The following is a 288,358-nucleotide window of genomic DNA, read 5'->3' as shown; positions in this document are numbered from 1 at the left end:
TACCAACATTTCTGCTGAAATGCACAAAAGGATTACTTGGTATGTGCTTCATACACTAACTACTACTTCTACACCAGCTTACAATGGAACGATTAGTGCATCTGAAGTACACACGTCTGCTCTTCATTCAGACATTAAGATATTGGTTTGTCCAAGGTAGGTTAGGTCATTTTATTTGCTTCATTTTCTTTGTCATGTAAATTGTGAAATATTATTCATGTTCCTCTGTAAAGACGGTACTTAAGCTAGTGACACATCACATAAGTCATTTAACTTACTACACTAGAAGGACAGTATCTGTAGTCTCTACAAATAAAATTCTATATATGGAATTATACATGTGCCCATTCTAATAGCATGTCTATTAAAGCTGCAAGTTTCAGCTATTTCTTTTTTAAATCACATTTTCTACAAACAGTGCACAATTGCAACAGCCCAAAAAATAATGGTATTTTTGGTCCATATGTTACGAAACATCAAAAGTCAGTAACATGTGACACGCCTTTCCTTCTTCTGTTCTGTATCTGCACACTGTTATAAAATATGATTCCTAAGCCGTTTAGAGTTTGTTGAATTTGTGCTGAGGCAGTGAGCTCACAGAAGAAATGCTTTGTTGTGCAACCCCACTTCCTCATATTGATCGAGTCAATCAAAATGATTAACTAAAATAGAGTGAGATGGGTTGTGGGAGGGGTTGATCAGAAGAACAAATAAAATCAAATTAAGGATGGGAAGATAGGGGTGGAAGAGGGAATCAGGAGAAAGTAAAAACAATGAGTAAGATGTCAGAGCAAGGATGGGCATACAAAAGGAACATAAGGCAGCTTAGTGAGCAACGAATTGGACTTGTTTATACAGAAAACAAAATGGAGTAAAGTGGAACACATTGCTAAATTTCTGAATCATTAATTGTCCACATGAGAGCTTAATCATATGTTCTCTGATATGTTGTGTAGGAAAGTTAGTCTGAATTAGCAGTTTTCATAGAAACTCTGAATAATATGTATTCAAACCAAGTGAGTGGGTTCATCCGATCAAAGAGACAGAGAATATACCTGTGCATCTGTGCCCCACTACTTTAAGAATGAGCCAAAGAATGAACAAATACATAAATGCTCTGTTGATATTTATTGCATCCTCAAGCTAATTACTATTTCAATTCTACCAGCTCCTGCATTCAAAATGCCCAATAATTTGCGCTTTCCTTGTATTATGTTGGACTGATGTGTTGTCTCTTTGATGCATGTAACAAGTTCTCTAAGCAATTACAACATCACAGTAAAACATTACCTGTCCTCTTTTATTTCATGAGATGTTCAGGTTTTTTTTGTTTGTTACACAAAAACTTTGAAATACTTGTGCTGGTAGAGGGAATTCCAGGTTTAATCCTCTTGGGACAGCAAAAACTTGTAATATGTTACAAGTTGTTGAGCTCGTTTAATTGTTCTAGAAAAGAAGAACCAAAATGAAATAATCTAACATTGCCATTATTATATGGAGATGTTTGGTTTTTTTTTTTTGTTTTTTTACTTTTCTCACATACCCATTAGATTTTAAGAAAAAGCATGTTCATATAAAGTCTGGCTGTTTTATATCTAGAAAATAATTCAATAAATTCTGCACGGATTGGATGTGGATGTAAGTATATGCCACTGACCAAAACTGCCATCAAAGCCACACATCATCTCTAAAATTAAAAAAGAGCCATACAAGTCACATAATGGGTAAAAATGTTATGATTGTTATGATATTTGTTTGATGTGGCACTTCTCACTCCTATCTTCAGAGCTTATGTTTGGTTATGAGCAAGTGGGGCCAGGTGTTGGCCAATTCAAAGAGACTGCTTCCACTGAGTTGGAACAGTGGATGACAGCAGCCTTTGTAAACTCCATCTGACATCCACCTTTCACTCTCTCCATCTTAGGCACTTCCAACAATGAGCCAGCACATAGTTCTCAGTGTTGACACGAAAATGTATTTCCAAACAGGGGAACTTTTGGAAAGTTAGTTTAATCCTACACTTGCAACTGTAAAACTGGAAAAATGGTTATTCTGTTACTGTCTGTAAATTCATATTTATAATTAGTATTTTACCATAAACGCAGAGGACCCATTGGTGCATTTGCAGGAGGAAAAGAATGCCCAAATTCTTTAACACTTTCTTTTTTTTTTTCCCTTTTGTATTCTGTTAGGAAAATTTAGATTTTCTTAAGTTGAAAAAGGTTCTAAAATGTTCTAAAATGGCTGGGTGCCACACACCATGTAAAGATTTTTCCTAAAGAAGATTTAAAGAATAAAATTCTATTCGGGTTTTATAACTGCAGCAACTGAGTGCACTCATTTGTTACTAAATATAAATATAATATAATTAGGTTAAATTCCTTCTGTGTGAAAAGCTGAGGGAAAGGAGTTTGTTTGGTGAGCCAGGTCCTTTAGATGGAAGTGAGCCAGGTTCTCTGACTGATACTCCTGTGAGACCTCCAAGTCAAATTAGTCACATAGCATGCTAATTCAAAGTTTCCACTTGAATGAAGTTTTAACAAGAGCTACAGAATGTTACCAAATGTGTATTTTAAGATTTAGTATCAAGTCATTGTCTTTCAAAGTCAATAATATATCCTGATTATTTTCACTCTTAAGTAACCTGCACACATAAGCAAAATAACTCTCAAAAAAGAATTACCAGTCAATTATAGTTATAGGAAAGCATGTAAATGAGTTACATATGCAGCTAAAAGGGAACTTGTAAAACAGCACACTTCTGCTGTCTGCTGAAGCGGCACATAAGAGACTCGGTTTAGCAAAGCGTATGCGCGGTCACATACACATATGCTCTGGCAATGTTTCTTGTGAACACAATTTGTGGTAAATTTTGTAAAGCTCCATTTGGCAAGCCAAAGTGTTATATAAATATAGCTGACTTAGAATTTGGACTTGATAGCTTCTTACCCCTTGAGGTAAGAGATATAAATATAAGTACATAAAAAGAGAATATTTGTCAGGGATGCATGACTCATTTCAACAACGTCAGTTCATGAAAATGTGGGAAAGATGTAGATCGTTTATATTGAAACTGATGACTAATACATATATGATGACGCCTACTGAGGATTATGTTTTAAAAAAAGAACTCAGAAAGTTTTAATTAGACTAATTTATATCAAAAATGCATTTATAGTTGAATTATTATAGCCTGAGAGATCATTTTCAAAATACTTGGCAAGCTAAGTTTCGAGTTGCAAAGGCCTAGAGACCGTCAGCAAACACCTGGCAACCAGTGGAAAAATGTGCATTCCAATTCCCATGGTTGCATTGAAGGCACCTCTCTGCAAACACACAACTGCTCACTGAGCATTGGTGAAACTTAAAAAGTTGCAACACAAATTGGAGACAGAGAATAATATATTTAATTTTCACTACTATTTGGCTTGTAGTTGGCAAGTGTTTGCAGACCAGATGGCATCTTTCACACAGACTATGTGCACAAATAGACAAATGAGGACATTTTGGCCAGTCCTCACTTTGTGACATCTTAAAAACCATGTCCGAGAGATAACATCTGGTTTTACGGCAGAGATTACAATTACAATTTGGTTACAATAAGGGTCGAGGAAAGTCATTTTGGTTTTGATGGATAAAATACTAAGGAATAGATTATGTCGGTGTTTGTCCTAGACAGATGGAAGTGCAGATATATTCAGACTGTTATGTGTGTGGACAGGCCAGTGAACTCCATTACTTCTTTCCTTCTGTGAACCCCAAGTGTCTGACATGTTGTAACTCTCATTTTCCTCGATAAGTGTGCCAAACCTTCCTGCAACACTATCTGATGGTTAGTTCAATAAGACCCCAGACAAACTTAGACATGAACCTTTTTGTACATCCAAAGCTGAATGCAACAAATGTGTTGCAAAAAAACACTCTCACAAACCATTACACACACACACACACACACACACACACACACACGCACGCACGCACGCACGCACGCACGCACGCACGCACGCACACACACTTTTAAAAGCTTATGTATGAGAAAGAAATTCATGCTGGGAAAAAAGGGTGGCGTACAAAGACAGGAACAAGCCCAAAGAAATATATTAATCACAAAGTGTTGCCCAGCATGTGATGTAGTTAAGAAAACCAGCAGGAGCCCACATTCATGATAGCAAGTAATCCACTGAACGTAAAGACACTCGTGCAGAGTACAAGAGTTGATGCATCATTTACCAGGATTTCCTAGCTATGCTGACACGTGGTGTGCGAGAAAAACTGAAGTGTATGTTGGTGCTTAAATGTAGATCTATATGTTTTAATATCATATGCTTGTGAATATTTTCAGTGTTAAACTACATGAAATATGGAACCAAATAATTAGATGTGGAGAATGAGGTAGTGCGAAGGGCAGTTAGGGGGTGCAAAGAAAGAAAGAAAGTGAAAAGAATGTAAAAGGGAGACTGAGATTTGGCTTCAGGCAACTCACGAAACTCTTTGCTTCCTCCTCGCAGCAATGATGGCACGATTGTTGTTGAGTAGGTGAAGATAGAGGAACAGTAACAAATGATCCAGTGCATCCCACCTGATGCCGATACTGTAGAAACAAGAGGTAACAGTAATACATAGGTAACTCTGCCACCTGTCTCCTCTTGCTTATGTTATAAAACCAATATCGTATTATAACGGCATGAAAAATAAAACAATAAATAAAAGTGACTTCCAGTTATTCCCAGAACACTTCTAGGGCTTTCCCCTCGAAATAAAATTTCAAATGTAATTTGCTTAATCTTGTCGACATCCATGAAAATAGTGACTCAGGCAGCTGGTTTGCCACCATGCCAAGCTTATGACAAATCAGTTAGATAATTAACTACATTATGTGGCCTGCCTTCAGCTCCTTATTGGTGAAGAACTGGACAAAAGATAGCAAAAACAGTTTTTATTTGTATTTTTTTTTTGCATGTTTTTCACTAATTGTAACTACATGTGAGCAATTTTCCCTGAAAAACAAACACGTGTTAGGGCCTCATTTATCAAAGGTCTTACACTTATACACAATAGTTTGTTCATGCTTATTTCATAAAAAGGTGTTGAGGGTAACCTGCTAATTAAATCCCAAGATCTTTACCTGATAATTCACATTTATCACACGTGCATGAGACTTGGATGCATTTTTGTCCCAAATTGCAATAGCATTTACATCAAGTCAATGCTTTAAACACTTTAGAAATAATATTTTTAAAGTCAAAGTAATGCTTTTTTATGTAACTAAATATGCCTGAATTGATTGATGTAACACCCTTTTTTTTTTTTTTAAAGAGAGAAGCACCTTTACATGTGCTATTTTTCCTGGAGACAAGTCATACAACATCCTTGAAAAGACTTCTTTGAATTCACTCTTTGGAAACACATCACATCTGTCACCAAGCAACACACAAGCACAACTCTTTCATAAGTCTCTGTTCCACCTGCAGCATCTGCAGCTTAAATTTGTTAGAACGCTCTCACTGCCAAGTGCACAGCATAGCAAACACATGTCCCATGGGTCAGACAGGAAGGTTAAATAGTTATAGAAGAGGAGAAGACGAGGGAGGTCACCGCAGCTTATCTTCTTTTCTGTCATTCTGCCTGCCGCCCCTCAGGCCTAAGAAGACAGCACACGCACACATACGCATGTACATAAAACCACAGAGACATGTACCTGCATACCCATGCAGTGTATGCCATGGTGATTGACCCACAACAGCAGTATAAATTGTGAGAGACGGATTGCATATTACTTGCCCCACAAGAAGAAAGATTGTTCTTACATAGATATACATGACTGGCTTCCTACCTTCATTTTTGTAAGACATTTGTAAGGAAAAACAATAATGCATTTTTAACTCTCATATAGGAGAGTGAGGCTTAAATTTTCACCCTACTTTTACTTTTGAGGCATCGTAACTGGTTTGTGTCATTCAGATTTTTGATCTTTTACATGCTTCAGTACAACAGCATGTAGGAACAACCGTCGCCGTGTGTAAAAGCCAACTCAGCTGTGCATAAAAGAGTTTATGAGTCAGTAGAGTGAGAGTGCATGCTGCTCACAGCTTTCTCTCACTCTTCATAATTTCAACTAGAAGTGTACTTTAATTTACTGCCAGGACAAATGTGTACGTTTGATGTTCAGTGGTGTGTTCATGGGGACAGATGTTTGGAGGAAATATTTTCAACACAGCTGGTTATGCGACTTGGAATCGTGTCATTACTTTGATTATGACAGCCAGTTGTCAGATGACAAATGGCTATCAAAATGAAATTCATTGTAGGATGAAGGCATTGTGTAGCCCTGCTCTTTTAGATGCCACCGAGCTGAGGCCTGTTTTCAGGAACTCTTTGGGGAATTATTATTCTCTTTATGGGGTTTAAGGGACACTGAGGTTTGTATGTCACGTTCTAGAATCGCCTGCACTGATAGTTACGTTATTTATTCTCCAGGATGTAGTTATATGTATTACTTCGTTAGAGTTATTTGATACTATGTCTTGCACTATCCTACTGTATATTAATGCATACTACTATTCTTATTGTATATATTGTATATCTTATTCATCTGTTCCTCTGTCTCTCCTGCTGCTTTGAGGTTGTACATGACAAAAGAATTTCCCTCGGGATAAATAAAGTTATTCTTATTCTTATTATTCATCCCTGTTTGTACATATATGTTGAAAGCATATAAAGAGTGAAAGAGTTAATATTTTTTATGTGAAGTGGAGCAGTACATGTGTAGCATTCATTTTAAGGTGTAGTAAATTTGTTTAATAAATATTTAGTAATAAATATCAAATGAAAATCTTTTGAGCACAGGTTTATTTTGTTTTCCAAAAATGCATACTTACTCAGGAATATTGTACATGTATTCAATTTGTATTCAATTATTATGTATTAATATTATTATTACTTGTTACTGTAATGCATGTAGCAAAGTCATAATAAAATAATGTGACATTTAAAATGTCCACATATCATTCCCTATATGTGTATATGTTGTCAGCACAAATTTTTCCCCTGTGTTTCTTCTGCTGATTCCTGTTGTCCTGTCCCCCTCCCCTCTCCTTTATGGTTCTCAGTCTGTCATGTTACCTCTTTGTCATCTTTTCTTAAATAAAAATTTCCTTTCTTACATAATACCACGCTTACATAATCTCGCATAGGCAAAAACACTGACAGACAAATAGTGACTGCCCTGTCTGCAGCTCTGCTTCAACTGTTGTTACTGTTTACAAAAGATGAGAAATAGTTTAGAGCAGATGTTGTCATTTTTTACGATTCGTTTTACTTAAGGTTTGTGAGCTGGACTACAGATCACTGGACAGTGAAAACACTCGTGCAGTTTGACCCATGTATATTTCCTTAGCATCTGAGTGTACAAAATCTAAATTTTTCCCTGGCATATTTTGGTGTTATATGAGTTTACAGAAACTTTCATAGAAGTTCCAATACAGCCATACTCTTTGACAGCAAGCCTTAACAAAAATACAAACAACCACCAGCACACATACAGGCAAGTTCATTTGCACCAAATACAGTATTACTAGGTCACAGTGTGAGTAGGCTCGGGTGTTTTTTAGTTTATTTTAAAGACATTCTTCATAGCAACAGGTTATATTTACTTAAAGTTCATTTACTTTTCACTCGTTGAGCTTTTAGTTTGTCTACTCTGCCTGCACTGCTGTTACACTCACCAAACCACATTATTCCTGTATTTATCCCTGTACGTAGTGGCTCTGGGTACAAGGGTTATTATGTTAGAATATTCATGAATTGTATCAGATAATGATGAGCAAAATCCTGGAAACAAATTCCCCCTACTGAACCAGCCTATTCAAGAGCCCTGTAGTCTATGTCTCACAGTAATCCCCCAACAAAAGCTACAAGAGAGAGAGAGACAAAACCCAATGACAACAACAACAACAGCTAGAGTGTAAAAAGACAAAGAGCAAGTAAGTAACATAGCCCCTATCCTTTATTATTTTTTAAAATCATCTTTAAAACTGTCATTTATAAACATGAACATTGTAAAAAAAACAACAACATTATATTGTTGAATTATATTAAATATATAGCTAAGTTTTTACTGTACCATTGTCCATGGCTGAGTGTGCTGCCTGGCTTCTGTCACATATATGACAGAGAATTCAGGTAAGTCCAGTTTTGCTTTCCTGATCATCCTCATTTATTCATTTCCCAGCAGCCTGAAGCTCAAACAACAGTCCAGGGAGAATGTAGTTCTGCCTTCAGTCCGCGCTTTGTCTGTTTTTTGAATAACTATCGAATAATTCAGGTAAAGTACAAGGATGTTGTTTTTCCATTCTTAGTTTCTTATAATAACTTAACCAGTATCTGTCCACTCTAGTCTTATGCTACTCTAAATAGTAATAATACTATGCACACTGAAGCCTAGGGTAATAACTATAATTTAACTATAATTTAAAATATATTTTCCTTTATATCTTTTCCATCAACACAGGAGCACCTCAGGAATGTGTCCTCTCGCCACTGCTCTACTCCCTCTACACTTCAGACTGTGTGGCCACCCATGGCTCCAACACCATTGTGAAGTTTGCTGGCGACACAGTGGTGTTGGGTGCCATCTCCAACAACGATGAGGCGGCCTACATGGATGAAGTGAAGAATCTGGCATCGTGGTGCCAGGACAACCACCTCCAGCTGAACGTCAGCAAGACCAAGGAGCTGGTGGTGGACTTCAGAAGGGGTCAGCACAGAGACTACAAGCCCATTATCATCAATGGAGCTCCAGTGGAGAGGGTGCAGTCCTTCAAGTATCTTGGTGTCCACATCTCCTCAGACCTGACATGGGCTGCCCACATTCAGGTCCAGACCAAAAAGGCTAGGCAGCGCCTGTATCACCTACGACAACTGAGGAAGTTCAGGGTCTCTCCAAAGATCCTCAGGATTTTCTATACAGGCGCTGTGGAGAGCATCCTCACACAGAACATGACATCGTGGTTTGGGAACAGCTGTGTGAAGGACCAAAAAGCTCTCCAGAGAGTGATCCGTACAGCAGAACGCTGCTGCAGGATTGCTCTCCCCCCACTTCAGGACACCTACACCAGGAGATGCCGGACTAGAGCAGCGCAGATACTGAAGGACCCGTCCCATCCTGGCAACAAACTGTTCCAACTTCTGCAATCTGGTAGAAGGTTCCGCATCTTCCGGGCAAGGACAGAGAGACTCAAGAGGAGCTTCTATCCCCAAGCCATCCGTGCCCTAAACACACACACCTGCCCTCTCACATCATCTATAATTGACTGAGTCAGGACTCTCTTCCAGACACTAAACCAAGGCACAATGTACATATCAAATTCCTTTAATTTTAAATATGTTTATATTGTCTATCCTGTAAAATAGTCAGATGTCTATTCATATTAATGTACAGAATTCACCTGCTTGCTGCTACTACCTGCTCAGGTTTGATTTTCCACTAAATCAAATGCCTAAATCATGCCTCACACCATACGTCATTTTCTGCTAAATCAAACCTGGGTTTAGTTCAGGATTCAGACAAAAGTAAAGTTTGTTAAAGTATTTTAAAAATACTTTTTTGGGGGGTGGTCCATAAGACTAGAGGCTTTTGGTGCAAACCCAGAAAAACAAAAGTTAAATAAAAATGAAAGAATAATTGAAATGGTTTCTTATGATGAAACACAGTTACAAACTGGAACTTAACGACAATATATTCACACAACCTACACACAGAAAACAGTAAATATGTGAACCCCAAAACACACAAACTGTTAAGTGCATCAATCCTGAAATCTACCAGGTTTTCAAAGAGAAGAGCAGTCAGACTGGCCTCCTTCAGAGCAACCGTTTCCGATTCTTCTGTCAACATCCACTCAAATACAGTCAGTTCATGGAGAAAAACCCCACACCATGCGTGAATTAAATGCCCCTTAATGTCTCTAAGTTGATATTGAGTTCAAAACACAAAGCTTGAAATGATATCCACTTTTTGAGAACAGCTTGCATTCTCTGGAGACATGAAATTACTTTTAATGTTACCACTACAAACCTCTCTTTTCACACTGCTTTCCAACAACAAGAGTGGCACTTCAAAGGGGTCAGTGTCATCTGGAGACGTGACCAAAAACAATGGGACCCCAGGTATATATAATATACATACATAATGTTTAAGACAGATGCTAATATATTAGTTGTAAAATGAAACAAGAGAAACGAGATTGAGAAAAGTGGAGAAAACCCAGAGTAGAGAAACAAAGGGACAAAATGTTTATTTTTTCATTTTTTCTTTTTTTTAAACACTCTCAGGTAGTGCTGTGACAGTACTGCCAATTTGATGCCAATTCTAATTAGAAAAAATAGCTCCAAACAACAGTTCCAAAAATAAAATGTCAATGATCAATAGAATTAAAAATATCTAACATTTAAAATCAAAAGCTTCCAATAGCAGACATGTTTTACTGAAGTCTGTTAAACACTCCACTTTGACATTATCATTATTATCATTATTTTATGACATGTTTATTACTGTATTTGATTCTTTTTTGTATTAGATTTTTTAGTTCATCCAACAAGAAGTAAATTACACTGAGATATTTCATTCCACTCAGGAACGTGAGCTCTTCTAATGAGTAATGCTCTTCAAGATTCATCAAAGCTAATAAGTAGAAATTCTTCTGAACTAAAAGTCGGCTTACAGTGAGGCAAAAAGGTATTTAGTCAGCCACCGATTGTGCAAGTTCCCCCACTTAAAATGATGACAGAGGTCAGTAATTTGCACCAGAGGTACACTTCAACTGTGAGAGACAGAATGTGGAAAAAAAAATCCATGAATCCACATGGTAGGATTTGTAAAGAATTTATTCGTAAATTAGGGTGGAAAATAAGTATTTGGTCACCTCAAACAAGGAAAATCTCTGGCTCTCACAGACCTGTAACGTCTTCTGTAAGAAGCTTTTCTGTCCCCCACTCGTTACCTGTATGAATGGCACCTGTTTGAACTCATCATGTGTATAAAAGACACCTGTCCACAGCCTCAAACAGTCAGACTCCAAACTCCGCCATGGCCAAGACCAAAGAGCTTTCGAAGGACACCAGGAAAAGTATTGTAGACCTGCACCAGACTGGGAAGAGTGAATCTACAATAGGCAAGCAGCTTGGTGTGAAAAAATCAACTGTGGGAGCAATCATCAGAAAATGGAAGACATACAAGACCACTGATAATCTCCCTCGATCTGGGGCTCCACGCAAGATCTCATCCCGTGGGGTCAAAATGATCATGAGAACGGTGAGCAAAGATCCCAGAACCACACGGGGGGACCTGGTGAATGACCTGCAGAGAGCTGGGACCAAAGTAACAAAGGTCACCATCAGTAACACACTACAACGGCAGGGAATCAAATCCCGCAGTGCCAGACGTGTTCCGCTGCTGAAGCCAGTGCATGTCCAGGCCCGTCTGAAGTTTGCCAGAGAGCACATGGATGATACAGCAGAGGATTGGGAGAATGTCATGTGGTCAGATGAAACCAAAGTAGAACTTTTTGGTATAAACTCAACTCGTCGTGTTTGGAGGAAGAAGAATACTGAGTTGCATCCCAAGAACACCATACCTACTGTGAAGCATGGGGGTGGAAACATCATGCTATGGGGCTGTTTTTCTGCCAAGGGGACAGGACGACTGATCCGTGTTAAGGACAGAATGAATGGGGCCATGTATCGTGAGATTTTGAGCCAAAACCTCCTTCCATCAGTGAGAACTTTGAAGATGAAACGAGGCTGGGTCTTCCAACATGACAATGATCCAAAACACACCGCCCGGGCAACAAAGGAGTGGCTCCGTAAGAAGCATTTGAAAGTCCTGGAGTGGCCTAGCCAGTCTCCAGACCTCAACCCCATAGAAAATCTGTGGCGGGAGTTGAAAGTCCGTGTTGCTCGGCGACAGCCCCAAAACATCACTGCTCTCGAGAAGATCTGCATGGAGGAATGGGCCAAAATACCAGCTACTGTGTGTGCAAACCTGGTAAAGACCTATAGTAAACGTTTGACCTCTGTTATTGCCAACAAAGGTTATGTTACAAAGTATTGAGTTGTATTTTTGTTATTGACCAAATACTTATTTTCCACCCTGATTTACGAATAAATTCTTTACAAATCCTACCATGTGGATTCATGGATTTTTTTTTCACATTCTGTCTCTCACAGTTGAAGTGTACCTCTGGTGCAAATTACTGACCTCTGTCATCATTTTAGGTGGGGGAACTTGCACAATCGGTGGCTGACCCACTGTATATAACAATTGCTACGTAATCACTAACAAGGTAATATACAATATTAGTAATATTCAGTAACCTTAGGTTTCAGTTTAAATTTCCAGCACCTATTCCACTCTAAAATCATGGTGAATGTCTTTCTTTTACAGCAGATGAACTATCATTAGTCGAGATTTAAAATGAAATGAGTCAGCCTGTGGGTAGGTAATGGCATTTCAGTTAAGCCTTTTTTGCTTCAAATTAGAGTAATACCCTTACGACCAGTGGGCAAGAGTCTTGACAGTCTTCTCTACACAAAAGAAAAAAAAGAAAGAAAGAAGAAGAATCAAGAAAGTCCTTAGATTTACTTAAAGAAAAAGTGCTTCTAGACGACAACAATTAAGAGACAAATACTTTTTTCTGTGTGTCATCCTCATAACTGCATAATCCTACAGTTACTTCCAAAAGCTGCTTCATAATAAACCTCAGTTTTCCGAGTGTGTTTCAGCATGCCGTTTCTGTGAAATTTTTTTCTCATAAATATATTGCTACAACAGCAAGCTATCTCAGCTCATAGTTCATTATGTTAAGGTACTCCATCAATCCATTTTCTTTCATTTATGTCGGGCCGGGTTGTGAAGTAGCAGCCTAAGCAGAGAGGCCCATAGCCATCTCCTCCAGCTTCCAACACCGAAGCATTCCCAGGCCAGTTGAGAGATATAATCTCTCCAGCATGTCCTGGGTCTGCTCTGGTAGCACATGCCTGGAACAACTCACCCAGGAGGCAGCCACCTCAACTGGCTCCTTTCGATGTGGAGGAGTAGCAGGTCTACCTGTGCATCACTCGGATTACTGAACTCCTCATTCGATGTCTAAGGAAGAGACCAGCCACCTTTCGAACAAAGCTCCATTCTGCTGCTCGTATCTCTGATCTTGTCCTTTTGGTCACTACCCAGAGCTCGTGAATGGAAGTCAGAGTGGGGACCTGGATTGATTGGATTGACTGCATTGATCCTCTTTTATCTAAGGTTTGACTACAAATAACTTTTACTCTTAATGCTGAATCACCTACATTTAGCTGACGTCAATCTTGTATAGCACAAAGAGTATTTATTAAGTAGTTTGGAGTGTAAACATGTGACCTTTAGGAGTTACTCTATAAATGGCATTCATTTTAAAACACTGCGTGGCAGATAAGGAAAGCCCAATGCACACCACGAGAGGGTCACATCTGACTGGTATGAGTTATGTTTTATAGTTACATAAGCTTTGCCTCTAAACAAATGTTGTACAATTACTTTGTGTAGATGAATGTTGATTTTCACATCCAGTTAGAGATAAATGGATCATGTAATTATAATATTAAACAGGGCAAAATTGAAAAAAGGGCCTATGACCTTATATGCATGTAATTCATTTGAGATGTTTTATTAAATTTGCCAGTTTATGATTTACTTCAAGTGACTAATTTGCATCAGCTGTCAGTAACAGCTCATACTCTAATGTATCAGTCATAGAAGCTGTCATGTGTGACTGCATAGCTGATGTAATGTTCATCATCATTATTACTAGCCTCCAGTATTGCCCATTCTCCTGCCCACACACACACATACACACAATTGTTTTAGAGTGATTTCATCTGCTCCATCATAATGACTGACACATACTCACATAATTATACTACACTGGGTTGTGGCATGTCTATATCAACGTTGGCATGGTGTGGTGGCAAATTTTCCACATAATTCCCAGAACAAAAAAGTTAAATGTTATAAATGGTTGGTTTTATGTCAGGGTTCTATAGAGTGAATTTACACAGATGATCTGCCTCCACATCCACGTCTATTTCCATACCCTAATCAGCCAAAATTCTTTTAAAAATTCACTGTTTCTTGTTATGGTATGTTATAGCCCATTATGCAAAGCTAAAAAAATAAATCCCATTCTCTTAACCAGCTATTTAGTACTAAACCAAGTTAACAGATGCTATTTATATATCTTATTCTCATGCACTAAATCCAATACATGCCAGTTCAGAATGCAGGGCTGGCAGGAGCTAGTTGGTAGGTTGATGCCAACAAATGATGTAAACAATCTAGAGACATGGGAAGAAAGAGCGTCTGCAAGAAGTGTTTGACAAGGAGGAAGAGAGGAGAGAGGGAGAGGAGAATAAGACCCAAGCTTAATTCATACTCATGGACTTAGACACACACTCCCACTAAGACTGAGTGCTTAGGGCTGTCCCACCTTCAAAATGTCAAGTGCATGACGTCTTCATTGCATTCATTTTAGCTCACTTTCCCCAAGTCTGTTTTTCCTGCAAACTTTGCCTGAGGGAATTACCCATAGTTCATAGCGTTGTGATGTTAAAGACAGAGTTAGGGAACCCTGAAACCATAAAAACACTGACAACAGTAAACAAGGAATTGTGGAACAAGCAGCTTACAAAAAGATTACTAGAAGGAAATCCAAGGAATGCACCAAAGACATACTAAATTACACAATACTGCTAAAATAATATTTTTTGTGTATGTCTATATAATTCTTAAACTATGCAGCATCACACACAGTAATTAGAGTGTGATAAATGCTCAGTAGCAGTTTTAATTTAAGGTCTCATGTTTACACTTTTAATTTGCACAGTTGGTACAATTTGCTCATTTGGACTGTCCATTTTTTTTCTCCAAAGCCTGCCTTAACACTTTTTTTGTTAAATAAATCACTAAATGCATTCATTTTGGCGCTGCTGTCTGCATTTCTGTCCAATTCCTTGTGCACCAGTTAGCCTACAAGCACCAATTATAGCAATTCCAGCTCAACTTTTGCGACCCACATTTTAACCTTTAATGTGAAGAACAGTACTAAAAACCATCTTTCCTCCCTTTCCTACAGTACCACAATCCTTTGACCAACTGCAGTTTATTTTAAAGTAACAATAATGCTTAATGCAAATGTATTTTTCTTGTTTTAAATTATCAAAGCATCCATCCAGTTCCAAAAGTTCACTGTAAAAACTCCCTACGTAGACCACTTTATACACCATTAATTTTTCTAAATAAAATCAAATCCCTCTTAAATAATCTCAACTATACATCTGGTTTTAAACAGAAGAATGTTATCTCCAGTTATATGTATTCGATATTTCAACACTTTGAGAAGACTGAAAATCAATATTAAGGCAAGATTTGAAATATAAACTCAAATGTATTTAGTGCAGAAAGCCACTGTCACATGAGGGCAATTTAGCTTAGAGGTTAGACTTATGAAAAATATTTAATATCTGCAACAGATATCACATGAGCAGAAATTCAATGATAAGTACAAGCAATGAAAACCCAACCTTTGCTTTACATTCCCCGCAGACACTCATTAGTTTCTGAAATGTTCTGGTAAGAATGTCAGTCTTTTATTTCTTTTGTTTCACTGTCAGAATTACTGCAATGATATACCTCACCCTTTGGCAGACACCATGCCCTTAGGGTGAACAGTCTCTATCTACGTTTGGTTAGACAATCAGATGAAAAGTTAAAGACAAAAAGGCAATGATGAAATGGCACAAATGGACATAAATACAATTTGAACAGTCTATGCAAATAAATATTCCAGTAATCAACACAAGGTGATAAAGGTAGTCAAGACATTGGGCAGTTGGAAGAACTGCATTCCCATGTTGCACTGGGTGAAAAGACGAAAGCTTGTTTGAAAAGTATGAGCGTGCACAGAATAACTCAGAGATTTGTGTTTCAACTCAAAAACACACAGGGACAGAAAAAACAAAATTTAAACAAAATTTAAAACATAAATCTGTATGCATACATGACAGTCCCACATTCATATGTAGTCTCAAGGACGTAAAGTGCTTCATAAACCTCTCTTTTTGGTTTTGCATCCTCTTTGCGGAGAGATTTTAGGAGCTGCCTCAATAAAAGTCTATGATTTGTAAGAGAGGCCAAGTAAATCACTTGCAGGCGAGGCCATGTAGCCTGTTAAACATTTGTACACGTTACACCTAAAATGATAAGACTTTAACATTTTATATTGTACTTATGTAACAAAATTACACCGAAAGTTTATATGTAATGAAAATTCTAACATTTTATTGAATCTGGTTGAATTAAAATTGATTGATTCATATTCTGTTTATGCTAAAGATATTTTCCTCAATGATTTGATTTGATATATTTCAGTTGTTTTTTACAAAACATTACAGCTTCCTGTTTACAAGTGCAAATAATCTTTTTTTTCATTTGTTCTTGACTCTGTTTATATTTGCTGCCAGAACATACAAATTATGGCATAATTATGCATGAATGTGCTATTAACAAGGCCCGATCGTGCTATAATTAAACTACTCATAATTTCAGAAATCCTGAAGTGATTTTCTATTGTTCCTGTGTGTGAACAAATTTTTTTCTTTTTCTTTTTGTTCACAGTTACATAAGAAAGAGAAACAAAACATAGATAAGCCAGTAAGAGAGGTCCAAACTGACTAATTTGTAATTTCTAAAATGATCTAATCAGATTTTGTTGGGTTTTTCTCATAAAATTATTATATCCCCCCCCCTTAACTCAAGTTCCCGTAAGCCATTTGCCCTCCTAGACCATGAGATCACTTTAAACAGATTACTTTAACCTTTCATATATGGTACCAATTTTCCTTGTTTCCCTCTTTCTCCATTGCTTCGTACTCCCCTATTTGTCTGCAGTCACAGCCCAACAAGGCTTTCTTTATTTTACCCTCTGGTCTGTCTCTTTTCATCTGTTCCCTCATCATTTTCTTCCAACTTGTCCCCTGTTACTCAATACTAATATCTTTTGAGTGCCAACACAAATGAGTCTATAGACCTGAGAAAATGAGTAAAGATGTAAAAAAAATGTACCCATATCCCCTTTCTCTTCTTTTCCTTCCCCAGTGTCTTACTTTGTCACACTGAATACTTTTCCATATAGCTCTTTCAGCCTTCTTTATGCCCTCTACAAAGTTTGCGTTTTATCTCTTCTTACGGTTTTATTATATGCGCATCTTCTTGACAATACAATACCTTTAAATCTGCCTCTTTTATCACCAAAGTTTACATTCAGCAGACAAATCTGTAGAGCTTTCAGAGGCAGTAAAACACCAAAAAGTTAGTAATGCTAGCATCAGGAGGATTTTATGTAATAGTAAAAATTTCTTAGCATTTCTCACAATGCTAACCAAACATAGTCACAAAGCTAACTAGCTTACTGTGCTATAACATTTGAGGATTAGCACCAAAACATTTCCTAGTACGTAGCAATGAACCATTAGAGTAATTATTTTTTAAGGTCATGACACAAATCAAAAGTTTGGAATTAATACATCCCATATACGCTAGTTTGGTTAGCTAGTTAGTTTGTTTTCAGCCAATGTTTTTAAAACACTTAATAGGAAGAAATTTCACTCAAACACATTCTAATAAAGGCAGTGTTGGCTTTTTAAAACCACAGCTGTGATAATTTCCAAAGAATACCATACAGATGTTATACATTAACATTACAAATGAAAATGTAGGCTGACTCTACCTACCATTGACATAAAGTTGGCAAGTACAATTACTGTAGGTGTCTCTGTTTTTGATTTCTCTTTTTAGATTAATTTGGCTGGTTGTTCTGCCATCAAATTGTCTGGATATTTATTGAAGTTTTCAACCTGCAGGCAATAGAACATTTTATTCTTCTTTTTCATTAGAATTCACCTCGGCTTGTCTTACCTTCCTGCCTCTGAGCAGCTTCTGAAGCCTCATTTAAAATTAAATGCAACATTTTTGCAAAATTAGTCCACATATTTTGAGAATTCACCCTCTTTTTATTTTATTTCTGGTCCTCATTCTGCTTCCTTCTATTGGGATATAATCATTTAAAAAAAATTGCACTGTCTCCCCTATATCAACGTTATATGCCTTCCTCATTACTATTCCCCTTTCCTTTCCACCTGTTCTCCAGATTTTCACCCATTTGTTATCAGTTTCAGTTGATGGATGTTTAATGTTTCATCACTGACCGTTTTCAACCTCCCTAACATCTCATGCTATGCCCTTCCATGTCAGTTACAGTTAAATATTGCAGTACTAATTCCTCCACCTGAATTTCGTGTTCTGGCTTTTTTGTGAAAAGAAAAAGATTGTTTTTCTGAAATACGTTACAGTTTTTAAGCATAGTGACCCTCCTCACCTGCTTCTTTTATTGCCCTGCTCTTAAACCTTTGAAGAAGTAATTAATCAAAAAAAGGAAAACGCTTTTATTGATGTTATTCATCATACCATCTTATTTAAGTTTTATTAGGCCACAAATATGTTCTTCCCTATGCATTCATCTTCTGTCCTTTTGAATTCAAATCAATCCAATTTTTAGTATGCCTATAAAACTTTGTATACACAATTAATTTTGCGCCTACTCTGTGGCTTGTATGCAGAACATATTCTCACTTAGACCACAAATCTGTCTTATCAGCAGAAATTGGCACATATACAACTTTATATTATCATAATATAATAATGCATACATGAAAGCACAAGTAAATCATATATACAATGCCAGCTGTTTTGCTGACCCATCTGTCCTTCACTCAAACATCTGGGAAGCACCCTGACAACAATGTCTCCATTCAGCATTAAATTAGTGTTTTTGGATGACTGTTTGCTTGTATGCAAGTGTCCAAACCTTTGCTATTGGAGAGGTTTTTAGGATTCAGCAACAGCAGCTGGCACGCTCAGATGTAAGAAAAAGGAATGAGGTAGAGGTGGGCTGAGGAAATGTCTAATGGTGTGGATTGGATGTAAACACTTCTAAAGCACAAAAGATCGAAGTTTCTTTTTAAACCAGGCTGCCTCCACTGGCAGTGCCACAGTACTTTTATTCTACCGAGGGAACAATTACCACTCGCTTGATCTTTCCATCTTAATCTATTTGTTCCTATCTTTCAGTGATGTATTTTTCTATCCATCTCTCCCTTTTACTTCAGTTTTTGTCTAGCAATTTCTTCTGACTTCTATGTCTTCTTTTTTTCCCCCACTAATTTTGTTGGCATTTCTGAGATTCATCCCATTTTTATCTGCTAGTATAAGAGCCCTTCTATAGCTAGTGGGCTGCTCATTATTCACTGCAGGAGTGTTACTGAATATAATGCATTCGCTTAACAAAAAAAGCTTTGCTCAAGATATTCAAGTAATGTTTACTTGCTCTGAGCCCTAGAATTTGTGTGTGGCATCAAGTGCAGGTGTTTACAGTGCAATGAGTGATGCACCGTGTGGAGTCAGAGAGATGCATGACCAGACATTTCTGTTATGACAGATAGCAATGAAAAACCACTTCTCAGCTAGCACCAACTATTGACATTGCCTTCTTGTGCCATCATTCTTGTGTCAAGCAGTAAATTACTCACACTGAATACACATTGCAAAAGCTGAGTGGCATGGTGGCGTTTAGGCCAATGATTCAGGCAACTCTGAAGTCTTTTTGCTCAAGACTATTTTTTAAATGTGTATGCTTTTTTTCTTGCTTATTCAATATTTGAAAATTATGCTATCCCACCTTTAATGAGATCCAAAAGCTTAAAAATTGTTCATTGTCTAATAAGTGAAGTTAATCCATCACTTTGACACAAAGCAGGTGTACTGAGTCTGATGCAGTACATTTCAATGAAAAGCACAAATTGTGTAAACTAATTTCCACAAACCAATTAGTGCAGATGAAAATACCACTCTACTATGACTGGCTTCTGTCCAACTTTCTTTAGCATCCCTGATATAATATTATGTAACCAGTAGGAATGACTGATGCCAACTGGGAATTTACCTGCTGCTGCAGGAACAAATACCGGTGCTACGTGCTTTACCTTACACTTCCTCTTCCTGCCTGTTATGGCTCTACGGAGGCTTTTGAAATTAAGGCACATCACAATGTTAGGTTGCTAAGAATTACAATAAAGTAGCCCTGAATTCAGCAAGTTGTAAAGAATGGCTTTGTATTATTCTCTACAGAGATTCTTCGGCACTGTTGTTGTTTGAATCAGAATGTTGCTCTTGTACATTCAGATCATAAACAGCTGTTAGTTTTCATCCAACACTGTATTTGGTTTATATTCTTCTCTTTTATAGCTTTTTTATAGTCTTATTGGCTAAAAAGTAAATAATTTATCCTGATCGCTAAAGGCTTAAGATACAAAATAAGAACATGAAAATCTAATTTAGCAACAAACACACTTGAAACCAAAGAGAAAGAGTAATTATAAACAAAAATCCAAAGTCTCAAATAAACCCAAAATTCAGGGTCAAAGACCCAGGACCATGACTGATCCATGATCACATAATACAAAGCTCATGCAACAGTGCCAACCAGGTTTAATGTTGACCTACATAGATAGCTGTGAAGAAACATCAGCAGTGGACATCGACATTACCACTCTACAGTATGTAAAATCATTTTTTAGCCTGCTAACTATCATTGAACACAAGCATGGTTTTGATTTACAAGCCTTAAAACAAGCAAGACCAGATCTAAAAGGTAACATCACACACACCAGCACACACTGTGTTAGCACAGCAGTGTTATCAGAGTGGATTAGTCACACATGGCAAAAGAACTAGAATGATGGAAGACAGAGAGTGAAGAGCATGGAACAGAATGGGGCCATGAAATAGAGATAAAGATGACAGGGTTAACAGAGATCGAGACACACGAGAGAAGGCAGAGTGGTCTGCTGATAACCTGTCTTTGTTTGGGTGAAGAAAAAATTCAAAAGCAAAAAACAGTCACACAGAAGAACCAGACCAGGGGCCTCATTTGTAAAAATGCTTTCAGATTTATATTTGAACTTTGTAGGACAGTGGGCTTGTGTCCAATTTGTAAAAGAATATCCATCATCAGAAACCTTACTGATGCTGAGGACCAAGAATTCTTTGAGAACCCTTTTATGCATGTACCATCCTCTCTGTAGCTACAGTACATTTGTCACACACTCAAAGGCAATTCACACTTTAAACCCTGATGTTGACAAATATTTACAGATTAAAATAGCATTAACTTTATTTTGAGGCTACAAGAAGCACACAGATTTAGTGACATTACTAAATAGATTGTAACAATCAAACTCAGATGCAACAGGGTTTTTTTCCTTTTGGATGTAGATGGTAAAATAAAAAGCTTTAAAAAGAGGTTACACTGTCCCTCATTTTAAAAGTCTTTGTCTTAAGAACTCAACAACAAAAGGCTTTATTGCCCTTACAGGCATATGATTTTACTTTTCTCCCCATCTCACCAACAGGTAGGGATGGGAATCAAGAACCGGTTGTTTTACATAACTGTAGTTCAGTTCCTTGGAATCCATTCCAATTACTGGGTATTGGATTTGCATTACAATCTGCTGAATTCAGTCAAATCTGAGGCCATGGTCCTCAGCCGGAAAAGGGTGGAGTGCCCACTCCGGGTCAGGGACGAGACCCTGCCCCAAGTGGAGGAGATTAAGTATCTTGGGGTCTTGTTCATGAGTGATGGGAGAAGAGAGCGGGAGATCGACAGACGGATTGGTGCAGCAGCTGCAGTGATGCGGACGTTGTACTGGTAGATCTACGTCCCTACCCTCACCTATGGTCACGAGCTGTGGGTAGTGACCGAAAGAACGAGATTGTGAATACAAGCGGCAGAAATGGGTTTCCTCCGAAGGGTGGCTGGCCTCTCCCTTAGAGATAGGGTGAGAAGTTTGGCCATTCGGGAGGGGCTCAGAGTAGAGCCGCTGCTCCTCCACATCGAAAGGAGCCAGCTGAGGTGGTTCGGGCATCTGACAAGGATGTCCCCTGGGCGCCTCCTGGGCGAGGTTTTCCAGGGCATGTCCCACCAGGAGGAGGCCCCAGGGCAGATCCAGGACACGCTGGAGAGATTATATCTCTCGGCTGGCCTCGGAATGCCTTGGTGTTCCCCCGGATAAGCTGGAGGAGGTGGCTGGGGAGAGGGAGGTCTGGGCTTTTCTGCTTGGGCTGCTGCCCCCGCGACCCAATCCCGGATAAAGCGGAAGAAAATGGATGGATGGATGGATGATTTCAGTTTGTGTGTGGGAGGAGAAAAACAGCAGCACAGTGTACAGCGTGTATATGGACATTACTTTTATAGTTATTACACAAAAGGATTACTGCAAACTACTGCATGCTAATGCTAAGTTAGCCAAAAACACAGAGTGATGTTAAAGCCAAGTGGATGATGACCCCAGCCCAACAGCCAGAACCTGAAAGAGAAATGCAAAAGTGTTATAACAGGTCATAATTTTGTATTGATTTTGTTCCTCCACACCTGACAGCATTATGCACTCCACACTGTATATAAATGCCACTTGTTTTGCACATATTCAACTCTGTATATTTTATATATTTTATTATTATTATTATTATTATTATTATTTTATTTTTTTTTTACTATTTAATTTGTAAAAATGTGTATACACACACACACACACACACACACACACACACACACACACACGTAGGAAAATATTTAGTATACACATCCAGAAATGCATATACTATTATATATTGTACATATATTTATTAGTTTCAGGTTGGCCATTCTTGTATTTTGCTCGTTTGTGTTGTTGTGTTTGCACATCTCTGTTGCTTGTGGGGCTCGCACACAAGAATTTCACTCGCATGTGCTGTGCCAGTGTGCCTGCACATGTGATGTGACAATAAAAAGTGATTTGATTTTGATTTGATTTGATTTGACAGTGGTAGCAATGTAATGAGTAGTGTAATAAATGACTTTCTCCTGGGAGTAATTAAGTAACGTACTGCATTACTTTTAAGAAAAGTGTTTTGTGTAATACGTGTAACATATTACTTTTTTTGAGTAACGATCCCAACAAGAGGTGAAATACATTGACCACATAGCAAGCAATTAATTTGCACAAATCTAATGTCTTTGATATGTTGCTTAGCGATGGTGATGACTCTCAAAGCGGAGCCAATGAGAACTGATAAGAGAATCATTAAGGAATCGAATTGATAAGTGATATCGATAATGGAATCAGAATCGCTAAATTCTTATCAATTCCCATCTCTTGTTACACCCATAAACAAATAAATGCATTATTTTCTTTAGAGACTAACACACATGTACTCTCTATTCATGAACGCACACTGACACACTCCCCTCGAGGGTGGGCTAGATGAATGGCTCAGCTGTCCGTCTTTGACAGCAGGATTGATGCTGTCTGATTCCCAGGTGCCTCGTTTGACCACAGTGAGAATAGACCTCTTCTCCATGCTTCACTGACCTACCCCATGCATGTGTATGTGTAAATGTTAGTAAGAGAGAGAGAGGCTGAGACAGAAGAAAAGAATGAGTCAGGTCTCTTTGGCTCAATCACTATGCTTTAATAAGCAATTATTATAGGGGACATGGCAAGATAGAGGGAAGGAAGAAACCTAAATCAGTCAGAGGAAACCTGGAATTGTGTGTACTCATCTACCTGTCTGTGCATACTGTAATTCCATTTTATATCTTTTCCATGCCTTTGGTATCAAAGTTGAGGTAGAAGTACTGGTAGAAAGAGAGGCTGCAGTGCTTCATTAATGCTTGTGATGTTGCTTTGTTAAGGAAATCAACATCATTCTGAGCTTGAGATTCTTTGCTACTAGCTTTGTGTTACCATGGTACCACTGCAGATAATTACCAGTGGTTGCCAAAGTCTCACTGACCAACGCTTGTCCAACTGAGGTCTAATGTTGTGTCAAAGTAGTGGATAGCCATTTCTATCCTGGGTGTAGTTTGGACTTTATCACTATGCTCTTGCCCTTTAGTGCAATTTAAAGTTAAAGCGCTGTTTATATCAGACTGCTTTATTATGTTTCTCCTCACACGGAGGTATGTGTGTAAAATGAGAGTATAAGTGAAATGTGATTACTGCATTAAGCACTGTAATGTGATCTGTAAAAGTAAGAGTTATGAAATGTTGTTTCACATTATTAACAGCAGACAATAGTGACAATACTCTTGTCAATTACCATATAGACTAAAAGGCTGCTAGTTAAAAAATGTAAAAATAAAAAATAGTGTGAGGTTCTCTAGTAGCTCGTTGCATATTGTAATTTCTGTGTGTTGCGTTTAGTTAATAACTGCAGTGCTTTGATCAGTGTGCATCTCCACTGGGCTGACAGGTGGTCTACAAATAATGTTATTTTATCATTCCAAGTTTAAGTATTACTGACTGATGGAAATGTGTCTCTTGGGTCTTATTCAAACTCATAATGGTCCTGTACAAAAAAGGCAGTTTGCATTTGCAGAAATTGTATGGTGCAGTAATGTTTTTTTGCTGTGAGCATTAAATCAGCTTTGTCTTTGAAAGTGCTGTGTAATCCTGTAAGCACCACTTTCTCATTTACATGTAATACCCCACTCAAGGCGATGGTCTCTATCTGAGTGCAGAAAAATAGTCTGTATTGCAGTAATTGCAGTAAGAGGAACAGTGATGAAGTAGGAGTGCCAAACGCTGAAGATGGTCTTTAAACGATATAGAATGCTTAAAAGAAAGTGGAAATTTGCTTTATTTTAGCAGCACTTAATATAAATCTGATAAAAAAAGATTACAAATGTTTTGATTTTACACTACACATTGTAGTGTTACTAGATTTACAGACCACTAGATTCATCCTAATTATTTCCATCAATGTCAAATGCATAATACATTCCACATTCTAAATTGGTGAAATGCCTCTTGTCCATTAACCTCTCAATTTTTAGATTTTTTATAAAAGCAGCTCTGCTCTCTTCACCTTCTCTGTCTTTCATTCTCTAATTTTACATTTTCTCTGTATTCCTCTACTTCTTATCTGTTCCTTCCTCTTCGTATTTTTCATACATGACAACACAGTCCTTTTTGTCTTCTCCGTGCATTAGCCATGGAGCAGATTTTACAAATAAGTGAACCACTGCAGTAATCATTTGCCATTTCAGTCATATAGACTCCAGGGTATACATACAATACACATTCATTAAACCTACCTGTAAATTTTACAGGTCATCCTGTCGTTCTCCAGTTTTGTCATTATGAAAATAACCATGCTAAGTTAAAGAAAAAAAAAAGAGACCTCCTTATGTTTGTTGCAGTGCTTCATTAGGACTGAATGATACCACTCACTCTACCAGTCTAAGAGACCACACAGAGAGAATCAGGACTGGAGGAAGAACCATGCCAGATTGTTTTTTATTGACTTTTCCACAGCTTGTAATTGTATATAGCGCCATGTTCCTGGAGGCTCATATCCAGCTCTGATATGGACTGTAATACTGTGTGTTGGTGAGGGGATTTTCTAACAGCAGGACCCCAGCCAGTGCACTTTCATCCTCTACTGGATTGCTACAGGACTGTGCTCTCCACCTTGCTTCATTTTGTGCTTTATACTGATCTAAGCTCATATACAGTGTTTATTATTAACTATATACTCCAAGTGTACTTAGCAGTATAGTCACAGTATAACTAATTAGTATAATTTATTTTAATGTCTAAAAAATACTAGAATTAATTTTTATAGAAAAAGCATGTTAGATTTGCAACATTAAGTACTTTTCATTGCAAAATATGCATTCTCATGATCTGGTACTACATTATATTCTGGATGCAGACTCAGTCCCTGCTATTATTACTCAAAATGCAGAGATAGAAAGAGTTCCCCCAACAGAGCACCTGCAGCACTAAAGTAAAAGTGTCTGGATTAGGAGGATTACATTGTCAATGGGTGTGATAGCAGCTGGCACCAATCAAGGTCAATCAGATCAACTATTCTGATTCATTTTAAATGCAGTGCACACCTTGCTCTGAGGGATCAACAGCCTTGTAAGGTAGAGGATAGTCCTGCACGGACTGAGCACTGAGGACCAGCTGCCAACGTCAGTTTAAAGGCAACCTGTTGTTCCTGCTTATTTCACAAACAAAAAATAAACATCTGAACAAAAAACCCCAAGCCCCATGACTTGACCTCCACATTCATACCCACCCACATTCAGACAGAAAGCAAAGGAAACAGCAGCAGCTCACAAACACACACACAAATGAAAACGGTAAGAAACAAAAATAAAAGGCAAAATAGTTACTGATTCTGTCTTAGACATAGAAACCTGCGAAGGTTTCTTGTGAACAAAGTCACATTTGATTTCTCACTTGTATTGTGTGTGTATCTCTGCATACTAAAAAACCTATTATTATTTTTGTTGCTACATTTGTCCACACTTTAACACTATGAAATATTGATCTGTGAATTAGTGGAAAAGCATTAGCTCCATTTTATCATCTTTCTGCACACATAAAATGACAGTATGTTTTTGGGGGGTGGTGTGGATAAATACATCCACTTTATTAGTACTCCTTCCTCGTTGGATCACCTTTTGCCTTCAGAATTCTTAATGGCACAGATTACACAAGCTGCTGCAAACATTCCTTAGAAATTTTGGTACATATTGACATGATAGCACAGCATCAAGGTTTTGATTGGACTGAGAGCTGGTAGCTTTTGAGGCCATCTGAGTAAAATGAACTTTGTGATGATTTGAGCTTTGAGAAATGGAGTACTCCACCAGCAGGTCATCTTTCCTCCTGAAACACAGACTGGAAGGTAGCGACTGTTTTGGCAAATTGTGTGTTATAACTGTCTGTAGTGTGTATTTAGCTTTGTTGTTTCTGGGCACTATACCAGTGTAGTGAGAGATTTGGTTTGCATTGCCAGCAATATGTCAGACTTGTTACTGGTTGGCGTTGGACTCCACCACAGCTGGTGACTTCTGTTCACAATATTTATAGACAGAATTTCTAGGTGCATCCAAAAAGCGGAGGGTGTCAGGTCCAGTGGCCACAGGATCTTGTCTTTGGTTTTCGCAGATGATGTAGCTCTGTTGACTTCATCAAGTTGTGACCTCCAGCTTGCACCTGGGAAATTTGCAGCTAGTGTGAACTAGCTGGGATGAGAATTATCACCTTGCATTTGAGGCATCTCTGGGTCTTGTTCACAAGTGAGGGGAGATTGAAGAGGGAGATTGACAGACAGATTGGTACAGTATTTGCAGTAATTGGGACACTGTATTGCTCTGTTGTAGTGAAGAGAGAGATGTGGATGAAAGCAAAGCTGTCAATTTACAGGTCGAGCTACATTCCTATGGCCACAAGCTGGGGTAGTGACGTAAAGAATGACTGTGGATGAAAAGTAGTAGAAATGAGCTTCCTCCAAAGGGTATTCAGTATGTGCTCTCCCCTTGAGACAGGGTGATGAGCTTGGCCATTCAGTGGAGAGAAACACTACTCCTACACACTGAAAGGAGCCAATTGGTGTCTTTTGGGCATCTGATCAGGATATTTTTGAATTCAACTTTCCTTTCACTTTCTTTGATACTTCACTGTGTGCTCCTCGCTTATTTTAGCATAGGCAGTGCAATGATAAGCCAGAAAAGCAGTGAAATTACCCCTTTGCTAGCACAAGGACATTGCACATGTTCTGCTCTGCCATAAAATACACTGCCATAAAGTTGGTAAACTAGCAGGGAAGGGGACACAGACACAAGTGGATAAATTTATATCTATGTCCTGATGTGCATTTGTGTGTAATGCACAGAACAGTGTACGTGTGTACATTAAGTATCTAAGGTTATACTTCTATTCTTTAAAACAGAAAAGCTTGCATCTGATGGTTGAGGGGTCAGCTTCTACCTGACATGAAAGTGATTACACATCCTTCTAGTCCAAAATGTACACCAGTTTAAAGCAGTGGGTCATGACCTCATAATATGTAAGGTTTCTAATCTCTGCTGCCTCGCCCATTCGAATGCTTTGCCATAAAAAAAGTGTCCCACTTTTGTCCTACAAAAAGCAGCTAAACCCAATGGGGTTTCACACAGAATCACGTCCACAATTTCTAAAATATTCTGTTGTGTTGACATTCTGGGTTAAAGCTTTCATTAAGGAAGAAAAAAGTCTTTCTATTCTATTCTTGCAACAAGACCCTCGTGTAACTTCTGCACTAATTCAAGGGACTGCCTGACTTCCTCCTGGATCATACACACACAGACAAGGAAACGTCACCATCATATTATTACGTCCTTATTCATGAGACTGTAATATTAATGACAATGTACCTTCACCACATGTCAGTTCACATTGGTATTCAGTACACGAATCAACCTTGCCTCCAGAGGTTGACATTACAGTAAAGAGTTACCAGTAACTAATGAGGGACTCAGACACCGTCTCAGCATATTAGAGCCAAGGGTAACTAAAAAGGACACATGGTGATGACATCAAACAGCTTCCTCATGTCCCTCCGGATCCTTGTCCCCAACGGCCTAACTGTTTGAACACACACAGACAAACAAATACTCTGGAAAAATGCACACACATGCAGAGAGTAATAGCTATTTAATGGAACTGCTCACAAATGCATTACTATCTAGTCAACACATGCACATTATACATCTCATATGTTTCTCCCTCTATCTTGCTCTCGGTCTATCACTTTCATCCACACATATGCTGACTGTCTCTGATGTAATCAAATGTAATATCGGAGTTCAGATCAGATCATGAATGTGACAGACTAGGTCAAGACTTATACTTAACCCTTTCCATCGCTGCAAGTGCACTTCTAACTTACCATAAAGATTGCTGATAATTCACGCCTATAAAATGAGCCCTTTCAAACATCTTCTTGACATCCTAATGATGAGATACAATAATATCCTTATTGTTATTAGCATATCAGAATGAATCAACCATGTCCAATAACTAAATGAAAGGGAGCACTGTAGAAAATGCATTGATTAAAGATCCACAAATCACTGATTAGCTCGCAAATGTTGAAAATTCTGCATTTCATGAGAACTCATCTTTTCTTGTAGAAACCACCCAGAGTTAGATTTTATTTTTAAACTGTCAGAAACACTGGATGGAGAGGACTCTATTGCAGGACTCAGAGAGGTCAAATTTAGTGCATTTATTAACAGTGAAACACCAGGGTGATATATACAGGTTGTGACGGGAGAAACAGGGGCTCCAGCGATCCAGGGAAAAGGGGCATCCAAACAATCCAAACTCTCCTCACTCACTCAGCTCAGGCATCCTCTCCAAGCGCTCCTGGGAGGGAAAACCCCAGGGAAGGTCTGTATATGAATGAGATTAGTTGCGAAGGAAGAAGCCAAGGAAACCACACTAGACTAAAGAGTGTGATTTCCTTGCCTCACAGCATAATTCAACAACCCAGCAAAGAATGAATCTCAGCCACCACCGTAAGTAGTGGTCTCCTGATGAGATCATCTGGAACAGGTGGTTGATTGCTTCAGGTGTGTTCGTGATGAGTCCCACCCATGATCACAGACAGACACACAAACAAAGCCTGGAGAAGCAGCTCAGGAGGACTGAGGTACCATGACATAAGCACAGTTGTCTGATGCCTTACGAAAGGCATGTGTCACCTGGTAAATGAGTTGCAAATTTTCAAACATTACTGGCAATTTAACCAAATAGAAAGAAAAGAAGAATAGAATAGCCTTTATTGTCATTGTACAGAGTACAACGAAATTGGAGTGCCAAACTCAAGTGCCAAACTCAAACTCAAATAAACACTGAGTTTGTTGTATAGGCAGTAGAGACTGTGGTGTAAAGGTATTTTCAGACAGATGCAGATGCCGAATGCGGACAAGTGCAGGACAGTTGTCAATAGCAGCAGAAATATAATGACTATCTCTTGTGACTTGGGGAATGATTTCATGTCACTAAGAAGCCCGAGGAAAAAGACACAACAAAAAAGAAAACATTTTTTTTGATAATTAATTGTAGATATTAAACTCATGTGTTGTTGAATTTGACTTTCATCTGAGATTACTTCTTTTAAAATATCCAACTCTTAACACCTATCAGGAGTTTGAATAACAGTTGTTTTCACCTATGCAGACCTAAATGTACCTAATGAGGATAGGAAACTATGGTGAAACATGACTCATCCACTCTACATTAGGTGACATCGAAAAGAAATTTAAAAAACTTTCATTAGAGCCCTAAGCAACTGAGATTTGATTAAAAAGAAAACAGGTTTATAAGCCATCCCTTCATTTGATTGAAGATGGAAAAAACCTCTCGAAACTCCACAGATGTTCTGGTAGATTCTAAACCAGACCAGGTGACAGTCCTAACAACTGCAGCACTATGGCCCTCAACATATGGGAAAAATACGTTCTCAGTGAGCAAGGGCCCCCCACACCTTTACACCAACACCAGCCTGAACCATTAATATAAGGCAGAAAAGATCCATGCTTTCACATGGTTTACACCAAATTGTAAACCTAACATTTGAATATTCCGGCAGCAGTCGAGACTCATCAGACTAAGCAATATTTTTCCAATCTTTTATTCTCCATTTTCATTTTTTGATACTTCACTACATACTCTTTACATATTTAATCATAGATTGTGCAATGAAAAGTGAGAAAAGCACTATCCATTTGAAAACACAAGGTCACTGTACTTGATCTGCACTCCCATAAAACACAGATCTGAGGGCTGGCTGGACATTGCTGTCTGACATCACACACCTTTCACAAATGCATTTTTCAAACAATGTTATTTTAGCCTCGATGGCTATATGCAATTTAGACATCAATTCGACCTAATCAGCAGGAAATCTACTACAAAGAAACATATTTTTAAAGTCTATGGTAGCCATCCAGATTTAACCCTGAACACAACACCCATGGACATCTGGTGCTTGCTGGGATACAAACCTGGATGCCCCACACATGTATCACCTCATCAATGCAGGGATACACTCGCTGTTTTTGTAAAGTGCAAAAATAAAAAGTAGACTCCATTAACAAATTTGCATTTCAGTTGAACTTCATGTGGAAGATCAATTTGGTTTTACTTCAATTCCACAAGCAAATCCACTAATCACAGACAGGGCACCGAAATTATTTTCATTTGCTGTTAAATGTCACTCTGATTGGGCTCTGACACAGAAACCAGCAATTGAGTGCACCTGTTACTGACTGTATGTGGCTTAGGGAAATCTGATTGATTTCACAGCTATACTTGCCAAAGTTTTCTTTTTTTTCTCCATATGCATGAACTGAGAAGAGAATGGTCACAGTGTTTGTCTGTAGTTACAAAATGCTTTTCAGTTGTTAAAAAAAGGATTAAATCTGAGAAAGGTTGCTGTCTCCAAAAAAACAAACAAACTGTTGATTTTTTCCAAAAGACAGAAGAATTTACATACCTTCTAATGCATTTTATCTTAAAAGCACAAGTAAAAAGTAGATATAATCACTTTCCTACTCTTCCGGAGCTGCACTTTCTACAACCATATTACACGGATATCAAAAGACCACACACACCAGCTGCTCAAGATAGTGTTTTATATCCACACTTCGTAAAAGCTACTAAAAGCTCTGCTTTCTCCACACTACGTGATTTCCAATAAAAGCTGACACTGAACACAATCTTGCCAACTAACTTGGCCCTTTTCCACAGCAAGTACACACACACACACACACACACACACACACACACACACACACACACACACACACACACACACACACATAGCTGATACAATCTTAGATCTATGGGCTCCCCCTATATAACCTCCCATGGTGCTAAAGAGCAGATATAAAGTTGTTTTTACATCAAAGAGCAAGGAGTATACAGCACTGTGCTTCTGGGATGGCTAATTAGTTCACTAACTTAATGTAAAGCCTCCATTTCTCTAGAAAGAACTTGTAAAATGACAAGAAAAAGAGTGACTTTTTAAGGAATCAAAATAAAACTTTAAAATCATTTTTGTCTTTATCCAAGAAGGGCAAGAAAACAAGAAGGTCGGCCCAGTGTGAATGGACACAGTTGTATCCAGTTACAGAAGTTAAAATAGAGAAGCATGCACAAAGTTCAGTAAAAGTGTAAGAAGAGCTAGGGAAAGAATCGTTGAGAGGACAAAATGAGACAGACACCCATGGGTGCTGAGTAAGGAGGACAGGAAAAGAAAGTCAGAGATGAAGACGGAAATGCGAGAAGACAGAAACATGCAGGCGTAGGGAGACCGAGGAAAGAAACGGACAGAGAGACAGATGCTGCAGGACAGAAAAAGCAGGCTAGGCCCCTGTGGAGTCAGCGTGTCAACAAAGTTCTAATTGCCATCTCATGGTGGACAGTGCAGGCAGGAAGATGATGGTGAGGGAGGAAGGAAAGGAAAGGAATATTGCAGTGATAACAGAATGAAAGACAGAGGAAGGACACTGGGAGTGGCGTGTCTAGCAGGATTAGGAAATGTCTGGACTGAAAGAGTATGAGGTTATCACTGCTCTTAGGTAATGACACAAATACACACTTAAAGACACACTGTTATCACATTTAAATTTAGATTATTATCATAGGTGCATAATTGCACCTAAAAGATGTTTAGTGACTCAATAGATTTGGGAGGCAAATTTACTTACGTGTTGCACCAACATAAACTTGGTTTTGGTGTGAAAAAAGTACTTCACACAGTAGTGGAAGTGGAAATTCAGAGATTTTTGAGTTTTAAAAAAATTATTAGCGTACCAAGTCACCCAATTCTGAATTTGTTCAGTAAACTGAGAGATGACCTAAGAGATGAGCCTCCAACCAAAAGGATTCAAGCAAAACAACTCAAAACTCCTTTCAGCTCTTCAGTTTTGGCTTTTGGCTGGAGATAACAGCGGGATGACAACATTGACTTTGGAACCTATCCTGAAAATAATCAGGCCTTGGATTGATGTAGGCACAGGAAGTCTTAATAGCAGCCCATTTTCTGCTGTGATATTTTGAGTTGGTTTGATAATTTGAAAGTGTTTTTGTTCTGATCAATGCAATTATTTTAATAAACTTTAAAAACATATATTCCTTAAAGTTTTATCATACTCCAATAAATAGTGAAATATTAAACTTATTAAACTTCATGGGCAGCAGAGATGGTTTTCATCATGAGCTCATGATGCGCAAGCACTCTTTCTAGCAGCAGACCTACACAGTTGCATGCACTTTAACAGTATTTGGGCTTTAGATTGTACATATATAACACTTTGGTAAAGCAGTCAAGACCCCCCCATGAAATATGCAAATCCCTTTTATTGCTACAAAAATAGCATAGAAAAAATGTGGCAGTACTGCTTACATGACCAGTCGCAGAGTATAGAAATAAACATTTTCAGATTGTTTTAACACAAGGGTGCTACAAAACATAATTCAACAACAGTTGTAGTGTAAAAATAGTGAAGTACTTGGCAGATTAAACTGAGAAGTTTGCAGTATTGCGATCAAGTTTACAGCAATGCATTGTGTTGGACAGATGCCAAGTAGGCTGTAGCATTCACGGTCAATGTTTGGTTATATCAAGTGTAAAAGATGTCGTTATATATTTAAGGTGATGCTGTTTGGATTCACTAACTGAATTTTGCTTTTCATACTGACTTAATATTATGTGGAGGTTGGAAATCAGCTATAGAGCTTGTGTATCTATTTGTATCTTGTTTATCTCAGTTGGATAAATCCATAAAGGGCATTCAGTAGCAGCAGCACAGGTCAGCTGATCTCAGCCTGTGTACAAAGAAAAATCTCCTGGAGCTCACAAACAAATTATTATGAGATTTTTTTCTGAGTGATTCTTTTCCCCATGCAGTGCCCATAAACCCTGATCCTATAGTTTCTTCACTTGCCAAATCCCAATTTACCTCTGCTTAAACATCCATGAAAACCCTCAATAAAACACACCAAGTCCTGCACACACACAATGCCACACGTAAAACAGACATTTTCTTCTAACTTCCAAAATCAATAACCACGTGTAACCATGTCTACCACAGTATTTCAGAATATCAACTTTACTACTGATCTTTTACATTTTCTCAGTTATCAATGAGACAAGCATATTGCAATAAGACTGATGTGGGACAAGTGGGCACCTTGAGGTATTCAGGGCTGTGTGCTCGGAGTGTTCACTGCCACAAGGTAGAAAATCATGATCGAGGTTGGCTGTGTTAAAAAAAAGAAGAAGCAAAAATTGTCAATATATCTGTAGGTTAAAAAGGCAAGAAAAATCTGTGGTTAAAAAAAACCAACAAATCGTGACTGGGTTACAGCTGCAAAGAGGAACCCTACTCTGGCTGCCTGTGATGTTGTGCATAATTTGGGACAGTTCAATGTGTTACATGTTGGCTTTCTGGCACCAAATCCAGATGATGGATGAGAGGAAGCTTCATAAGAGGTAGCTCTTTCTTGTGGATCTGGGCATGGCTTTGATGAGACCTCAATTTCTGAGGAGAGAACATGTTCCAAAGATTTGAGCCATTGTGAATGGGATTCAGGAGGACAATGCTGGTGACCCATCTGCCCAGCCAATACAATCAACACTAACTCCAGTGCTTGGAGAGCAAGTGCTAAAACTCTGTATTTGGGTGAGTTATTGGACTGTTTTCATCTTTCTAGGCAGCAGACAGCAGCAACAAGGAGACATCCTGTCAGGCACTAAAAAGCTCCTTTTTGAGCCACTAAGTGAGAGCAGGGGCCAGATCCATTGTACTCTGTGTAACCTAGAACAAAGGCAGAAATCATCACACACACGCACTCTTTTCAGATTTAAAGCTCTTTGGGTTCTCTTATAAATCTCAGTTTTTATTAAAATGTAGACACATATTTGACCCTGACATTTGTTCCCATCTAAGGTCATGAAAAAAAACAAGCATTCGCATATAACTTTTTTCAGCATGGTGATGAAAACAAAAAGAAAAAAGTGCTTCTTACAAAATCTGAATCTAACATTCAGGTGGAGAAAAGAAAATATGTGATTTGGTACTCTCAGCTCTGGAATCACAATGTGAAGAAAAAACACTGAATATAAAAATAAAGGAAACAGACTATCAACTCTGTAAGTTCAGAGGACAGAGCCCTCACAGAATTTAAAAAAAAGAACAAAATGGCTAAACTACAAATACATCGCTAAGTTCAAATCCCTCCAACAATAGCAGGGCTGCTATCCTTACACAACTATTATGTAAGGCTGCAGCCTGCTAAATTTTACTACTCTACATTTGGTGTATTGTGGATGCTATGTTGCACATACATATGTAGGTGCAGTGTTGGGGAGTAACGGAATACATGTACCGCTGTTACGTATTTAAAATACAAAATATGAGTAACTGTATTCCGTTACAGTTACCATTTAAAAAGGTGGTGTTTAGAATACAGTTACTTTGTTGAAATAAATGGATTACACGGCAAGATTTTCCTGTTTGATATTGCGGCGGGTCAGGACTGTTTGGGTTTTGTTTGACAGCTATGTTCAGTTGTTCCAGGCGGCAGCGTTATGGTTGCCATGGTGACGCGCTCTCTCTCCGACTGTGTGTTTCCTGGGTGAGAGAGCGCCTTTTTGTTGTTGTTGTGCTAAGCTAATAGGCAGAATGCTACAGGCATAGCCCTAAAGAATGTAGCATCATGGGCAGTGTAGTCCGCGCTGCAGGGAGAAAATAACATACCCGTTATGTGTCTGTGAGCGCGAGGAGGGAGAAAAATGACAGTGGAAAAGTATGAGTATGAGCAGAAACGGGAGCTGGAAGCATGTAAATATAATAATGACCACTGCAGCCAAGAAGAGTGCCTGACGAGCCCAGTTGTAAGTAAGCTATTAAGACTCGACTGTACACCGTGTTCGTGTTTTCCTCCAAAACAATAAGTTCTGTTGCAACAGCCTTTCAACGCCTCTCTCTGTCTCTTGCTTGCAAAGTTGACCCAGACAACAAAGTAAAGCTATTTTTCGGCTACGAGCCCGACACGAACCCGACGTATTAGCCAGAGGTCCCTTTACTACGGTTTGGAGCCGCGGACCTTCAGTAATAGTAATAAATACCAACCTCTGACTCTCTCCCCCACCGATGTAGGAGCGGTGCTGAGCAGGATCAATGTCCACAAGGCTGCAGGTCCCGATGGCATCCCCGGGCGTGTTCTCAGAGCGTGTTCTGAGGAGCTTGCAGGAGTGCTGACAGACATATTCAACCTGTCCTTGGCCCACGCTGTGGTACAGGCCTGCTTCAAATCCACCTCCATCGTCCCGATACCCAAAAACTCCAACCCATCTTGCCTCAATGACTACCGCCCAGTAGCACTCACCCCCATCATCACTAAGTGCTTAGAGCAGCTGGTCCTAGCACACTTCAAATCCTGTCTCCCCCCCACCCTGGACCCCCACCAATTCGCATACCGCCAGAACAGGAGCACAGAGGATGCAGTCTCCATCGCACTGCACTCTGTCCTCTCACACCTGGACAACAACAACACCTACGCCAGAATGCTGTTTATAGACTTCAGTTCAGCGTTCAATACAATCCACCCCTCACAACTCATCAGGAAACTGACAGACCTGGGCATCAGTTCCCTCATCTGCAAATGGTTACTGGACTTCCTGACCAACCGCCCCCAACATGTCCGGCTGGATAACCGCTGCTCATCTACCATCACAATGAACACCGGTGTACCACAAGGCTGTGTGATGAGCCCTTTCCTCTACTCCCTCTTCACCCACGACTGCAGACCTGCTGATGGTTCCAACACCATCATTAAGTTTGCAGATGACACCACGGTGATTGGCCTCATCAGTGACAACGATGAGGCCGCCTACAGGGAGGAGGTGGATCGTCTGGCTGAGTGGTGCGACACAAACAACCTGCTGCTTAACACCGAGAAGACCAAGGAGCTCATCGTGGACTACAGGAGGAATGCTGACCCACATCCACCCATCCACATTAAGGGGACGGCTGTGGAGCGTGTGAGCAGCTTCAAGTTCCTGGGAGTCCACATCTCCGAGGATCTCACCTGGACGACCAACTGCTCCAAGCTGGTCAAGAAGGCTCACCAGCGCCTCTTCTTCTTGAGGACTCTGAGGAAGAACCACCTGTCCTCAGACATCCTGGTGAACTTCTATCGCTGCACCATCGAGAGCATCCTGACCAACTGTATAACAGTCTGGTACGGGAACTGCTCTGCCTCGGACCGGAAGGCGTTGCAGAGGGTCGTGAAAACTGCCCAGCGCATCGCCGGAGCACCACTTCCTGCCATAAAAGACATCTACAGGAAGCGGTGTCTGAAAAGGGCTGGGAAAATCATCAGAGACCCCAGTCACCCATCACATGGACTCTTCACCCTCCTGCCCTCTGGGAGGCGCTACAGGAGCCTCCGGACTAAGACCACCAGGTACCGGAACAGCTTCTTCCCCACAGCTGTCAGACTCCTGAACTCTGCCTCCTGACATCTGACCCACGTTAACTCATGGACTGAACATACACACACACACACAATGGACAACTGTACCCTCAAACACACAATAATAACATGGAGTGAACCACCACTCACAACCACTAGCACTTTATATAGCCTCTGTAGAAATTATCCACACCCTCACTTACCTTAACTGCACTACCGTATAGCCCTGTGTAAACAATCATTCTGTACATACGATAATTTTTAACCCTACAACTGTTTACAACTTGCATAGTTCCCATTTCTGTATAGCTGTATATCTCAGATTCCTGTAAAGTTATTTATTTCATATTCTGTATAGTTTTTCATATTTATATCCTGTTCATATCCTGTACATAGCTTGTACTCACTACAGCCTGTACATACTTATAGTTATAGAATATTCACAACATACTTCATACCGTGTACATTATAACATAATAGACCCATTTCTGTAATATACTTACATATCTATATTATTGCTAATATATATTGTAATATATCTATATCACTAAGCACTTCTGGATGGATGCAAACTGCATTTCGTTGCCCTGTACCTGTGCATGTGCAATGACAATAAAGTTGAATTCTATTCTATTCTATTCTAAATCACACAGCAATAGTACATTAATGTAGTTGTAAAAAGCATGATAATATATTAAGTAATCCAAAGTATTCAGAATATGTTACTCTCATTGAGTAATGTAACGGAATACGTTACATTTTGTGGCATGTATTCTGTAATCTGTAGTGGAATACATTTTAAAAGTAACCTTCCCAACACTGTGTAGGTGTATGTGTGTATGCAAATCAAAATTATTCAGTCTTACAGAATCAGTCCTCTGTTTTGGCATCGGAAAACCCTTTGCAATTAATGTGTAATTCAAACCAGAGTTCCAGAATTGTTTTTCTGTGACTCACGAATGCCTTTTTAGACAAAACCACAGATGTAAGATAAATATTAAAAACCTTTATCACGGAATTCCACTAATCTCATAAAAACAAGTTCAACCTTTATCTGTTATTCTTTGTGCATTTTCAATGAACACTAGTCAAACCATCTGCTGTGAAAAACATTGTTTACCCAGAAATTTCAGGTGGCCTGATCCGGTGAATGTTTATACCTGTGTGTGAAGGATGTGCTCTCATCTGAGACCAGTTCATCAGATCTTTAAAAGAAACAGAGCAATATGCAGCTGGCATTTATACCATGATAGCTAAGAGGTGGGTAACAGCTGCTTTCCACTTTTTCTATGAGATCATGTATGAAATCTAAAATGATTTCTTGCCCCGCTCATTGGGTGTCTGCAGCTACAGACTCTGAAAGAGCTGGTGAACTAAATATAATATAAAACGGTATGTGTTATATTATATTTAGTTCATAGAATAGAATAGTCCTTTGCTGTACATTGTAGATGCACAACGAAATTGTACATCTACTGTACGTATTAGGTACAAGGTGACCCCAAATCAACTTCGTGGTAAGGTAACATTCAGATTAGGACTACAATATGCTGGAGTCAGCAGGTAATCCAAATAAAACTAAAATAGAACTTACAAAAATGTGAAAATACAAGTTACTGCCCACAGCAGGCCAGAATTTCAAATGAAAATCCAACATTAAAAAAACCCAAACAGGTAACATAGGCACAAGACAGGACACACAGATAACTGATGAGCAGAAGGGCCAATGTGGCCTCATTCTATCTGAAGCAGCTCACATTATAGACACATGTGCACAAGGCTCCCTTTGGTGTCTGAGCCAAGGGAAGACACTCAAAGATAATCTTCCTCCAAAGAGCAACAAAGTCTACATTAAGATCATCCATACGTGACAAGTTGGGAGTGAGTCCTGTCTAACTATTGCTATAACTCCAGTACATCATGACAAGGATGGTAAAGGACACCTTGTGCATTAGTGTGAGTTACCTGCAACTTGAAAAAATACAAACAAAGAGCGGATGTGAAAAAGGAGGAACAGGTGGAACCAATGATGCAGCGCAGACAATCACGTAAGAAAAGAAAAAGGACACACAGGAAAAGGTAAACACTAAGAAATGGAAAAGAAAAGGTGATCTAGTAAAAAGGCTGCATTAACTAGATGTACAAAAACCAAAGTGATGGCAAACACATTGTGTTGACACATGTTTAAGATCAAATAACAAAACCAAGACTACTTTAAAAATTGCACAAAAATAAGAAAAATTAAAGCAGCTCAGACTGTGTCATACAAAAGTTGAACATGCACGTGGATGCTAGAACGAAATAAAATTACATATTTTATATGGGGAAAAAAGGTCAGTCATGATACTGATGTAATCATCGTTAGTATCTTTTGTTAATCAGTTACCATATGCAGATTTCTTATCACTCAAAATCATTTGTCCTGCTCACTTTTTATAAATAGCTAAAGTGATTTCAGATGAAATTTTGAGACATGGATTAACAGCTTGGATGGATGGATGGATGGATGGATGGATGGATGGATTAACAGCTTGTCCTCAAGATTAGCAATTTAAATCAAACCAACAGAGAAGCATGTGTTATACAGAATTTGGAGAAAACAAGGGTCACTGGCTCACTGGGAATGTGAATTCAATACAATACCATACAATTCAGTTTGACTATAGAATAAGACTGTCCATTGAGGTGGATTGCCTTTGATTTATATAAAGCTGAATTATTTTCATCTTTACAGCTTTTTTTTTTTTTTTTTACTGTGAAGCTACTCACTATGTGTAGCTTCACTTATGTTTTTTACTGTACTAGAGAAATTTGGAGACTTCAAATTTACTGAGTAATAAACAAACAATTTGGTTGAAAAATCCGACTTCTATGGCGATTCAGTTTAGATGAGGAAGGCAGCAATAATGAGCTGAGAATCAATGCACCAAAGAGCACACATGCATTAAAAAAAAACATGGTGGATGCACGTATTGATTTTAGAATTTGTGTTGTATTTCATTTTGCACAAGCAGTGTTTGTGTATAGAATTCAAACTGCAAAACCTTGAATATGAAAAAAATCCTTGCATGCATGCTTACAGATGAAGACAGAATTATTATTTCACAAAGAAACTACCAAAAGTATTAGCCACCCTGATGTTGACAGTCAACTGCATATCCTTTTTGCTGGCTAAGAGCCATTTCTGAATCCTAATCTTGAATTTTTAGCACAGTGAGGATATTTGGGGAGACCCAACATTTACAAAATAAGCTTAAGCAGTGTACAAGTGAGATGGCTGAGGTTGTTTAAGTTCAGCAACACATTAGCCCCTTAATAAAATAATTAAGACTGTTAAAAATTAAAATCTTTGGAGAAATCATACAAATCCACTATTTAATCATTTACCATGTTTTTTTTTTTTGTTTTGTTTTGTTTGTTTGTTCATTTTTTGCTGTTGTTTTGAGGCATTGTTGTGCACTCCACAATGGCATATATTGCACAGATGGTTGAGCTGCATCAAAAAGCGGTACAAAAAAAAAATCCCAAAAAAACAGTAATATTCCGGCAGCTGGGGTGCCAAAATATACCATAAAATACCAAAAAATAACTTTCCCATGAAAATACGCTTATTTTCAGTAATGACAATACAGTTTGTTGCCCTAATTTTACATGGGATTTTGCCTTTTTCAAGTGCGTTTAAACATTAAATTAGGAACAATTTAATGTGATTAAACAATGAAATTACCTATAAATAAGGTCAATAAATGCGGCAATATGAATAATACTTAAATGTACAGAAATATACAGTTAACAGTTAGTTTAAATAATAATGGATTGCATTCTTATAGCGCTTTATGAGACCCTCAAAGCGCTTTACAATTCCACTTTATAATTCCCCTCTGGCCATCACCAGTAGGTGGCAGAGGTGGGACCAAGTCATTGTTTTGCAAGTCTCAAGTAAGTCTCAAGTCTTTATCCTCAAGTCTCAAGTCAAGTCTCAAGTAATGTCAGGCAAGTCAGAGTCGAGTCTCAAGTCACTGGTGTAAAAGTCCGAGTCAAGTCACAAGTCTGAAACTTTGAATTTCAAGTCCTTTCGAGTCTTTAAAAAAAAAAAAAGAAAAAATAATGTTGCAGTTATGCTAAATGTAAATATTAGACCATGTAATTTTAAAATCTGTGTTTTTCTCAACACATGACAAAATAGTGAACTTAGAAAATATACACAAATTGTGAAATTGCACCTCTTTAAAATGCAGCTCAATTAAACCTAGCTCCAAGAATAATTTTCACCGACAGTTCTGAGATAAGCTGCATGTTATTCTTGGATGCGGTTGTAGGACCAGCTTTAAAATCGCATGACAAAAATATCATACACATTAAAAAAAACTGTATCACCAACGTAGCCTGGAAAACATTTGCTAGTTAGATGAAGTCAGCTATCTCATCTTAGCATATTTATATGCATATTTATAATTATACGGTTCTTGGAGTGAGTGCACACACTCATGAAGTTTAGTAACTTCCGGTCACTGCAACAAGCCCAGGTACAGTTTACCGACGGATGGGTGCAGGACCTTGAAATGCACCGTGTAGAACGAAAGACCATCGTACGTATCATAAGTTTACCAGTCTCACAAATCGTCTTCATAAATACACATTCGTTAACCGTTTATTAATATAACCTTTGAGCTCAACGGTAATTAATTAGTAGTGGAAATAATTTCTGGTACCCATCACAGAAATGTAGCAGTGACAATAATATTGTATGCTGTAATCGTACTGGACAATTAGTGATACAAAAAACCTGTTTTATCCTGTGAATAAAAGTATATGTTTTTGTCAATGTACCATAATAACAGAAGCGAAACGCAATATTGTGTCAGGACAATTCACTATTTATGCACAATAAATAAAGGAGCATAGCGCGACAATTTCTGTTCAGCGCCAGACTTGCTTGTAACCTATATCACCAATTATGTTAAGAAAAATGACGTATTAACTACAACAGCAGACTGACCTTCGTGTAAATGCTTGGAGCAGACTAACCTGTGAGCTGGAGTGTTCTAGGACGTTATATTTGATCTTTGAATGGCTGCAATCCAGGCCATCCGTCGCGTCTTTGTTACTTCGGAAACATGGCTCGAACAATTTCTCTTCAACGACGTAATCCGATAACAACCGATCTCTTTACCCGTCGGCTTCCCGTGGCTGTCATGCGACCGGCTATTGCAGTTAATAATACAAGGCTTCTTGACATTTTTGTGTTTCTTTTTATCACTGTGTGACTGATTTTAATTGAAAGCCTGCGTGCGCTAGTACCGCTTGCCACGAGTTCCCAGAATCCTTTGCGGTTCTACCCGTGAATGACGTCACATTTTCAATCTCCATATAATATGCATGTTAAATTTTATATTTGGGGTAAAATATCAAGTCTTTTCAAGTAAACCGGTTCAAGTCCAATTCAAGTCCCAAGTCATTGGTGTAAAAGTCCAAGTCAAGTCACAAGTCTTAGAACATTTTTTCAAGTCAAGTCTAAAGTCATAAAATTAATGACTCGAGTCTGACTCGAGTCCAAGTCATGTGACTCGAGTCCACACCTCTGGTAGGTGGTAGGTGAAGTGTCTTGCCCAAGAGTCACCTTCTGATTACAAGGCGAAATGCCAACTCTTTAGCCACAATCGCCCTAAATAACAACAATAATAATAATTATTTGATGTAAAAAAAGTTTATACGAATAATATATTTTTCCATAGCATTACATTTGAATTTAACAGTTCAATCTTTCAAATAACGGACAAATATTTGTGAAATTATGATGCATTTGTGAATGTATTTTAACAGTCTAAAAATGCATATGTACAGACAGATACATTTAAAAAACAAGAAAATTATGTTTTACTACATTTACAGTGATTTTACATTAATTTACATTTGAAATGTAAAATCAGTCTAGTTATGTGAATTTAATGATATTCTAGAAGAACAGTACAAAACTGTAAAATACACAGTAAAATACTTTTGTATTACAATTTTTTTTTATAGTGTAGGATTATAAAAGTAACGTCTTTACAGTTGAGTAATTGGCATATTGTTCCAAGACTGGAGGAATTAAACAAAAACAAAATGCAGCAAGACATTTTTGTCTTTCTTTGTTTGTTTTTTTAGACATAATAATCATGGCAGATTAAAGACTGAGGCATCACAGCATCCAAAATCTGAGATTAAAGAGTGTCGTAAACTTCATGTATTACATATAGCCACACTGTAGAGATGTGTTGAATGGTACATCACATAAAATATTTATAGTAACTGGGAACAGGAAACTTTTTTTGGTGCTCATGAGCTGTCATGGGCTGAACTGGTGAGCTTATTGCACCACAGGTTAACAATTCTTGAGGGGAAAAAGATGTCTCCCAATTTAGTATGCTGGCACACTATGCCAAAAAAAAAGCATTTGGAACAGATGGCTTGGTGGGCAGAGACTATGGCAATTCCTCCATTTCTTTTTTGTGGCCTGATGCAATGTGTTTAATTTACATAGATGACATTCATTCACTCACACAACTGTGAGAGAGCAGTCCACAGAGCTGGAGTTTCCCCAAGTGGAACTTTACAGTGAAAGGTAGACTGCAAAGATACTTTTAATCACCCATTCGTAAAACTGGACTTTGTCTGTGGCATCCAGGGTAGCTCAGTATCTCACTAACAGTGTGTTCGTTACAACAGCATCTTCAGGCTTCAAATTTAGCTGTGGGGTAATTGAGCACATGTGTGTGTCATCATGGTCCTATTGTTGGCATTACCCCTTCATCAAAAACTTTAAAGCCGTTCTAGGTTGACACTATTGTAGCAAGTAAATATGAAGTGCAAAAAACTGCTTCTGAAGTTGAATGAGCTCCCATGTTAATAGAGAATGGACGGGCCCACAGATGGGGAGATGGCTGGAATCGCTTATTATTAAAAAAACATGCTTAAATGGGTCAGCAATGGCAAATTGGCTAAGTGATGTCATAAAATCAAGCTGTTAGTTTTAAGCAAAATTAAGAAACAGTCAAGTTGATTTTCTCCCTTTTATACAAGATTACACTTTCTCCCTGTTCTTTTCAACTGCTTTCTATAATTCTTCCATTATCTGCTTTCACCCCTCCATTTCTGCTCTGTTCTTTTCTTTTATCAGTTCATCTTCTGGCCCTCCTTCTAAGCAGAGGAAATGAAAAATATCTATCTGAAGTGCCGTTTCCTTTATCCATTCATCCTCTGTTCTCTCCCCATATCTACACCTCTTCTTCAATCTCCTTATTGCCCCATTGAAGTGCTGTAACTTTTTCTGGCCAGTTTTACTGCAGTCAAATAAAATGCACCATCAACTTGAACAGCTACAGTAAACTATCTGACACCCCCCAACAAAAGCACACTACTTGATAGAGAAAAAAAATGTTACCACCTTGAATGTACTCAGTCCATGGCAAATCTAATCTGTCAAGGTTCAACATAAGGCCAGTTGGCATTTTAAAAGAGATGGCTGTTTTTAGTATGGATTTTAAGTGATTATGGGTATTGACCTACAGTTTCAATAAATGATAATATAACCCTTGACTTTCAGGCCACAAGCAAGAAGAACTATATAACCTCCCTATTTGAATTTTCACTAAATATCTGTTGCTCACCACGCATTCAAAATGAGTAAATATATATAGTATGTATTTTTCAGGAAGAAAAGGGGTCATTCTAAGCATTTGCTGTTATTGTTACTATACATTTTATATAATAATATTGCATATTACTCCAATTAAATACAGAACAGCATAAATGGTAAATGGCCTGCATTTGTATAGCACTTTACTCAGTCCCTAAGGACCCCAAAGCGCTTTACACTACATTCAGTCATTCACCCTTTCACACACATAGACTTGCCTGAGATCATATGAAGGTGTACAAATTCTATTAATTTGCAACACATTTTTCACCTTTAAATTCCATGGCATGAAATCATATATAAAGTGAGCTTTTGACCTGATTATTGTAATATCTAAAAATAAATGAATAAATACAAACTGGAGAGTTTACAGTTTTTTAGCAATATTTGACTGTATTTTATGAGACAAAGTGACGGGAGATTGTGGCTCAAGAGTTGGCAGTTCGTCTTTTAATCAGAAGGTTGCCGGTTTGAGCCACGGCTCGGACAGTCTCGGTCGTTGTGTCCTTGGGCAAGACACTTCACCTACTGGTGATGGCCAGAGGGGCCGTTTGCTTTATAATTAAGGACAACTGCCAACAGTGTTGGTCAAGTTACTTGAAAAAGTAATCAGTAACTAATTACTAATTACATCCCGAAAAAGTAATCCCATTACTTTACTTATTAAGTATTTTCAAAAGTAATTAGTTAGTTAGTTACTTTTTAAAAAAATTATTTACAACCTGAATAGGTGATAAAGCAATAGATCTTTCAGCCCAATTCTACTTTTGTTACTTTTTATGGAATCAAAATTAAAGTAAGGTCAGTACTTCCACACTTTAAACGCTGCACGCTCATACTCTCTCCACACTCGATATATTATCCATTGTTGATCTGCACACAGCTGCTTCCACGAATGTCGCACTCGTTACGTCATTGTCATGAGACACTCTCGCAAAAAAAATCACGGTTTTAGTATCACAGTAACGCAGCGTGCTTACGGGAAAGTAACAGTAATCAAATTACCTTTTTTGCAATAGTAATCCCTTACTTTAGTCGTTACTTGAAAAAAGTAATCGGATTACAGTAACACGTTACTTGTAACGCGTTACTGCTAAAGATGGACCGATCCGATATTACATATCGTATCGGTCCGATACTGACCTAAATTACTGGATCGGATATCGGAGAGAAACAAAAAATGTAATCCGATCCATTAAATATCACGAAAGCACCACACAAAACTTGCGACACGCCGTATCTCGCCTCATAACCATAGCCGTCAGAGCAGTATGCATCACGTGATAGAGCGGCTGTGGCATGCGAGACCTGTCCGTGGTCTGGTACCAACCCGACATTTCATCTCCGACAAAGTTATCCCAGAGAGAAGTAAAGCAGGTGTGTAAGTTCATCTCTGAATGCTTGTAAAGCATTCCCACGTTAAGCTTAACAACCGATTTATGGAGCGACTGCCTCTTCTCTCTCCCTCCCTCTCCTGCTGCTACTTCAATCATGAAACTGATCAATGATCAGCTGATCGGCTTTTCTGTCGCAACTCTCTTTGCACCAGAAAGACGAAACCAGCGGATAAACAACAGCAGCACGTTTAAGCTTGATAAGCTGTTGTTAGAATTTATTTAATATTACTTTCTACTCGAGGATCTTTTTCTACGCAGCTGACGGCTGGTAACTGTGCAGGGGCGGATCTAGCAAAGTTTAGCCAGGGGGGCCGATAGGGCATTAACAGGAAAAGGGGGCACAAAGACATACTTTTCTTTCTTATTCTCATTTAAAATGTCTAGCTTTCAATAATTAATTATCTGACACCCAAAGTTTTAATTTGATGTAAAATGAATAGAAGTCCATTACTGTATATAGTAACTATTAAGTCTAATATACCCTAGTAAGTACTTTTTCCTTTGGGAAGGTACCATCTGTGCAGTCTGCAATTCTGTTAAAGAAAGATGTTGAATCTATTTAATATTTCTTGAAAAATAATTGATTTCTGTGCAATTTTTTTTCACCCTGCATCAAATTAAGATTGATTACATCGATTAAGCATCATGAGGTGGAGGGTGGTTCCCTATTTTTTTTTGTTGTTGTTCTTGTTGCTGGGAGTTTGCAACCCTATTAGTTAGGTTGCTTAATATTTACGTTAAGTACTCTTTAAAATACCAGAATAGGGAGGATGGTGTAGGTTTAAGTTTATTAGATTGATCAGTATTGCTGAACTATGAAATATTTTTTTTGCATACAGGTATAACAGAATAGCTTTAGTGTTGTTGTTTTTTAAACTTGAGTATGAACTTATACAAAATGCAGCAAGATATTAAAAAAAACAGTTTTATTGATTAAAAAACACTATATCGGATTCATATCGGTATCGGCAGATATCCAAATTTATGATATCGGTATCGGTATTGGACATAAAAAAGTGCTATCGTGCCATCTCTAGTTACTGCCGATCTCTGTCTGCCACTGGGTACATTATCATGGCTATTCCTGAGCTCTCAATTGCTAGGTTGTTTCTGTTTAGAGCACAACTCCATTTGGCCTCCATTTACTCTACGTAGCTTGACATAAAAAAAACAGCTGGATGACTAGAAGCTGATAGCAAAATATTTCTGAAAAAGGTCATCATTCACCAAGAAATCACTGTGCACTTGTGAAAAACAAGCTGAAACTGGTTACGTGGGTGCACTCCTGTGTGCATGCTGAAAAAGAAACTATTAATTATGATTTACAAATTCAAATAAAATCTTAAGTAACCTCTGAGAGTTTTAATTTGCCTCTCTCACACTACTGATGAGGCAATGGAGATTGGATGTGTTTGTAAAGAAAGGAGACTTTTCTAAGCCCTTTTGCTTTTTGCATGGCAAATGAGTTCCTGTGTCTTGTATATGGGGTGGTGGCCCTACAGGACCACTGACCAATTCAATCTGGAGAATGGATTTTTTCAGTGAACTGGAAAACCCGGTCTTACTCAAATTGCACATTAAAACAGGGTTATAAATAAACAAATAAATAATTAGTGACAGCATTAAAAGTCGTAACACAGCAAGAACTTTACAAAAAGAATTCTAATTAAAAGAAAATATTACACACAACAGAACAAATGCTAAATCTAATGGCACTGTGGATGAAGAATATATATATTGCAACTTGATTGCAGAGGGCAAAATCATCTCAATCTATGAACATAATTAACTTAATACAAATCACTGCAAACACATTTTCATTACAACCTGGAGAGCTAATTTTGTAAAAAGTCAAGAAGTCAAAATGTTAATGCGTCTTTTCATGTTTAATATTAAGAATAGCCACTTCTTTTCTCTTCAGAACAAGCTTTTCTTATTATAAAGATGTCTTTAGGCTTGATCATGCTGCCATTCCCTAAGCTCCACAAATCAGTACCATCATCTTTATGCAATAACGAAATATTTTTATCTGGAGTGTTTTCATTTTTGTTTTGCATATCATCATATTGCCTATTGAACATGGAAACTGTAGGAGCTTTTGGACTGATGCATTAGACAGCACTCTCCATCACCTCTAAACACCAAATGAGTGACAATCTTGTGACAGAATGGTGGCTTTTATTCCATGAACGTTACAGAGACCTGCAGAATCAATGTCAAGGTGTACTGAAGCTGATCTAGCAGTACGTGGTGACCAAACACTAAGTGTTCCAACCATTGCATATGCATTAAACAAGGCTTTAAAGAGACATAAACTACTTACTATTCAAATGAGAATCAGGAATCTATACAAACAAACTTGACAGGAGAACGTGCACTCCCGTACTGAAACTGCAACCAACTCATACAAATGTCTTGTAACTACGGGGTCACTGGCAACACAGTGGGGTGGTGAATTTTGTCTATGAATTACATTCGCATTTAATTTCACTTTGTCTTGCAAATTACTTCCAAATCCACATCAACACTAAAACTAACAGTCGTATTTGTGCTGGTGAGGCATAACTTCTAGAATCTTTCAACTGTAAAATAATATCAGCCAAGTCAAGCCTCAACTCAAATCCACTCAATATTTCATCAGCGCTGACTCACCCCTGGAGCAGAGAGGAGAGGGTCACACTGTGTGCCGCTGACACTTGTGGTCAGTTTTGAAGCGCACTACAGCAGTTAAAATGCAGGGTGTGGCAGATGGGAAGATTCACAAAAGTCTAGTTTGTAAATATAGCCTGTTCAGTCCTTTACACCTCATCACCTCACCCTACCAGATTAGATTAGATTAGATAGATTAGATAGAACTTTATTAATCCCTCGGGTGGGTTCCTCTGGGAAATTCGATTTCCAAAAAAGCACAGCACCGACAGAAGTTACAGAGTTACAGAATATTACACACACACATATATAAATACAGAGACAATATAAATAAAATATACGAAGGGGATAAATAGAATAAATAGGAATAAAAAATAAAAATACAAGTGAATTGCACATTTCAAGTATTGAGTCTATTGCACTGTTGACTATTTACAAAAGTATTGCACAAAAGGTATTGCACAGTGAGGTGAAGAGGCACTACAGCTTAGTTGTTCCCCCCTCCTTTGTCCTCCTGTTTCCCCTCCCTCTCCCCTCCAGAGAGGAGTTAAACAGTCTGATGGCGTGTGGGACAAAGGAGTTTTTAAGTCTGTTAGTTCTTGTCTTTGGGAGAAGCAACCTGTCACTGAACAGACTCTTCTGGTTGTTAATGGCCGTGTGCAGAGGATGCCTGGCATTGTCCATAATGTCCATCAGTTTCTTTAGTGTCCTTTTCTCTGCCACTGTCACCAGAGTTTCCAGTTTCATGCCGACCACAGAGCTAGCCCTCCTGATCAGTTTCTCCAGCCTGGAGAGTCTGAGTTATTAAATTAAATTTTAATTAAATTAAAGATTCCCTGAAAGAACATTAAAGAACTGTGGAAAAAAGTTGTGTGTTACATCCAAAATATACCAAACAAAAGGTGCAATTTAGCACTGTTTCAACATGTGCACAGCACTTCAGGAAACATCACATCACCGCAGAAAACACAAGCACACAAAGCATGTTGAAGGCACAGCAGTTCTTGCAGCAGCCACTCTGCCTTCTTTTGGTCACCTCCTCACATGTACTGTGCAAATTTGCATTCTGGAAAAAAAAAAGCCAGTGACAGCTCTTTTACAGTCATTACACTGAATACCCTGATCATGATGCAGACCAAGTTTTTGGCAAATTTTGGATCAATGAGTCTGGTAATTGTAAACGAAGAGACAATCATGCATAATGCTGCATGATGGATGTACTGGTACTGCCATAAGACAACACGATTGGAAGAACCATTGATCACCAGGCTGATTTCTAGGCATCTGCATTGATGAGGTGCTTTGCATTGATCACTATGGTTAAATATGTGCATGTAGAGGGTGGAACGGAGGGTCTTATGGATCTTGGTTTCTAAAGAAAACATTTTCTGCAGGTGTGCGCACACATGGTTTTTTAAATGTAAATTTTATTTTCTGACCCACTGCATTTTTGTAGCACATTCAGTTTTAGCACGCGTTTTACACTGGGTTGTTTCTTGCAATTCCTCACCCTTCTGTAGATTTCTCTTTGCTTTCTAACTCTTAAGATAGAGAACCCTCTTAACTACTCAGCCTCACTTCATTCTGTCAGGGAGATTGGAGCTGAAAAAGACAGATTGAACACTCTGGGAGCGTGTTTGTATTTTGCAGGGTTTGTAAAAACAAGTGTGCTTATGTGTCTGTCCTGCCTAAGGAGGCCCTGTGTAACTGATGCATAGTTTAATCAGCTGTAAAGGGATATTTGCTGTTGCCAATGACCCACCAATTTAAAACCTGATTTCCTAATTGCATCAAAATTCTGTGTTAATGGTCACCTTAATTTACCCAGTAAGTGAAACTCTTGAGATTAAGTAGCTCTTTTGTAAAGGTGACCCAGGCAAAGAAAGGCAGTTGTATTTACAATTTTAATGTGTCCCATATTGTGCTAACTAGTGTTGAGGTTAAGTTGTTGTGGACTCACATACAGTACTTAGTTTAACAAGGTTTAATGTCACAGTGATCTGAGAATCAGCAAAAGGTGTAATGTCATGCAGGAGTTCACAGGAGTGAGTGGGTCCACAGCTCAGGAGCCAGTGTCTGTTAGAGACGTTGACTTGGAGCCGGAGAGTTAATGAAGGTTTGAATTGATCTTAGACTCCTTCCTCGATTCCAAGCAGAGGCGGTGGTGGGAGGTTGTCCAATAGTAAATGTGGAGGGTGGACAAACAGGTGAGTTTTGGAAGTTGAGAAAGACTTTCCCTTGGAAAGTAGGCCAACTGTGGATCAGGAGGGTCATCTGCCAAATGAAAAGTCAGTAGCTAATCCAGCCTGCATGCGGATGGATCCTTGGGCAAAAAAGTGAACCAAATGCATCCATCAGTGTGAGCATGTGAATGTTAGACTGAGGTAGAGAAAACAACTCACACACTGTGGCAGAGGTGTGGTCCCGGGCGCGTCTGCAGGGGAGGAGTGGTGCAGTGGGCTCAACGGGGCGGTGCTGGAGATGCCGGTGAGAACAGCTGATGGCGATTTGGACTGATAGTGGTTTCCTTCCCTTTTTATAGTGAGACGGAGAGGAGCGGAGAGGGAGGGAAATCAGCTGGGACCGACAGCTGTCAGACTGTGTTCAGTCATAACCGGAGAAAATTGTAAATAAATGTGGAACCTGGTGATAAAGACCTGTGTGGGTGTGTACCTGTGTATAGTGCATTTCACACACACATTGTATCATTGTGTGTGATTGGGTGATTGAGACTCATCTTAACGATAATTCCTTTACTTGAAGAACACAAGAAAAACAAGAAGTCTTCAGGTAACTGCAAGGAAGAGAAAAGTAAAGTTGGCACAAAGAATACACAAGCAGTTTTCACAAGCATGAGGGAACCTGATTACAACACAGCTCATGACAACAATCTGGTTGAGAATATCCCTTAAATACTGGCAGGTAATGAGCACATTTAGGAACTGTTGTATTGTTGAACAGTAGGAACAGAGCCTGCACACCTCCACCTGTCAAAGCGATTGAGAGAGAAAGCAAATGCTTCATCATATTTTCTAGTCTTTGGCTTGGAAGGAAATTGGTTTGGGAGCATATTTGGCTATGCTTCATCCTCTGCTTTGCGTTTGTATGGGAGCCCTGTCAATGGTTCTGCGTCCCCCCACTTTGGGAACCACTGCCCTAAGCGCTGTAATTTTCCTTATAACTCAAAAACTTTCACACTTTTATTAAAAATCAAAAGAAAGCAATTCTTTTCATGTTACCATCTGTATTTATTTATTTGACAAACATAATGTCAAAGATACATTTCATTCATAGGCTTTAGCAATTTCTATCTTGCTGTAACCAGCAATAGTAAGATTTTCAGCCTTGTTGGAGTTGAAGTCCTTCAGGGTCATTTCATGTTAAAAATCGATCCACACAAAGAAGCCAGGATCTGAACAGGGAATAGGTAATATTCCTACTTTGATTAAGGTGAGCTGGTGAATAAATAAGCAAGTTTGACATATAAATGGATAGTACACACATGATAGAAAAAGTAAAAGAAGTAAAAGACCTGACATAGCAGCACACATATCATGGAATGAAAAGATGAAAACAATGCATAGGCAGAAGACGAGTGGAGTGTTATCAGGGTGCCCCAGACTCAGAAATAATGTAGCAGTGCACTAACAAGCAGAATGGTGGAAACCCCATTTGCATTGAATGAGAGGCTGCAGCCAAATCCTACTGGCTGGACATGTATCCAGAAGGCAAGCAACGAATCCCCACTTCTCTCTCTCTCTCTGTTTCTCTAAAGCTATGCACACTCATAATAATATAATTCACCTTTCTGTCCTTGCTTTTTTTCTGTCTTAGATGTCTCTGTTTCTTTATCTTATCTGTTCACTTTGATTTTCTCTCATTTTTGCCTTTTTCTCTTTCACTGTTAGACTTTTCATCGCCACTTTACGGTAACATACTGGCGTCACTGTTGCCAGGGTCATACCGTGACGCCGTGTTACGGTAGCTTACCGTTCTGCAGGATGATACTGTTTTATACTGGTGTGGTATAATACTCTTGGACAAATTATGGTAACGCACTGTAGCCTTTTTTACGGTATCTCACTGGCGACAGTGACGCCAGTGAGACACCGTTATGTCATTATGTCGTAAATTACGTCAACAAAGTAACATCATACTGTGATTAAGAAATTGGTATACTACCGTTTATTCACGGTATGTCACTGTAAGCCCGCTGCAAGGTAATAAACTGCAATATATTAACCAGTAACTTACCATTATCACGCATCATCAGTACCAAAAATATTCATCTCTGCTGTCATTTACTGTTTAACAGGTCGTAATTTACCGTAATTTCAGTTAACAGTAACATACTGTAAGAGACTGGAGGGTTCCAAAAAAATTGGATGGATGGATAGATAGACACACACACACAAAATATAATTCATGTGCTTTACACCACTTTATTTCAATTCTGATTTTTCCCTGCTGAAATACACATTTCCAAAATCAAAAACTGAAAAGAACTGAAAACATATTTTCATTGAGGAAGCACTTGTTTTTACTAAACCATGTAATACATTATTTTCTCAGATGGTTGTACAAATAATAACGATATTATGTCATATCCATATCATGGCAGACAACATATGCTCAAGTGTTGGGTTTTCTTAGTTATATTTTGTAGGGTCTTAAACCTACAGTGTGAAGTGCCTTGGCATTCATTTTGTTGGCACCATACAAATAAACTGAATTGTAATGAATATAATATCAAGCCCCACACTTCTGCCTTTATATACACTTTGTCCAAAATACTGGTTCACACCACCAAATCATTGCACAAAACAGGGTCCACAAGGACATGGATGAGCGTGTGTGGTGTGAAGGAACTTGAGTGACCTGCACTGAACCCTGATCTTGCTTTGTGGACTGAGTTCATTGATTTGTAGGGTGAGCCAATATATGTGAAAATTAAAGTGTAAGTAGCTGAAATAATTTTTAACAAACGGGTAAAAGAAGGAAAAAAAATCAAAACTGTTGCACTCAAAAAACCTATTGGACAGAGACAGCGTCTTGCAAGATGGCAAGAGAGCTTGTCTTCATTGTTGTTCGTCTTGTGTAAATGTCCAGAAAGCATGGGCCATGGATCATCTGTGGAGACATGGGTAACAACACATTGGTCACTTAAATTATACAAGAAATTCACTAAAATGGCAAAAACAGTTACATAATTTGAAGTTCTCCACTCAAATTCAGTAAGCCGCTGGAGGAAAGTTGTGACACGAAAGGTTGTTCACTTCACAGTGGTCCCAGTCTTTCTGCTTGTCCCAACCTTGGAGGTACATTTTGTTCCCTCTTCAGGGTTTATCCTTACAAAAAACCTCGCACACGCTGACTTCTGGTATTCCAGGTTCAATACATAGAATTACCAAAGAAGACTGACATTGCATCAGCAAAGGTGTTCTCTTTGTCCAGCTCAACAATTACACGCCCCTCTGCACTCACCATCCAGCAGGTGGCCGTCATTGAACTTTGTCCTTAAATGTATAGGGGCAACATGTTGTCATTATGCAACATAAAATAATTTCAATACTTCACTTCTGCACACTGTCTAGATAGTAATAAAGCAAATAGCTATGTACAGTTAATTATTAATGGTCTTATGTACATAAGTCCGTTTTAACATATTATAATTGTACATAATTGGGAATTATTCTGCCCATTAACCCTTTAGAGCCGGTCGGAGCGGGCACGCTCTGTTTTGCGTAACTATTTTTAAATCCCGGTAGCTCTGCAACCGCGTAAGCTAGAGGAATAATTTTTTTTGCATATGAAACCGGAGGAGTTGTACTTACATCTTATGCCATCAGCTTGTCCTAGGTCACAGTTTCCTTCCACATATAGCTTTGCAAACTGCATAAAAAGCGCTTGCAGCAACAAAAACATAATATTCCAGAAACACGCATTGCCGATCCGATCAGCTGTTCAGAACACTTCCTACGTTGGAATAGACGTCAGCGCGAACTTTTGCATGTCCGCCATTACCTGCCCGAAACCGGAAGTGACGTCATTTTTGCGGAAATGTAGTTTTTTTTTACCATCAGGGCCTCATGGGCCTATACTGGTGTTTTTAAAAGTTATATTTGACTTTATGACTTTCTGTGTCTTTTCTGGGATGCTTAGGACTCATATTGCACTGCTGGAAATAGTTTATTTTGATGCATATGCTGCTTTTTTGCAAATTTGCAGTATAATATTTATTTTCGTTTTTCCTGCAGTATATAAAAATTGGTGTATTTCAAAAATAAAACTATGAAGACACTCAAAATAAATTTCCTGTGGTAGGAAACTATTTTATGCAACTTTTTTGTATTTACAGTTTTGAGTCTTAAATTTCTCTAACTAGAAATATATGTTAAAAAAGCAAAAACGATTTTCTCTTTTTTTGTAGTTTATTGCACTTTTTTGCAATTTATGTAATTACTATGTACTTAATGAATACATTTTATTAAAATCTGGGCTATAATTGTTGTATTGATGTATAGTAACTTGAAATGCTCCCAAAAATGGCACCACACCATGTAAAAATATAATATAAGCTCTGGCGGACTTGGTTCTATGGTAGGTCTTAAAGGGTTATTAAACACACCTAACAAAGAGTCAGCTCAGTTAAATTACCGGAGATGAATCAACTGTATGGTTATTTTGGAGTTTATAGTTTGTGCTGCTGTTAAACTTTACAGTATTGACTTCAGTATTTTTGCTGTTGGTGTAGCTAGACTACTATGTTGATCAGTAATATGTAATGTGAAATTTGATATTGTTACTTTGCTGGAGTCACTGAGACACATGTCCAACAACCTTGGTTTATAAAGGAAATTACAGAAATTTGAGCTAACAAAACAGAGACTGGATACCTGTGTCCACGAAAAGCTCCTGTGCCAAACAGAAATTTTAATATGGTCTAATTAGCTCGATTTCATAAATGACTTCTTACCAAGCACAATCAGCCTTGGGGTGCTTGGCAGGCTTTTAACATGCAAACTGAACAATATAAATTTGCGTGCAATGAAGCCACAAAATTTAGAAATACACAGTTGCAAAGACTTCAGTGACCAATTAGCTTTCCTGAATGACATATGCAAAAAATAAGAGTATTGTGAATAGGTACCAATTCCCAGTTTTTACATGATCAAAATTATTCACAAAAGGCTTCAATAAACAGAAAATGTGTGCTGACAAGAGAACAGTGCACAAAAATGGAAAGATATTTGAGCTCAACGCTTTAATGTGTTTAGCATGACTTAGTCAGCACTCCGCACAATACAGGTAGTACAAGCACACCTGAAAACACTGACCAGCTAACAGCTTTAAGCATTTGGGTGCAACCTCGGTGGTTCACCGATTCACCTGTTGCAAACGTCCAAGTTTCTTTTAAGTCTCATAAATCCATCGGCAACTATTACCTAACTAGTCTTTTGAGTCTCCACATTCATAGCTATTGACATGTTGTCTTAGCATTTGAATGAAAATATCCTGGTAGGGTAGCTTAAAAGTCAAAACAAACAGTAATAAGAACGCATTTCGGACTTCTCTCGAATAAGTGAAAAAAACACTTACCTTCAGACTGATTAGCTGGTTCCGATCCAACTTTAATGTGTCCCATGTCAGTCCGTTTTAGGGAAGAAGTGTTAAGTGGTTTCATTTAAATTTGAGATACTCCCGCATGGACGAGCAATTTGGAGTCTAGCAGAGTTATCACGAATAGCATATGATCTTCAGATATAATCCAATCAACCTTGCATTTAACCCGATTGAACATCCAGTTACCTCTGACTACTTTTGCACATGTTAACGATCTCATCATCACTCTGTGCTGCAGCGAACTGGATCTGTGGCACAGAATAGTTGATGGCCATGTTGTTCTCCTGCTTTGCAGCTTTGTTTGAGTCTGAATTGCGGCTTAAACGTGCAAAACTAAGAGAAGCAGATCAATATTTTCTTCTTGTTGTTATTTAATGGTGGTTGGCAACCAGCGAAAGGAGCATTAACTACCTCGAGCAATATTTTCTATCCCCATTGTTGTTTAGAAAGTGAATACCCGACGTGTGCGCCATACGTCACGTTGTACGTCAGGTGAAGGTGTGGTGTCGGCTATCGCACCTGTCGCATTAAAAAGCTTTAAAAACGTAACAATCGCTTTAAAAACACAACCCAACGCGCTAAACTGTGATAATGTGTTACATTATCACGTATATCAGGACATCTCTTCTGAACCAAGACGAAGTGGTGCTACAAAGGAATTATTTCTTTAGGAGAGTGCATTTCATAGCAGTCTGGCCTGCAACAAAATGCACCGCTAAATATACAGTTTCTGCTTGTCCCAGGATTTATTAATTTTGAGAGTGAAGTTGTAGAACTGATGCTGGTTAGTGGTGTAGGTTTCATGGATGTGACACCTTAACTTGTGTAAAATGACGACCAGAGCATATTATTAGGTTAGTTCACTGTAGTTAGGCAGAGGTGTCTTAAAAAGTACCACCTTATACAAAACAAATGAAGGTCCAGAAAGAATAAGAAGAGAAAAAAAGGAACACCCTGCTAAATTAAGTCATTTTTAAACATTACTCTAAATGTAGCCATTAGTACTTGTTGCTGGCCATACAAAAAATAAGTATACTTCAATTATATTTTCCAAGTATACCTTACCTAGTACGTATACTAATAATGCTTCTTGGGACTATATTGGCCCCCGTTTTAGTACATAACAGTATTCTTGAAATTAACTTTTAGATGTACTTTTTGTTCACCATAATTGTACTAGCACAATGTCATAATGTCTACAAGAGTATAATTAAAATATACTCGACTCTATCACAATACTAACCTTACAAGTATACTATTAATTAATAGTATTACTAATGTTTCACATTGTTTGACTAAACAAATACATTTATTAATATATGAGGTTCCATTCAGCTCAAGGAATTAAATTTTAGTGTGGCTGCAACTTACTCCTTAAGTTAAAAATGATGCTGTATATTGTAGTTTATATGTTATACTACTTTCACAGTGAATCACATTTTATAGTAATAAACTCTGAATGAGGATTTAAGTAATTACTCTTAGATCTACAGTAGAAAACAACAGAAATCCGGATGGTGTAATAGTATAATCTCAGTAACATCACCAATTGTTACATTTGCTGTATTTTACAGCTGTTTCCATGAGTACGGTGAGTTACCGTAAAAATAATGTAATCTCATGGAATTTTCCCACAAATACATGCAAATTACAGTACTAAACTGCTAACTGTTGATTTTGCAGTACTAAGCTATGGAAATTACTGCAAAGGCTAACAGTGTTGTTATCCAAGGAAAGAAGACTGCTTGACACAGAATTAAAGTTTTATACTGAACATTTACACATGGAGTTCTGTTGTGTTATGTATGTTGCAAGTTACCTTTCCTTTCAATAAACTTTCAGTTTTGCATTTAATTTCTGCAGGTGAGGACTGTACAAAAAAGGAAAGCTTGGGAGTTAGTGGAAGAAAGGTTTCGATTAAAGGAACTGACCTTGAATTGAATTGCTGACCATAATACAACAACATTATTTCAATAATTTGAACAATGACAACATAGAGTGCTTGGCTGCATGGAATAAAAAAATTGAGATACCACACTCGATGGAACCTGTCTGTGTGCTTAAATAAAAAACAAACAAATAGTGTTAAAATTGAAAATGGATAGAAACGGCGAGTCTATCAGTCTTATCTTGATGACTGTGTGACTTTGAAATATGCTGGCAGAAACCTGCGTATTGGAAAATGCTAAAGAGGGACACACTGCGTCAGAAAGAGATGCCAGGGGGGTATCCCTTGCTTTAAAATGTGATACGCCAGGGCGTTCCTGATCAAGGATCAGGATATGATTTTTATAAGTGAACTAGACTTTCTTCCAAGTATATTAAATACATTGATGTACAGGATGCAATGCGCTACAAATGTCATCACAAATCATTTCAAATTGCATTTGCAGTGCAGTTTCAGATCACACAAGTTCTCTACTGGCCTCCATGTAGTTGTGATCTGATCACAACCTATCACTGAAGACTGGTACAAATTTTATCTCACACACTTTGTGCGTTGTGAGATTTTCCATTTTTAGATGTTTCATATTCAGCAGAGGCTAATATTTGCAACTATTTCAAATAAATATTATTCCACTGTAAAAAGTTAAACATCCAACATAAGTAACAGTGAGTAAAAGTACAGCTTTTTACATGCAAAAAATTAAAAACTATCACTTAGATCAACAAAAACGATGGCAAAATATGGTATAAAATTAGACATTTAACAGCATATATCTTAAAATTTGAGTTGTGGAATGCATTTCTTTAAATAAAAAAACACAACAGCATGAAGGAATAAGATGGAAAGTTTTACATTTTTCTTTCCACTGAGACAATCCCCACCCCCCACCCAAATATTTTAATGCTGAAATAAGTATCCAATTGAATATAAGTTACTGTAAAGGCGATAACTTGAAACTGTTTTCATACTAACACAAAGAAGGTTCACCACACAAAGCAAGAAATTACAGCTGACTATGAATTAGAAAGAGAGATAGGGACCTAATTCCAAGGCCTCTGTATTTAAAAATATAAACTATAACTCAACTGATGCAACATAAAGGATCCACCAAGGTTCATTTAGCTCAGAGCTGAGAGCAGAATACAGCTCCACTGAGTAAAAAAGAGCTGGGAGCTTATCAACGTTTTTTTCATTAGTGCCTGAGCTCTCTGAGGGTTGTCTTTTATGTTATGGATCAACAGGCTTTCAAAGCAACAGATTTGAAGAGCGAGTGTGACAGAGGAACTGGAAGAGGAAAAGAGGGAAATACATACATTTAAGGAAGAAAGAAACAGTGCACATATTAATATATTCTGAACTTCTACACTGACACAGCAGGACATAATCCTATCATACAGAAAATCTAAGAAAACTGTGCCAAGTAAACATCTACAAATATCTGTGCTGTTTATTGTTGGATTGCACACATACGTGCTACAGTGTGATCACGTAGAAGAAACTGCAGAGACATGGATGAAAAACTATGAGCAGTTTAAATGCATTTTACAGAGATACAAACATTCACTGACACAGAAGGCAGAATTCATGGTTGGTGGTTAATTACAGACTCATTAAGTCTCTGTAAGTCTGTAAGAAGCCTTTTACTCAAACAGACACATTAGGCAATCAGAGAGTGACAGAGTGGAGACAGGAAATGAACCTTCTTCTTTATCATTTTTATGTATGTATGTATGTATGAATGGATGGATGGATAGTTGGATAGAAGGATGGAAGGAAAACTTAAAAGCAAAGGACACTCATGCGACAAAAAAAAAAAAAAAAAAAGAGTCGGGAGGTGTAAATGGTCCAAATATGAAAAAAGGGAGGTTATGGTGTGGAGAGGGAATACAGTAATGGGTAGTAAAAGAGAAATAGCAGTATAAATTTCAGAGAAGAGCAGAGACAGACAGCCAGAGTGACAGCCAAGAACAGGGATTCAAAAAAGCAGCAGTAAGAGAGTAGCAGATCATTTCAGGCCAGCTTGTAATGTAATACCTCTGCGAGAGAGGCCCCCTGCAGAGCCAGTAATCCTCTGCCTCTACAAAACAGGGAAAACAGAAAAGTTGGAGAAATGAAACTAAATGCTGACTCGGGTGCCTTTTGAAAAAAAGAGGGTCCAAAATATTATTGGATTATTTTGCTGATTTCTCTCGGATGCAGGCTGATACTGAGGGGTTTTTTTTTTTTCAGTTAACGTCGCCACACTCTGACCTGCTTAGTGGCACTGTGTTTTCAGACTATTTCTATTTTCATTCAGAAACCACTTCTCAGAGATGCAAGAGCACTGAATGCATCTTAAATACATATCAGCGTAAATGCATTTGAGTAAATCTGTAATTCATGCAAGTCAAGGTTAAGTTAAGTTAGTTAAACTACATCTTTGCAGTATTTAAAAAAAGGGAAAAATTAACATTTTACATAATGTTTAAAGAGCAGAGATGATGCAGTATTCCCTCTGACACCACAGGTTCCCCTATTAGAGTGGATGACCTGATTAGACTTCGGAGCTCTCTATTGCATAACTTTACATATGAATAGGGGGAAAGGGGGAAAACAATTTTGTTGAAACTGTTACTGCTAATTGCTTAGACTGTGTGAGGACAAATTGACATTACAGTTTCTTCTAATTTATCAATTGCCTTATTTGCATAACTGGCTGCATTAGGTGCAGTATATCATTATTATGGACTGACATTAGACAGTTCAAGTGCCTCTTGTCTGTTTTTATGTCTTCAGCAGACATGAAATACCATCTATAACGTGTCTGCTTCTGCTCACCTAGTGATTTACAGTTGAAGATAAGTTGACTGACTTATGTCCTGTGGTCTGGCGATCAGTGGGAGCTAATATCCGCCCAGTATTATGTTTATTGCATGTCAAACTGTGATGAAGGCACCATCAATATTACCCTGACTACACAGAAGGTGAACTTTTTAGTCAACTTGAAGTTCAAAGGTACTGTTGTTATTATTATTATTATTGCTGGTATTTATTTGTAGCACTTTCTTTTACACCTTGGTAATAAAGTTGTAATAGTGAAGCTAATCCAGTTAGTACAGTAATATTTTGGTGATAGCAAAAAATTTGTAATATCTGTACATTTTTTTTATATTAATTAACCACCATTAATCAATCAACCACTTTAAAATGGATATTACCTCAAAATAAAAAGAAAATATTGTGTAATGTTTTAATATATTGGCAAACTATTTCCACACCATAGGTATTTTACAGATTTACCTGCATTCTTTGTTCATAAGTAACAATGTTAATCACATTTTTAATATTGGGGCTTATTATCCACAAATTTGTTTGGGGGAGTTCATATGTAATAACCAGGAATCAGGGCTGTTGTTTAATATGTTCGTTAGTTTATGAATGTATACAGATACAACTATATTATTAGCAGATTATTGTAATGCTACCAAAGTATTCCTAATTATTTTTCCTCATAGTTATGCCTTTGTTTCCACATCATTGCCTCTAGTTTCAGGCAAATTCTTACCCAATTACATGATCTTCTGTGCAATATTATTCAGGTGTAATTATTGTCAAATATTGGTGGTATGAGCTATGTATTTGCATAACTTTGTAAGTAAGTGACATTGACTTGCTTGATTTCCATAGCATTGCCTTCTAGTATTACCCCACTATAACTACAATATTAACAAGCTGTCATGGAATGTGCTACCAGCATTATCGTTATTTTTAGTAGTAGTTGTATTGTGGGTGCTATAAACAGTCCTAACTGATGATAGAGCTCTTTCTTGTTTATAAACCATGTTAAATACGGTCCAAATATGATGCTGTTGTTAAAAGAAACCCTCTTCATAATGATTTATCCTCTTTCACTACAGAATCCATGTAAGTCATTTATTCTGTAAAAAATATGCAAATTATTAAAGATTATAAATGATTAGAATAGTCACACCCCTTTGGCACAACACATAAAAGTTCATTGCTATGTGCCAAAGGACTGCCAAGAACAGAAGACATCTGCTGGCAAAATACAAAACATATAAATCAATAAAACATCGATGGACACGGCCTGAAAGAATAGGCTGCCTTATAGACAGAAGTTTGAAGCATCTAAACACTTCCACAGAGTTATGTGCAGTTTACTGAGTGTTATGGTGTGCAGTTGTGTGTTCAACAAAATAAATAAAAACTCTGTTCTATTTAGTTTTTCTTTTGATTTTATAGGTAAATAGCAGCTATTATAATGTGCATAAGTCCTTATTGGTTGACACAGACAGCTGCTTAAGGTATGGGAGAATGATTTTAATGCAACTATCTTAGGTCTTTTGGTTCTAGCCTATAAATGAGTTTCCAGAAAGCAACAAAACAAATTTCTCAAAAGTGTTTCTTCAAACATGGATAACTGTTATCTGTCGCTTTTATCATCTAATTCATAATGGCAAGAGTAACGAGACAAAAGTAATAATAATCTTAAAGCCCAATGATTTTGAAAGTTTTAAATGTGAGTGCATGGGCATGCCCTGGTAAACCTTCTTAATCACAGAGCTGGCAACAATGGCAATAAAGCCAGACTGACAGTCTGGCTAATGACAAAAGTTACTAAGCAGATTGAGTCTGCTGGACTAATAGTAGTGTAATGAGGGGCCACTAGAAGGACCAGATGTCTGGTAAGGGCAGAAAAGTCACCAAGTGTAACTGGTAGACAGATGGGTGATGACATGATCTGGAAACATCTTCAATGGCTGAGGGGAAGGAGGAGAGTTAGACTGAAGAAGGGTGAGTGTTACACTGGAACAAGAGACAGGCAAGGTGTCACCACAGAAGATGTAAGCCCTGAAATCTCATGAAGTGCAATTTAGTGTCTAACTAAAATCACTTTTTGAGTCTTTTTATTCAAGCTTTCACAACATTAATTAGAAAATCCCCCCAAATAAAGACTGCAAATGAATTAAGATTAATGGAGTGTCAGAGTGATATTTGACTTGAAGGGCAATTTTGCACTGCTTCACAGTTTTGTCAGGGTCATCTCAAGAAACCTCTTGATTGTACAGGGTTGGATCTAATTTCGCCTCAAGAACTGCTTTAATTCTTCATGGCACAGATTCAACAAGTGCTGGAGATGTTGCTTAGATTTTGGTGCTGTTATCATATTGACATGACAGCAGCTGCTGCAGATTTGTCAACTGCACATACATGATGAAATCCTCCTGTTCCGCAAGATCCTCTGTTCAACTAAGAGCTGGTAATTTGAATACAGTGAACTTTGTCATCTACAAGAAACAAGTTTGAGATCATTTGAGCTTTTTGACATGAGGGATTATTCTGCTGGAAGCAACCACCAGAAAATAGGCAAAGTGTGATCATAAAATAACGGACAGCAACAATCCTCAGGTAGGCTGTGGTGCTCACCTGGTACTAACAGACCAAGAAATGATCCTACACCAGCAGCATAAACCAGTGATACAAGACAGGATGGATACAAGTTTATTTTTTGTTTACACGAAATTCTGACCCCACCATACAAATGTCACACATTTTCTGTTGTCTGTTGTTCCTCCTTCCTATGAGCTTGTAGCAGTCTGGCCACTGTTATTGTTACAGCGGTGTGTCTTTGTTCTTTGACTGATTCCGCTGCCACCCATTTCTCATAAGGAGCCAGTGTACAGCTGACTCCAACCTGCAGTACAAAACTGGTGAACAGCTGCTATGTCTGTAAGTGTGGGCCAGCTGTAATGAACTTCAGTAATGTATCACGGCTCATGTTGAGGCTTTAACTGATGTGGTGTCATAGTGTCTTTGAGTAAAGCTTTTTAATAAAATATTATGATTTGAAAACTGCTTTAACTATTTTTTTTTCCACCTGGATTATTACCTCCCCAGACCTTTTTTCTGGGACATGTCAGGCATAAACGAGACATTTTTGCCCAGTGGACTACTGTCCACTGAATATTTTCCATGTTTTTGGGACAATTCAGCAGTTTCTAAAATACTCTGGCAGGAACAATCACGTCATATTCACTTGAGTCACTTTTCGTCCCCATTCTGAGGCTCAGTCTTAATGTCAGCAGTTCATCCTGACCATGCCTACATGCTTCACTACACTGAATTGGTGCCAGCCAATTGGCTAATTAGATATGTGTTTACAAGCTAATGAAATGCTGGTAAGTGAATTATAAATTAGTAAAAGTCACATCTTTAGGCACTTTACGATCATTCTAGCTTATACCTTATGGCTCAGTGACACCTCTGAGTTTTGGATCCTTTTCATGTTTTCACCTATTAAAATAGCCTTAACACACACTTAGGAATACCTTTTTGTTCGTAATAAAATATTTCACTACACTGTAGTATACACGTTTATTATCCAGACTTTTGGCATATGTTCAAATTATTCCTACCCTTAAGGGTTTCACTAAACTACTCATCTTAAAAGAACTGTCTGAGCCTTTCAGAAGGAATGTTTGTTTCTTATGAATATAACAGTTGAATTTCGTTGCCAACTATTGATTACTTGAATTGAACTAAAAAAATCAACTTAATTGCTTACCAAAGAAGCAATCCATCTGATGAGTCCTGCTTTTTTGTATTACAGCAGCAATCATGTTAACAAAAAAAACCCCAAAAAAACCACTGGCACATCTAAGGGTGCCTCTCGGTGCCTTGCTTTGACATTTCAATCACACATTAAAATTGTGAATTATCAAAAGAAAAATTAAATTGGAGGACAAACCAACAGCAGTAAAATTAATTGTTTGATGTGATGACAAGACTGCTGTTCAAGTCGAGTCAAAATGTTGTTGATGGCAGTTTACTTAGACGGAGCACCAGGTGGCTTGAATAATGGGTTTAAAACCTACATTCACTGTGTATTCAGTCACAACTTTAAACATTGTCATATCTTCTCTCAGAAGGACCCTTAAGTATGCTGACAACATTGTGGGATGATCTGACGGTGTGTTGACTGTTCAGTATTTCCTTTGTACTTTCTTTGCAAAGCTTCATTTACTTAAGTGCATATTTGGGTAAGAGGTAATGTAGGATATATGCAAAGCAACCCAACAAGCTCCTCTGTGTCTCACCTGCTGGCTGACATTTGAAAGGCTCAGTCACCTTCAAATGCCACTTGGCTTTCTGCTCAAGTTGAACAGAACATTAAAGCAGTGCTGTTAGTGATTCTAATTTAAGTTTTACACTCAGATGTCAGCACCTCCTGGTGAAATGGATTTCATTTGGGTGAAATGGATTTCATTTGGATAAAATGAGAAAAAATAAGGTCTCACCCACAAGCACCTCACACCTAGTTAGATTTTGGTAGCCTGAACAAAAGTTGAAAGGTTATGCTGTATTTTGTACCTTAATTTATTCAATCATTAACTTGTCATCTTAACATGAGCAGGTTTGCTATGATAAGTACTTGCGTCTCCCTGTTATAATTCATTATTGTATAATTATATTAGACCATTGCACATCTCCTCCACGACCTATTGGTCAAACAGCCAAGCACTTTCAGTAAGAGACTTCTGCTCTTCTCTGATAAGAACACTAGGAAGTCATTCCTGCCAAAAGCTATTACTCATAGAATAATTCTCCACTGTGTTGGATGAGAATTCTTCTGACAGCATGGGGATTTTCCTCATAACAGAACATACTGTTCACCTGGAATTCCCATCTATTATAGTATGCATAACATTAGTTAGAACTCAGATTCAGATCTTATCTTTCTGGTATTTTTTTTTCCAAATGTGCGTATATATATATATATGCGTATATATATATATATATATATATATATATATATATATATATATATATATATATATATATATATATATATATATATATATATATATATATATATATATATATATATATATATATATATATATATATATATATATATATATATATATATATTTTTTTTTTTTTTTTTTTTTTTTTGCTCAATGTTTATCTAGTTAAAAACATTCTTGACTAACATGATGAGGACATCTGAGGTTAACTATCCACCCATCCATTTTTTTGCAGATCACAGGGATGCCAGGACCTCCATTCACCCAACCATCATCGGGGTGACAATGAAGCTTTCTCAAGCCACATGAATGACAGTCTCACAAGCATGTTGTGAGTTTTCCCTGGCCTCCTTCCAGTTGGGTATGCCCAAAACACTTAGACGCATGGTAGTCAGATGCCAAGAACCCCCTTAAGTGGCTCTTTTAGATAAGTAGTCAGCGGTTATACTTGGAGTCCCTCGCAAAGGTTTACCCTCCTCAACCTTCAGGGAGAGCTAATTCTTGCTGCCTATCAGCTACCTCAATTTTTTGGTCACTATGCAGAGCTATGAAAGGAAGGCTATGAACAAAAATTCACCTGTAAATCAGCAACTTCTCTGTCCTGCTCAGTTCTCACTTTACCACAACGAACCTGCACAGGTTCTGCACCAATCTGTCATTCTCCTGCTCCATTCATTTAGTCTCTTCTTAGCAAAAACACGTGATACTTAAACTTTGCAACTTGGAGAAGTAATTTGTCCCTACCTCAGAGTCGACACTCAAACCTTTTCCAGATTAGAACTATAGCTTCAGATTTGGAGTTGTTAATTCTGATCCCAGCTGTTTACATCAGGCTGACAAATACCCCTGTTTAACCTTGTGGTCATCACTTGATGAACATGTTCACAATATGAAGCAAAATCATAACACACATGGCGTTCACATAAGCCATATAACAAAAGTCTCATTTTCCTGTGTTTGCTAGATCCAGTGCAACCTAGTATTGATATGTAGGAAAAGTATTCACACGTGTAATGCTGTGGGGGGTACAACATGGCCAATAGAAAAGAAGAACAACAGGGAGCAGGAACACAAAAAAATGGCACAGTAAAGATAAAGCACAACACAAATTATCTCAACCTAGCTGTCAGTGCAGTGTGTGCTGCCTTCTGTTTGAAAGCACCATAAAAGGGATCAAACATGGTGCACATAAAGAACAGAGGAAATACAGAGGACAGAGAGTCCCTTGAGGGAGGGTGCCTTGACACTGACAGAACACCTTCACCTTCAAGCACAAATGTTGTCGATAAATGATCTAAAAATTAATATTTTTTTAACTTGTTACGTCCCCCTTCTGACAGCATGGGGATTTTCCTCATAACAGAACATACTGTTCACCTGGAATTCCCATCTATTATAGTATGCATAACATTAGTTAGAACTCAGATTCAGATCTTATCTTTCTGGTATTTTTTTTTCCAAATGTGCTTTGCTTTTGTGCTCTGGAGAGGTTGAAGGTGATGTGTGAGGACGCTCTTTGCACGAATCTGTCTGTGGAGAATGCCCCTGCAACGTTTCAGAGACTGGTTAACAAAGTGTTGGGAAACATCCCTAACTGCCGAGCATACTTAGATGACATTGTTGTGTATAGCAGTGACTGGTCCACCCACATAGCTACATTAAAAGAAGTCTTCATTAGCCTAGACAGTGCGTCTCTCACTTTGAACCTTGCCAAATGTGATTTCGCTAGAGGCAGTGTCCTCTACCTTGGCCAGCAAGTTGGTCTAGGGCAAGTGCGCCCTGCAGATGCCAAAGTCATTGCGATTAGGGAGTTCCCCCAACCAACCACCAGGAGAGAACTGCGGCGGTTCCTTGGGATGATAGGATATTACCGACGGTTTTGTAAAATTTCTCTTCTGTTGCTGCTCCTCTCACTGATTTAACCAGCCCCTCAAAGCCATTTATTTGGTCTGGGAGTTGTCAGCAGGCAGAAACTGAAGGGTCCTGAGAAGGCACCCCAGCTGGAACAGGGCTGATTAAAATCCCCAACTCGAATAATCCCTCCAACAAAGCCTGCTTAATATCCTTCTTCACTCCATACTTTGGTACGGCAAGGTTATACTGGGCAGCAATACTCAACAGTTCGTCTTTGCGACACAAGTCAACTTTGTCAACGCTAGGCTGACTAACAAAACCAAGCAGGTCGAAACTCATCTCCGGCTGATACTATGAAATGTAGACACCCTAAAATCACGGCACCGTCCTCATTAATACAGGTTGTCCACCACATACAAAGATCCCGGACGAGCCCCCACTTGTGTTACGTCCCCCCCACCACGGCGGAGGCAAAGGTAGGAAGGAGACAGCAACACTGGACAACCACAATCAATGAAGGAGGAAGACCACAGAACAGTTAAGTATCAGGCAGGATTTATTGGGTGCTTGCCTGGATAGTCAAACTTAACAACAGTAAAGAGGTGGGGGAGGAGGACTGAGCGGTTGATCCAAATCAAAGAAAGTAATAAAACAAAAAGAGGTCGGTAGCTTCCAGGGCCTAGCCTAACTGAAAGAAAAATGCAAAACAAAAGGCCTACCTAGCTACTCGATAAAAGTCAGTGAAAACATACAAGGGTGGCATCAACCGCATAACCTAGTGTGACTAACAGAGTAAAATCTACAACCAGTGTATAGGGTACCCCGGCTTACCTGTCCAGCCTCCCACCACACACAACATAAAGATGCCTGTTCGCAAATGTTTGTCAAAGCAGAAGCCAGCAGCCCCCAGCTGGCCAGGGAGCGGCTCATTTGTAGTGTTCCTTGGAGTGTGATTGGCCAACTGAGCCCAGACCAGCCAATAGACACCTGCCAATCAACTTCGAACTGGCCAATCAGAGGAGGCCTGACGCCTGAAAGATAAACAGAACACAAAACAGAGCACAAAAGCAAAGCCACACCCCTTGGCACGTAACATAACTACACAAAAATTAACAAAGAAGCACAGTGGTTTTGTGCGATGCATCAAAATTGACCCGGACAATATTATGAAGGGATGAAATGTGAAGGGTAAGGAGTAAAAAGAAACAACTCTTATTGCTTGAATAACTGTCCATGAGTCTCCAACAGCGCTTTGCAGAAATGTTTTCCTTCTCCTTCCCTGCAAAGAACCTTCAGTTTTTAGATGATTTGAAATTTTTTTAATCATGTGCTGTTTTAGTCTAACCTTTTCTTCGACAGCCTTGTGTGCAGTTTAATTTCATTAAAAAAAAAACAAAAAAAACAACCATTTTAAAAATCAACAGTTGCAAAATCCTTTGATGAAATTGTAGGGTTTTGGAGAAGTCTTGCATCAAACAGTCTGCTGTGAACTGTGTTGTGTTTTAGCTTGAATTTGGGGCAGTCAATCCTGAAACAAACTGCCCATTGGTAAATGACTAACCTTTCCGTGGAATGATTTATTTACTGTTTGAAGAACTTTTTAAATCACTTGCCATGATCACGGCATGATAACACCACACAGCTTCGATAGAAAAGAGAACATCAAAGGTCTAAATAAATAAATATGATATAAAACATCATGAAATACTTGCAGTGTCTGAAGTGCAATAGTAGTATGCAGGTTTTTCTTACATCATATTCACACGATGTGTTACACTTGCTTTTGCCTTATTGATATAAATAATTTCAAATTTAAGTAATTTAGTTGCCTCAAAGGAAGCTTATACAGCTTTCATGCATCTTATCATCGAAAAGTGCCCCTCTGTTGTTTACCTCATCATCTGACTGTTTCCTGAGCATGCGGGGAAAAAGAAAAGAAAACAAGTCTGACTGACTGGCTACATTTGGAGTCATTCACACAGATAGTTGATAGTTTAGACAGTTAATAGCTGAGAAAGCACAATAGCACAGTAGAAGTGAGACAGAACAATGCTATGATCATTGAAATCTATTGATTGGGATTGAATCTGTAATGTGTGTTTGCCACTGCACATCTTTGTGTGTGTGTAATTCTGTGCTCACTTAGATTTGCATCTATTTTTAGTGGAAATTACTTTATGTAATGATGAGAAATTGGGGTAGAAAATTGACTTTGCTTCCCTTTGATTCAAAGGCAAAGGTCCAGTTGTTCTCCTGTGAATAGCATGCAAAATAAATCCTGGCAATGCAAAGTTTTGGCTGCTTAAAAAAACACATTAGGAAGATATGGTAAAATTTGGGAGTTCATATAATACACATATTCTGAGGCCTATAGGCATGAGTGTTTTGCATCTCTTTGGTGTTCTTTTTTAGTCTCTGAGATTTGGTTTTACATACTGATGCAAATAATACAGCAAAACACCACCATTATCCCTGGTACAGCTTATGTTGCACGCCTTCTCTGAAGTCTCTAATGCTAGTGGTGTGATTTCACTCATTCTCTGGTGTGGGTTCACAGGCTCAGACAGCTGTGTTAGTTTTTAACAGATGGGATATTGCTTATTGTCAAAGACAATCTGTATGGATAAACATTCTGTCATTATAAACAGAAAACGCTGAAAGTATTGTGTGCTGGAGTCATTAAAAAGCAGAAACTGCTCTTTTGCATATATAGTGCACTTGGACATAATGTACCGAGACTGCTGGTCAGGGACAGACTGCAAAATCTTAACTGAGGTCCCAAGATATAAGTAAAATACTGTCTAGCATGCTGGTGATAGCATCATGCACTAGGGTTGTTTGGCTGCCAGTGGTTCTAGTAAACTGCATAAAGTTGTTTGAGTAAGGAAGTAGCACCTCCAAATTCTTAAACTTCACCTCCAGTTAGCAGCTAAATGGTCGCAATTTCAACACAGTTGGGTGTTTTAACAGGACAGTGATCCCAAACAAACATCAAAACATGTATTTGTAATGGATAAAGGAGGCGAACATTAAGTTTCTGGAATGGCCTTTTCAAAGTCCCAACCTCAAACCCTTGAAAAACTTGAAAGCCATGTAGAGGAGGTCACTCTTCTTGTGAATTCATATTATTCGTTGAGAATATCTGGCTGACGGTTTTCTTTAAACATGTGGCAATTTGGTTTGTTTTTTTTAATATGTAGGAACTTTATTATTAAAACAGCATGGTTTCATAATGATATTTTAATCTTTATCAAATATCCATGAGGTGCACCAGTGGCTTAGCCCACATCCGTGTTTGAGCAATAATGATCAAGCATTTGTACGGCTAAAATGAAGAAACCTTGCTGCAAGTATCACACTCAAGATTAAACCTTCTAGAAATTAAATCCTGTCATCCCTTCACAGATCCCGTATGAGCACTATGGATGGAGTGAAACCTGCATGTCTCTAGGCTATGATCCCTCACTCTGCCCATATATCTTCTTGCCATAATCTACCAAACCTATCAAGTATTTTTTTTTTGACAGTTCTTTTCAGACAGACTCAACCTGTCTGTCTACTGACCTGACCTTCGCACTTATCAAAGGAATTTCAGTTGTTAAGGATACAGAACAGTGGAAAACATTTAGCTTTCAGCTTTCCTGTCTACTTTCACATAATCCTTCATAAATATTATCTACATATCCCTTTAGTATCTAACCTGTTTATTCTGCAGCTTGTTCTACTCTTGGTACACAAAGGTGTGAATAATCACAAAATCACAACTGCAGTCATCCAATCAATAGTTTAATTTCATTTGAAAAGCACTTGATAATAAATGCTGCAAAATGCTTGAACATATTTCTGTGGTGGCTCATATCCCATCTAACTGGTACACCGCTCTGTCAAGACAAGCAATCCATCAATTTACACAGACAACATAATCTCAGGGGTTCACCATGGCCGATAGGCATCATCCCAATTTTCCTCTATGCACTTAATTTGCACAGTAACTTTTATACTGTTTATTTGACTAAAACATGCCCTTTTAGCTCACGAATAAAATACATCTCTGGGTGTGCGTTCTGGTTGTGCAGTATTTTCAAAATTATATAAATCCATGGATTTAGCACATATAGGCTGGATTATTGTAATTTCATAATATCAGGAGATCCATGAAAACTGCAAAAAGTGTAATGAAAATACAATAAATAGAAGGGGAGGTCATATTTCTCATATATTAGCTTTTCTTTATTTGTTCCCTGCAAAACTGAGAACAAAATTTCAAACCCTACTGCTAACATAAACCCCTAATGACCAAGCTCCATCATATCTGAAAGACCTTATAATACAATATTATCCCAGTGGGCCACTTCACTCTCATGGGGCAGGCTTACTGGTGGCTTGTGGAGTTGACAAAATTAAACGAAAAGCAGAGTCTTTAGCGTTTAGCTGTGAAAACAGCCCCTTGTCTTTGGAGAAAGAGAGACTTTTAAGATCAGACTGAAGAACTTTCTATTGTGATAATAGTTCATATCAGGTGATACCGAGTTATGCTGCTAGAGGCAGAGGCCTTTGAAGTGTGTGTGTGTATGTTTACACATCTTTGCAAGGACCAAAAATTGGAATTCGGTTTTAGTATCAGGGCTACAATTAGGTTATGATTAGGTTTAGACTGAAGGTTTAGGGTTTGGCATTCATTTTTGAGGGTTAGGGTTAGGGTAAGCGGCTAAGGAAAACATTAGGCCAATTTGATGTCCTGACTAAGATATGAAAATGTGTGTGTGTGTGTGTGTGTGTGTGTGTGTGTGTGTGTGTGTGTGTGTGTGTGTGTGTGTGTGTGTGTGTGTGTGTGTGTGTGTCTTTGTGGTGTATCTGCCTGTATCTTCGTGTGTCTCTGGCTACAAAGCTGCACATTTTGCTGGCTGCTGAACATTTATTGTCCTCATCTTTTCACCCTGCTCTCCCCTGATCTCAGCTGATTAAGGCAAGAGGACTGCCTTCCCTGAACCTGGTTTTGTTAGAGTTTGTTTCTTTCAGATGTATGGTCAAAGCTAAAGGGTCCCTCACAATAAAATTGCAAGTGCTGTAGAAGAAGAAAAAGAACACACTGTGCAAAGATGAGCTTGACATCATTTCTGAGACAGGCATAACCCAAATGTTCTCTTACCATAATTACTGCCATAGAAGTTCTAATGTCACTCCTGGCTATTTAATAGTATGAAGTGTTCTTCCATAATGGGCAGTGGCATCTTTGCAGTTAGCACAAAGCTAACATCAGTGTGAGATTAGTGTGACAGGGATGATGACTTCTAGTCTGTGTCAGTAGTAGCATTCCTTTGTTTGCCAGGGTCCTCTACCAGGAAAATGAAAACATGCACATGAGCTGGTGTAATAAGCATCTCACTGAGATGAATGAGAGGTATTGATTAAGTATTGCTGATGTTTGCAGAAGCAATTACCAAACGCAGTATGGATCACAATGTGGCATTTGAGATGAGACTGCAGATCTAAAACGGCAGATTTACCTTGACAGAAGGACACCTAAAGGACAGAAAATGGTACAGTCATTTCTTTCTGTAGTGACACTCTTTTCTCCCTTCTTTTCTATCCCTGTTGATGCTGATACCATTAAAAAAATTTAAATGGCATAGATAAGCGGCTCTATCTTAGTGTTAAAAATGAGGTACAAACCAAAAGGGAGAAATATAGAAATTACTGGTTAAATACATATTGCTCAAATTCTCACGACCAGTGAGACGAGGAGAAGGATTTTATCTACTGACAACTATCAGCTGTAGGAAATATGTATTCAGAAGTTATTTTCTCCTTTGGTTTTTATTGTCTAAGCTGCTCATATTACCTCTAACCACGATACAGCTATGACTGTATGTGACATTTCTGACATGTCATTTACATGTCAAAAATGTTGGAAAAACTAAGCTGATTTAAATGTGGTCAACCTCCTCTTTAAGGTCATCATCTTGTTCACTTCCAGGCCACTTTCAATGCAGCTCCTACTTTTAGATCACATCCTGGAAATCCTGTTTTTGCACAGAGAGGAAAAATCACAATTTTTCTGGGTGTCAAGTAGAGTCGTTTTCAGCAGTTGTCAGTTAAAGAATCCAGGCTCCAAACCCACCATCGAGTGAGGCGTGAGACCAGAAGCATGCTAATAATTTTTTTTCAACATTCACAGAATGTGCACTTTGAATTAGTCCCCCGGGGTGAGACTGTCAACATGTACTTCATCTGTAACATCCTAAAGTGTCTGTTGTGTCCTAAATGACTGGAACTGTGATTCATGTCAGTGTGTCATCATGCATGACTAAAAACACATACACTAACACAGTCTAAACTTACCACCTGCCTCATTCACCAGATTTGCCTTCCTATGACTTCATCTATTCCCCAAAAATAAACATCAGATTGAAAGGTTGCTGTTGTGACACACTGGAGGAGATTCAGCGCACATCATGGAGGCACAAGTACAAATGCACATAATGGGACTTCTCCAGAACCATCTACAGAAGAGAAAATGACTCAGTGGTGCACAACAAGAGGATCAAGCATAAGCCAATACAAATCAGGGTACGTGTTTTTTCATGTTTTTTTTTTTTTGTTTGTTTGTTTTTTAGCTTTTTTAGCCATTCCCAGAAAGTTTTGATTACACCTCATATAATATACTGATGAGCCTTATTTTTAAAAAAATTCATAAGCAGAAAAACAATCTCATATCACATGTTACACATTAGATAAAACAAAGGATGCAAAACCTTCCTCTGTGAAGAAATTCAAATTGTTTATACCTTCACTTTAAAGTCTTTAAAGTGCCTGATGCACTAAGCCTCATGTGTCCAAAAGGCCTGTGTAAGAAAAAGCAAAGAGCTTTAAGCCTTTAGCTGTCCTGAAGTGAGGCCTTAACCTCTAGCCAAGGACCAGGGGTGGATGGACTGTCTCCAGCTGAGACCCTGCAACATTTACACCTTCAGAGCTGTCACACCTCGCCCACAGGAGGAAAGGAATATTTTGGCCATTTTTTTTTTACATTTTATAAGGCCTGTGGATGTACTTGAAAGTCAAGCTGAATAGTTGACTGCTATAAATCATGCAGAGCCACCCCCGTTCTGTGGAGGATTTTTCTAAAAGTTATATTATAAGTTATTTTTCCTTAGTGACATTCTTTTGTCTTAAAAGCTAGAAATGAATCTCACTGACGTAGTAGCGTAGTACGGACGTATGTAATGTTTGACATACAAAATTATAATGATAAACTTATAATAGTTTATCATTATAATAGTTTATAACTAAACTGAATAGTTATATTCAGGATATTAGTCATTAGTCATGTTTCACTAAAATGTGATCAGGAGCAGCAATTCATGCGCAGTATGGACAGACGGACGGACACCGCACCATGGAATAAGCTCAACCATCGTTTGGCTGGATGAGCTCAAATTTTCATCCACTTCTGCTCACAGTTTGTAAATTCAATATAAATTTGATCATTTTTCTCTAGATCTCATTCATTCAATTCAAGCCACTTGTGGTTTGGAACAAAGATGCTGACCGAGGCGGGAGTAGCAACTGGCACCTGTCAGAGATGCCCAACTGAATTTTGTTGTATGAATGTGAAGTAAACTGGAGCACAAATTATCATTCACATGAGCATGTTGAACCACATTTTTCAAAATATTTGTAATACAAGAAAAAAAAAAGCATGACAAGTATATTGCATCACATATTGTGGTGTAATGGTGAAACTGACACCCAATTTTCTTTTCTGCAAACACAAACACAAGTTTAATCGTTTTACAATTAATTTACAATCTCAGCACAAACAATACAAATTGATAGGCTGTGGTTTTGGTTGTTTTGCACATACACTTTGAATTTGTTGCACTAAATTAACAGCTGACTCTCAGAGTGCTGTTTGTTCCCAGCTTCCCCCTGAACCAAGCGCAGGAAATGGAATGGGGCAAAGTGAAATGCCCTGCCTTGAGATGATTCTACTTTAAGAGGAAACCTTTTGACTCAGCTTCAACATGCCTGCAGTGCAAATGGAAGAAATGAAAATCAATCACTAGACTTATTTTTCTTCTCACCCCAGTTCACCAATTTGCCTCTGCACCAGTCAGAAATATTTTAAGTGCTCCTTATCTTCGTCAAATCAAAGAGCTTTAAACCACCGTCTACTAATCTAATATCCCTCAAACTTTTTCCTACTGCAACCTTAGTTCTGAAAAAGTTGAGTCTTATGCAGAATTCATTTAAACTGTATGTATTTAAATGTGTGCTTAAATGATCTAAAAATAGGAGAATTAGGAAAAGAGAAAAGATAAACAAAATTTGAGGGAAAGAATCAAAACAAAGACAGGGCAGAGAAAATAACACAACAGTCCTCCCCAACCATGCGGTCCTTGGGGTAGCCAACAGAAAACAGAAGTATTGTTCTCCTCTGCCGAATCTCGGTTTTGAAATCTGGGGCGATGGTCCAAAGGGGAACTGACAGAGACTGTCTGTCTCTGAGATAAAATGGAGCTTCAAAGCAAAGGCCAGTTGCAGTTTAACATTGATTGGAAAGCATCAAAAATGTTTTCTCAAAAAACTAAAGCTGCCCACTCACTAACCTCAGCTTTCAGTGCATTTTTTCTACTGTTGGTGGTTCAATATTGTTTCTTATACATTTTCTTGTTGTCCATCTTGTCATGTGTGTTTCTGTTCATTGTATGAGGATGTCATTATTCTGTAAGCATTAAACACGACTTTTGCACAGAAGGGGTCAGGCAGAACCCAGAAGTGTACAGCTGTCTTCAAATCAATCACAATACCAAAAGTGTAGCATGTAGGGTAATTACAACAGTTGGCAAAATAAGTTGTAATACCGAAATGGATGTAAATTATATTTAATATAAACAAACTCACATTTCAAATATAAAGCACTTGTGGTACATTTAAACATAATCAGTTATAAATCTCACTCACTTCATCATCCCATTATTTTACAATACTCACCTCAAAATTAGTCTTATTAATAAAAAGTAGTTTATTTATCAAGAATAGTTGCATAGTTAAATGCAAAGAAGTTAGAAAAACAAGATATGAATGAAATAAAAATGAAAAAGTATGGAAAATAATGAGGTGGCATTAAAAAGCATTGGTACTATCCAGTATCAAGACTTTATAAAACCCATCTGAAACTGTGTCATTGAGTTTGAGTTCCTGTGAGTGAAAGAAGGGGAAAAATGCGATTCATTGGAGGTGCTGCTGTTTGAATACCTAACATGAGTTGCTTAAAAATGTATAACTATGAAATATAATATGGCTTTAAGTAGAATTATTTTTCATGTGTGAATGCTTGACCTTGGCAGGGAAGTGCTTCAAAATGTAAGTCATGCTGTGAAGAACTGATTAATTACTTGAGTATTTATTTGTTCTTTTTATTCTGCGCATGGTGGTCATGAGTGAAGCATTAAAGATACGAAAACTGAATAAAAAGTTAATATCAATATCATAAGTTTTTTAAAAATTGCAAAAATGTTGTTGTTAGGCTCCGTCCATCAGTATATTGAATTTGAAATGAAATGTTGAATACAACATTAAAGTGCCAAGTCTTTATTTTTACATCAATACTGAAAGAACAGACTTGGCTGCTAAATACTGAGTGTTCATATAACTGGAGTGAAGCTCTCAGAAACCATCGCAGGTGTATGAGAGACTGAAAAAAACAACCAAAAAACGGTTACATTTTTAAATAGGCACACAGAGAAGAGCTAGAAAAAAGTAATCTTGTGGACTGATGGAAAATCAAGCATTTATTGCTTGGAGGTGTACCATCTGCCAGTAAAACTGGCACACTATCTACAGATACCACAAGTGCTTCCAAACTCACTGGCATTTTATCATTCAGCAGGACGATGACCCAAGTGGCAACCACTGTTGATGATTAGAATCTGTCACCTTAGTCTCAGTGCAACATGCATTCCCACAGTCTGAACACCAACCATGCAGGACAGGCAGCGATATCCCACAATAAAGAATGACCTAAAGGCCTGTGCAGCTGAGGTCTAAAAGAACATCAAAAGGGAAAATGCAAAGACTTAGTTATGTCTGTTGGTTAAAGACCTCAGCATTGTTGTTCCAAGGTGTGTCCTTACAGTGTGAAGCCCACACGTTTTTTCTCTTTATGTTAAACATCACAACAGAATAGTCTAGGGCAACGTCAAAGCAGGGATGTCAAACTCATTTTACATTGTGGGCCACATACAACCCAGTTTGATCTGAAGAGTGAAAGACCAGTGAAAAATATTTAAATTATAATGAGTCCTTAACCTTCCTGCCTTCTTGGGACCTTTTTGTGCCACTGCTATGTGTTAAATGGCTGCCATTTCCACTGTGTTCAGTGGAATATAACCAAACTTGCCACAGGATAGTTTTTACCTGTCAATGTTAATATTCCAGTGTGAATTCCTTAAATCAGCCTAAAATGGCTGAGCAGCAGAAATCCCCACACCCATCACCCTGGGGACCATTTTCTGCCCATTGACTTCCATTATAAACGCTATTTTTCAACCCCAAATTATCATCATATGATTTTATTTGTTCTTCTTTTCTTGGATGTCAATGAAGACTCGGGGCCTTGGAAGTTTTAATTTTTAAATTGCAAAAAAAATGCAAAAAAAATAATGGCAGGTCAAAATGTATGTTGGTGCCAATCTTTGGTCCATCTAAAGGCCTACTTATAATGACAATCATATATTACTTCAACTGGTTTTTTGTGGAAATATTTAGTTTCGTTTTTTGGTTTTTGGGGCTTATAACACAGGGCGCTCATGTAATAACACTGGGATTTGAAGGGTTAAAACAACGAAAATATAATTAAAACTTTACATGAATATTTCAGGGAGAAGTAGTTTTACAAGGTTGGCTAATTTAAAGTGGAATAAAATATGGATATATGGTCTTTTTATGGCGTGGCTGAGAATGGTCCCTAGGGTGATGGGTGTGAGTTTTTTAAAGGATGGCAGGAGGGTTAAGATGTGTTAATATAAGAAAAAGAATTGCAATTTCAACAGTACCTATCAGTTTTTTTGATATAATAAATGTATAAAATTACAGAAAAAGGTACCTCATTGCCCAGACTGTCCTGTATTTATACAGTAAAGCATAAAGTTTTTGGTTCATTTACATTTGGTTTACTGTGGACCCACTGTAAAGAAATAAAATTTAAAAAATCTACAATACATACATTTAATCTTTTACTTATCTACTTTGGTGTTGTGTGAATGGCAATGGGGGAGGGCTTTATGAATAGAAAAGCTGTAAAACGTATGAAAATACAGTTAAAAGTTCAAAATATGTGCAGTTCTTCAGCTCTTCTTCTAATATTCTTCAAAGTCCCCAGGACTTATGTTTGGTACCCCTGGTCTATATAGACCAGTGCACTTAAAATTAAATATATGGTGAAAGTGAGTAAAATATTAAACACCAGTTCCTACATCAACAGTGGAGAGCTGAATCTTGGATGCCTGCTTTCTAAGCAGTGTTTCAGATAAAATGCCAAATCTGAGACTAACCGAGGAAAAAATAACATATATATATTTTAAACTTAAGGAAACAATGAAGTTGAGCAAAAGAAAACCGACAACAGTCAGAAAAATATTATTTCAAAAATGTGGTTTGGAAAGATGAATCTAAATTTGATGTTTGAGTATATTTGAGAACAAACAAAAAAAACCAAAACAGGATATCTGTGGAAAAATAGTCTGGATATTTACAGTCTGGGCTAATTTAACATACATGCATGTCTACATATCATGAATAATTTAGCAAACACCAAAAGTTTAGCTTTGTAACTCCAAATGCTTTGTTTGACTGTGTTCGTACGTGCGTGTGTGTGCAACAATAAGACAGACAAAATTTCATTCCTATGAAAAATGGGAGTATTTGAAATACACAAAAAGTCAGTTTAAAGGTTATGGCAAGTTTTGAGCTGCAACAGCAGACTGATGAGGGGATTAAATAATTAAAAAGAGGCACTTCCTGTCTCGACTGAATCTTGGCTTCTGTACCCAGGTAAAGCAGCTATTTGTGTATTAAACTCAAAGGCAAATTATTATTTTATGCCCCCCTACAGACAATGCTAAAAACACTTCACTTGAACACAGATTTTGATGCATCAGTAACGAAGTCCAGTTTTCACAAAAAAATAAGTAAACTGTCAGACATCCTTATAACAGAGTATTTTAACAATTAAAAGTTACTTTTTTGTATTTTTTCCCTTCAGTAACTTTAAGACATCTGACCATAGAATAGACATTAAGGCGGGGCGCTAAAGCAGACAGTAATATGATTTGCTGTGATGCCAGCAGCTACTGAAAATGGCAATAATAGGCACCCTGGGATGAGAATGCATTGGAACCGAAATGGTTTTGATTGTAAGCTATTCCGTTCTTTAAATGTCATTTCTTTACTTTGTAAAAGTGAGAATGCAGATGTCATTGTTCTTATAAATCAATGAACATGTATAAATGAAAGAATTTTGCCTGTGTGCATCGAGGCTGGTGCAAGCTGTGTGTGTGTCCTTAGACAAAAAACAGGTGGCTGTCAGGTTTTGTCTCCAATAAAAGCTCACAAATCTTCCCATGTGAGGTGTAATCAATGTCTGTTTGTGTGTGAGAGAGAAATAAACTATAGGTGAATTTGGCTGGCAGGTGAAGGGGTCAGTGAAGTTTGCAGCACTGCTTTGGCTGATAGTCATAGGAAGGCAGATGGACAGGTTGGCAGAGCGATAGACAGGCCGACGGTTGCGCAGTGATGCTGACAGAGAAAGAAGACAGACAGGTGGGCAGAACAGCAGGACAGGTGAAGGAAATGGTCACAAAAGCAGACAAGCAAAGCGAACAGAGGAACACGGATGAATATTCAACCAGGCAGGGGGTCAGACGGATATTCAGACAGGGACAAAAGAGAGGGCAGGCTTTAAGGTGTACCAACTAGACGAGAGGAGAGGCATATGAAATCAGATGTGTTTGCAAGCAGAAAGACAGACAGGTGGCTGGTAGGTACAAATAAAAAGACAGAAATGGGATGTTATAAAGAAAGCCAAAGTGGAACAAAAGAGCAAAGTCAAAAGAGTGTATTGGAAGCAATTTTACCATTTCGCGTGTTTTAGGTTACGTTTTGGTCTGGTGTCAGGTAACTTTAATATAAATGATAGTATAATAATAAAAGTCATGCTCAATATGACTAATTGAGTGCAACATTTATTGTAATGTAACACTTTCATTTTTGATCTTCAGTAGGCAGTAGTAAAGTAAGAATTTTTTTTATATAGCACTTTTCAAAACAGTTTTTCAAAAGTGCTATACAAACATGTTAAAAATACAGTTGAATGAAAATATCTTAATCACAAAAAAACAGCATAATACACAAAAGCATTATAATAAAGCATGATCTTGAGGAAAGCTACTATTCCATTTCAAAATGCCAATCCACACCCTGTGGCTGTTGCATTACTGAAGCAAATTTCCTCCTATAACAATGATCTAAAGTACAGCTTGAAACTATGCAAGACTTATTTAGCAAAGAATTTGTCATCTGGTTTTCTGTGTATAGTGGCACAGAAATCAGACCTCGGGGTATTTAAGTTGTTGTGAGAACAGTTTGATTAAAGGGTATATAAGTGCCCATTAAAACAATTAACACTGTGGGAGGATCTTCAGGAAGCATGTCGCCACATTATCTCATCAAACTGACAGCTACAGTGTAAATGTATAAAAGGCAGTGGATACTGCAAATGGACCATTCTTGGATGAAAGCAAAGTTTGGGTTACAAAAATGGTTATTTTAAATAAAAGTTATCGTTTCTATCCTGTCTGTGACTTGACCACATTTTCTATTATCTCTCAGATTGGATTACTAAAAGTATGAAATTTTAAAAAATACAATTAAAAGTAATAGGGCACTGTGAAAGTGTGGGCCTCTGGAGACTAAGCAAAGTGTGTTGTTGTTTGCATATGACCAGGCCAACCCTGATCACTAGTGGACCACACAATAGTCTTTTGATGTGTGGCAGTTATTTAATACTTTGGAAATATTCCTTCCAAACAGAATGATCATACTGTCTCAAAAAATGAGGCATTTCCTCGAGTCAGGTGAGGATACCAGGCTACAATATGAAAGCGCTGAAAACATATTTTCAGTATTTATATACAAGTGGGAATTTCCACCACTAAGCCAAATTTAAATGGCATGTGGAGGTAATCTTCAATATTTATGTGATTGACCTATTTTTTCATCAAGACCTGGAATAAGAATGAACACTGTGAAGCCCTTTTGAAAAGAGCTATGCAGCATATGGTGGCCTGGTATCCCACTTCAACACGCAGTGCAAGACAGGCTTAATTCTCACCTTGAATATGTCTCTTGATGTAATTTTCTTTCTGTTTTCCCTCCATCTGTTTTTTCATCTTCTTCAATAGCCTTGATTCTTTAAAGACGCAGCAACTGAAGCACCATCTTATATCACCTCACATTCTATTTCCATTTACCTGTTCTTCTCCTCTCTCACTCCTCTGCTCTTCTTCCCCACTTACCATTCTCCTCTCCTCACTTTTCATCTCTTATCCACGGTTCCCTCCTAAGCCTTTTCCCCCCTCACCATAACCTCTGCTTCTCTCTCCTCCTACCTACCATTAGTCACCACCTCCCGCTCCTCTCCTGTCAAAATTTCTCTTCCCCGACTCTCTCCCTGTTTCAGTCCTTTCCTGTAAGGTCAGCCCATATTGGATCGATCAGGGTCATCTATCTTCCACTATCTCAGTGGGCGTGCCTCCTATTTCAAAAGTGATCATTAGCCAATCATTAATCTAGATCAGACCATCAGACCATTAACCAATCGTTAATCTGGATCCTGTTTAAACTCGGTCTGCTGATTGGGTCCCGGGTGACCTCTGACATGTGAGTTACCAAAGAAACACATCCGTTAAACAATGTATGATTGGGTGTCCTCATACATAAAACAGGTAGCTGTCTGGTTTTGTCTCCAGTAAAATCTCACAAATCTTCCCACGTGACACATAATCAATGTGCTGTATTTATTTATTTTTGACATGTCGGGATTATGAATAAATGACACCAGTACCATGCCCATGACCATGTCCGCATTTCTTTCGCACTGACACTGTGAAAAGTGAGGGGTGGCTGGTGGTTGTAAAGTAAACATGGGGTTAAATCTCCTTGGAATGTGCGCAGAAAGACCACGCTCTGGTGCCAGTGGTCTCACCAGCACAGAGGCTGACTCGAGCCAAGCAGCGCGTGCGCTCTGGAAAGCTTCTACTTGGGTGTCTTTTGTTTTTCTGGGTGTTTTTTTAAAAGGGGGGAAACGTTTAAAAAAAAACAGCTGCCTTTGCCCCTGCCTTGTGGATGATAATGGGATGATTTTCCTTTGACTCCATTAAGCTATCAGACTTTTCCAGAGGTGGATTCCACTGCTTTGGAATGTGTTTGATGCGCATTAACCTTTTTCGACCTAGGCAGGGCTTGCCTACACACTCTGCTGCATTTTCTTTTCTGCCTGTGGAATATGTGGAAATGTTGCCGTTTGTTTCCACGACATGTTTAGTAATCCGAGGCTTGAATGATGAAAATCTTTTGAGATGAAAAACAGCACTTTTGGGGATCATTTTTTGCTTGTGCGCGGCTCGTGCCTAATCTCGCGCCTCAGCAGCCTGTTGTCTGTGTCCGAGGGAAAACGCACAACTTTACCACCAGCTGGAACCGGTCCTGTTGCGGGGGCTACCGCTGGTCTGTGCGGCACACCGGGGCCACAGGCAGGGGGCCAAGACGCAGACCAACGGAGCGGTCCCGGTGTTCAGCCGCTGTGTGGTTGGACCGGGCATCCGGAGGAGCTGTGGAGCGGGGATGATGAAGTCGGTGGGGATGGTGATGATGAGTGGCCCGGCAGCGCGACCAGGCACCAGGGTCTTGCCACTAATATGTTTAGTGTTGTGCGCTCTCATCTTTCTTCCGATTTGCGCTCACTCGCACCCGCAACCGTGCCAAGTGCTCAAACGAATCGGCCACACGGTTCGGATAGGAGCTCTGCACGTTCAGCCTCGCTTGCTCTCTGCTATGGCTGTCAGCGGCTCTGAGGACTGGGGAAACGAAAGAGAGTTGACAGAAGAGCAGCAGTTGGAGTTGGAAAGACCGTTTAAAACAAGTGCCAGTGCGCCTGGGTATGGAAGCCTTAGGACTAGAGCGTCCGTTAACAGTCAGCGGGGCGCAAACAGGAGTAAAAGCCAGGCACGCCAACGGGAGGAGAACACCTCGGCGGAAAATCGCGTGTTCGCACCCCGAGACTCGGTTCTGCTCGCCGTCGAGGCTCTGAACCGGGCTGGGTTGCTACCCTACAATTTATCCTTGGAGATTGTCATGGCTGTTGGATCCACACTCGGAGAACTGCCCGCGTTCTCCTTTTCCTCTACGGGCAACCCCGAAAACGAGGACCCGCTGTCCTTCGTGGAGAGTGTATGTCACACCGTGGTTGTGCAGGGGGTTTCTGCCATGATCGCCTTTCCACGGAACAGGGACGAGTTCGTCAAGTTGGAATTCGTCTCACTCGCGCTTCAGGTACCTGTAGTCAGCGTTGTGCAGAGGGAGTTCTCGCGCCACAGTAAGGTAAAAAGTTATTTCCTAGCTAAATTTGAACTGTTAACTGTTGATTGCTTCACTTCGGCATACAACTGCAATGTGCTGGTGTGACGTGTTATAGTAATATAACGCAAGAAACTTTACATCGCAGTCTGACAACCTCTTTAAACTGCGTGTACACCATGCACCGAATGCATGTAATTTATTTAACTAATTTAAATACGTGTGGATACAGACTACAGTGCACCGCGAGCCATCAGTGGCCATCATTTAAGCCAGGGACTAGAGCTAGAAACGCCTCCTTCAGTGGCTGATTGTTGATGTCCCTTCAACAAGAGCACAGATCTTCCCGTTCTTGTTCAGCGTTTACCCAGTCAATCAAACTTAAATGGCACAATTTAAGGTGAAATGGCACAAGCTGGCTTTCATAACTCTGAAAAAAAAAGTTTCATTAAACAGTCAAAGACAAAAGGAGCATGGGGGAAAGCCGCTCTGTCCATGGTGCTGAAATCTACTGAATTTAAAGGGTGTTTCAGCAGAAAAAAGAGCAGTGCTTCTCTTCTGCAGAATAAAATGTTTAAAAATGGTTTGATTGACAGTGTGCAGTCAACAACAGTGTGCACCTAGCAGCACATGCCCCGCGGTATAGATACATAAACAAATACTTTGTTGATATTCAGAATCCCACTATGTCTGCACTGTGGTGAAGGAGGTTATGGCAGTATATTGCAGTCAAAACTCTTAGTCATAAGTCAGTGTGATGCTAAATTTTGACATCTCATTTGCTGGACAACGGAGGTAAAGGCGGACAACACTCTTTAGTTAAATCACTGTGTTGGCATGTACATTTATGACCTAACACCTTTCCTTTTAACAAAGAAGTAAAAGGTTGCTCTTTAGCCACCCAGCTACTAATATTTAGCAGGCCCATATCTAATAATGAGATTAGTGTCAGAAAGCTGTAGCATACAAGAAAAACCCATTCATGCAGAACCGTTTTAAGCTGCATAACACTCCTCTCATCGGACCAGTTCAAAAGGTGAATCCACATAATAAACCATGGAGGAGATTTTGAGTGTATTTCGGTGGTTTTACAGTGAGGCTAAAACTTTGCTTCATTTTTTTACATTGTACCACTGGAAATACCTTGAGTACAGTTCCTTGTGTATACCATATGGAGTCCAGACTTGGCAGGAAACCATTACATCACTATATAAACTAAAGTTTGCAGTGGTGTTCTGATTTTTTTTCCATATACCAATATACACTCCTTATTATTATTATAAATAATAAGGCACTTTAATCCTTCAGTACAAGTAAACATTTCTTTTGGCACAAACATGGATTCTTTTGTAATTGTAATTCTTTATTTACTCAGACTTACGTATATGAGTCAAAAGTGCTCAATATATGAGCACTGTATATATCTATATAAACACTATAGATTCTTGTCAGGGCTTTTGGAAAATAAAACAATACCCTGAAACCAGTATAAAATGATATGGATTTTTATTCTGATTTATGTCAATTTTTAACAGTTAAGGCAAAAGCAGCAGCAGTTCTTACGTTGGAGATCGTTGAAAAATAAACTCTTGCACAACGCACCAGTGCGAAGCTTGCTGGTGGAGTTTGCAGCTAAAATGAGAGCAAGGGGGAAACTAGTTAGTAATGTAAATACTATATTCATTAGCGTGGAGGGGCATCAGTAATAATTCTGTGGAAAAAACACCTGCTGTGAGTTTGCCCCCTTATTTGTTTGTGCTATCGAGCACAAGAAGGAATAGGCACACGCACATTCCCAAAAATGATTTGGTGTAATACACTGTAAACCTCTTTAATTGGGTGATGCTACAAAGAAGAGATATTGCACATCAGTGAGAGAAAGCCAACAATCTGCATGTGTTTCTGTATTTGTAATATTCTACACACAAACATCCAAAGGAGGGACAAAGAATGTGTTTTTTTCATGCACACATCCAAACCCATTAGCTGGACTGAAGGGTTCTGGGATACTTGCCACCTACTAGGGTATAGTAATGTGTGTGTGTGGCTTTGTCAGACAGTTTGTGTCTGTTTATGTGTTGGTGTATATGTGTGCGTAAGAATGTGTGTGTGTTTCTAGGATAATATCTAATTTCCTGCTCTGTGCACAAGGAAGGGTTTCTCTGTAAGGAGTCAGCAGGTGTTTAAAGTCAAAACTGATTCCTAGAAGTGAAATAACAGTAATGGATACAACTGACAAACCAAAAGTTAAGGATGATTGATTGATAGAGGAGTAGATGGGAAGACTGTTGAATGGAAGGATGAACATGTGCAAAAAAACTGACTAGGAAATAGTGTGTGCAGTGCTTGTGTGAGACTTTTAGAGAAATGGCTTAACTCCCTTCTGACTCAATCTAGTTTCACTGGCAAATCCCAACTGCAGGCTGACAGCAATTTCTCTAAAACATTTTTTGAGTGTGAAAAGTGCAAAAACTTTTTGGATGTCTTGAGATGATCTCATTAGTGTTTATTTCCTCACTTTGTTTGACCTTGAGTTTTTATTTTATCCTGGAATGTTTAAAGTCAAAGTTTAAAGACAAGGTTCACAGCTGAACATTTGTGTAATACAATGAATCATCAAAAAAAAAAAACTTTTGATAACGTGATCTGCCCACAGTATGTTATGTAAGTGTCAGAATGATGAAGCTGCATGAGAATATGGAGATTATGGAGCAAAGGATAAAGTGACCTCAGAGTAAAGGAACTGGGCTGGGAGTTGTGGTGAGTGGTTTTGATAGCAGGAAAGGGATGAGAATTTAGCATATAAAAGCCAAAGAACTGAGGAACTCTTGGCAAAAGGAAGCTCTCTGGGAAAGACCAGTCATCTCAGATAGGAGGACTTAGTTTTAAAGTGGAAATATATCCCATGCTGACCCAGAGACTGTGGAAAGATAGCTACATACGCACATATATACAGAAAGACAGAGCATCTTCACATTGCTACTTATTCCAGTTATGTGTCAGCACTAACTGTATGCGAAAAATCAACATTGCTACAGGTATGCGCCAATATCATGATGTATGTGCAATATATACCATATAAACACTTTATTAGGTATACTGCTCCAATGTAATCAGACCTACAGAAAACATGCAATAAATTCTGTCTATACTGAGCAGCCTTTCCACATAGTGTCATGCAAATGGTCATTCAGTTTGAGCAGTCGACTTGCAATCTTTAAAACATCCAGCAATCTAACAGTATATGTGGTATAAAAAAGTATAATAGGCCCATGTTAAGTACTAAGTTTAATATATGTGCAAGAATGCCTTTGGATCCAAAGGTTTGAGCTTTAGACTGCTCTTAATCCTTAGTTTCCATCATGATGTCAAGAGAGTGGGTATCATTAACGCGATCATCTTAGCCACACAGCTCTAGCTGTGATCAGTGCAGTATCTCCCACGCAGTGTTCAAACCTGTTTGCGAGGGCCATCCAATCAGAAGAGACTTGGCTTCAAGGCGAGGCTGGCCTTGAAGGGAGACAGAGGATGAACTGAGGGTGCAGATAGATAAGGATTATTTTGAACTGTGGATCCTCCACAGCTTTTCTAGTGGAATACAAAAATAAAAAATATGAAACTGGTACTGAGCGTAATAGGTCTTCCATAACAATTCAGTTGTTCTGCAATGCATTCATTTAACTAAATTGGTTAACTAACGATTGTATTACAATAACAAATGGTAGATGGTTATTGATTTTTCTTTGATTAGATGATTCATTGTATTAAGAACAATAACTAAGTCATTACTGGATTTGTCCACTGGTTCATGAGTCTGTCAGTCCATACCTTTTTTTTTTTTTTTACCATACAGCAAACTCTGCAAGTTTCTTAGCACAACAAGTTGCAGCTAATGTGTTTTAGATGTGGAAATCACAGGGGAAAATCATTTTTTGAAGCAAGGAGGGATTAAAAAAAGAGAGCACAGTGACAACAGAGCCGGGATTTCACAGCACACTGAAAGCAGCAGATCTCTGTATTTATGTAGGGGAGCAAGGAGCCACACTCAGTACAATTTTTTTTTCCTGTTTATTTACATGAAGAACAAAGAGAGGGTTACAGATTTATGGAGATCACAGTGCAGAAGTGCCGCAGTTGAAAATAATCCATCCAATCCTCCTGGAGAATGAGAGCAGGTGAGACTCTGATGCCCCGTGGACTGCATTACCATTTTCCTCCCTGATAGAGGACTTTTAAATCTGAAATAAAACATTTGCAATTGCTTTTGTAGGTGCTTTTGTTCCAGCAACAATCTATCCACGTGTATGCAATAAGCTGATTAATAAATATCTTATTTGCATGTCTATTAGACAGAGTGATTAACAGGATAAATCAAATTAAACAACAGATTAATCTAATGAACTTTTTTGTGCAAAGCTTGTGTAAAAGTTGTAAAGCAATTAAAGTGGTTCACTCAGGTCCCTTAAACAACTTTAATTCTGTGTTTGGTGTTGTGGGTTCAGGCAAGCAAACAAGTGTGCGACTGATTAAGTGCCATATTGTATACTGGGTACAGTATGCCGAGGTATACTGACGCAGATCTGGCAGCTCATGCAGCTCATGCAGCCCTCTGACCTATTTAATGTTATTTCAAGTATTACAGGGATGAGTGTCACCTTTCAAATGTATCTGCTCTGATCTATGTGTGTAGTCTGCATTTAACTGATTATTGCAAACAAATGAGCAAATTCATTACCACCAAACAGGAAATAACTATGCCAATGAAAGAGCTTCATACTATAGCTCAACACTATGGAACTGAGTGTTTTGTTAACAAGGTGTGTCTTCTGGAACCAACCAGTGTAGAACAACTTGAAACCCAACATCAATTATTAACCTTAATAGTGAATTTGATTATTTAATCTCTGACAGTAATGTGTTCAGACACCTGCTGAGTTCAATATTGACTCTCTTTTTATCGTGTTTCTATTCTGAGACTCTTGAAGAAAATATTTCAACTGCTATTAAAACCAACATGGTCTTTCATTCATAATTTGAATACATCAGCGTACGAATAAAAAAGACTTTTATAACCTTTCATGAACATAAAATTAAATAAAACTGAAACTAGAATTAGAAATATGAACTGTAAATTTGCAGATTCTGGTGAAATTGCGGTGTTACTGCCATAAGCTGCGACTTGCTTTCAGGAGTCAGCTAAAAGCACAGACGGAAGTTTTACATAATAATAGTCCTGTAAGAGACCTGATGGTGGTGCTGCGATGAAAGTGGGTTGGATTGGATTGGAAAGTGCATGTATGACAGCATTAAAGAGTTAACTGTTAAGAATGGGACTGTCTTCTTTAGCCTTTATTGAATTCGAGTAGCAGAAATTTGCATCAAGCAATACTTGTTATTGTACTTTGGCAAACCTTAAATTTGGCATGGGTGTAAAGACTAGCCAGACTACTGATAAAACTTTAAGTTCAAGAGTTATAGGCATTTCACTTGATTTGGCATGATATCTCAAATCAAAGAGATGTGCAAGATGTGCAGAGAAGACTGGATTCAATATAAAGACCGGCACTGCTGTTTCATAGTTGGTTACAAACTAACATGAGCTCATAAAGTTTGACATTTTGAGCAATCATGGTTTTAGCGTGTTGGAATAGTGGCAACTGAAACTCACTGGACACTTCATTGGATACAGCCCTTCTCTCTTTGGAAGTACCTTAATTTTTCATATCTAAAAAATTCCTCTCAGGTTTTGGTCTAAATTGGTATGATGGTATCACACAGGTGCTGCAAATTTGTGGGCATCAAATCTATGATGTGAATTTCCTGTTCCACCACATCCCAAAGGAGCTCTGCTCAAACTGGATCATTTTTGTGCCAAGAAAATATTCTCCACTCCATTACACCATAACTACCACTAAGTGTTGGTAGAAGGCAGGATGGATCCTTGTTTTTCTTGTTGTTTACACCATATTTTGAAACTCATCAGACCAGCGAGTCTGTGTTAATCTTAGCCTCTGCTTCCTGTTCTTAGGTGACAGCAGGTGTACCAGGTGTGGTCGTCTGCTGATATAGCCTGTCATCTTCAAGGTGCAACATGTTTGCATCAAGAGATGATATTCGGCATACCATGGTTGCAATGCATAGTTATTGGAGTTACAGTTTCTTTCCTTTTGTGGCTCTAAGGACATGGTCATTCTCATCTGACATATGGCATTTTTATTTTAAGAACTTCCACTTATTGAATTGAATAGTTTCTCTTTTTTGGGTCATTCTCTGTAAACCCTAGTGATGATTTAGAGGGGAAATTTCAGTAGATTAGCAGTTTCTGAGACACTCAGACCAGGCTGTCTGGCACCAAAAACTATCCCACTGTCAAAGTCACTTAAATCACATTTTTTCCTTATTCTGATGCTTGTTTTGAACTTTAGCAGGTTGACTTGACCATGTCTACAGGCCCAAATGCATTGAGTTGCTGCCACATGACTGGCTGATTAGATATCTGTGTTTAATGAGCAGTTGAACAGGGGTACATAATAAAGTGGCAAGTCAATGTAAATAACAGGGGGCTGGGGACTGTTTATCAGCCAGTGTTTGTTACTTAATTTAATGTTAGGGGCAAAGTTCCAAAAAATCAGCAGTTTTGTTTGTAGCACTGCTACGGTTGGAAATAAGTTTTCCACACTGGCAAGGATTTGTTAGCTGATTACAGAATAACAGAACAAAGGAACCAAATTCAAACATGTCAAGTGTATCAAAACAGTTAAACCAGCTCTGACCTAAAAGGCAGCAAATGAATCTTAAATGTACTATTTAGAATGAAAAATGTCGATTAGAAGAAGAGTAATACGAAATGTGTCGCCAATGATGTAATACATGCAATGCTGCATTACTTGCATAAAGCGCTAAATTGTTTTTACCTCTGCAGGTGGTCCAGCAGATTTAAAACTTAAAGCCAGTTAGGCGGTACATTTTGGAATAAATCTATTTCATGCTTCTCAATTTACTTTCTTTCTAGAAAGATGCTAAAATTGGTGAAAGGTTTTCCTCACAACAACAACACTATGAGACTGCACAATTCTATTGTATCAGATGAGGTCCTAGTGGTAATCAGCCACCATGTACTAATTGATCTGTCTAGGTCATTAATCAACTGCTGAAATTATGAATCACATAAATTCAACAAAGGTGTAAACTAAATTAAATGTTGTGGTGCTGAGTAGGGGAAAGGCTCTTTTGAAATGAACTGCAATTCAGAACTGCAAAGTGACTACACAGTTAAAAAATGTGATTAGTTATATTTATAGAAACAGGTAAGTGGAGGTTATCCATTATACACAGCAAACTATGTTAACTGAAGACAAAAAGTAACTACATTTGGATTTATGAACCCTTCTCTTTCTCCTGTTTCTTCTTCTGCTCTTCTGTTTTATTTCACTTCCTTATGCCCATCCTATTCCTTTCTTTTTCACCAACATCATTTCTCCGCTATCCTCATGTTGCTTTTTCTCACAATATCATCAATTCCAAAACCAATCATCTGATGCTGTGTCTCTCTTGCTATCTGTCTCCCATGTATAAAATCCAACTGATTCCCATCGACACTTTGTCCTCTGATCACAACATTTTTATTTCCTCCTTTATTTCCTTCTGTTTATGTTTAACTGTCCCTCCTCTCTATCTCGTATTATTTAATTCCACTGCCTTTGCCATTTTTTCATCCATTTATTTTAATCCCTTAAATCTTCTCCTCCTGTCACACCTATTCACCTCGTTCCTTTTTAAATGCACTCCTCCACTTTTCAAAATCACATTTTTCCCGTTTTTTTTTTCTGTTACTTCAACTTTTCCCCTACAACTATTTTTTTTACCTTCCACTCCATTTGCCAATTCAACTCCCATTACACCTGTCCTCCTTTTACCAACTTTTCACAGAATCCTCTACATTTCCAAATGGCGATGCGAACTGTGGAGGCTCCACAATCCCAGCTGCTCTATACCCTGCTGATGATGAATGGCTGGTGGGACATCAGCATTCTGCTCTGCCAGGAATGGAATATTAGTGACTTCCTTTTCCTCATCAAGAACAACACCCGCTTTCACCTGGGCACTCTTGTCAACCTGACAACTATTGCCTTAACCTCTTCAGTATCTTCATCTGCACTATCAACCTCGGCGGTGGCATCAGGTATTGCAACCTTACCCTATTTTTCCTCTGCTGCCTCTTCTTCTTCATCATCCACTTCTTCTAAATCAGACCAGCAGCAAACTCTCCTGCGACAGCTGGGGGCCCTTAGAGAACACTCATCTACAACAGGATTGGTGACATTTGGGTGCGACATTCGCGAGGTGCGACGTTTGTGGACGCTGGTCACGCGGATGACGCTTCCAGAGTTTCACTGGGTCTTGGGGGACAGCCAGAATGTGGCTGAGCTGAGAACAGAAGGGTTACCCCTGGGGTTACTGGCCCATGGGGTCATGGGATCCCCTTCTCTGGATCACTATGTCCATGACTCATTAGAACTCGGGGCGCGTGCCGTGGGCAGTGCTGCCCAGGATAATCCTGCCTTGGCACTCATACCAGGGACTACCAATTGTATGGATAAACAACAGAGCAATGGGAGCTCGGGGGAATACTTGGCAAGGTAGGGAATATACAGATACAAAGTTTCATGCAATGTCCTCAAACTCTAATAAGGCATTCTATAAGCACGACTCACTTCCATAGGGTGCAGTTATTATTCTGCTACTGTATCGGGGGGAAGAACAGTCAGTTTTGTTTTGTTTTTTTATATTTGCTTAGGCCGATCACAAACATTTTTGGTTGTGCAACATTTATAAAATGATGGTGGGGGTGAGTCTTCTAAAAAGTGGGTGAGAGCACGTTTCGTTGGAACATTTGCACATGGGGAAGCAAGCATTCATCATAATGACACAGCTCTGTGGAGAAATGTCTGGCTGTGTAAGATCAGGTCTTTGTAGGTCTTATAGTCATTTGAAAGAACCTAGCACGCCAGCCGTACTGCATCCAAATCTGGATCAGAACTTGCCACTTTCAGTGTGTAGGCTGTGAGGACACATGTTGTGTTCTGTAATAAAGGAAATTTTGAAAATGGTTAGAGGATAGTGGGAAACAGATTGCCACCATAGCATAGTGGATCAGTGTAAGGCTTACTATATACATGCAGTTTGCAAACCAGACAAACCTAAAAAACATTGTGATAATTATGCCCCACAAAATGATTATTTCAGCAGCTTAACTTGATGGATTTCTGTATAGATGTTTTTTATATGTTTCTTCCCTTGCAATAACAGAAAAAAATGATGTGTGTCAGTTCAATGTTCATGTAAAATCACCCAGGTACCACTTTACTATCTTACCAACATACAAAGGTATTCTGCCCATAGCACTAGTAAACCAAAAACATTGTCTCTTGCCTTTTTCAAACATGCAAAAAATGAATTCATTGGCAAAAATTAAAAGTTACCCAGTACCAGCCAAACATATTAAATGTGACACAGAAGACAAAATATGCACATACACTGATCTGCTTCCATTTGGGTTACCACTGCAGCACCACATTCAGTGAATATAACACACTTGAGAGGTTGATAGAACTTTTGTGATAATCCAGTTAAGTAAACTTAGTCATTCAGGATTGCTGAGTTCTTATGGAGTCCATGATTGACAGCTAGTGCTCCACTAATTTGTCAGAACAGCAACTATGCTTGCAAAATGCATGGTATCATCTGGAACAGTAATGATTATGCTCTCTCAGTATGACTGAGTGACTGATATAGCTTGCAGCCGCTGGCTCGGGGCAGTTTGCCAAATTACTGGAGCAGTGGCGATGCCAAAGATCAATTTACTGTATTCATATAGACTCTTGTGAGTATGATGGTTGTTATATTTTCCTTTATAGATATAGATAGGGCCCAAGCAAGGTAATCTCTTAAAAACTCTCACTGTGCTAAAGAATCACAAGTGTCATCTTTGCGTGGGATTGGATATTGGTCTATATGTATTATGGGATTCAGTGACAAATATGTTCTTTGCTTGTTGTCTTTTTTCCAAAAGATACTGTTAGCATTGCCCAGTCACATAAGTTCTTTACAGCTAATATTCCTTGGTGTACCGAATACTGAAACACTGCTTAGATTTTAAGCCGTATACAACATGACTTGCCTGTGAAACCTCGGTCTTGCGCTCTCTTCAAGCTCAGTCAATCCCCTCCCTCAACACTGAATCTCTATATAGTATTTCTGACACAACTTCAATTCTGTTTGGCGCATGGCCTTTATCTCATGCCAAAGAGACATATATGTGCCCATATTTCACCTTTAACTTCAGCTTTTGCAATATTGTGATTCTCGCTCCTGTGTAAGTTATCAATCCCACATTTGTATATTTCAGGTTGAGTTTAGGAACATTTTCCTGGATGTGAGCACTGACCCACTGGCTAGTTTCATCTTTCATGGCACTCTGTAAACATTAGGTGTCAGCCATATAACTTCTGTCACTGACAAATCATCCTCATTTGAGTCTCTCATGTTACCTCTGTACCTTCTTGTCCTTGGTTCTTGTTTTCTTTGTCTGTCTTTAATTTACATATTTTCTCTATGTACCCTCTTTTATTGCCCATCCTGCAACTTTTATCCTTAAACCAGAAATCTGCAGGATGGTGCAACATTTTAACACTTCTTAATCAAGTCTGAGTTTTGTGTACTACTTTATGTGTGCTGTGTTTTCCATAAATATGGAAATTTCCAAATTGCAAGTCAATGTTAGTCTATATTCTGTCAAAAGCCATTTCAGATTGGCCTCATTGCTCAGTCCACACACAAGCCTGTTCCTTAGTGCGTACTCCCCGACATGGCAATGCTCTCCTAATCTATGAAGCTCTGCCATATACTCCAATATGAATTCAATATTTGACTCATTCCTTTTGTAAAACCTGAACCATTCAGCTATCGCCAGAGGTGTTAGATTTAAAAGCCTCTTTAGTACGTCTGAGATCTCATCAAAAGTTTTGTAAGCCAGTTTGCTAGCAGGGCAAGTTGGAAGTTTTAGTGCCCAACTTTTTAAACAAAAGATGATCATCTATCCATATGGCCCATACTCCCAGACATTTTTAGTTAGTTTTGTTTCCTTTTCACAGTGTAATATCACTACTAGTCCTAGTCTAGTCTTTGTTCAACACTTTCAACACTCACATCCCCTCCTCCAGCTAGCTTTCCCATCATGATGCTATTTTGCTCATCTGTTGCAAGGTAGGGGTGTGTTTTTCTTATCTTTGTCTCATATATTAACAGCAGTCATCAATGGATTAAACTACAAGATACAGTTTACATGCCTTAAATCTTAATCATGCAGGTACAACTCTGCTGACTCACTCATTCTGTTAAATAGGTATGGTAGGTATGGTACTATTTGCACTTTTTTCAAATATGTAAACAATGTGTCCTTCCTCTTACTAGATAGCAATAGAGTTACGTATAAAGGAGTGGTTATACATATTTTAGACCATATTGTGCAAAATAGGTTATATTATATATTCAGCAGAATATTTTGCATTCTTTGTATTACAGTAAATATGTTAGTGTTTCAGGGCTCTTCTTTCTGTTATTAATTAATGCACCAATTTGGTGGAGCTTAGGCTTCATTAAATTAAATATACATTTTAAACAGTAAGACTTACACAGTACCAAATCTGGGTTCTCTCCACCCAACAATTAATCAATAATATCCAAATGTACAGTGTATACATTACTCTACTTCTTTCATATCTTTCAAATGTTTACTCGAGCAGTTACAAATAATTCATACACACCTACACCGTCTTGCATTTGCACAGCATGTAGTTTATGGGGATGCACACTGTAGTACAGTCAATAACTGCAGCACTGTGGTAAAATGCTAATGTGTAATGAATTGCATTTAACAGCACTGTAATCTGCAGCTGCTCCACTCTAGAGATGTAAGTGACAGTGGATGTGTGATCACCCACCGCTGCATTACAAGTACTGTTTGACCTTTCCTGCTAAGATTCTCCTCAAAACACTCGAATCAGCAGAATGAATATCCAGTGAAGGTAATTATTAAACATGGTGAGCTCAGAGGTCCTGAAGGTCCTTCCATTGCTTTACTTTATTTAAAAAAGGGTGTTGATTCATTTGTCAGTGTTTTACATATTGCAGAAACACTTGCCAAATAGGACCTTTTGCCCAGTGAGAGTCCTCGCGCAGTCTTTGACCCCATGAAAACAGGGAGAAACTACTTGATGAGGTTTAGTTTCCTTTGTATGTGATAGTGGTTCTAATTCAAGCTGTTTCACACATGAGTGATTTGGAAAAGTCAGTCGCACACCTGCCTCGGGAAAATCTGAAAGTATTGGAAAGACTTATATGGAGAGGCTAGAGAAAAAAGAGAAAAAGAGCAAAGATGAATGTTTGTAAGCAACCTGCAAAGATGAAAAAAAAGTTTTTCTCCCCAAATCGTTTGTTTCAGTATTTCTAAAGCTCTGAGACTGTTTGGGCTGTCTGATCACATTCATGCTAAAGGGATTAAAAGATACGGAGAGTGGACTTATATTGAGTCAGGGTCATCATCATCTGTTACCATTACATTTTTTTTCCACACTATGAAACATATTACTGTGTGGAGTCTAACAATTGCATTAGTTTCACGTTTCTTTTCTTTTTGAAATCATTTGTAATCTTATTGTGGAGGCAGAGTGCTTTAGTGGTCAGATAAACTGACCCATCTAATCTTTTTTTTTCTTTTTTTAAAAACAACACTGGCTGTGGTAGCTGGAAATAATAGATGAGAAACCTAGAAGGCACAAAGAGGTTAGAGCAGCCAATCAGCAATCTTAAGGGTGTTGGTCCCCTGAATCCCTGTGCAGATGTGTGTAAATGTCATTACATCTTTGTATATGGTAAACAGACTAGTACTTGCATAGCATTTTATAATCTAATTGACCAATCAGAGTTAACTCTGTATGCAGCCCACTGAATTGAGTTAAACATAATTTTTTCTTGAAAGTTAAAAGAATATATCTGAAACATGCACTATGTTATATTATGTACATTTTTGTTATGTTTTTTTTTTCTCGCCTATAGCCCATTTAAACAACAGAGGCTAACCCAAGGTAGTGCCTGCTGGAGTAGCTGAGGCTTGAACCATTGACCTTCCTGTTAGTAGATGACCCACTCTTCCTACTGCCCCTTGTATGACCACTTACAGAAATCTGCATATGAAAAAAACATACTAAACTAGTATTGAGAACACAGATCTATATTAGACTATATGTAGTAGCTGTATTTTCACAAGCTGAAGAACATCAGATACTGAACTAATCAAAATATATTTGTTTTCGATAAGAGTTTTCAGGGTAGAATTTATATACACACAGAGGCAAACTCACTCCAAACCTTAAAAACAAAACCTGTCCAGTTTTGGGTTTTTTGTGTGTCTATCAAAATACATATAGCAAAGCCATGCTCAAAACAAACTATAAGAAAGAAAGTGTGTACTTTATTGGTCCCCGTGGGGAAAATCCCTCTCTGCATTTAACCCATTCACTCAGTGAAGCAGTGGGCAGCCATTGGGGGCCCGGGGAGCAGTGTGTAGGGACGGTACCTTGCTCAGGGGTACCTCAGGGTAGCTGTTCAGGGGAATCGAACCCCCGACCTTCTGATCATGGGGCCACCACTCTACCTACTGAGCTATCCCTAATAAACATGAATAGGATTCCTCTCACCAGGGGAAAGCAAATGTTCTCTTTAGATAACGGGCTTGGTTTCCTGTTGTCGTTAGACTGATCATTCAGTGAAGTCCAACTAGGGCTGTGCGATATGACCAAAATATCCCGATATAAGAATTCTATCGTCCCGATAACATTATAAATCACAAAAATGTAACATTTTCTGTAAATTCTGTGAATCTCGGGCAGCTTGACTTGCGGGAAGTGTTTCCAGCTGTGCGTCATGTAGCTGGAGTCGAGTGTTTTAACCGATGCATGAAAATATATATTTTTAGACATAAGTTGTAATGGCTGCCGTTTTCTTTGTGAGTATTTATTACACAGTGTGCTGCGGGGAAAAGCCTGTTCTAACGTTTGAGTCTAAGGTTTATTTTTTAGCACCTGGCAGCTCTTTTTTACTTCTCATCCATAAATAATCTGCTCTTTCACGTGATTAAGTTTATTTTGAAATGTTTCAACAGGATCTTGAGCTTTATTGTGAAAGATTTATGTGGAACATAAACAAGTGGACACGCCATGGTGTTACCGTCGTTGTTGCTAACCAAAACGCATAAAAACAGGCGCTTGCCCATCCGTAGTGTGGTTATATTAAATATAAGAGAAAGAGAGAACTTTAAGAAATTAATATAGCCACTACAGTGACCATCAGAACAATGAAAAAAATCATTTTGTGACACCACGAAACAAACGATAGCGTAAAATGGAGCAGATCATATGTTTTACAAGTTTATGAGTGTACTTTAGCCTGCTTGTGGTCTTCATATTTTCCAGCACTCTTAGATCTCTGCAGTGTTTGTACCTCTGATCATGCTAGGAGGGTGCAGGGGACATCTTTAAGCTTTAAGGCTGGGCTATAGGCTGGCCACCTCAGCAGATGTCAGAGAGAGTCTTGTATTTTTTGTGTTCTTTGCAGCTTACTTAGTTGCCGCTTCTTTTTTATACCCTAAGAAAATATCAGATGGGCTCAAGTAAACCTTCAATAACGTGTTCAGCATATATGATGCAAGTTTTAAAAGAGAGAAAAAAGCAATAATAATAAAAATAACGAGTGTCATTCCGGTAATAAATTGGTGGTCAAAGCAAAATGAATCTGCATACACAGAATGACAAAAGGACTCATTAACAAGCTCTTTGTGCTTCTAATGAGACACCTGAGTCCACCTGTCTTTCCAGAGTTTTGACACTTCTGGAGGCGTTAGTGGCCGCAACTGTAATCAGGCTGTTTCCCACATGAAGTCTGCTCCTTCTGCTTAGTTTTGATTTGGTTAGATGCTAAGAAAATTACTCCACATGAATAGTTATATCCAAAGCTTAAATGTTTATTGATTGCATAAAGATGTTCTTTCTCACCATCACACTCGAGTTTAGTTGTTTTTCCTGAATGTCTTATATTTAGGAGAAATCCATCAGTTTTTCCTGCAGTCTTGATCAGCCGTTGCTAGTTACAATTGACCAGTCTTGTGACATTGGTCTCACTGTTACTGAAATAAGGGTCTCAGGTTACTGCTGAGTTTGTACAGATGCTGTGTAAATGCTAGCAGAAGGTTAGCACAGAGCAGCTGTGGCACAGGTGGTTGTGTGGGTCGTCTATCAGTCAGAAGGTCAGTGCGTCGATCCCTGACTCCTCCGGTCTGCATGCCAAAGTATCCTTGGCGTCCTTATGCTGAGTTGCCCTCGATGCATCCACTGGAGTATGAGTAAATGTTGGAAAAATGCATCTTCATATTTCCTCTCTTACTGTTAGAACTTTCTTGACCTGGGTTTCAACTATATCTATATCTATTTTTCGTTGCTAAATAGGTTAAAGGTTAACATTAAGATTACTGTGAGCTGAAACTGCAGAAGCATATTATTTATACCAGCTATTCATCACTTTTAGCAATCCATGCTGACATTTCTGTTAGCATCCTCACGTCACTTTATGGCGAGCTGTGAGTGCTGACAATTCCTTATGTGTACGGGACATAATTGAAATTGATGCAGTGCTTGGCGCATCATCTAATACATCTCAATCTCATTTTTTGTCTTCTGAAAGATAGAGGTACTTTGCAAATCTCCATATACACCCACAGGACCATCGATACCCAACTGGGAACAGTGCTGGGGAGTAACAGAATACATGTTCCAGTGTTATGTATTTAAAATACAAAATATGAGTAACTGTATTCCGTTACAGTTACCGTTTTAAAAGGTGGTATTCAGAATACAGTTACTTTGTTGAAATAAAGGGATTACACGGCGGTCAATTCCTGTTTCATATGTTAGGCTATGCCCTCTCTATTTTTGGTAAATCCACGCTGGTGGAAACCCAAACAAAACACGCATTAAGAGGCTCTAATACCTGTGTCTCAATCTTGCGGCCCATGTCACCTCTACTTGCGGCCCGCATAATGACCTGAAGAAATATATTTTTTAAAATTAGTGTTCAAAAATGTATTTAATATGAAGGCAATAGGCAGAGTGTTACAGGCATAGCCCTAAAGAATGTAGCCTCATGGGCAGCGTAGCCCAGTTGTAAGTGAGCTATTAAGACTCGACTGTACACTGTTTTCCTCCGAAACAATAAGTTCTGTTGGAGCAGCCTTTCAACGCCTCTCTCTGTCTCTCGCTAGCAAAGTTGACCCAGACAACAAAGTAAAGCTAGTTTTCGGCTACGAGCCCGACACGGAACCGACGTATTAGCCAGAGGTTCCTTTACTACGGTACCGTGGACCTGTTTTGCACGGAATAGTTTTAGGAGATCGCTGCAAAAAGTGCAGCCTTAGCTAATGTCCACCCTACTGTTACTCATTTTATATTAAGATTTAAAAATCTGGTTGGTATTGGTATGGTGGGTATCCTTCAGTAATAGTAATAAATCACACAGCAAAAGTACATTCACGTAGTTGTAAAACTGCTGATAATATATTAAGTAATCCAAAGTATTCAGAATACATTACTCTCATTGAGTAACGTAACACGTTACAAAATACATTTTGGGGCATCTATTCTGTAATCTGTAGTGGAATACATTTTAAAAGTAACCTTCCCAACACTGACTGGGAATCAATCCATTAAGCTATGACTTCAACTATGAGAGTAAAATGACATAATTGCAGCTAATCACTAAGTTAAGTAGATACTGGAATCCACAAAAACAAACAAACAAAACAAAAAGAAAGAATCTGTTTTGTAGTTCTTTAACTGCATTACATTACTAAAATTGAGCTGATAGCAATGTAGTATCTAATGGGATATTTAAATGTTTCTTAGATCTTTAGTAATCTACAAGAACAATGCACAAGTGCTGCATCTCTTTACATTCAGCCTCCTAAATACACAGTAATGTCTCTTTTTGACCCTTTTCTTACAGCGAGCAGCTAGTCAAACAAATATCTCTCCATTTTCAAAATAATTAAAGTGTATTTACTTTTACTCTCTAGTTATTTCTCCAAATGTCTATTACAAATCTGCGGGAACATATTTCCCCCATGGTTTACACCATTCATACCCAGCGGCTTTTTAGAGTGAAGATTGTGGTCATTTTCACTCATTTCATACATTTCAGATTCAGTGAGAATTTTGTTGTCTGAATAACAGGTGCTTGGTGGATGAGTTGACCTTAAGGGAGCAGTTGTCACCTCAGCAGTGTTGAAGCCAAAGACCATGTGACAGATGAGCAACGGAAAGATTGTAGCTGTTCTCAGTTGAACACTGAACTCTTCAGGGCATCTGTTTCATGATTATTATGGACCTGGTTGCAGCAGTGTTGCTGGGAATGCCATCAACCTCTCTCAATGGGAGAAAGCAGGTGACATATAGAGGTGTTTGCCACCAGACATCTGTAGTGTCATGGGACTTGCGGCTGGGACACTATCGAAATAACCAGCTTTATGCTAACCCAGGGCATGTGTGGTGCATAGATATTTTTAGCATGATGGGAAAAATCTAAAATTCATAGCAAATAAGGGCCTCCAAAAGCAGTTTTACCTTATTCTAGCTGAATGGCAGTAATATGCTTACTGTATAGAAAAGTAATGACAAAAACATCAGAATAACATATGAAATACAGATTTATGCAAACTGGGAATGACTATGTTTTGTATAAAAAGGATTTTTGTGATGCTACACTTTAAAAAGGCACATAAATCATTTAAAAAGGAAGTCAGAAATACAAGGTCTAGCTAATCTGTGAAACAATGAAACAGCTTAGTTAGCATCATAGCCACACTTTCACAGGTCACAAGGTCAAGACCAAATCACGAATAACTTTTTAAAATATTTACCCAGATGTTTCCTTCTAGGTTCTGTAATAAAACTAGCAGAGCGGACGTGAGACTTACACAGGGGCTGTAAATACTGCATAAAATGGAAGGAATTTGAGGAATATAAATTGAAAGTAACAGGAGGTAGCTGTGTACATGGTACTCATTAATCAGTATCATCCTGCTATCTTGTTGTCTGATAGCTAAAAACTTCCACAATCAGTTTATGCTGATTATGGAAGTTGTAGTTTCATTTTTCAAAACCCAAAACAGCTGTTTAGGTCCTGCCATGATGGCTTAATTAGCTACAAAGAGAACAGCAGACCCCAGATGTCACACTTTTTGAAATAGGACATGTTCCCTATGTCACTTCCTAATAAGATACTAATCGCTTAGTTAGAATTCTTAATCCTAATTTTATGGATTGGACAAATCTATCAAAAAAATCCACATAACTGTACTGTAGGATTAAAAACTGGTATATAGTTTGAAGTCTGCTTTTGACATGTTGAAAATAGAAACAAAAATTCTAAGAGACTGCGTTTTTGTACCATGACTACCAATATAAATAAATGGCTCGCTTTCGTTTACTCTAGTTAGCCTCCATCTGGGTCCTCCAACTCCACAATATATCATCTGCATACTCCGCAGTTCATGACACACTAGAATACTAACTCGTGTCAGTGTGCAGGACTGGAGCCTATAATATTAACTAACAATTATCCCACAACTCATTTCTCACCATGTTATGGAGTCATACAAATGTAAGTAGGTAGTGTAAAAAAAATATGTTCTATGTGGAGCATTCGAGTAAAAGGGTAATGTGTAATACATCCCAACACGAATTCTAAATTGGCCATAGGTGTGTTTAGATTATCAGGTTACCCTCCACCCCATCGTCTTGCCCCATGTCAGCTGGGTTTTAGGCTCAAGCCCCACCTTGACCCTGATCTGGATATGCAGTTCAGAAGCTGGATGGACTGGAAAATTAGAATTTTATGTATCACTGATTTGAGTATATCACATTTATCTGCAGGCGCTGTTTCAAAGAGGATTGAGTGTTTGCTTGTTTAAATGTATTGAAAAAGTCAACGTTTTTCATGGGCTTTACTTATTTTTTCACACAACTGTAGACAGGCAGCTGTTCACTGAAATTGCTCCAGGGATAGAGAACTAATCAGCCAGTCATGCTGTAATGCGTGGCTGGTGGGTAAAATACCTGATCGTATGGAAGTTGGATTTAGTCCATTTTCAAGTGAGAATGGTTCCCAGGAAATCTTGCAGTTTATTTCTACCAGGTAAAATTTAATTGTCTCAAATTCAAATTTAGTTGTATCAAATTCAAAAATATTGAATATAATATGCAGACTAAATAGACTGACATACTTTTGAGATACATAAAGATTAATATTACATTATGAGAGTTTATATAATTAATTCATCTACATCATAAATATGATTTATAGTTACTGCTGAATATTCTGTTTGACTGCAGTTCATATATTCAGTTTTGCTTTAATTTCCATCTCTCTTCATCGGGCTTTGAACCAAGAAAGATCAGTAAAGGATCAGGCTGTGCATAAACCCTTCATTCTGACATTTACATCCGAGATCTTTTTTCTTTTCTTTTTTCTATTTATCACTGTGTTCCATTCGCGCGAGCACTCTAAAAGCTGGACTTTTTGTGACTCATTCATTTGGTCCTGTGGGAAAATTCTTTCAAGGCAGACCACTTTGTATTATGAGAAATGAATTGCCTAAAAGAGAGTATACTGCATAGCATCACAAAGCGATGGAGTGTTTGTGCGGGAAGTTCTGCAAACTGTACTGCAATCAGCTGGCAAAAAAAAGTAGTTTTCTAGAAAAATGCTCAAATCTGTTACATGTAAGGAATTGTAAAAATCAAATGTTTTCTATTGCACATAATATGTTACATTTTGTATCTGCTAGAGCCTGATGAAACACTTTTATAATATAATAATAATGTGCATGTGTTAGTCCCCATAGGGAAATTACTCCTCTGCATTTAACACATTCACCCAGTGAAGCAGTGGGCAGCCACCAATGCAGCGCCCGGGGAGCTGTGTGTAGGGACGGTACCTTGTTTGCTTATTGTTTCATTGAAACCTTTACTGCAGGGGTGTCCAATTTCAGGCCTCAAGGGCTGGTGTCCTGCAGGTTTTAGATATCACCCTGGGTCAACACACCTGAACCAAATGATTAGTTCATCACCAGCCATTTAAATTAGCTATGTTGAATCAAGGGCACATCTAAAACCTGCAGCACACTGACCCTCAAGGCCTGGAGTTGGACACCCCTGCTTTACTCCAACTGCCCATCATTTAGAAACCAAAGCCATTTAATATCTGATGGTTCTACAGATTATACTTTCATTAAAAAAAATGCATGTCCTGGGAAAAAAGTTGGCATTGTCCCCAATTTATGGATAGTTTAGAAAACAAGGATGAGTAACGCTCACATGAGGTGCATATTATAAGCAAGAAAGAAGTAACACTTGCCCTTTAGCTTATCAGTAATATGTAGTGTAATAGTCTGTCAATTTTAATGTTAATTGCAAGAGAATAAATGATGAGGACCAACCATGTGTTTCACAAATGTAATTCTGTCTTGCATAATAAATCTCGCTGTGGTTTGCAGGAGTGCAAATTTCCATAAATATAAAACAAGATTACCTCACTCTCTGGTATAGTAGAAAGCTTGACTGGGGCAAGTCAAACGTAAGCTGCATAGTAAAGTAGCTGCAGGCCATGCATACATGCTTGTTACACTTGCACATAAATCAATGTTATTTCACTTCAATTTTTTTTAAGTTATTATGATTTTCAATGTTGTTTCGCTTGATACGTATTGCAACATATAGACATAAACATGTTGAGAAACCACAGTTTAATAAGCCTTTTCTTATCTGTTGTTGCTGTTGCAAAACAATTGGAGAAATCCTGATTGTAATACTTTTGTTCTTAAATCCAGTTGATAGGATTAGTTTCAAACAAAATACTGGCATTTGAGGGAACTGTGCAAAAATATTGTAAACATATTTGGGTTTTTTCCAAAATGTTTTAACAATCAGTCATCAAAGACAATGTTTAAATCTGATTCAGGGGACCAGGGATGTCAAGCGTAAGGTCCAGGGGACAGAATCTCCCCAGCAAAGACTGAAGGAGTTGCAGATTTTGAACTTTTAACTGCTTTTTCACAAGTTTTACAGTTTTTCCTGTCAATAAAGAATGACCCTCATTCATACTACACTATTACTATTATTAGTAATAGATAAACAATTAAATAACAGAAAGTTGCTGTTTTTTTACTATTTTATACATTTATGATGTTACAGTCGATTCGCAGAAAGACAAGAAAAAAAGAAATTTTCTTTGAATGAACAAAACGATATTTTATCATTACAGTACATGGCAATGAACTACAGAACTTTTTCTGTAATTGTACATGTTTATCATGTAGCTTCACTGGTTTGGCACACTTGAGATTACAGTAGCGAATATGTGGCTCAATGTGTAAAATGAGTTTGACATCCCTACCATAGATGGTTGACTGAGTAAACAATCTGATATAGTGGCTCTTTATATATTTATTAGGGCATTCAAATAATTTGGATGTCAGGTAGGGCTCACTGAAAAAGGAAAACTTGTTTTTTCACTTTTATCCTATGACGAATCACATCTAGTTGGGATTGAGGGTTTTCCAGGGGGTTTAAAGTCAGTGTGCAAAAGTTAAAATCACACATGACGGGATAGCAAAGCCTAAGAAGATAAAGGTGGGGAAAAAATGAAGATAAAGATCTAAACCTAAGATATAAATGTGCATTTTCACAGAGATACACTATACACCCTTCTGAGAGTTCAGTGAGCAAAAGTCCTTTATAACTAGATATTGTGCCGAGACAAATTTCCACAGGTTATCTTATTTATTTTTTCCCCACCATAGACAATCCGTCTTGATAGAAATCATTTTAAACCGATCCATGCCCGTCAAAGTAAAGGTTAGTACCCACATGTGCCAGCTGGATGAACCATAGAGATAGAAAATGGTATATGATAAATGTCCCCTCTGAGGCTTGTATTCCCTGAACCAATGTCAGTGAAACACTTTCTGTTTGCTTCAGACGAGGATCGGTTTAACAAGGAGGAATACTCTTGGCAGAGATTTCTATGCTGCTACAAAGGCAGCAGCATTTCCTTTTTTCTATATTTTATTTTTAAGAGCAAAATGTTTTCTTGCTTAAAAAAACATTCATTGTTGCTGATTAATGTTGTGAGAGTAATGAATAAGATGGATTTAAGTGCACTCCCATTCCTTTTCATTTAACTTGCTTGGTCAGTGATGTACACACAACAACAGCCTTGTGGTTATATCATGTTAAAAATCTTTTTTATTTATTTATTTTTTTGGGTGATGCATGAGGCGAGAACATGAGGCAGCCTTGACACTGAGTTAGTCTTGGTCTGGAAAATATATGATTCACCCAGACGTCATTCTTTGGCTACAAATACCATCATTTTATCTTTTCATGAAGTGGAAGTGAATCACGTCACGTTGAATAAAAAGTTCAACCATAGTTTTTATTTCGAGCATAGGAGGTAATGTAGCAGCTCCGGATGTAGTGAACTACAGCACGTCAGCAAGTAGTTTTGAAGGTCAAATAATTGTTTGGTATGATAAGTTGAGTGGTGAGAAATATGGAGCTTAAGATAAGTATATTGGGGCTTGGTTTAAATATTTTAGCTACATTTATGCTTGGAGATGATTTCTCAAACTGAAGCTGTTTTCGTAGGAACAGGCAGGACAAACTGAAAACAAACTTAAAATTATGTAGTGTAAACTGGCAGACAAACAGGCAATGGTGATATTTTAATTACGTTAGTTTGTTTACAATAGTGTTGAAATGGTAGTTAGTTGTTGACATCTCTAAATGTTTTTTGGAATTTAAAGTGCTCTTTATTTAAATAATCAATGTGATTCTAGGTTTTCTTAGGGATCACATTATTTAATGTATTTCCTTCCCCTTAGTGTAATCAGTCAAACTGTTTTTTTCCAGTTTCATTTTGATAAACTTAGTCTTGTGTATTTTGTATTTACTTTAAACTTCCTTGTCTAATTTTTCTGATGACTTGGAGCTATGTTCCCTGCTGTTTGGCATCTCCCTAAGTGCCTTGTTGTAATCCTGTTTCCTTTGTGTACTGTTCTTTAGTTCCCCATGTTTCTGTTTCCCTGCTTTCTCTCGTGGACTTTGGTTTGCCTTTTTTTTTTAAAATGTAATCGATGCCTGCATTTGACTCTGCATTTGAGTCATCCAGTCTGCCTTTACAAACATTTGTGAGAGAATGGGTTTTTAAAAAATAACTCACTGAATTCTAGCACAGTACTGTTATAGGTTGTCACCAGTGCAACAAGTAAGTTTGCAAATTGCAAAAGTGGAAGCAGTTAAGAACCACAGCAATTTAGCCACAAAGTGGCAGGCCAGATAAAAAGCAGGGTGACAAAGTGTTGAGGCATGTAGTGAAATCTGCCAAAGCTCTGCTGATTCAATAACTGCAGATTCTAACCCTCCTCTAGTATTAACATCAGTACAAACATTATGTCCTAAGAGCTTCATGGCATGGTTTTCATGGCTGAGCAGCTCCACTTAGAGTAATGTGTAGGTGGCCCAGTGCTTTTGTGTGTCTCTGAACTCGATTCTGTGTTCAAAGACATCCAAAGTCAGCAGAGACAGAGCAGTCCTGTGGGTGTGCCAGTTTAACTATCCTGAGCTTGTCTGATTAGAAGAGTTCAATAGTTCATAATGAGTGGAGCCACTTAGGATCAATCCCAGTTGTAATAACTATCCTTGGAGTTCTGATTACGTGATTGGTGTTGCAGCGGTCTGACCCTTTTTTTCAACTGAGTCCTTATGTGGATGAAACACATGGATACCAGTTTAACTTGGACATCTATATTGATTTTTGCTACAAAACTGTGCTTCCCTTTTCACAGCTACTTTCCTGAGAAAACCTTGCCTATATTAATCTGACAGTAAATTCAGACTTGAACTTGAAACATATTCAAATAATACAGATGTCTTGCCTAAACACATTACCTTCTATAATACGTGACCTTTTAGTATGAAAGTGACATTTCACATTTAGCATGGAACACTTTCTGCAATGTCAGGAAACTGCGAGAGCATGACACTGGCTGCCATCAGGAGAGAGACACACTCCCCAGGTAGTTTAACATCTACAAGCTACTGTGAAAACACTGACCTTCAGACAGCTTGCTTGAGTTGTCAGGTTGGCTAAAAACCTGTAAAAGATGAAGGGAAGTTGACAAGGTGGTGGGACGGGAAATTTTTCAGTGAGCAAGGTGACACGATGGAGATATTTTGAAAAAGGTCACTTCAGGTACATCATTACCTCCTCAAGGCATATCAAAGAGCTGTGCATCTACCTGGATGCCTGCATGTTTTCTTAAATTCAAACATATCCAATCCAGTGCGTGTCTTTCTTGTGTGTGGGTGTGAGTGTGTGTGTCTGTTCTGGTATCTGACACTCTCAGACAGCCAGTAGCATGGCTCAGTGAGGGAGATGGCGTGATCACTGGACCGTGGTTTGTCTTATGCTGTCACACATACACACACTCACAGATAGACAGCCACTAAGGCCGCCAAGATAATACACCTCTCTGTTGTTGCTTTTACACCAATAAAGTGGAAATTGATATATGAACTAACCAAGAGTAAACATAATTGTACATTTAAGCCCATAAGTCCCAAGAACAGAGATCCAAACATGTCTGGATAGAGGCGATAAAGAATAAAAAAGCAAGGCAGCAGAAAACTTTTTTTTTTTTACAGCTGTGCATCCTGCAATTTACTTTATTGTGCAACATGAACTGTGCTCAGTGCACTCTGAGTCTCTCTGTTGTATTTAAGATATAAAAGAAAATGGGTTTCAGCTTTCTGAGTCATAAAGAAGACATATGCATATGCCATGCATATTCATATTTATCAAACATACTGTCAGGGTAGCATCATAAACTTGATCTGAAATGATTCCTCTCCAGGCAGAGCTGATCATAAAAAAATGCAACACTGGTTATTTGTTCAAACAACTGCTATTAATGTGTGTCAAAGTCAGAAGTAGTCAGCACGGTGTTGTTGTGCTCTCCAGGATCAGGCTGGATTGGATCAGTGAGTAAACAAAGCATGTAGTGTTGACAAGACAGACTGATGATTATTTCTTGTCTTTTGGAGGGTTTTTTGTTAATGTTTTTTAAGATTACCACAATATTTCAGCTGCTTTCACCAAGTGAAATTATTTTTATTATTTTTTTTACTAATTTCATTTGTAATCCAAACAATCTTTCATCTGTTTCAGTTAGCATCATTTAACTGTACAGTAAAGTGAAGAGAAGTGAATGGAACTTTAAAATGTAACATTGAAAGGACGCCCTAAATGATACTTACAGACCATCTTGAGAACATACAGTTGTCTACAGTCTAATAAGACCTACGTTTTCTTGAACCTTCTATATCCTAGAAATTTAGTGCGAAATTGTCACAACAGTTCTTTCAAGCTGCTTTATAATGTGAAGATCATATGATAACAGAGAGAAAACCCTAGTAATCAAATGACAAAGAAGGAGAGCGACAGGACAGAAGGCACACGGTGGGAGAGAACCAGGGATTATTAATAACTAATAATTAAACGCAAAATGGTTTATAAACAAATAGTGAGTGAAAAGAGGTGTGTAAATGACATGTGATACACACATATACACACTCAGAAGTAGTGCGTAATTGCATATGGTCGAATTGATTTTCTTTTCATTGGTTATAATCCCAAATAGTTTGGAAAAATCAACTCATCCATCCATCCATTTTCTTCCACTCAAACAATTCAGGGTTGTGGTGGGGATGGAGCCTTTCCCAGCTCCCATAGGGCGAGAGGTGGACAGTTTACCAGTCTGTTGTAGAACTAATACTCAGAGACAGACAACCATTCATACCTGTTAACTTCCATGTATTTGGATTTTGGAGACAGAGAACCCACACAACCATGCTGTTAATGTGCAAATTCTATACAGAAAGACCCCATCCAGCCAGTGGATTTAAAACCAGGACATTCTTCCCATGAGGAGATAGTGCCAACCTGCAAACAGTGCTCCCACACACAAAAAATGTATATAAAAAATTTACCTATAGCTCTCTTTTTGATACTTCAAATGTCTTTGATCACAAAAGACAACAAATGGAATTGAATGCACAGAAAATATTGACTTTTTAATATAATTCATTTAAGTCATTTAAGAGGGCTGATTTTTTAGAGAAGCACAAAACCTTTAAGATCTAGCATTTAACTGCATTAGTATTAGTGCGCAAAAGAGATAGACTTGTGTTCAGTTTAGACAAACAAATCAAATAAACCTGTTCTCTTGAGACTTCCTGTAAGAATATTGTCTACAGGGGATAAAATGTGCTATTATACTGAACATCTGTATGCACTGAGCCCAGAGTTTGATTTTTGATTGACTTTTGACTGGGTATCACTCTTTGCAAACATAATAAGTATATTGTTAAAAAATGTTCCCAAAATTTTAATGATGTTTGACATTAAGCATGTGTCCAGTAAAACTGTGTGTACCCTTCTGCTCGCCTTTTTTCTCTTCCAAGCTTCTTCACAATGTCCCTCACTCCTTTTTTCCCCCCTGACACTTCTTGTTTTCTCTTTCTCTTCATTCTCCTCAGATTTGTAGCCAACACATCATTTGAGGGCCAGAGCGGTTTCATATCCAGCAACAGTCAGAGCCAGAATGTCATCTCAGAAGCCCATCACTACATCTGGTCCCTCCAGCTGGATCCCTTAGGCCAGCCAACCTGGACCCGCCTGGGACGCTGGCGCAGGGGGAGAATTCTGATGGACCCAGCAGCCTGGCCAAACCATCCAGGTTCTGGAGGAGGTGGCGATTGGCGCCGACCTCCACGGTTGCACATGCGAGTAGTGACACTGGTGGAGCACCCATTTGTATTTACCCGTGAAGTGGATTCGGATGGGTTATGTCCTGCTGGGCAGCTGTGCCTGGACCCGCTTACCAATGACTCTTCAGTTTTGGAAGGACTTTTCCAGAACCTCAGAGGAACCAATGGATCTGTTCCCACAGATCTAAAGAAATGCTGCTATGGCTACTGCATTGATCTATTGGAGAAGCTGGGGGAGGACATGGGCTTTACTTTCGATCTCTACATTGTTGGTGATGGGAAATACGGGGGGTTTAAGAATGGTCGTTGGACAGGATTGGTGGGTGATCTTCTCAGTGGTGCTGCCCACCTGGCAGTGACATCTTTTAGCATTAATTCAGCTAGGAGCCAGGTGATTGACTTCACCTCACCTTTCTTCTCCACAAGCCTAGGAATTCTGGTCAGTGTTGCTCTTCACTCTCTGGCTTCTTTTTTCCTCCTCTTTTCCTCTCCACTTCTTCTCCTAATTTCTGTTACTCTTTAACCTATCTCTCTTTGATGTGTGTCATTGACCTGACCTCAACTCTCTCCTCTCAGTATGCAGACGGTCAGTATCAATATGTTTTACCACTGCCAACCATACATTATTGGATTCCAGTGCAATCCCATATGCGGGGCTGTTCTGGGGGTTATACAGCTTTGCAGAAAGAACTTATTATTACAATTACTGCAGCTAGTCTCAACAGCTGACAGGCATAGGGATGGTGGTAATCACTATTGTTACTTTTTCCTAGTATGCTGCTACAGATGTAGACGTTCTGCTTTATTTACAGTGGATGTATTTTCTATTATCTGTATTTTTTTCTTTTTCCCATTCCACTAGAAGTATCTCTCTTACAAACAGCAGCGTCAGAAACAGCATTTGCTTCACAATCACTGGACTGTGAAACCAATTTTCTCCAATTGAGGCAAGGGTACTATAATGAATTTGCACCATCCCACTGTGATCAGTTTTTATTATTATAGAGTTTATTTGTAGTGAAGGGAGAGGGAGGATGGGGAGGGGGGCTGATAGGATCTTTCCATAATAGTCCTAATTAATGTCTTCCAAAAACTCCACATTTCCTCTGATTTATGAAACATTGAGAACAACAGTAATTTTTGATAATTACAACATCTTTTCAGTTTTGCAATATTCCTTATGCAGTGCTTTTTTTTTTCTTCAATCCTGTATCCCCACCTGCCCAGGTGCGTACTCGTGATACAGCCGCACCCATCGGTGCCTTTATGTGGCCTCTACACTGGTCCATGTGGCTCGGCATCTTTGTTTCCCTCCATGTCACCGCCATCTTCCTCACTCTGTATGAGTGGCACAGTCCATTTGGTATGACGCCACGTGGACGCAACCGTGACCGAGTGTTCTCCTTCTCCTCAGCACTTAATGTGTGCTATGCCATTCTCTTTGGAAGAACAGTGGCCATCAAGCCACCAAAATGCTGGACTGGGCGTCTGCTGATGAACCTTTGGGCCATCTTCTGTCTATTCTGTCTGTCCACCTATACTGCTAACCTGGCTGCTGTAATGGTTGGGGAGAAAACTTATGAACAGTTGTCGGGAATCCATGATCCAAAGGTAAAAATCAGTATAGTATAGGAGAAAAGTCTTTAGTCACCACTCATATCTTTATATTGGTGAGCCAAAGGAAAATGTACACACAGATTTATTGAAACACTGACTACATAAGGAGAAATATTCAGTGTGATATGAGTACGTCTTCTTCCTGTGTTTATATTGATATCATTAAATCATAATAACAAATTACATTTTGGTTCTGAGTTGTTTTTGTTCTAAATGAATTTCATTTAAACAAATATTTAAAATGTCTAGAGGTTATTTGTTTGCTTTTGTACTTACACTGATGTTTCATTGTCTTAAAATTGTTACTCAGCAAATATACTCTTTAATTAAACACCCTTGTAGGGGCGCGTGGGAATTAAGGTGATTAATTGGTTTTCGGCAGCTCATTAAGTCACTGAATTACAAGAATGCAGGAATGTTTAGAGTCGGCATGTTCAAGAAAAAAAAAGAAACAAATTAGTGTAAAGAAACAAAGAAAATGTAAAGCAACAAACTTTCTTGATTTGAGTTCTGAAGGTATCTTGTTTTATTTCTTCTTTCTTGCAGCTGCACCATCCCTCTCAGGGATTCAGATTTGCTACAGTGAGAGAAAGCAGTGCAGAGGACTACGTCAAGAAGAGTTTCCCCGAGATGCACGAGTACATGAGAAGATACAATGTCCCGGCAACGCCAGATGGCATACATCATCTCAAGTAGGGCTATAAGATGCATACAGGCCACATATAGCATACAGGCAGACATACATTTTTTTGGAGGACCATAATCAAATCTTTATTGATTTATGCTCAGTCTTTACTGATCCAGGTACTGCTGTCAGCTTTCCTAATATCCGCTCAGTTAGCTAACTTCTCTAGTCATTGCCCCTGAAAATCAACTTCTGTTTGGTTGCACAAGTGAAAAAAAGAAACTGCATCATCTTTGATAAAAAATAAATAAATAAAAAAATAAGAGTGTGCGCATACTGAATGAAAGCCAGATTTGAAAAAAAAGGAGAAGAAAATTGCATCCCTGCTGCTGTCATTCCCCACCACAAGCCTGCCTGTTCTCATTCAGATCTTACCTTCCTCTTTTTCCTGCCACTGCTGTCATCCTCAGCCCTTTCAACATTCAACTAGCAACCCATGGTGCATAACAGAATATAGTTTTAGGTTTGTTTGTTTTTTTTAAAGACAGCAGGTCTGCATGGAACACAATTTGAACGGATGAAACGAGATTTATTTTTACTGAGCTTGTAAAATGCTGATTAGAGGGAAAGCAAAAATGTCATCTTTAGAAAATTACAACTTGGCAACAAGACAGTATACAAATGTGCCGCAATGCAATCCTCTGCATTGGGATTTACTTCACTAGGGACTAAGCATTATGTATATACATATGCAAGACACTTGTGCACTAACAGACTGATAGTATATCTCTAATATATACTGCACTAATTGCACTAAAGTTTTTATAGAAGTGTAAGTATACTTGCTTTTCTTGGATTTTACTTTGGATCATATCTTTTGTCATATTTTGATAATTAATTCAATGTACTGCCTGTGGGGTGGAGGAATGTAGTCTTTTCAGCTTCAGTGTTTATTTGAGGGGTAATTAGAGTGAGGTCGGCTCTAGTGAGCAATGTTTTTTTTTCTTTTTTCCTTCCTAATAAGAACGGACCAACTTTCCAAAGTACACAGTGCTATGTAGAAATAATTTGTATCTTTTTTTCAATGCCAGACTGCTGTTTAGCAAAAAAAAAAAAATTATAGTTGTAATGTCCTCCCCCTCCAATGCCTTGCTAGTGTTGACAAACAGACTAAACTCCATGCTGACCACTTCGTAAGCAGTTTAATGCACTTTGACATAGTCAGGTCAGCCTGGTAAAGTTCAAACTAAGCATCAGAATGGGGAAGAAAGGTATCCTAAGTGACTTTGAATGTGGCAGGGTTGTTGTTGCCAGACGGGCTGGTATAAGTATTTCTGATTATCTTATGGAAGTTTCCCACAGAATCATCTCAGGGATGAACCCCCTAACGAAGAGAAAATATCCAGTGAAAATGCCATGCTGATGTCAGAGGAATATGACAAGACTATGACAAGACTGAGCAATAACTCAATTACCCACTTACTGCAATTATGGTATGCAGAAGAGCATGGAGGGAGCACTCCTGTCAGCTAAAAACAGGACACCGAGGCTTCAGTTCACTCAGACTCACCAAAATTGGATGATAGATGATTGGAAAAACATTGCCTGGTTCAAATGAGTTGCTATTTCTACTGCAACATCAGGTAGGGTCTGAATTTGCCATAAAGAATAGCATAGATCCACTCTGCCTTGTATCAGTGGTTGGGGCTGCTGGTATAATGTAATGGTTGTTTTTGGGGGTTTGTTTGTTTGTTTCTTTTTCTCTTGGCACACTTTGGGCAAAATAAAAAAACTCAGCCTAACTGAATATTGTGAGCTTGTTTGACCACATGCTCCTATCTTCTGATGGCTGCTTCCAGGAGAATCTCTAAGCAATGTTTCCAGCACCTTGTTGAATATATGCCATGAAAAATTAAGGCAATTTTAAAGGCAAAAGGGAGCCCAACCCAGTACTAGAGGTGTACCAAACAAAGAGCAAGCAGTACAGCTGAATATTGAGTGTATTTTCACAAGGAGGTAAACATTAACAATCAAAACCAGGTTTTAAGGGATCTTATAAGAACATGCTGACTGATGACGCTGACAGTGATCATGGGAATGGTAAATAAGAGTGTGCCACACAGGCTGTTGGGGCACACTCTTGTTTATCAAATGGATAATTAACAAAAAACAAGACAGATAAACAAAATGCTGCTGTATATGTAGCACACATTGTGAAATGCTTGAGAAAATACAGTAATTTAGATGACTACTTGGAGTTGTCATCCCTACACACTAGGCACCGATTACAGTAAGCACTGATTTTTATCAGGGCAATTCTTTTGTTTTGTTTTTTCAATAATGTTTCAACTTTAATGACCATGTCTCACCAGTGCTACTGAAACAAACTATCAACACCACTGACTGCAGCCTGTCTTCTTTATAATTAGAGCATTTGGAAAAAATTCACTGGCTGAAGCATTACAAGCCATCAGACAGCTGTCATGTACCATTACAGCTGGCCTATTAATGGATATATAGGGAATGCTACTCTAATACGACAGAGAAGACAATTTATTAGAGAGCAATTTCAACCTGCGAATGTACTTCATAATGCAAAGACTTATCCCTATAACCCCACAGTAATGGAAACTCTGGCTTTACATAAAAGTACACCACAGACATTTTGATGTCAGCAGTGGTGTTTTCCCTTCATGCAAATATGTGATTTATAGATGATGTAAAAAGGGATGCATCGTGATTTAATCATATTAGTTTGTTAGATGGCTGATGTCAAGATAGTGCTTTGACCATAAATGAGATGCTGTGGTAAAAGACCAAGGATGCCAGCTGCAGCATAATTCAGCCGGTAATAATGAACAGGCAGCTTGCAGGGAGAAGATAGTGCAAGATTTCAAACGCTGTCCTTGATAACAAGCAAAACACAGTATATCTTGAAAAAGTCTTTGTAGCGTTTGTATCCCGGTAGACTCTAGCTGTCAGTAAAGACATTTTAAAGTTGATTTGTAAAAGCCTCTCAGAGTGTTGTGACGTAATATCTCACCTCTATATAACAGACTTGTGAGGAATACAAATAAATTGGCAAAAATCTGTAGGCAGGCAGTAATTTTCCTGAAAGGTAGCCAATGAAAGGATTGGGGGGAAAGTAAAGGCAAGGCCAGCATCAGAATTATGAAGTTCAAACAAGGCAAAAATATTTGTTGAATCACTTACATTTCAGTCTCAGTGATAATTTCAGGGTGTGCTGCCATTTAAAAGGCTTTGTAAAACGCCCACAAGCTCAAAGAAAAACAGTTCATTCTTGCATGCTTTTATGCTTTATTCGCTGTTTTCGGTTTCATTTTCAGTTTGTATTGTGCATTAAGTAGCACCATGTCTGCAGTCAGTCTTCGTGCTTTACCGTTAATTAAACTTTGCATGTTTTGATTTCCAGAGAAGAAAAATGCAAACAGTTTTCATAGGGCCTATATATTCAGCTCTGCCCTACACATGAAGTTAGGTAGAGCATAAAAAAGGTTTGTAGGACCTGTTAAAACAGAATGACTGAAGGTGAAGTTCATTCTTTCTACTCACCCTGTGAAGTCAGAGAAGTGACACGAGGACAGACACAGGGAAAATAAGCCTGAGAGTCACAGACGAAGAGTGAGACAATGAGCTAAGGTTCATTTAAGCTACTGTCTCGTGAGGTGGTGAAGATTAATTTTTCATGTCAAATTCAGAAGGCGGCTTAAAATAGTGTAAAAGATTTGCTGTTGGTCTCCTGATATTGAGAGAATCACTCGATGAGTCTTGCAAATTATCCATCTATCACACTGCAAATGCCAGTTTGTTTACTTGATGTAGTATTACAAAGTTCAACTGCTTAAAAATGACCCACACAATATAAATTACATTTATTACAATTATATTTGAATTCTTATTATGTCTGCAAAATTATGCAGCACAATATATGCATAATCTCTTACTGTTTAGCTTGAGGAATGATGGCAAAATTTGAGTGAACACAAATGTTTGATTTCATCACTATGCTGTGCTGGAGGAGTGTTATGAATGTGCACAGGGTACTTTTTGCAGCTGCAGTGTACTTACAGTATGTTGTTTTGCTTACAGGGCTGACCCTCAGAAATTGGATGCATTCATCATGGACAAAGCACTGTTGGACTATGAGGTCTCCATAGATGCAGACTGTAAAACACTAACAGTAGGAAAACCTTTTGCAATTGAAGGTAATGTGCGAGCATATCAATTATGAACATTTTAGATGAAATCTATCACTACTCTGACATGTGAATAGCATCCACCAGCTCTGGTTTTAATCATCACCTGATTTTAAGAGGTCTTTCTGCGTCACTGCAGACTAACTGACCATGAGCAATTTTAGAACAAGCCTAAATTTAACAATATCAATCACTCAACGTTTACACAGTGGTTAATCTTTTGGCTTTCAAAAGCTTACACTCTCCAGTGTCTACTGTTAATCTGTGGTCCATTTAGAAAGCCTCTTCCTCCCGCTGTGAAAATGTTCCCGTGGCGGTTGCTTCCATTACAAGCCATCGTAGTCCCACATTCCAGCGGTGTTGTTAATTACTTAATGCACTCTTAAGCCTTCAAGATACAATACACATCAATCAGCACGCTTCCTACCAAGGAAAGGTACTTTTGCAATTGGCTGTTGCTGAATTTGTCACACTCTCCTGGCCTGCTAAGACGTTCAGAGATATAATTATATCATCAAGCTTTGCTTTGGAAAAATTATGACTTTTTAAAGTAAAAAAGCTAAATTATCCAGACCTCCAAGTGTATCAGCTCAGCAGCTTGTTTTTCCCATAGCGGTAGACCAGGGAAAGAATACAACAGCAGCATGAAGGTGACATGAAAAAAGGTGTTTTTGCCGTTATGACAGAAGAATAATCGCTAAAGAGTCTCTGTGTGTGTTTGTGTGTGTCCAATGGCAGGCTATGGCATTGGCCTCCCTCAGAACTCTCCACTCACTTCCAACATCTCGGAGCTTATTAGTCAGTACAAGTCAGATGGCTTCATGGACATGCTGCATGACAAATGGTACAAGGTCGTTCCCTGCGGGAAGCGCAGTTTCGCTGTGACTGAGGTAAGATTAAAGCGAGGCAGTGTAGGGAAAATAGAGCGTATTTATCATTTCATTATATCATAAATGATCATTTCTACAATTTCAAAATCAGAACAATATAATATAACGCATTTGTCTCATTTTTATGTCTTACTCAAATCTTACTCAAGTTTCTTTGCTCTCAAATATTTATGTGGAATCTTTATTTGAAAGCTCTGAAAAGTCTTATGTACCCCACACAGTGACTTACTCAGAAAAGTAATCTTTCATATTTTGTTCACTACACATAAAGTCTACTTCAATAATTATACTACAAGATGTCAATGCAAAGAGGCCATTTTCTCGAGTAACTCATAGTATGAGAAATATATGTTTTATTAGAAATGCAATACTAGTTATTTCTGGCCATATTTCTCCCCGACTGTGACTTCAAACACTATAAAAGAGGCTCCTATAGGTCAGTGCAGACTGCACACAGCATACTGCGCTTGATCCTTTTGTACTTTGTTCTTTTTATTTATTTTCTTAGCTGCTGTGTGGATGGCAACATAATGTCTGTCGATCACAAGGATGTCGCCTAAATAAGCACTCGTGATTTGTACCTTTGAATGACAGCGTCTACTAAATACTTAATCTTAAATGTAAATTGCCATTTCATGAGCTCAGAAGCAGGAGTTGTGGCAATGTGGCACGTTGCATTGCCACAGATTCAATGTCACCTAAGTGAATCATTTCCCGGTGTGTAGCAGTTAGACGTGTTATAGATGCTATCTAGAGCTGCAGACATTTAAATTGCTCCGGGTACAATTCATTTTGCACCATCATACCTCAGTCTGCCTAACGCTACGGAGGAGAAACCTGCTCAACTGATATTTAGCTTCATCTGGGTGTGTATTTCAATTTTTGTCTCACAGAAACCACAGTACGGTGATCATGTGCACACTTAGGGTTCTCATATTATTGGTAATGATTTTAAATATCAAGTATATATCATTAACTTAAAATGACCTAAACTGATTTCTAAACTTTGTTGTTCACTTGCATTCACAGCAGGGCCCTCATGTCATATAAGCAATATGAGTTACTGACAAGCTTGGCCCAGTTTTAGCCCTGCTCAGCACTTTTTTGTAGCAATTATTTATACCGATGAGTGACTACCACCAGCAGTAAGCCTAAGGATTCTGAAAAGATGAAAAATCTGATGGATTGGCTTCACTGAGGTACAGTAGCCAAGCTCTCTGGCATTTACCCAGCTCTCCGTCACCCCAAAGAATCTGATCCCATTTGAAGTAATAAAATCAATACCAATAAATTGCATATTATTCAATTACCTAACATTAGGAGGGCCAAACTTAGCATTACCGAGAAATAAATGGTGATAAAAGAAGTGAAGATGATAAAAGTGATGTGCTTTTTTATTGATTTTTTTCTGCTAATTTATGCAGTCAAATGGTGAAATATAACAGCACCATTAGAAATGATTGTTGTATATAGTGGTATGAGCCTAGAAGCATGTGTTACCAAAAACCTGTAGCATATAGTATGTGTTTTCATGTGCTGAGCCTTCTAATGAGCAGTGTTGGGAAGGTTACTTTTAAAATGTATTCCATTACAGATTACAGAATACATGCCCCAAAACGTATTTTGTAACGTATTCTGTTACGTTACTCAATGAGAGTAACGTATTCTGAATACTTTGGATTACTTAATATATTATCATGCTTTTTACAACTACATAAATGTACTATTGCTGTGTGAATTATTACTATTACTGAAGGTCCGCGACTCCGAACCGTAGTAAAGGGACCTCTGGCTAATACATCGGTTCCATTTTGGGCTCGTAGCCGAAAAATAGATTTACTTTGTTGTCTGGGTCAACTTTGCTTGCGAGAGACAGAGAGAGGCGTTGAAAGACTGCTCCAACGGAACTTATTGTTTTCGGAGGAAAACACGAACACGGTGTACAGTCGAGTCTTAATAGCTTACTTACAACTGGGCTCGTCAGGCTCTCTTCTTGGCTGCAGTGGTTATTATTATATTTACATGCTTCCAGCTCCCGTTTCTGCTCGATGACAACTCGTACCTTTCCACTCTCCTTTTTCTCCCTCCTCGCGCTCACAGACACATAACGGGTATGGCAGTCCATTCTCCCTGCAGCACGGACTACACTGCCCATGAGGCCACATCCTTTAGGGCTATGTCTCTAACACTCTGCCTATTAGCTTAGCACAACAACAACAACAAAAAGGCGCTCTCTCACCCAGGAAACACACAGTCGCAGAGAGAGAGCGTCACACTGTAACCACGGCAACCGTAACGCTGCCGCCTGGAACAACAGATCGTAGCTGTCAAACAAAACCCAAACAGTCCTGACCCGCCACAATATGAAACAGGAAAGTACCGCCATGTAATCCATTTATTTCAACAAAGTAACTGTATTCTAAATACCACCTTTTTAAACGGTAACTGTAACGGAATACAGTTACTCATATTTTGTATTTTAAATACGTAACAGCGGTACATGTATTCCGTTACTCCCCAACACTGCTAATGAGGAATGTTGGAGTGTGCTATTAGACACAGGCTCAAACGTGTTCTTTATTCACTGAAGCTGGAGTATTAGGCTACGTTCACACTGCAGGGAAAGCGCATCAAATCCGACTTTTATGACCCTTTGCGACCCATATCCGTTCATGGTATGTCAGTGTGAACAGCACAAATCCGATATTTTCAAATCTGATCTAGGTCACTTTCGTATGTGGTACTGAATCCGATTCATATCTGATGTTTTAGAAAGCGACTGCTGTTTGATGGTTATGTTGCATTAAATTCGTCTTTTACGTCACTGACACAAGACAGACACCAATTATCAGCGCTAGAGAAAACAAATGAGAAAGCATGGCGGCCATTGTTATAGCACGGGCTCTCTTAATTTCTCAGTGTCCTTCTCTCTCTAATTTATTTCTCAAAATTCTGTCGGTTACGACTGTGCAGGAATTGATAGACTGCTTCGACAACACCTACTAGCTCTGTAGCCGCCATTTTTGCTTCCGCAAACAGAAGGCGTTGTGTGTGACGTCTTCTTTTGCGCATGCGGGCCGCTTTGAGGGCCGTGAACCGTTCACACTAGAGAGCGTTTGCTGTCATATTTCCTTTGTAGTATGAACAACCAGACAAAAAAAATCGGATTTGATCACAAAATCGGAATTGAGCATTAAGACCTGCAGTGTGAACGTAGCCTTAGATCAGATTAACGTCACATATATACAGTGAGCTCATCTTGACTTTGAAGGATACCGCAGTTTTTCCCCTATCCCAATGGATTTCTATAGAGTTTAAAATGTATGCCAGCACAGCCAAAGGTTACTATTCTCTTTATTCAACAACTTCTCAGGAATCATTATCTTCCACCGTCCAAAATTTCATTACTGCTAGCGTGCCAAGTCACAAAAATGCATTGATAAATTTAATCCATCATGTATTCTTCACCAACATGACTTTATAATGTAATCACTGCAGCTGCCCCGGTATCAAAAAGCTATTGCACACTCAGCACTAAAAAGATTCTTATGAGAATATATGTGACTGCAGTAACTGCAACAAGTGGTCAGTTAAGCAAAGTGTTATATCACATTTGTAGATGGCTACATGTACAGACTCGCACAATAATATGGACACATTTAGAACAGAACGAGTGTAAATTAAGATGTGAAGGAGGCAATCACAATCTGATCGAAAGTGTGATATCCCAGAGGGATTCTCTTATATTTCAGAAGAATGAGAAAACTTGTTCCAAGAGATTTAAAATTAATTTCATGACGTGTTTGCCCTGAGTTTGTAAATGCAAGGTGGTCTTACTTCAGATTTCCAGTCCTCTGAAAAATTATTCTGTTTTTATTTAAATGAAACAAGCAATTTTTACCTGTGACTGACTTCGTAATGATATTTGGAGGCTATCGCCCTTAATTTTGCCCTCAGTTTCTTTTTATGAGCAAAATAAGCTAATAATCCATATGAATCACATGTAAGCAATACATTTAATATATTATTTATTGCATTATGTGTCTCAAATAATTAGACAATGAGAATTTCAAGATATAAGTATGAAGCTTAAAGTCATTTACTGTCATATGAATAAGAGGACTCTATGCAAAATCTAAGTACACCCTAAATTACAGATTCAGTTACTTATAAAACCATCTTTAGCAGGAATAACTTAAAGTACTTGTTTTCTATATGACTTTGTAATGCCCTCACACTGTTGTGTGACTTATACAGGGTCATTGCAACACCTTGATTCTTTCTGTTGTCAATGTTCTATGCTTCATTGTACTGAGATCATTGCCCTGTTGCATGGCCGAAGTGAAGCTTCAGCAGTTCATCAGATTGCCTAGCATTTGGCTCTAGAATAGTTTGGTGCCGGGGTCCTGTGGCTGCAAAACCAACCACCAACCACCAAATCATCATCACTAAAGTGTTGTGCTTGACAGAGGTGTTTGTGCCGATACGATTTGTTTGTTTTTTGCCAAACATCTTTGTTTTGGTCTCATCTGTTCAAAGGACATTGATCCAGACGTCTTGTGGTTTCTTCAGATTCAGTTTTGCAAACATAAACAGTGCTACCATGTTCTTTTTAGAGAGAAGAGGCTTGCAACACTTCCAAACACACACTTGTTCATTTTTTTTTTAAATCATACTGTCATGAACTTTAATATTTAATGTGCTAACTGGAGGCTGTAACATTTGAGGTATTGCTCCTGGGTTTTTTGCAGTTTCTCTGAGCTTGCAAGGTCTGACCTCTGGGTAATTCTGCTGGGGCATCCACTCATGGGAAGATTGTGTCATTGTGTTAACAAACAACTGAATGCTCCAGACCAGTAAATTGCCAAAGCCTTTACTTTTATAGTCCGTTGCATAGCATCCTGCGAAAACAATCTGTTTCACTTGACTGTTCATGGATTGTTTTTAAACATCTGCTTCTCCATATGCATATCTGTATACACACTCCCTGTATAACCTCCTTTATCCTTCCCACCTTTTCACTTTCTCAAGCTTCTCTATCATATACTGATTGTCTCATTTCTTTCTCTCCAGACGCTGCAGATGGGTATAAAGCATTTTTCTGGTCTGTTTGTGATGTTGTGTGTGGGCGTGGCTTTATCTTTGCTGACCACCATAGCGGAACACATTGTGTACAAGCTGGTGATCCCAAGGGTCAAGGAGCCACGCTTCAAATACTGGCTACACACAAGCCAGGTACGGACCAGACTCACACTCAAACACACATGTGGTGACCGTGACTGTGGTCACACTATAATTTAAAAATAGTTTGTGCAAGCAATTATGAAAAATAAGATTTATAAAATGAATGGTTTTTATCTACAGTTTCTGGTTTTGCAAATTTTGTGCATTTGTTTTTTGTTCTTGCTTTGTTGTTGCTGCTTATGGTAAAGTCTTTCAGACACTTAAAAATCAGACACATCATTTACAGTAAGCACATGTTGTTGCTTGTTTTCCAGAGATTACACCGGGCCCTCAACTCAGTCTTCACAGATGACAAACTACCGACTATTACAAAGCCTGAAAAGGGGTACTGTTATTGTCTTTAAAGTGTGGGCATTGTATTATTTCAGTTTGGTCTTTCATCATCTATACTTGATGAAACATCCATCCCTAAGTGACTGATCTGAATCTGATCTGAGCACATATGTGTTGTAATTATTTATGAATTGTTTGGAACATTTGTTTGTTATCTTCATCGGTACATTACAAAAATTCAGTACATATGGTGCAACAGATCCATTTTAAACACTTTATACCATTTTTTGTTGTTTTTGCTGTTTTTCGCAGGTGTGATGTAAGAATTGTTTATTAAATGCTGCTTATTTTCCCATCACTTTGGATTTTTAAACACAATAACATAGTTACATATTACAAACGAAGATGAAAAATGCTCCTAAATGTGATGCATGCTTAAATACACCACATTGACTGAGACTAAAAATGCAAACAAGGTGTTCCTGTAAGAAGCCAATATTTGAAAGTTAAATGGTGCATTGGCCAAATTATAAGCTGAACAGTAAGTGACATCAATTAATATCCAAATGGAAGTTAAGGGACCCATTTTTAATCAAAAACTAAATAGAAAGGTCAATCTGTTGGAAGCCAATTATCAGTGAGGGAAATTGAGAAAATAATCCACGCTGACGTCACGTGGTATTGTTGAAAACAGTGGGTGAGAAAGGGAGAATCAGTAAATCATGAAAGCGTCTTTATGTAGGCACTTTCAGTGTCCTTTGCATGGGGACATTTAATTGCACATATTAATACATATTAGTTGCATACACTTTGATACTGTGTGCCATAGCGTAGCCCTGCCCTTTTCACATTTAGCCATCAAGCATCTAATCATACCACCACCCTTTGTCTTGATTTGGATTTACTTGGTCTCCCCTTAGAAGCAAAATAAAGTTCCATTTTATAGTATAGTTCATTCACATCTACCACTCACTCCATACTGAGAGCACACTCAGGTGGAGCACTTAAAGTAAGGATTAAATACACTTAATAATTATGGAGCCGAGGCCATGTGAGGGATGCCTGTGGTAATGAGGATGGATTGCCTACTCTTGCATAATTATACTCATTCAATCAAGTTATTCTGCATGCTGTCTAAGAGTCAGAAATTATTACCGTCTCATTGTCAGTGCTCTGCCGAAAAACTTGTGTGTCAAAAGTGTCTTTTGTGCAATCAGAGCACTGAAATCAGATCTTCCCGTGCAGGATTTTATACTCTAGACAGTTTCAGTTAGAATTAAACTGTGCGAAACGATACCAAAATGCATCATTATCAGTCCTAGTCTGTACTGTATGGTACTGAAAATCGCTATACAGGATGACCAAATGGAACACATGGATGGAAATTAAATTGGAAATCACTACTACTTAGGATGAAGCTATAGAACATTTCATTTCCTAAGTGTGTTAACTGGGATGTAGGAAAACCCAAAGACAGCAGAGAACACTGTCTGTGTGAGATAATTAGCAGCAGTGTCTGTAATACCGTGAAATATTCTCGGATGGCCAGTTAAGATTGCATGCTTTGGTATCAAGCACAGTGTTAAGGTCATGAAGCTCTGGCAATGACTGACAGCCAGGCTAAAATAGGATTATCTGTCGCTCTGAATACACCAATGATATCAGTTACAATTCAGCTACAATACTCTGTTTCAGTAGTGGAGAATTGTTCCGTCTCTTTAATACCTAATACTAAAATTACGTAAATTAGTTGGGGGTTTTTTTAATAAATAGTAAACTTATTTAACATTGTATTTCATATCATTTTATTTACAGTTTTCTTTTTTTGTGGCCTTCCATTTAATATGCATTATTTTATTTTATTTTGTTTTTATCTGAGTAGGGTTTTCATTTTCTAATCCCACTGTCTCATTTAGGAAAATTTAAAATGTAGATATGATTCATGCCATGACATGTGCTTAGATGGAATTTGTGGCATGTTTTTAAAAACCTGCTGACACAGGTCAAAATAAGAGACAAAAAAACTGTAAGCTAGTTTTAAAGTAATTTACTTGAGACTGGTGTTCTACGCTGTAGTCCAATGCAGCGATTCTATATTTTGCTTAATAAAAGACACCCTCTGACCTCAGCATAGCAAGCTGCGTGTGTCTTGTTTTGACTGTTGATAGAAACATCTGTACTGATATACGGGCTAGGAAAATAAAAGTTACTGGTGAATAAAATGCAATTTAAAAAAAATCTTTTTAGCTTCGAGAACTGCTGCAGATAAGCGGAAGTAAGATGAGAAAACTTCACTGATTGACATGAGATAGAAAAATAACTGCAAGTACTGGAAGTTGTGATTTTCAATACTATCGGATGCTGTTTTGGTGTGTCCAAGTTTTGTTTTGGCCTCTCATATAAAGAATATAATTCAAATCGAGGGCATCTTTAGTTCAGGCTGGAAACAAAATCAAGCTAATAGTTCAGTCATATGCATTTGGCAAATCTCTTGCAGGGCGTGCTGTTTAGGTAATTTTAACTTCACACTTCAAGCTGCTTTGCAACCAAACTCTACCCCAGCTTCTTTTTTATGTAATGTGTCACTTAATGTCAGTTATCATTAATCATTCTTTGAATCTTTCTGCTTTTGGCTTTTCATATATGTTGGAAGGGTTGTGAGAATTTCACTGGAGGAGGACCAAAAATCTAACCTTTTAATCCAACCAGTGGTAATACACAGAAAGACAGCATTGAAGCACAAGTAATGCAGACATGGGGCAGGCAAAATGCAAAAACATGACAAAATATCATACAAGAGGAAACCAGAGACTAAAAACGTGGGCCGAAACAAATAAAAACACCAGGAACTCCAGAAAAAAAGGTACAGGAAAAAAATCACTAGAAAACTGGACTAGTAGTAACAAGACAATGTGGGAGAACAAATGGGTGTATATATACTGGGGTGAGTGATTAAGTAATTGGACACAGAAGAGTAATTGGTAGTTTGGGAATGGATGTAGAAAGCAACGCCGGTCAGATTAATCAGGTCATAGATTATAATTATCAAGGATGGAAAACTACTAAAGGGAGGAAGTAAAACTGATTAGAATACACAACGACTAATGATTACAAAATATAACAGGAAATGACTTGAACCGGAACATAACACTCCAAAACCAAAGGTGTGCAACTTTCCCAAACTTAAATAACTACACATGGAAACAACAGTCTTTCTATACATACATCTTGATTTTAAAGCATAGATCCAGTACATTATTATAGTGGAAAGTTGTCTCAGGCTGGAGAAAATGAATAAAAATGTGTGCTATGTGAAGAACACGTTCGAATGTTGCAGAAAAATAATGATTCGAATTTTGACATGACTTCAGTGTGAGTTGCACACATTATGTTGCACATTTTTCTTTCTGACCTTGATAAGCATTATATTTTGTGGGTCACTGCATGGTGGTAATTTCTACAAGGGCAAAAAAAGTAAAGTCTGTGTTCATATATTTTCCATTGAAATGGTGTGAACACTGTTTCAATCATTGTACCAATTCATAAAAGATGAAGGGGCTGCTCTCAGAGTTAACACCCTGAATACCAAATCAAGGAAAATTGCTTAGATGGATGGATAAACAATGAAGGAATCCAGCTTTTTAGTTAATGCGAAAGGAGGAAATGCTGTAGAATACTAATGAAAAAGAATCATCTTTATTTATCTCACACTTTTCAGAGCAGTGGAAGTGCTTTAAAACAAACAATAAATAATCAATAATATAAGCAGAAAAGAAGGATCATATATGTCAGTTAACATTAAAGTATACAAGTCTATAAACTGACTCCTTTTATTTCACCTTTGGCTTAAAAGCCTTAATTTTCCACAAATGCTTTAGTGCTGACAGTGCAAAGACCTCATACCTCTATTTCTTTCAATCTAAATGTTCTCAAACACACCGGGGACCTACCTGTGAATATCTCACTTCGTTCAGAACTTACATACTGGTCATATTTCCTGCCTTCACAGTATTCTCCAGTTCCATTTTGATCTGGCCCAGAATTCCTTCATAATAAGTGTTTAAACCGAAAATGGAAATATATATCAATTGATATGCATACATACATCTATTTTCACGTAACATAATTTCCTGTTTTACCAAAAGATAAAAAGATAACAGTTGTGACGATTCAAATATATTTTATCTACTTTTTATGGGGTTTATCATATAACCATGTTAAACACTGTGCTTAATGCTATAATATTTTTAAAAAAGCTAATTTTAAATATTAAATCAACAATAATATAACGTTAATGCATTAGTCAATGTCAGAATATGCAGCATAATTTTCATTGTTTTTAAGGTGTTCTTTTTTGAGCAGTGTACACAAATTTTTAACATCTGTAAAACAGTATGAAAAATTAAAATATTAAATTTTTTGTGTATTTTGGGTCACTTTGGAAAAAGACTGGTTTAAAGGATGAAATTTGTTTTATTTTTTACTTATTTCAAACATTAAAATTAGTCAAATTTGACCTGTATAGAATGTAATAGTTATAGAATAGTTGAAGAACTTCCTACTGGTTACATTTGTAAATGCTGAAACTTCCATGATTATCTCAGGACTTCAAAATGTTCCATCTTTTACTGCAGACACAAGTGCAGGTGTCCTCCTGTCAAAAAGATGCACACATGAATTTAATAAAATTAAAAACAACTCTTTTCATGTTGTGTGTCAGCTTTAGTCTCTTTTGATGTCTGGAGTATCAGATTAAATTCTCCTTGTTACTTTTTTTATCGCCAAGTGAAAATTCCTTTGATTCAAAGCGCTCGTCTGTTAGGCTTTACTTTGTATGATGAGAGTATCTCATCTTCACTGCTTTAATAAAATCATGTTAGTTTTTTTTTTCAGCTTGCAGAGGTGGTCCAGTAGATTTTAAAAAGTTTCTTTTTGGAAAGGAAAAGAAAAGAAATGTTGTTCTTTTGTTAGACTTCAAGTTCAATAAGGCCTACAGCAAACATTGGAGTTGAGAGGGAATATGTTTTATTGGTCCCTAATATACTTTAAAGTTGTATTTTCATCTTCAGTAATAAAGAGCAGACAGTTAAGGCAATCTGAGGTATTTTTATTATGGACTACAGTTTGTATACACAAAATATGTTTTCTTAACTTGACTTTTTGTATTTTGAATCATAAATATAATTTTGTTAAATGCATATTTTACAAAAATTGTGTGCTTCTTTAAATTGTAACACTGAATATTTCCCTTGGCTTTTAATTCTCTAACTTAACCAAACAGCTCATAATCTTTAATAAATCAATAGTAGACAATGAAGAAATAAATGAAGCTTATTATATATTAACTGAACTAAACAATGGAATAATAGCTAAATTTACAAAATCAGTTTAAATGATAAGGGCAACCTCAGCCTCTAGCAAACATTTCCATGGTTGGTGAAGCATAAAAGCAAGGACACAGTGGTATTTTCTCCAGTGATAACAGAACACTCATCTTCTCAACTTCTCATTTATGTAGTGTAAATGCCTTTATTTCTATCTTCTTCCTATTAAGTTCTTGCTGTGTTTTTTTACATGCTTTTTTAATCTTTTTCAACATGGGTTTATTTTCATAGTACAATCAAAGAAACTGACATATCACCAAGGTGAACTACAGTTACATGTTCTTTAGAGGTTGTGTAGCTTTGAAGTGCTAGTCAAACCTCTTTGAATTGTGAATTAATATTTTCTTATTTGTTATCCTTCTACGTTGCTTGTTACGTGATATTAAATGATTTTTAAAAGGCAAGAGGAATGATGTACATTGGACAATGATTAAGGATCATAGTGCTACTAAGAATGGAGGACAGCAAAAGGGGGGAGGGAGGAAAGAAGAGGATTTGTAAGGTAATACATGTTAAAAGTGCAAATGAACATGAAATCCGTGGTGTTGTGTCAAAGTAATGTCTCTCTGGACCTTCAGTCCACATTACTGCTGCTAGTGCTTGTTAGCGCAAAGATCACAGTGGACCTGGGGTTGGATAGGAAAGGTTTTGGGGATCAGGGCTGGTGGCAGAGGAAATTAATTGGACATGAATTTGACTTCTATATTGAGCTCTGGCAATGTCTTCTTTTTTTGTGTTCAGTACCTACATGTGGCGATAGCCTATTCATTAAAAAAACTTGTGCATAAGACTGGATCCAAGCATCTGCCAAATATTATTTGGTGAGTTGCTGCTATTCCTGTGGTTTTTCAAACTTGAACACCAGGTTCAAAGTTCTGACAAAACTGAATTGGCAATATAACCATTCAGCCAGTCCGATAATGAGATGTACTTTAAGAAATTCCAAAAACAATCAATCAATCAGCCTCTTACTTACTTGTTTTTTTAATCTTATTGTACTGTCATACTGACATTAAGATGTACATGAACATGAACATTTGAAGGTATGACTTGGGGTGAATTTGCTGTCGCGCCCATCCTGGGAAGACTGTGGCAACACGCCTGAATGCTCCACTGAACCAAACTAGTGGTGGTCACACTTGCTATTGGTCAGATAATCAAGTGCATTTGATCTGCAGCATCTGGCTGCTAGTTAGTCAAGGTGTCTTTATATGCTGGCAAGGCCTTAAGCCAAGCTAATATCCACCCACAGCTTTTCTTTAAAAAAATTGTTTTGTTTTGTTTCATTTTACCAAGAAATGTACACGGGCTTAACAGGATAGATATACCGGCATTTCCTTAGGGAGGCAAAAAGCAATTAAATGAGGAGGGTTTGGTCCTCATTACCTGGAATGACCTGAAATACTACAGAATCACTTTAAAAATCTATCATCTTTTAGTCCTACCTAGACTACTGTATCTGTTTATGTCTCTACCTATCAAAATCCCCAAATCTCAGTTCCATGACTGAGACAAACAAATATCTTGATTTATTTGGAGCGGGCGGAAAACCTAGAATTAAATATAGCACATTATTAATTCATAAAGATAAAGGCGGCTTCTCCCTCCCAAGTCTCCGAGATTACTACCTTGCTGCTCAACTCAAAATAGTTATACAATGGTGTGATGATACTTGTGGGGCCCGATGGAAAGACATTGAGAATATCTGTGGGGTCATTTCAATACAAGCCCTGATAGGAGATCAGAAACGGGCAACAGCTTGTAAGAAAAAACTGAACCCCTTGGCATCTTTTACATTGCTTATCTGGTTTGTGTGGGGAAACTGTTGCAAACCATACCCACATATCCTGGTCTTGTCGAAAACTTTCTAAATTTTGGGAAGATGTTATATCAAAGATAGAACAGACTATAGGCTTTAAATCAAAACAACGGCCCTTCATAACATTTTATTTAGGAGACTTACCCGAAGAATTAACAAGCAATAACAAATATCTCCTGAAGATTCTTACTGCTAGGCAAGGCAAGGCAAGGCAAGTTTATTTGTATAGCACAATTCAACAACAAGGTGATTCAAAGTGCTTTACAGAGACATTAGAAACAAAAACAAAAAAAAGGATGATTTAAAATTGATTAAAACAAGCAAACAAACAAACTAATTAACAAACAAACAAAACAGTATATAAAATCAAAACAGATAGAATCAGAACAGTAGATAAAATCAGTAGTTAAATGTAAGTTTTGAAATTTAAGCTTAAAAGTGTGGATTTGGTGCTTTATTCAAATGCAGCTACTGCTGCAGCGAAAAAAGCAATTACTCGTAAGTGGCTCTGTACTGACCCCCCTGTTCTGGACGACTGGTTGAGCGTTGTGGAGGAGATTCATAAAATGGAAAAACTCACCTTTTTGTTAAGGTTGCAAGATAATATTTATACCACAACATGGGACAAGTGGTTGAAATCTATCTGAAATTAGAATGGGATTTATTTATTTTTAATTCCTGTTTGTGCCTACTCACATCTATATAAACTTCTGTATGCCTCGCCGAGGCTGCTCTTACATCTGTAGATGTGTTGTCAATTCATGAATATAAAGTCATGTTCTCACTGCCAGAATTGCTTTGTAGGGAAAAAAAACTGTGTTTTTCAGTCGACTGCTTGTTTTGTTACTGTTGTTTTTGTTTGTTTGTTGTGTTCCTTTTCTGTTGTAAAAAATATGTAAAACCTTTATTAAAAATTAAGTAATAAAAAAAACTATTATCTTTTATGCACCGAATGAGAAGATTTTGTCTGCCTGCTAGAAAAAACATCAGTATATTACCATACTCACACTCTTGAGGATCCTTGAGCAAGATACTAACTGCAAATTGCTCTCCAATGCATTCAGAGGAACGATGTGTTTGAATGCTAGATAAAAAGCACTTACGTAGAAAAATTCATTGAAAAAAAAAGTGGTATGAATGGATGAGGCAAGTTGTGTAAAACGCTTTGACTGCTCAGGTAGAGTAGAAAGGTGCTATCTCAAGAATAAAAGCAATGTCTCTTATTCGAATACCACAGTCAGTAGGATTCAACTATGTTAAACAAATGTCCAAAGTTTCATGATGATTCAAAAATGATATTTAAATGTTGTCTACTGATCAGCCAGCAGAGCCATAAGTCATCCCTAAGAACGTGGTGCTTGTGTAGACAAAACAAACAATAAACAGGACAATACCCAAAGAACACCCTTTTCATGTAATGACATATTTAAGGAAAAGCGAAAAACTATTTCTTAGTAAGCAGTCACACTGCTATTCTTCCAAGACTCAATGTAACCCCCATAGCAATCATTTCCAGTCTTTACCCCCGTAAGCAATCTTCTAGAAATTGTTCAACTCTTTCAGTCCAGCTCTGTGTAAATTGCTGTTTGTCATATAACACGTTCAGAATTGTGTGTGCAGTGGCAACTCATGGTTTAGCCATAGCTGATGCCTTGATTTTATATTGGATTCAGACTGGAAACATTTCAATTCAATTCAGTTTTATTTATATAGCGCCAAATGGCAACAAAAGTCGCCTCAAGGCGCTTTATATTGTACAGTAAACATGCAGTCAGATGAACTGATGAAGGTTTCTCCTATTTCCAGGTGCAATGAGGGAAACAACCAGTCTGCGCCTTGGAATCCTGCAGAGTCGTCCTACTGCAACAGGCGAAGGATCCTTCCACAAGAGATGCAAAACGACCTGGAATGCCCGTCATCCCAGGATCTCCCTCCTCCACCGCCCCCTTCTCCCCTCCCTCATCCCCACTCTCTCCCTCTGCTGGAGAAACCCCTGCCTATAGTAACTACCTCTAATGGTCGCTCTGACCTGTTAGGAAGGGGTTTGGACCAAGGACTGGGGCCAGGGCAGCGCAGTTCTGGGCAGTGCCGTGCTTTGGGAGTGGAGGACTGCGGTCCAGGTCTGGGACGGAACCCGCTGGTTCAAGAACTGTCAGAACTGGAGAGTCAAATCCTTGTAATCAAGCAGCAGCTGCAGTCTGCCATGAGGAGGAAGAGAGAGCTTGAACAGTACCAATCAGAAAACCAGCAAGCAAACCAGACTGCACCCAGTCAGCCCACTTCACACCAGTCTAACCAGTTTGTTCAGTATACCCAGACCCACCAGCAGATTAAACAACACAAAAACACATGTCCGGAGCTGTGAAGCCAGTCCCAATTTGTCCAGGAAAGAGAACCCTGGTTAACACACTGGACTAGTTTTCAAAACCAAGCTGGGTCCCGGAACAAATCCTTGCCTGAGTTCTGAAGTTAGAAGCCTCAACGATTTCCAATAGCAGGATCCTCCTTATGGCTCTGGAGCTCCCCTCAACACTGCACTGAAATGTTCGGCAGTGATCAGATCCTGCTCTGCAATTCCAAGTAGGACATTTTCTCACTCCTGGAACATGAGATTGAATTAGATGAGAGGTGCTGGATAAGGGCGAACCAGGGATCTTGAACCAAATCTGTTCTGTTGTATCACTGAAGAGCTTTGCAATTCCTTGCCCCTCTCAACTTCCCTTATATTACAGTTCTTTAACTCCTTTTCATGCCTATCTGGTTCTTTTACCTTTTTCCTGTTTATTTCTTCCTTTTGTCCCTGCCATGCCTCCCCCCCTAAAACCTCATTTTTCCAAGGGTACAGATTTGCTTGCTATGACATTAAGCCTGATCACAGATATGAGGACTCTTTGGTATTTAAGCTTAATAGACTAATTCACCTGAGTCTTTTAAGACTCACTGAGGATTTCAACTGACCTGAGGTTGAACCCAGTCATCTCAGTCTTCATGTTTGTGTGTCTTGCTGAAACCTTGTATCTTTCAGCTATTACCATTGATGTTTCTTGCTTTTGGTAGCATGTTTGTATTGATTAGGGGTATTTTTTCTCTAATAAGCTTTTGAAAGGGTCGGTCGGGTGGTTAGATGTAATCATTTTTTTAAAAAGATAAAGCTTTCGCAAGACACATTTACATACGTAATGAACACCAGGTTGACATTTTATGGTGGATTATAATAAGCGTACACACAATCTTATTTATGGGTCACTGTATAATGTCCTGCACTTCACTGATGCACACTGAATAAACAAAGTCACCTTAACTTGTCAGAGTTTGAGTTAGGGTATAGAAGTATTTCACAGTGAGATCACAACAATGGTAAGCTGGCAACATAAAACCTAAAACAGGATTAAATTGAACAGTCTCCAGCTCTTGAGGTCATACTGGTGCTCTTGTAACATTGTGACACAAAATACATACTTTTCAGTTCCTCATTTAAGCCAGCTGTTAAATAGTAACTGTATGAACACAGACCACTAGTTTAACTCTGACACGTTATTAAATGTGATTTGCATTCAAAAATGAACACAACACAACAGTTCCCTCTCTGGGGCCCTGTTTCCTTGCATCATTTGGGTTTGGACATGTTCTGTTATTAAATATCTTCTTTGCACTTATCTTAGTTGCTGCATTTCTTTTTTCCCCCAGTGTCTTAAAAATGTTCAATTTTACAGGTCTGTAAATGATTTCCTGTACAAATTAGAAAGCAGAGTGTGGCATGCTAAGACTCTGAGGCTTGCTCCTACCTCAACCTTGGTTTTAAGTTATTATGCCTCCAAAACCTTGACGCTGCTCATTGCAAAACAACTTATTTCAAACAGGTTTTTTAGAATCCTTAATCTCATTTATATCTGGCAGCAAAGTGGATTTACTGCCAAGTGACTCAAAGGAAGACCAAAAGCTCAATGATTTTAAGAGGATTTAAGGTATTTCCTTGCACTTACGAGTCCCCAGCTTCAGTAAGAGAGACAAGTGTGAATTTACACTTGAGAACAATGGCTGACAGCCACTGCAAACCAGACTTTTTTTTGTATTTATAAAAGCTTCACCATTTAGATTCATCTGTAGTTACTTATTCCAGGTCATTTTAATAGATTATTTTATAAAAACGTACAGCAGCTATATATTTAAAAAACTCAAACCACTCAGAGGTTTGTTCCCTACCTTGAAAACTACATTTGGTTGTTGCTATTCTTCACTCATATTGCTAGGGGACAGCAATTTGGACAGGAAGGCATACTCAGAACAGCTAACGATGACATTTTACGAAGACACGGCATGGTAAAATACCGCCGCACACACAAACACAAACAGCTCCTATCTATTTAGCCAGTGTGTCTGCAGGGTAAGCGCAGGCTGTCACAGCTGAAATGAATACCTGACAGAGCAAAAGAGCAAGTGCACAGACTGAGCCGTCAGCTTTCTTTGTGTCTCTGTGCGTGTACGCCTTGCTTAGCTATGACATAAACATCAGTGAAGTCGACGCGGCTGTAACAGGATGAATCACTAGAGAAGCTAAATAACCTGGTTTTAGCACAACTATGCTCATTTTAATCACTTTTCTAGGTAGCACAGGTAGCAGCTGGACAGGGGTGTGGTGTGAGGGAAAAGAAGGGCCGCCTGTCACAAGTTATAACATGAAAGAAGAATAAAGCCATATTCATGGTGTTTTTTGAGTGCCTGTGTAAACACAGGTTCACTTAAACATCCCGTTTTTCTTCTGGCTTCACCCCCAAAGCAACAATATGAAGGATCAGACTCAAATTTCAGTCATCGGCATTCGTTTTACTTAACTTTTCATTCAAAAACAACCCTTAAGGTGTACTCGTACACGTTCTTTATTAAACTCGAAATTTAGGGTCATGGTCTCAGGGTTGACTGCTTGATTCAAACACTGACTGCCAGATTAATTAATGTTTACATTTACTGAGCATACACTCACAGTCAACTCTAGGCTGACTGACACCATGCCTATGAAGTCATTGGTGTAGCCGCACTCTGTTAAAACAGATGGTCTAAAACAAATCATTGCAACAGCTCACAGTTCAGTTTCCAGGGATGCATATCCTCTAAAAGCAGTAATCTTACAACTCTGTTTTAGAATAACTGACTGCTTTTATGTTTAACATGTTAGGCTTTGAGTGAACATGTGAATATTAGCATATTTCAATATGTCTGGAAATATGTGGCTTTTTCTCATCAGAATCTTATCAACCTATCAATCAATCAATCTTAGTCAGTCTGTCTATGTCTATGAGCACAACTCCTCTCCAGTAGACTATTTGACTCACAGGGTTGCCAACAGGTTATATTTTGGTTACAGGCCTGTGTGATTTTCTACATTTCAAGTCTATGATTTTAAGTTGTTAATGTGAATTTCTGTGCATGTAGAAACCAAAAGATTTGCAATTTACATCAATTTATCACAGTTTATTAACTGTATTAACACAGACAGCTTCGATAGTAGACCGACTGTCTTATTGTCGTTTTATTGCCATCCTAACATACCAAAGTCACCTTGAAGATGGCAAATGACTGCAAGTGGCTGCAGATCTAGTGCTTAACTAGAAAGCAACCATTTCAAAGGCAATGAGATTGCAAGTCTGTTGCATATGGTTGCAATATTTTGGTTGAACTGAAGGTTTGTTCAGTGAAATTGTCCTGTAACTCAAACATCTTGAATAACAAACCTGTTTTGGTTTTCTTCAACCTAGGAATGCAATATGTCCTTGGGCTGTTCCTGTAATAATCCAGTGACATTTAGTGATTAAGGACCAACTGCATTACACTTCCATCTTGCAAATAAAAATCCATCTATTTACTATTCAAATGAAATCAAGAGTTAACACTGGCTCAACTTTTAACATTCAGGAGTATGTAACACACTCATAGAAATGATGATGCACAGTGTTTAGGTATTGGAGAATTAATTAATCTAATGGGTACCCATCCAGTTTCATACATTATATTATGTTACATCACAGCGAATGGTCCAACAGTCTGTGATCGCTCAGATCAACATTTATCCATTGGCCTATAATCAGAAACTTGTTGACTGGAAGGATAATGTGACTGCATTTTTAGCATGCAGATGACACAGCAAAGGAGGTAGGATTTGTATGCAGCTGAAGTGACACTGCAAGGCTCAAATCAGGGGAAAAATGGTAAGTAATGAAAACAAATCTCTGGATATTCAGACAAACACAAGGACAGACACGTTTCACACTTCTTGCATCAAGGTAACTTACAAGTACTGACTGTCAAGATGGATTGTCCTTGTCGTTGGTCACATATTTTCTAAGTAAATGAAAAGTTACCATTCTCATTGAAGCGTTTGGGTACATAAAAAGAAACACAAGAGGACACACTGTTGCTACTGACTATTTAATTTTTTTGGACAAACGAAGAAAGAAAATATATGTAGCATTTCAGCTGAAATGCCTTTTTTTGTTCTCAAAGTAAAAGACAATTGTAATCACAATGATAATGAGTAATATCTATAAAACATCTTGACTTCTCTCTTCATGCTGGGCATATCTTCCAATAGGAAATGGAATCACAACATTGCATCACAATCCACTGGTGGGTTGGGGAGAGGGAGGGGTACCTCGAGGAGGAAAAGTGAAGCAGGAGTCATTAGCCTGGTTTTCAGTGAGGAGGACTAACCAGGCCTCAAGTAAATTACTCAGTTTCACTTGAAAAGAATCTCTTATATTTTTCGCCATGTACTTATTAGGGATGTCTTCCATTGGAATTTCAGTAAATATAATTGGAAAACCATACCAGCATAATCTATACACGGATCTGGCACGGGCTAGCTCCTCTGGATCTCTCCATAGAGAGCTTCCTGTTAACATCAAAGTAAATCTGCAAATTGGGGTGAAGCACACTGATACCATGCATTTAAGCCAATCAGATTTTTGTATATTTAGCCTGATGACATGTCACTACAGGTGCAAAAACACATTTTCTGAGCATTTCAGTGACTCATCCTTGCCATTTCCTCCTAAGGGGAGAGGAGTTGTTCCCCAAACAACTGATACCAAAACATATCCAGGTTTACAGCAGGCAAACAGGTCCAAATGGATCATAATAGTCATACATATTAACAAAAATCCATAAAAAATATGACCTGACATGGTCAGTTAATGTACAGAGATAATAAAAAGAAGGATTCTGTCTTTTTTCTGTACAAATGACAAACACCACAGAACAACAACATCAATATTTTTTTTTCCATAGCAGATTTTTCTAACCGAGTGGGGTACATGTGGTGATTGACAAGGCATTTCACCCGGCAGGATGTGATGTAAAACAGAGTGAGTCAGCTGACAGGAAGTGTGCAGGTTTTAACATCGTCAGGATAGGCTACGGCACTCGCTCATACAAAATGTACAAAACACCGTCCTCTAACTACAAACAGCACACCTTGGAGGAAAAAAATGTCCCATGTTTCAATGATCTCAAATAACCTGGAAAAACAATCTGTGCTTATGTTGCGATTTGTGATATTGTTGCCTGATCTGTGTGCCTTGGGAGGTTGAACTGAGCATAGCCCAACTAAATGAAAACCACTGCAAACATGGTGTATTTTGTCCCCCAGGTGATTTAAACAGATATATCAGGAGTGGTTTTTGTAAGCATTCGGAGCCACGTGACATGCGTCCTTGTCATTGTGTCTGGAAGTGCTGTGGAGACGCAAACGTGACCCGGTGCTGCCCCCTTAGTCATGTGACCTCTGTCATCGATGCCGAGTGGTTCTGAAAATGGATGTTGGAGGGAGTATGGGGGGGAAAAAAGGGACAGGGGTAGAGAAAGACAAAGAAAGAAATGAAGTGGATGGAAACAGAAAGCGTGGAAATGAAAAGGAAGAGGAAATCACGTGTCAGCTGGTGCCAAGAGTGCTCTGTGTTAAGTTTCTGTGCATTTGGTTAGGAGGAAAGGGGTGAAGTGCAAACGTCAAGCCTGCCACGTGTCATTGCTTAGTGAACAAAGAAAGAAAGAAAGGATATAGAAAGAAGGAGAAAGAAGGAGAGTACATTTTTAACCAAATAACTTATTGATAACAGAAAATTATCTTTGGATTTATGCACCACCCTCACTTGGACCTTCTAAAAAGGGCATGAAAAAGTAGAAAAAAAAGTTCATGGCAATAAATTACAGTGACACCAAGTTCCAGAATTACAGAATTCCTTATCTGAGGGGAGGAATTTGCTTTAAGCTGCAGGCCTTGAGGGAATTCTGCCAATTAATGAAGAAAGATAATGTGCATCATAGAGATTAAAGTTTATGGGATTCCAGGTTAAGTGTTTTTAGCTACCTGTGCGCTCAGGGTCTCCAGTGGGCTCTCCACACGGGGGAAAGTCATCAGAGGCAGACCGCGGTACTCCTCAGTCTTCTGTTTTGCCGCTGCACTGTGGACACCTTTGAAGTTATTCACCACACATATACCCTGTAAGGTATGAGGACAGTTTAACATTAATAGTGAGACAGGCAGAAAGACACAGCAAATCACACGAACATTAGAAACTCAAACACAAAAAGTCCGAAAAAGTTGTTTAAACTCTATAAAACGAGTGAAGAGACTTTGTAGCGTAACTTGATGTTACAGCCGTGTTCACATCTTGGTGAGGCTGCACAGTGGTGCTTTGAGGTTAATGCTATCATCAGTAAAGTTGCTACGGTGATTTAAGGAGGTATAGCCGAGGTTGATCACTGATACGTTTTGCAAATAAATGGGCAAACCGAAATGTTGACTTGAAGATCAAGTGTCTACAATTCATCCAAAGGGTTATGAATATATGTAATAAATAGTATGATAATCCACAACAACAGCTGTTGAGATTTCACTAATTCACAAATTTCAAGGAAAGGGCAGCTCAGCTGATTTTGGTCATTGTATGAATTGATATGGCTCATTTGGAAAGGTACAGGTGAGGATAGGAGAATGACAGTCTCTATAGTAGGTTTCTGAAAATCCGTTATTCATCATTAACTGTTCCCCCCATACTAAACTCTACGCGGTGTGTGTGTGTGTGTGTGTGTGTGTGTGTGTGTGTGTGTGTGTTAGAGAGAGAGAGAGAAAGTAAAAGAGAGCGATCCCCTCTCCCAAATAACATTTGTTCCCAAAAATGCATGTGAATTTGAGGGAAAGGAAAACACGTCTCTCTATTTATGAATGTCATTATAATCCTTAAGGGCTGGACTGAACTACTGGATGAGCGCCCAAAAGATTAGTTTTGTTCAAGGGGATATTATGCAGTCAATTTTGATGCATCTTCATGTTACAGTCTTGCTTCATACAGACCAGTCGCAAGGAGCTTGGATGACCTCGGTCATTTTGTTTGGAGGCATGAGCTGTGATGTTGTTTTAAGGTACAGGTTCCTCTAGCCACCGATCTGACAATTAGTATTTGTTTTTTTAAATTTTAAAAGAAATCCAGGGCCACATCTGGTGGATTTTTTTAAAAATAAAAGAGCTAATGGAGGTCTGAAGCCCAGTGTGAGTCTGCTGATCAAAGGGCATTCTGGAGCAGGCTGTCTCCCTTTTGGTTGTTATTTTCATTTTCAGGATTGCTGGTTTGATCTTACAGTGCCCTCCCCCATACAGTGTCATGTACCTACAAACGTTGCAGAAAACTAACATCCTGTTCCCTTTCAGCTTTAAACGCCGCAGCAAGAGCCAGCTGTTATAGGGTTTTTTGCTACCTTAAAAAATTCTCTGGTGGGCTTTTCTTTTCTTTTTTTTTTTTGGTGTGACGTGGCTACATTTTCCACATCAGAACTTTTACTGCAGTGATATAACGTTTATATGGGTATAAAAGAGCAATCAAACATTGCGTGAGTCCCTTAAAGCTGGATATCATTTCATCTAGCCAGCAGAAATGCTTCAGGGTGCTAATCTTTGTGGGCTAACAGGTGCAGAAAACAGATGCTGTTTCTTCATTTATATGTTTATAAATTAGAGGTAATTGTATTTTTTCCATTTTGTCCACTAGTCAGAATTTTTAATGGTAGAGACACCAGTAAGGTTGCAGTCTTTGTTAACTCCTCCACAGACTAGTTAATCAAAGAAGGCAGCCTAAGGGAGATCCCACCCCACCAGACACCAACCGTGCCCTCAGGCAGCAGCAAAGGAGAAAATGAAGCAGGAGGAAGCTCAAGGTTTTCTTGTTTGTGGCTGTTCATGGGCATTGAATTTCTAGAGCTCCCAGACCAAGTAAATGAGTGAATTATAGCTCCTAGGGCAGAATTTACAAATAACTATCCTGTTTGACAATTCTTTACATTTTTATCACAAGTTTAAATTGCATATTGATGTGGCTGTTGTAAACACATTTCTATTAAACTGAACCACCTCCTGCTTTTTCATTCCCCATTGTGTGTCCTGTCATTCATGCAAAAACAGACGTGTGTGAACTGCCGCCTACTGTTTCAGATGAAGACAAAGTGAATCTGAAGATTGCCACTGAAACGCTGAATTGAAAAATCATTTAGAAACTTTCCTGGTCTCAGATTTTTGCAACAGAAAAATGCTGCTTTTTCCCCAGACTTGTGATTAAAAGAAACTTGAAACTGTGTTGGTGGTTCAGCACTCAATGCAATGTATTATTTATTTTATTTTCCTCCCAGTGGAAAGTAGTTTGTTGAGGTGGTTATGAAATGACTTTGGATTACTTTGCACCATCACCTGAGATGCACTGTTCAGTAACGGTTATTTAATTGTGTTTTTTGTCCCCTCACCGTCAACCGGTTGTGGCAGGACTTTTCTTCCTGTTAAAAGGAAGTTTTTCCTTCCCACTGCTGCCAAGTGCTCATTCAAAGGGGGTTGTTTGATTGTTTCAGGTTTCTCTGTATTATTGTCAGGTCTTTACCTTACAATATAAATCGCCTCCAGGTGACTGCTGTTGGGATCTAGATAAATAAAACTGAATTGAACTGAATGTAACCATATGATCTTATGCTTTACATAATTTCATGTATCAGCATAAATCTCCATCCCAATCCAGTCACACTCTTGTACTTCGAAGCAGCAAAGTGATACGGTTTGCATCTCCACCCTTACAAAGTTATTTTCTATCTTCACATTGCCCATTATGCAGATAATTCAAGACCCTATTTTATCAATTCATCTTTGATAGCAGATGAATTGTAATATTACCTCTTACAGTGGTTGCGACTTATATGAGTCATGCATGCCTTTTAGGTGTCATTTCTACATGCTGTGAATTCGTTTGGAACCACTTTCAAATTTCAGGGGATTTAGCTTCTATTAGACTCAGCAAGTCAGCATGCGCCTTCCCTTGAATCAAGTGGACAGCTTTATATCTTATGTTACCAACATCATCCCGGAGCCAATTCTAAAACCAAGTTCTTAACAATGATCCCTCAATCTGCTGGCAGCGGACAAATCTCTTGAAAGACCAAAGGCATTTGCTGTTTGGTGAGTCCATTCAGATCTCCTCTCTGTGAGCACTGATAGCAGCAGGATTTAGACTATACCTGCTTTCAGCTTTCTCTTTATCAATTCATTTCCTGCAAGATAGCAGTCCATCAACTTGGCTCAGTTCTCATGTGAAACGAGTTTGATAAGCTTCATTGTAAATATAAGGCAAATACAGGGGAATATGGTCAACCTTCATTCATGGTATGCTGATAATAAACTGAAAATAATGTTCAATGACGTAATGACAGATTTCCTTTTCTTTAAGCACTTGAGTTAAAGGCAACTAGACTTACACTTCAAGGCCCTTAAGACTACCATGACCTGGATGGGTGAGAACCTGCACAGACAACCCCATTTCCTTTTATCTTTTCCTGAAGATCAATGGCATAATGTATATCACTTTTAACAGTTTAATCACTGAAAGCTACTATCAATTATCAAAGAAACAGGTGCAGTGGATCCACCTCCTCATGGGCAGGGGCGGGGATAGCTCAGTAGGTAGAGTGGTGGTCCCATGATCGGAAGATCAGGGGTTTGAATCCACTGAACGGCTACCCTGAGATACCCCTGAGCAAGGCTATAGTCCCTACACACTGCTCCCCGGTGCACCTGCTGAGTGGCTACCCACTGCTTCACTGGGTGAATGGGTCAAATGCAGCAAGAGTAATTTCCCCACAGGGATCAATAAAGTATACATTATTTTTATTATTATTATTATGCAGCAAGAAAAAGATGTGACCACACTGAACCTGACTGTTTTGCACCACAGCAGGAATTATTTAAAGAATAACCAAGACCAAGCTTGACCTGCACATGTAAATCACACTATTCCAATGCCACTAACTTTCTTTGGTGCAATATTGAGTCAGACTCTTAATTTGTGACCTTTTTTTTTTTTTCACTTTTTGAGTCGTGACCAAATCGAGATTCTGGCATTTTCACTAATCTCTGCTGTCCTTGGTATTTAGTTCTAATTAGTTTAGCATACACTCTACTAAAACATTACATATATTAAACATTAGCACTTTAATACCATCACTGTAGACAGATGACAGCTGTAAAAGGACTGATTTTCCCTTCATATCAACCAATGTACAAATAACAAACCTCTAGCTTCTTCTTCTTATCTGAGTCTCTCCTCCATGTGTCTCCCGCATTGGCACTCAGGACTCAGCGGCAATTAGAAGTAATGAAGCCTCTGAGGTTATTAAATAAATCTTTTTGGATAGTGGGGGCAGGGGGTGGGGGTCCCCTTCACCTTCCTTTCTCCTGAGTGAGCTTTCCCATTCAGCACAAAACAACGTGATCAGTTTAAGTTGCAGCTATTACCCTGAATTTAATCACAGCATAAAATATGATGAATAGTCTGAAAAAAGCACATTAACTTGCAGCAGAAGCCAAGCAGTTTGACTAAATCTCGCAGGACAACTGATGTTGATTTTACATTATGGACAGCAGCCCAGTGAAACTGCTGTCTTGCTTGGAAAGATGAGCCCACTTTGCACATCTTATCCTCGGCAACTGCTACGGCAGTTATTTTACGAAGGTAAATAACAGGATGCCTAACCTCTGGAGTACGGAATCTGAATTAATCACATCACTGGTTACCTCCACGATCTAAAAATTAATTAAAAGTAGTGTTTACCTCATTTTTCTTCTCTTTTTTTGTCCTTGCGCTTACAGATTTCAGGTTGAATCTTGGGTTGTTCACTTCCTTCTTCTTTTCATCTTCTCCAATACCCCACAATCAGCCAGTGTATTCTTAACTTGATCAATGTAGCTTAAATTACCTTTATCTAAACCTTTATTGAGCATAACATAAATCACACCTCATTCTTTTTTCACCTTTTTATATACTTGGTGCCCTCTCCAACACTTGTACTGTCACTAAAATGAATTTCATCAAAGATATACATAAAAATATTTGCTGTATATAAGAATTTTAAGGCATAAATTTTCACATGGTTGACTTTGAAATGAAAACAAACCCACGTTAAAGGCTCTGGGAAGCTGCAGCTTGAATTAATCATCCAATTACCAGTTTGGGTTTGTTCCAAAATGAAGCTCAAAATGAATATTATAATTTGAAAGTAGCTCATGACCAGAATCCACCTTCTCTTTTCTCTCTTCTTCTCCGACCCCTTCTCCACCACCTTCCCAAACCTAATGCAAGTTTTAGTAGTCCTCACCAGAAACAATGCAATAGCTGATCCCAGTATAAATCCAGCCACTACATCTGAACAGTGGTTTCGATACTCTGAAACTCTGTTGAGGCCGGTGAGGAAGGCGGAGCAGAGTGTGCCCAAACAGAGCACTGGTTTGGCCAAGCGGCTGGACTTGGTCTTGATTGTACTGGTGATGTACATCTAGAAGGAGAAAGGTGGAAAGATTAGACTGTTCTTTGTCCCAAATGTCTTTAACGAAAACAAAACCAAAAAAAACAGGCTCCTGCTCTTCTGTTTAGGTGGATTAGGAACAGAGATCCCATGCAGAACAACTGGAGGTTTTCCCACTAAAATAAAGTCAAATATTTTACCATTTCTTTTTTTTTTTTTTTTTTTTTTTTCTTTTTTTGGAAGTGACATCAGAAACAGCAGCATGTGACATCACGTGATGGCGGAGCTTCAGTTCATCCTTTGTCATCCTTTTTTTTTTTTTTTTTTTTTTTTTTTTAATAGGACAGGGGGAAAGAATGAAAGAAAGAGGGGGAGAGGAAGAAAGAAAACCAAAGGGGAGAAGAGACGGTGAGAAGGGGGGGAAGAGAAAAAAAAAAAAAAAAAAACTCCTGGGTCACCTGTATGGAGAGAAAGAAAAACAAAAAAAACAGGGGAGACAGCAAACAACAAAGAGCAACATAATAATAAAAAAAAAAAAAAGCACCATCACAATAAACTAGCTAGTCATAGATATCAATAGTTACTAAATAATAAACGATATTGTGCAGCACGCAAGATAGACAGCGCACAGTGTGCTTTGAGGCAGCAGCCAAGAAAGCTGTAGTCCGCATCTGTGAATACCCATGTGTACACCTGTGTGCATACCTGTGTGGATCAGCATGCTTGCATTCCAAAGGTTTCTCCATGTAATAATCTGCTAGAGAGTGTGGGGGGCCACAGCCCTGTCCTCAATGGTATCAAGCAGGTATGGAGGAGATCAAAACTCCAGACATCCAGAGGCCCCCAGAACACAAGAGACCAAGGAAGACCCACAGAGGGGCAGCCGCGCCACTGTCCCAGTAAGAGCTAAGGAGAGTCCCAGATGAGAGCTCATTCAGCAGCCGCGGAGCAGAAGCCAGGGGGAGTTGCAGTGACGCGCCCGTGAGCTCCGCCGGCAGCCAGCTGTGCCTGAGTGACCGAGCCCCAGGCCGAGAGGCCGGGGGCACCCCACCTCCAAAGTGGCCCGAGCGAGCCCCAATAAGCGGCCGCCAAGGAGTGAGCCGGTGTGTACCCGGACGCCCACCCCCAGATACAAAGAACCACCAACGCACCGATACCTGAGGGAGTCCGCCACCGGCAGGGGAAGTGGTGGTGGGTGGAGATAGGCCTCCAAACCTTGGAGGGCCCGAAATGTCCCCAGAGAGGTGGCGTCTGATACCCAACCTGACATATAGACACAGACATACAGGCACACACAGACACAAACATCCATTCCCACCCTCATGCTCTCATATGTACTTCACACTCAACCGACGTGGAGACAGACATAAAGAGACGCTGTACACACGATCACACTCCCCAAGCGTACTCTACTAACCGGGTCTAGGTACCCTTGCCCCTGGAGGGGGGAACTGCACCCAGACCCAGGTGGTGTTACCCTTTTCCCTGCGGTGGGGAGAGGCAGACCACCCCGACTCCGCAGCAGCAGGGAGGCCCCAGACCGCAGTCGGACGGCCCACTCCTCCTAGCCCCCCCGCTCCAGTAGGCCGCAGAGAATGGGGGTGAGAGAAGACTCCAAACCTCCCTCCACCCGCTCATTGTAGTGTTGATGCATGTGTGTTCTAAGGTGCAATTAAAACCCAGGAGGGCATGGAGCTACCTGCCAGAGAGCAGCAGGTAAGCGCATAGCCCCTCCTGCTAGCCCTCAATGTCTACGTGTATTTAAAATTGAGAGGTGGGCAACGACGCCAGGGGTGAGGCGTACACCCTGATGGTAACTTGGACTCCGTGTATCGTGCCCACCCCCAAGATCCTATATGTATGTGTAATGAGGGTGTGAGTAATGTGAATGTCTAAGTTGTGGGATAAAATTGAGGCAGAGGCAGCCAGAAGGGGACAGAGGGGGGGGGGGGGGGGGGGGTAGCCTCCTCTGCATCCTGGTGACAAATATTTTACCATTTCAAAATAGTGCAAAGCCCCCATGGTATAGCAAATCAGTCAGGGAAGGCTGTGAAAAAGTTACATCATAGTAGCGCAAGATTCTGCAAAACAGAGACATCGTTTTTCCCCCACAGAGAATAAAAAATTGAACCTAACAAGAGAACCCATTAATAAGCGGGAGGACTGTCAGCATTTAAAAACAAAAAGGTCTACCTGCATATATTTTCACCTCTTGAACTTTCACCTACCTCTATTCCAATTAGGGCTGCACGATTTTGCATAAAATGAGAATCACGATTTTTTGGCTTAGAATTGAGATCACGATTCTCTCACGGTTTTCTTTTCCAGTATAAATATTTATTGCACTTATTAACTGCACATCAACTTCGTAACAGTTGAGACTGAACATAAAAACAATAAATAAACATAAAAACAACAAATGTCTCACATTTTGTTGTTGCCGCAAAATGTTGTACTGCTTGAAATTCTGTCTCCACTGTTGCTCGACGCTGCGTGTATAGAGCAGGTAGTGCAACAATAGAAAAATAGTTGCGGGACGGCACTGTGTAGCGTTTGTCTAGGGTGTTGATCATTTTCCTAATTGCACAGTGTTGATGGGACCATATCTTTGGTCAGGTGATAAGTGATAGCCTCCGTAATTTCTTTGTGCCTGCGAGAGTTCGACGTGTATAGGGAAGCGCTGTATAAGGTTCACGTTATTGATGTTTGGGTGGTTGACCGGGGCGGATTTTCTCCTGTCACTTTCTCGTCATCCCTGACGTGCTCTCCGTTGTTTTTTCCCTGGTAATTTTAGCATCACACGGCGCAGCTTCTGTATCACGTGGTATAAGGCTCCGCCCTTGTCATTTGTTGAGCAGGAAGAGTGAGCGCTTGTTTTCATGCAGATTACGTCCCGGATCAAAATGCGGTACAGTCGTCGTCGTCGTCTTTTTTTAATTTTATTTTATTTTAATCGTTGTCATTTGGAAATGAGATCGCACATAAGTATGAATCGAGATCGCGATTTTCTAACGATTAATCGTGCAGCCCTAATTCCAATCAAGTAGCGAAGGTATCGAATTAATTTTCATCAACAACAATCTGTTCTTGTATTCCTCCTGCTCCTGTTGATAAAATTTGCACTTCCACTCTCTTTTTTCCAAAGATGAGGCCCTCACCCTGTCACTCAGATGTCAAACAGCTGCTCTTCAATTATCGCTTCAAAAAGTAATTTTCCATGCGACCTCCAGCCAATTTTCTAAAAACGCCTAAACTGTCGCTGTGCTAGTGTGAAATATTCCTCACCTCAATTTCAAATAGCATGAAGTCCCTCCTTGCCAATTCCTCCATCAAAGAACCGAAGGTGCTGTGTTTATAACAAATACTCCTTCTTACTCAGTAGTTTTTAACTCCACATACGGTACAGGTATGTGCAGTACAACTTTAAGCAGCCCGGCTCAAATTATATATTTTCTGTCTGGTTTTTTTCCCCACAGACGAGTAAACCAATTACCTTCTATTCTAAACTAGAACATGACATTGCTTTTAATTAACTATGCTCAGGTTGAATCCCTGGAGAATTTTTTTTGTCTACACATTATTGGTTGGTTTCTAATTTAAAATGGGATAAACAAACACAAACGTGAGTGTTCACGTGCTACAAAGGGAGAATGAAAGGAAATGAAATATACACCTAAATGCAAATATCGTTACACACATTCATGCCTTAAAATATATCGCATGCTGTTTAATTAAACATATACTGTGTCATTACATTAGATATACGTTTTATAAAATGTTTTTTCAAGCCTTTTTTTGTCTCTGAAATAAAGGATAAGGTGCGGTCCTCTCACCGTCAGGTAAACGGCAGAGTAAACGCTCAGCGAAGCGTCCTTAGATGGGAACGACCGCCGAGCCTTCTCCACCACCACGTGGTTCCCGGTGCAGATGTTGCCGTTGACGATAAACTGGTGATTAAAGCGACACTCGGTGCCAGTGTAGTTGGGCTTGCAAACAGACAGGAAGTAGGGCGAGAGACCTCCAGTCACCACCTGGCCTGCATTGACGAAGATGTCTGTAGCAAACAGACCGAATGCAAACACACCTGCGGCACCACAGACACACAGACGGGAGAGGAGAGAAGAGCACGTGAAAAGCCACAAACACAGAGCAATGAAACAATCACAAATAAACACAGAAGGGTTTATATAAGTTATCACCCTCCAGTGTGGGTGTTTATCTAGCTCCCAGTTCCACCACATTAAATCGTGACTATTGTGTGTGTGTGCAGACATCACTGAAGATGTCACAGTGTGGTCTGCATCACTCAGACAGACTGGGTGGTCTGTCTGAGTGATGCAGACCACCCAGTCTGAATCAAAACAAAGTGCAAGTTAACTAATGTTGAAATGGAAGGTGAGGAAAAATGGACAACAGCAAGCCAAATACAGACCATAAAAATAAGATAGCGTTTAATATAAATGATGGCGCTGACACTTTCAGCCCACTAACACTGACCAGTGTCTACGTCTGCATTCCTTTTGCTGTGAAATATGACTGCTGATTATCTAGCTTGCTTAGCCATGAAATTAATGTGCTTTGTGTTGTCATCCAGGCGGGTGGGGTGAGGGAGTCGCAGAGGGAGGTTTTGAGGGGCACGGGGACATGATTGTGTGAAGGGCAATGAGGGAACTGGGGGGAGGAGGGGGTTAGAGTGTGAGAAGAGAGGGGAGGGAACAAGTGAGCAGGAAATGCCTTGACAATTTCACAAATTTAACAGGTCTCAAAACATAAATCAGGTGAATTGCTGATTGCATTTCTAATGTGTTTTGTAAAGTTTTTTTTCTTCAACTATGACAGGAAAGTCCAGCAGACTCTCTCTACTGGAACAGAGTCTGTCTGCCCAATTCTGGTAAAGCGTTGTTATAAAATAATCAAAATTCAAAGGTTTTATAGAGCTTTTATAGAAAATTGACACACGGACTTGTCCTTGTTTTTAAAATATATTTAATTTCCTTTCTTTTCCATGATAACAGCTGTTAGCTTACCATACAAAAACATGTAAGCAATATTTGAAATACATCAGTAAAAGCAAAGGCTTCTCCACAAACATTATTTTACATGAGAGGTTTCTCTATCCCAGTGTTTGCCTGGCCTTTGGTCACTGGTCTGCATTGGGCAGCGTTCTGGTGAAAAAATCTAATATCACATATCTTTGCCCATAACAGTTGAGCCTCACTGAGTTTAGCAGTAGAGCAGGGCAATATGACCAAAAATCTTTATCACAATATACATTTAAAAATTCCACAACTCCACAACTTTATTAATGCAAAACACCCCATTAATGTATTTTCACTTAAACAAGCAGCTGTTTTTTATGTGCATTTAAAGTTATATAAAAATGTAACAGTGCAAATTCCTTGCTGACAGTTTAAGCAAAAGGCATTTCCAGTGGAAATTGGCCGACATATCCTCAGCATAACCATGTATGATATCCACAAAACTTAAAAAGAGGTTATACACACAATACGGTAATATTATGTTGAAGCGCAGTACGTATCACTCCGCGAGCCTCCTGCCTACCATAGCCGTAATGCTCCGACAATCCATCAAGCGGTGCGGCTTCGTAGCTTAGCAAAGTCTACTGAAACATGTGACAGATTTTTCAGCGCCGTGTACGACATAAAATCGTTTCAAGGTCAGTAAACACAACCAGAACTCATACATAAGGCACACAGGATTATAAGGGGCACTGTCGATTTTCAGAAAAATCAAAGGATTGATTTTAAGTGTGCCGTATTTTCCAAACAACACGGTAATAACGACGGCCCGCTAGCATGCTCTACTAAAAATAGTGCTTTGTTGTGTATCTGACGGATGAAAGCCAAACCAGTTCCACACCACTGAAGTTGCAGCATTTTTACAAACCAATTGTGGTTCATCAGTTTCATTTAACGATCCACTTTCACCCTTCTCATTCTGCGTTGCCGCCATGTGCGTATGTAAACAAAGGCACTGCGCATGTGCGTTTTACCCATATTCTATCACGATATTTCATTTTCCTATCGTTGCCCAAAATTACACCGGTATTACCGTGAACAGTATGATATAGCCCAGCCCTATTTAGCAGCATATTTCAATTTAATTAAAATGTGACATCTGATGCTTAAGCAGTCAACATCATTTAAACGCATTGGTTCAAATTATATTTACTTGATACTTGAGCCAAAAACATTATCCAACTTCACTGTAAAAAAAGAAAAGTCATCATTCAGCTACCATGTCATTTTTAAAAAAAGTTTTTCCATTTTATCTACAGCTGTTCAACACACTACATCACTGTGACTCGACAACATTACAGCAACAAAGTCAGTACCAGACACACATGTCACAGTTGTTTTGCTCCTTGATGGCCATGTTTGTTGAGAGCCCCTTTCTTTACCGAAGTACCGGATAAATCAGAACTGTTAAAAAAGTTTGTTTTTTCAAGGTGTAAGGTGTAAATCATCAGGGTTGCTAAATCCATGGCTGTCTGCATTGGAGCTCCCCTCACAGGTGACTGACAGCACCGACATTGAGTTTAGTTGTGAATGTACAGCATGCTGTGTCGTGGTTAAGGCTTGGCTGATGTTGCAGATGCAACTTTTATTGAGCTATGACATTAATAAACATTGCTCATATAGTTTTGTATTAAATTAAACAAAACAAGGCTGAAGTCACAAGCAGCGTCTTATTGTGATGGATCACAGAATTGCATGCTAATGCGCTTTTGAATACTAATCTGATCCCTTATTCTACACACAGTCTTTGTGGAGAACTGAATGAAATTATTTCAATCAGATCAGTGATCCATAATTTTCCGGTCTTTCAGTTCATCGCAGCTGCACTGAGGTGATGCGCCAGGCAAATACTGGTGGGACCTTACACATGCTGAAGCCCAAAGTACTTTTCATGTGTATTCAGAGTTTTCAGTCACTGTCTGGTACCATTAGCACAAGTGACCTTAGGGCAGTTTAGAGTACATTGCAATACAAGGTTCTTACCTATGAAGCGTATGATGCGGCGGATGAGGGGGTTGAGGTAACAACAGTCTCCTGTCACTATTGTTTTCTCCTGGGCCAACAGAGCTTCCCTCGTTGATTTCATCATGTACATGGACACCTCTCCGATAAAAATCTACATACACAAACACACACAGGCACAAAAAATAAAAGAGAATATGAATAGGTGAATATGCACACAGAAGAAGCAAAAAGGAGCGCACAGAACAAAGGCAGAGATTTCAAAGAGGGCAGACGTGACGTCTCCTCCTTAAATATTTAAACTTGTATTTGTCAACCTAAATAAATAAACTTTTATTCTGAAAAACCTGCTAAAATGTTACATGAAATATCTGCCCGACAGGGTTGGATGTTTTCTTCTCTGCACAGTCTATTTTCACTCCAAAAATATTAATATTTTAGAAAAATAAATAAAAAATACAAATGCTGTGGCAAACACAATTAAACCACAGACAGACACACAGAAACACAGTGTTGTGATCTCAGTCAGCAACATGCAGCATCTACTCCTCACCTCTGGTGCTGTGCACATGCTGCCAGGTTAATAATCATGGAGAAGCCAGAAGGCAAGAGGAGGAATTTTTCCCTCCCAAAAAGATTTGAGAACCAAGGAAGTCTAGATTACGTTTACTTTTTAAAAAACTTTTTTTTAATAAAGTATATGAATATGAGCTATTAAAAACCCAGTGCAACTTTTTTTTAATAGAACACGCATCACAGGGTGCCATGTGCAAACATGAATCATTTTCCAAAACAAAAGACACAAAATACAGCAGAGCAGTGCACCATGCCTGTATGTGTTGTATTGGCTCAGCAGGGATAATATTAAATGAGAAAGGTTTGTTTACACAAGAATAAATATTTGAAAGCAATACAGATTGCCTGAAAGTTGTACTGCATAATATTCTGTTATACTGGGGCTTAAAATTTGTGTTTTAACCCATAAATAAATACCTTTACTCTATAAATAAATGCAGAAAACTGACGCATTAAAATGCAGGAAATTAAATGTCTGACTATCAAAAAAGTAGAACCCTCCAGAACCCGCACTTAACGTTTTAACAAAACTCACACCCAGCGAACACACAGAAGGAAATGGGGAAACATTAACTTTTGGCATCCTGTTATGGAGCAGAGAAACATTTTTATCCAGTCTGGCCTGTGTACATAAACCACTGTACCTTAATGCAGCCTTTCTTCAGGTCCATTATAGTTTGGACATTTCATCAGGTCTAATGGAAAAACTGCTGCTGGACACACAAAATGGATCTTGTTGCCAGTCGCCTTGGGTGATAAAGACTGCTTCAAATAAATGTGTGTGTTTATCAGAGACAGTGTGTGCATACACTTAGTGCATATGTGTGCACCCATGTGGTTTTGGCCTTTGATGTGTGTTTGTTTGGGGCCTTAGGACAGGTGAATTTTCCTCCATCCCTCATGAATGCTTTCTCATCATCATGTTCTTGTAAACGCAACTCCAGTCCATCTCTTTCTGTGTGGCAGTTAGCAGCGAGAGCAGCTCGTGTTTTGATGTCAGGAAATGCAAAGTAAAAATTTTTTTAAAAGGAATAAATGAGCACTGAAAGCACTCACATAAAAATCAGTATGAACCTTCTAAATCTATGCACTTGATTCAGTCCTGTCTGCAACTGCCAGCATGACTAAAGGTGGATTCATATTTTCAAATAACCATTTGTGTCACAGGATGGGAGGCATAGTGCATAGCGAAACAAGGATCAAATGCATCATGGCAGAAAAGTCAATCTCCTGATGTCTAATGATCCAAAAATGTCTATCTTTGCAGACAGAGTGACCAAAACAAGCTTTTGCAAGCTTTAAAAACTGTAAAAGGAAGACAACTTGTAACAGTCAGACTAGCAGCAGTTGCAGTGAACCAAAATACATTTTGCATTAAATAAAAGGTAGCTGGCATAATTAATTATTAAGCCTAACTGGCTTAATTTGAATTTATTTTTAAAGAGCCTCCTTTTTTAAAGTACCAATAATACAAATTAAAAGTCAACCAATGTTTAAAATTTATGACTGAAGTTTGTATATATAGTCAACAAAAATAGAGCCAAAACCTATGCTACAATTGGAAAGTAGCAATAAAAGCAGCAATGCTTTTTAATAAGGTTCTTATTATAAGGATGCAATGTATTATTAATACATTGTTAAATTCAATTAGGCCTACATGTTTTTATACTATTTTATATTCTGTTATTGCAATGTTTTACAAAAAATTTCTAAATATATTTTTAATGCACTTTTTAATGCAATGCTAACTGATTAATTGGGGCATGCTCCCAATGAGACAATGGATGATGTCCTTGTGGATCTCCTCCAAGATCTGGACCGGGCTCCTGGACTGAGCTCCTGGAGAGTCTAAGGTGCAACGTGGCAGCACTGGGATGTTCTGAAACATAACGTCCCCGAGGTGTTCTGCTGGATTTAGGTCAGGCGAGCATGACGGCCAGTCAGTGGTATGGAACTGCCTTCATAATGTCGCCCCTGTTCTCATCTGTGGAAAGCACAGGGCATCGGTGGTTGACCTGGTATTCTATGGCAAATGCCAATTGGACTCCACAGTGCTGGGCAGTGAGCACAGGGCCAACTTAAGGATATTATGCCCTCAAGTCACCCTTGTGAAGTCTGTTTCTGATTGTTTGGCCAGAGATTTTCACACCAGTGGACTGCTGGATTTCATTTTGTAGCTGGCATCTTTATCCTGTTCCTCATTGCACAAGGGAGTAGATACCAGTCCTGCCCAGGAGTTAAGCACCTTCTAAGGCTCTAGGTTTCCTAGAGTAACTGCCCGTCTCCTGGAATCTCCTCTATGCTCTTGAGAGTGTTGAGAGACACAGTAAACCTTGTAATGGCTTGTATTGATGTGCCATCCTAGAGGAGTTGGACAACCTGTGCAACCTCTGTACTGTCTCTAGACAACCTCTACCACATGCTACCAGTAGTGACATTGACCCAAGTGTTCCTTTAATTTTTTGAGCAGTATGCATGTGAGTGTGTGTGTGCATATGAGAGAGTCAAACTGTAATGGCCAAGTGAAAGAAATGATCCATCAGCCAACAAGGTGAAATGCCTCATGTCATTATGTAGCAGCAAAAGACAGAATGACCTGATGAAAGCTTAAAGTGACTAATCTGCTGGGTTACTACCACCACCTTCTCCAGACCCAGACAGAAGATTTATAACAAAAAAAAGGTGCAGACCAATTTCTTTGACCTGTCTGAGACTCAAAAAGAAAAAAAAAAAGCAGTTTTAAAGGTAAAGTCAATGTGTTTGTCCCCAGTCAAAAAGAAATTACAGTCAGAACAAACACAGATAATTACCGGTATAGCAATTAAATTACAATCACATTACAGGATTTTATGTTTTATGGGTATTTTTCCTTTAGCAAGTAGGTCCCATGTGATGTCAATGGGTATATAAGCTTCAAAGGACATACATGCAGCTGATAATGTTCTTTCTTCTTAAAGTCCTTTGTTTTGACATTTAGCTTGAGAAGCTGCTGATAATTAAGCCAATCACTGATGTGTCATCTGCAATCGTAACTTCTAATCTGGATCTGTGTGATAATGTGAATATTGGGAGGATAGGAGGAAGATCAGGACATAGTCACAGGGGCAATCCTCACCACTTTGTGTTGGCTTGAGAGCAAGTTCACAATCCTCCTGCAGAGGTTAAGTCCAAGGCCTTTAAGTGTTGATTCTTTAGGGAATTATGGTAATGCATGCTGTGCTCAAATATATACGATTTATTGGCACATCACTGAGAGTGTTATGACGTGTTGTGGGTGAAGCATCATCAGTGAAGCTATACCTCTTGGCAAATGTATCAGGTCCAGATTGGGTGACAAAATGTCAGGAATAAAATACTTCATCTGCATCTCAAATTGATTTTCCTATGATAGATGGAGAACAGGGTGGCAGTCATTTAAGCATATTACCTTACTCTTTCTTGGAACACACACAATGACTGATGATTTAAAACAGGAGGGGACAACAGGCAGGGAGAGAAAGAAAAGACTCCTGTGAGCTACATCCTCTGATGGGGATACTGCTGGGTCTGGCTGCTTTACAGGTGTTGACATGCTGGAAAAAACTTTGTGCGTCATCCTCTTTAATGATCAGAGTGCCAGCCTTAACGTTTTTGGAAGGCCTCTTAGGGAGAGTGGCGTTCTGACTCTCAAAATGGGCAGAAAACTTATGTACCTCATCGTGGAGCAAGACGGTGACATTGGCTGTGCACCTGGGCTTACCTACAAAGTGTAAAGTGCTCCTTCCACATGCTCTCAGAGTTGTTACTGCTGAGCCGTGTCTGTACCTTGTCTCTCTAATTCCGCTTGGCTGCCCTCATAGTGCAACATAGGTCATATCGGGAACTTTTGAATTCTCCTTGTTTTCAAAGGCAAATACAGCATTTTAGGGTGATGCAGCATTGCTGTTCGTTCACTGTTTCTAGGTAGGTTCTAGTTACATGTTCATCCTGAGCACCAAGTTTCCTGTACACCTGAGTGTCTCTTTGTATATGTTGATGTTAATGTTAGAGGCACTGGTGTCCAGAGATGGGCAGTAACGCGTTACACGTTACTGTAATCCGATTACTTTTTTCAAGTAACGAGTAAAGTAAGGGATTACTATCGCAAAAACAGTAATTAGATTACCGTTAGTTTCCCGTAGGAACGCTGCATTACTGCGTTACTAAAACCGTGATTTTTTGCGAGGACAGTGACGTAAGCGAGTGTGCCGTTAGTGACAACAGCTGTGTGCAGATCAACAATGGATCACATATCGAGTGCGGGAGAGAGTATGAGCGTGCAGCGTTTAAAGCGTGGAAGTACTGACCTTACTTTGAGTTTGATTCCATAAAAAGTGACAAAAACATTAGTGTCCGTTGTGCGTGGGAAGAAAACTTCTTTTTACAGCGAAAAAAAACCCCCTAAACTTCTGAGCAAGCACGGAGTGCGCTACGACGTAATGGGAAATTCACAGAGAAACTCGCGGATTCTTCAACTGACCGCGGCACACCTGCACCAGGGTAAACCTCTGCCTACCGTAGTCCTGCTTTACAGGTGAAAATAGAGCAACAGGACCGCTGAGTCTTTGACTTTATTTATTTTCTGCTGTGTTTTACTTGCATCTATTTGAAAGAGTGAGTGTAAACACAAAAAATATTTTATTTTATGTGCTGGAATGTGCAGAAAATAGGTTTAAATGTTAAACTAATTTATTCAACTCAGAGAATGTTGCATATAATTACATTTTTACTTGATGCATAAAGTTAAAAAATTAAAACTGATAAAACAAGTTAAAAAAAGAGACTTTTCCATTTGATTACATTTTGTATGATGGATTATGCAGAAAAAGTAGAATTGGGCTGAAAGATCTATCGCTTTATCACCTATTCAGGTTGTAAATCGTGTTTTTAAAAAGTAACTAAGTAACTAAGTAATTAATTACTTTGGAAAATAAGTAATCAGTAAAGTAACGGGATTACTTTTTTGGGGAAGTATTCAGTAATTAGTTACTGATTACTTTTTTCAAGTAACTTGACCAACACTGCTGGTGTCCCATCAAGTTCCTGTCTGCTTGCACCCATCCTTTAAATGAACTGGGTGGCTGTAGTTGGGTCTTCGTAAACAGCCTTAACTGTGCTTGTCTACGGAGCACGTAATCTGTAAGGAGCAAGTATTTTGAAAGCATTAGTGTCCCATTAACAAAGACTTGAGATTATAGGCCAGTAGCTTTTTTCAGGTTGTAGGCAACGCTCTGATTTGACAGAATACATCAGTCGTGCGACTGATGGCCCTGCTTTCACCGCTGTGAGATTTGTTAGCATGTGCTTTGTGTGGAAACAGAGCTTGCATTAGCAAAAAAGCACACTTCTCTTATTATCATAACAGATACATTTCCTCTTATAAACCACCTTGGCCAACAGCTGTTTTTAGACTAGACCACTTTAATTTCTCATTAATGTTTTTATAACCCTCTGTAGATACTAAATGTTAACGCGTCGCATAGTTTTGTTTAATTCAGCTGAAAATGTTATTACTGTAAGTAACTTTTTAGAGATATATGACACTGTGAAGTCCACATATCTAAAATGAGGTACATGACGAATTGCTGGAGATTAAATAAAACAAAGTATTTATAATGAGCTGAACCATATAACACTGGTGAGATTTATGAGTTTATGTACAATTTTCCAATAATACAGTTTTACGTGCAGTGTGGTGTTCCCAAAGTGTTTTATGATCAAAAACCATCCAATGAGGCTTAATGAAAAGAATTCTGCAAAACAAATCAAGACTTATTGCCAGTTATCACAAACGCTTGATTACAGTTCTTTCTGCCAAGGTTGGCATCCACTTATTGTGTTTAGGTGTGCAATTATTTTTTCATGTAGGGCCAGGCAGGTGTGAACCCCTGTATTTATTACAGACTATTGGTCCTACTATCAGTGAACTGTATTAGACATTTGATAAATTGATAAATTAAATATTACTGACAAAAGTTTTATTAACAGATCATTTATGTGTATTTTATAAGGATTTCTAAGGACCTCATAACCTATTAACTTACACTTATTACAGTGACTTTAACTATTGCCACACAGGTGAACACTGGTTCAAATAACTTTTTTTAACTAGTATAGGATCAGTGTGTTTCCATGCAGGTTTTTTAAATGATTAGTTAATTTTATTTTGTTTCTGTTTTGTTTTTTTCTAAATGATGGCATTTACATTTTCTAGCAGCTAGCACTTGCCTTGAAGCATTTGTCTCACTAGAGTCTGTTTCATCGCTGAAAAGGTTAGGTACTACTGACTGATTGTGTTATTTCAACTCATGCAACCCCCCACTTTCCTTTATACAAATGTCAGTAAAAACTGACTGAAAATAGCCATCTCTATGTAACATGCCAGAAAACTGAGAAACAACTTGGCATTCAACTGACACAATGATGTTGGAGCAGAAAATGAAAAGGTTAAACAAGAGACATTAAAAAGAACATGCAAACCTTTCTGAGGGGGCTTTTTTTTTCAGTAAGTGACCTGACATGAGAGAAAAGAACAGACTTCCAGTTTGTGTATCCCAATAGCTTTGAGACATCAAAACTTGTAAAATCTGAAGTCTCTGAAATATCTGTGACATTAAAAATTATATCAAGCTGCTCAAATGTTTGAAAAAAAAGGGACACATAATAAATGACACTCCTAAAAGTTTAGTGTTAGGACCATCCTTCTTTATGCAGCTGCATCTTAGTTTTTCCTTTTCCAGCTTCCACATTATAATGTGAGTACTAGCCTTTCTCTGAACCTAAATTACAACATTTTTCATAAGGAGAAAAAAAACTACGAGTGTAGTATTTACTGAGAAATAGAAATGTCTTTGGGTTATGCATTAAAGAGCAATTTTATTACAACTGAAACCAATGAGTCGATGGTAGAAACATGAAAAACATGTTCCTTTAGTTAATAAGGACAGAAAATGAAAACGGGGCAACGGCTATAACTAATGAGATTGTTCATTAGCAACTACTGGAACAATAAAGACTGTTAACTGTATAAAGTATTATTTGGCCTGTTCATATTGTTGGCAAACTGATGACCAAATAACATTGAGAAAATAAAAAAAAAATACAAATATCAGGGTGATGATTGGTATTTAAATGCTAAAAATGGGTCATTTTAGCCTGTCAGTAGGAGGAACATGGCAGCATCATAAAATACGATTTAATTTTTGTGAATCTAAAGATCTTAGATATTAATGCAATTGAATCAAAATGCATCATTTTAAACCAATGCTGGTGGATGCTTGGCAATATGGCAATGCCATAATATCGAATACTGATCAGAACCTCCAGGGGCCTGAGTTTGCCGGGTTTGGTTGCAGAAAAAGAAAGAAAAAAAAACCAAAAAAAAAAACCAGACACACAGTTTTGTGTAATAATGGAACAAAGTGTAAAATAAACACTTTGTTAAGTCAAAATAGAGCTTGTTTTGACTTAACTGTGTAACGATACAGTGACATAACTTTTCCCAACTGTGCACTTCCCTTCAACTCTTTAGAAGATACTCACGTCTTTAAGCTCATCAGCTTTGTTTACAGGAGCTTTGAGGAGCTGTTAGACCAATTAGCAGCTAATGAAACAAATACTTCTCTCATGATTCAATGCAGAAAATAAACAAAACTAAAACAGAATATGACTCCTGAAACACCAAATGAACGCTGATACTGCTTTGTGTCTTTGAGGATGTGTGAATAGGATACAGTTTGCATATTCATTTCAGAGGGTGATAATATGTAAAGATGTCGAGCTTAAGTCTTGCTACTCTGCCAAGAGGGGAAAAAGGGAAAAACAGAACAAAAAAAACAACAACAATCAATGCTGCTTTAAGCTTTAAATCTCTTCTTAATGAGCCCATCATTTTCAGTATTGCTACCAAGACACACAATTCAGGAAGTGGAATAAGCCACAAGGAGCTAAAATGGTGTGTGATAAAATGCACAGATGTTGCCCATTTTGGGAAACATTATCTTTTGTTTCTGTGGGATGTACACCTGGCAAAAGCAATATTTTATCATCTTGGCACTGAAAATGATAAAACGGGCTCTATTTTGCCTTATGCCATGGTTGAACGGGTTTATAGGCTGTTGCATGAACACAGCCCATCTAACCTTCACAGCATCCCATTGGTCCGGCCATGTGGAAAACTGCATAATTTACTGACTCTGTACTAATTGGCCCACGTCCCAGCCCTGCCATCATTAATTCTGACTGAATGCCCCTCTGTTTTATGACACATGGAGATGGAATGACACACAGTGTCAAGCACCTGACAAAGCACACTCAAAGGGCACAATTATAAGGTATGGGATGGCGTACCAATGGCTAAAGGCAATTTGTAAAAGAAAGGCCATATAGAGCATATTCCAAAGAGAAAGTCACAAAAAAGGGGGCAGAATAAAAAAAAAAAACAGTGGAAAGAAGTGGCAGGATTACAAAAAAGCTTTAACAGCTGACACGGCACTCTCTGAGGAGGGGATGGGACTAAGACTGAGTATTAAATTACGCAAACAATGCGTTAAACAACTGCTGGCCTTTTAGTCAGCTACTGTATATAGTAAATAACGCTTGCAAGTGGGTTCAGTGCAATTTACAAGTCAAGATAAAGGTTGAATGAATAAGTGACACTTGGAGAAAGGAAGAAAGATTTAATCTGCAGGTATGATGCGAAAATCATCCACTAACAAATGTTCCAGTGACAGAGTGGTGTTTATAAACGAAGGATAACAACAAAATAAATAATTATACTTATCTACTGACTGCATACCATGACCAAGTATACACACATGCACTCACTGACCTATTCATAAGGTACACCTCTTCAATGGCTCCTTATCGAAGATTCTAATTAACCAATCACATGACAGCAGCCAAAGCATTTGGGCATGCAGACATAGTCGAGATGACTTGCAACAGAATGGGGAAGAAAGGTCATTTAAGTGACTTTGAACATGGTTGTTGGTTGTAAGCGGTTTCTGAAGTACTTGGACCAGCCAATCTACTGGGATTTCCTCACCAAGCCATCTCTAGTGTCTACAGAGAATGGTCCAAACAACAAAAATATCCAGTGAGTGGCAGCTCTCTGGGAGGAAATGCCTCAGTGATGTCAGAAGCCAAAGGGGAATGACCAGACTGCTATCATACTTGAGGCAATTGTAACTTAAGTATGCACTTTTTACAATTCATGTATGCAAAAGAACATCTCTAAACAGACAAAACGCAGAACCTTGAAGCAGTTGTGCCACAGCAGCATAAGACCAGCATGAGTGTCATTTCTGTCAGCTAAGAACAGAGAGCTGAAGCTACAGTACAATACAGTAAAATAAAAGGTTAAAAAAACCTTGCATGGTTTGACGAGTCTCGCTTTCTGCTGCAACATTCAGATGGTTGGGTCTGAATGTGGCATAAACAACATGAACACATGGATGTATCCTGCCTTGTACCAAATGTTCAGGCTGCTGGTGGCCTTAATAATTGTTTGGGGATATTTTCTAGGCACACTTTGAGCATTCTTTAAATGATATAGGCTACCTCAATATTATTTCTGACCATGTCTAACCCTTTACGACCACACTGTACCCATCTTCTGATGGCTGCTTCCAGCAAGTTATTGTGTCATTTCACAAAGCCCAGATCATTCCAAACTGGTTTCTTAAAGACAACAATGAGTTCATTATACTCAAAAAGGCTCCATTATCACACGATCTCAATCCAATAGAGCACCTTTTGGATGTGATGGAACTTGAGATTCTTGAGAATCTTCAACCAGCTGCTGCTATCATGTCAATATGGACCAAAATCCCAGGTGAGTGTTTCCAGCACTCTATTGAATTGATCCCATGAAGAACTAAGGGAGCCCTAAAGGAAAAAGAAGGTCCAACCCAGTACTAGTAAGGTGTACCTAATGAAGTGGTCAGTGAGCACACCCACTTACTGAAGTAATCACTGCAGAAAGGTGAGTCAAAATTGCACACAGATGCACTCTTACCCCATGAAGTGTAAATAATAACATCTGTCACATTTCCTGGCCAATCAGAGCACCCTTCCAGATTTTAAACCAGCTTGTGTTATTGTATAAAGCATGTCAAATCTGCATGTGCACATATGTGTGTGAATGCAGAGAGGTGTGTTTCTCTCCGTTCTGCTGACACATCAAGAGACCAAACACCTACATGGAGGTAAATGCAAGCTATGGGATGTCTTTTATTTCCTCAATAAAAGTGACAATAATTCAGATTTTACTTCAGGAAACACGCTTGTGACAACAGTCGGTGTTCAAAGCCTCTATGCAAACACCTAAAGTAGAAGCGCATAAAAACAAGGGACCAAAGGAGGCAGCTGATCATAAATAAATGGGTGGTAGTGCATGTGTTAACCGACTGGTGTAACAATCACATCCATGATTAGATGCCTGTTAAAATAAAAACAAGGTTATGAGGGAAATGGACATGTGACACTACTGAAAAGGGTTTTCTATATTCATTTAGGGAGCAAAATTTAGATTACAATCAATGGAACATGTAGCATGTGAGCCAGCTTTTCAACCACTCAATAACTCGATTAGAACAGTAGATAAAATAATACCAAGTAAGTGCAAAAAAGCTGGGAAGTTGATGCTGATTGGACATTAAAGCTGATGATCCACGATCTTGTTTATGGTCTTTACAACAAGTCTGTCTTTTTGAACAAGAAAACCAGGGCACAAAAAAAAAAAAAAGATAAATGAAAATTAATTGTCCTACAGAAAGAATAAGTGATTACACTACACTTCAGAATCACAGCAGCACATCAACCAGTCAAACCCACTGATCCTAATCTCAGTTCTGTACAATCTCCAGCACTGGTGAGATATTTTGATTTTGACAACAAACAAATGCTGGTAAAATAGCTGCTATCAGTGTATCCATAGTACATCTTCAAATACATATATACGTGGCCATTTGACCTTCAGACAGCAGCTACTCAAAAACCAAACGTTCTCTGTATTCTCAGACTAACTTTTTTTTTCCTTCACATATGGCCCATTGGAGAGAAAAAATACATTTTAATATCAAACAAGCAAATGCAAACACGCTTCAGGAAGTGTTCATAAAATATTTGACATGGGTTTAATAATGAGCTGACCAAAGGGCTCAGAGACAGATGGTGCCTGTTGTGAACGGGCTGAAATTAATAAGCATGGAGCAAAACTGACACCTGGTGGCTGAAACTCGCAACTCCTGTTTGAGGCATTTAAATCAGCAGTGCATGCACGGTATGAGCGTACAAGTCAGCTTGGAAATGACTGTTTTCAGAGAATGATTTCTTATCTTTGCAGCTGGAATTTTTTAAACACCAGAGTAGTAACACATGGCTTTGGTGCATCAGGACTGTGCCACCCTCAACAGATATGGCCAAATATGACTCATGGTATTGATTACACGTGTGTGCTTTACATCCTGTGACAAATTAGCCTAATATGCTAATAATGCCATTACTAGGCAATGGATTTTGCATAACATGTCCTTGTTAAAATGTCTGCAAACAAATAAAAGTCATGTCAGTGAATGTAATTCTTGCCTTCCATGAGATATGATATGAAGTTGTATTTCAACATGTACTTCTCCCTGTATAGCACAGCCTCACATTTCACTTTAGCAGGATGTTTTGTAGAGTATGATAAACAAGTCAAAGAGATTCTACAGACAGGAAATCAGGGACATACATATTATTAGCTGACCCATAAAAAGATATTGAAAGAGTACGGCCTGCAGGCATAAACTGCTTGCCGTGAAATCTTTCTTGCATATTTTTCCATATTTTACCAAAGATAGGTATGCAGCTGCTGTAGCGTACAGACAGAAGGCTGAATGGATGATATCTAATGATAGGTATATTATTTGCAAGTCAGTTTTACTTAAAAATGCTGCCACAAAACTGGGTCATGTCACGCAAAATTACAACTTTAAATTAGCCTGCATATACTAGGACACCTAGCAGAGTAATGATAATTGCATTTTTAAATTATTCACTCCTCAAAATAAATGGATGCGAAGGATTCGAAGCAAAGTCAAAGATGAGGAGACCCTGAATAAATGAACCCAAGCTGGATTTAACGACGGCTGTTTACGAGAAAATCGTAAAACAATTCGAGCAATCCACAGAGAAGACCTGGTTTTAAACACTGCTGTTTACTTACTATAGCCGTCGGAGCAGCGGCCACCACACAGTACAGGATGAGAGGAGGGACGAAGCTGGACTCCTCCGTGCCAGGGTACGGCTTCATCAGGTCAGCATCATTACAGAAGAAACCCTGCACGTGGACGCTGAACAGGTCCGTGCACTCCATGTAGTAGGCCAACAGGACCGTGCCGGACATGATGACGAGCTGGAAGAAGAACATGTTCGGAGGGAGTTGGAGAGGAAGAAGAGAAAAAAAAGAGAAGGAAGAGGGAAAGAAGGGAGATGTTAGTTGTGTATCCAGTTCACCGAAGGCTGTCCTGATTCAGATCCCAGGTGTTAAAAAAAGTAGATTTCATCCAACGAATTGTATCTGAGTTGATTCCTGAACGTCGCTGTACTTGGTTACGATGTGTCTAACAGGTTTTAATACAAAACCACCACCTAAATCCTCTAAAATCCCATCTCTTTCCTTCTCTCTCTCTCTCTGTTTTTCCTCTGTCTCATGCTAACTCTGGTCGTGTACATACAGCCCCCTCCACCACCACCACCACTACTGGCACCACCATCACTTACCACCTCCCTTCCTCCCTCACCCCCACATCCTTTTATCCCACTATCATCTTTTGTCTCTGGCCTCCTTTCGCCGTCTTTCTCTGCAGGCAATTTTTTTTTCATACATATAAATATATATAAATATAGAATCTTTCGTCAGTGATAATGAACCAACACAGAAATAGAAATTGCACCAAGCTGCACCGCAAGGCTTTTTAAAGCTGTTTACGAAAAAGCAGCCGCATTTGTGTCACTCACCCACTAATGTCCCAATAACACTGTCAATTTAGAAAATCGTCTGGGGTTAAATATCAAAGGAAAGCGATGACACATTTTCATTCTTTGACGCGATCAAAAATGAACAACAACGTCACGGGAAGCGGAAGGAATAGTGCATCAAAATCAGTCGAACAATGACAAAATACTATACTAAATGAAAAGAGTTGTTTAGTAAATCGGTAAATCAGTGGCACTGGTCTGCGCCTCACCTATGACTACAAATAAGCAAGTAAGAAGATGTTTTATTGATCAGAAGAAGAACTGATAAAGTAACAGAACATTACACAGACTGGCAAAAACTTTGTGTTGGTTCAAAACCTTCCAAATGTTTAAAGTTACGCAGAGAAAGTTTTGTGGGTTTTTTTTATTTTAAGTATTGGTATTATGATTGGTTCATATAAACAGGCAAATGCTTGTAATTCTGCCATCCAACACTTGGTGTCGCTAAGTGACCACAGAGTCAGTAATCCTTCACACAGTTCTGCAATTCTACACTATAGCGTCACAGTAATCACAGTCTTTATGTTTGCAGGACATTTTAGAAGGCATAGTTATCATTAAAAAGGTCAGTCTGACCCAAAGTTAAACATATATTTAGTCACCTCTGGTAGAAATGTCTGCCTTCTCTTACAGATAATGGAACTAGGTGGTCCCGACTTCTGTGAAACAGTTTTTCATATGCAATTTGAGTACCAGGCGAATGGCATGTTGTTTCACTACATTCAAGGGAAGGCAGACATTTCTATAGCAGATATCTTGAAAATAGGCAAGACAAAAACATTTATATTTGATTTGGGGTTGAACAGTTCCTTTAATTATCAATCATCTCTCCAAAATGTTGCAACAATGTTCAGCTTGGTGTTAGGGTTTATTATCTCGTTGATGAGACAATACAGCATCACTGACACTGACAGCTTAAGAAAGAGAAAAGTTTCTATGAAAGCTGGCTGCCTCATTATAGAGTCATCCTTTTGTTTGTGCTAAAGGCTACATTTCCCATAAATATCTGTTAAGCAGTTCAACAGCCAATCACCTGTTTAACCGCTGGTTAACAAGTCTTTACTCAGCCAACCACATGGCATAAAATTAATCTAACTCTCAAGATGATCTGCTGAAGCTCAAACTGAGCACCACAATGGCGAAGAAAGGTGACTTAAGTGACTTTGAACATGGCATGGGTGTTGGTGCTAAGTGGGCTGGTTTGAGTATTTTGGAAATTGTTGGCGCCAGAGGTCAGAGGTCAGAGTGCTTTAAGCTGATAAGAAGGCAACAGTAAGTTAAATATACACTTGTTAGTGTATATTGTTAGAACATATGTAGAAGAGCATGGCTGAATGCTACAGCAGCAGCAGACTTACACAGTTGCCACTCAATTTTTCCTAAAAACAGGAGACCAAGGCTACAAGTCACACGGGCTCTGGAAAAATGGACAACAGGAGACTGGACCACTGTTGTCTGGACTGATGAGCCAAAGCTCAAATCATCTCAGGTTAGTTTAGTGAACATAGCAGTAGGGCTGCATGATTAATCGTTAGAAAATCGCGATCTCGATTCATACTTATGTGCGATCTCATTTCCAAATGACAACGATTTAAAAAAAAAAAAAAAAAAAAAAAAAAAAGACGACGACGACTGTACCGCATTTTGATCCGGGACGTAATCTGCATGAAAACAAGCGCTCACTCTTCCTGCTCAACAAATGACAAGGGCGGAGCCTTATACCACGTGATACAGAAGCTGGCTGCTAAAATTAGCAGGGAAAAAAACAACGGAGAGCACGTCACGGATGACAAGAAAGTGACAGGAGAAAATCTGTCCCGGTCAACCACCCAAACATCAATAATGTGAACCTTATACAGCGCTTCCCTATACCCATCGAACTCCCGCAGGCACAAAGAAATTACGGAGGCTACACAGTGCCGTCCCGCAACTATTTTTCTATTGTTGCACTACCTGCTCTATACACGCAGCGTCGAGCAACGGTGGAGACGGAATTTCAAGCAGTACAACATTTTGCGGCAACAACAAAACGTGAGACATTTGTTGTTTTTATGTTTATTTATTGTTTTTATGTTCAGTCTCAACTGTTACGAAGTTGATGTGCAGTTAATAAGTGCAATAAATATTTATACTGGAAAAGAAAATCGTGAGAGAATCGTGATCTCAATTCTAAGCCAAAAAATCGTGATTCTCATTTTATGCAAAATCGTGCAGCCCTACATAGCAGTGTACTCAAATGACCTCCATAGTCTTCAGATCCCAATCTGATAAAGCACCTTTCAGATGTTGTGGAACGGGAGACTGACAAACGTGCAGCCCTCAAATCTGCAGCAACTGTGTGATGTTATCACGTCAATGAGGACCGAAACCTGTGAGGAATGTTTCCAGCACCTTATGGAATCTATTCCATGAAGAATGGTAGGTACCCAGTACTGGAGTAAAGTGAGAGATTGCAATGTTTGCACACCTTTTCTGTGTCCTGAGTTTAAAAATAAATTACTATATACAACTGCTGCTTTACAGAAATTCAACAGTATGTCCTTTTCAATTAAATAATTTCATCAAAAGTGATCATTTTTCCAATATTTCTATTGGAAAAATGATCACTTTTGATCACATGACATATATATGTATTATATGAACTATAATACATTAGTGTGTGAACCAGACTGGACAATCTTGCCTGCAGGATCCAGACAGCGAAGGCAAGAAAGCCGCTGTGTCAACAATGTTGGCACGGGCAGTCATGTGACAGATGGCTCTGTGAAGACGTCCAGGTGAGCGCACCTGTGCGTTTATGTGCACTTTGTCTGTTTTAAGCCTACTCTCTGAATAACACCAAGCTAGTTTATATTATTTTTTTGCCCTCTGCTGTTGTTACCAGGATACCCTGCTGTGGAGAACATTTTTGTGCAGCTCACACACAATCTCATCTACTGCTACGGTGAACCATAACACTCTGATGCGCACCATATGTAGCCTTGTCACAGGTCATACCTCATAACTAACAATAACAAGCAAAACAGAGCCGCTCACATCAGAAGCAGAAATCCTCCATCTTAAAGCTGCTCGAGAGCATCCAAATTACAGACACGGATACTGGATCCATTTCATGATTTTATGATGTTCAGCAAACAAGCTCCAGCAGGGTAATCGGCTAAAACATTATTCAGGTCTCCTCTGAAAATATGTAAATTCCTCAGCTCGCAGAAATGCCATGTAATACCCTGTGGGATCACGTACCGAAGTATGTCAGGTATACGGGACACTGCATATAAACGGGCTTGGACAGATTAATTGGAGGGATGCTATTTATTTATTACTGTTACCATGATTTCATTCAGTGTGACCTTCTACTTATTTGCATTTATTTAAAACAGGCTTAAGTTTGCCTGAAGCTTAGTCACAACCACATTTGTATTTGCTCGCCATAAAAAAAAAAAAGAATTACAGTTGTTGGAACAAATAATTAAGCAGCATTTTACATCTTTACAAAGCACACCTATTTCCTCTTTACCCCACATTATTCTTCTATCGCTCCAAACTATAAATCATAGAGGGTCATAAACAATCAATAAGCCATTACAAACGTCAAGAGTCATCACGTTGTTTCAAATCTTTAAAACTGTCCAAAAGAAACATGTAATTTCAGCTTCTTCAGTCTGACTCCACTCTCTCAGCAATCTACAGGGAGTGCAGAATTGTTAGGCAAGTTGTATTTTTGAGGAATAATTTTATTATTGAACAACAACCATGTTCTCAATGAACCCAAAAAACTCATTAATATCAAAGCTGAACGTTTTTGGAAGTAGTTTTTAGTTTGTTTTTAGTTTTAGCTATTTTAGGGGGATATCTGTGTGTGCAGGTGACTATTACTGTGCATAATTATTAGCCAACTTAACAAAAAACAAATATATACCCATTTCAATTATTTATTTTTACCAGTGAAACCAATATAACATCTCCACATTCACAAATATACATTTCTGACATTCAAAAACAAAACAAAAACAAATCAGCGACCAATATAGCCACCTTTCTTTGCAAGGACACTCAAAAGCCTGCCATCCCTGGATTCTGTCAGTGTTTTGATCTGTTCACCATCAACATTGCGTGCAGCAGCAACCACAGCCTCCCAGACACTGTTCAGAGAAGTGTACTGTTTTCCCTCCTTGTAAATCTCACATTTGATGATGGACCACAGGTTCTCAATGGGGTTCAGATCAGGTGAACAAGGAGGCCATGTCATTAGTTTTTCTTCTTTTATACCCTTTCTTACCAGCCACGCTGTGGAGTACTTGGACGCGTGTGATGGAGCATTGTCCTGCATGAAAATCATGTTTTTCTTGAATGATGCAGACTTCTTCCTGTACCACTGCTTGAAGAAGGTGTCTTCCAGAAACTGGCAGTGTCACGGCGGGGTGCGCCGATGTGAATGGAAACAGGACCCAAAAGCAGATGATGACGAGTAGTGTAAGTTTGAACAGAAAAGTGATCCTTTATTAGATGACGGCAGGAGTAAACCAGGAAACCAAAGTAAACTGACAAGACACTAAAAAACAAAATACTAAACGGTACTGAGACCAAAACCTAAGCTATGACTGTGGTGGAAAATAACAAGCAAAGACCATGACTAAGACTAATAATACATAACAGACGAAAACCGTAACTAAGACTGAGGTCAAATAAACAGACGAACCGATAAAGGCAAGCAGAAAACAAAAGGCTTAAATACAGACATGAGGTGATCAGGGGAAATGGCGACACATGGGGGGAAACAGCTGACAAACATAACCCTAATGACAGGACCAAGAGAGAATGAAACTAAATACAATGACCAAAGAACACACGACACTGTCAAAATAAAACAGGAAACACTGAAAACTAAACATGACAACACAATAAGACAGACCTAATACGTGATGAATGAATACAAAACCCCAAACATAAAAAACCCAAGAACAATAACCAATAACTGCCCAAACTAAAGGCAAAATAGGAAATAACACAAAAACTAATAACATATCAAAAAATGAGAAAAATACAAAGAGAACTCCGAGTGCTGGGTCGGAGACCCAGCCTGTGACAGGCAGTAGGACTGGGAGTTGAGCTTGACTCCATCCTCAACCCGAAAAGGCCCAACAAGCTCATCTTTGATGATACCAGCCCAAACCAGTACTCCACCTCCACCTTGCTGGCGTCTGAGTCGGACTGGAGCTCTCTGCCCTTTACCAATCCAGCCACGGGCCCATCCATCTGGCCCATCAAGACTCACTCTCATTTCATCAGTCCATAAAACCTTAGAAAAACCAGTCTTGAGATATTTCTTGGCCCAGTCTTGACGTTTCAGCTTGTGTGTCTTGTTCAGTGGTGGTCGTCTTTCAGCCTTTCTTACCTTGGCCATGTCTCTGAGTATTGCACATCTTGTGCTTTTGGGCACTCCAGTGATGTTGCAGCTCTGAAATATGGCCAAACTGGTGGCAAGTGGCATCTTGGCAGCTGCACGCTTGACTTTTCTCAGTTCATGGGCAGTTATTTGGCGCCTTGGTTTTTCCACACGCTTCTTGCGACCCTGTTGACTATTTTGAATGAAACACTTGATTGTTCGATGATCACGCTTCAGAAGCTTTGCAATTTTGAGACTGCTGCATCCCTCTGCAAGATATCTCACTATTTTTGACTTTTCTGAGCCTGTCAAGTCCTTCTTTTGACCCATTTTGCCAAAGGAAAGGACGTTGCCTAATAATTATGCACACCTGATATAGGGTGTTGATGTCATTAGACCACACCCCTTCTCATTACAGAGATGCACATCACCTAATATGCTTAATTGGTAGTAGGCTTTCGAGCCTATACAGCTTGGAGTAAGACAACATGCATGAAGAGGATGATGTGGACAAAATACTCATTTGCCTAATAATTCTGCACTCCCTGTATAGTAGAGCCTGCACGGTTGTGAGTCACACCTATAATTACCTTTTGATGTTTAAGTGTACCAAATCTCACTCACCTGAAAAGAAAATTATGGTGCAGTCTAGTTCCTGGAGGCCGCTCTCCACTTTTGTGACTTTCATAAGCTGGTTTTTCTGTGACACTTTCCCACCTGGTCAAAAGTCCATCTCTCTGCATAAAGCATTAACTTGTGGCTGCATTATATTCACTCCAGAGCCAGCGTCATACTGCATTAGCTATGTGGAGGAGACACTGACAGAAGTCTGGCTGTAATAAAATGGTTATACAAAGTTAACGGCAGCTTTCTATTATCCTTCTCCACTGGAGTGTAAAATTCACCTATTTTAGCACTGAGGTGTCAGGGAAGGCTTTTTATTTATGTTTTTTGGTGAAGCTCTATTCTTAATGTGGTGTTTCTCAAAGCGTTTGGCTCTTGGTCGAAATAACTTGCCCATAAAATATGTAAATCTGCTTTATAAACATCATAACCTCTTTAATCGATATTTTCATATGAGTCTAGTATCTACATCTAATGTGAAAGGGACAGGGCATTGTGATAAACACAAACAGAGCCATCACCTTCACTTTACCGTTTTGATTCAGTCTCTCTTTGTTATGTATTTTTAATTACATCCTACAAAGTCAGTTTGATCATAATAGCCATCCAAAATTAATTAAATCTTTCCTCCCAAAGGATTTTTTTTATCTGCTCTCCCTTCACTCCAAAATCTTTTTACTGTCAGTACCACTGCTCATCTTCTCCCTCACATCATGAAAACAACCAGGAAAATGTTATATAAATCCAACACAAAGTCCTAGATTTTCATTTCACTGTCATGTTGTGTTAGTAGACTGGAAAAAAAGACTGACAGAAATGGGCATCTAAGCCCGACTTGCCAGGCTTTAGACCGTGATATTACACTTCTGTTGTCAGACTTGTCTGTAAGTTACATAGAAGACAGCTACTGTTTTCTGGTTGTTTTGTTTTTTCTACAAACAGGCTTCCAAGTTGGCTACTTAAAGTATAAATGAAAATGGGCATGCAGTTATTTTCAAATGGTTTTATGCCTTTATTTAATTCTTAATAGTGCAAAGACATATCGGTGATTTTTGGAAAAATGCAGGTTCATCTACTGTACTTTGGTCAGCAACACCTTTCAAAAAAGTTGAGTCAGCAGCATGTTTACGACTGTGTTTCATTAACTTATTTCCCAACAGTCCATAAGTGTTTGATCTATTTCTCACATTTCATCCCCATCTTAACTGAAAGCCTTAGCCTCTCTGGGGCACCTGTTTTATACCTCATCATGTTACTAATTAACCTCATTGGCTGAGAAACGCTCTGCCAAACGTCTGCGTTATATAACTTTAAAAACTAAAAAAAAGATCAGTCATAACAGAGTCAAATTTTGATTCAGGTCCATTCATGTGTTAGGCAGAGTGTCTTTGCCACGTGGAGTTTCAAGACATATGATTAAATATTTGTGCAGGGGGTGTAACAATTGCTCCTGCTCAATTTCAGCAAACAGTACTGTGCTAAAGTCTTGATCCAACTCTCACTTCTTTCTATTTTTCTTCAAAGGAGTCAGATTTTTTCACTTCAGACCTTATACACAACCATTTTCAGAGAAGTGTTTGTGTGTATTAACCCACTTAATACTAACCTATGAATTTTCCTGAATTTTATGAATCATTCCAAGCCACCTGACTCAATGGATGAACCAGTGTTTTATCTGCACTACAGTGAGAACTTAGCAAAGAAGGAATTTTAAATTGTATCTTTAGGCACTAGCAGTCTGTCGCAAAAACACACCATTTCTTTCTTTAGTTGACTCTGTGAAAAATGCTAAAGATAACACAATTTGACAGGCATGAAATTGTATTTTTGCACCAACAAGGGGATTCCCAAAGTGCTATTAGCTGAAAACTTTGCATATCATACTTAAATATGCCGTGTGTCTTCAAAGAATCTGAGGAAATTGGACAAGCAGAGGAAAAAAGAATTGACAGGCCAAAAATTATATACAATGGATTAAAAATGTTTAAAAAGTCATATCCTTCAGGCAAAAAAATCCAAGAAATAGAAATGCTTCTGGTCTAAGGAGCTTGGAAAGAAAAGTGTCTGGACTTCTTTGAGTTGTTTGAAGACGTTTCACCTCTCATCCGAGAAGCTTCTTCAGTTCTAAGGGTCCATTTGGTGGAGAGTCCCAGATTTAAACCCAGTGGGAGTTTCCCCCCAAAGAGGGACAAAGGACCCCCTGATGATCCTCTACCTAATTACATGAGCCAAGGTGTGAAAGCAGGTGTGGGTCACAATCAGCCAGGGTTTCAGGTGAGCTCATTGTGAAACCTGGCCCCACCCTATCATGTGACTTCCTGAGATCAGATGGCCCAGGATGTAAATGAGCATTAAGGCGTCTGGGAAGGGATCTCAAAACTGGATTATAGATGGCAGACAGTTGGTGTCGTAAACCCCCGCCTCTGTTCAAAGATGGTTACGCACAGTGGACCTAAACACAAACTGAACAATGTGGTGTATGCTGTACAGTGTAGCGAGGAATGCCCAGACCTCTATATCAGAGAGACCAAACAGCCACTTCACAAGCGCATGGCACAACATAGAAGAGCCACCTCCACAGGACAAGACTCAGCTGTCCATCTGCATCTAAAGGACAAAGGTCACTCTTTCGAGGATGCCAATGTTCACATTTTGGAAAGAGAGGACAGATGGTTTAAAAGAGGAGTGAAAGAAGCCATCTATGTCCACTGTGAGCGACCATCTTTGAACAGAGGCGGTGGTTTACGACACCAACTGTCTGCCATCTATAATCCAGTTTTGAGATCCCTTCCCAGACGCCTTAACACCCATTTACACCCTGGGCCATCTGACCTCAGGAAATCTAATGATAAGGTGGGGCCAGGTTTCACAATGAGCTCACCTGAAACCCTGGCTGATTGTGACCCACACCTGCTTTCACACCTTGGCTCATGTAATTAGGTAGAGGATCATCAGGGGGTCCTTTGTCCCTCTTTGGGGGGAAACTCCCACTGGGTTTAAATCTGGGACTCCCCACCATTTGACCCTTAGAACTGAAGAAGCTTCTCGGATGAGAGGTGAAACGTCTTCAAGCAACTTAAAGAAGTCCAGACGCTTTTCTTTGCAAGCTCCTTAAACTATGATGACCTGGATGACTGAGAACCTTCACAGACAGAAATGCTTGTGGTTCTTCAGTTGATTCATCTACTGTTTACTAAAGCCTCACCATAAATGGTCTCAGTTGAAGGGTTGCTGTCAAGAAGCTATTCTTAAGAAAGCAAAAGAGGAGAAAAAGACTGAGGTATGACGAAATATATAAGAATTAGACTTAAAATCAAAGGCATCAGGTCATATAGTGCGATGATTAGGTCTAATTTCAGCCAGTGGTGCTCAGGAACTTTTCAAGATGTTATTAAGAATGTTAAAACTAAAAATTGAAGCATTGTGCAATGAGCTTGACAGAGAACGGAACAAAGAGGCAGCGGACATCCAAAGAACAGCTTTGAAGGTCCTTCAAGAAGAAAGCTAGCCTAAGAGAGTCCAGGCTGTGTTAGAGAATAAAGACGGTCAAACCACATAATGCTTTTTAAACTCATTAGAATTCACTCTTCATTTTACAGCAACTTTACAGCTGAACTGGGTTTAGAGTATGAAGTGCATTTCAGCTGTTTTTGTACAAAAAAAAATATCACCTCGGGCACATTGAGTACACCTGGGCCATTTTCAGTTGTTTTGTTAGTTTAACAGTTTTTAGAAACAACTAATAATATTCATACTCTAAACCTAAAACCATTAGAGCCACTTATTTTAATGAACATTTCAGACAGACAGCTGTTTGCCTTCACTGCTCGTGAGACATAACAGCACACACATATTCACATTAGCTTCATTTTCCAGTACAAATTACGTCAAACACTGGAATTCAGTTCACACAATATCTGACTTCTTCTGAGCTAAATAACAAAGCCGCTCCCTGCAGTAATGACTGCACGTTGGGAAGTTTGCTGTCTAAATTGTGTATACCTAACTAGAAGCTTTAATTAAAGCTTCTAGGAGATAAGGAAAACAAAGAAGATAAAAGAAAGACATTTTCTCAAGAGATTGGTTTACTTCCAAATAGTCTGGCAACCTGTGCTGCTTTAGCAGGCTGCTAACAGTAAGTGCATCCAGCTTTTTCTTCAACCATGCAAAACCTGAAAAAGCTAGATAGCTGTAGCTAGATTAATGAGAGCCCACAGCTCTATACATTACATAATCCCATGCAGGTACAGGATATATCGGTCCTCTCTTCGCTCTTCCCAGCTTGTCTCCACAGCTCAGCCTTTAATTAATTTCTCATAACTTTTCACTTTTTCCTTCTACTTCCTTCCCCCTTTTTTGCTTGTTTCATCTTATCCATTTCCTCCTCCCTCATGCCCCATCTTTTTTTTTTTTTTGCAACCCCTTTCATCTCCCATTTTTCCTCCGCACACTCAGAGAGACAAATGGCAGCAACAAATGAACATCCTGACGTCAAGTAACAGATGAAATAAAGGCAACAAGTTACACAAATAAATAAACAAATCACCACAAATAAACATCCTCCCTGTCAGACTGCCTCTGGCAGTGAACTACATGGCCCAGCTGCTCCAATCAGGCCCCTCCGTCTTGATCACGTGACGGCAGTGTTCCTCTGCCTTGCTGTGTTCGTGACAGGCAGGGTGAGTAAGAGAAGGAAAGGAGGGAGAGAAGAAACAAAAGGAGCAGGAAAAAGGAGCGAGACAAACCAAGATGTAGTGATTTAAATGATGGGAAACTGGGTGAAGGGGAGAAAGAGCTCCTATGGCACCACGCGAAATAGGAAGAGAAGAGAGAAGAGATTGAGGGAGGAAGCAAGTACAGCCGAGGGAGGAGGGGCAGGAGAGAAATGAGGCTGCGAGGATGTGACGAAGACATCAAAGAGGGGAAGAAAGAGAAATCGAGGATGAGCAGAATGAAACAGGGAGATAGATAGCATGCCTTTGACAAGTGTCGCTGAAGAAAAAAGGGGGAGTAAGTGAAAACAGGGTAATGAAAATTAGAGAAGAAGCTTGCTACTCATCAGGGTATTACAGTGTCTCTCTTAGGAGCACTCTGCCAATGACTTTTTAAGCTTAGATTGTGATGCAAAAGCCAATAAACCAAATGATGAATCTGAAAGCAAAATCTTCCCATTTATTGGGCACTGACACATAGAGACAAGATGATGAATAAGAATGTAGTAAAGCCTAGTTTGAAAAATGCAAAATATGCCCTTATAGAAGCTCTAACTGATGACTACAACTACATTTGAAATACCATTTAAAGACTCAATATATAGCTGCACCTCATCGCTTTAGCCTTGCAGTTCTATAAAGCCGACTGCTTTGAGAGAGACATATAATAAAAAAAGGTCAATATCGAAGCGTGAGAGGCCAAGTTGAGATTCTCTTCGGAATAAATATGTCAGATAGCCGAACGCTGATAGAGCCCCCCAATATGTAATAAGAACTGTTGGGACCAAGCTAAAGTTGGCGGTGTAGTATTGTATGAGAAATGGGGAGCAAATGCATTTGGAAGCAAAATCTGACCACTGAGCAAATGAAAAAAGTTCAAAATAGGTCACATGATAGCATTTATTAATACTTCGATTCAGGGAAAATTCATTTTAATATTCCGGAAAAATAAATTACAACAAAAATTGGCCAATATTGTGCAAAGAACACGTACACGAAGACGTCGTCATTACTTACAGATGAAGTTTTTTAAAAGTCACTTTGTTCATCATCACACTAGCATTGAAAATTTAGCCAGTAAAAAGTTAACGTCCATTTGCCACTGGCATTGGTGGATGACACATGTCCATCAATAAGAACTGGCCTAGAGGCCGGTGGGTAACCCTGAAGCATCCTACGGTCACTAAGGAAAATCTACACTCCCCTCTGATCAGCTAATGGTTGCTGGAAGTTGCTGTTGGCAGGTGAAATCAGTTGCAAAGAGGGCGCTGCACCAAAAACCTCCTTGTGAGTCCGTTGGTTGGTCACAGAGTACTATAGTTTGCATGGAAGTTATCAGCTTGTCAGCAAACACTTGCTGTAGCTGTAGTGATACTTGGAAAAAAGTGTGACGCAAACCAGAAACGTTTGCCTTTAAAAAAAAAGGGGGGGGGGTTCTTTGGTGCTGCAGCCGACATATTTCGATAGGTGAAACTTTGGAAAACAAACAAAAAAGTCTGAATCTTCGGTGCAAACTATATGCAACAATCTGCTACTTGGTCATAGCAACATGCTAGCGAACAAACTGGGGACTGTCACCAACCTCCAGTAATCACTCAGCATATTTTTGCCTAGTCACCGGTAGTTACCAAGGAGACACCAGCTGACTTTAGTCCTACATGTCTGGGGCTTTAGCAATCTATTTCACAGCAGCTGCCAGCAGCTTCTAGCATCCACCCGAAACCAGATAGGGGAAAACATGTATTCCCTGGTGGTTGCCAGATGGTCGCTAGGCCTATTGTATATTACCCAAAATGCTCAGGTAATGTATCAAACCCACTGTTAGACTTATTGAATATAAAATCCAGTCTGATGGATAATATTTCCAACATATTGCTGTACTTACATTTAAAACACTGACTTATCAGTACTTACCACCTAGATGTTTAATGTGTCACCAGCTTAATCAGTGGTTACATTAAACCCGCCCCTCGTTATATCTCCTAATGTTTTTTTTGGTTGTTTTTTTTTTTTAAAGAGGCCATCTCATCATTCCACACAGCGTTCAAGCACTGACACTTCAAAACTCTAAATGAGCAAATAACTGTACAATGGTGACACATCGTCAAACAGAAGGAACTGTCTAAAAGAGCTTTTTTTAATGATGAGCCACATCTCACATCTAAAAATAATGTGTACCAAGATGATGTTTTACAGCTGCAGTATTTTTGATGTTGTTTTGTTGTTTATAGTTACTGTTTATAGCAATTTTCTCGCATAAAATAAACAGTTTGGCTCAGTGGGAGTGAAAGTGACATAGTAACTGACTACATGTGATCTATGAGGTAAAAACATACAATCACGGCACATCCATGGCCACTGTCTCCTGTTGTTGTTTTCTTTTATTTGTTTTCCATCTAGTATTTTTAGCTCTAGGCTTTTCAAATAATACTGGAGCGAAATTAGACAACACAATCTCATAAGTGACGGTTATGAAACCACATAATATTATAAAGGAAATTAACAGAAGAAGTGCTAGTGAAGTGCTATATTGCAAACAATGTACTGTTTGGACTGAAGCATAGACGTATTTTGGATGAGAGCTGAGAGGCAGGGTACACCCTGGACCTGAGGAATGGCTCCATTTCTCTCATTCAGATGTAAAATAAAGTATGTTGGATTAATTGGTTTTTGTTTTGTTTGTTTTTTTGTCACTTACTGCACTTTTCTTGAGGAGGCACATGTTCAAAGAGAAACCACGTGATGTCTGTTTCATCACCATTGCAGATGCTGAGAGCATGTGCAGCAGTTCTGATTCTCAGAATGGTTTTCACTCTGGCTGTGGGTGGAAATAAAGTGTTCAGTGACATTTCCTATTGCACATCCTATCAGTGTAGTCTTAAACTCACTACACATGCATGCAGGAGTCACATTTCACTTATCTTGGAGGACACGCCCAGGATCACACTAGCAGGCAGTAACACTAATTAACAGAAGGTAACAGTCCCATTATGGATGAGTGTCAGGAAAAATGAGCGAGACAAAAAGGTTGGGCAAGAAGAAAGCATGAGATAAAGGCAGAAAGAACATGAGTGTATAAACTGATCTGAGACTGTGATGTAGGATATTTCGTCTGAGATGTGTGTCTCTGTGTGAGAGGGAGAACGAGTAAAACACAAAGAGAGATGGAGGAGAATAACACAAAGTGTCCTGAGACATCTCTCTGATTAAGGACCTTCAGCTAACACAGTAATTAAAAATTCAGGAGCTGCACAACTCTTACACACACACACACACACACTTGCCCAATTACAAACACGCATGCATTCAGCTCCACACTCATTTCAACACTTTACACTCTGGTTGTTCACTTATGGTAAATTAACACTCAAAACCATATTTCCATCATGTTCATTTGCCAAACAAGGGTCATATGCATGAATTTACCACTTTATGCAGAAGCCCAGATTATCACGCAAAGACAATGCATGCACGCACACTCCCTCACCTCTACAAAGATGAAACATGGGATGATGGAGTAGCTGCGCAGGGTGTTGTTAGACGCCATCTTGTCTCCTGTCGGGAGACTAACGTTCTCAGGATTCACTGCAGGGTCACTCTGCAAAGACAGAAACATCAAGTGTCAGCTGCCATCATCTGATAATGACAGAAATGCATCTACTTCATCTATTTTATCAGGAGTCCTCAGCAAGATCGGCTATTGATGAGAACCATGTTAACTATTACTATTTTTTTTGCATTTACAAAAGATAATAAATAATTTAAAAGCAGATAAGAGATTGCTTTGTTACATTGCAGAAACTAAATTAGAGTTCTACTTGTCAAAAAAAAAAACCACAGAAAAAAACACTGCACACAAAGATTGTGGTTCGCCAGCTCCTTCCGAGGGATCCCCACAATTCCCAGATCTCTTAGGAAATTCAATCCCTGTGTTGTTGCCAAGGTCAGCCCTTGGGTCTTTTACCAGCCAGCTGTGCTTCCTGTCTATTTTTGTCAATCAACAGAAGGCACCTAAGAAAGCTGTTTGGCCTAAATGACTGCAAGAGAAACAGTAAGAATTGTCTTGTGTGCAGGTGCAGTTTTCCATATCTAAAAATCTCCTAAGGCCTCAAACACCATGGAGAAAATCTGATCCCCTCTACTATGCAGCTGTATGTCACTTGAGGTCAATAAGCATCTGGTCTTTAGATTCCAAATGTTTCTGAGTGAGAAAAGAAGAGTTGCCATCACTTTATATTCACCCCAATCGAGTCACCGCAAAGTTGTGGTCATTTTCATAAGAAGTCCCCTACGTGATACAGAAGCTGTGCTGTGTGATGCTAAAATTAGCAGGGAAAAAGCAACGGAGAGCACGTCAGGGATGACGAGAAAGTGACAGGAGAAAATCCGTCCCGGTCAACCACCCAAACACCAATAACGGGAACCTTATACAGCGCTTCCCTATACACGTCGAACTCAAAGAAATTACGGAGCCTATCACTTATCACCTGACCAAAGATATGGCTCCCATCAACACTGTGCAAAACAAGGGATTTAGGAAAATGATCAACACCCTAGACAAACGCTACACAGTGCCGTCCCGCAACTATTTTTCTATTGTTGCACTACCTGCTCTATACACGCAGTGTCGAGCAACAGTGGAGGCCGAATTTCAAGCAGTACAACATTTTGCGGCAACAACAAAACGTGAGACATTTGTTTTTATGTTTATTTATTGTTTTTATGTTCAGTCTCAACTGTTACGAAGTTGATGTGCAGTTAATAAGTACAATAAATATTTATACTGGAAAAGAAAATCGTGAGAGAATCGTGATCTCAATTCTAAGCCAAAAAATCGTGATTCTCATTTTATGCAAAATCGCGCAGCCCTACTGTAGAGGTTTTTTTTATGTCTGTCACTTTTGCCCTCCGCAACAAATTGTTATTTTTTGTTATTATTTAAATATTGCTTATGCCACCAACAAATTATTTATTTTTGTGATAGGCTGTTAGCAACAAAAGTGCCTAAAGATATCATTTAAAATAGCTTCTTCGCTAAATACTCTGTTCTGTGTAGACTAAACAGGTCAATCCCTCAAGTTAGTTGCCTTAAATGATTCAAGCTAAGCCACTTAACTTGACCTAGCTTAACCAAGAAAAAGGAAATACTCTTTTTAGACTAAAAAAGGGCGAAAAAGCAGCCAATGTCTAAAGCTGTTTGAAAAAACATCAAAAAGCTTGAAGAACTATTGCTCATGAACACGTCTGGTTCCTTTGAAGCAAAATGAGGGTTGGCTCAAGACTTTTGCACAGTCTTCACTTTTTGTTAATTTTCTTAGCTGGTTTTTAGCTAATTTCTCAGTCTGGGTAAAGCTCTTTAACTGTATTTTTAACAGCACAAAGCCCAATACAAAACACATCTTCAGAAAGCATTTACTAATCCTGTCAGCTTTGTTCAGTTGAGAACAAAAGCAAATTCTTAATGAAACAACACGGCAGTATTAACCTTATTAATAAAATTCAATTTAACTTCTGAAGCCGCGCTGATGGAGCCAATCTTCTGCACTCGAACTGCCGCTGCTTCCGTTCTCCGTCTGTCAATCTGTCGTGTTCTTTAACTGCATTTCATTATGGCTTCTAATTGTCGAAAAACAATAACATAGCTATTCCCCACAGAGAACAGCAAGCTCACTAGTGAGCGTGAGAAACAAATATGTAGTGAACAACAGAATACTGGAAAAACAAAAACAGCAGTGTCATTTGATTTTCTGCATCCAAACCAGTCTGATATGGCTTTCAGTTTCCAATTGCAGAACACTGGCAGCACAAGAGGTGCCTTACAGTTTCAGTGGGTGTAGATTAGGCAGGATTAAAAAGTGGTTAAGGAAATCCAGAAATGTCAGTATCTGCTGGAGTAATTGTTGATTTATTCGTGTTAATCAACAAAGCTCTGACCTCACGCAGATATTTAATGTGTCTTATTGGCTTGTAATCGCTCCTAAATCCTCATTAAAGGGTAACCTTGCTAATTTGAGCTTCTCTCTATCTAAAGCACAATTCTGAATCATGAAAGGCTGGAGGAGCATGAACGAGGGGGTCTGTTACAGAGCAAAGTTGGAGAGAACAATAGCAGTTATTTAATTTGTGCTTTCTTAGTTTCTTCCTCTTTTTCTATCTTCTATCTAAACTATTCATCAGAAATGAACACCTGCTACAGAAAGATTAGATGGTAGAATTATACTACTTCTGCTACCTCATATATATTCATACATATAAATATCTTATGAGCGCCTCAACAATGTAATATTTGAGGCTGTGTGCTCTCCTGTTTCAGAAATTTTTATAATAATATTCTTAAAAAGCTGCTACAAGTAAAGAATTAGTATAAATTAATACTTTCACATTTTGTTGTACGGTTTGTTGTACGGTTGTTTATCAGGTAGTGACCAAGTTTGGATCAATCAATCACATTTCTCTACCAAAGCACAGATGAGAGCAGGTGAGACAAGAAAAAAAAAAAGAGACCATGTGACATTACTTCCAACAAACGTAGCAACCTACAAGTTGTTTCAGGCTTTCACTATGCGTGATTTTCACTACACAAACCTGAACTAAAAGAATTCATCAAATTCATCATTAATTCAAAAGCAACTTATATTAGACTGAGCGTAACAAGGTAAGGGTCTAGAAACATGACTGCAAAAATAGCTGCTCAGTTAAAAAACAACTAGACACTAACACAACCAAACAAATGTGTGCGCTATTGATATAATGTTTAAAATGTTCATTTTTGAACATTATAGCCAACATCAATACTGGTGAAAGGCTAAAACTGTTTCACTAGGTTCCTCTGAGAGAAGTGTTACTCAAATTACAAATGCATGGCAGTGGGTGCATTAATGAAAACTTCAGAGAACATACAAATGCATAAGGCCAAACACACAAAGCCATTAACTTGCATCTATTAAAAATCATAGTTATTTTTAGTATGCAATTCAGAATGAGATGCAATTTTTCAGATGATAATCTCTATAGTCAAGAATCAAGCAAAAAAAGAAAAAAACCTCACAGAGACTGCAGGGAAATCGTACAGTCTGGTGACAAGAGTCACAGCTAATGCAAGGATTCTGGGTGGTCTGTTAACTCATTCCAGTTTGCTATAGTATCACTAGTGAAACTAGATGTTACACAGCAGGCTTAAACAACCATCAGGCCACTGAGAAATGTCCCAGTGCTCCCAACTGGCTAGCAGTCACTGCGGATAATGATCACATGACCATGCATCCTATATGTGTTTAAAGCTACAGTAGGCAGGAATCTATACACATCCTCCTGCAGCAGTTCTCTCTCCCCTCCCTCGTCTAAGCCCAGAGATGCACACATATGCAAGTGCTTCATGAACTTTCCTTTTCCAGATTAAAGACTTCGTCAGATCTGGTCCTGAAAAGCAATATCCTAAAATCTCCCATCAAGGACTAGGTTTTCTAAAAACAGAGCCCAGAGGAAGTGCGGGAGAACATCCTAAGTACAATATACGCCAAAATGTTTTTTGGGGGGATTTTTTCCCAAATGATGCCAAAAAGTATACAAAAATACAATAGTCTCTGCATTTCTTCCTCCCACTTTCTAAAAGAAGTGCCTCCCAGCAGAAGCTTTATATTAAAAGAACAAACAGGAAGGTGCATCAATTTTTAAACGCAGGGAAACAAACAAATGAAATACCCAGAATTTCAAGCTTTTACCTTAAAGGTCATGAATAAAGTAAGTAAACTGTACACAATGAATTAAGATTTAATTAGATTTATGAGATTTATAGTTGTTAATGTATAGATTCATTATTATCCATTAACAATTTATTAGATAAATATATTAACTACAAATTATTAAAATAACTAATAGCTTGTTAAAGGGACATAGCAGTTCAGCAGTTAGCTCAAAGATTTTTTTCTTATTTTATTACATTGCCTCAAGTTGTCTATATGCTGAAAAGATACAGTAAATGTTTAGTTTAATGCCTTTACTGGAACACACTACCAGACTTTGTTTAAGATGTCAACATACCCACCATACTCCTAATTGTTTTGTAACTGCATTTGTCCCTGTGTGGTATTAGACTACAAGGGACAGACTCCAACAACACGACATTTAATAGTGATGCTGCACTTACTTCAACTAAATTGAGAGTGATTCAATGTGAACCTACTAATATTAAATTTGAAATTCAAATGCATCTTTACCCTTCATACTTTTTTACTTATGCATGTCACAAAAAGTTAATTAAGATCTACAATCACTAGACACTTTATTAGGTATATCTGGTACATATTTGACACACTGTTAGTTCCCCTTAGTTCCTTGTGTTCTTGAACACCGCCTCACTGTACATAAATGGCCTCCACAGATTTCAGTCAGATCAGGATGGGAGATGGGAATGGGTAGATTCAGATCATGGATGTGCAGCCGACAAATCTGCAACAATTGTGTGATGATATTTAGTCAATATGGAAAAAATAATCTCAAGCATGTTTCCAGCACGTCACGGAATCTTTACCACAAAGAATTAAGGCAGTCTAGGTGTGCCTAACAAAGTGCCCAATGAGTGTGTTTCCCTGTTATTACTGATGATTTAGAAGAGGTAGCAAAGGCAACTGCATTAGCAATAATATTACCAAAATATTAGCATTTACTATACAGCACTGTATACTGGAAATACACAATAAGACGGTCTCTCTGCTAAGTTAAAGCCTCACACAAAGATTTACTGATCCCAACACTCACCCTGATTTGAAACCAAACACTTCAGTTTCACTGAGTCATTAGACAAAGACAGACAGCAATGTTGGCATGTCTAATCAGTCCCTAAGTGCTCGTCCCATCTCATTTAACACTCAATCCAGGCAGCAATCCACCCATCAGTTTTGTGCCTCAAGATATCATGCTGCTACATCTTATATACCCATAAAAGAAAATGTTCCAGTCTATCTTCGTCTACCCGTGAAGAAAGATCAGTGCACGTGTTGCTGTAACACAGCATCACTACAGACGTCGAACAGACTTGCTTTGTTGCCCAAGGTCACAGGAGCAGAGTGGATAGCTGTCTAGTGTGTGTGAACTGAGGTGTTCCAGTTTAAAGATCGACTTAAAGTTCACTAAAATTGCCAGCACCCACATCAAAAGCCTTGAATGTCATAGAAAAATCTATTAATTGAACCCTACGCTAGTCATCCTTGCAATCCATCTCAGTACACATTAACAGTATCATCAGCCTCCAGTGACTTTTCAGATTATGGCATCAACAGCAGGGAAGAAATTGAATAGTCATAAAAAAGCCTCCCAAAGTCAGTGACCATACTAATCACATTAACAGACTCCAAGGTATGTTTTTTCTTTTTAAACATAACAAACTCAAGAGCAATTATTTATCATTTCTACATCTTACTGCATTCAACCATGATTTTACAAAGGCAGTCAAATGGAAAGACTTCATGTATCCTGCTATGTTATTTTTGTTGTTTTGTGTTTATCATTGTGGTAAATCTGATCAGAGATACTTGTTTGAGTTTCTATGTACTACTAAATAACTCCCAGTGTATTTAGTATGTATGGACAACAGGGTACATTTGTTTTTCTAGACTGGTGCATTAAAAATTTGTTACCTTAGAGATTTAAGTCAAAGCACAGCTGATGATAGTCAACAAAAATAGTCAGTAGAGCCCAGCCGATGAAGACATTTGGACAAAATGTCTGTATTTGTGTAAAACACTTTAAAGAAATCAGTAATATGGCCTAGGGGTGAGCGGTATAAACAGTAGAAACGATATGAATTTGGCCAATGGTAGAGATTTTGACTATACCACAATAGCACATGTTGATAGTGTCATCAAGCGGCGCCTGTTTTGGTTGAAAGCATCGCAGCGGCTGCAAGCAATATCATCTGCAAATTGGGTGACAGTAGCGAAGAGACGAAGCACGTTTTGGAATATGAGCCAAAAACTGCGCTTCCTCCACTTCCGTAACATTGATTCATTAATGTTGAATTCTCTCGCAGCTGCTCTATTCCCATGTTGTTGCAGTATATTAATGACTAACCTCGTATTGTGGATGGATTAACTCAGTTGTTATCCTGACTGAAGTTTGGTCCGTTTACAGCATCCTGCCATGCGATTACATTTGACCCTCACGTTAACTTTTATCAAGTGGAAAAAAGTTAGCGTTCATCCACCAGCTTCACTGTTTATGTTATGCTAACATAGCTGTCTCGCTAGCGATCACGTAGCACATCATCATATACCAGCTAGTCCAACTTCAGTAACCCTACAAAAGTCATTGCTGTTTAGTTTCCTGTCTTCGTTTATGTTGGAAGTGATAGCAGAGCTGTACGTTTTATTTTTTTCTAGAAACCTCTCTGTCAGAACATGGCATATCATGTTTAGGTGGAAACTAGCAAGCTAACTTCCAGCTAACTTCTAATTCTGCTCGGTTTTCATGTTTGCCTGGATATTAAACTTAATTGTTACACCTGGTAAAGCAGCGACACTGACCATTTTATTAAAGATGAACAAATTTAGACAGTTTTTAACGCTCAGTGTTCGTTTGACATGGGACCTGAAGCGGACCCAGATTACTCTGCGAGGCTCCTGACTACGGTAGCGGTAATGCTCCGACAATCCATTAAGCGGTGCAGCTTTGTAGCTTACCAAAGTCGTACTAAAACATTTTTGACAGATTTTTGAGCGCCGTGTACCACATAAAATCGGTTCGAGGTGAATAAGCACAACCAGAATTCATACATTAAGGCGCACCAGATTATAAGGCGCACTGTCAATTTTTGAGAAAATTAAAGGATTCTAAGTGCGCCTTATAGTGCAAAAATAAGGAAGAAAAGAATATATTGCGATATATATATCGTTACCGCGCATGCTTTAAGTTATACTGCGATATGGATTTTAGGCTATATAACCCAGCCTTAATATGGCCTCATGTAGCAGACAGGGAATCAAAGTCAAACGGAAGACGTAGCAAGTACAGTGCCAACCTCCAGACAATCTAGTAAACAGTAGGATCCTTTTACATGTACACATGTAAATAAGGAAGTGATTCGATTTTTGTCAGACCAGTAACAAAATATGAAGGAGATGTTTTGGGTTTGTGTTTCCCATCCAAGCATCCTGGCAGTTCATTTCATCATAAATCTGGTTAAAGTATAGGTTGAGTGGGAGTTACTGGATCTACTGTTTTTAGTTTGGGTTTCTATTAGTTTTCCAAAACTAGTTTAGGAGAGAAGCCGGAATCTGATGATCCATTGTGTGGTTGGTTCAGGGTTTTCTCTGTCTTTTGTTTGTTTTAGCTGGAACTCCCGTTTCCTTTTGTTTCCAACTGCAATTTCTGTTGAATGGCAGCAGTGTTGTGGTATCTCAAATGTTGGGTTGCTTTGAACCTTAAATTTAGGGATCATAACAGTAATTTACTCCAAAAAGCTTTAAACTAGTGACCCTCTGTAAAGTAGGAAAATTGAGTGTTTCCAAAACTGAATCTGTGAAGTATCTATTAGTGAAAGGCTTGAGACTGTTCTGCCTACACCTTTACTTACTCCGTGGATAATACTCCAGACATGGATGGGGAAAAAATGCAGCGGTTGAACCACAATCTTTACTAGGGGGCTCTTTGACAGATGATTGAAATCAGAAAATTGAAGGGGGCTGCACTCAGCATCCAAACAATTGACACCACATTCATTTGTTGCTCAGACACTACGACAGCCTGAACTGCACCTAGTCATGGTAAAGTCAACATGATTTCTCTTTTTCTGGTGCCTAAAAACCCAGAGTCTGAAGAGAATTTCAACAAAGGAACACTTTTCTTCCAATACCAAAAGACACTTAATAACAGTGAGTCAGATGAAAGGTGATCTGATCGTCTCACCAGAGGGTAGATCATCAAACGAGCTGCCTACAGGCCTCGTCACGATTCATCAGCATCTCCTCCTCTCAGCCACTCAGCTGTGATGACTTTGTCTGGATGTGACTGCTTTTCTCTCACAGACAGCAAGAGCTGACTGTGAAATATTGAGCACAGAAATATTGTACCTGATTGACCATCTCCTGGTCTCCAGCTGAGTTGTTCTGCTGGAGTGTGATGACTGTCTGAATGTCACAATGACAGAGTTTGTGATAGAGCGAGTGGCTGGGCATGGAAAAATGAAATATTACCTCCCGTTATCACTGCTGGCCTGTTGTTGCTGTAGCCTTGATGTGTCCTCTTTCTACTCTACTTGAACACATCTGTTACTGAAGTCTAAAAAAACCCAAAAAAACCCCATAATTTTTATGGCACCCTGGCTGCTTCAGTACATGATGTTCAGAAATACCAGCACAAGGAAATATACTGCCAAAGAAATATAATACCAGGGCAACAGAATACTAGTGGTCCATTCATCCAGTCTAAATTGCTAACAAAAAAAAAAATTAACACCAGCTACTTCATTAGTGGGTCAGATCCCCTTTTGCCTTCAGAACTGCTTTAACTGCCACTATAGCTCATCTAGTGCAGCAGCAACCAATATGAGAAGGCTTGGAGTCTGCCCCAGAGTTTATGTTTCATTTGTGTTATGGTGAGGTCAGGAACAATGCTCATTGCCACAACTGTTGTCGTAATTTTATCTAATATGTAAATCTGAGTGTGCAGGTGCCTCTCCGTGACTGGTGCATCCAGGGGGACGGATCGCACCGATTGGCTAATGACCGCATATAATGACCGCAGCATATAAGAAGACACCGCCATGGACGGCCAGTCATTCATCCTCGGCCCATCCCAACCGGCAGACTGTATGTTCACTGTTCAAATTCAAATTCAAATTCAAATTCAAATTTTATTTGTCACGTACACAGTCATACACAGTACGATATGTAGTGAAATGCTTGGACAACTGCTCGTGACCTAAAGAAAACAAAAAAGGAAAGGCTATGAATAAGATAGGAAATAAATATGAAAAATTAAAAAGGGTAAATTTAACTAGGAAGGAATAAAATATAAATTAAGGTTAAAAATGAAATAACTGTACAACACAAATTAGAATGAAGGGTAAATTTAACTGGGAAGAATAAGATAAAATATATAAATTAAAGTTGAAAATAAAATAACTGTACAACAAAATACACAATACACAATATAGAACTATATAAGAATGTATGAAGAAATCTAAATATAAATAAATATATACACAATAACAGCAGCTGTACAAGTATTAACTGGAAATGAAGAATATAGTGACCAGTGTTGTGCAAAAACAAAGTCCAGAAAGTCCAGTGTGTGTGTAAGAACTGTATGTGTGGGTCAGTACTGTGTGGTGGTGTGATTGAGAGACCGTATCGCCTGCGGGAAGAAGCTCCTCCTCAGTCTCTCTGTGTTGGTCTTCAGGGAGCGGAATCGCTTTCCTGACCTCAACAGAGAGAACAGTCTGTTGTTGGGATGGCTGAGGTCCTTCACGATCTTCCTGGCCTTGGTCCAGCACCGCCTGCTGTAGATTGAGTGCAGGTCAGGGAGCTCGGAGCGGATGGTGCGCTCAGCTGACCGCACAACCCTCTGTAGAGCTCGTCTGTCCTGCATGGTGCTGTTCCCGAACCAGGTTAAGATGTTTCCCGCCAGGATGCTCTCTATGGTGCACGAGTAAAAGTTCCTGAGCACCTTGGAGGGCAGTTGGAAGTCTCTCAAGCGTCTGAGGTGGTAGAGACGCTGTCGGGCCTTTTTCACCACGGTGTTGATGTGACAGGACCATGACAGGTCCTGCGTGATGTGAACTCCGAGGTATTTGAAGCTGTCCACTCTCTCCACTGGGCACTCGTTGATGACGGGGGTCTGGTAGTTCCTCTCCTGCTTAGTGCTGAAGTCCACTATCAGCTCCTTTGTCTTACTGACGTTTAGAAGGAGGTTGTTCCTCTGGCACCAGTTCTCCAGATTCCTAATCTCCTTCAGGTAGGCCGTCTCGTTGTTATCAGAGATCAGGCCCACCACGACGGTGTCGTCAGCAAACTTGATGATGGTGGTGGAGCTGGTAGTGGCCACACAGTCATATGTGTACAAAGAGTACAGCAGGGGGCTCAGAACACACCCCTGGGGGGCTCCAGTGCTGAGAGTGGTGGAGGCTGAGACATGTCCTCCCATCCTTACTGCCTGTGGTCTGCCAGTTAGGAAGTTGGAGATCCACTGACACATAGATGAGCTGAGTCCCAGATGCTCCAGCTTGGTGGTGAGTGTGGAGGGAATTATGGTGTTAAATGCAGAGCTGTAGTCTATGAAGAGCATTTTAACATAATTCCCCCTTCTAGTGTCCAAGTGAGTGAGTGATGTGTGGAGGAGATGAGAGATGGCATCGTCTGTGGAACGATTTGGACGGTAAGCGAACTGTAGTGGGTCCAGTGTGTCTGGTAGTGAAGAAATGATGAAGTCTCTGACCAGGCGTTCAAAGCACTTCATCACTACTGAGGTGAGGGCTACAGGGCGATAGTCATTGAGAGAAGCAGGGTGGGGTTTCTTCGGGACAGGAACAATGATGGACTCTTTGAAGCATGTGGGGATCACCGACTGAGATAAAGAGATGTTGAATATCTCAGTGAACACAGGAGCTAGCTGGTATGCGCAGTCTCTTAGGATACGACCTGGGATGCCGTCTGGTCCTGCTGCTTTCCTGGTGTTCACTCTCTTGAAGGCTCTCCTTACTTCATGCTCGGAGATGACGAGCACGTTTCCGGTGCTGGCAGTATCTTCCTGTCTGCAGCCGTTAGCGCCGCTAACACTAGCATTGTTGGAGACCTTAGCTGCAGCCTCGAAGCGAGCATAGAAAGTGTTCAGCTCGTCTGCCAAAGTCACGGCCGCGTTCGTCATACCGGTTGTTGGTGCTTTATAGTCCGTTATTGTCCTTAGTCCCCGCCACAGGCTCCTAGAGTCACTCTGTTGGAGTTGTGACTCTAGTTTCCTCCCGTAGCGCTGCTTCGCCTCTTTCACCGCCCTCCCTGTTTAGTAATGTTTGTTTAATGCAGGAGTATGTAGGGGTGGACCGCCTTTTTGTTTGATTACAGTTTTCTCCTGTTTTTGTTAGTTAGGGAGGTAAGTCATTGTCGTTTGGTTTAATTCTTTTCAATAGGTAAGCTTGATTTATCCCTGAGATAGGCTCCCTTTTGTTTGTTGTTTTGGCCGAAGTTATAATTCGCTCCCTTCCTTTGTTTCTAAATTCACTCATTGTAAATAAATCACTGTCAAAAAGTATTAATTGCGTGATGTGCTGCTTGGGGTTGGACGGGATGGATCACCCTTGTGTTATAGTCTGGCCACGCCTAGACGGATCATAACATAATATAGACTGTGATGTTTGAAAGATGGTCACTTGCTACCCAAATGTGCCAAGAAAAAAAATGCCCGCAGCATTACACCATCAGCACCAGCCTGAACCTTTGATACGAGGCAGGATGGATCCATGCTTTCATGATGTTTATGCCAAATTCTGACCTTACAGCCAAAATCACCCAAATTGTCCAGTTTTGGTGAATTACAGCTTCAGTTTCCAGTTCTTGGCTGACAGGAGTGGCACCCGGTATGCTGCTTCTGTTTTCAAAGTCGTTCTTCTCAGTTGCTGTTGTTTTCCTTTACCAGCTCGACCAGTCTGGCCATTTTCCTTTGACCTCTTGCATCAACAAGCAATTTTGATCCAGAGAACTGATGCTCACTGGGTCCAGAGACTTCCTTTGGTTGAAAGTCCAACTGTGTATTTGCATGCAGAAGTTTAAAAATATTCATCTACGTCTCAAATTATTTATGACCTCAATAAAAACTTTGCTGATAAGCTAATGATCTAAATCATTAGTTAACATGGCTTTACCCTGGGAATACACTGGGTGAGTGTCGTTCACACATTGTAGTAGCATTCCAGTATTGGAGCTTTTTGCGTGCATGGGGAATTTTATTTTTAACACCTATTGGATTTTCTATGCCAATCTTGTATCTGTCTTATTGCCCTCTGGGATGCACTGTGGCACCTCTAGTGGAATCGCAAGCATTTCTTTGAGTGACACCAATCAGCTCCATGCATTGAAGTCCCTCCTTACATATTACATCTGGTTTTAAAAAAGCAAAATAATTAACAGCCAAAATGCTCAACTTCAGCCTTAAAATAAAGAATCCATGAACCAATGGGGGGGAAGTCTATCCTTTACAGTGACTTCACATTCTTATGCAACACACAGAGTAAGTAATGCGTTTTAGTAATGCTGCAGGCCAGCCAGCTAAACTTGGCACAGAGCTTGGGAAACAGGAAGCTCCAGATATGGGTGACAGTTCTCTTTAGGCTCATGACTACGAGTGCCCCCGTTCAAATCGTCTAAATGTTTTCATATTTAGCAGTTTTGCATAAAAATGGAAAACATGTTTTGGATGGTGACATGCCAACTGAGCATTTAGTCCGCCTCCACCCTACACCGATGTGACTTAATAACAGGACTTCAGAATAATGGCCCAATGAGGCTCACGGTTATGATTCACAGCACAAACTACGAATAGCTTTTTTCAACAAAATGTTTTTCCCGAAATGATCACCACAGAAAATGGTTGATGCAGAGCTCATTTTGCTTTTTCTTCTTTCGCCTCTTCTTCTGACTCCAAAACAGTGTGCAGCCAAAGAAACAGAGATGTCCCATGGCTAACACTCCTGCCAACAGAGCATCTTTGTGGCTATAAATAGTCAGTTTTCAATCTTCCCTTGTAGCTTCTTTAAAAGTGCTTCCTGGGAAATCTATCCCTTTTTTCAGATAGTAGGGTACATTATTTAATACTCTGCTGCTCAAGGATTAAATGACAAATCAATAAATATTTTTCAAAGTCCAAAGATCATTCCTGGATGGAAGATCCACAATCTTCTATTGAACCAACCTCTTCACACTAATGGAGTCTTGTCATTACACATTTTTTCCCACATACACATGTAAGAGTGTTAACCTAAAATAATGTCATTATCTTCCCTCTCCCGTCTCCCCCCAAACCAAAACGTCAAACAGGGCACTGACTCAGAGCAGATAGCGTGAACAGGACAGGAGACTGATAAATAGAAAGAGACATGAAGGAGGGCACACAGAGGACCAAAAAGAAGATAAACGTGTTGTAGGTGGGTCATTTGGGAAGAGGGAACTTTTGCTACCTCTTCTGGGTGTTAGCTTGTCTTCCTCCTCTTGCTATCAGCCACAGTTCCCCAGGCTTCCAATATCACGCTTACCACTTGCACATATGGAAAGTTATTTTTAGTGTTCCATATAGCATAGCACAACATATGCACAGGTGTTAAAGATACATATTGTTTGTGATATTATTGTAATAAAATTCTCTTGATTAAAATTGACTATAATTATTTAACCTCATTAATTTATTAATGAAACTAAACATTTTACTTGTGCAATTAGATGAAAAAATATGAAAACTATTACAAAATAATTTGTCAAATGTGCAGCTCTTCCTATTAGATAATCAGCTCACATTTTAATTCATAAATGTAAAAAGAACTGCATGCCAGAAGATCAGGAACATTTTTTGGTAATGTAATACTCAAAAGATTCCCCTAGAGAGAGACTTTAAAGAAAGCGATGAAGCAAAGCTAAGCATGAACAAGCAGCAGGGAAAACACTAAGTTCGTTTCCCTCAGATGTTACCAACTGGCAACACACTCAAGAAACAGTTTTTTTAAAGTTTTTAAAAAAAATTTCTGTACATTTATTCAACCGCTGACCTGAGCGTCACCCCCACGTCTTTTTTCTCATTAAGCAAAGTGGCACTTGTTCCTGTAGCTCATTTTAGTTCATTGCTGCAGCCATTATGTGACAATGTCACATGTCTGAATTCTCATTTCTGCACTGGAGAAAAATGAAAATTATAATTAAAGGTTTAATTATCTCCTACTTATTTATTATGAGAATCTAAATAAATGCCAAGATAATATATTGAGTTTTAAATTTGAGATTCCCTCTTAATATAATCACATTTGACTAACTTGAGGCTAAACCAGAGTTCCTTATATATTTAAAATTACCAGAACTGTATGGAGTACCGTAATTGTCGGGCTATAAGCCGCTACTTTTTGCACCAGCTTTGAACCCTGCGGCTTTTAGTCAGGTGCGGCTTTTCTATGGATTGTCCATGATTTTTGTCATATCGTAAGAGGATTTGTTTTGTTTGTTCTGCTGTTGTACGGCACTACGTTGCCTGGCGGAAGGATCGGGGTTCAAGAGTGGTATGTTAGTCACACGTCCGTCCGCCAGGCAACGTAGTGCCGTACGAAGTAGCGCGAAAAACAAACTTCAAAGTAGCGCTACGCATTCAGCGGGAGGCGTGGATGATGTGCGGCGATAAACTTGCGAAAAGCAAGTTATGCTCAACTCCACCGGTGGATTCTGACAGCGTGGAAAAGTGTGAAAACATCCACGATCACCAACGGATTTCTAAGGGCTGGACTGCTGCATGATGGAGAGGAGGACACCGCCACGGCCCTTCTGAGGGTGTTCGACTCTGACACTGACAACGAGGATTTCTTTGGTTTTGAAAGTGACAACGAAGGAGAGAAGCGGAGAGTGGATGACGAAGCCACCCTGAGCCTGTTCGTTCCGACACTGGAGAAGAGGACTTTGGTGGTTTTAGTGCGCAGGAAGAAGAGAAAGATGGTGAATGACTGACTTTTCTTCTTGTTAAAGCTGTGTCACTGCACCTGAGCCTAAAAGGTAGGCCGAATCTATTGTTCTGGTGTGCTATAGGTTACTGTTATGTACTACATGTGCAAATATGTACCCATAACTTGTTTTTCAAAATATTAATAAAAGGGGTGTGTCTCCAAACAGCCATCTCTTTCCTGACAATTCCCTTTGTGCATATTCTCTTACATATGATAAGTCAACATTGAAACACCTGCGGCTTTTAGTCAGGTGCGGCTAATGTATGTACAAAACAGGATTTTCCCCTGATTTTAGCTTGTGCGGCTAATATTCAGGTGCGCTTTGTAGTCCGGGAAATACGGTAAATATCGTCTAATTTCGTTAGCAAACAAATGCAAATGCTTCAATGTAATTTGCATATAACTTGGGGAATGCATTTCCCCCCGAGGTTTCCATGTTTTCTAAAGCCATGTGCTCAGTGGCATTGTGCAAGTGTTTCTCGCACTTCCTTGTAACATCTCCAGATTTACATCTATATTTAGATCAAACAAGCTCTTCATCCCTGAGTATTGAGCTATTTTTCCATAACAGCCACCAGAATCATCACAGCAATGTCCCCTAGACCCAGCTGGAGATAAGGGAGTCTTTCCCCTCAGAGATTTCTTAATATTTCAACACGATCATGCTACAGTGGCTTCTCATTATCCTTGTATCATTTCGTTTGAAAACTACATACCCTAAAAAGATTATGAGTGCTAAAACAGCATTGGATATCTGCAATCAACTTTGATCATGCATCAAATAAGGATACAGCATGTGAATAGGCAGAGCTCGTTTTAGAGTAGGTGGTAAATATTCAGTAATATCCAGTTTAATCCTTTATAATTCAGACCTTTGCTGAGGACTTTCCGAACCCCCAATCAACACTAAAAGATAAAACAGTTCAAAAGTCCACAAACTGCAGCATCATGAGGCACTGTTTAGATCAAGAGGAAAAACTCTTTCCTGTTTGAAACTTTAAAAGTGATCTTTAAATTCATCAGGTAATGTTTATCCATTTTGGGTGGTGGCTCAAGCACACCAGTGGCCTAAAATATGGCTGTGTTAGTGAAAATCTTTCTACCAATAATTTTGAATTCAATAAAAAACCAAAATAAGATGCACAGAGATGTGCGGATTGACCGTCTAGAGAACTGAGTCAGCCAATTTCCAGCATTCTTGGCTGAGACTAGTCAGGCTTGTGTATTATGAGCCGTAATGCCATATGAGCATTATGGCGATGATGAGCCAGTCCGTTTCATGCATGTACAAAATACTAACAGCAGCACAGGCAAACAGCCATGCCCACACTCACAGCCACATGCATTCATTAGCATGGAAGGTAATGAGTAGGGGGAACCACTAAAATGTTTGCAAATAAACTACCAACGCAAAAACAGCTAAAGCTTAAGCCATCATGTGCTCAGAGTGAACCACAAGCCAGCAGCCTCGGTATGAGCAAAGGATCAAAGCAGTTACTAGGAAAAAATCTTCAAAAATACAGTTTTACATTGATATAGCAGACAAAGTACATCAAAAAGTACATTTGGAACCTTTGGGGGTATTTTAGGCACTCTTTATTTGGTATGCATGGGTCAGACAACACTCACTTTCAAAGTCAGCCTTTAATTTCATATCTATATCTTTTGTATTTGTGATGATACAACATCTGTCTGCAGACAGACAGAAAAAACAGACATAGAATCACCTGCCTAAGTACTCAAAACTGCCTTTTTAATGTGCCCTGTTACAGCATGTGTCAAGTTAACTAAAACTACTTTTGGAAATAAATAAACCTAAGGCTCTGATGGAAATGTTTATTGATACGTAGGATGTCTTCACGACTGTCAACTGCCTTCAAAAAAATCTTGTTTTGTCATACTTACTGTGATGCTACAATGAAAAATTTTCAAACACAAAATCTAAACTAAAGTGAGCAAATTGATACAGGAAATTTACCTAAACTACAGGGAGTGCAGAATTATTAGGCAAATGAGTATTTTGTCCACATCATCCTCTTCATGCATGTTGTCTTACTCCAAGCTGTATAGGCTCGAAAGCCTACTACCAATTAAGCATATTAGGTGATGTGCATCTCTGTAATGAGAAGGGGTGTGGTCTAATGACATCAACACCCTATATCAGGTGTGCATAATTATTAGGCAACGTCCTTTTCTTTGGCAAAATGGGTCAAAAGAAGGACTTGACAGGCTCAGAAAAGTCAAAAATAGTGAGATATCTTGCAGAGGGATGCAGCAGTCTCAAAATTGCAAAGCTTCTGAAGCGTGATCATCGAACAATCAAGCGTTTCATTCAAAATAGTCAACAAGAAGCGTGTGGAAAAACTAAGGCGCAAAATAACTGCCCATGAACTGAGAAAAGTCAAGCGTGCAGCTGCCAAGATGCCACTTGCCACCAGTTTGGCCATATTTCAGAGCTGCAACATCACTGGAGTGCCCAAAAGCACAAGGTGTGCAATACTCAGAGACATGGCCAAGGTAAGAAAGGCTGAAAGACGACCACCACTGAACAAGACACACAAGCTGAAACGTCAAGACTGGGCCAAGAAATATCTCAAGACTGGTTTTTCTAAGGTTTTATGGACTGATGAAATGAGAGTGAGTCTTGATGGGCCAGATGGATGGGCCCGTGGCTGGATTGGTAAAGGGCAGAGAGCTCCAGTCCCACTCAGACGCCAGCAAGGTGGAGGTGGAGTACTGGTTTGGGCTGGTATCATCAAAGATGAGCTTGTGGGGCTTTTTCGGGTTGAGGATGGAGTCAAGCTCAACTCCCAGTAGGGCTGAACGATATATCGCATTTGCGATAATATCGCGACATGATCAAGTGCAATTTTCTAACCGCAAAGGCTGCGATTATACTGCGATTATAAGGCTGTCCAAATTACTACCATATCCCAGAATTCATAGCGCGGCCCAGCCAAACTCCAGTTTCCAGCAATGGCGGCCGCTACTAAGTTTTAAAATTACTCATACTAATCTTTCTGGGTCACAAAATAAACTTTTAACATAGTTTCAGGCGAGAAAGTAGTTGTGTAAACATCAAATATCTGCTCGGTTTATCAAGATATCCCATATTTGCAAAAGTGCTTCGACGTTTTCAGAGGCGTCTGCTACCCACCAGCTCGACAGCTAGCCGGGAGCTCGAGGATTACTGATGCGGCCGAGAACGGCACAACTCCCGGCACATCATTTTCAGATCACCGCGGAGTTTCGCTGCTCGGGTTAAACGTAATATATAAGTCACTTAGACAACCTAAAAATGTTATTGTTGGGCTTTTTTCAGTGTTTTGTTTGTTCGTGAGTAAATCGGTTTGGCTGAGATTAAAGTTATTAGATTAGATAAAATAAAACTTTATTAATCCCCCGGGTGGGTTCCTCCTTGGTTTTCACACAGCTGACTAAACGTCAAACAGAAAACTTATTAAACAGAAGTATGAGACAGTCGAGAATTTACACCAGTGTCCCGTTATATTTTAGATAGCAAGAAGCAGACGGCCGAGTTTATTAAACTCCACCGAGACAGCGGTGACGCTAATCAGAACTAGCCTTCTGATTAGCTAATCAGAAGGCTAGACCGTCCAATTTCACGCCTTTAAACTTTAAAGGCGTGTTTGTGTGTGTGTTTATACAATTGCTATTATGTTTGCCCTTTATGTGTAATGTTACTGACTGCAGAGATCAGTAAGATGTGTGTATTTTTTATTTATTAGTTTTATTTATTTAATATTATTTTTTAATTGAATGACTGTCTAGTAGTTCACAGATGTCGAAAAACTGAGTGTGGTAAAGCCACTGATTTTTTTTATGTATATTTCTGCAATCTGCACATTGTACTGACTTTCATTTTAATGTTTACACCAGGGTTCCTTGTCAGCACTTTATGCTCAGATGTTTGTAAGCTAAAAATAAACTATTGTGTATGTTCAAATATACTGTTGTGATTGAAGAAGTTAAATAAAAATGTCAGTCATCAATTCATGCATCACCTCATGTCATCATAACAGAGGTCTGTCTTCCAGGAAAGAACAGTTTAAAATTAATGTAATATAGTATTGGCCATACTATATGATGTATTGCTTGTCTTTGTTTAATAATACAGAAGACAAAGACCTTAAAAAATAATCGCATATCGCATCGCAATCGCAATATTGGGGCAAAAAATCGCAATTAGATTATTTTCCATAATCGTTCAGCCCTAACTCCCAGTCCTACTGCCAGTTTCTGGAAGACACCTTCTTCAAGCAGTGGTACAGGAAGAAGTCTGCATCCTTCAAGAAAAACATGATTTTCATGCAGGACAATGCTCCATCACACGCGTCCAAGTACTCCACAGCGTGGCTGGTAAGAAAGGGTATAAAAGAAGAAAAACTAATGACATGGCCTCCTTGTTCACCTGATCTGAACCCCATTGAGAACCTGTGGTCCATCATCAAATGTAAGATTTACAAGGAGGGAAAACAGTACACCTCTCTGAACAGTGTCTGGGAGGCTGTGGTTGCTGCTGCACGCAATGTTGATGGTGAACAGATCAAAACACTGACAGAATCCATGGATGGCAGGCTTTTGAGTGTCCTTGCAAAGAAAGGTGGCTATATTGGTCGCTGATTTGTTTTTGTTTTGTTTTTGAATGTCAGAAATGTATATTTGTGAATGTGGAGATGTTATATTGGTTTCACTGGTAAAAATAAATAATTGAAATGGGTATATATTTGTTTTTTGTTAAGTTGCCTAATAATTATGCACAGTAATAGTCACCTGCACACACAGATATCCCCCTAAAATAGCTACAACTAAAAACAAACTAAAAACTACTTCCAAAAACATTCAGCTTTGATATTAATGAGTTTTTTGGGTTCATTGAGAACATGGTTGTTGTTCAATAATAAAATTATTCCTCAGAAATACAACTTGCCTAATAATTCTGCACTCCCTGTAATTTAAAAAAAAAACAAACAAAAAAAAAAAAAACACACAGATGAGGTGAGTCACAATTCCTAACGCAGGTCATTCCACACAGCAAACGCTCAGATGATTTGTCTTTAAGCATGAGGTGGGTCACCAGGTTTCTGGCTGATCTCAGGCTGCACTGTGGTTAGCACGGAAACAGCAATTTGAGAATATATATTTTGAAACCAGGCCATGAAGTGCATTAAAAGTAATAAACAATATCTTAAAATCAATTAACTGAGTAGGTCACCATCCTCATACTGACAGTTCTGGTTACAAAAATGCCGAACAAACTAGCTCTGCTATTGATTCATCAATGAACTCTGGAGGTCCATTTAAAGGATCACATCATTCCCTTTCTCCTCTAATATTTCTAGTAGCATCTCTCTATTTAGAGTGTTTGACATTGACTTTTCCAAACAAATAACTCTCTCTCTGAAATTGTTGTAACTACTTCTACACTGTGGCTCCCAACAAACTCAAATAACTTTATATCCAAAATATAATGACTAAACAATGACCCTCCAATGTCTAACTAAACATTTTGCCTGTTCCATTTAACACCTAATTAACGTGTCATAATGTTATTAAACTATTTTTTCTCTAAATATTTACTTACATAAATTAGAATGCTTCCAATTCTGGAATAACATTAGTATAATTATAATCTTACAGTTTATTTGCAACACCGGTATTACGCAGTTGTTCCCTCCGAATTTCTATTATCTGTACTTATGAGGTATTGCTGAGTCATGTAGGCCCATTTAAAATGCATTTTTCATTCAAGTTTAAATCATTTGAACTAACACACATGCATCTTAGCTACAGATGTAGTTTCATCTAAGTGAGCCCTTTTGTAACAGTCACAGATTTCTTCTTAATATTGTGAAGTACCATGCTGCATCATCAAGCATTTTTCTATTAGCTCATATTCACCTTCTCACTTTTTGGGTAATTTTTAATAATCTCTCTTGCAAATATATATTTAACCGCATTATCTGGTGCACAACTGTCTAGCTTGTGGCAAAACAAGGGGAAATATTCATGTAGTATTGCCAGCGTTATTGCTAACTATCCCTCACTGAAGCTGCTTTCATGCATGAACGACAGTTTAAGGAGAATGGGGTCGAGATATTTTTCACTGCTTTCCTTCCTTACACATAGCACACAGCAGGACATGATCCACACGACTGAGGTGAGAGATGCCCGGGAGACAACATGTGATGCCTGTGAATGCAACAGAAAAATAAGCTGCACATCGATGTAGTTCGATAATCACGCTAACACTGTGCTAAGGAGCCAGAAGTTTAAAGACAAGCTCATTTTTGATCTGGCTGTGCTGGAAGTGGAAATTCTCACAAATGCACACCTTGTCCAGCTCAAAACCTTATCAGCTGCACATATCAGTCTTCTTAGATATGGGAAAGCACTCTCAACTCCAGCAGCAGACCTTATCTCACCCTTGGGGCAACTCATTCCCCAGAGACATCACAGTGACAGATATACTGCCCAATGAAAATACCCTCACAGCACTAATAACACCAGCCCCCACATGTAGTGGTAATCAAAGAGCAGACAGCAAAGCTCAGGATGAGTATGTGTGTGAGGCAGCCTGCATGTATACATGTGTGTGTGTGACTGCATGTGATCAATAATGAGTCTCTAGTGTGGGAGTAAAAGTGGTGCTGGATATCAGACATGAGTTCAGAGGTCACCGGTTTCAGCAGCTTCACTGCATTACTGATTTTTATTTCTGCATTTCTTTTTTAAACAGGTCATTTGCTGGAGTTTCCTTGCAATTATTTCTATTTATAACACATTAGGACCACATGAAGCCTGTCACGCTGACACTATATTTATTAAGTGCCGTATTAGAGCTTAGTGTATTTGTTTCCACAAAGAGCAGTAAAAATACAACTTTATTCAAGTTCAGCCTGAATTTACATGACTTCATAAAAAGGAATAAAAGAGGCAAAAGTGTTAACTTAGATATCCAGTGTTGCTGAGACAGCTCACGGGTAAGGATGTATATTGAATTTCACATTTTTATTTTGATTTATCACTTACTTATGTGAGGACGAAATGATGCACTAGAGCATAATTTAATTTTCATAAATCTCACGAGATGCTTTACTCTGCTCCAGGCAGATCTCTGAGTATTTCATCTGGAGATTAAGGATGATAAGACAAGCACATTTTAGCTATAGAGTCTTGGGTCATGCAGAAGCAGGGATGCAGTGCTTCCCTGCTAGTATATCTCAATCACTACTTTGTTAGGTGCACCTGTTCAACTACTTGTTAAAGCAAACATCTCTAATATATCGACCAATAGCATGGCAACAACTCAGTGCATTTGGTCATGTAGACATGTGCAAGGTGACCTGCTGAAAATCTGCATCGTAATGGGGAAGAAAGACAATTTAAGTGACTTTAAACACAGCATGGCTGATCCTGCCAGACCGGCTGGTCTAAGAATCTCAGAACAGGGATTTTCCCTCACAATGATCTCTATTTACAGAGCATGGTCCAAAAAAGAGAAAATGTATAGCCAGTAAGCCACAGTTCTCTCTTGTTGATGCCAGTGTTCAGAGGAGAATGCCCAGTCTGCTTTGAGCTGATAGGAAGGCAACTTCCCGTTGCCTTCCTATCAGATGCAGAAGAGCCTCTCTGAATGCACAGCAGATAGGGAGCAGAAGACCACACTGCGTGCCTGTCCTCACAGCTAGAAAAAAGAAAGATCTCAATCCAACGGAGCACCTTTGAGATGTGGTGGAACAGGAGATTCATATTATGGATGTGCAGCAAACAAATCTGCAGCAACTCTGTGATGCTATCACATCAGTACAGACCAAAATCTCAAAGGAATGTTTCCACCATCTCATGAAATCTGTCCACAAAGAACTAAGGCAGCTCTTAAGGCAAGTACTGGAAAGCTGTACCTAATGAAGTGGCAAATAATTGCAAAGTCTTGACAAGTGCATTTTTATTATAAGGTTCAAGGAGGACTGCAGTGCATCCTGCAATGTATATAGCCAAGAGTAAACCATATAAAAGGCAAAGTCTATAAATAGCTCGGTGTAATACTCACTGCTGTTTTTTTCTTTAAATCTAAGAACAATGTTAAAGAAAAATGGGACAAATCGTTAACGTAAATGGTGCTAGTATATGCTGAATATGTTAACTGCAGAGGCCCACAGAAAGTGTCACTGTGCTGTTAAAACTAAAATGATCATATCAATAAAGAAATGTGACCTTAACTGCACATTTTTATGGGAGCAACCACACACCCTAATGAGGTTTCAACTTCATGACCCAGTAGTCATGAAGTATAGTTACAGTATGTCATTGCCAGGCATATGACGTCATTGTGACCTCAGCCTGTCATATTACTACATTTCATGGAAAGGCAAAACACACACACAGACACACACAAACCCAAAACTATGGCCTTTGCTGTGTAGAGTGAGACCTCCTACACAAGCCTTCCTGAGTGCAGGCGATGTTTACATGTACTACGTAGTGTGATATATCGACACACTCATGTAAATGCATACTTGTGCCAATAAGGAATTGCATGTGCCAAGAGGAGTCTTGTATTCTGCTGAAAGCCAAAGAAATGCTCCCCTGATGCCCAGCCACATGCCATCTGTCTGCTGCATGATATAAATCCTCACTATGCAACAAGGACGAGCATGAATACACCTGTAAAATACAGACACGCACACACAAAGAGGAAGGCAGAGAAATTCACAGGTTCCAGCTACAAATACTAACTAGAAATCTGCCTCACTGGGCGGGTCACGTTATCCCATCTTATTCCAAGTGTTCAGCCAAGAGACACGTGGAAGATTTAACACACATGGCAACATGCATACAACTTCTGTAAAGACAATATTTGCCCATTACTAGAAATGGAAGCAGACAGCAAATGCAATTAATGTGCACGACTCACACAAACAGCACTTCTTCAACAGCATATGAGGAAAGAAATGACTTCCAAGCACCTGGGCACTATTTACCGACTGTGCTCCTGAGCTGGGAAATGTATCATTTTATAGTTAATGACACCAGATTTTTTAATACTTTGTATTAATTGATCACAATACTTTACACACCTCATATTAAAAAACAATCCTCGAGCATTTTGACCCAATGAAACAAAAAAAAGCTTTAAAAAGGACAGTAGATAAACGCTTACAAATTTATAAGGGTTAAACACGCCTTACCCCATAAACGTTTGCATTCTTACTATGTCATCACTTTAGAAAAATAGGTTAATCTAAGTATTGTTGTACACAATTCTTTCTGAATCTGAGGCCGAGGCTATACATCCATTTCAGAATAAGAGAGAAACGATACCTGCGGACACACACACGCTGATTTCGCGGTTACCCCCTATACACCATCACACATCTTCTACCAACCACGGGATTTCAGTCATTCATCAGAAAGGCATCTACTGCGCCGTGCGTGTCTGGGAGGGCTGTGGACTAGGCAGTCTCCGATTTGGGGGCGGGGAGATGGGCCAATTTTTTATTTTTTTATTTTTTAGCTGGACCGAAAACACAATTTTGCTCAGCAACAGAGGCGACACATTTGCACAAACCTCCGCTTGTTGTTAACGGATACACAATACAGAAGCAGATGAAAATAATCGCCAAAAACAAAATAAAAATCATATCTGTGTGAGCGTAAAGCGCCACAGGGAGGTCACTGTTGCTGCTGGCAGAGACAGGTGTCTAAATACCGATATCGATTCTGTGCGAGCTTTAAAGCCATTATTTTCCACGCATTCTCACTGAACCCACACAGAAAGCCTTTTTCATTGAAGAGGACTCCAGCGCTTTGACTTGATTAAGGTCCGAACTTGCCCCAGCAACAGACAATAGCTGCACAGTCCCGTTTCCTCTCATTTCTTCCCCACAGCATCTGCGGGCAACGCAAACACTTACCGCGATGAGATGGAGAAATATTCCACATAAAATGTGACTCCATTAAAGAAGAAGGTGAAGAATGTGGGTGGGGGGGAAAGGGGGAAGCCGTGAACTGCACCCACGCTACTACCGCTACTACTACTCCATCGGCTGGGCAAAGCGTCCGCTCTCGGTTTGTGATGTGGATCACGCAGCGTGTGAGCCCATGAGGATGGATGCTGTGCCTTTTCGGGGGGCGGGGACAAGACGCGTACTCATCTCCAATGGAGCGTATTTAATTCTGTGTAGGGACCCTTGTGTTACAATCAAGTAGGCTGTGTAGCCCACTTTTATCCAGCCACCCTGCCCTGTAGACCTCCAGGTTAGGGGGGAAAAAATCCTGGATTTATTCATCTTGTCTCAGAAAGACAGCATGATGTCTGTTCAGGTCTGCTTAATATATTCATGGAGCGCCACACGTTCACAGGTGGATGCTTTCTGAGATGTGGGTGCTGCTGATTGAATTCTGAAGATTCATACCGGCGCTCGTGTTTGGTAAAAAACAAACAAACACGATTTTTGCGATACTGTAGGTAATTCAGATTCATTTTTGCTTATATCACAGAGATGTCGACACAGGTGGATTTGACGATGAAATGTACACACATTAATTCCAAATATGTGATAATTTATATACGCCTGAAATTACTAACAGCGTCTTTAAAAGGGCACTTTCAAAAAGTTTTCTATGCAAATCATATCACACACCTCTCCATGTTGCCTGTACGCATCAGATGTGGAGCTCCTCCAGAAGCAGTATGGGCACACTTTACTTCCTCGTTGGTGTTAGACCCGCCTCCACAGAAACCGAGTTTATCCAATAGCCTCAATCCTTGAAGTAGCTATGCTTCTGGATTTTTCAGCCCCATTCAAAGGGGAGTGCTCTTACTCTAAACCATGTAGGGCTAACGCCTAATTCTAACTTTTTTCCTTTAGTTTTGAGACTTTTTTTATATTCAGGATTCCAAGGGGAAAATTATAAATATTACGGAATTCTGAAAAAAAGTGACAATTCTGGGATTAACGTCAAATTACAGGTTACAATTTCTGAAAAGAGTTCATTCAACGCATATTGGTGGCCCCATTCCTTTTCTGTACAATCTTATCTAATGTTTTTAATAGTAATTTTCTTAATGACATAATGTGCCTATCTGAATAGATTTGTTACCTGGTGTTATGCTAGTTTTAGACATACCTACAGGTCACTGTTAGCAGTGGCTGTGTTGGGGTTTTGAATGAGTACAAATAATTGGGAGACAGTTTGATGTGTATAGAAGCACACTGGTAGTTTTTGATTGCTTATTTGTGAAGGATTTTTTCTACTTTTTGTAGTGTGGCCAATGTTTTTAAGTGTCTGTTTAATACAATTTCAATAAAACTGCACATATGGCCAGTATGAGTGCAGATGAGCAACAGGACAGTAGAACACAACTTTGTGAGTTTGAGGTTTGAGAGATCCTCAGTGACATATTGCACCCTCTCGATGGTGAATCTGTTAGTAGGACAAAGGTACAGGATCCCACTTTTTCAAACGTTTCATGCCCAGAGATCTTTTCTACCTTGTATTTTAACACGGTTGAACAAATTTAGTTCAACAGTCCATGCTGGGGTCCCCATCTTCCTGTTCTATTCATTTTTGGTCTATTTCTTTAAACACAGGTAATATAGTATGGGGTGGGGGGTATTTGCATATAGTTGCGTTTTGATTTTGAGCTGATTTTACTGAAGCACTTTCTTGCTGCGAATGCATGTAGCTGTTATTTTTATGGTTATGGTTATATTTATCCAACAGTTGCCACTAGATAAATGTGTAATTTCTGAAACCATAGTAAATGTCACAGCTGTTTTTCCATTGATTCATAAGGTTCATTTTCTCAGTTGTCTAGTCACCGATCACCAGTTTTTAAAATAGCTGTGAAATTTATATTGAAGAGTTCAATTTTAGGACATGCCTCAATTTCCAGAGGCGAAATTCCTTCTGAAATATAATAAACCCAGTGATAAACCAAAGAAATATTCTGATAATAAGAAGCATTCTGAAGGGTTTTATGCTTAATTAATTGCCAAGGGCAATTGTTAAAGCGTTGTCCCTTTTTGTATTACGCATACTCATACATACATGATCACTTCCTCAGTACAGGGGCATGGTTATGCTAGGGAGGGTTTGGGCTAAGATTTTACTTCTATGACTAATTAGAATAAAACACATTGATGGATAGAACCACAGTTCATTTTGATAGCGCTATTACATCATGGTTGAATCTTGTGCTTAATTATACATTACATGTTACATTGATTTGGTTGGGTATTTATTTCTAACAGAATTTTCTGGTTTCCCTTCCCGAGGGAAGACCATTTCTACTTCTTATCCATGTTTTTTTCCCCAAAGTGTAGCTTATTGAATAATTTATCTTGTCTCAAAGGATAGACTAAATACCCACCTCTCCAACCCAGTAACTTGTAGCATTAGCACTGTGAAAGCACTGCTACCATAACTGGGACGGATGCATTTAAGCCAAATCACAGTATTCATCACTGCTACAAGAAACACTGGTGTGTTCAGTGATCTAGATTCAGCGAGCATGCTACATTACACTCCATGCTCAGGCTCCCCATCTTCCTGTCCTGTGCATTTTGAGTCCAGTTCTTTCACTCCTCCGCTTCTTTCTTAGTAGCTTTAGGTCACACCTACCAAGCTGAGCATGTAAATACAGGAATAAGACCTGATATTACAGTAAAAATCAAGAAATGTCCAAACAGCACAAGTTGATTAGCAAAGGGGATGCAAAATGTTATGGATGGATTTGTATCTAATTTTTGGTACTAAATGGGGGCAGTGATAGCCTAGAGGAAGACAATCGTGATTGGTACTGAATGGTTTTAGGTACAAGTTAACACATTATCTGAAGCATAAACAATAACAATAATTTAAAAAAATTTAAAAACAAAACATGGGTCATAGTTTTAAGTACGGGACTGCACATCCATGAGCTAATATGCTAGATGAGGTATTAAATTAGATTTGTAAGTTATTTGTATGTTATACAAGTAGTAGAGAACTTCAAGTTCAAAATGTTGGACCTGTCACAAACAAATTAAATGTCAGTCATTTAGCTTGCAAAAAGGGAAAAAATTCCCTTTCTTAAATAATGTGTTATTAAAAAAGAACCCAGATGTAGTCACATTTCTTTTGAAAGAATGCAAAGATAATTAGGAATGATCCAAAATGAAAAAAAAAAACAGACTCAGTAAAGAAAAGCCTCAAAACTAACAGCAGCATGAAATGATATTAGTAAATGCATTTACAGTAAATACTTTCCATTTGCTTCTGCTTTTTCTCATGTGATGATGATATACCATGGGACAGCTGCATAGGAATGCACAGCTGGATGGACTTGTAAAGACTCCTGGGTTAACACGTGCCATTTGGTCTCCAGAACTTCATCAAAAGAATATTGTCTAGCAACATTTTACTTTTTAGTGTCAGGCATGTTTGTGGTACTTCTAAAATACTGTAACCTGTTAGTCAGACTGAAATTCATGTTTATACTAACCAGCCGCTTTGTTAGGTCTCTTTTTCAGCTGCTTGTTAATACTCGTTATATGACAGGAATTCAGTGCATTTAGGCATGTAAGCATAGTCAAGGCAATCTGCCAAGATTTAAATAATAATGCAAATAATGGTGATTTAAGTGACTCTGAATGTGACATGGGTGAAGGTTCCAGAAAGGCTGGTCCGACTATTTCAGAACCTAGTGATTTGTTCTGTTCTGCTTTGTTTACTCCAGGGAGAGTGCACTAAAAAAGAGAAAATATCCAGTGTGTAGCAGTTATCTGAGTGAAAATGCCATGTTGATGCCAGAGATCAGAGGAAAAGGTATGTGTGCAGAAGGACATCTTTGGATGCATACCCGCCCTATGGAAGACATCCTGCATCGTCCCGGTCCCCAAAAAGAACCGGCCCAATGAGCTGAATGACTTCCGACCGGTGGCACTGACGTCACATCTTATGAAGACTCTAGAGCGGCTCTTCCTCAACTTCCTCCGACCACAGGTACAACATGCCCAGGACCCACTACAGTTTGCATACAAGGCGGGTGTCGGAGTGGAGGATGCCATCCTGTACCTCCTACACAGAGCCCACTCACACCTGGATGGGGGAAAAGGCACGGTCAGGATACTGTTTCTTGACTTTTCCAGTGCCTTTAATACCATCCGGCCCTGTATGCTTCAGGAAAAACTGAACAGGATGGAGGTGGACCCATGCCTGGTGGCTTGGATCTCCGACTACCTCACCGACAGACCACAGTACGTCAGGCTGAAGGACATCACGTCTGACACTGTGGTCAGCAGCACAGGAGCACCACAGGGAACTGTGCTGTCCCCTCTTCTCTTCACCCTGTACACCTCTGACTTCTGCTACAACTCTGAATTATGCCATATTCAGAAGTTTGCAGATGACACGGCCATCATGGGGTGTATCTGGGATGATCAGGAAGAGGAGTACAGAAGTCTGGTGAGGAACTTTGTCGCATGGAGTCACACAAACCACCTGCAACTCAACACCTCAAAGACTAAGGAACTGGTTGTGGACTTCGGGAGGTCCAGAGAAGGTCCACTGCCGGTTCAGATAGAGGGGGAGGAGGTGGAGGTGGTCAACAAGTACAAGTACCTCGGGCTGTGGGTGGACAATAAACTGGACTGGTCATGCAACACAGAGCACCTGTATAAAAAAGCCCAAAGCCGACTGTACTTCCTCAGGAGGCTGAGGTCTTTTAACATCTGCAGGAAGCTCCTGAGGATGTTTTACCAGTCGGTGGTTGCTGGAGTACTTTTCTATGCTGTGGTGTGCTGGGGGAGCAGCACAGCAAAGAAGGACTCATCCAGGCTGGAGAAACTGATCAGGAAGGCTAGCTCTGTGGTCGGCATGAAGCTGGACACTCTGGTGACAGTGGCAGAGAAAAGGACATTAAAGAAACTGATGGACATTATGGACAATGCCAGGCATCCTCTGCACACGGCCATAAACAATCAGAAGAGTCTGTTCAGTGACAGGTTGCTTCTCCCCAAGACAAGAACTAACAGACTTAAAAACTCCTTTGTCCCACACGCCATCAAACTGTTTAACTCCTCTCTGGAGGGGAGAGGGAGGGGAAACAGGAGGACAAAGGAGGGGGGAACAACTAAGCTGTAGTGCCTCTTCACCTCACTGTACAATACCTTGTGCAATACTTTTTGTAAATAGTCAACAGTGCAATAGACTCAATACTTGAAATGTGCAATTCACTTGTATTTTTATTTTTTATTCCTATTTATTCTATTTATCCCCTTCGTATATTTTATTTATATTTGTCTCTGTATTTATATGTGTGTGTGTGTGTGTGTGTGTGTGTGTGTGTGTGTGTGTGTGTGTGTGTGTGTGTGTATATATATAACAATTCTGTAACTGTAACTTCGGTCGTTGCTGTGCTTTTTTTTGGAAGTCGAATTTCCCAGAGGAACCCACCCGAGGGATTAATAAAGTTCTATCTTATCTTATCTTATACCCCGTCACACCTTTAAGCTTATCAGCTACAGCAGCAGAAGAGGACACCAGGTGTGGCTCCTGTCAGCTAAGAACAGGAAACTGAGGCTTCAATTCACTCAGGCTCACCAAAATTGGATGATAGAAAAATGGAAAAGGGTTGCCTGGTCTAATAAGTCTAATCTGCTGCAGCAACATTCGAATGGTAAAGTCAGAATTGTACACTATATGAAAATATCAATCCATCCTGCCTTGTCTTTAAGGCTCAGGTGGTGGTGGTGTGATGGTAGGGGCAATATTTCTTTAGCATTAGCTTAGTTTGGTTTGTACCAACTGTGCATATCTTAAACACCACAGCCTACCTGAGTATTGTAACTGATCATGTCCATCCCTTTATCACCACAATGTACCCATCTTCTGATGGCTGACTTCAGCAGGATAACATGCCATGTCACAAAGTTCGAACCATCTCAAATTGTTTTGTTAAACATGATAATGAGTTTTTTGTAGTCAAATCACCTTCACAGTCACCAGATCTCAATCCAATAGAGCACTTTTGGGATGTGGTTGAAAATGAGATTCACATTCATAGCAAACAACTGTGTGATGCTATCACATCATATCAGTCAATATGGAACAAAATCTGTGAGGAACATTTCCACCACTTTGTTGAATCTCTGCCATGAAGAGTTAAAGCAGTTCTGAAGAAAAAAGCATGTCCGACTCGGTACTAGCAAGATGTTCCAAATATAGCAGCTGGTGAGTGTATATCTATGGCTCATCAGGAGGGAATATGTTGTGATAGTTTTCAAGTTCCTCTTGCTGGAATGTCTCAGATTAATCAGATTGTGTTTTGTTTACTAATATTTTGTTGACACTTGTACAAAAAATTTGGTGTTTCCTCATTAAAATAAATGTGCTGTTACTACTGGCTGCTTTGCAGGACACATCCTGATTGTAAATGTTGTATATAGCTGGTTAATATGCTACTGAATTTGGCATGATGAAGCATTTATTTGTTTGAGTTCAGTTCAGTTCAGTTCAGTTCATTTTTATTTCAAACATTTCAAACATGTGCCTTCACAATCATTACAAAATATCATTCCATTATTTGTTTGAAAAGGAGTAGGCTGAAGTATTTACTTATTTGTCCCTACCCCCTCAAGTTTTACCTCTCATTCATTTAATTTTTTTTTGTCTTAAATTAAACAAACAACATATGAAACATATAAACATATGAAGTAAAACAAAACATAACATACATAAATCAAAAACAAGAAATTAGCAAGCCCCACCACAGTATAGTTTCTTTCATATGAAAAATACAGAATGTGTATATTTGCAGATACACAAGTTATGGAAAAACAACAAACCAAAACAAAACAAAAAAAACCAAAAAAAACAACCAAAAAAGAACCGCAACACCATTACCAGCAACATTACCGTCCTGGGTTAACCCCGTTTTCTTCATTCTTATACTTATTTAAAATTAGGTTTTTATATTTTACTTTAAACTGTTTTATGTTTTGACTGTCTTTTATTTCTTCTGTTAGACTGTTCCATAATTTAACTCCTGCAATTGAGATTGACATAGTTCTTAAAGTTGTTCTAGCACTTTGTATTTTTAAATTCCATTTCCCTCTTAAGTTATACCCACCTTCTCTTTCTATGAACAATTTACAGATTTCTTTGGGAAGCAATTTATTTCTTACTTTATACATTATTTGCACTGTTTTAAGCTTCACCAAGTCTTGGAATTTAATAGCTTGCATTTTGACAAAGAGTGCATTTGTATGGTCCCTGTACCCTACATTATTTATTAATCTAATGGCCCTTTTCTGTATTATAGTTATTGTTTGTGTGTTACTTTTGTATGTGTTTCCCCAGACCTCTACACAGTAGCTCATATATGGCAGTAGTAAAGCACAGTATAAAATGTGCAGTGCTTTCTGATCCAACATATGCTTTGCTTTCCCCAGGACGGCAATGCCCCGTGCCAATTTCCCCCGAACATAAGTAATGTGTGGCTTCCAACAGAGCTTGTGGTCAATGATCACCCCAAGAAATTTTATTTCATTTACTCTTTCTAAATATACATTGTCAACACATATTTCTACTTCGATGTTTTTCTTTTGGTTTCCAAACAACATAAATTTGGTTTTATCTAGATTCAATGATAATTTATTTATATCAAACCACTTCTTTAATATCGTTAATTCCTGTGTGATCATTTCCAAAACCTGTGGCAACTCCACACCTGAACACAGTATATTTGTGTCATCTGCAAATATTACAAACTTTAAAATCTCCGATACTCTGCAGATATCATTTAAGTACATAATAAACATTTTTGGACCCAGTACTGAACCTTGAGGTACTCCACAAGCTATATCCATCAAATTAGATTTATATTCATTTATTTGTACATATTGTTGCCTATTCCCTACATAGCTTTTTAACCATTCCAAAACCACTCCCCTAAACCCGTACTTTTCCAGTTTTTTTAATAGAATTTCATGATTAACAGTATCAAACGCCTTCTTTAGATCTAAGAAAACTCCGAGCGCATACCTCTTATTATCCATACATTCCGTTATCTTTTCCATTAAATCTATCAGTGCCAAAGCTGTTGATCTGTTGTTTCTGAACCCATACTGACTATCTGTCATTAATTCATATTTTTCCACAAAACTGTCAAATCTTTTTATGAAGAGTTTTTCCAGTATCTTAGAGAACTGGGAGAGTATTGACACTGGTCTATAGTTTGTAAAATGATGTCTTTCACCGGTTTTGTAAATGGGAATAACTTTAGCAACTTTCATTTTTTGTGGAAAAACTCCTTTTTGAAACGACAAGTTGAATATATATTTTAATGGTTTTACGATACCATCAATAACTGTCTTTACCGTTACCATATCAATATCATTCCAGTCTGTACTGGTTTTGTTCTTAAGTCCTCTAACCATGTCATAAATCTCTTTCTCTTCCACTGCTCTTAAAAACATTGAGCTACTATTCCTTTCAATATTTTCACCAGTGTCCCTTTCTATTCCATCAACCTTTATTTCTTCTGCCAGTTTTGGCCCTATGTTTACGAAGAATTCATTAAAGCCATTTACTATCTCCTCCATGTTATTAATACTTCTTGTCCCTTCTATAAAGTACCCAGGGTAATCATTATTCCTTGATTCATTTTTGATTATTCTGTTTAATACATTCCATATATCTCTTGTGTTATCTTTATTGTGTTCTAACCTTTTAATGTAATACTCTCTTTTACAGGATCTCATTATATTAGTTAATTTATTTTTGTAAGTTTTATACTTCATTTCAGTTTCTATTGTTCTCTTTTTTATGAATTCTCGATATAAGGTATTCTTTTTTTTGCTGGCATTTTGTAGTCCTTTTGTCATCCATGGTCTTCCTGCATAGTTGTGTTTCCTATTGATTTCAATTACTGGGCAGTTTTTATCAAGTAATGTGTTAAATGTTCTTAAAAATCCTTCGTAAGCTTTATTAACTTCTGTTTGTTCATACACAATATTCCAATCTTGCTTTAAAAGTTCATTTCTAAGACAATTTAAGGTCTTCTCTGTTCTTATTCTTTTGTAAATAATCTTATGTCCATCGTTGTTCACTTTATAATGGCAATTATACGATGCAAAGACTGGTAAATGGTCACTTATATCATTGATTAACAGCCCACTTTTTATCTTTCCTTCTATTATATTTGTAAATATATTATCTAATAGAGTTGCACAATGAGATGTTATTCTGGTCGGTCTTGTTATCAGTGGAAATAAACCTATGCTGTACATGGAATCAATAAATTCTTCTGTACTCTTATTATGATTTGGATTCAATAAGTCAATATTAAAGTCCCCACAAATAAACATTCTTTTCTGATTTATATTTGTAAATAAGTCCTCCATATTATCCTTAAATATCTCAATCTTAGATCCTGGTGTTCTATATATACAACTGACAATTAGGTTTTTCCTTTTTTCTATAATTATTTCCACTGATAAACATTCCATCACTCCATCAATAACAGTTGTCATTCTTCCCATTCTTTTGTACTTTAGGTTTTTATCAATGTAAAGTGCCACCCCACCTCCTTTCTTGTTGATCCTGTCTACATGAAGGAATTCATATCCATTTATTTTAAAGTCTTCTTCTTTTCCAGGAGTTATCCAGGTCTCCGATATGGCTATCACATTGAATGGCTGTTCAAACTGTGTTATGTAGTCTTTGATGGATTGAAAGTTTGCATATAAGCTTCGACTATTAAAGTGAACCATTGTTATACCCTGTTCTACCTTGAATTCCTTTTTAAGTTGCTCATTTGTATAATAATTGCATTCATTTGTCTTATTGTTAAAGAAATTACAATCAGGATCTATGTTGCTGTCATACATCAATGTCTTATTTTCAATATCTATATGAGTTGTTAGTTGAAAATTGTCAGACATCTGCGTTGGTTGTGCACTTGGACGGTCACATCATATTTAGCACTGCTTTGCATTTATCGGTTATATTTTTCTAGTTCCGTCATCTCTTTGATGACTAGAACCTTAGCCTGCTCTGGTGTTCCATTTAACTTAATGAATATTTTACAGTCTGACGTCCAAGTTGACTGTATTTTCTTCTGTTTTCTTAATATTCTTGCTTGTCTTGCAATGTCTGCATTTTTCTTGATTAGGTGTTCATTTAAATAAACATTTGTACCTTTTAGCTTTCTTCCTTGCTTGAGCAGTTCTTTTTTCTGTTTTCTATTAACAAAACGAATGATAATGGCAGGTATTTGATTTTTTCTCGGAAGAGGATGGCATCCCTCAATATTTTTACTGTCCATTTCTATACCTTTGCTTTTAAAGAAGGCCATTACCTGCTCTTCCAAAGAGCGTAGCTCTTGCTCGGGTGGCTCCCCTCTCTCTGCTGCTGCTACCCGTGCGTATGTCTGATGCTTGGTTTCCAGTCCTGTCACTATCACATCATTTACTCTTGAATATTGTTCCAGATCTGACACCCGTCCTTCCAGCATAGCAATCTTCTTGTCCTTTTCCTCGCTCTGCCTTCTTAGTTCTTTAATATCATCCATTAAATTGAGTATCAGTTTTTGTTGTTTTGAAATTGTTGTTATTTCTTCAGACATAAAGTTTAGGGATTTCTTTATGTCCTCCAGTTCCTCCTCATTAACGTTGCTCCTCTTGGGCGGCATCTTAACGCTCCTGGGCCTGGTGGAGCAGGAGGATCCTGGGCCTGGTGGCTGCTGGAGGATCCTGGGCCTAGTGGCTGCTGGAAGAGCCTGGGCCTGGTGGCTGCTGGAGGATCCTGGGCCTGGTGGAGCAGGAGGATCCTGGGCCTAGTGGCTGCTGGAAGAGCCTGGGCCTAGTGGCTGCTGGAAGAGCCTGGGCCTAGTGGCTGCTGCAGGATCCTGGGCCTGGTGGCTGCTGCAGGATCCTGGGCCTGGTGGCTGCTGGAGGATCCTGGGCCTGGTGGCTGCTGGAAGAGCCTGGGCCTGGTGGCTGCTGGAGGATCCTGGGCCTGGTGGAGCAGGAGGATCCTGCGCCTAGTGGCTGCTGGAAGAGCCTGGGCCTGGTGGCTGCTGGAGGATCCTGGGCCTGGTGGAGCAGGAGGATCCTGGGCCTAGTGGCTGCTGGAAGAGCCTGGGCCTGGTGGCTGCTGGAGGATCCTGGGCCTGGTGGAGCAGGAGGATCCTGGGCCTGGTGTCCTATAATATACTGAACTGGGTGGATTAAACATTTAATTGCTACTGATAGAACTTCAATAAACGCAGAATTTAAAAAACGAAATACTGTATTTGAACCAGTATGATTCTTTAGGCCAGATGTTCCAGCATGTCCAGTTTTGCTGCACTAAATTTACAAGAGTCAGAGTCAGTCAGCTGGGAAAACTGGTTTACAAGAGAGAGGTCAACTGAGAGTTATTCAAACAGTCAAACAAAACAGCCCGGTGTGGTCAGAGCACACAGGATGTCATTAGAGTAGCAGGAGCACAGTGTTTGTTACAGTAGTAATCTGATATTGAAAATCCCCTTCCCTGAAAACATAATCAATATTCTGAACAGTAATTTACAACAAGAGCATGATACATTATTTTCTGGGAAATGTAAGAATTTAACCCCACCGCTACCAGCTGTTTTAGCAGATTTATGGTTAGCGTTCACATATTTGGTGGTCATATGTTCAGGGTAAAAGGAGATTTCACACCTGAATCTAATTTACATTTACCTGTGTCCTCTACTGTTTATCCATGAAGATCATGAAGACATCTGCTGTGGAGACATCAGCCTATGCCCAAATAAAGAAATTACATGAGAATTGCCATGTAGTTCTCACAGGTCTTTCTGGAGCATCAGACAGCAGCACACACTAACACCATCAGAGACTCTGATGTGTAAAATAATTACATTTTTATCAATATTTTTATATGCACCTAAACTGACATATACTGTACAAACACACACACACAGAGCAATATCTGCTTTCATTGCATCCCACAGCACGCTTGTCATCTCATATAATCTATGCCTGTTATACCTGTTATGCTCCCCATCTGCCAAAGAGGCTTGACACAGACTCAGCAGCATAGTATAGTGTTTTACCAGTAATAAAGCATAGTGGTAAGAAGATGACTGGAGTGCAATCCAACATCTAAACTGAGTTTGGAGTCAAGAGTCTAAATATATATGGTGCTCATCTACAGTTTAGATGATGGGGTTACATAGTACCCAGCTTTACTCCTCTGCAAAAAAGCTAAAAAGAACAAGGGGAACTATTACAGTAGAAAAGAGGATGTGAAGACAGGTGGGCAGAAACAATTATCAACAAAGACGTGTGATTATACACCCATCAAGGTTATTAGGGTGTAAGAAATATTCTGGCTGAACCACAAATAAATGTATAATAGAATCATTTCATGTCAGTCACTGAAGAATAATTTAAAATGTTTACTCAATTCAACTCAAATTTCTTTTAGAGCACATTTTAAAGCAACTCCCACTGAGGAAGTTCTTCCTTCCCACTGTCGCTCAAACACTTGCTTATAGGATGTCATCTGATTCTTAGGGTTTCCTCTGTTTTCTTTTTATTATTGCAGAGTCTTTACTTTACAATATAAAGCACCTTGAGGCAACTGTTGTTGTGATTTGGTGCTATATGAATAAAACATGCTTGAATCAACCCTGATTTATAACTTTCTAATATTGTAATTTCTAATAATCGTAATGTATTTTTTTTTTTTCTTTTGGCCTGTCCCGTTTGGCTCTTTTGCCATCAGAATTGTTGTCTAAAGGCAAAGAAAGATGCCCAACGGATTTACTTTACCAAACTGACCATCCCAGCCTTGCCGTAATGGTCCATTTGATTCACCTTTTATTGTTTATTTTATTTTCACTTACTGAATACGGGACAGACTTGACTGGGGGAAAGAAGGGGAGAAAGAAAGAGGGAAAGAGAAACAGCTGAGAAGAGGGACGGGGAGAAGGGCAAAAGACAAAAACCAACAGAACGGGCAGAGAAAAAAAATGTATATATCAATCACCTGGATCACCTGCTGAGAAAGAAAAAAGAAAGCAAGCAGAAGAGAACAAGAGTAATAGAATAAACAACATCACAATGATATATGGGAATATGACAGTAAATTCTAAATGTTAAACATTATTGTGCAGCACATAAGATCAACAGAACACAGTGTGCTTTGAGGTAGGAGCCAAAAAGGGTGTAGTTTGTGGGTGTGATCACCCGTGTGTACACCTGTGAGCATGGACGCGCTTGTTTTTTGTTTTTTAAAAGGTTCCTTCATGTAATAATCTGCTAGAGGGTGTGGGGAGCCACAGCCCCGTCCTCCAGGGCGTGAAGCAGGTGTGGAGGAGATCAAGGCTCCAGACAACCAGAGGCCCCCAGAACACAAGAGACCAAGGAAGACCAACAGAGGGGCAGCTGCGCCACTGTCCCGGAAAGAGCTGAGGAGAGTCCCAGATGAGGGCTCACTCAGCAGCCGCGGAGCAGAAGCCAGGGGGAGTTGCAGTGACGCGCCCGTGAGCTCCGCCGGCAGCCAGCTGCGCCTGAGTGACCGAGCCCCAGGCCGAGAGGCCGGGGGCACCCCACCTCCGAAGTGGCCCGAGCGAGCCCCAGGCTCCAGGCCCCGATAAGCGGCCGCCAAGGAGTGAGCCGGTGTGTACCTGGACGCCCATCCCCGGACACAAAGAACCACCAACGCACCGATGTCTGAGGGGGTCCGCCACTGGCAGGGGAAGTGGTGGTAGGGGGAGATAGGCCTCCAAACCTTGGAGGGCCTGAGATGTCCCCAGAGAGGTGGCGCCTGACACCCAACCTGACATATAGACACAGACATACAGGCACACACAGATACAAACATCCATTCCCACCCTCATGCTCTCATATGCACTTACTCCACACTCAACCAACGTGGAGACAGACATAAAGAGACGTTGTACACACGATCACACTCCCCAAGCGTACTCTACAAACCGGGTCTAGGTGCCCCCGCCCCTGGAGGGGGGAACTGCACCCAGACCCAGGTGGTGTTTCCCTTTTCCCTGCGGTGGGGGGAGGCAGACCGCCCCGACTCCGCAGCAGCAGGAAGGCTCCACACTCCAGACCGCAGTCGGACGGCCAACTCCTCCTCCTAGTCCTAGCCCCCCTGCTCCAGCAGGTCGCAGAGAATGGGGGTGAGAGAAGACTCCAAACCTCCCTCCACCCGCTCATTGTAATGTTGATGCATGTGTGTTCTAAGGTGCATTTAAAACCCAGGAGGGCATGGAGCTACCTGCCAGAGAGCAGCAGGTAAGCGCATGGTCCCTCCTGCTAGCCCTCAATGTCTACGTGTATTTAAAATTGAGAGGTGGGCAACGATGCCAGGGGTGGGGTGTACACCCTGATGGTACTTTGGACTCCGTGTATCGTGCCCACCCCCAAGATCCTATATGTATGTGTAATGAGAGTGTGAGTAATGTGAATGTCTAAGTTGTGGGATAAAATTGAGGCAGAGGCAGCCAGAAGGGGACAGAGGGGGGGGGGGGGGGTAGCCTCCTCTGCACCCTGGTGACATACCCCTACTCCAAGGCCCTGCATGCGTGGGTGGTTGTGGTGGAGCGGGAAGAGGGAGGCAGCTGGAGATGGGGAGGGAAGGAAGGGAGGGGCAAGTGACCCCTCCCTGGGGCCAGCTCCCCCGCTGACCCCAGTAGGCACCCCCATACTCCGCGACCCGCCAGGGAAAGGGGGCCCAGGCCCATCCAGACCGGGCCCAGTGCAGCAGCGCCGCCCGGCCCCACAGAGCCCGGGACAGTCCACCCAACCCCACCACAGAGAAAACTGCACCCACCCCACCATCCACTCATCTTCCAGACTACATAAGACAATAAACACCCAGGCTGAGATCTTCCTCCACCTCTCCTGTATCTCCCCCTCCTGCAGAGGGAGCTCCTGAGGAGAGGAAAGCTCCTGCAAGATGTGACAATCTCCCCCACCAGTTGAAGAGCCCCCCAGGTGGCTCGACGCACCGGCGGCACCCTGCTCCAGGGCTGGGCCCCCATGCACCCACCCGCCCACAACCCCGGCAACACACCAACCAGGACCCAAGCCCCCGAGGCCCGGTCCGGGTCCCAGCCCAGAGACGGAGCGCCCCCAGAACCTCACGCCCATCCCGGACCCACCCAGGGGCAGCCAGGCTACCAGGTCAGTAACCCACGTCCGTCAGCACAGACCCTCCCCTAGCCCCGCTGCACGCAGCCGCGAGGAAACAGTCACCTGAGAGCCAACAGAGCCCCTAACCGGACATGACCGCTACCCCGGGTTGAGCCCCCCAAGGAAGATGCCTCCGGGGAACCCCCCGACGCCCTAAGCCTGTCCCTACCCCCACACCAATCACAACAGTGAAGGCGGGACCAAACTATGACCCCCCCACCCCCACTAGGTGATGGAGCTGATCAAAGGAGCCCAGAGCAATTGATCTGATGTGGTGGCAGAGGCTGTATCAAGACTAATGTAATCTAATAGATAATTTCTATATTGGTTAGAATTAAGATTATTTTTATTTTTCCAGTTCATGAGGACTGTTTTCTTGGCTATGCATAGGGCAGTGAAAACCATATGGTAATGTATTTTAATAATAATGATCTATTAGTAATCTGTAATCCAGTGGCAGCACTGATACCCAAATATATCAGCCTTCCTTTGAGTTAGTTTTTATTAATCACTTTCAAGGCCCTGCACATTTGTATGAACCAAGAGGTAGCAAAGGATGGTCACTGCAGACTGAAGTCTGGCCTCACCAAACAATCAGTAGTAAAGAGAACTACACTTATAGAGCAGGAACTATTTTTTCTGGCGCAACATTTTTGCAGAATCATTTCACTACAGCTGTCTTTTCCACGTGGGCACCTTTTCACAGTACAGTCAATTTAAATAATAATCTTCTTATGAACAAGAACATTTTTATACACATAAAGTGTAAGCTAAAAAGATAACAAGGCTTATTATATATGTGTGTCCTTGTGGTGTACTGCAACATGGTAGTCATGCATGCATAAGGAAAGTGTGACTAACCAAAAAATGAGTGTTTGGCCTTCAGGGAAGAAAGGGACCACGGGAAAAATGAAATGAAATGACACAGATTTATGCAACATCCTAATGTAAGGCAAGAGTCTGCCAAAGTCTAACCGATCAAGGCCTTTTACTTCTGTTCAAGCAACCATGGATTTCAGGTTCTACCTAAAATTAAATATATGCTAAAACACATTTTAATACCTTAGTTTTCGTTCAGATTTTTTAACATTTGCTTTTACACTTCATTATGGTGACATGCTCTTTAACTGGAAAGTTTCACACATGCATATGTATATGTATCCATCCATGTATGTGCATGCACCTATTAACATCACGTTAGTATTTGTACAGTGTAGATTTTAGACCAAATGTGAAGCAACTGTGGGATTTTAGTAGTCATTTATTGATTACTACAATATTACTTCACATGTGTAACATTCTCCAGAAGTCCCATGTTTCCCCCATGTAACAAATCAGCAATAGTGGTATGTCCTCTTCATATTGTTGTCACACAATTGTATTAATGGCAGAAAGGCATGATTTTTACCTTTTTAATGTGTGCAATGTGTATTCTGTATTTTAGCGTCTCTGCTCTTTTCACAGGATTGTATGAGACTAATGATAGTCACACTCCAGATCTCCCTCTTCAGCAGTTTGCCAACTGCCATGACTCCTCTCTCCATGCTCTCAGTTAAGTCTCTCAGTGGGTTTCAAAAGACTCTCGCTCTTTTCTCCTACACTAATAAGAAGCTGAATTTGTGCAACTGTACTTACTGATGGAGCCTCAGAGTCGGTCTGAGACTGACGGGTTAGTGTGTCTGTGTTTTGTGTGTGTGTCTACGACCCCATTATTCGGGAAGCTTATTGATCGGAGGGTGTTTAGTTTCTCGGCGACTCCTAAGCTGTGGGCTCGTTTCCATGGTAACCACACAGGCCAGCCATGAAGCAGTGGCCTTGGCTGCAATCGATGTTGGAGAGGCACGCAATATAAAGAGCAGACAATGAAGAGGTTTTAAATGTACTACTGTCAAAGCCACAGAGTAATTTACAGTGAGAAAACAGACAAATACTTTGATGCTACAAATGCAGACACTTGCCTCGAAGGACACGTTCTTATATATATATATATATATATATATATATATATATACATACATAAAGACACTTCTTGTAGTTGATCACCTAGCTAGACCATAATGTGCTCCTTCTTTAGCCATGCCTTAGTTGCCTTGGGGGTATGTTTTGGGTCATTGTCATGCTGGAAGATCCATCCTGAGGAAAGGAGGTTCTTTGTAATTGATTGATTGACTATATTCTGTGTGCCACATGGCTACACTGTGAACTATTACTTTCACCAGCCAGTCAATTACCTTATTTCCCAGTGGCACTTGATAGGTGTCATGCACAGTGGGATTATTTTGCACCAGTAGTGGGAGCGGTGAGACTAAACTAAAACAGAAGAGTTGTTACTGTAAAAACGGAGCAATGAGCTGACCTTTGCCAAATTTTCCCCTGAGCCAGGGGAAACTGCACACTTGGATCACTACAGCCAGCAGGACCACAAAAAAACCAGCATTGCTGGCAGAAAATAACATTACTGAATGGAAATGCATATTTTGATGTTTCAATGTTGCATAAAATATTAGAATAACTTGTCTTTTACATATATGACCTATATTTCTGAAACAAAAGTTCACACACTGAGGCACAAATAATAAAAAAAACAAAAACAAAAAAAGAATGTGTCCACATACAGCCTGTATTGGGAAGGACTAATGGTGATCTGTTGCTATAAATAACTTGGCTCAGGAGGTTGTCGTGGTAACCAACAAACTGATGCCAGGGTGGGAATGCTCAGCTCAGAGAAAAGCAGACTCAGCGGAGGGATGAGTAACCAAAATCAGCGGTCTCCAACCTTTTTTGCGCCACGGACCGGTTTATGCCCGACAATATTTTCATGGACCGGCCTTTAAGATGTCGCGGATAAATACAACAAAATAAAACTAGTACCAGTACCGAAAAAAAATGTATTCATAACACACGTGAAAAGACCAAGGAAAACCGAGTAAACGATAAAAACAATAACAAAATAACGCTGAAAACCGATAAAAACCCTGAAAACCATACATTTCACACCTGAGCCTCAACTCTCGCGGCCCGGTACCAAACGACTCATGTACCCTTCCGAGGCCCGGGGGTTGGGGACCGCTGACCAAAATGGAAATCTGTAAAGGCGATGGGGCTGATACGACGACAGGAAAGGACAAACGTTCGCATAAGAGGAGAAAAATACAGGAAGATAAGAGATGAGACAAGTGGAAAAGGAAAAAATAGAATGGGAAAGTATTAGTGTGGATATCGATGAGGATAGGGAAGCAAACATAATGAATGTTGATAAGTGATGCATATACAATGAAGAAAGCAGAGGTGACTGAAAAAAGACAGAAATTTGATGAGGCTAAGGACTGGAGGAAGACCAGCAAAGAATGTAAACACATATATAGAGGCGTAATAATGAAAAGATTAAAGATGAAGGGACATAATGTCATGGTCCGGAGTCTGCGACTCCGTGTTTATGTTTAGTCTATTAGTATTCTGTGGTTTTGGTTACCTTGGGTGTTTGTATTCTTCTGTTCATGTTCCTATGTTCTGTGTCCCCCAGTCTGTGTTTAGTTGGTGTGTTATGTCATTGCGTGTATGTGTTTCCTGTTTTATTGTGAAGGTCTGCGTCTTATGTGAGTGTATTTAACCGTGACACATAACATACTATAGAACCTAAAGCATTCATGTGGTCAAGAGTTTTCAAAGGCAGAAAAATTTTAAAATGGGCACTCTGTCATTCACTCTGCCATGCACACTTTAAGCAATCAACATATTCTCAGTCCAGTCCAGCAAATAATGCAATTCTTACACTCTTGTGCTTGTCTCATATTCATTTGAGCCTGTGTCTTGCACTTGGTTTCACTTTGTTCCACTCACCTTAATTTCCTTTTTACTTAGGTTATAAAAATAGCATGCTTTGGGTAAAATATTCACATTAACTCTGCATGTTGAAAAATGTTGCTTACCCAGTACATTTAATGTAACAGTAAGTGGCCTTTACAATGATGAGCTGGAGGCAACACATCTTACTATCTTACTATTGCCATAAACCCAGTGTGCGAGGCCACTGAAGCCAAAAGACACTGTGTGCTTATCTCTGTGACCAAACAGCAGTATTCAGTGATGAAATGGATAAAATCACATCATCTGTTTTTCATAGTTTAGGTCCTGTCTCAGCATTCTTGTTAAAAGTATAATTTGAGCTTTTCATTGATATGCTTTGTCACATACTATCAGGTTTCAATTTGAAGACCAGTTTCACTCTTGTGCATTTATATACTGCTGTGCAAAATTCTTGATCCACACCTCATACAGGTTCTCATACAGTGGACTTGTGATTAATGGGAACTGGTTATTCTATAATCATTTTCAATGGACCAGCTCTAGAATCGCTGAACCTGAAACCTCCTTTAGTTATGCTGCTGGGAGCTTCCCATGATGCATTATTTCTTTGTTTGCTAAACATAACAAGAGGTCTGTCAAATGTCAGAGAACTAATTTGAAATGATAAGTAATATATCTCCCAGCCCATTTCTGATCAGACTTTTAGGAAAAGAAACCTATTTTTATCAATGGAGTGTAAAAATAAAGTGTATACTGCACAAATACAATTAGGATATCAGTCACAAGGTGCAATCATGACCTAAACAAATAGTAGAACTTGTATTGAATGGGAGTCCCTGCTTACCTTCTAGGTCTGGGTGTACTGCCCGAAAAGTGGGTTTTTCACTCCATTTGTACATGTACAGTAGAATCGCAGGGGTAATAGCCTAAGTCTTTTTGGGCTGGTTTTAATTTAACAGAGTTACACGATTTTTAAAATACCAAGGGTGTCAAAATTAACCTCTTGGTAGTTCTAATATTAAACTTTGCCTTTTGATCATTGCATCATTGCATGTTATTAAGGACTTATTAAGGAATTATGTCAATATGTGGGCATAGTATAAAGATGTATTGTTAACTGGTAATTATGTGATAATGTATTTCAGGTCATGTTACAGAGTAATGTAGAAGTAAAAGTACTAGTAGTGAAATGAATTCGTTTATCTGGAGTGCATTTAAGCAACATAAGGCATTACTAAAGATACAAAAAAAACTGTAACGAGTAATGACCCCAACACTGCTGGCTGTAGCATCTAAATGAAGGGTATTGAAATAGTCAGACTAAGATGAGATGAAGGCATAAATGACCTTTAGAAAGTCACTGAAGGAGAAAAGTGGCGTCAGTGTGATTAAGTGCCCTAAATTGAAAGAAAGTTTGTTTCTCAACAGCATTTTTTTGTTCATCTTTTTGGAAAGGGTTTTGTGTAGATGTCTGGGGCCAAGGTCACCACTGATGTGGAGGTCATGAGTTCCAAACAATTAGACTTCTGTGTTTAAAATTAGAAGAAAAACACTAAAAGAATTTAAAATAATAAATAAATGAGGTTGTTTTCTCCTCATTTCAGTTAAGAAAGCAGCAGCTATACAGCTAGCCATGACCACAACTACCCATGTACTGTTCATTGATATAAAACCATAAACTGCTTATGCTATAAAGAGGTAGTCTACTTCCCTCCATTGACCATGCAGGACAGACAGATGATGGTGCTGACCTAGACTCTTCATGCCTCTAACAAGACCCATACAACAGCTGTCTGCCTTAATATGTGCGAACAGAGACTAATGCTGACATGAAGCTTTAACGGGATCACAGGGAGAAAAGTGGGGGGTGGGTCCCAGCTGGGAAGCCAAAATGTTTGGAGGGGAGGATTGATGTAAAAGAGAGGGGGCGATAGGGGAGTGGGAGCTGTAAAATGAGTGGGAAAAATCAGAGGGGGAGGGTCGCAGGGGAGTGAGCAGCAAAGTATGGCACAGTTGAAGTTGGTTTGAGGGAAAAGGAAGAGAGATGTGTGAAAGTGAGAGGGATAATAGGGGTGGGGATATTCAAGGGGGATGTGGGCTTAACGAAGAGGGAGATCGGGGTACAGGGAGGATTATGAGGCGAGACAAAAGCCCTCAGAGCTGGAGCTTTTCATTTGCATCAGCCACAAATCATCACACCCTTTCTGTGGTATTTTTCTGACATGTTTCATTCTATCTTCATCTGTTTGATCATAAACACAGTCAGTGGAGAATCCTCTCTAATGCTGTGTCTACATTCCTCTTCTTATAGGCACTTTCCTTCTGTTCCTTCTCTCCTGTTTTTTTTTTATGTCTTGCCATTTCTTTGCTTTTCCCTGGTTGTCTCTCGTTCTCCGTTTTCATCTCGTTCTCCGTTTGAAGAAGAGCTAAGGAATATTTCCCCAGAGAAATCCTACAAGAGCAAAGCTCTCTGGAGTGTTTGTCTTTTCTTCCAGCACAAAATACAAATAAAATCAAACTTAAAGTTTTGCTTCTGAGCAACCTCTCAAACGGTTCCTACAGGATGTGTGTACGCCTACTAAGCGTTATTAAATTTGACATTTCGAATGTCTTCCATAAACTGTCCTCTGGTCGCTGCACTTGAATTACTTTGAACAAACGGGATAATCTGTTTCAGGAGAATATGCAGTCTAGCTTAAAGTGTCCTTTTCTATAATTCTGAAAGGTGTTCAGTGCTCACAGTGGAGCACTTAAAAATTTAAATAACAGAACATTTTGTTCATTGAATACCAGGTATCAGTGCTCTTACTCATGTCTGTGTGTCAACAGAGTGGCCTGGTTTCACATTTTTCAAACCGTACATACAGCAAATTTAAAACCAAAATTTTCATAAATGGCTTTTTTAAAAATTGTTTCCCTTTGTAATATGAGAGCTGTGCTATTAGGTGTTCTAATCTGAGTAACTGAACCAGACCATCCAGTTGTGTTTGTGAAGCGAATTTAAAGCCTGAGGACGTATTTTTAACACTATTTTCTGCCAAATAATGTTTTTGTTTTGCCAAAGTATTCACTCACTGTGTCTTTACTGTTTCGCTAGCTCAAGCCTTCCCAAAGTGTGAAGCATATCTTCCCTTTGGTTTCACCTGCACAAGTGCCGAGGTAGGTCTCCACTGCAGAATTGGTTTTCCCTTGTCAGGAGCAGCGCTGGGCTGTTCAAATCACGGACAAACAGTATCCCACATTCTTGATTTTTAGTTTTTATTTTATTTTTATTTAACCTTTATTTAACCAGGAATGTCCCGTTGAGATCAAAGACCTCTTTTTCAAGGGAGTCCTGGCCAAGAGGCAGCACATTTTCACAAACACTTGTTGTAATGACTAACTACTCCTGACATTTTGGAGATGTTAGCTCTTTATACAGTAAAGTTACAGTGGGATACAAATAATATCAGGCTGATCCTGCCACGATTTGTTCCCCCTGTTCAAATCACGGACAAACAGTATCCCACAGTTTTTTTATGTTTTTAAACCCATTTTGCACAGAGAGGCATTTTTTGAAAAATGTATTGATAGCAATGTTGAATATTATTACACAGGAAAACAAACAACTACAACTAAAATAATCACACCGTGACGCCTCTGACTTTGTAAATGGAGGAACAGTAACTGCGTGTGTATGTGTAAGCGTGTAAAACCTGAAGATAGAGACAAAATACTGTTAATCTGAATATCTGCCATTCTGCAATTCATCTCATATAAACAATAACGTGCGCACAGCGTGACGTGAAAAAAGCACATACCTTTGACGTTGCCTGACGAACTCTGTATTCCTCGTCCACACGTAAATGCAAAAGAGGAGGTTTAAAAAATCTCGCTGTTTACGTGTGAACCAAACAGATGCGTTTTCAAAAATACCCATGTAGGTGTGGACGTAGCGTAAAAGAGTTAGGAGTTTATTTTCTTACTACCTGTAACTTATTGCAGATTACTTGTATTTACTTAATTGTTTACTAAATGTTTGAGGTGTGAAATAAACCGCAATGGAGCAAAATATGAGTGTGTGTGGTTGGAGGATGTGTTTGTGCGTGCGGGGCGGGGCGGGGGGGCAACATTTTTCTTGTAAAACAAAGGGGGGCCCAGCAAAAAAAGTTTGGGAACCACTGCGCTACCTTAGCTTAGCTCGTAGCCAACTCGCTAGCAGCATGGCCTCTTCATCTGTCCCTCCTGCACTTTCTTGCTCACTGTGTCAGATGTTTAGTTACTCCTCGGCCTCCTTTAGCTGTGATGATACTTGTAACCAGTGTTGCCAACTCCTCAGTAAGGAAAATCGCTATTGGCTGTCCTAAAAGTCGCTAGAAGTCGCCAAATGACGTCATCGCCTAATTTGCATAATTGGTCATGCTAATGTAATTGTAACCTATGTTGTTGGAGAGAGAAATAACATCGTGGAAGACACATAAAGTGAGTAAAAAACGTCCTAAATGCAGTTAGAATTTATTTAGAACTACAAATTAAATTTCTTTTAGCAATTATTGTTTTTTAATGTCACAATTCCAACCCTGCTCCTTTATCCGGGCTTGGACCTGCAAAAGTGACCCGAAATTGGCACTCTGGTGGAGTTACTTTGTGTGTGCGTGTGTGTTTATAAGTAGTTTTAAACCTTGTGATCCACAAAACAGCATAACAGTAAAAGAAAAACTGACTGAGTTACAGTCAGTGCGGGAGCAGTGGCTTCACTCATACACGATTCATTTGCCGTTTGGACGCACAGGTGTGAACATCTCCTGCCCTGATAGCAGCTGGGGGAGGACTATCATCCGCCTGGGAGTGCTTTGGCATGGGTGAGGTGCCCAAGGCAGCATCGCTGCCTGTTGAGAGTAAGAGCGATACGCGTTTTCACGTCAAAAAGTCATCATAAATAAGTCTCCAGTAATACCAGAAAAAGTCGCCAGATTTGTTGCTAGTCGCTTTTTAGAAAAAAAGTCGCTAAGGGGGTCTGAAAACTCGCTAAATATAGCGACAAAGTCGCTAAGTTGGCAACACTGCTTGTAACAAATGTAGGATATTTGCAGCTCTGGAGGCCAGGATTACTTAATTGGAGACTCGGCTTCGCACCCTTCATTCATCCGTAGCAAGCCAGGCCCCTGTAGCTGGTGCAGCCGAAGATAGCGTAGGCCCCGCTAGCTGTTCCCCGGCAGACCCCAAGCAGCTGGGTGACGGTGAGGAGGAAGCATAGTCTTAAACAGAAGCCCCAGGTACACCACCAACCTGTTCATGTGTCTAACTGTTTTTCCCCACTCAGCGACACACCCGCCGGGGGTCAAACTCTGGTAATTGGTGATTCTGTTCTCAGACATGTGAAGCTAGAGAGTGGTGTCCCAGAAACGATGTGGGCTTCATAGATAATTGGCAAACCTTCTGGAGGAAACCTGGTCTTGTTAGGAGAGACGGCATCCATCCCACTTTGGATGGAGCAGCTCTCATTTCTAGAAATATGGACAAATTTATTAAACCCCCCAAAATATGACTATCCAGAGTTGGGACCAGGAAGCAGAGTTGCAGTCTTACACGCCTCTCTGCAGCTTCTCTCCTCCTGCTACCCCCCCAAAAACCCATCTCCATAGAGACTGTGTCAGCTCCCAAACAGACAAAAAACAAACTAAAAACCAGCAACAAACAACTTAAACACAAACAATTACAAAGAAAGAACAATAAAGTATCCACATCTGAACCAAAGAGTAAAACAGTGAAATGTGGATTATTAAATATTAGGTCTCTCTCCTCCAAGTCTCTGTTAGTACATGACTTAATAATTGATCAACAAATTGATTTACTCTACCTTACAGAAACCTGGTTGCAGCAGGATGATTATGTTAGTTTAAATGAATCAACACCCCCGAGTCATTCTAACTACCAGAAACCTCGAAGCACAGGCCGAGGAGGCGGTGTGGCAGCAATTTTTCACACCAGCCTGTTAATTAATGAAAGACCAAGACAGACTTTTAATTCATTTTAAAGCCTGATGCTTAACGTTGTCCACCCCAGCTGTGAAACTCAGAAACCAGTCTTACTTGTTATCATCTATCGTCCACCTGGGCCTTACACAGAGTTTCTCTCTGATTTCTCAGACTTTATATCTAATTTAGTTCTGAGCTCAGATAAAATAATTATTGTGGGTGATTTCAACATCCATGTAGATGCTAAAAATGACAGCCTCAACATGGCATTTAATCTGTTATTAGACTCAATTGGTTTCTCTCAAAATGTAAAAGAACCCACCCACCACTTTAATCACACTCTAGATCTTGTTTTAACATATGGCATAGAAACTGAACATTTAACAGTGTTTCCTGAAAACCCTCTCCTGTCTGATCATTTCCTGATAACATTTACATTTACAATAATTGATTACACAGCAGTGGAGAGTAGACTTTATCCCAGTAATGTCTTTCTGAAAGCTCTGAAAGTTTAAGAATATAATCCACCCACTGTTATCATCTTCAATGCTCATAGAGTATGTCACTGATTGAAGAAAATAAGAACAACCCCAGGTTTCTCTTCAGCACTGTAGCCAGGCTGACAAACAGTCAGAGCTCTTTTGAGCCAACCATCCCTTTAACGTTAACTAGTAATGACTTCATGAACTTCTTCACGAATAAAATTTTTATCATTAGAGAAAAAAATACCAATAATCATCCAACAGATGTAATATTATCTACAGCTACTTTTAGTACCGTTGATGTTAAGTTAGACTCTTTTTCTCTAACCCAGATGTTAGACAAAGTTAAGGAAATTACAGAGTACTTAAAATGACTTACTCACTACTTAAATTTATACTTAATCTTTCATATACAGTATAATTATTTCCTATTTGTTTCCTGTAATAACCTGTCTGTTTACGCCCTTATTCTAGGTTACCTAACTTTAAGTGTTTGTATGCAAATATAATAACATTGAATTTTAAATTTAAAAAAACATTGAAAATCCATTTAATTACAGGGGAATTACACCCTTAGTTACTGGCTGTATTATAATGTGCTACCATAAAATGTTCTATGACCTTTACTAGCAAGTCACTAGGGTGGAAAAGAACAGACTAAAGCTGACTTCTGCCCTTTTGGAAATAGTTTGTTTGTTCTGTTTATGCGCTACACATTGAAATCACAGTGATTCTGCAGTTTAGACGCTGAGAAGTCACTTCTTCAGGTGGATGGTTTTAGCTGAATGAAACCAGATGTGCTCTAAGAAGCATAAATAGGGTTATGATGTCAGCAGAGGAAGGGTTTAAATGGCTGCCATAGCTACACCAATTAAGCTATACACTATGAGTTATAAAGAATTATAAAGAAACAGGCTGGCACACTATTAAAGGACTTTGACTGAATTCATTTTCACAATATATAATAATTCAGGCTCCAATTTGATCATAGTTTTGAGTATATACTTGTAAACCTCAGACTGAAAATCCACAATAACTCACATCTTACGTCTAAATTAGCCTCAGGGAAAAAAAACAACCCATAATTCTCATCTCATTTTTAAATGAGAATGACCAAAACATCTTGCTCCCAAACTCATGAATACTTTCAAGAAGGCTTGCATAGACAAACATTTTCATCCACTTTGCTGCAATTTCATACTTATGCCCTGGGGTTCTCTATCAGAAACACAGATCTGTGTGGTCTGAGCTAAAGACTGAGAGATCATTCATACACAAACACGTATATACTGTATGTGCACATAAAATCTAGCTGCCTGTTTGTGTGATTAAATCACTGTTGTAAGACAGAGCAGCCAGCATTCATCTCCATTATAAACTCAGATGGTTAAAAGCTTATGGAAGCAATATGAGTCAACACACACACACACACATGCACACAAACAAATGCACACCAGGACAACAAAGTGGAGCAAACACAGTAGTAATGGATTTGGCTCAGGGCACCAAAGTGTCCAACAGTGGAACATATAAAAAATATATCTATTGTACTCAAATACTTTATATTTTGAGAGTTTGATTCAATTCCACATTATAAGTGCACACAGCAGACACGCAGATGATCAAACCTATGATAAAATAAAAAACTATCCATCACAGGAGAAAAGTAATTTATTACCGGTCAGAGCAGAAATGTGCTGCCCATGGGGATAAATACTGTAGACTTACATCTGCAGGAGATAAATAATACAGCATGCAATCTTTTGTTCAACCACTTCCTTTCTTCCCTCTTATGTTTTGTCACCTCCCCACCTCTCACAGAGTCTCACAGGTCAGTGAAGATAGCACAAGCTGCAATGTGATGCAAATCTACCAGCCACCCGTCTGTGCACTAATATATTTAATGCTGTAAGATTCTTCTTTCAAAATAAGGAAAAGCAAAGTCTGTTTAGCCTGTATTTCCATTAGCGTCACTCAAAGGTCACTCTTTTTCAGCAATGGCTTTGTCCTCATAAACTTACTGACTGTATGTGAGCATAATGCTTGATTGCAGCAGTAAATTTTTTTGTGTTAGGTAATTTACACTGTAGGACACAATGCAGCAGCTGTTATAAATGTCAGGACTACGGTAATAACACTACCTAAATATTAGGGTAGTCTGACATTATATCTATGGTTTAAAATCACTGTGCCACTGGAATTACACTATCTGCTGCAGCAATTCTAACTGGAGATAATTTACCCTGTTGCGTTCACATAGACAAGTATATCTCTATTCATTGCACTATGAATATGGTGCACTTACATAGAGCCACCGTTCATTTCTGTATATTTTGATTCCAAGGAGTGAGACTTTCATGTGAGCTTTTACTGCAGTCTTGCGAAATAACTCTTCAGGATTTCTGAAGGGTTTCTTTTGACTTTGGCTGCTTTTTCACTTATTTTCAGTCCAGTCCTTGTACCTGGTATTTTCAGAGAAATGTTTTAACTTAAAAAATTTTATATTTGGTTATTAAGCGTCTTAACACTGACCTATAAATCATTCAAGGATAAGGCACCTAACTCAAGACAAAGCAGTCTTGTGTCTACATATAACAGACAATTTAGCATAAACTCTGTTTTAAATTGTATCTTTAGACACTTTTTTACTAACAGGCCATTGCAAAAACACATCATTTGGTCACATTTCTTTAGATGAATATAAGGAAAATGCAAAAATAGCATAGTTTGACAGGCTTGTGTTGATAACAAGGTGACTTCAAAAGACCTATTAGCTGAAAACTTGGCATATCTCATCATGTGTATTTGAAAAGTTGAGAAAATTAGACACATGTAGTAAAAAAAGAACTGACAGCCAGATGAACAGTACCTGAAAGTCATGTCTTTGTGTGTCAGGCTGACACAGAACCTGAGAGATGCATCTGGACCTTCACTTGATCCATGTAGTGTTCATCAAAGCCTGATCAAAAATGGTGGAAGAATACAGTTCAATTTGTTTTCAACTGTTTTGTTTTTACATTCATTGGGGCCCAATATGCCCAAATATCAAAAGAAATTAAAAATGCATGCCATGTAATAATAGTTCGGGTCTTAGGAGGTTAAGCTGTGTTGAAAATAAAGGTTATCATACCAATTATTGACTGGGAATTTTATTTTGGAATTTTACAGACTCCTTATTCAGTGTATTTCTATATATCTTTTCAGTGATTTGCTGTACTTATTTCCTGTTCCTAGCAGATTATAAAGAAACAAAAGGGTGACTCAAGGCTGTTGCACAGTACTGTACACGTTACAAAATTTATAAAGGTTAGATGAAAAGGTTACAGGTTATTCATAAACAGAAACAAACTAAATACATAAAGAAACAGCAAAATATCATTTTTTATGACGAAGATGTCATTAAAGAAATGTGAAATTACACTTGCCACTCTTATTCATCTGCATCCTTTAAGCATGTTTACAGCAACATTGACTGCCATGTGCACAGCAGCTACTAGAAGTATATGTGTGTTGGCACATGTGAGATCACCATATTTCACATTTAGTTTTCCGTTTGGTGTTTGCTCAAAGCACACACACTGTGAAACTGATCAATTTTGAACATCAAAAATTATTTCACCTTATATAAAGATCAAAAGCTAGACAGCATAAAATGCAATCAAAGATGAAACTGGCAAACCTGTAGCCAGGATGATGTCACGTCAGACCTTAGAAAACTCTTTGTTTTTGTAATCCTTTCAGGATGACACAGCGTTCTCAGCCAGGACATTGTTTTCCAATATTTCCTTTACCTGTTATGATTTTGAGACATGGTTATATAGATTGTTTTACACAAAGCAATGTCTGATTAAGCATAAGATCAACTCTGGGCATATGCACACGTGTACTCAACAGATCTGGATAAAAACAGTGTATAGAGGTGTCTAAGTGTGCAACATGCACTGACTTGATGTTAGTATCTGATAGCTTGAATGCCTTTGACTGTTTTTGCTATAGCAAATCAATCTTATAGACACACACCATTGCTGTTTGTGTAATAAATAAAATAAATACCAGTGGAACAGTAGTGGAATGGATGTTAAATATTTATGCTGGAGCTAAATTATGTTGTTGAAAAGACACTAGGAGTAAAAGGAGGCAGAGAAACAAAGACATTTTCTTTTCTTTGAGAATTTATGACAATGAGAGAGAGAGAGAGAGAGAGAGAGTAGGAGTTGCAGCCTAAATTAGGGAGACAGCATCTAAGAGGAAAAATAAAGGCAGGGGGATCCAGAGCCTGAGAAAAGGGATTATGTAGGCAGCAAAGGAGCAGTATTACGAAACCATATTTTTGAAGCCATGGCCTTAGGCAACAATGTGAATCTACATAGAAATCTGGTCAACGAAGTGAAGAACAGAGACAAAGAGAGAGAGAGAGAGAAACTGACTTTATAAAAATAATTATACATTATAACCAACGTGTGTAAGACACATTACCTTCTAATCAATCTTGAAGTCATCCACTTCCCAGTTCAACATTATTTTCCAACATGCAAATCACTTTCTTTGAATGAATGAATGAGTGAACACACTTGAAAGCCAGTTGAGATTCAGAAAAAGTACCCCTGAGGTTTTCTTTAACATTTAGGTTAACCTTTCGTTACAGTGGGTGTGTAGACCGCTTGCCCCTGCTCGGACTATAAAAACACAAGCAAGTGTATCACGCCTGAGAGGATTCAATCACGCAGAATGTCCAGACACACAAAACCACTGAGGGAAGATCTGTTTCAGCTGTGAAACATCTTAGCAACTGATTTCATTTTCTGGTGGATTAGTACAGAAAAAAATGTGTATATTAAAATCTATATATTTGAGAGTTGGTCAGCCATTCTCAGAACTTGAAATTAAATCAACAGCAAGTTGATATGGGGAACTGATTATTTTTTCCAGTCGATTTTATCGACTGCAGCTGTGTTATTGTTGCTGGCTGTACTTCCCTTGATGTTGGAAAATGTATGACCTGTTTAATCTCACTAGCCACTAGATACACCTATCCAAATGTCTAACCAGCCAGTAACATGACAGCAACTCAGTGCATCTAGTCATGTAGACATCATCAAGACGACCTGCTGAAGTTCAATCTGAGCATCAGAATGGGGAAGAAAGGGAATTTAAAGGACTTTGAACATGGCATGGTTATTTGCACCAGTCAGGCTGTTCTGAGTATTTCAGAAACTGCTGATCTGCTGGGATGTTCCCACACAATCATCTCCAGGGTTTACAGAGAATGGTCTGAAAAAGAAAAAGTATCCACTGAGCGGCATTTATCTGGGTGAAAATGCCTTGTTTATGCCACAGGATAGAGGAAAATGACTAAACCCCTTCAAAGAAGGCAACTAAAATAGTTAGAAGGTAACTGAATAAAAGCCTGTCATTATAAATGAGATATGCAGATATGCAAAAGAGCATCTCTGAATGGTAGTGGTGTGCAATACTGCAAATTTTAGTATTGATCTGATACAAATAAACATAGGCCCAGTACTGCTAGTACTAGTAACAACACTGATCATTTTAACTTAGGCAGCTCATGGATGCATCCTGCCTTGTATGAAGGGATATTTTCTTGGCACTTGTTAGGCTCCTTAAAACATTGTTTTGCACAGCTTGCCTGAGTATTATTGCTGACCACGTCTTTCCCTTGTTGAACACAGTGACCAACTGGTGGCTGTTTCACGCAGGATAATGCACCATGTCACAAAGCTCAGTCATCGCAAGCTACAGCAGCTGCTTGATGCTGTCACATCATTATGGACCAAAATCTCTTATCTCTGTTTCCAGCATCTTGTTAAATCTATGCCAAGGCATTTCTAAAGGCAAAAGAGGGACCAGGGCATTAATGAAGTGGTTGGCAAGCTCCAATTAAATCTCCAAATTGATAAACATGAGTTACAACTTACGAACAAACAAATATGTGTACATTTACTGAAAGCAGTAGAAGTGGTAAAAAATTAACTACACTATTTGCAGCATAGTGGAATAGTAAAACTGTCTTGTTTAGAAATTCTACATGTTTTTGCAAAACTATTAATGGGAAGAAGATATAAACAGCAATTTTAGTGAAATGGGAGAGGAGGAGAGGTTGCAAGTGATCACAGATATATATAAGAGAAGCAGAAACATTAGTAACCACTTAATTTTGCATTTATAGCTAAAAGGTATTGCTGCTAAAAAGGGGATGAAGCTGTATTTGCTTTGCAGCTGGAGGTAAATAAATTTTTAATTAGGGTTTAGCTGCAGCAAAATATTACAAAACTGTGTCACTTGTTGTCTAATGGCAGAATGTCTGAATTCAATGAGCAGCAAATTCAGTATGACTTAAATAACAGAAACTTCTTTGTGTGTATACAGTCAACATTTCACAAGTAGGTTACATTTCAGCTTCTATCTCCACCTCCTACTACAATATAAATCTAATTTTTTCGAGTGTAAGTATGAGACAAGTGCAAATTAACACAGTGATTATGATGCTGCCCTGCCGTAAAAAATATTCTCACTTAAGGAAATAAACGTTTTTTGAGAGACTTTCCAGTCCAATCGTGTGCTCTGTAAATATCTTTATTATGCCCGGTAGGATGTTTACTTGTGCTCCAAGGTAAATAAATAATGCAATGTTTAATTAGTGTAACTCTAACTTTGCTAGAGTAGCAAAGGCTGCTCTTCCCATACAGATAGCATTCTCACAGTGGTCTCCTACTCATCATCTAAGAGCTTTTTAATGCTTGCTAGACAATCTTTTTATTAGTTGAAATAGCTTCTCTGTGTTTTTTTCCTTGTGGCTCAGGAGGTAAAGTTGATCGGCGACTAGTTTCGAAGGTTGGTGGTTTAATTCCCCCCTCCTGCACCAGAAGTTACCCATGTGAGAGTGTGAATGTTTGGTTAAAGTGCTTTGGCCATGAAAAATGTGTTTGCGTGAACTGATGAATAAGACTCACAAAGAAACAGAGTAGAAAAACGCTACATAAGCACCATATTTGCCATTTTCCCACCAATTTTATCCTTAGAGATAAATCTGTATCTATATAGCCTGCTGCACATTTACCTCTGATGTGTTCACTTTGCCGTGCAAACAGCTGATAACACGCTTGTTGAGTTTCCACTGAGCGACAGCTTTAGCTACCTCTCGCTGTTTTTAACTGTAGCACGATCATCGTCGTTATTTTCCCCAACAGGCCTCACCAAGAGTGGAGTTTATGTTTGTTAGTTCCTCATCAGCTGAGAGACACTTTATCAGAATACATAATAAAAAGAGAGATTAATGTGAATACTTGTAAAGGCCGTTGTCTCCGCCATCTGCCACAAACATAGGACTGAATATGCGAGGAGTCAGAAGGAGACAGAAACATTATGAATGCCTGAATGGATGCATATTCAGGCTTTTGAGAAATGAACTATTAAATTACACTTATTATCAGAAAAAAAAAGTTATCCGAGTATTTCAGTGTGCTACTTTGTAACACATTATCCCAACACATTATCCCAATAGTTGGAGTTGGCTCTCTTTTCCCTGCCAACATGATCCACTACGAACCTCATGGTAGTAAAGACCTGCCAGTTGATCTTCGCTACAGGACAGCAGTTTTCTCAGAGGTCTGGGTTTCACCAGTTCTCTGCAAGTCAGCGAGTCAGTTTGTTGTACAAGCAGGAAAAGTCTGAGACTGTGTCGACATATCCAGCTAACAAAGATTCAGTGTGTGTGTGATGTTTGTGTGTGTGTATGTGTTTGAGAGAAATAGAGGGTAGAGTTTTATAGACCCGCAAGGGTACACTGAGAATTAAGTGTGAGACAATGCCATTGTCCTTCACTGTTTGTGCATTTTTACACTCACCTTTCACCTTTCAAAAACGTGCTCACCTTGGACCTTATTAAAGATGTAAGAATAAATAAAACTCACAAACACACACACACATCCACATAAACACAGGAAAACACAAGACTTCCTTAAGCCTTGTCTGTCTTTAAGTATACTGCTGGGTCCTCCTGTTTTCTCCTACGCAGCACTATTTTAACAATGTCCCATTATTGCACATGCACACCCACAGACACACTCACATTCACACCACTTGCCCTTAGGGAATTATGAGCCATTAATTGTGATATCGATGTTGTAGTTGTGGCGGGTTTGTATATTTTACCATATCTCTTATGCCACAAACGCCACAGCAATGCAGCCAACACAGAGGATCCACACTGTGTGTAAGCTCGTGTTTGTGTGTGATTTTATGCCTGCTTTGTCTTCATGTGAATGAATTGTGTGTGTGTGTGTGTGTGTGTAGGCATGCAGTGGTGCGCCGCTCTCCATTTTAATGGCAATTCCGACAGAGCCTTTCCCATCTTGCCGTTGTCATGGCAACCAAGCGGGTAAGCGGCCACGTTTGTCTCGGGGGCCCTGGCCGCCTTTTGCGTGTCACAGCTGCGCGCTCACATGCACATATACAGACACACACACACGTGCATGCATAGACACCAAAACAAACCTGCAGAAATCATAAGTAGAAGTACATTCAACCCACAAAACAAACATTTACTTGCCAGTGCACGCGCACACACACACACACACACACATGCACATACACACATTGTTACAGTACTGTATGTACACACAGCACCCACCCTCCAAGCACAGGGTTATCCTCACAGTTATTCCCACACAGTTTCCCCTCCTCCAAACCAGTACTTGGGATTTCCCAGTAAAATGCTAACAGTAATGTTCCTCCCTTTACCAACTGCTTTATAGCTCTATATATACTTCACATATACTCCACCACCCCAACAGTCTGAACCGAAGTGTTAGCCCTGTGTCTGTGTGTACGTTATGAATATGACTAGTCAGCAAACAGGACACAATTAACAATCTCCTCTCTGATGTTTTATTCACACTGCTCATAGATGGATAAATGTTGACGGCAGATAGACTCCACATTGCCATCAGACCAGAACTCAGAAGTTTAGTTTAAGCTTCAAGCTTTTAGTCTGAAAAACATCACTAAGGAACTGGCAGAAAAATTTAATTAGCATGGTTTTATTTTATCTTCTCAACTGTTGAAAGTGTTGAACCATGAAAACAGTATTCAGACTTGAGATTCTGTAAATGTTTGGGTATTTTTTTCGACATAAGACATTTTGGAAAGCATTTTTCCTGATAATTTCAGGAAAATTAAAAAGTGCTGTTATTACTGTGCAATCTGAAAAATGAACTTCATTGCAGAAATCATTTTTACATCTCTTGCAGATATAAGTGAATAATATGGCTTTCTAATTAGTATTTGCACTCCGTCTTGCCTTGCAACAGTGATGCAAGACCATTTGGGCAGTTTGCTCTGAGCACACCATTACACAGTATCCAAGAGCCCGAGTAACACAAACTGTGATCAGATGGTGAGCCACTCCGTGCACATATCATCACCCCATGCCAATTTTGTGACTGCACAGACTTGTCTACAGAAACACTATACATGCAGTTTTCAAGCAGACTGACTACTCGTCCATCATGTCTGCACCTTTCTTACTTACCTTCTTACTCAGCTGATAGCTATGATATTAAATACCAAAAAAATAAGGTAAGTGTCCTTTGTATCCCATATTTGGTTTGTCACTGTCCATTTATTTTACATTTTGATGGCAAACTGACCTTAAAAAACAGGTGCTAAAAATAGCAGTGAGCCTCACCTGTTCCAGTAGTTGCGCTTCAGATTAGAGAATGGGTCTCTTTTGTTTAATATTTTATTTCTTTTAATAACTTTTTCCTGACTGGAAGGATGTTGCCATCCTGCATGTTCCTCCAAATCCTGCCTCGGATGTTTATGAATTGTTTATCACCACACGTATTTGCACAACTGAAGTGGGTCAACCACTCAAACTGTCTGTATCAAAGTTAAGTATCTGCAAATGTTTTTGTACCGCTTTAAAGCACTAGCAGTGAGTGAAAATTTGCATTGTCATTTACTTGTTTTGATTGCATTAAAAATGTCTTATACAACTTTTATGTTAAAAGTTTGCGCATATTGTTCTTATTAATTATATTTCTTGTATAACTGCCTTAAGTAATGAAAATCTGATTCAGCTGGCTTCATTCGATAAATAAAATGCTCGGTAGTGTTCATTTAAACTGGTTGGTTTTCTGTCATAGACACAGCTTTTAAGCGTTGTCCACACATTTGTAAGAGGGCTGAGTTCAGGGCTTTAGGAAGGCCAATCCAGGAGCTTAATGTTAGTCTGCTTTATCCATTTAAAAACCATTATTGATGTGTGTTTAGGATCATCATCCTCTTGGAACACCCGATTGTATCCGAGTTTTAGCTGTTTATTTGAGATGAAGTTGAGCCACCATGCTGGACAGCTACTACAGTGTGTTCAGGTTTGAAAGCCTTGGCTTTACTTTTCCAAACAAACCTCTTTTCTCGTTCAAGCTTGAAGGTGATCATTTTGGAGCAGGGCCTTCTATCTTGGTCTGTGCCCTCTCAGTCCATGTTAATGTAAACCTCAGATGGTTTTCCCTCAGAAGGGTATAAAATCTTTAAACATATTATTACACCGTTACTGAAATCCTGTTTTAATTATATCCTGGGGGGTGGCAAAATACCAGTATCATGGAACCAAGCTCTTATCTCTGTAATATCAAAGTCTGGAAAAGACAAAACTGAATGTAGCTCCTACAGACCTACAGTGGCTTGCAAAAGTATTTGGCCCCCTTGAACTTTTCCACATTTTGTCACATTAAAGCCACAAACATGAATCAATTTTATTGGAATTCCACGTGAAAGACCAACACAAAGTGGTGTACACGTGAGAAGTGGAACGAAAATCATACATGATTCCAAACATTTTTTACAAATAATTAACTGAAAAGTGGGGTGTGCGTAATTACAGAAATATTCAGCCCCCTGAGTCAATACTTTGTAGAACCACCTTTTGCTGCAATTTCTTAATTTCCTCTCATCTGAGAATGATAGTTTTGATCATCTTGCAGATCCTGACAAAGTAGTCGCACATCTGAAAAGCTTACTAACAGATGAGTTTGGAATTTGTAGTTGTTTAGAAATGGCTACGAGAGATCTTCCCAGTTTGTGTAAATCTACAGTTCTTCACTGAGTTCCTTGGACTTTTCTTTGGACTTTTGTTCTGAATATTGGTTAATCCAATGCGATCAAACAAATTGTTTTTATGCTGGCAAAAAGAAACTACCAGTTATAGTCAATCAAGCTTACCAATAAGAAGTGTATGTGTATATTTGTGTATGTGTATATTTGACTCAATATATCATTTTGACCCTGTGTGGATTAGAATAAATCCAAAATAAATTCAAACTTGTGCATCCAGTTCTTGTTTGTTTGCTTTGTAAGTCCTTAAAACTAAAGTATTATCTTTAATTCAAGGCCAATAGAGAGTTGGACAATGACACACTATTAAAGATGATTTTGAATCACCAGTTAAACTTAGAGGCTTGTTTAAGTTTCCATGTCCATGAGCACATTTGGATCAACTTGGGTCTTATGGAAAGTTTGCAATCAGACGACAAGCCGCTTAGCTTCTATCTACCATGCAGATTTGTCCATGGAGATATAACATTGCACCAAATATGCATTCACCCTTAAGGTGGAATTCAAGGAACAAGAATGAATACTGCTGTTGATGTCCATAGTCCACGTGTGCAACAAAGTGTAATTGTAACAATTACATGTAACAACCACTTTGGGTAGAACCCAGAATGTCCAGAGGGAACTGATACAAGCACAAGAACAACCTGCACACGCCACACTGAAAGGCCACTAATTATTTTAAGTCCTTCAGGTATGTTTTGATGCCTAATGTTCTGAGATTTCATTTCATTACAATGAAAGCAAGTTGTTCGTGTTTAAAGTGTTTTTGTCCCCAGTATTAGTGAAGTCATTTGTGTTGGAGTAAAATCTGTTTGAGGTACTAAGTGGGTCAGAGCAAATCCCAGTTGTGGTTCCTGTGGTATACCTGGGCTATTTTAGCTCAAAGACTTTCTTCAACAACCAAAACCCAGTGGAGCAGAAAGCAGAAACCACTTGTCTCTGTCTGTGCATCTGTCTGAGAGTGCAGGAACCAGGCCTGACATTTTTGTTATACAAACTACACACACTAACAAGCTAAATGTCTGACACAGTGTAGAACTTACCTTGAAAAAGATTTGCTAAACAGCAGAGCACTCTCTGCATACAACATCAGCTTTTGAGGCGAGGCTGAATTGTGAGTCTCTTTTACAGAGATTTGTTTTTTGTCATAGACATTTTTTGAGAATTGAGAATTGTAATGAGAAAAACAACACATATAGGGAGAGATAATGTGGCTATAAGTTGCAGTAAATCTCTAAAAGAATATAATCGCAATGTAATCTCTAAGGTAGGAAATTACTGGCATACTTCCACTTTAAAGTCTGACAGCCAGCGCCCTCTACTGGATGCTTCAAGGACGCGCAAGTCCAGCGACCGTCAGGTTTTTAATCATTCTTTTTTAATTGGAAAGAACATAAATTTCATAACTTGCGGCACATCTTCATTATTGCACACATAAAAATGTGAAAATTCAACATAATCAAAAATAACCTTTGAATTATAACATTAGTCTAACAAACTTTTCTATATGAACTCATAAACTCATAACACTTTAAATCCTGCATATTCAGGTTATTATATCCTTTGTTACAATATAAATAATGCCTCATTGCATCTGTTTTACAGTAAATATATAATTGGCCACAAAATAATGACAATAATTAGCTTTCTTTTGCAGAGTAGACTGTAGATAAATCTTATTATATTTCAAACATTAGTTTCTTTAAAATACATAAACCCTGTTTTAAGGATCTCTTAAAAACACAGTCATTGTTCCATTTGTACTTACACCTATATGTCTTTTTTTTACATGACTTATAAATCATCAATCACCTTTTAAAATTTTAGAATGGCTCCATAGTGATCCCTGGTTTGTTCCTGGGACAAACACAAATCCCTACTGAACAAGGAAGTAGCTTTAATAGCTTTATAAATCCATAAGATGGCAGTAGACTTCATGATTTTAAAGATATTCTGCAATGTTCATCATCTTGGGTTACATATGCAGTACGACTGTAAGATATTACAGGGTAGTTCACATTATGAGTCACTTGATTATTGAATGCTACTAAACCCAAATGTGACTAACTGGTGGCCTGGGCACAAAACAACGCCTCATAATATTCAGTTTCCCCTGCATCAATATTCTTCACTCAGTCTTTGAAAGGCAGAAAATGTCCCAGCACTAATCTAAGGCCACAACTCATAATATCAGAACTGCAGGGGAGCAGAGTGAAAATGGAAAAAAGCCACATGTGGCAGATTCTAATACTCTTGCTAAATGTCAACAATGAGCCAAAACATGGAGAGAAAAATATATATATATTTTTTTTAAATGTCATTTTCAAACACATCCATAGAGTTGTAATTGGTATAATAACCACAGTTTCAGACTGTATTTAAAAGTCATCCTGAAGCAAATAATATTCCATATGAATGTTTCCTAATATTAAACAATTAGCGCCACATAATCTCAGAACTCAACATCCTTAACAGTTAAATTTCACAGATAAACTCATGCCCCCCAGTCTTCTTTAAATATTACATTGAAATTAATTCTGTTTTTTGTTAATACAAGTTATTTAACATTTGAATTAAGCTAAATTAGTCTGCTCTCTAATGGATCAGTTCTTCTGCATCCTGCACAAATTTCAGTCAAGTTTTAGGTTTCACCTCACCCTGCCCATCTAAGGGTGACAATGACTTATTTTTAAGACATCAAAGTCTGACACATGCTCCTGGAATTCAGTAATATGTCCTTTAGTGAGTTCCCTGAGTTATATACATATATATATAACTTCTCCTGCACACAAAACCGTGTTTTAACTGAAGCTGGTGATCATAGCCCTTCAGCAAACTCCACAACTACTGGCTGAAATAAAGAGCTCAAAGGTTTTATCAGTAAAATATCTAACAACCATTTTATTTTCTGTTGCCTTTTCATGCCTTGTCATGAAAATATGTCTCTCTTCTGTGAAATCCTCTGCACAATGCTGTTGTGTTAGTGCACATCCATTTATGTTTTCTGTGCTTTGAATTTAACTGATCCAATTTTCTGTGTCTCATATGTCTCAACTTTTTCTTAAATGTGCTCATAAACAAATTGAGTTCAGTAAATAACCTATAATATTAAAACTTTTAATTTCTCAAAGTTATGAGTTTATAAATGAGTCACTTCTGAGCATCACTATTTCTTCTATATTAGAAAAAGACTTAAGAAGAACCAAGCCCATGGGGATAATGCATTAACTGTATATGTTAAAATCTATATATTACCATTATAATATATTGCCTATGCTCAGCAACATGAATAACCAAACACACGCTAGTAAAACACAGCCTCCAGGGTGGGATTGAGTGTTGGTGTGTGTAAAAGAGGGTGGAGGGTGCAAGAGTGATGCCCATTTAAGGTCGCTACCTAAACCTCAAGAGCTGCCTCTAAATAGCTGACATACCAAGCAACACGATAACCATGGACTCAACACAAACTGATGGGAAGGGACACAGAGGGAGAAAGAGGGCTCAGCAGTGAGGAAGCAGATGAGCTGAGAAGAAACCATACAAGTGATGACAAAAGTGTGACAACCAGGAATGTGAAACATGTCAGTGCTTTAAGAAATGTGATATTCACTTTGTCCTTGAGCCGGGTAAATGACCTGCACAGCGAAAAACTCAAGACCAAGAACATTTATGGCAGTATTGAGCTATAATACAAAATAGCTTTACAACTTACACTCAACAAAAATATAAACGCAACACCTTTGTTACTGCTCCCATTCCCCATGGGATGGACGTAGAGACCTAAAATTCATTCCAGATACACAATATAACCATCCCTCCCAAACAGTGGTCACAAATCAGTCCAAATGTGTGGTAGTGGGCACATCTGCTATATTGAGATAATCCATCCCACCTCACAGGTGTGCCACATCAGGATGCTGATCTGACATCATGAGTAGTGCACAGGTGTACCTCAGACTGCCCACAACAAAAGGCCACCCTGGAATGTGCAGTTTTTTGCGCTATTGGGGGTCTGGGGACCCAGAACCGGTCAGTATCTGGTGTGACCACCATTTGCCTCATGCAGTGCAACACATCGTCGCATGGAGTCTATCAGATTGTCAATTGTGGCCTGTGGAATGTTGGTCCACTCCACTTCAATGGCTGTGCGAGGTTGTTGGATATTCGTGGGAACTGGTACACGCTGTCGTATACGCCGGTCAAGCACATCCCGAACATGCTCAATGGGTGACATGTCCGGTGAGTATGCTGGCCATGCAAGAACTGGGACATTCTCAGCTGCCATCTGCCCTGAACAATGTGAACCATTATTCATCCGTGAAGCGCACACCTCTCCAACGTGCCAGACGCCATCGAATGTGAGCATTTGCCCACACAAGTCTGTTACGGCGACGAGCTGGAATCAGGTCAAGACCCCGATGAGGACGACGGGCATGCAGTTGAGCGTCCCTGAGACGGTTTCTGACAGTTTGTGCAGAAATTGTTTGGTTGTGCAAACCAATTGTTCCAGCAGCTGTCTGGGTGGCTGGTCTCAGACGATCTTGGAGGTGAACCTGCTGGATGTGGAGGTCCTGGGCTGGTGTGGTTACACGAGGTCTGCGGTTGTGAGGCCGGTTGGATGTGCTGCCATATTCTCTGAAACGCCTGTGGAGACGGCTTATGGTTGAGAAATGAACATTCAATGCACGGGCGACAGATCTGGTTGACATTCCTGCTGTCAGCATGCCAATTGCACGCTCCCTCATTGCTTGTGGCATCTGTGGCATTTTGCTGTGAGACAAAACTGCACATTCCAGGGTGGCCTTTTGTTGTGGGCAGTCTGAGGTACACCTGTGCACTACTCATGATGTCAGATCAGCATCCTGATGTGGCACACCTGTGAGGTGGGATGGATTATCTCAATATAGCAGATGTGCCCACTACCACACATTTGGACTGATTTGTGACCACTGTTTGGGAGGGATGGTTATATTGTGTATCTGGAATGAATTTTAGGTCTCTACGTCCATCCCATGGGGAATGGGAGCAGTAACAAAGGTGTTGCGTTTATATTTTTGTAGAGTGTATTTAACCTCCTAAGTCTTATAATTTGTCTGTGAATATCTGGCACACACAACTACAGACCATACGTTGTGCAAAATTACCTGTCTTCCCCATTATGATGCTCAGGTTGAACTTCAGCAGGTTGTCTTGATGATGTCTACATCCTGAGTCTAAATGTGTTGAGTTGCTGCCAAGTGATTGGTTGATTATATATTTGCATCAGCAGGCAGTTGAAGAGGTGTACTAATAAAGTGGCCAGTGGGGGAATATTGATTGGTTTAAAAGTGTGCTCCACTTAGCTAGTGAGATTCTGGGATAGATGACAGACAGATGGGTGACGGTGGTAGATGAGTAGCACCTTAACCCTAAGGGATTTGAGTTTTTGTTTTACTTCAGCTGTAATCTTTTGTATTGCATTGTAAATGTTTTCATGTCCTTCTTCCTGTCAGTGGGGGAAAAATATTGGTTAATAACAGCAGGAAAAAAGGAAAGATGTCAGAGTGAGGCACGTTCTCATGGACTTGGTCAAATATTAAAAGAAGGAAATAAGAGAAACCAGAAAGATTAGATTCTGCTTTTCCCTGGCCCCCTTTCATTGCTGCTAAGTGTGCATCCAGCAGGTTATAGAGCCCATAAAAAGACATCTGAGCTCCTTGTTCAGCTTTCTGAGAAAAGTTCCCATAGACTAAACAGCAATCACTACCCTGCACTTACTGTAGCAACCAGTAGTCAGTTTAAAATATCTGATGACATCCAAAAAGCCACAAACCACTTTTACATTGGGAATATCTGTAATATGTTGTGTTAATTCAATAGCTGATACACAATCCTCTTTGTGTTTTCAGTTTGTTTGTGGTACTTATCTGAGAGATCTGTAGTTAGACACGGGAAACTGCTGCCAGCTGTGGATATTTATAAACTGTTACAGTGAAAGACAAATTAAAGAACACGTTACAGTTTTGTTAGATATTTTTGGAGTTATAGAGAGAAAAATGGACATTTATCTTTCAGTGTGCTGCACTTCTCCTTGACGTATTAGATATTTCTCATTTCTCAAGCTGAAATCTGAAGGAACTAACTGCAATCTCCAAAATGTAGTCATTACATGTCCAAGCAAAAATTCTAAACTAGGTTTTTTTCTTAATAAAATATAGCCTGTGGCGGGAGATTTCAGCCAATCACAGGTCTTGCTGGTTGATCTGATATCCTCGTGTTGGTGTTGTTCCCAGATCATCATACTAAATGTTGTTCCAGGATCAACATTGCAAGTGACCAATCAGAATGTTGTGACGTCATACTTTTGCGACTTCGGGAAAAACCGGCGTAAAACAAAAAACTGTACTTAAGCTGCGTGAAACCGCCTCTGTCCGCCGATCAACGGACCCTGACCCTAACCCTAACCGTAACCCTTTAATAAACAGTAAGCAGAATTGATATTGTCCTTGCAACATTGGAATTTCATAAATGCATGAATGGCTTGGCGCGCAAAGGAATAACGTCACAACAATGTGATTGGTCACTTGCAATGTTGAACCTGGAACAACATTTTCATGATGGTCTGGGAACAACACCAACACGAGGATATCAGATCATCCGGGCCGTGTTTCAGGAAGCCGGTTTAGTGCAAACTCTGAGTAAGTATACCCTGAGTTAACGAAAACTCTGGGTTTTCGGTTTCACAAAGCGAGTTTAGATTAATTCTGAGTGAGTTACTATGACGACACACTCCGTGAAGCTAACCTGCCCCCTAGCAGGTTTACTTCAACTAACCCTGACTTTCTCCGCCTCTTTGTCAGAAACCTGACTGTAGGAAGTGTCAGACATGGCGTGTCCCTTCCTTGAAGAGCCAGTAGATGTTGAAGCCCAAATTCTCCGCAGAGCTCTCCGCCGGGAGAGAGTGATTAGAGCGCGTTCGGACATTTTATCATTTCCTGATGATTTCCTGTGTGAACGTTACCGTTTTTCAGCACAATCTATAATTTATTTGGATAACATCCTCAGGCCTAATATTGCTCATGTGACACATCGCGGACATTCTCTCAGTTCTGTACATATTATTTGTATCGCACTTCGGTTTTTTGCAAACGGGAGCTTTCTGTATAATATTGGTGACGCTGAGCACGTTTCCAAGGCTACCGTCTGTCGGGCAGTCAGGAATGTTACAGTTGCACTGAAACGTCTCCTGTACTCGTTTGTGGTGTTCCCCGGTCATAGACCCACAAGATTTATCAAAGAGGGATTCCACAAAATTGCAGGTAGCAGGATGAACAAAACTTAATTCATGATGTGGTGATACTTGAACTACTACTTAAATTTTACATTTATTCCCACGGTTCCCAGGCGTGATTGGCTGTATAGATGGCACTCACATTCCAATCATTGCTCCTTCAGTAAATGAAGGAGACTATGTGAACAGGAAGTCTTTCCACAGCATTAATGTACAGGTACATAGTTCCCTGTAGCATTTCAAACTAACAAATTATTTTATTATAGTAATGGATGCTAATTTGTGTTCTCTGCACTGTGAAGATCATATGTGATGCTGCCAACATTATCACAAATGTGGAAGCCAAGTGGCCAGGCTCTGTGAGTGGTGGTGGTGGAGGACCCCCACCTGTTTTTCGGGCCTCCGCTTTTTTTCTAGTGGCTATAACGGGTCACATTTGATCATACAGAGTAAGCAAATATGTACTTGTAATGTGCTCAGATAATTTCAATAAGTGCTTACAGAGGGGAAATTAATGTAGCCTCTAACTGCAATTGATTTACATCGGACAAACAGACCAAGCACTATGGCTCATAATACAATTACACCTTACCTGTTTGGACTATATTTTTATATTTCATTTTTACTTGCTGCCAGGAACGTTTGGGGCCTGTTGGGTTGCACCTGCGCTCACATCACATCACAAAATAAAATGTATGAAATAAAAAATAAAATAAAATATAATGAAATATAATAAGATAATGTGTTAAATGGGTGGAAATCCCTAGATCAATGTTTAAATGAACACTCACGCATTGACTCTGTCGGCTATGTTTTGCCATGCATGCTCCCTTTCTTTTGCAGCTGAGGCTGTGTTATTTTTTTTCCGCAAAATTTGCATGTTATCGGCATATGCTGCCATCAGAATTTCGGCCTCAAGCGCTGTAAAATGCATTGACCGCGCCTTCTTTCCCTCCGTCTCCATGGTGACTCGCTTAATCTGTGCTCCACTAATCAGGGCTTTATGTATCCTCGTGCGCGCGCTTAACTTGGGGTTAAAGCAACTCCGCGTTGACTGAACTAATTGTTATCAGCCTTTCTGAAACCAAATATTCCGAGTTGGACAGTTCGGGGTTACTCAACCCTGAGTATCGTTTTTCACTCTGAGTTTTCTAAACCGGCTTCCTGAAATAGGGCCCCGGTCTTGCTGGGTAAGAGCAAAATAGTCTACATAGATAGACGTACGTGGCTGAAGAGCTTAGAGGACTTTCACCCAGAAAAACAGGCTTCATATCCAATCTAAAACCAAACATCTCTGTGGACCTTTGGTTTAATTTTTCAACACATATGACACAAATAATTTAACACGTAATTGTCTGGTGAGAGGGGCTCTTGTTAGAGATACGAGAGCTGCTGGGGTAAGGATGCATTTTCAGTTTCTGTTGTGTTTTAGTTTTGGATGCATTCTCGCTGTAAAACTCAGGCATGTTGGATAGTCAACCACCACCATACTGGGTACACCTGTTCAGCTGCTTGTTAACGTAAATATTGAATGAACCACTCTGATAACAGCACCTCTGTACATTTAGGATTTTAGAGATGTTTATGACGGCCTGCTGAAGTTCAAAATGAGCATCAGAATATTGAGGAAAGGTGATTTAAATTGACTCTGAACATGGCATGTTTGCTGCTGCCAGACTAGTCTGAATATTTCAGAAACTGATGATCTACTGGGATTTTCAATCCTAGCTAAGGTTCAGGAAAATACTCCGAAAAAGAGAAAATATTCAGTGAGCAGCAGTTCTCTGGAAGAAAATCCCTTATTAACGTTAGATTTCAGAGGAGTGTGGTCAGACTGCTTGGGCTGACAGCAACCAAAGTATTGCAGAAGAGCATGTCAACCCTTGAAGCAGATGGGTTACAGCAGCAGAAGACCATAATGGGTGACATCCCTGTCAGCTCTAGGGATGGGTACCGGTGTGATGATGGCACCGGTTCTGACATAAACGGTAGTAACCAGACCGAAAAGCAGCGCACATTTCGGTGCTTTATTTCGGTGCTTTTTTTTCCTGAGCTGTGATACACTTCTAGCCAATCATTTTACGTTTCCGAGGATAGTAGGCGGGGCCAGGTACGTACGTTCTGTTAGAGCAGAGCTACAGATTAAAAATGTCCAAGGCGAAGCGGTCAAAAGTCTGGCTGTACTTCACAGCAAAATATGCAAACTCAGCAGCAACAAGTGCTTTAAGCTGATACTGTGATACTGTCAAAGGAGGTAACACCAAGAATCCGATTAAACAGCTGGCGACGCATAGCGTTTTTTTAAAAGCCGAGAAATGCGCCGTATTTGATAGCTTGCTGCGAGACCTCACACCGTGCACGTCGGGTGGGTTGCCAGTTATCGGACCCGGAGCAACATCCCCCAAAAACCCGAAGAATAGAGTCCTGGCCCCTAGCCCTGCCAGTGTAGCAGAAATGATGACGGATGATGATGCAGCAGCAGCCGTTCTTCTCTGCGTGAGTAGCTTCATGTTGTTCGTGTGTAATTTACGTTGAGTAGGCTAACCACGTTATTACATTAATGCATGTAAGGTGAACTAGCAAACATCATCATAGCTACATGCAGCTGTCCTCTTGTTTGATGGCAGATACTCCCTTCACCCTGGCCAAAAAGGCTAAAATGACCAAAGAAAAAGTGGGAAACAGTTAAACATGAGAGGGTTTAAGTTTGTGTTTTTTCCATTGTTTAAGCACTGCTTCCAGCCAAGAGTGATGCCATATATGCCACATAGCTGCAGAAAAGGCTAACATTGTTATCTTTTTACAAAAAAAACCAGCTGAACATGAGAGGTTTTTGGAAAAAGTTTGTGTTCTCCATTCTTTAAGCACCGGTTTGAGCACCGTTTAAGCACCGGCACCGTTTCAAAAGTACCGATTTGGCACCGGTATCGGATAAAACCTAAACGATACCCATCCCTAGTCAGCTCAGAACAGGAAACTGAGGGTACCGTTTGCACAGACTCACAAAAAGTATGCGATAGAAGATTGGAAAAACGTTGTGTGGTCTGATGAACACTCTAATGGCAGGATCAGAATTTGGTGTAAACAACATGACGCCCTGGACCCATCCTGGCTCATATAGGTGAGATGGTGTGGGGGATATTTTCTTGCCACACTTTGAGGCCCTTAGTACCAACTGAGCATCCTTTAAATGCCACAGCCTAGTTGAGTATTGCTTCTGACCATCTCCATTTCATGTCAAAAAGCTCAAACTATCTCAAATTCTTTTCTTGAACATCACAATGTGTTCACTGTCCACAGTCACCAAACCTCCATCAAACAGAGCACCGTGAATGTGATGGAACGGGAGATTCACATCATGGATGTACAAATCTGCAGCAACTGTGTGATGCTGTCACATTAATATGGACCAAAATCTCTGACGAATGATTCCATCACCTTGTTAAATCAGCGCCATGAAGAATTAAAGCAGCTCTGAAGGTACTAGCTAAGTGTAACTAATGAAATGGCCAGTCAGTGTAAGACAGTGTGTTCTGTCATGTTCAAATCAGTGTTATAACACAGCGCAGTCCTGTCACTCTTATCCCTTCAGAAATCTTCCATTTCTGAAATCTTTTTTTAAATTGACCAAACAGTGTCTTTTACTATCCCACCTGTCTCTTTAAAGAAACCCCTCGTCATCCTCAGAGGGGAAAGGTTGTTTGCAAGAGGTAGTTAGTGAAAACAAGCTGGCCACTCCTTTCATCATCCTTCAACTCCCTAAAGCCATTGTTTCTCTCTCTTTCTCTCTGCTGCCTCTTTGCCACCCTCTCCTCCCTATCCCTGGCTATATCTCTATGCAACAGTCAATGCTTTCTTTCATCACTCCCTCCTCAACCATATCTTTTGACTAAATTCTCTTTCTCGCTCTTTCTGTCTATATGTCCTTCTCGCTCTCTCACTCACACACATACACACACATGCTTGCACCCGTTGCCTCCTGCTAGCAGAGCGGGGTGATGCAGGAGCGGCGGCAGCAGCTGCTCTGACACATCCTGGCGTATAGAGAACACACACCGAAAAGGCAGAAGGAAAGAAGGAGGAGGAAGAGGAGGAGGAGAGGAGAGGAGGAGGTGGAGAAGATACAGAGGCAAAGAGGGAGGAGGACGAGGAGGTGAGGAGGAGGAGGACATAACTCTGTCAAAAGGACACTAGAGGACAGGAGTGGGAGAAGAGGACGAGGAAGGAGAGAGAGGAAAAGGGAGCGCAAGAAGCAGGTGTTGCAGCCATGTCAGACACACCTTTGCAGCGGAACGGCACGGCAAACGCCCCGTAAGTAAACCACGTTCATCTTTATGTTTCTATCTCCGTCCATCGCTCCCTTCCTCGCCCGCATCCCTCCTCTGCTCTTCCCTCCATCTGACAGCCAGGGTTGTCATGGGAACGGGAGCTCCGTCATGGTGAGGCTGCTGCTCAGTCATGACTGGAGAGGAGACACGCGGCACACCGTGTACACTCCTCCCTCTCTTCATCTCACTCTGCCTCTCTTTTCTTCACTTGCCCTCGCACTCCCACCACAGATATCTCACCTTAAAGCACATCAGCCATTTAATGCTACGCTCTGTTTTCCTCTCTGTGTTGCTGTCTTTGCTTTGTGTCTTCAGCCTGTCTCTGTAGAAAATCAGCTTTGCACTCCTTTTTGCTCATTTTCCTCCATCCGCTTCCTGGTCTGGGATGCATGAGATATATATATATATGTATATATATATATATATATATATATATATATATATATATATATATATATATATATATATATATATATATATATATATATATATATATATATATATATATATATATATATATATATATATATATAGAGAGAGAGACACCGCAGACCTCACAGACAGAAGGTCAAAGACACGTAGAGAGAGAGAGAGAGAGAGAGAGAGAGAGAGTATGTGTGTGTGCAGTGTGTGCAGTGTGTGCAGTGTGTTAAGTTGTAGCATTGTCAATGTGGAGGCTGCAGGCTTGGTCCAGCTTTTCTGTGTCAGCAGAGTCCGCCATGCTGCAGACCCCTGCTTCCTGTGTGTAATTTTTGTGCGTCTGTGTGTGCGTGTGTTCATTTGTATAGCTTTTTTTTTTTTTAACTCATGAGAAATAAACCAGTGCAAAAGCAGAAAGAGAGTGAAATTTTAAAAAGCCACTTGGTGAAATTTAACTGCCAGTTATTTTCTAGACACAGCATGAAAGTCAGCCTAAAATGAAGCAAGTAGTCATGAAACCACACAGCCAAGAAAAATGAGGAAATATGTGTTGAGAATTGTGTTTGGGATTAAAAACGATCTCTGTTGTACAATGCCTTGCTCGTTCTAAGAAAGAACATTTCGATTATTCTTACATATTTAAAGATAAAAGAGTCTTTTGTAACGAGGAATGCTGTTCCAAACAAAACCCTTTATATCAGGAAATTATCTTACTGTATATGAGTTGAGAAGACAGCTACAGTTTTGTAATGTTCTTTGTAAAGCGAGCCTGTTGCTTTAAGAGAAAATAATATCATGGGTGGTTTGCAGTGTGTTTGCAGATTTGGTGTTGGTGGATGTTTATATTACAGTTCAGGGAATAACAATTAGGAGGAAAGAAAGTAGTTTGCAATCATGAAATCATGAATATAGTCAGCAAACTGTCCAGATTCTTGACTGGAACATCAGACAAACACAGACAGTCTGAAGTTGTTAAAACATGACTAATATTTGGTATCCATATCCAGAAAGCAGACACTTGTTTATTTAAAATTAAACTCCCTGCCAATAAAGGAGAACAGGTGATTATATACCTAAACTAGCTCACACTATAGCTCCCATTGTAATATACTTCTGCTGTAGCTGTGGCCAAATTTCCCCGAGCATAGAGTTCTCAAATCCTTGGCATAGATGGGCATAGCTTCTAAAGGAAAACTGATGTGTAATTGTGTAGAAGTCCATGGGAGAATGGCCCTCAGTTCCCTTACTCTGTGACCTCAAATACTTTCCTATTAAATGTAATATTTTGTAAGTCATGGTCCCCATTAAGGTCAGAAAGGAGGATAAGGCAGGTGCTTTAGGGGGGCCTGCTCTGTGATTGATACGTCAGTACCATCATTTAAACAGCAATTTAACAACTCTAAAGATGGTATATTTTTTTTATAATTCATTCACTCTGTGCTGCTTTGACTGCCTCACTGTTAATTTTGCTTGGTGTGTGGCGCAGATGTCTCAGTATTGTATGAATCATGGCATTAAAACATATTAACTTGCATCTTTTTCTTCCTTACAACACTGCTGAACCTTCACCTTGAACTATGAGAAGCTTAAGATGCTCATCATACTAAAAATGTAAAAAAACAAAAGAGATAATGGATGGTCAGTTGAGATTAAATTACAATATATCGGCGTGGTTAGCGGTCAGTCTGTGGTCTCACATGTAATGTGATCTCAAATGTGGTTTTGTTTCTGTTAGTAATGATAGATGTTAGAAGATGTGAGTTCATCAGTTCATCAGATTGCCTTTTCAATATCCGTTTATTCTGGCTATGATGTGTCCTTGTGCAGGGTTTGTTTTCTATGTTGGAAAAAAAAACCCTCCAGAACTATCAGAAAAGCAAATGAGTGATCAGTGATTTGGTTTGAGTGGCATCCAACTTGACTTACTGCAGCTAACTACAGGCTTAGAGCCTCAATCTGCAATCGTCAGACACTTTGACTGACAGTTTCCACTGTCTTTTTTTTCCCTTTCCTCCTTCATAGCCACACCCATGATCAGGAAAGGCCAAGAAGGTGCAGCGAGGCATTAAGCAGACATGCTTTGCTGCTGCATCAATAGTTAATGTTATAATTGGAAAAATGAGGCAGTGCTGTTGTGATTCAGCCAGTTTATCACACCCTATCTGTGCTTTCCTCTGCGCTGTGGGCTCAGTTTAATCACCGTGTACCCTGTGCTCTCCCTGGGTTGTCCACTGATTCAGCAGAAAGACGAGGTAGTAGTTGTGGTCATGTACATTGCAGACGCCACAGTGGCAGATGGCCCACTCTCTGCTGCTTTTTATTGCATATACAAGCAAGTCTTAAAGGGAAGGCGTATAAATATGGATGGTATAAACTGATTTATATTTACTGGAAGCACATCAAGATAAAGAAACACTAATATTTAAACAGTCATTTGTCCTACTGTTCAGTGTTTTGATTGCCACTTAAAATGCATTGGAAGCATGTTTATATTAGGACAGTTTATTGATGCAGACTGTACAATGAAATGAAACAATCAGATCATTAGAAATAATCAGCAGATGAGATACTAATGAGTTTCTGCCAAAAGGTCTGTGTGAATGATTTAAAGATAATGAGTTATATAAGAAATTGAAAATAATAGTTTCACAAGTGAAATAAAAGGTGAAAGGAAAACATTTTAGAGCCCATTCATTCAGTTGAGCCCACTCTACTGAATCTGCTCTCCTCAGAGTCTCAAATGTCTTGTTGATGTGCAGGGATACAAGCAAATCTAGTGGTCTGACTCCTTTGACACTATTAATCAGCATGTGTTAATCATGAGACTGAGGCACTGGGTGGGTATATCTGTTGCAGTCATCATTAGTCCCCCTCTCACACTGTAGCTCTGGAGAGCTGCTTTCTGTGACCTGTTTTATTTCTCTTGTAATTGCTTCTTTACATCAGATTTGTTAAATGCTTTTATTTAATGGTTCATTTTATGACACTGTCCTTTACATCACTTTTAAACCTAGAACTAAACCTAAACTAAAGTTCTTAATTCTAAAAATATCGTCTGTTCTGCGTATAGTCCTGGATGTCGGCTCTCCCCACATTAAATCAGCAGTTAGATAAACTGTCACTTGGATTTGCAGGTCAGAACTCTGGTTGGATCCTGTTTTTATCAGTTGAGAGACATCAGTAAATTGCTCCTATTACATCAAAATCTGAGATTTTTATTCACGCTTTTATTTCTCCTCGGCACGATTGTTGTAACTGAATCTTCACCCGAATCAATAAAACCTCCATGGATCATCTGCAGATTGTATAAAACTCTGCTGCAAGGCTCTTGACTAGATCCTCCAAGCGCTCCCACGTTACACTCCTGTTGATCTCTCTGTGCTGGCTCACTATTCAATTCAGAATTGAATTTAAAGTTCTGGTTTTCGTCCCTTCAGGGTTCTGCATGGTGAATCACCTACCTACAGTATATTAGTGACCTTTTACAGCCATATGCCCTCAGCAGGACTCTCAGGTTTTCTGATCAGGGCCTGTTATCCATCCCAAAATCCAGACTAAAACCTCAGTTGTGCCCCTTCAATCTATAATTTGCCCTCGAGTCTATGATCTGTGAGCCACCAAAGACTCATCTTTTAAATTATCATTTGTGTTGCATTTTACTTTGTTTATGTCTGGTCTCAGGTGGTTTCAGTACCTTGTCTGTAGAGGCACTATATAAATAAATTTACCTCCTAACTTATATATAAACAGTAATATATTAAAAGATCATTAAAAGATTAAAAGATAGTAAAAGATCCAGCCTTTTTCCTTCCAGTGCATCAAAAATCACCTAAAGCCTGAACACAAAACAGTTGTTTTTACAATTAACACGCTTTCGTTTTACTCACAGATTTGCTCTTACAAATAAAAAGTGCCCGAGGATGAGAAATTACAGCTAGACATTCGGAAAAAGAAGGAGCCGAAAGAACATGCTGAGGTTGTGAGTTTTTCAAGGCCAAGACCTCTGGCTTCCCATCTGCATCTCAGCTATATAGCAGCTTTTATGGATGCATGCAGTGCCTAAAATAGCATGCATCGACATCCATGTGCACTCCCCTCTCTCAATGTAAATTGTCAGTAAATTCAGATAGAAATGAGAAGTTTGCTTCATTATAATCTCACTTTGCAGTTGACTAGAAACGTTTTAGATTATATGTCATATACAGTATTCAGCTTTGAATTCAGTGTGATCTAGGTGAGTTATTCTAATATGCTTGTGGGTAATACACAAGGTTATGCTTCCTTAAACGGTGTATAGGTACCCTGATCTGGTTTTATGTTTTGTGTGGTTTTTTGTGTGGAAAGTAGCTGTTAACAATTAACGGCAACGGTAAAGAAAACCTGAAGAAGCTGATTCACATGAGACTGTGGCAGACTAAATACAGACAGCTGGTTGTTGAGATGAGCAAGTAGTAAAGTAAATATGTGTGATGAAATACTGAAAGCCAGTGTCTTACGAAAGTGCATGCTTCAGAGGCTTTTCTACCCTAAACTGCCCTTCATAAATGCTGATCATTACATCTAAAAAGGACTTTATAACTGAAACTACAAAATGAATGGGGAAAAGGTGAAAATGAGTTTGAAAGAAAACCCCATAAATTTGTGCATTTTAAATGCAGACAGGCAGACAGACTGTGTGACACACAAACCCAGCTTGGCTTCTCTAAGTGATGTATAAAATATGAATGAGATCAAGGTCTGGCAGTACCATAGCTAGAAATATGTCTGTTTGGGTTGCTTTTACTCCCTCCACATCCTCTTTCTCTTCCAATCTCTCAAACTCACATACAATAAGTAATAGTTTGTAGTCTGTAGCTGATGTGTTTTTTTAGTTATTTGGGGGAAAACTGAAGTGTGGGAGTACTGAGCTCAGGAGAGGCAGGCAAAAGTCCCATTAACATTGCACACAGATGCAATTTTCTGTCTTACTTTCCTTGTCCATATTTGCTCATTCCCTTTTCCACCTACTCTTACTTTGCATGTTGTTACATTTGTGCGCGTGTGTGTGTGTCTGTGTGTGTGTGGGTCTCACTGCTTCTGGTTCCACATCTGGAGGCCATTACGTCTGGGCTGGATTTGGGGGAGTAGGCGGAGCTGGCCTAGCTGTGCAGTGAGGTCATCGCGTCCTCGTTGCGATGCAGAAGAACAATGATGCTGTTGTCTCCGTCAACGACAAACCAGCGTGTCTGACGCCAGAATGAAGGGGCTGGAGGAGGAGGGGAGGTGGACAAGGAGAGAGTTAAAAGTACAGTAGGCCCAAAACAAGAAAAGAAAGAAAAGTACGATGTATTATTAGTAAGGAAGAATGATTTGTAATGACAGTGCGAGCAGCCAATATGAGGTAACTGGTATGAATCCAGGTTAAACTAAAGCACTCAGACATGCCAGACTTGAGCTCTGATTACAGTTATAAATTGTTTATTTTCAAGATCCCAAATAGTTCAAGGTTATATGGGATATGATTTATGTTAAGGATGTGGCAATGCGTTCTAATGAAGATGACTTTCAAGGTGTAGCAGAATGCTATATTAAGGATTTGGCCCAAAAGAATATGTGACCAAAAGTTAATCATTAGGTAGCATCAGGTACAGGACAAATCTGATTTAAAAATAATTTTACTGCGTAAAAGAGACACTTTCCAGCAATGTATTTGCTTCACAGTTGTCCTCTGAGACATTCAGTGAGGTGATTTTTGTCTTTTTTTGTTAATTCTTACCAGATGATGTACATAAAGATGACTGAACATTAGTTACTATGAATATTTCAGTAAGACTGAATAAGTAAAACCTGAAGCATAACTAAATACTAAAACATTTTATCGCTGTGACAAAAGACATGCAAAGCTAAATGAATGCGTCAGCGGTCCTGAATCCCACCAGGCTACAGTATCTGCGACTGTGTGCTTTTTTTATGCAATAACACTATAATAACACATTTATCATTTCTGGTTGATTTTCCCAGAGTATCTTCAGTGTGTAAATATTAAAACTACACACACTCACTCAAGGGACAGCTGCAGTTTTTTTTTCATCCACATTCTTGTCTTTGAGTAATGCAGTGGCTGTTGTGTCCTTGTGTGTCTGAATGCAAGCTTGTGTGTGTGCGTGTGTGTGTGTTACATGCTTCTGTATTCCCTAAAGAGTTATCCCGGACTGCTGCTGCTGTTTCTCCTTATAAGGATGTCTGCTTGTGGAAGGAGGGATGAAGAAAAAAGGAAAATGAAGAAGAAGGGCACATTTGAGGGAAAAGAAAGAGAAAGTGAACAGATGGAAGGAAGGACAGGTGGGATACGAGTAGGAATGAGAGCACTGGGGGAGGGGGGGGGTGATAAAGGTAGGGAGGATAAGATGAAGAGAGGGTATTAAAGGAATCGGAAGGAAGAAAAGAAGTTGAAAAACTGTAAGAAAAAATGAGTAAGAACAAAAAAGAGAAAGAGAGCAGGAATGCAGCAAAGGAAAGAAAGAATGAGCAGAAAAGGTAAGACAGGAAGATTAAAAAGGTCTTAGAGGTGTGAAAAGAAGAATATGTGAAACTCAGGTGAACCTAGTGAGTTTTTTAAATGGGTCACAGGTAACAGTGACCCATTTAAAAAAACCACTGCCTTATCTGTGTGTGTGTGTGTGTCTTTCAATGATGTGTTTTTGCAGTTTATCTTAACAAAGATGCTCCACTGATGTTCATCTCCACACCCAGCTCATGGAGCGACACAGTTATCTTCCTTTTTTTATCCTTTTTTTTCACCCTGCGTCTGATCCTCTAATGTAGGCAGCTTCTGTTGATGTTGCTTTGATTTGCACTAAAATAAATGGATCACCAGAGAGGCCAGAAAATGGAACCTGCCAAGTCAGCTTCTTCGATGATAGCGTGATAACCATGTGTAGTCTAAAATTTAGAACTGTGCAGGTTTGGGCTTTTTTGAACATGGGTGACCTGTTATTTCAAAGGAATTGCATCAATTTGCCATTCCCTGTGAACAGTTTGACACTGAATCACCACTGTTTAAACATCTATTTAAGACATCGCAACATGGTGGAAAAATTGTTTTGAAATGAAAGATGCAATCACCTGGACCTCTAGCAAAGTTGAGCTTCTCTGCCAGAACTTATTTATTATCAATATGTCGCTTAGAACAAAAGAAAACATTTTAATCTGCTGAGCTAAAAAGCTGCTGCATTAGCAACATTTAGGTTGAAGGTTTGACCTCCTGAGACTCTGTGTCCTCATATGGAGACATTACATGTTGTCTTCTCAGCACATTTTGCCTCAGTCTTCTCAATAGTGTTTTATACTTTATAGAGCCTGAATGATATGTTATCTTTATGACTAATACAGATATTTGGTGATTTGGTGGATTTTTATATATAAATATTGCCAATATTTGGCCCAAAAGAATATGTGACCAAAAGACCCATGAAAGGCAAGATTACTTAACAATTCTTATGTGTAGTTATTCATTGACTCCTTTAGGCTCTACTTGACTCTACTCAGAGAGATGACTGTTCCTTTTGTGATTTTCCAAACACATATGTTGCCAGCGGGGAAGTTGTGCGCTCTTGTAGACAAACTTTGAGATTTTAACATTCATAACACTGTTGAATGATGCTTCTCCCATCTCTTCTTCACTATTTTCATTTTCATTTATCAGACATTATAAATACCAGTACTGATAGATGCAAATGGCAAATATCAACTGAAAATATCAGTCGTCATCGGTATGTCAGGCAGACTATACACTGCAAAATCTCCAGTGTTAAATTGACACTAGAAAGTGTCTATATGTGTCCACTCTTTTGAGTGTTAAATTAACACTTCTGACAGTGTTATATTTCTAACAGTAAGATAGTCAGTGTTAAAGATTAATAATGACTAACACTGAGCTGTGCTGATTTTCTATCACTGGAAAATAACTAAAAATGCTAGTAATATTTCAGTGTTAGAAAAAACCCCACTGCTAATGTTAGTCATTGTTAATCTTTAACACTGACTATCTTACTGTTAGAAATATAACACTGTCAGAAGTGTTAATTTAACACTCAAAAGAGTGGACACATATAGACACTTTCTAGTGTCAATTTAACACTGGAGATTTTGCAGTGTAATATTTTGTGAAGCAACACTGACCTTATTTTGTTGTGGTATAAAATAAACCACCTTTCTCCATATGAGAAAGCTGTCATTTTTCTGTAAAGCAAATTTACCTTGCCTTTGGGTATAAATAAAGTTACCTTGACCTTGACCTTGATGAGAGCATACTTTTTTAAAGAGACACATTAAACTAATTTCTAAAGCAGTAACAATTTCCTGTTCAAAGAGGAAGTTTAGATCATTTACTAACCAGGTCAAACTAATCACAAATAGATAGTACAAAGTAAAACTGGATCCCAAACCATAGCTTGAGTGTCAGGAGGTTAAATTGCTTACTCTGAAAGACACAAATACAAGTTCAGTTAAATAATAAGATCAATATTTCCATAGCAAATGGAAACAATGTCTGCTTTGGTCATCGGTGGACAGTTTTTGCTGTTGAACTGTGCACCCTGGGGATCAAATATCCCTGGGTGCTGTCCATAAAGGGTGACAACAAGATCACTTTTATCTCCTACTCCACTATTACAAGATAAGACTATTTCAAGTAATAACACATCCATAGATGTCTCCTTTAGTTTCCAGCCTTGTATGCTGAACAGGTTCTGATCACATGACACCAGGGAAATGTTGGCAATGTATGGACGTATAAATTCACTCATGTATACATTAGTTTATCCACGCAGAGGTATAAAAGTCAAAACCAGAATCTTTAAATGGACTCTGAAGTTCATGGGCACTCTTCACTGCAACTGAATTAGTAACAGTGAGTGAGTACATACAAAGCTTAGTCAGTGTTCCTCAGCAAATGTTCCAAGGAATTACAATCATTTTAATTCAGATCTTGACACTATGGAACTCAACTCGACCATATTTCTTAAATGATAAAAGCAAGAAAAAAAAAACTGAGGTTTTAAACATATATAACAGAAATATCCGAATCAATATAGGCCCTAATAAAGAACCTTGTGGTACACCATATGTTAAGAGAAGTGGAAGAGAACCTGAGCTTAGAAGTGGACAAAGAAAAGGACTGAGGATATGAGTAAGGATTGTTACTTGTCAGTGGATTAACACACAGTTTTCTGAGCTCAGAGTTTAGACGTAACCAGAGCATCCTGCAAGTGTTCCAAGGAAGCTTTGACTCAAGTCGTGAGTCAAAGGAAATGAAAAACCACAATAACTAAATTGATTAGCTTCTATGGCACCATTGTGCAGATGTTTTTGATAAAATTAGATTGGTCAAAAAGTCAAAAGTAATAAGTAAAATTATTTACAGGTAATCTGAAATAAAAGGCTAGGTTTTAATGCTTTAATCCCCCTAAACAGTGATTTCCTTATCTGTATGTTTATCTCCTGCTCCTAAGAAGTGATCAGTGATTATGGCAGGAGGTATCACTTTGTTGACTGATCTCAATAATAAGACGGCTTACATCCAAGTCACCTTTAGGATAAGGAGAAAGGAAAACTGCTGAAAAAAGGGGGAAAAACAGTCCTATAGTTTTCCTTTTTTTTCTTGTCTTGTCTATTCTTGAGCGCCTTCGGGGAGTTCATCTTTCAAATTTGACAAATTACTCTTTTCCTTCTGTTTTCCTTACTTCTGCAATTTTGATTTCACTGTTTTTTTTCTCTACCTCATTCCTTTTTCTCCCTCCTTTTTTCTCACACAGCTCGACCTCCATACTGCTAGTTCTCTCTCCCTTTCCTTCACCATCCTTCTCTCAGCTGCTCCTCCCAGCTGTTTAATCACACATGGCTCATGCCTAAAGAAGAGAGGGAGGGAGGGAGGGAGGGAGGGGACAAATGGGAGGAGAGACAGAGAGCGCAAAAGAAAGAGTGGGTGATAGACAGAGAGCGAGAGACAGCAAATGCAAGCAGTGGGCTGAGTGTGAGGGCACATGGCCAGTGAGTGAGAGATCTTTGCTTCCTCTCAGCGCAAGCCTCTTCTCCCGTTGTCTCCTCTCTCTGGTTGGATTATTGCCGAGGAAAGACTTCATCTGGATACTCCTCCTCCTCTCCCTGTCTCCCTCTCTCTCCTCTACTTTCCACCTCTCTTCCTACCTCTCACTGAGGGACTGCAGCTCTCCTTCTTCCCCGATCTCACCTCTTGTTCTCCTCTCACCCCCCTTTCCCCTGCTTCCCCCTCAGGATGTCGTGTGAGGAGGCTCAACTCCACAAAGAAAGGCTGCAGGCCTTGGCGGTAAGTCACTCTGTTTAAACAGGTTTTTTTTCTTTGCTCGGCTCTTCTCTCTCTCTCTCTCTCTCTCTCTCTCTCTCTCTCTCTCTCTCTCTCTCTCTACGTGTCTTTGACCTTCTGTCTGTGAGGTCTGCGGTGTCCGTCAGAAATAATGTTTCACCTCAGCGTTATCGCTTTCTTTCATTCACAGTATAAAATTTCACATGGCTGTCTCACACCTCTGGCTTCCAGAAAAGTTTTCCAGTCCTTTCTGCTCTTATAGCCTGCCATTCCCCCTAAGTGTATTATTGCCATTTACTTTTTAGTGTCACTGAAACACATACTCGGGGCAAGAACTGGTATCCACTTTTCTGTCTGTCATTGCTTCCAGCCAAAGTGTACTGAACTTTGACTTATAAAGTTAAATGACATAAAACCAAAGACAGAAAGTCACAGTGATCCAAGGATGAAACCCAAACATGGACTAGAGGTTATCTTATCTAATGTTTAGGAAAATTAATGTCATAAGAATCAAACTTAAAAGAAGTTGGCTTTCATGATCAAACTGAATCTGTACATGTCTGCGCAGATAATCGTTTGCCTACATATTCTGATATGTAGTCATTACTGTTTCCTTATAGTGAAGTTTTAATGAAGAAAAAATAAATTGGGCACTGCTAGTGATCTTTTCTGACAGAAATCTTGCAACAAGGAGATACATATGAATATGCTTAACATGTTGGAAGCCCTGCTGCATGACATCACAGCCTCCTACACCCATTTTAATCAAATAAAACAAAGCGATTTTTGTTGCACTAGTTGTAATGTGCAGTATTCCCCTACTAGCTGTCTGTTTTACAACACTGCTTTGTTTGTCTTGTGGTTCCTGTCAGCTGTCATTGACATCCACATCTCCACAACTTGGAGGAGAATCAGCTTTTTAGTCAGGTTTTGAGGTATACTAGCTTCCCAGTTGTTCGGTAGTCTAGAATAAGTTTTGATAGTTGCCGTTGTGTTTTACCATCAGAAAGGCATCTGTGGAAGCGTTTGGCTCGGGGATGATGGGACTTTAGAGCAACAGTTATACCGAGGCTCACTGCCTGGGACTAAATTTGGCGCCAGCTAGGAACCACAGCATACCACGCACACTTAAGACGCTCAGAGGCACAGGAACACACACACGCATTTATACACAAGTGTATGTGCGGTGGTTGGGGTGGGGGCACAGCAGCAGCAGATGGAGAAACTATTTTGGCCATGTTTAAACATGGCAGCCATACCAGGCAACATGCACTTACACCAATGCAGGACTTTTAGAAAGAGAGTGGAAAGTTCTCAAACAAGCAGAAGCAAAAGACTCTGTTTCTTGCATAATCCTTGAACATTTAAAACTAAAGTGCTGAAAAATCAGTTAATAAATAGCACAAATGAGTTTTGGTTTCTTGAATGAGGCCATGAAAAACTGCAGAATATTCTGACTCTTACTGATACTGTAGTTTAACAGGTAGCACTGGAGATCCCACTGTAAAGCCAAGAGCTTTGACATATAGTAATGGGCAGCCGCTGAATACAATTAAACCACTTGGGCCTCTTTGTCTCATCTAAATGAACATTTGTCTTGTTTCAGCTAAGTGTGTATACACTATATCAAAGACAATAATAGTGCTAATAGCTTTCAGCCCCAACCAGCCACTTAAATAGAGAAGGGCTACTATTACACTAATAGTACTGAGCGCTCTGTAAGCCGAAGACTTAGCCAAGCAGCGGAGGTTAAGAGTAAATACAGGAGCTGGACAAAGTTATAAAAACCTCTTCTGACTCATTCGAGTGCAAGTGTTTAGTCATGTGGTAGGAATTTTAGCAAGCATTGTTTGTCTTCCGCAAAGATATAGAGAGGTGATTTCTGTCTGACTGGCTCTCTGGATAAGCATGAATAAACCCTTGCAGAGCAGTATGTCGTGCACACATATATACGCACTCGTCGTCTGCGGTCTGCAGCTGACATGCTAATGATTTCATCAATAATTGATACTCATTGTCATCACCATCAGCGTCCATCCTCATCAATACTTTAGCAGATCTTAAGACAAATGGAAGGCTTCCTCAGAAAATCGGAACAGTCTTTTCTGTGTATGAGCCGTGCACAGTGTCATTTTCATTGCTTTATCACATGGTACTGACTTCAAGTTTGAGGCCACTACCATCCATTTAAAGTGCATAAAAAGTCACAATCAGGTAGCAGACATCTGTTATTAAAGAATTAATTTACTGTAGAGATTCATTAATAACGCATGGCGCTAATGGATGTGAAAGATGTCTGAATTCATTAGATGATTCACATCTTCCTTTAGGTATTCTAGGAGCACTTTGGTCTTCTTGGCATGTAAACAGTCAGTTTATTTCCTGTTTAGACAAAGAATTAATGACACTTAACACCAGCAACTGTTGTCTATTATGTGCTGACATCCAAATTAGTGACTTCTAAAGAGAAAATAAACACTGATTGGTTTGTTCTTCAGATAATAATATTGCTTTGAGCATTAATTGATCAGTAAAACAAAGAAACAGCAAAATTACCAGCATTTAATCTAACAGTTAATTAGCTAAGTGGCTCATTTGTCCATCCCACATGCAAACAAAGATTCCCACAGTCTGATAGTGATTAGGGTCTGTCAGCTGCCAGTGGCAAGTGGTTTCCATGGCTACTAATTGGTTAGATTAGGAAACAGTTGTGATGTCATGTTGTTAAATCCAGGCCTCGGTGTATTATTACTATGTAATTATAGTAGTCAGATGGAGCTCAGCCTGGCCAGGGTTCCCCTAAAAGCTGATATGAGTGTGTGTGCATGTGTGTTTGTGTGTCTTGGTAAACTCATGTGCTTTTACCAGGGCTTGCATGTGGTTTCCAGATCAGCCAGTGAATACCGGGTGCTTCATCATTCTAATTAACTGTTGCCCATGTGGCGTACAAGCCACAAGCATGGAACAGCAAAGCATATGTAAAAGTCTATGAGTCTTTGCCTGCGCTCATTCATGGACCTCTCTGTAGTGTCTGTGATATGTTTACATAGATGACCTCAGCCCTTTGGACTCTTAGCTGCCCCCCCCTTCCAACGCACACACACAAACTCAAATGCACACAAGCCCACAAATTTTTCGGGGCCAAGTCAGAGGGAAATTAAGAAGTGGTACACGAGGATTGAGATGATGGGAATGTGCATTTTCGGGAAAGACAGCAAGCAAAGCATTGACATCAGCTTGAACCAGAAGCAACACAGAGATAGTTACAGGACAAGCATTTTGGATTTTTCATTTAAAAAGATAACCTTTGGATCTTTTGCTGCCTCTTTAGTATGGTTCACAGCACTGCAAGCCTGATGTTCCATTATGATCTATAATACTTCGTGGGTTCAACCAGAAATTGATCTTGTCCAAGATCTGTAAAGTGGCTGATTTTCTCTTAGTTATCTCTAAAAGAGAAAAGTATGCCTGGGGTAGGGTGAAGTTGAAGGGGATGCTATAGCTAGAGCTTGGCATTAAGATTTGTGACTACGGCTTGCAGTGGAGGGCTGGGGTAATGGGTTGAGTTAAGTGGGGGGCTGGGCCGCCTGCAGGCATTTGTTGTTTCAGTTTGTGCATTTCACTTACCTCCAAACTGGCAAATTCTCACTGAAACATGTTGTTTTTCTATTTAACTTTAGGCTTAGCTTTCATTTGTGACTTTCTTTTGTCTTCTTTTTTCACAATATTTATGAAAACTATTATTACCTCAGTGGAAACTGTTTGTTCCTGGGTCAATCATTGGCTAACACCAAAAGACATTTCTTACTAAACCACACATGTCCCTTCAGTGGTTTTCACAGGCTTAAGTACCATTTTAGAGGCATATCTTTAGTTTTGCTGACATGGAAGAGACAGAAATGGTCAAACTAATTAATAATATATCATATATGTTAAGTCTGTTTTCCCACAGAAAATTGCCCAATATTTTCCCTGAATTTATGCCAAAGGTCTCCAATGAGCCAACTGGATCCTGGAGAACTGATAGGTGGTTAGAGTAGGTCTGGATTGTGAGCTTTGGTAACTTATGGGGGTGGGGGGTGTTCCTGGGGGAAATTCATATTGGAAAGGAAGAGGAGGCGTGGTTTGTTGAGCGGCAGGAGGTCTGGGGCACGGCAGGCGTTACATGCCGTCTAAAATTAGCAGCAGCTGCCTTGGGCCAACAGGACATTTTGGTATGCCTCTATCTGTGTGTGTGTGTGTGTGTGTGTGTGTGTGTGTGTGTGTGTGTGTGTGTGTGTGTGTGTCTGTTTCAATGAGCGGGGTTGGAGTTCACAGAGACTTGAGACATGAGAGGATGGGATTCAGCTGCAGTGAGCTCTGCCGGGAAATAATCCACATTGCATTTGGGCTTAGTTGAATAGTAAACAATCTAGAGTGACCGGGCAGAGAAATACCGCAGAAGTATGGAGGACCAAAGATGTCAAAATCATAACTGTATTACAGATGTGTCGCACCTACAGGAGCTCCTCGACCATGGAAATCCATGCCATGAAGTCCCCGACACAGTTTTTGTATTGATATTAATACCGAAGGAGGAAAAGAACTCTTTATGTGTGGTAGCGGAGTATGGGTGACTTCTATGCACCTCAGCGCATAGCAACCTCAGCATTTCACAGTCGATGACGGAGGGAAGAAATGTCACAAACTTCTCGTAATTGTGGCATCCTATTAGAGCAACATGCTCCAATTTAGTGAGCTCTATAGAAGGGAGCTCACTTTGCGATTCAGTTTTTATAAATGTATTCATTTTTTATGTTTTTCTTTTGTTTTTTTACTTTGTACCTTTGTGCTTTGTAGTGTATTATATGCTACTGTGAATATTTCCCTGTTAATTTCCACAGATTTATTTATTTCAGCATTTCCTTTTTGCATTTCTCAGTTAATTAAAACACAAATGTAAATATATGTAAAAAAATAAATAAAAAAAATAACTTTCACTTTTAATAATATTTTATGGATTTATTTCGTTCGTTCATCAGTTAATGTGCCACTTTCGGTCCTCCATATAAAGAACAGTCAGCCTGTCATTTTAGCAACTATACCTAATGACAGTTTCATAGGTCTCAAAATAAATGCATTGTGGTTTACTATAAGCAGCAGCATTGCTTGATACTCATGTAAAAGCTGTCTGGAGAAATTTAAAAAACTGAAACTCTGCTGTGTTTATGTATATTTACATCATGTGATTTTAAAGGTAGGGATACTTGGATCACCTCAGAGGAGGACATGATGAATGACGTCAACACCTGCTGCCATCGCATGACAACGGCATGCAGGATGTTTAAGCAATGTGCTAATTTAGCATTTTTTGTGCACAAGCACTAGCTAAGACCTTGCCAAGTGAGCATTATGTTAACTCTAGGCATAATAACAAATTAGAAATGTCTGAATTGTAGTTATTCAGTTCATATAGCCACCACCTTAATTAGTGAAAGGTATACTTTCAAACTATAGACTTTCAACTATTTTCTGCAACACTTGCTAACCCTGACCCACGACAGCTCTTACCAAAATAGTCTTTGATTAACTGTGGCTGATTTTGTTTCTTAACTAATCTATAAATTGTTTCAATGCTAAATTTATGCATGCACACTTTAGGTTTTAGCTGATGGCTTATAGAATTGTGCAGAGATCTTTTTAGCTGGTATCGGTGCAGAATCAAACCCATGACATTTGAACCACAGGTCCATTTCAGTCTCTGTTCTCTAAGCTGTCAGGTATGCCTGCGTGCAGAATGGAAGATGATCTTCACAGTGAGATTTCTGTGCTGGGTGTGTTGGCATGTACAGAATGTGACCTATCTGATCTGTAGCCCACTTCAGTTCACTAAGTCAACATCAGCAGAACTTTAATACTTGGAGTTACATCACTGTTTAATCACATTATAATTATACCCTCCTGAGCTAATCATCGATGTGTGAGATGTGCACCACTAGTGTGGAATGTTGTTTATAAACCAAGCAATTTGCTTTCAAGCCCACGTCTGTCTTGGGAATTGTTAATCAAACTGTCCAACAGAACAGATAAGTAAATTGGGTCAACATACAGCACAGCTTTTTTTGTTTTGCATTATAGTTTGTTATGGTACATGGCAGAGTTGTGATTGATGATTCTCAAAAGTCTCATACCAACTTTTCCAGTTGACACACAGTTTCACACAGCAGCTACAGGGAGGCACACAGCCCCTCCCCTCACTAGCAGCTGAACAGTGGTTGACCTTCACAACACTGAAATACCCTCCATGAGGAATTTAGAGAGGTCACTGAAGCTCCTATTTTACCAGCATAGATGTATTAAACTGTTATAAAGAATTTTAACCTGGCCAGTGTACCTAGTCTTTCAATCAGCAATCAATCACATTCATTTTTTGTTAAGTTATCATGTCATATTTAATTTTATATTGATTTTGTACTTCTCCCCACTGAAATCCAGACTTCTGTCTGTTATTGATGACACACAAAACCTTTTAATTAATTTAATGTATTCCACCTTTTATTTAAACGTTGGACTCAGAGTGAAAACAGTGTGCTGCATATAGTAATTGAAAAATTTGGGCTTTGTGGAGAAAAGACAGAAGATGTAGGCACACCTATAGTCACATGTTAGTACTGAAGGTTATTCCCCTTAATGAAGTAGCCTGGAAATGAGTCTGCCCCATATCACTTCTAGTTATAGGCTAGCGGTCTCCAACCTTTTTTGCGCCACGGACCGGTTTAATGTCAGAAAATATTTTCACGAACAGGCCTTTAAGGTGTTGCGGATAAATACAACAAAATAAAATGATATGACCAAGACAAAAATTTTGTAAATATAATAAATGTGAATTCACTGTGTAATTGTGTAACTTTGTTACCCGCATCCTCCTGAAACGAGCCAACAACATTGAGAGTAACATCCTCCTCTCTGACCCTTAATGCTCTCTGGTCGCTATGGTAACGCATAAACATTTCTTTCAAAATAAAACACACAACTACAACACAGGAAACTGAGTTAATGATTAAAAACTCTGAAAACAATACATTTCACACCCGAGCCTCAACTCTCGCGGCTCAGTACCAAACAACTCACGGACCGGTATCAGTCCGTGGCCCGGGGGTTGGGGACCGCTGCTATCCGGTTGTTCAGTGATGACGCGACGAATCCTACTTCCGGGTCTAAAGTAGTCTGCGTTTAATATGGCTTTTGTGTTGTTAACATGTTTAATGTTATGTATTTTCTTCTATTTTATCTCAGAAAGCTCCTAAAACAGTCAGTGATCACTGTTGACCTCCCTCGGCTTTTATTACCGCTAATCATTTATTTAAGCTCAGTTTTTAAAACCTTAGGATGTAACTACAGCCCAGCCCATGCAGCAGTATATGAATGACTAACCTCGTATTATGGATGGATTATCTCAGTTGTTCTCCTGGCTGAAGTTTGGTCCTTTTACAGCATCCTGCCATGCGATTACATTTGTTCCTGACCACTGAGAACACTCACATTAACTTTTATCGAGTGGAAAAAAAGTTAGCTTGTTTATATTATGCTAACATAGCTGTGTCGCTAGCGGTCACGTAGCACATCATTATATACCAGCTAGCCCAACTTCAGTAACCCTACAAACGTCACTGCTGTTTAGTTTTCTGTCTTCATTTATGCTGGAAGTGATAGCAGAGCTGTACGTTTGAATTTGTTTCCAAAACCCCGCAGTCAGGACATGCTATATTGTATTTAGATAGAAGCTAGCGAGCTAACTCCCTGCTAACTTCTAACTCCGTTAAATGTCATAAATTCCGTTTTCATGGATGCCTGGATGTTAAACTCAATTGTTACACCTGGTAGAGCAGAACGCTGATCATTTTATTAAAGATGAAAGACTTTAGACAGTTTTTCAACTCTCAGTAATGCCACAGTGATCGTTTGATATATGGAGCTGCAGCGGAGTTTAGACCCAGACACGGCTAGTGACGTCAGACTGAACAATCAGATTGGCTCCAGCCCCCACCCCTGAATCATTTAAGACAAAATGTGTGCATTTTAAATAGTGGTATAAAATGTGTTATTCATGCTCCCAGTGCTGACTACTATTGCGCACACACAGACTCTACTTGGGTAGTAAAGTGTATGAGTAGATGAATATTCACTTAAATTCTAGTAAGTTAAATTCTGGTGTGATCGCAGATTGTGACTGTGATGGGTGTGATTGCTGTTCATCTGTGTGTAAGGATCGTGTAATTTGTCAATTACTTCCTGTCCCTCACAGGAAACTCCTATCAAACATTAAGTTTGGTAGGATGTCGACTACTATGCCTATTAAGTTCTTTTTTTTTTTCTCCTATCAACTGAACAGGAAAAAAGAGTAAGAGTTCACTGAGCTGAGCTTAAATTTACAGGAAATGTAACCAGACAACTGACATTTGACTTCATCTTCACTGCCGAAATTTTAGCTCTTTAGGATGAAAATTCGATCAAGAGCACTTGGTTGTCTTGTGAGGTTAAACACACCAGCAAAACTGTGACAAATTAAAGTAAACTGTACACTGGAGATTAATCATTTAAGTTATTGAACACAAATGTCTTCACCCTTTAGACTGTGACAAAAAAGATATACGCTCTGCATACAAGCTGCCCTGTAAGCCAAATAGGGCCAAACACTGTGAGTCAGAGTGTGGGAAGTCATGAGTGTGTCACCAAGAATGTCAACATATTTTTCTGAAGAGGAGGATGTGACCACTCGGAGAGAGTACAGTGAACAGAGCGGGGCTCGGGGTCATTATTCCTGCCTGTTCAACTCCACAAGGGAAAAAACTTATTTCACTTTTTATTAAGCCCTCATATTCTATTGAAGACATTCTTTTACTGTTACAGTTCAGACTCATACAGACTTATCTATTCAAAATTAGTAAAAGTTATTCCACCAAATTTGGTAATTCGAGTGCCATTTTTAACATTACACAAAAGCAATTACTTCATTGTCAAGAAAACTCTGCAGGTCTCTCAAAAATGTTCTCTATTTAGCAACCAACCACTATTTTAAAGTATTATATTCAGTAGCCAGTTCTACAGTTTACATGACAGCAGAGCTTTTCTGTGGACAGGGATGCTCTATACATTTTATTTCTGGGATATGATGATGAAAACCAAATGGCACCCAAACCATCTTTGATCTGGCGATGTCAACCATCATCTGTGCTTATGCATTCCTATATAGTAAATGATTGTCAGACGTACAAAGCACACACACTGACTGAGTGCTGTTTATTTAGAGAGTATATTAGTGTGGGCTTTTCTCTGTCTACGTATTCAAGCCTGTGAGTCTATTTGCTTTTGTGTCTTTCATGTGGGCGTGTATTTGCCGGCATGCGTGTTTTGCCCATTCCCTGACCACATGTCCTCGACAGTCCCTGACATCTGGTGACCATACCTCTGCTTACTCTCTCTGACTGTACTTCGCCAACCATGGGAACCATGCCGCTGTGTAGGCTGCTCCTGTATGTGTGTGTCTGTGTGTGCGACAGAGGGAGAGAAATGACTTCAGACTTGGTGTATATCTTTTCACAGCCTGTGTGCAGTTTAATAATATGTTCTGATAGTCTGCTATAGTCATATAGCAGTTTTGCACCTTTCTTTTCAGGGGTTTCTTGTTTTTCTTTGTTTCTGAAAAGAGCAGGTCCAAATGTAGCTTTTATGTGCTCCATCTTGGGTCCATTTGGTAATTTCCTGGCACCAAATGAACATGTTCGCACCACAGTTGGAAAAGAGGCACACCTGAGGTTGTGGGTTTGCTGAATAGTCAGTGCAGGGTAATTTTGGTGCGCACTTTGGCACAAAATTGCATTTGCTCCTGCTCAAACTACTTCTTATCCTATCACAAACACAGACGCCGGGTTTTAATAGCTTTAGTTGGCAGGCACATACACAGAGACATCCAGACTCACTCAAGTGTGGTCTACTTTCCATTTCTTAGACATTATTTTCATCTGCTAAATATTACCAAGGAAAATTTGTTATATAATACCACTGAGTTCAGTTGAATGTTGCTATAAATGTTGTGATAAGTGAGCATCCTTCAGATGCGCTCTCCTCTCAAAAACAATCCCACATGTCATTAGTTCAAGCTGTTATTATAGCCTCTAATTATGTTTTATAGCATAAATTAACCCGTGAATAATTGCATTTAAAATTTGCACCAGTATGAGCAACCAAGTAATTGAGCTAACTCTCATTTTGCAAAATTACATATTGTTGCACAAAGTATGAACTTTTCCTAATTCTAACCAGTGTGGTTGACTACACCAAAAAGCAAATGAAAATAAAAAGTCAAAGGTTTGTGTGCTTATAACTAGAGCAGCCTTCTTCTTCTTTCTTTTTTTCTTTTTTTTGGGCACACTCTGAAAACATTCCTTGATAACATCTCAAAAACAGATGTCTGATAAATTATGTAGAAGACTTGGTGATACCCCTTCAAGGATCAAGGTGGTTTGTGCGCTTTAGTCTACCCATGAGTGTAGCTTTGTTGTCAGAGGCAACTGGCACCTGGTAGGGTCTCACAAGGCAAGGGACTTCTAGGGAAAAATGGATACAAGGGTCAAATCTCTTAGCTGACTCAGGACGCCAGGTCTTCATTCACGGGGCTCAGCCCAAATGAGACACATAGGATTGGATTGGATAGGCCACTAAAGGGACTTTGGTGTTTGTTAAAGTGCTTATAAGGCCTGGAAGGTAATCTTGCTGTTGGGGAATGTTTTCTGGCTGTCATTTGCACTGACAGAGTCCAGAAGACTGAATCTTCTTTGAGTCTCTGGTGGTGTGCTTTACGGTGGCCCTCTCGGGAACAGCATGCCTGGTCGCAGTGGAGTTTTGTTACTAGATTTCTGTGCTGATTACAGTAACAAACACCATGTTCAAGTGTAAAGGTGTTCATAAGTACACCTGGCAGCATGCTGGAGATCCATGATCGATGATTAGAAACTTTATCAGATCTGCAAAAAGGCCAGTCAGCTGTCAGCTGGTCAATACCTGTTGGTGAGTCGGATCAGGTAGCAGGGAGGCCTCTGCGCTTAAACTTTATGTTTAGGCAGCCCTCAGTAACACGTTGTGCTCAAACAAAGAGGTGCATGTAGAATCTGCCAGTAACAGTTTTATATTACTCCCTGGCATGATTTACCAGGACAATTTTATTTGAGTATTTCTGTTTGGAAAATTTGTGCTTGTGCCCAAAGTGTTTGTGTGCCCTGTACAGGAAAAATAAAGCCCGGGATCTCATTTCCACCCACATTAGAAACTCTTAGGCAGAGAAAATGCTGGAGAGGTGCTGATTTTGATGCAGAGCAGTCACAGGGTCTTTAAAGTAACAGAATTGTATTTTTTTACATGCTGAAACATCACAAGCAACAGCAACAAGTCCCCCAACCTTTTCATTTACCTATCTTGTTTCTATATTGACTCTTTTATTTCTGTTTTCACCTGTTTCCTGATAACATCTATTGAATTCTCCTCTGCTCTATTTTTATTCCATTGTATTCAGCTCCGTATTCCCTTCTCCTCTTTTTTCTATTCTGCATCAGTCTTCACTTACTTTGTCTGAGAAATGGTCCAAGGTTCATTCATATTTGGGGGGTTTCCCCTTATGGCTATATTTAGTCAACAGGAAACGTCCCAGAAATCCTCAGTCTACTCCCACAGAGTAGTGAGTGGGAGAGATGAAGCCACATACACATCCACATTGTCTCATGCTCGTCATCCCCAAGCAGGCTTATACTGGGACCTGCTTTGTTTGTACATTTCCATGCATTTATGTGCATGCTTTAATCGTTCTAGTTTTTTGTGTGTATTTTCTTTGTTTTCAGCTTAAAACCTTCCACTCACCATGCACCCACCTCCTCTCCCACCCATTATTTATCCTTTATCTCCACATAAAGGAATGTTCTTCCCACCCCAAGTTCAATGACAGTGCCACGTGGAGTAATCAAGGCCAAATCTCTGCTCTTTATATGGCTTGTGAGCACTAACCCTTCTCAAACCTCAATAAGCTTTCACCTTCAACCTCTCTAATACTTTCCTTCCTTCCTGTGTATGCCCCTTGGACCATATTTCTACCCATGTCTTCATAAGGAGACATTTAATTGCACATATGTACAGTATGTGGACAGCGTACAGTGTAGTGGAATTTTTTTTTTCAGAAAAAACAATTACTATGAATAAAATCTGGCTTTACTGGAGGATCCGTGACAGAACTCGACCAGTAAACTCTACCACACCTTATCATTATTAAACTGAGATCGACAGTGTATCGCATTTCAGTCTCTGCACACTTCTAAACTGAATTTGTTTAAACCTTAATCTCTCCATTAAACTTGTCCCAAAGGGATCTTTGTCTTGCAGATTGAAATGCACCATTAAAATGTAAACACATTCAATCAATAAAACAATTGTATTCTTATGCCTAGGCGCTGCTGAAAGCTGTCTCTGAAGGCATTATGTTTTCCAGTTGTTCCTCCATTTATCCCTCAGATCTCACATCTCACAAGACCTACTTATAGGAATTTTGGAAACTTGGCACGAACATTGCCTCGAAGTCCAAGATGAATTTTGAATTTTGTGGCCAAAAGGTCAAAATTTCACAATAGATGTTTTAGGACATAAGTCAAAAATTCAGACACAATCCATCCATCTTCTTGATCAGTTATCCAATTCAGGGTCATGAGGGGGATGGAGTCTATCTCAGCCGTTATAGGGTTTAAGGACAGGTTGCCAGTCTATCACAGGACTAACACATAGAGGCAGACAATTAAATGTATAGATTTCTGTAAAATGTATAAAAGGACAGTATCAGAAATGAGTATATCAGAGGGACAGCTCAGGTTGAGTTTGGAGGCAAAGTTAGAGAGGTAAGGCAGAGATGGTTTGGACATGTGGCAAGGAGAGAGAATGGATATACTGGACAAAGGATTTTGAATATGGAGTTGCCGGGCAGGAGTAAAAGAGGAAGACCACAAAAGAAGTTGTAGTGAATGAGGACAAGCAGAGGGTTGGTGTGGCATAGGAAGAGGTTAGAGATAGGAGATGGAGGAAGATGATCTACTGTGGAAAAGCAGCTAAAAGAGGAAGTCAAGCATCAGCTCTACTGTGACATCATTACTTTTATTCTTTTCAGGCAATATTAAATGCTACAAACTCAAGACTCAACTTTACAACAGTAACACTTTGATTTTTAACTCTTACATTTCTTTGTCTCACAGGAGAAACGGAAGCGGCAAACTGAAATTGATGATAAAAGAAGCCAGCTTGATGACCTGCTGCTGCAGCTCCAACATGTCAAGGTATGTTGTGTGTATTTATGATACATATGTTGGGTACATATGATACATATGTATAAGTATTATTTACAGTTCAAGTAATGATTATGCCCTGTTGTTTTTATATTAGAGCAATAAAACGTCATCGCCTGTCTAGGTGCACATGTGCAAAGAAATATCACCCTGAACATGCTCAGTAGCTGTTTATCCATCTTTGCATAATTCAGTTATAACACTTATGGTACCACTGTAAGGGCTAAGTTTGAAAATTATATATTTATTAACATTTTTAAAGACAACAGACAGAGAAATACCAACATTCACTCAGTCCTGGATTGTGATGTACTTACAGACTTTTCTGCTTACTCGTGTTACACAGAGCTATTCATTACTTGAATGCACTGCGTACAGCTGAGCTAAAACAGTGTGAGCATGTGAGAGATACATTTTTGACTAAGGTACTGGTTGATTAAAATTAGGTCAGCGTAAAGGTGAAGGGAAGGTGAAGAGTGCAGATTAGGGTTAGTAGTTCACAGGGGAAAGACGTGAGTCATGATGCTCTTATGAGTTATTGCTCTATCCTCTTTCTTCATCTAGATATAACCTCAACCCTTGAGAGATAGATTGATTTGACAGCTTCCTTAACTGTTTTGTCTCATTTCAGCATGCTGCTTTTCTGCATGCAAGTGTGTTTAATTACTCATGAGCATGTGCGAGTGTGTTTGTCAGTTTTTGGCTGAGATGTTAGTGATTCCACCTCAGTATCTCCTGGTGTGCAGGCCTATTAGAACAAGAGTTTCCCTTGGCTAAGCAGGCCCTGGCATGGCTGTTTTCTTCTTTACAGAAAAACACTCAAATCCAAACACACAAATATATCCCCTCATAGTTAATGCCAGCCAATACCGGTAAGCCAAGATTTTTGTTTCAAGTAAACACAGATTTGATGTCCAAATGAAGGACAGAAGACACAAGCTCCTGACACATTATGAGTTTATAAAATGAGCAGCTTCCAGGCATCTGTAATTTATGCGGACTTCTTCTTTCAGCTACTAAAGAATTATTTGACCTTGTACACAAAACTCACCCAACCAAACCACTGTCAGGTGGAGACACAACAGACTGAGGCATCCCATAATTTTCGAGCTTTGACACACGATGTGACGCTGTTTAAACTATATGTCACTGGACTTTTATTTAAGTGTCGTCACTGTGTTTATAAAATGTGTGCATGAGCAACACAAGTCAAATATGGTGCTGCTCTGGTGATGTATAATTGGTTTAACTTCAAAAGACAATATTAGGAAAATCCCACAGCCGTAGCTGCTGCAGAGTTGCAGGGTGGTTAAGAGAATAGCTGCGGGTACTCATTAAACTACATAAATATCTATGGGAACCAGTTTTAATATTTGCAATAAAAATGCATTCCATTTGCTAACTAGAGCCATTAAACACACTTGGCATGAATGAATCCTTTATCAAATAAGTCTGATTCCACATACTAGTGTTTTCCACCATTTAACACCCAGTTATGGGAACATGGGCAAAACAAAAACATTGATTCAAGACATGTGCACTTTCATTAAAGCATGCAGTGCAGTTCAGCCACTAATTGGGGTTTACAGTAACTCGTATATTTGGTTTTGAGCCCTCTGAAGAGTCGAGTTTTTCAGTTAGGGCTCATCTGCAAAAGGGTGTTTTTCATTCTAAGCATATGCATATTTTAAACGTAACATTTTTGAGTGTGTGTGTGTTTGCTTTGAAAGTGCTGATGAATCAGTGCTTCTTTCTAATGTCTGTTTTCTTATTTGACCCGATCTGGGTTATTCTTCACTGAAAGTAATAATCATAACAAATTACACATGACACAAAGTGCTGACATTGCAGACTACTGCGATGACTGCTATTTAGACTAATAGCCACTGTTGTTTTATCAGTGCTGCACTGATGTGCTACAGTGCTACGCTTACCAACTTTTCAGTGGCACTTCAGCTAAGTTTGAATTAGGCTTCTTGCAAATGACAAAACTTTGAAAACATCCATGTTGATGCCACCTACTGGTTTCTGCACTTCTGCTTTGAAGCCTCAGATTCTGGCATCCATCCTTGTTTTGTGAATTCTGAAAATTAAGGAAAGAAATCCCTGTTCAGCTGCGATGAAAGCTTGGTTTACATTTCTAACAGTCAAACTTAATCACGGATGGAGTTGGACTCCACCAAAGGGTCTTTTGTCCCTAATTCTGCTTATAATTTGTATGGACAGAATTTCTAGGCAGAGCTAAGTGTTGAAGGGTGTTCTCAGATGGTCTCGGGAGCTCGACTCTGCTTTTTGCTGATGATGTGATTTTGTTGGCGTTATCGAGCAATGACCTCCAGCTTATATTGGAGTACGGTAGTTTGCAGCCAAGAGTCGAGCTACTTGGATTAAAGTTGGTACCAAGTCTGAAGTTCTCAGCCAAGAAAAGGTAAAGTGGCCACTCAAGTTTCCATCCAAAGTGGCGGCATTTAAGTGTCTTAAACGTGTTCACAAGTTTGTTAAGGTGAAGAGAGAGCTGAGCAGGAAAGTGAAGTTGTAAATTCCTTGGTCAATCTATTTTTCCACCATTCCCAATCTTCATGACCTGTGGGTATTGACTATAGAAATTTTGGTTACAGGCAGCAGAAATGAGCTTCCTCCAAAGGACACCTGGGCTCTACCTTAGAGATTAGGGGAGAAGCTCCTTCATCTGAGGTGATTCAGGCATCTGTCCCTTCAGTGCCACCTAGGTGAAGTGTCTCGTCTGGCTTGGAAACACCTTGGCCTCCTCTGCTGCCCCTAATAAGCAATTGATAATGCATGGATGGATGGCCATTGCCATGTTATGTATAATGCTATATTATTTGTTTAACAAGAACAGATGTGGTGCATAAATCGGTTAATTCGTGTCATTGTAAATGCTCCAAAAGACACTAAAACAATAAGCATAACTTCAAGTGAATGGCTTGATTGTGCATTTTACCTTACAAGTCTTATGGATGAACTCACATTTGGAGCCAGCCTTAAAGGGTTGTGATAAGTTTGGATTCATTCAAAAGTCATCACAACTCTACTATCCTTCTCATGCTCCCTAAAGATACATGAAAAACCAAGAGAGGTCAGAATGGATCTTAATCTGAATATGTTTGCTCTATCTGCAGAATCCAGCCCCCACTGATCTTTAATGATCTGTGTACTTTTCTTTCATACAACACCAGTAGGCCTGAACTCCAGATGTAATCAGCATCTGGTCACACAGTTCCATTTAAATGGCCATTACCTCTAAGTGCCACGCTGCCAGGCAGCATGAAGCAGGCTTTGTTGAGCGCTCTCTGGAGACCCAGTGGCTTGGGAGAGGAAACGGGAACTAGAGCCCAGAGATTTGATAAGGACCTCTGGGCTGCATGATTCAAGCTTCTCAATGGAGGCGATGATGTGAGTCTGGAACTTTGTAAACATCGGCATGACTTCAGAGCAAAGTTTAACCTTGGCCATGAATTCTCTTTTTGAAGCAGTGTCTCCATCTGGGCGTTACATATTTTGATAAATTGGTTATTTCACTTTCTGATGACAAGCACAGACATTCATAACAGCCTGAAACCCTCCCTTTAATAGCCGAGTTCAGAGTGGTTGTGTGTCACAGCTCAACAGGAAATGGAAAGTCTGTTAAACAGCATGAGAGAGAAGCAAAGAGCCGTCTGGTTCTCAGGGGAAACAAGTTATTCACCAATGCTTTTTGATAGCTGAAATGCTACGGAAAGCTGTTATATATATATTATGGTATTGATAAAACTCCACAGTGTTGGTAAGAGGTCAGGCACAAATATAGCCAACAATGCATCTCTGAATAAGTGATGGCTTCTAAATCATATAGAGAATACCGCTGTGATCTCGATGTGGAATGTGGAATTTGCTTAATGAACTTGAAACTAGCTGTTTACTTTAGAAGTTCACTAATGTTTGTGATGGAAAACTGCAGTGCAAGAAAATCAAACATGGATGGGAAAATTTTGCAGAACATAGTTTTTAAATTGTTCGGTTTAACTGATAACCAGGTTGTGCAACTGCCTTTCAAAATATTTCTGTCATACACTCACCAGACACAGTGCAACTTGCTAGCACCTCATGAACCACTTTTCCCCCTTCAGAACTCTTTATTGCACACATTTAACAAGGTGCTGGAAACACTGAGATTGAGATCTGGTGACTGTGGAGGCTATTTGAGTACAGTGAACTCATTGTCATGTTCAAGAAACCTGTTTTAGATGATTTGAGCTTTGCAGCATGCTATACACTGTTGTCATAAAGGGATGGATGAAGTCAGCAGCAACACTCAGGTATGCTATGGTGTTTAAAAGATGCTCAGTTGGTACTAAAGTTACATTTAGTTCAATTGAATTGTTTTATATGGCGCAAAATAACAACAAAGGCTGATTCAAGGTGCTTAGAGCCAAAAGTGTGCTAATAAAAACACCTCCACACAGCAGCCTGAATTGTTGATACAAGGCAGGATGGATCCATGATTTCATGACCTCACCACCTGCATGATGCAGCCAAGATCATGAGACCAGGCAACATTTTTCCAATCGTCTGTTGTTCAATTTTAGTGAGCCCATGAAATTGTAGCCTGTTCTGAGCTGAAAGACGGTGCACACGGTGCAGCCTTCTGCTGTCCATCCCCTTCAAAATTCTGCATGCTGTGCTTTCAGAGATGCTCTGCATCAACCCGTTGCCTGCATATACAATTTGGCCGTTATCATTTGACATTTGCCATCGACGAGGCTTTTTTTCTTTATTGGACCATGTTCTATAAACCCAGAGATCTTTGTGTGGGAAAATTCCAACAGATCAGCACTTTCTGAAATACTCAGGCCAGCCTGTATGGCTCCAACAAACATGTCACTTTCAAAGTCACTTAAATCACCTTTTCCCCATTCTGATGCTCAGTTTGAAATGCTGCAGGTCATTGTGACCATGATTATACATGCTTACATGCACTGACTTGCCACCATGTGAGTTTCTAAATATTTAATTAGGTGTGTGTGTGTGTGTGTGTGTGTGTGTGTGTGTGTGTGTGTGTGTGTGTGTGTGTGTGTGTGTGTGTGTGTGTGTGTGTGTGTGTGTGTGTGTAAGTAAGTAAGTAAAATTTTATTTATATAGCACATTTCTAGATAGAGATCACAAAGTGCTTTACAAGATATAACAGATTAAAAAGACAAAATACAAACAAAGTTAGCAAAAGGCAGTTTTAAAAAGATGTGTTTTTAGCTGTTTTTTAAAAGTAATCAATGAATCAGCGGATCGTAAGTCCTGAGGAAGAGAATTCCACAGTCTGGCGGCCACAGTAGCAAAAGCTCTATCACCCCTAGTTTTCAGTCTCGTATACTGAATGACAAGTAGGCCCTGACTACTCGACCTCAGAGACCTACTAGGGGCATAGGGCTGTAAAAGTTCAATGATATATGGTGGTGCTTGTTGTTGAAGAGCCTTGAAAGTTAAAACCAAAATCTTAAACTGGACTCTAAATTCAACAGGAAGCCAATGTAACTGCATGAGCAACGGTGTTATATGTGAAAATTTAGAAGCTTTCGTCAAAAGTCTTGCTGCAGCATTCTGAACGATCTGCAGACGCTCCAAAGAACCTTTATTTAAACAAGTAAACAGGGAATTGCAATAGTCCAGTCGTGAAGAGATAAAAGCATGAGTAACAATCTCCAGTTCGGTATAGGATATAATAGAGCTCAATTTAGAAATATTTCTTAAATGATAAAAGCAAGACCGAACAAGAGATTTAACATGACTATCTAACGTAAGAGCAGGATCAAGGATAATCCCCAAGTTCCTGACAGATGGTTTTACAAACGTTGAAAGAGGACCAAGAGCATTTATTATACTGGGTATATGTCTATCTGGGGCACATAAGAGGACTTCGGTTTTACTTTCATTTAGTTGGAGGAAGTTTTCAGCCATCCAGCCTTTAATGGTTTCCAAGCACACATTTAAAAGCCGCAGCTTAGAAGCCTCTTCTGGTTTAAAAGATATATAGAGTTGGATATCGTCCGCATAACAATGGTAACAAATATCCTCAAAAGGGCTCAGAATGTGCTGGAGAGGGAGTAAATAAACTAAAAACAGTAATGGCCCTAGCACAGAGCCTTGTGGCACACCAAAAGACAGGGACGCAGAAGATGATCTATACTTAGAAACTGCCACAGAAGAATATCGTTCAGAGAGATACGAGGAGAACCATTTCAATGCAGTCCCAGAGACACCAACCCAGTGTTTCAGCCTGTTAAGTAAAATATAGTGGTCAACAGTATCAAAGGCCGACGTAAGATCCAACATTAAGAGAACAGAACATTTACCTGCATCGCTTTGTAACAAAATGTCATTAGAAACTCTAAGAAGGGCTGTTTCAGTGGAATGAACTTTACGAAAGCCAGATTGAAATTTGTCGAAAATACTATAATTATCTAAAACTGCTGTAAGCTGCTTAGCCACGATCTTCTCTAGAATCTTAGCAATTAACGGAATTTTTGAGATCGGTCTATAATTGCTAGGGAGAGATGGGTCCAGCATAGGCTTTTTTAACAAGGGATGTATAACAGCAGTTTTAAAATAGGCAGGGACTATGCCCGAGGCCAAGGAGGTATTAATTATAGTAAGAATACAGGGACCAGTAGAGTAAAAGACATTTTTAAATAATGATGCAGGTAAAAAATCAAGAGAGCAAGAGGATAATTTTGTTGCACTAACTATTTTTCCCAGCTCTGGTAGTGAAACAAGTGAAAAACCTTCTAAAACAACAGGCCGAGCTGGCGTGGGAACAGACAGCGCAGACGCTGAAAAAGACAGGTTTTTCCTTATGTTGCTAATTTTTTCTAAAAAGAAAGCAAGAAAAGTTTCACAATCTTCAACAGAAGAAATAATAGCAGCAGGTGGAGCAGGAGTAATAATATTAGTAATAGTATCAAATAAAACTTTAGGATTACCTCTGCTCCTTGCAACCAGCTGAGAAAAGTAAGCAGCCCTCGCAACTCTAATAGCATTGTTAAAGGAGGCTAAAAGATCCTTTAAATAGAGGAGATGAACATTTAAGTGAGTTTTCCTCCATAACCGCTCAGTTTTACGACAATTACGTTTTATAAGACGAATGTTGTCATTTAACCAGGGTACAGACTTGGAAACAGGCACAGGTCTCATTTTAATCGGACAGATTTCATCTAAGATCGAAAGACAATGATAATTGAATAGATCTATAGAAAAATCAACATCGTTTTGTGGGGATAATGTTAAATTAAAAACATCAGAGAACTTCTGTGCTGTGGAGGAGTCTAAAGTGCGGGAAATAACTGTCCGATGAACAGGAGACATAGGCTCATAAAAAGACATATTAAAAAAGACACAATAATGGTCAGAAATAAAAATGTCCTTAGAACAGATATAATCAATATTCAGACCCAAAGAAAAAACAAGGTCCAGTGTATGGCCTTTGTTATGTGTGGGGCCAGATACATGTTGGATAAAATGAAAAGAGTCCATGATACTGGTAAAACTCCTAGCAAAGCGGTCGGACTCATCATCAATATGTATATTAAAATCTCCCACAAGAAGCAATTTAGACAACCTCATAGTAGAGGACAGAAAATCACTAAACTCGGCTAAAAACGAGCTGTTTGGGCCAGGAGGGCGATAGACCAACGCACAGTAAAAAGGATCCTTCTTTCCAATTTTGATGAGCTGCAGTTCAAAAGACAGAAAGTGTCCAACTTTCACTGAACGGCAGTTAAAACGGCTCCGATATGCCACCGCGAGGCCTCCTCCACGACCAGATCCTCGAGGCTGGCTAATGACAGAGAAGCCATTTGGGCACATTTCAATAGTATGTGTGTGTGTGTGTGTGCGCGCGCGCGTCACACGGGTAATTTTCAGCTCTATGACCTCCAGCCAAGCAACAGTTTGACAGTAAACAGCTAAAAGGTGAATCAGTGTTCCAGCTCCGCTCTGTTGTGGTAACAAAGCAAAGCTCCAGACAGAAACGGAGACATTAATGGCGTAAACAGAGCTCTGGCATTATCTATAAAACATTAAAGAAATCCAGAGCCTGTGTGATGAGAAGATTGGCACCCTGGTTGATTTTCTGTGTTTAATACTGCAAGAACCAGACAAACAAACCTGGGGTTTAATGTGGGGCTTAATCTATATTGTTTATCCATGAAATGTAAACAGGGGGCTACAGGGACCACATGCAGCATATGGAATTTTTGTGTGCCCAGATATGTCTCTGGGACAAATCTGGAGACAGAAATCGAGACGCAATAAAATACCATAAAACACAGAACAACGTTGTTGGTTTTGTTATTATAAGGCATAGCGAAACAAGAATTGTTTCTTTAGCTTATTAGTATCTTACAAATCATTTAAACAGAAAGAGAGAGACAGTAGAAAATCTGCTTCATATTTTATCCCTGTTTAGTCTAATTTGAGAAATGTTTGTGCACCAAAATACCATCTGTCTCTTCACACAGCAGTAAAATGATCAAAGGAAAATTTTTCACTAAACTGCTTGTTTAGTAAAACTTAATAGAAAAGCACCATGCTCACAGTGAATGTACTTAAATTTCTTTCCCTTTTTGGAAAAAATAAATTTGTTATAGTTCACAGAAAAAAACACCCTTAGTTGAAGAAAACAACCTTGACTGTACATGATGATATTTAGCCGACAAAGCGCTTTTTATAACGTTCCTAACAAAATAACGTTGTTTACATCACGGAGAATGGTTGCTGTAGCTCTCTCGGGCTTGTGGGATTCGCCTTTAACAAAGAGTAGTTTCCTACGAGTAGCAGCTGAGTTCAGAGTTCCTGTGTTACATAAAAACTCCTACATGTTTGGTTATTTGTTCTAGCTGTGCTCGGCAGTGATTAGAGGAATCTAGCCCCCGTAACGGTGCTCCGGTGGCAGTTAACAGCATGTTTAACAAAAACACACTATCACAAAGATGCTGATGTAGTGTTTGATGTAGTCTGCCGATCTCCACAATCTGAACAGGTCGACAACCTTTTCTGCTCTAAACATTCTCATTTGGTCATTTGAGAAGACTCTATGCACCATTAGACCAACTGTATCCAAATAGTAAAGCAGGAGTGTACCATAAAGGCCTTATTAGTTAACAGGCTTCCAATGTGGCTGCCATTTATTAGAGCTAACAGTTACTCACTGGATTGATTTGACAGACAAATAATCACAACCTTTTTGTCAATTATTAATTGATCATTGCCTGGTCAAATAAAGCACTCTGGCATGCTTTATTACATTTTATTTATTACATTTCTTTCTTGTCAGTTCTAGAGTCTAGTGAAAAAAATGCATCTGTGCTTCTAGTTTTTAAACCTTTGCATCTCTATTTCCCACCAACCTCAGTTTATATGCTAAGCCAACCAGCTGTGGAGTCATGGCATCGTGATCTTCTGATCAAACAGGAAAATAGGATAATCTATTCCAAAAGCAGTGGTTAAACTTGTGTGAACTTATCAACTCAGATTGATTGTTACGTATTGGCAGCCTGTCTGTTCTTGTAAATTAGATGGGGATTTGTCTGAGAGTGATTGCACCCTGGTGGGTCATTGCTGGGTCTCCTTCCACCAGTGGTCATCCAGAGGTTGAGAGTATCATATGCTCAGCCTTGTGGACAGCCACTTGCAATTAGTTGCAGACAGCAAAACAAAATTCAATACAATTACCAGTCAACCATGGATTCGTTTCTAGTCACAAGAAGGTTCCCATTCTATTTGTACTCTAGAGTGACTGAGCCGACTGAAACCAGCATTTCTTTGTGTCCTCAGTCCAAAGCTATGCGTGAGCGGTGGCTGCTCCAGGGCATGGGAGTGGAAGAAGAGGAGGCACGGCGGAAACAGCTGGAACAAGATGAAGAGCAAGGGAAGAGGCTGGAAGACATGATACACAGGTACAACACATGCAGTAACGAGGCTTGGGTTTAGTTTGCTCTTCGTGGACATTCTGGCAGTGCTGCTGATTATCTTCTGTTGTGGTTAGAGTACAGTGCAGGACATAATACATTT

General features: G+C 39.2%; 3 protein-coding genes across 9 annotated transcripts in view; 2 read left to right on the top strand and 1 right to left on the bottom strand.

The window, feature by feature from the left end:
• The first annotated feature begins 83,555 nt into the window (after positions 1 to 83,555).
• grin3a (glutamate receptor, ionotropic, N-methyl-D-aspartate 3A) lies at positions 83,556 to 135,828 on the top strand. The gene is made up of 10 exons (XM_026174200.2): positions 83,556 to 85,131; positions 93,037 to 93,746; positions 111,873 to 112,542; positions 113,331 to 113,714; positions 114,267 to 114,412; positions 118,456 to 118,571; positions 119,301 to 119,452; positions 124,526 to 124,687; positions 124,951 to 125,021; positions 133,979 to 135,828. The coding sequence occupies exons 1-10, from the start codon at positions 84,376 to 84,378 to the stop codon at positions 134,535 to 134,537; spliced, it is 3,726 nt and encodes a 1,241-aa protein (XP_026029985.2). The 5' UTR covers positions 83,556 to 84,375; the 3' UTR covers positions 134,538 to 135,828.
• Positions 135,829 to 138,581: 2,753 nt separating this feature from the next.
• On the bottom strand, positions 138,582 to 206,701 carry plppr1 (phospholipid phosphatase related 1). Of its 4 annotated transcripts, none has more exons than XM_080304408.1 (8): positions 206,680 to 206,701; positions 180,821 to 180,931; positions 165,797 to 165,985; positions 153,016 to 153,148; positions 149,827 to 150,077; positions 145,847 to 146,023; positions 140,532 to 140,663; positions 138,582 to 139,971 (listed from the first exon to the last, which is right to left on the bottom strand). In XM_080304408.1, the coding sequence occupies exons 2-8, from the start codon at positions 180,878 to 180,880 to the stop codon at positions 139,939 to 139,941; spliced, it is 975 nt and encodes a 324-aa protein (XP_080160534.1). In that variant the 5' UTR covers positions 180,881 to 180,931; positions 206,680 to 206,701; the 3' UTR covers positions 138,582 to 139,938. The 4 variants fall into 4 exon arrangements, with proteins under 4 accessions (XP_080160534.1, XP_026029992.2, XP_080160533.1 ...); XM_026174207.2 differs by lacking the exon at positions 206,680 to 206,701 and adding an exon at positions 205,951 to 206,155; XM_080304407.1 differs by lacking the exon at positions 206,680 to 206,701 and adding an exon at positions 205,358 to 205,543.
• Positions 206,702 to 253,948: 47,247 nt separating this feature from the next.
• palm2akap2 (PALM2 and AKAP2 fusion) overlaps positions 253,949 to 288,358 on the top strand; it is a 97,519-nt gene continuing 63,109 nt past the window's right edge. For 2 of the 4 annotated variants that reach the window (XM_080304400.1, XM_080304399.1), the window contains exons 1-4: positions 260,785 to 261,142; positions 264,899 to 264,950; positions 278,210 to 278,290; positions 288,122 to 288,243. In XM_080304400.1, coding sequence (XP_080160526.1) covers positions 261,075 to 261,142; positions 264,899 to 264,950; positions 278,210 to 278,290; positions 288,122 to 288,243 — 323 coding nt within the window. In that variant the 5' untranslated portion in view covers positions 260,785 to 261,074. Of the gene's footprint in view, positions 254,190 to 260,784; positions 261,143 to 264,898; positions 264,951 to 278,209; positions 278,291 to 288,121; positions 288,244 to 288,358 lie in introns of those variants that run through there. The other 2 variants (XM_080304401.1, XM_080304402.1) reach the window with 2 other exon arrangements.

This window comes from Astatotilapia calliptera, chromosome 7 (assembly GCF_964374335.1).
Source record: "Astatotilapia calliptera chromosome 7, fAstCal68.1, whole genome shotgun sequence".
Taxonomy (NCBI): domain Eukaryota; kingdom Metazoa; phylum Chordata; class Actinopteri; order Cichliformes; family Cichlidae; genus Astatotilapia; species Astatotilapia calliptera.
This window is presented reverse-complemented; position numbering and strand designations above follow the sequence as displayed.

Excerpts from the sequence above, each read along its gene's own strand:
- grin3a (XM_026174200.2), top strand. The coding sequence starts at position 84,376 with ATGATGAAGTCGGTGGGGATGGTGATGATGAGTGGCCCGGCAGCGCGA. Across the intron at positions 93,747-111,872 it reads TCGGGGGAATACTTGGCAAG|ATTTGTAGCCAACACATCAT; the intron begins GTAGGGAATATA and ends CATTCTCCTCAG. Across the intron at positions 125,022-133,978 it reads ATTACAAAGCCTGAAAAGGG|GTGCAATGAGGGAAACAACC; the intron begins GTACTGTTATTG and ends TCCTATTTCCAG.
- plppr1 (XM_080304408.1), bottom strand. The coding sequence starts at position 180,880 with ATGGCGTCTAACAACACCCTGCGCAGCTACTCCATCATCCCATGTTTC. Across the intron at positions 140,664-145,846 it reads CAGCTATTGCATTGTTTCTG|GGTATATGTGTGGTGAATAA; the intron begins GTGAGGACTACT and ends CATACCTTACAG. Across the intron at positions 139,972-140,531 it reads TGGAGACCCTGAGCGCACAG|AACCACTCGGCATCGATGAC; the intron begins GTAGCTAAAAAC and ends ATCCATTTTCAG.